This window comes from Manduca sexta, chromosome 13 (genome assembly GCF_014839805.1).
Source record: "Manduca sexta isolate Smith_Timp_Sample1 chromosome 13, JHU_Msex_v1.0, whole genome shotgun sequence".
Lineage (NCBI taxonomy): Eukaryota > Metazoa > Arthropoda > Insecta > Lepidoptera > Sphingidae > Manduca > Manduca sexta.
In genome coordinates, this window is record NC_051127.1 from 9,130,852 (window position 1) to 9,419,209 (window position 288,358).

The 288,358-nt window shown below is 34.8% G+C and overlaps 1 protein-coding gene and 2 non-coding genes across 3 annotated transcripts; 1 reads left to right on the top strand and 2 right to left on the bottom strand.

Annotated features, from left to right (window-relative positions):
- Positions 1–50,963: 50,963 nt before the first annotated feature.
- Positions 50,964–51,081, bottom strand: LOC115446451. Its single transcript, XR_003938918.1, has one exon. It is a non-coding gene; the product is annotated as a U5 spliceosomal RNA (small nuclear RNA).
- Positions 51,082–60,630: 9,549 nt separating this feature from the next.
- On the top strand, positions 60,631–218,343 carry LOC115446437. The gene is made up of 9 exons (XM_037438162.1): positions 60,631–60,846; positions 61,558–61,664; positions 113,934–113,963; positions 142,904–142,935; positions 184,416–184,522; positions 184,554–185,014; positions 196,808–196,920; positions 214,516–214,690; positions 216,717–218,343. The coding sequence occupies exons 5-9, from the start codon at positions 184,438–184,440 to the stop codon at positions 217,350–217,352; spliced, it is 1,470 nt and encodes a 489-aa protein (XP_037294059.1). The 5' UTR covers positions 60,631–60,846; positions 61,558–61,664; positions 113,934–113,963; positions 142,904–142,935; positions 184,416–184,437; the 3' UTR covers positions 217,353–218,343.
- Positions 218,344–224,720: 6,377 nt separating this feature from the next.
- Trnar-acg lies at positions 224,721–224,793 on the bottom strand. The gene has a single exon. It is a non-coding gene; the product is annotated as a tRNA-Arg (tRNA).
- Between the last annotated feature and the right edge of the window lie 63,565 nt (positions 224,794–288,358).

Genomic DNA, 288,358 nt, shown 5'->3' on the forward strand with positions numbered 1-288,358 from the left:
ATCAGCTCTTTTTATATCACTTTTTAGGGCACGCTAATCGAAAGTTGTAAGTCCATAATTTTTTGTACTCCCCTCTCTTCCTGTACTTTTTAATGACAATTCGATATTTTAGATATTTCCTTTGGCACCGCGTGCCTCTACAAAAAAAGCCCTGCTTATAATATACAAACTGGAAACAATCAAATCGAATCTTGAAAAACAATCATATCTAAACGACAATCAGTAAATTTTTGAGAGAGTGTTTTAAAGTTTTGATTTTAATATAAAAATTCATAACAATTCAAGTTTTTATTTTATAAAGATATAAAATAATAATATCAGCCCTGTATTATATACGTCCCACTGTTGGGCACGGGCCTCCTTTACTACTGAGAGGGATTAGGCCTTACTCCACCACGCAGGCCTAGTGCAGATTGGTAGACTTGACACACCCTCGAAAATTCCTATAGAGAATTTCTCATGTATGCAGGTTTCCTCACTATGTTTTCCTTCACCGTTAAAGCAAGCGATAATTCACAAAGAATACACGCATATTTTTTTAGAAAAGTCAGAGGTGTGTGCCCTTGGGATTTGAACCTGCGGACATTCGTCTCGGCAGTCCGTTCCACAACCAACTAGGCTATCGCGGCTTTTAAAGCTATAAAGATATAATTTTATTAAAATTATTCCAGACCTACATAACCTAGATCAAATGACGCAAAAATGGTGATTCAAAATGTTTACATATGTAGTTCAATTTAGGTATATTTGTCGCTAAGATATGATTGCTTTTCAAGTATCGATATGTACGTATGAAAAACGGTTACTTTAAAACTGGAAACATACTTCCTTCGCGTTACATTTCCCTTTGACTTATGTTAAATCTCTATAAACCCCAAATACGGATAGAAACCCGAGTCGCCGCGGTCCCACCCACGGATTTTCATAAATAATCATAGATCAGTCGAGATCAAAAAGCAAGAATTATATGCGTACATTCGTTCTGTTATATTCACGGATTTAATAATGTAAGTAGTCCATTATGTATGCTTGATGTGCAGAGTAATGTGAGATGCAGAGATTACGTATTTGAAGTGGATGTTGATTAGTGTGAAAATATAGGGTGAAAAATATTTTTTCAAGTAAAAAATATCATCAACTAAGTAACTTGTATGGGTCCGTCTGGGAAGATACCACCGTAATGTTTTCACGTACTTGAACAGCAATGTGAAAGCATTATCGTATTCTGGTATCAAGGACATTATACCCACCGTAGATAGTGTTAAGATTTAAAACGTAATGTCTTTCCGAATGTTAGTGTTTTGCAATTATCATTTCTACTTCAATTCTACTGTTTATTGCTGCTGTTTACGCACACTCGTGCCGCTCAACATCAGACAAGCAACCTCTTTAATTTTTACATAAATATATAATGTCAGCCCTATATTATATACTGTCCCACTGCTGGGCACGGGTCTCCTCTACTACTGAGAGGGATTAATCCTTAGTCCACCACGCTGACCTAGGATTGGTAGACATAACACGCCTTCAAATTTCCTATAGAGAACTGAGGTATGCAGGTTTCCTCATGATGTTTTCTTTCATCATCAAGGAAAGCGATAATTCACAAAGAATACACATATAATTTTACAAAAACCAAAGGTATGCCTTTGGGTTTTCAACTTGCGGACATTAATCATAAGCAACTAAGTTATCGCCGCTTTTTTGTATATAAATACAACCATACAATTCGAAGGTACTCTATAATATTACTAGGTGTTTTACAAGTCTCTGCCGCCACTTACTCTACGCCAGACGTCACTTAAGCCAAGTTAAACTCAAATACTACGTTAATGCGTTTACTAGTTTACAGATTTAAAATGTTATGTAAACATGCGCGGGGGTGCGTTGTACGTACGGTTTGTTATTCTCAGAAATGTTATTAATTAGTTTTTAATGGGCTACCCTTTGAACTTTTGTTTGTTGATGGGAGGTTATCCTCTATTTCCCGTTGTGGGGTTTCTAGCAACAATCTTGGACTACCGTCTTTTTATATCCATAAGGAAATATTGATTCAATATTAAGCGTTAGGACTGCTTAAAAACAATAGCATCTTAGTAGCATAATTGTGTGGGATGGCATGAGATAGCTATCTGTTGCCATAATATACTTTATCTGGACGAAGGACTGGAGGTTAGTGCAGTCGCTGTGCTGTGCTAGAATAAAAAAAATTAGTAATAACACCTATATAACCAACATGATATGTAAAACCGATCCTGCGCCTGATCTCTCTCCTGTCGGATTTCCGACTTACCAGACTATGAGATTAAAGAAATAGAGAGTGCACCTGTGTATTGCGCACACACTTATGCACTATAATATCTTCTGCGTACCTGGCCGATCTTCATTGAGATTGGCCTCCGTGGCCCAAATTCGGGGATCCATAACGCATTGTGTACCATTACATTAATTTCTGACATATTAGATGCAAAGTCTTATGCCTTTTTTATTTCTGCTAATGATGAGACAAGCTTGCCGTTCGCCTGATGGTAAGCGATACGACCGCTTATAAGCAGTAGAAACACCATCCAACATCTTGAAATACAAAGTATTGTTTGCTATTCCTGCGCTCGTCATCCTGAGACGTAAGATGTTAAGTCTCATTATGTCCAGTAGTTACACTGGCTACAATGTCCTTCAAACAAGAACACAACATTGACTACATACTGCTGCTTGGCGGTAGAAATAGACGTTGCGGTGGTACCTACCCAGACGGACTCTCACATATAAGACGCCTACCACCAGTAAAGGGCCTCATCAACCACCATTTTTAATAAACCATGCCAATCGCTTTTTCCGATTTTAAGTAAGAAATATAGACGTTATTAACAGATTTAGCTTAACATGTATCAATATAATTTAAGTACGTTTCACATACATCCGACCAGTAAGTGATCCCATATCTAGAACCAATCGAACCTTATCTAGATTCCATTCGCTCTGTATGTTATCTTGCTGTTCATTTACTGAGTGCCACTTTATATCGCGTCTGACCAAGCTTGGAGTGCAGTAATTTACACGTCTGCCGCGAGATGTCGCTATTATGTATTTTTTTATTATAATGAGAAAGCGGTGGCTTTGATGTTGGCGTCATGACTGTCCATGAACAGTAACATTCAGATCTACAAATCCTTGACACAGCATAATGTATTGCGCTCGACACCTCACAACTAACATCTCATATAGTAATTGGAAATAACAGCTTTGTATGAAGGACTTAGATATACACCAATCCCTAATTGCTCTTCTTTATAAATCTTCAAGCATTAATAGTCCTTGATTAGTTACATTTCAGCTTTATATCAATAAATTAACAACGTACCGATTCTCTTTATAAGTATGCAAGCAAAGGTGTTCGTAGTCGACTTTGTACTAACTTGATTACTAATATCAGACAATCTGCTCCGAAAGTGACAATGTTAGTATTCATAGACATAAACTACTATAACTTGACCTCTTATCAAATATTATGCCGTCTGCAACTTTTTATAAGTCTACAAGCAGAGGTGTTTGTAGTCGACTTTGTAGTAACTTGATTATTCATATCAGACAATCTGCTCCGACATGGATCATTATAACTTGACCTCTTATTAAATATTATGCCGCCTGCAACTTCTTTATGAGTCTTCAAGCAGAGGTGTTCATAGTCGACTCTATAGTAACTTGATTTCTCATATCATACGATCCACTCCGAAAGTGTCAGTGTCAGTATTCATAGATATTGACAAAGAGTTATAAGATTATACATATAGAGCGGTCATTGGGAAGATTTTCATACAACATTTTAATGTGATGGTTATTCAATCTACCATGAAATAGCAAAACATCAATGTAAAATACTTTATATTTTTTCCATATCATGATTTGTACGTTTCAATGCGAACATTAGTATATTTTCTGTAAAAATATTATTATTGTATTGATATCTAAGAACGCTGTGACATCTTGTCATACGAACATTTTAAATAAGAAAGCGACTTATTACCAATTAGTAATATATAGTTTAATATCTTTGGATATTGACCACTGTAACTTGACCTCTTATTAAATATTATGCTATCTGCAATTATAAAGGCTAGCCCGTTTAAAAATCACTTCAACCCTAAACATTAAACCAAACTGCAGTGATAAAACAAGGCGACGTTACAAATCCAGTAACAGTGTAGACGTAGAGCCGCACTCATTTATCGACGCAATAAGATAAATCAGGCCGGTTTAGACGCGGCGACGTTTACGTCGGCTTGACACGTCGTTCGGTGTTAGGTTTAGTGCACACTGGTAAAGATACGGTACGGAGTGTGGAATAAGGATTGTTGTTAAGGCTTATTTAGATAGTGGAATGTGGAATAAGTACTGTTATTAAGCATTATTTTGATGATAAAATATTGCTAGCAATTATTAGCAGCAGTCAGTGGCGCAGGGTCTATGTAACCGATTCGTGTCATCTTCCTTTTATGTAGAATCTAATTATTATTAGAACGATTTGCAAAGAGTATTTATGCATATTAGTATAAGTTGTGTCGGGTTCTCTTTCGGAAAATTTCACCCTTCGCCACTGATAGCAGTAATTGTGGAATATGTCTTTTTTAAACAATAATTGCCGATCACTATTGCTAGTAATTCATCCGTCTATATAAGGTTTAAGTAAAAATACTGTAAAGATAAGAGTAAAACAAAACAATAGATACGAACTAGATACTGTATTTTAAAATTGAGGGATTTGGTGAAAAAAAGCCTACAAATATCACATTCGATACATTTTACTGGTATGAAAGGAAGTTTCTCAGTATAAAAAAAAAAATACATTTGGAAAAAATTAAGGTTTGCAAGTATTGTGTACGATGTTAAAAACTTTGTTATCATTGGTATACAAAAATCAATCCAAATTTAAAACCTATTCCTAATATTATTTCATTTTAAACTACATTTACAGTATATTTAATTTCAAGACACCAGTATGAAACAGGCCTAACAGACAATAATCTTTGCTCGAAATAGAACTGTTTCCAAGATTCTGAGGGCCGAGTGAAGTTATTGGTGTATTTAGTGAAACTACTATGTTAATTTATATTGTTTTATATGCACCTTTTTAGAATTCCGCTTTTTATTCAGCATACTTTGTGAAATTTATATGATAGTTAACGGAAATATGTTTTGGAATGCGTTGAGGTTTTTGGATTCTTTTAGTTATTTCATTCAATAATTGGAATCAATTATTCAAAATACCAACCCACGAACTATTCAGTCATAATTTATTAATATCTAACACGCAATTTTCTAAAGTTTCCAAACGTACACGTTTAGAAATAGGATGCTGAAACCCTTTTCTGAATTACTTATTACTTTTTATATATCTCTCTGGTGTCTCCGTAATTTACACAACACTACTCCTGTTTATTTATTTGGTGTTTGAGATTTTCTTTTATATTAGTGGTTTCCATTATAATAATATTAGTCCTGTATTATATACTGTCCCACTGCTGGTCACGGGCCTCCTCTACTACTGAAAGGGGTTAGGCCTTAGTCCACCACACTGGCCTAGTGCGAATCGGTAGCCTTCACACACCTTCGAAATACCTATAGAGAACTTCTCAGTTGTGTAGGTTTCCTCACGATGTTTTCCTTTACCGTTAGCAAGAGATGATTCACAAAGAATACATACATAATTTAAGAAAAGTCAGAGGTGTGTTTGCCTTTGGGGTTTGAACCTGCGGACATTCGTCTCAGCAGTCCTTTCCACAACCAACTAGGCTATCGCAGCTACTGTGGTTTCGATTAATTGCAATTTATTTTTGCTATATATAAGCCACCTAGTTCATGTAATGTTGTCTGTTTAATTTATTCAATCAAAATTTATAGATCAGCTTCTTGTTAACACATTATGGTCAAAGCTGTGTACGCCTATACAAGGCATACACATTTAAAACATAATGTAATATAGCGTATATGAAAATAATTAATATGTTATGCTGTTGGTGTACCAAAATAAATAAACATAGAATGAATAGACCAAAAAACCTATATTAATTCAATCAACGAATCCACAAAGTTTTATTGTATATTGAATTCTTACCATTCCACTTGCAAAGCTAGATTTCTACTAATACATTATCCGCTTAAACATCTGTAAGCACGCCATATAAAACACCTCACTAAATCCAAATAATGTGTAGCACTTTTAAGCTCCCATTCAAGGTAGGCTGAATAAAAATTTATTGCACTGAACCCGAGTTAGCTTTATTATATGCAAAACAGGGGAAGCCTTTGTGCCATCTAGAACAATGCTAGGCCAAAGTTATCGCTACAGGGTTATAAATGGAAAGTGTTTGCCAAACGTAAACGTGTTGAATTAGTAGCTTGCGAAATGTTTGGTTGTAGTTATTGGTTAGGTAGTTTGGTATTTATTATTGATGTGATATTGAAGATACGTGTGAATTATGCATGATATGGTAGGGATCATGTTATAATGGTTTTGTTAAACACACGATAGAAATAAAAATATTGTATTATTAGATGGTAGGATACATTATGTATCACCAGATAGCGGCAACCGTACACAAGATGTTAATACCCGTCATAGTGACCCACGTAAGTGTGTCGCGCCCAGAGATCAGCTTGTATATATCTGGTTGTTGGACACCACTCCACTTACCATCAGGTACAGTTTGGTCACTATGCCACGCATGCATCAGAAAAAAATATATATAGAAGTACAGTTAGAGATTTTTTCGCTGAAGGAATTGATAATAGACGACAGCAGTACATAAAAAGGAAACCATCTAAACTTCAGGAATAAAGTGTGATTATGTTACATGAATTTAAATTCAGAGATTTGATAATCCTTTGTTGTATCGAATATTTAATCGTGAGTCATTACAGATAGACATTTGTATTTTCAAAGCAAGAGACAATGTTAACGACAAATAAATTACAACTTGAATCGACGAAACACAATCAAATACCAACATAAAATGAGACATTAGCACAACAGATTTCAATCGATATTCGATACAAGAAAGGGTTTAAACTTAGACCCTAATTACGTGGGAGTACACGCGAGATGGCGTGCTCACACGAACACTACAGAAGTTAATATTAGTAATGGAGTAGCCAGTGTTTGTATCAAAAAAGATACAATGTAACACATTGTAAGCATTACTATAAGTTTCTAAGAAGAATGTGATCTTCATCGAAATGAAGTGCAAATCGATATTTTGCGAAATTCAAAGATGGTATGTTTTACGTGACAAATTTTAGAGTAAGGATTATACTTTCGTGAGCTATAAGAGATACTATATTATGCGGTTTATAAAATATTAAAACAATTAATTTCAGAATTAAACAGAGGAAATTATAATTATTTATTTTCGAGTACTTTTTTGTCTATTTAATTGGTTAGTAAATTTTTAAAACATGTAATTTCCGAGTTACATAAGGCAAATTATAATGCTTGATTTTCGTGTATTTCTTAACGAATATTTTTATTACGTCACCAAACTCTTATTCAAATACCTATTTTATCCAGTATGTTCTAATAAAATATGGTGCAATAGATAAGCAGACATATTAAGTAAAGGCCTATAAGCTTAATTATTTTGCATTAGAGGTACGTAACCCTTTGTACTGGCATTTTGAAGTGTAAACACCGGCAGCCTTTATAGATTTGTTTATAGAAACAGATATACCGCATTTACAAATTGATAGCATGTTTCTTTGCTAAGCGATAAGATCCTTAAATCCGCAAAGGCGCAGCGTAAAAGTCCTTGTTATAAGATGTATAGACATGTATATAGTTTTGCTTATAACAAGAATTAATACCCTCGAATCGATAAGGATTGCTGTCTTCAGTAAGCCTAGATACATTTTTTTATGACGAGACGAGCTTGCCGTTCGTCCGATGGTAAGCGATACGACCGCCCAAAAACATTAGAAACACCAACCAACGCTTTGATTACAAAGTATTGTTTAGTATTCCACTACGCTCGCCATCCTGAGATATGAGATGTTAAGTGTCATTAGGTCCAGTAGTTACACTGGCTGCAGTGTCTTTCAAACTGGAACACAACAGAGACTACACTCTGCTGCTTGGCGGCAGAAATAGGCATTATGGTGGTATCTACGCAGGCGGAATCTCACATATGAGAGACCTACCACCTGTAATATACTTTTACGTACTGTACAGTAATATATGTTGTACAGTTTTGTCTGAAGCTTCAGTTGGAATTCGACCGTTGTTTCACAAAAATTGTGCGTGAAATGGCTTCTTTGAAGAAGCATTCCTATTATTTGTGGTGATACAGAACCTATTAGTAAACCAGATAACCTCATGTCCATAACATGCTTCCCAGAAAGTTTCTTGGATCCTTAATATATTCATCCATTTTTGACTTAGTATATATGATCCACGAAACTGTAGGCAGAAACCCAACATAAAAACGTTGATGTGATATTTCAATCCCGAATAAATAATATATATTTTTCTTAATAAAACATGAAATAAAGATAATAATATAAATATCAACCTTCACATACCACAACAAGGTCTAAATCTATTAATCCGATCAAAATAATTTGGACCGTAATCAATTCCCGATACCAGAAGCCACACCACTCAAGGCCACGGATTTATAGTAATTAATTACAATGTTACCAGCACATAATTGGCTTTAGAGACGTCGGGAATGCCTAATTTACTTGGATAATTTAGCTATAACGATGCGGGTTTTGGTTAATTCGAATTATCGGTATTATTAATGGAGTGATATTTCATTTATTACGTATACAATACAACCTTAGTGTAAGAATTCAAAGTCACGCACACATGCCTTTTATTCCTGAATTGGTAGACAGAGGCGCAACTAATGAATCTACTTTCGCGGTGAGTTTTCCGTCCCATGATGTGATAGGGTAGTCGATGAGACAAATTCCAGACTCTGGTGTTGATAAGGACTTCAAACTTCTGAAGTTGAAAGTCAATATATTTATATCGAAAAGAGAGAAACCGCAGGCCGAAGCGAGTTGGAAATATGCGGTAAGCATTAAGTTTTCTTGGAATATTTTTATATTTTTGAACATAGTAAATATTTTCAGAAACTTTGAAATTTTAAGATTTATGTTACACTGTTTTATGTTTCTTCAAAAAGTGTTATTAAGGTTACCTTCTAGTAATACATCAACTTCCTTTTAAAATTATGTTGCCAGAACTCCTCTTTAATATTTTTTTGTATATTTAAAAAAATTATGAATTTTGAACTCTCTTGACTTGCTAATAATCCATTTTAAAGTTTAGAGTGGAGTCGTTTTGATCACGAAATTTTTTTTAAAAAGGGTTTTAACTTGCTGATAGACATTAATTATCTCTTTCCATTGAAATATAACCATTTGAAATAAAATAATTTCCCGGATTATATCGCGGTTTTTTATTTTATAATTTCCTCACGACGTTTTGAATATTTTGCTGCCTTCATGGGAGACTGAGGTGTTGGTCGCCCGAAAAGTCAAACTTACAATATCTACCTATATTTTATAACTATGCAAACGCAGTAACAGAGCAAGTAATTTAAAATTTAAAAAAACACCAACAAGGATCTAGTTAGGTACTACAGAAAATTGCTTTGCATACAAATGCAATCATACTTATTTCTATCTGAATCTTCATACAAAATCTAACTCTAAACATGCTATAATTTCACACTCACTATTTGCAAATAACGATAGTGTTAACATTACAAGCAATACATAAAACAAACAAGTGGGGGACATTACAAAGTCGTTAGTTCTGCACGTCAGCGCGCAATCTGGATGCGCGCGCGCACTACACTAGCGACATCTCATAACGAGTGTGTCAACTAGCCGTACCAATTCTGATACATAAACATTGTTCGGTAGGGCTGTCGTACAAATAAGTGTGTGCCCGCGGCGTCTATTGGGAATTTGCTGACCATTATAAGTTGAACTCTCTTGTTTACTAAGGTAGGTAATTTGAAAGTTGTCTCTCTTATTTTATAAAATACTTTAACCCTTATTACAGTAAATAATTTCTGATAAATTTGACCAATGAGCGATGTGTTTTTTATTGCTTTAAATGACGAGAAGAACTTGGCGTTCGCCTGATAGTAAGCGATACGACCGCCCATAAACAGTAGAAACACCATTTAACACTTTAAGGCGATACCTCAAGGTCCATTTTCATACATTTTGTTTCGCCTTTAATCTGGGTAACTAAACAAGTATTGGCAAGTAAAGAATTTAAATTCACGTCTAGTTAGTGATTAGTTCTCGCAGTTGAAAGAAAAATGTAAAAATAATTAATAATCATGGATATTTCTGCCTTTAAAATTTCGTCATATTAAATTTTAATGGCCGAAATATCCATGATTATTAATTATTTTTACGTTTTTCTTTCAACTGCGAGAACTAATCACTAACTAGACGTGAATTTAAATTCTTTACTTGCCAATACTTGTTTAGTTACCCAGATTAAAGCCGAAACAAAATGTATGAAAATGGACCTTGAGGTATCGCCTTAAAATACAAAGTATTATTTGGTATGACCACTGCGCTCGCCATCCTGAGACATGAGATGTTAAGTCTTATGTCCAGTAGCTACACTGGTTATAAGGTAAATGCGTTTATTCATTAATGTAAAAGGTGTATTGATAAATTATAATTAAAAGAATATTTAAGTTAAAACCGACAGTCAATAGTATCTTTGTAAATATTCAAGCATTGGTTTTATGTCTACCGAAGTTTCATACGTATATGGATTCGTCTAGACTAAAAACGATTTCTCCTTAAATTCTGTAAGTAGGTGTTTGCCTATTCCGTAGACGCAAAACCATATGTTATTTATAAAAATAACAAAAGATGTTGTATTCGTAAATGTATTCTTTGAACTCACGTAAATTATCGCGTTCTTTTTTAGAATAATATGTGTATGAGTCAACAAATTCTATTCTATATCTATCTGTCTTTTAATAGTTGCAAGTATCTAGGATAGTAGATCTGGAGAGTTGACCTTTGTCACTCACCTGAGGAGATATACAGGGTCATTTTACATTGCCTTAATAATGAAACCACATATTTGTCTTTGCCTCTGCTAACATTGTGCCAAAAATCATCAACTAATAACGAATATTTCCCCCAAATCTCTTGGGTTACTTTTCGGATTTTTTTTTCATTATGAAGCGTAGATATGACATGTGTCTAAGTATATTTCCGACTGAAAGTATGATGTTGCCGCAGCAAAAAAATCTCTTAAAGTAGTAGTAGTGGGCATTAGGGCGTGTATTATTTTTTATTCATATTTATTGTATTCAAGACTTGCACTATTTTATTTTACATCTACATATTGACTAGCTTATTCTATATTGTTATTTTCAAGAAAATAAGTATGTGGTTTCATTTACTAACGCAATATCGAAATGACAATACAAAGATATGTTTGATAATACTACATGGTAATCACGCACGTCTTTATTAGTTTCCTTATTTAATATATACGAAACAGATACCCTAAGCATTTAAATTGATTCCAAAGGTAAACAAACAATCACTACAAAAGCCATAATAAACAAAGTCGCAACTGCAATAAAGAATCGCAAATTACAGATCAATCAAGCAGAAACAATTCGCATTTTAAAACGATTAAATAAAATACAGTTAGTGCAAGACTAGTAAGTAATAAGTCGAGGAACGCTACTTGTAAACTGGGAACATCAATCATGCACACAGTATTAGCAGATGTTTATAATGAAAACAATGACGGTTAAGTTTTTGCCTTTGAGTTATGGAAACTACTGGAAATGAAATCTCGAAATTGTTGCGATATTAAATATTCTTTCGAAACATTCAAGAAGTCTGTGTTATGATGGCAGCAGAATAAAATGAAAATTGAAAAACGGAGTCAATTAACTGAGGTAGGATTTTGTTTTCATATTATGGTATAAATGTTGTGCTCAATATTATCAAGAGGTGATTTTACGCTTGAATTAGAACCATTTAAGCATTATATCGTAGTCAAGGTTGCCAGAAACCTCATATAGTATTCCTGCCAATCTTTAATCCCTTGCCTTTAGATCAAGGCATATAATATTGTTTTGCTGCCATTATAGATGATCAATGTTCATGTGTAATAATGATCTGATGATAATTGAGCTATTTGTAGGGATTATTGAATGTATGCTCTCTGCACGAAAAAAAAATCAATATGCAATGCTAACTTATGAAAATAAATATCGAATGACTGTTCAAACATGCCAGTCGCATAAATAAACAATTTTTACTGATTGTTTATGATCGCTAAGCCCCTTGCCAAATGCGAATACTCGTATTTGTTAACGGTTAGTTTTCAAACTATAAAAGCTGTTATGAATGTACTCATCCTTCGTCGTTTATTTGGATTTTTAATGGAGTCTTAAAATTATACTGTACAAATCCAAGTCCACCACACTACGAGAGGATAATAATATAGCTATAAGATGACTCCAACTCACCCATCGAATAGAATTCTACCACCGTGTTTTGTCCAAGTAAAATAGTCATTTATTTCATAATGAGGATCTCAGAACACATTTCTATGTCCCTGGTATTCCAAGTGTTCATGGGCGGTGGTAATCACTTACGATCAGGTGAACCATATCCTCGTTTGCACCTTAAAACATAAACAAACTGAGGATCTTAGAAGGTAATACAAATTATCTCTTCTCTAACCATACATAGCTCTTCAGCGTCTTTTACTTTTCATTTGTCTTTATCCTTTACAAGCCCCATCAGCGGCGCACACTTGATGCTGCGTCACTGATTGCACCATGATTTATTGCCGCCACTGCACCGGTCGCAACTGGTTCCATTTCAATAATTGCGTATTTAAGGATGATGTTATCTTTTAGTTTTGCATGCATGATTTATCTTATGCTGATCGTATTAGTCTTGTTGGGTTTGCGATTTGCTTTGTCGACAAATTGCTAAGATTTTGCATCCGGATTAGCGTATAGGTGTATCGCAACGAAAAGGCGTAAAGAGAACTTAACGTAAAGAAGTAACGTTACTTTTGGATTTAATTTTTCGAACGACATGTGGTTTTTTAAAGTAGTGATTATTGAGGGGAACCTACCCGTAGAGTTTACTTATTATGCGTAATGGGTTTTGCCACTACCGTGTTGGTGTGCCTTCAGATATGCGGTTTCATAAACAAATTGTTAAAATTCTTTTCATTCATCATTCATTCTTGCGTTAAAATAGTTAAAGGTTTGTTATTGAGCAGCATGTTGACCCTAAAACGTTAATTAGTACAGAGAAGTCCAAACATAATATCAGTCACAGATAACGAATCTAGAAAGAGAGAGCTTCCCTCAAGAGTACTAAAATTATCCTGATTCTGTCATATCGCACATACAACATGGCTGGAATGATCATGGTTAACTAATTTGAATGGAAAGCCATTTGTCAGAAAGAGCTGCGATAGATTTTTCACCGTGTATGGCGGCAGCTATGCGGACTATAGAACAGAACAGAGAACCCGAAGCAACACAATATAGGTACTTATATGCATGAATGCGGCCTGCAAATGATATTTAGAATCTACATAAAGCAGAACCGACAGGCAATATAGATAGAGATAGATAGAATATTATATGCAGAACCCAGTACCAATCGTCATATCGCTACAAATAATTTCAGTGCATCGTGCATTTTACTACTAAACAACTTTCTACATAGTTTATTACAAGCTTCAGTTGCAGCCCTAAATTTTACGCGTAATTTTAAATTCCTAGTGTCCATTGTTGTCGCCTATCCTACATCGGGTGTTTGTGTTTTATTCGTTTACGTTACCACTTTGAACAGACCCGTGTGAGTTGCGTTTTATCTTGTATTTTCTAGTGTAACAGTGAGAGCAAGGTTTCTTTAATATTTGGCCGTGTATTCGCAATGCTCGTGGCCTAATAAGGAGAATACATAGTTAACAGTTTCAACAGATTTGCTTTGAAAACCCTTTTGTTGAAAAAAGTGGAATGTATCGCGTATTTTCAATTGAGTTTGTTTTATAAGGCTGTGATATGGATTTATTGTCGTTGGCTTTCATTTTTAAATCTGCACACAAAGGCGTTTCGTTAGTGGACGCGAGCAGAATGTGTGAATGACGGGAATCAGTGATCGTATCTTCAAGATCTTTATAAGAGCCGGTGCTTTAACTTCGATTTTTTGTCGTCAATTATGAGAAAAAATAAGATCTATAGCTGGATATAAATTTTTATGGAGGGTTTATTTTCTGCTTGATTCAATTACGTTCGGGAAACTTTAACTGTCGCTGATAACAAAAAGTATATAAGTATACTTTAGTCAGCTGGCACCTATACTTCCTGTTAATGTATATATAATTTTTTTTCTTCGTAATAAATTGCAATTATGAATCTAAAATATAAAAAAAAATATATACAATATATTTTGTGATACGCGTACATCCACAAACCTAACTATATTTATTATACTTATTTAAACAATATTTTGTTTATAATCAAATCAAAAAGAATAATTTACGTGCATATCATAATCGGCGCGGGAAATAAATGTTTTAATGAAAGGCGATCGAGATATCGCGCAGGCGCGGTGGCGGTCGTCGCGTCGCGTTTTTATTTTTTGACAAGCACACCACCGGCCATTGTTCCCGATACACCGTCATTGCTTGTTATTTTACTTCGTTCTTCAATAGCCTTTTATTTTTCATTATTGATATTTATGGCACAACTTGCAATCAGCTTTAAATAACATTTCACAGTGTTGGGTAGGTAACAGTCTCTCGGGCTAGTTATTTGAATTCTTGTATATTTTTTTTATATATTTACCAATATTGTTTAAATTGTGAGTTGCGATTATAGGTCTTCCTTCACTGGTTTAAGTATTATAGTCAAGTTACCAACATCGTAATGATTTCTTTTTTTATGCGAATGTTAGAAATCGAAATAAAACAACTTTTCGGATTTTATTGCAGTTTTTTATTATTTTCTCCCGACCTTTCGAAGTTGAAGCCTTCATGGACACGGCGCCAACTGATGTTGGTTGGTCGCCCGAACATATTTTTTTATCACTTAGGTAGTCCTTACCTTCATCATGTTACATCTTAATCTTCTATCTACTCTATGTACTATGAAAATTTATTCAAACTTTAAACTAAAATGTTTATACACATCTCGAAAAATCTAACCGAAAAACAACAATTTAATATTTATACATACTACGGTTTCGTAATCCAAAATTCCATTGTGGAAACCGAAAAAGGGAACAGCGGAACCCATCGGTGCAATCGCTATTCGGCATATTTTGACGTGTTCGGTTTTTTCGTGATATTTTTATTTTTTCTGTTCGAAACACGAGGCCGGGACAATGCGTGGCCCGAAACGAATATAATGATTTATAAAAAAAACTCGTGTTCACCGGCGGCGTTATGTGTTTATAGTTTGTTTGTTTTAACTTGTATTGAAAATGAGCCGGTGTTTTTAGCTTCACTGATAATAAAATAACTGTATTTAAAATATGTTTCAGATATTTATGGTAAGTTTTAGACAAGCAAGAGGTAATTTTGTTTCCACCCCGCTTTGAACGAACTGTACAAGTTCTTTATTTAAATACAATTAGTTCAAATTCTTAAATCTTGAAAACTATGAATGTGGGGAATAGTTTGGGTTTTGTGATTTAGAATTATTGTATTGTGGGATAAAAATATGTTTGTGAGGGTATTTGTGAATATTTTTTCTATAAAACACAGCTTTTAACAAACCGAGGCAGTTGGTCATTGACAATCATATCGCTCCTTTAGTTTGTGTAATATTTATAAAAGTATATCTGTAATCAGTGATACTTCTTTTTATTACAATAAAAATCGCTTCAGTTCCTAACAATATAATACTTTTTGGGTCTATAAATAGCCAGATTCAGCTTCTACGTTAAAATTCAGTCTAGCGTCAATACTACCCACAGTGTTACTAATGTGGCTTAACGGTTGCCATTTGAGACAATCTCTGACCGACAGCTTTTGCTAAAGGCTTGGAGAGACTCAAAGATTAATCCTTAAGTCATATACAGATGGATTCTTCTGCTCATTCTTTCTTCTACCGGGTGTTCAGTTCATAGATCAAGTTACAAAGTTGTTGCATTATCTGGTTTTTCTGCTCAGTATCCGCCCGGAGTCTGGAATTTGTGCCCGATAGGGCGATAGGCTCGCCCCCTATCACATCATGGGACGGAACATACTTGGCGGAAAGTGGGTGCCCTAGTTGCGCCTCTGCATACCCCTTCGGGGATAAATGCGTGATGTTATGTATGTATGTATGTATTATCTACATAAGTAAATTTCGCGGCAAGTTTTTATCTTTAAAATGTTTAATACAAGTTAAAATTTATTTTTTAGAGCATTTGAATATACCTTGTTTTTTAAAATCTTTTTATTCTATAATTTTTTGGTATTTAAATTCAGTTGCAATATTTGACCTGAACGATTCTACCCCAAAATCATAAATCGCGACTCTAAAAGCTCCGGGACAAAATTTTAGACCGATTGGATTAACAAAGTTTTTTGGCACCGCCATCTTGGATTCGCGAACTTGTTTTTTTTTCTGTACTCTACATTCACTGATCCCGAAATGCGACAAATCATTGTACATTGTAGTTTTGTGTATGTTGATCGCTACAAAATAACCCTATTTTCAATATAAAAAAGCAAGGATATCCAAGTGCAAAGCCTAGTTCGTAAACACATGATTTGTTCGGCGCGCGAAAGCAAGGTTTTATGGACGCGAGGTAGGCGTTTATGGATGTCAGATTGGGTTTACGTTCGCGCCCTTTTGTTCCTTTAAGATTGAGTTATGTGTTCGGAGGTGTTAAACAAATGAGATTTAACATCAGAGGTTATGGTATTGTCGATAATTTTAAAGAATTGAAGACTATGGCTTAGTTCTTAAGGTTTGTTATTGACTGACCGATAAAATAGTATTATGATCGATGTAGAATTTTGAATTATAAAGCGAAAGAATTTCATTTTGCCATTAATTTTATATTATGTTAAGGCCATAATTGTCCTATAACAAACTGGCTGTAATGTTAAATCAAATAGATTTGTTATTTGAGTCTGCAAGTTACCCCTTCCTGGAGAAATAAGTAATATTTTATTTTGATACACCTTTACTGGGGACTTTGCTTATCTGGGAATACGGACACGGCATACAAGAGCAAAAGCACTCGCACATCACACCTATATCCCCGATCGGGTAGGCAGAGGTGCAACCAGAACACCAATTTTTCACCAAGTTTGATAAGTCCATGGTGTGATAGGGTGGAACCTATCGTCATTTGGGACACAAAATCCTAAATCCGGGCTGATACTAAGGTTAAAACTTGATATCATTTAGCCCGACCTTAAATTCGAATCCAATACATCAGAGCAGCAGTTCTACCGCACACACAAATAAATACGCCACAAAAACAAGTACAAAAACTGATACAATTATTCAATAATTCGACGTCCTTTTGCTAACATATATATCATAGTATATCTCACGATATGCTATGATGTCCACGTCAAGTCACTATCAGCACTTATCTCAAGCACCAAAAGGTCGGAAATGGCTATCTCTACGCGCACAACAGGTAACATGGCGATAATATCGACGGGCAACTGCAATGCCTTTATTGTGTCAATGAATAATCTCAGCTCAATCTACACAAACAGGTTGGTCTTAAGACTTTAATAGTCTATCTGATTTATATATAATAATAATATCAGCCCTGTATTATATACTTGCCCACTGCTGAGCACGGGCCTCCTCTACTACTGAGAGGGAATAGGCCTTAGTCCACCACGCTGGACGAGTGCGGATTGGTAGACTTCACACACCTTCGAAATTCCTATAGAGAACTTTTCAGATGTGCAGGTTTCCTCACGATGTTTTCCTTCACCGTTAAAGCGAACGATAAATTTACAAAGAATACATCATCATCATCATCATCATCAGCCTATATCTTTGTCCACTGCTGGACATAGGCCTCCTCCAATATACGCCATTTTACCCTGTCTTCGGCGTGTCGCATCCAGTTCTTACCAGCGACCTTTCGCAGATCGTCACTCCACCTAGCTGGAGGGCGTCCTACACTACGCTTGCCGAGCCGTGGTCTCCACTCAAGAACTCGTTTACCCCATCGGTTATCGGTTAGATATGCCTTGCCCACTGCCACTTCACACAAAGAATACACACATGATTTTTTAGAAAAGTCAGAGGTGTGTGCCCTTGGGATTTGAACCTGTGGACATTCGTCTTGGCAGTCCGTTCCACACCCAACTAGGCTATCGCCGCTATCCGCTTTACTTATTTACCTTTAAAAAATGTAAATTCTCAAGTATATTCAAAATGCGTTAACTTAGTGTTAGTGCATTTGAGTTGTGCGCTAGGGGAGATTATGCTCTACCCTCACGGTATGGTTTAAATTTGTGCCTCAAAGCGATAATCGGAACATTGAACTCTACAAATCCTATCTTAAAATCTGATTAAAAATTAATTTATTTCCTTCTCGTGTAAATTACTTGAGTAAAAAGGAGCCTATATGTAAATTTAGAGCAAGGTCTACCTATATGCCAAATTCTATTCAAATTCGCTCAACTGTTCCTGCGATTACATCTGTCAAACATCATTTATAAGTAAAATAAAATAATAATATGTATCTATAGATTATTTACGTCAAGCCTTCAAGTGTAGAGAACATTGATGGAGTTCATTGTAGAGATACATATTTTTAATAAATTGAGGAGACGTTACCATACGTCATTTCGCAATAAACATACAGAAGGACAAACCCGATATTTTAACGAGCGGTCCACTTTAAATTTATAATGTTAGCTTTGTATTCAACACTCAAGGGTAACCAATTTCGCGCGGACTGTATAAGATATTATGGAAAACGGTTTTACAGGTTTTTGCGGCGGCTTCGACTGTTCAAATTTTAGATTTGAGACAGTCAAGGTACTGGAGATTTTGGTAAAAAGTTAATTTTACCAAAATTATTGAAATGTGGAGTCCATTGTGCTTATGGGAAAATCTGATCGATTTTCTCTCTTCAACTTTTTGCGTACATTCAGTAAGGAAGTTATAATTGAGTACTGCCTTTTTTTAACCAGACGTGAAACCAATGCTTATTTTAAACATTATCTCAGTTTGAGTATCGAATGTATGAACTTTTGCTTTATATCCATCCCATCGCCCACAGCACCCTGAGAATTTATACAAACATATAAAGAACGCGTTTTCTGTAAATGGCATGGGGTTACTAGCTAATGTTAGATTCTGGAGTGAAGGCCATGAACTGGCAAGCGCAGCGTGGGACGTCCACCCACGAAGTGGACATATGACCTAATAAAAGTTGCAGAAGGTCGCCACATGCGGGCCGCTTCCAATAGATCGATCAGGAAATCTTTGGTGGAGACCCATGCTCATCGTGCGACTGATGGTGATGATGAACAAGTTCATATAATTTTTATTTATATTCTGGTAAGCTCTAAGAATTTAAACTTAACACGCTTCGACAAGCAAACGGCCTTGAGAATTTGTTCCGTACATTATTGGCGCACGAATACCGGCGGAAGTATGCAAAGATTCATGAACAATCCATTAAAAAACATATTTTAGGTCTTTTGAAAACATTAAATTACTAAAATATTCCTTCTTAAATTGACTGTTTAATAGTATTGGTTATAAATGAAAATTATATTATGTACCTACTTTAAGGGATGCACTGAATCAACATTTTAAGTGGTATTTTTACTGTGAAATTAATGAGACAATATACACATTATAAAAATTACCTTTAAGATAACATATTTTAGAAATATAATATTTCGTTAATATATATTTTAGAAAATTCTTTGAAATAGCTTCTGAAAATACGGCTAGCGCGCCATTTTGTTGCAGGGAAGCACCTACAGTTATGGATGTTATAACTAGGTATTGCTCGCAATGCTGCTTGCGAGAAAGATCTTTTCCGCAATTATTATGAATATTGAAATCAGCGTTATCACTGGGCATTAAACAATTACATCTATTAGATCTACTATCATGTAACATTTCGTAAGTTGCCCTATGTGAATGGTTAGTTAATAAAAATGTATGTCAGTCCGTAGTCTAGAATTTGTGCCAAATTTGGCGATAGGCTCACCCCCTATCACATCATGGATGGAATACGAAAAGTGGGAGCACCAGTTACACCTCTACCCATTAAGGTATAAAAGGCGTGAGCATGTGTGCGTAAAGTAAGTAAAGCGAACTCATTTTTTTCCTAAGAATTTTATTCTTAACATCAGAAACAGATCCCTAATGATACCCCAAGGTCTCAGTAACCTAAATCATCAATATCATGCGTCTTAATTTGACACATCAATTTATTAAGGCGCTGTCAATTTATGTTCCTTTTGCACAATTAAGATGATGAAAGAAATGATTATTTATTATTGAAATGAGCGAAAGGTCACAGACCTTGAGCGCAGGAGTTTTATTTTAGCGGATGTGCGGCAAAGGATATCTGTGCGGTACCGTCAGTATATTCATCTCCTACTATAACTAACTAACTACACTTATAACCGTTCAGAACAACTATATTACGCCACATTTGCAGATGGTGGGAGATATTTTATAGCGACCATCGTACACAGGTGTTAAAACCCGCCACAGTAGCACACGTAAGTGTGTAGCGTTCCGGGATCAGCATGTGTATATCCGATTCGAACAGGCCGGCATAATTGTATCGACTGCCGAGGGGTAATCATCTCTCGTCAGTCGACGTTCTATTGGACCCCTACACTTACCATCAGTGGGGTCACTATGCCTATTTTGTTAAGTCTTTCATCGTCTGCCTGCTTTAAGGCCTAAATCCTCTCAGTATTAAAAGAAGGTAAGAACTTCGACATCGTCTGCGCAGGACTGGTGTTAACAAATGTGGATATTTTTAAAAATCGAACACTAAAATTCCAAAAAGGATTTAATAAATTCATATATCTTTTTGCAGCCAGTACTGGCACGCGGTGGGCACGGTATAATGCAAACCGGTCGCGGCCCACCAATGCGTTTTCAATACGGCAATAACACATGCTTTGCCGTTTATAAAAACGATATGTACACACCATCTCGCGGCTTAAGTATTATACTCTCACGTACGGATTATATTTTGTTTTTTACGTACGAGATGAAGCGAATTCCTTAGTTATGGACGGTTTTATCTTTAATAGTCTGAATTCTACTAAGATTATAAACGAGATATTTGGCGATATGTTTGTGTGGAGTTAATTCAGAAACTGCTCAATAGATTAAGATGAAATTTGGCACGTAGGTAGACCGAATCTTGAATTAATATTTCAGCTACTTATAAGTCAAAAAAATCTATAGTATACTTTTTGGAGGTCTTTCACTAACAGCCATTTTCATAATTGATCCTTATTTCAATCTTCTATCCGATTCCGAGAACGAACCAATCGGAATAACTCATTAGTATCATTAGGCGTATCAAATAAAACACTGATTGATGTATTTTTAAGATAGATCGAAAAAGTGGAATCTTTTATTGAAAGTGGCTGTGAATTGCATCCAAATCCGTAAACCGTTTTTATATTTATTTCGAGCACTTACTGGTGGTAGATCTCTCATATGTGAGAGACCGCTAGGGCAGGTACCACCACAATGTCTAATTCTGTTGCCAAGCAGCACTGTGTAGTCACTTTTGTGTTCCGGTTTGAAGGACATTGTAGCCAGTGTAATAAGATTTAACATCTCATGTCTCAGAATGGCGAGCGCAGTGGAAAACAAAACAATACTTTGTAATTCAAGTTGTTTGTGTTTCTACTGTTCATCGTATCGCTTTCCATTAGATGAATGGCAAGCTCGTCTCATACTTCAAAGCAATAAAAAACACATATACATGGTAATTTTGACATTGCGTTACTAAATGAAACCACATATTCGTCTTCCCCTTTGCTGACATTGTGCCAAAAATCATCCATTAATAACTATTATTTTCACCAAAAATCCTGGTTTTAGTTTTCTGATTTTTTTATCATTTTGTAGTTTAATGCGAATATGGTGTGTGCGTGACATTATTTCTGACTGAAAGTATGGTGTCACTGCGACATTATCTTAGAGTATTAGTAATGACATTAGGGCGTGTAAAATTAAAATTATTTTTTATTAGTCTTTATTTTGTTCGAAACTTACACTTTTTTATTTTACATCTATGGCTCAAGTACCTTATTGTGAAGTGTTATTTTCAAGTAGATAAGTATGTGATTTAATAACGCAATGTCATAATGACTCCGTATACACAAACTTTTGCATCTATGTGTAAGATAGACAACAAAGCCAGACATACAGTTATTGATGCTAAATTCCCTTGCTTATTTGTGCGTAAGGTGATAGGCCTGGTGAATTGCAAGCACATTGAAACAATGGCTGGCGCGAGTTACGACCAGTCGTCGCCAGTAACTCATACACGCCTCGGAAGCGACTGCAGTTTTATTGACGCGCGTACCTTCTGTATGGAATGTTTTTGTGGTTTTTATTTGAACGTTTTAGATGGACTTTGAAATTAAATAATAATGTGCACGTGTTAATTTTTTATTTGTGTTATAAGATAATATATTATTTTGTATTTTTCTAGATTTGTTAGTAATATTAGTCTAGGTCTAGCATTGACTGTGACTTCGACTTCGATTCAATCTATGCAGAAAATGTATGAGATTTTGTTTGAAAAAATACACGCTATGGTTTTTTTCTGGTGAATGTTGTTAAAAGTTATATATTTTATCTAATAATATATCGACGGTTGAAAGGCTTATTGATATAAACGACATTATTTCTCGAAAAATTTTTACTATGTGAAATAATAAACACAGAAAAAAGAGCTGATTTAGATATGTATGCAGCTTAATGTTGAAAAAAATTATTACACCTATATAAATACGATTTCATTTACACATAAGGTTTTTAGTATCGAAGTTGATAAAGATGACATTATAATTCTATTTCGTCCTTACTCTTGAACAGGTGTTGCTGTAACGAGCAAACGCAGCTGCTTGAGTGGACTTTTCTTTCTGTTTGAAATAATCATTTGTGCGGCTGATTCCACCATCATAAAAAATGCTTTTAGGATAAAATACTATATAAACGAATTAAAAATAACTGTTGCATGTGTAATGTTTTTAATTTGTCTCACTTTTATTTACAGTCAGTTTATAATTTTCTATAAAATATTTTTTTCATTCGAAAATTTGCCCTTTATTTACGGTAATGATCACTGCATAGATTTCCGACTCTGTTTTGTTTTATTTTATACAAGCGTTTACCCGCGGTTTCACTCGTGTGAAAGTTTCCCGGCATACGCCTATAGCACTCAGGAATAATGTAGCTTCCTATTAGTGAAAGAATTTTCGAAATCCGTTCAATAATTCCAGAGATTAGCGCATACAAACCTATGATAAACAAACAAACTTAACCTTTTTATATTAGGACTTATTCCGCCTTTGACAGTTTGGAATTACCATCAGGTAAGCAGTTTCTCGTCTCGCCATCAGTATAAAAAGACTGCACCAAAAAGTTAAAGCTTAAACGAATCGATTGCATTTACGAAAACGTAAACGCATCGTATATTTATATTTACAAACAATTTCAAAGTAATTAAGCCTTCACTCCTGTCAATTAAAAATAGTAATTATCCATTAAAACATTTAAACATGGGTAGATTCACCATCCTTTCAAAATAAACCGTGTTACGATGAATTAAAGTTTATACTGCAATAAATCCGATGCCGGTCAATAACATTGTATGTATAATGTAACAAAAAAGCAAACAAGCCCTTAATCACTGGCAACAAGATGACTTAATTAAAAAACCTGGACCGCGGTCGGATTTAAAGGCATTATATGTTAAATTCCCGCCAAGGTAATGCAGAAATGCAGATAAATACTTAACGATTCTTCGTCTCTCGAAATTTATACATTACGCTTAAATGTGTTTTTTATCTTCGCGAGATAGTAAGTGAACTTTAATATGAGCCCTGTATTATATACTGTCCCACTGCTGGGTGTTACTATCGAAAGGTATTAGGTATTAGTCCAACACGCTGGCCTAGTGCGGATTGGCAGACTTTACATACTCTTAAAATTCTTGGAGACTTTCTCAGGTATGCAGGTTTTCTCACGATGTTTTCCGTCACCGTTAAACCAAGCGATAATTCGCAAGTACACACATAACTTTAGAAAATTCAGAGGTGCGTGCCCTTGGGTTTTGAACCTGCGGATATTCGTCTTGGCGGTCCATTTCATTCCCAACTAGGCTATCGCCGCATATATCTAAGTGAACTTTGATAATGTCAAAATAACTAAGAAATTCGTAATATTCTTTATGTCATATCATTGCGTTTGAATATTTTTCTTTATTAACTAGATATGCCAAATTTTGCCTCTTTGAGACATTTTTCATTATTATAGTTTGTAGTCTATTGTCTAAAGCAATTTCATTTAACATTTTTTAATGAAATTACATCATTGTCAGTTTAGATTACCGTATCGTCCCTATGTATAAATAAGTATTTACATTTTAGCTCTATTTCCAACCTCGAACATACAAGTGTAGTCTTTCAAAAAGCAAGAAAAATTAAGAACCAATCAACTGCTAGGCATAACTAAACTTTTTCTATACTAAAAATGCAATAAAACTATTATTGGCATTAAAAGGTTATAACTAAGGCAATTTAAATTGAATATCGCCACCCACTGAATCGATCCGAGCGAATTATGCAAAAATTAAGAGCTAAAAAGGTCTCATTAGCATGGTTTTTGGGTTCCTTTTAACGTCTTAATTTGAATTTGGAAGCGGCGAAAAAAGTTTGAGGATTTAATCGAACCGATCCAGGTACGGTTTTGAATGCTTTCGTTGTTTTATTTTTTGACAATTCTTTTTTTGTTTTTTGTGGTTGCGAATTCGGAACGCCGAGTTTAGTAGCAACGTATTTTTATTTAATGAGTTTGATTCTCGGGTCAGGCAATAGTTCAGATGTGTTAAATGTTAGTAAATAAACCTGTCATATAAGCTTACTTTGTATGATGTATGACGTGATAGAATAGAAGTAAATTCGTTGAACAACACTATTTCGTTGGATCTCAAATAATCCTTCAAGAATACCCTTATATTCTAATGTAAACGTTTTTATTAATTCCTATGAAGCCTTTGGTATCGCAGTATTTGTTCAGACCTCATTTTACACGTTCTAATCTCTATTGTGAACTTTACTTACATCAAAATATTGATTTTCAAAAAGCTTACAAACTAGAAATATACTAATTACTTATTTGCGTATTCTAGGTGATTATAACAAATTCATTAGTAAATTAATTAACAATTTAAGTATTAAAGTGAGAAGGTACACAAAAGGCGAGAGATGCGTATCGTTTTCAAGCTAGCAACTGTTTTTAGTTTGTAGGAGGTGCGGTAAATTGATATAATAATAATAATAATAATAAAACCTTTATTTGGCACAACAGTAAATGACAACATAATATTATTCACATGCTAAAATTGTTTGTGCTTACACAGAATTTTTAAACTTTTATATTTTTAAACTAAAAAAATATAGATTTTGAGATAGCAGTGTACTATAAAGTTGTTGGTACATCGGTAGAAGTACCGTTGGAATGGAGGGTGCATTCAATGCGCCTCTGCTGAGACCTATCTATTTATACTATTATATAAAGCTAAAGAGTTTGTTTGTTTGTTAGACCACGTTAACCTCAGGAACTACTGGTTCTAGTTGAAAAAATCTTTTAATTTTGCATAGCCCATTTATCAAGGTGGGCTATAAGCTACATAATATCTCGCTATGACCTATAGGAGCGGAGCATCAATGAAAAATGTTCCAAAACCGGGAAAATGTATTCCCTTTAAAAGTTTTCGTTGCGTGCGCTTCGTAAACGGTTAAAGTTACGCAACAAACATGTAGATGAAATTATAAAATCTAAAAATGTTCTAAAAATATATTATAAAGTGATCCTCGCCCCATCTGTCTGCCTGTCGGAAGGCGATAACTCCAAAACTACCTTACGGATTCCGATGAAATTAAATATCGAGATAGTTCGAGACCCAGGGAAGGACATAAGCTACATTCTATCCCGGAAAACTTTTTGAAACGGACAGAGCCGCGAGCAAAAGCTAGTATCGAATAAAATTATGCTGAAGCAGAATCGTCTCTCATCTCTTCTCATCCTAAGCCACAGTAAAATATTTTTTCAAGCACATTGCCGAAAGGATTTTGTTTAATTTATGTGTCAGATCTGACCCACTTCCAGCCCCGGAAAATTGTGTTAGAATCCCCAAGATCTGACATATTACGTTAACACAACCCCCTCTTCCATAGTCCATAGGTACTAGACCATTACTAGATTATGGAGACAATTAGGTTCATAATATACTAAAATTATTTACTACCAAATAAATGCTGCATCAAAAACCAAACATCGTACTCAAACTAAAGACCTAACACACATTGCACAATGAAGATATTCCCGGTTAAACCCTCTTTAAGGAAGCTGTACGATGGCCAATTAATTAGTGGATGGCCATCATGATAGCCATAGTGGCTATTAATCAGAAACAGATCGATCCGATAGCGACTGCTGAGCTCAGCTCTGTTCCGCACTGTTCTCGGCAGTTTGGACCCAATTAATTAAATATGGAACAATTTTTTTTAATAAGTTTCTAAGAAGTATTTATCAAGAAGTTTTAATTCACTCGCTAGTGCAATAGATCTAGTGTCTTCAGTCGTACGTTGCACTTGCTTTACTGTAATAGTAGATACAAATACATATACATACGTGCATTCTCTCCAATTTCTGTTTATTTTGCTTTGTTATCGACTACAACACTCCTGGTTTTTAGCTAATATCAACAAAAAAAAAAAAAAATTATCAATTTTCTGCAAAGTGACCACACTGCACCTGATTGTAAGTAGATTAAGACCAACAGAATCTCGGCTGATGAAATATGATTATCCCTCGACAGTCAACACAATTATGCCGGCCTTTTGGAACCGGATAAGACATTGCGATGGCACTTATTATTTTGTAAGATAAGAGTAGCGGCAGTCGCTTCCAAACCATCTAATTGTGAGTCAGTCAATAAATTGATCTATTAATACGTGGTCGCATTTTAATCATTACAAAATAAATCCTAAAATATTATATTAGATTTTTTATTTTACTTACGAGCACTAACTGAAGAGGATTTAATCAAAATCAGCCAGTTTAATTACATAGACAACTCTTAATAATTTTCTTTTATAATTTATTCCACTTATGTTTGACGAATATAATCAAGTCAAACGTTAACAGGCTTTAAATATAAAAATAATCTAATCGCGTGAGTCCAATAGGAACAAACTCCTATTGTTGCGTGGGCAGACAAGCAATGAGTAAGTTATCACAAAGTAATTTTAAATTAACCAGAGATTTATTTAGAGAAAGCTTGACATTAAACGGTTTAGTTAACAAAGAGACTAAAATAGAACTGGTAAATTCAGACAATAATTAATAAATTAAATGGTTTTAATAATAGAACATTTTTAAGTTAATGAATGTTCTAATATTACATGATTCTTGATTAGATGATTTTTAATCTAATTGGAGATAGAACTTTATTTTTATTCTTAAATATTCAATGACTGCTTAAATTAAATATGATTGATATGTTTGAAATCAGTTTTGGGCTGCCTGGAATACATATAATTTCTTCGATTCAACCTGGTAAAGTAATTGGTGTTTTAAATATTTCAAATACTTTTTGGAATACTTTCGATATCTTTTATTTCATTTGGTACGGGAATTTATTTATTAACCTTATAGGAGTTATTTTTATGATATCGTATAAAAATATGTCCAAAACCGGTCAATCAGCTTTCAGGTAATATACGTACTCGGTGCTTTTTATTCATTCGAAAAATAACTAATTATATTTGAAATTAAACTACTTTTCGTATTCTATCGCGGTTTTTTATATTTTAGTTTTCTCCCGACGTTTCGAAGACTTTGCAGCCTTCATGGTCACGGGAGGGACTGAGGTGTTGTTCATCCGCAAAGTCAAAGTTACAATATCTACATACATTTAACAATTCTACATTTTTTTTTAATTTTAGCTGTTGGTGTTCCGATCTACGCAGAATGAGCTCGCAGTGTCTTAAACTATATTTATGTGAAAGTATTTACCTCAAATGATGTTTCCATAACAATTCTTTAAAACAAAACAATCTCAATAAAAAACTCCGAAGACGTAATCCAAACCCCTAATCAAGCCTTTGTTTCGTCAATGTTAGAAAACTTCATGTTAACAATCCCTGCAATTTCCAATCAAAGACCAATGCGAACTTTCACAAGCGATCGGAAAAGTGTAATGAAAATGCGGTCATGCGATCCGGGCATACAAATATTGGCACAAACGTTGGACTTGGAAATAGGAAACTTTCTTTTCCGGGCCAGATGAAACATTCAAAAAAGATTTGATCAATGCACAATCGTAGTTCATGTTTAACTATGAAAGTACCCATATTCCAATTACCAAGACTTTTTCTATTTCCTGAAAGACTTTACACCTCACGCCGCGCCGTTATCCCTAAAAGGATAGACAGAGGTGCTACTAGAGTATCCACTGTTCGTCGTGTGTATTCTGTCCCATGTCATGGGGGCGAGCCTATTGCCACATCGAGCATACATTCCAGATTTCGGACTTATACTGTGAAGAAAAATTTAATATCACTTTGTCCAACCCAGGAGTCGAACCCGAGACTTCAGACCGGAAGTAGTACCGTGCATTCAATAAACAGTCCTAAAGAACTTACATAAAAAAAAGACAAAACAATACCCACACCGTAAAAAAAAACCTGAAGAATCGGAACTCAACACCGAAGGCGATAAATCCGTCTTGAAGGACCACTAACGAATATTTTCAAATTCAAATTACGAATAGCGAATGCAAATCGGCTCGTATGCGTCTAAAATTTGATTTATACAAGTATGTAAAACCCACCGACTACCATAGTAACCAACTAACTGGTTTTCGGTGAGCTTGCCGTACCATTTTATACTCACTGCCTTGGACCTCACAATAAAGATATAAATCACGCGCTGAACACTGAATAAAATCGCTTATATCTCTCGTTTTATCGGACGATCTCTTGCTTCTTCATATTATACGTTTATAGTACGGATTCAGGTTGTGGAGAAATGTGTTGATTTGAGTTTAATACTTTGCCTTTATGTAAGGTTACTTGTATTGTGGATTCTATTTCTTTGCAGTTAAAACATATATAGTTGAGGTATGCTTGTGTTTTGGAATACTAACTTTTGGAAAAATCTAGTTCCTTAAACAAAATATTTTAATTATCATTTGCATTAATAAAGGAACTCAATTCAATAGAATTTTCATTCTAAAGGATAAAAGTAAAGCTCATATTCCAGCTCAAACAAAACAAAACACAATTGCACCACAAATCAAAGTCGGAACGAAATCATGCAAAAACGCATGGTAACAGACGTTAGCCACCTACAAGCCGATTCGCTATCTACAGTACAAGTTGGACGTACTAATAACAATAAATTTTTCAACCGTCCTGTACAGGGCGCGCCCCGCGGCGCCAGTCAGCGTTGTCTCGCGTTGTAGGTGTTATTTTTGACGTAATAACTGCACGGTTATGTAACTCGGTTGTTCTTATGTCAGTATGGGTGAGGTATATGGTTAGAAGTTTGGTATGAGTTCAATATAACATGTGAAAAAATATTTGTTCGAATTGCTAATGATACAGTTTAAAGAATTCTTGGATCTGATAGTCGAAGATTATTAGCATAGTTTTAATGATAGTAGCTTAAGACATTCTAGATGGTCGAAGCTAGCCATAGAAGTTAAATGTTTGTTATTCACAATTTGCTAAAAATCTAAAATCGAAGATATAATATTAGTAATAATGATGATCTCTCACTTTTTATTGCTTCGTAAATATATAGATAATCTGTGTTCATATCTACATAATCAGTGAATAAAAAAACAATTTCAATAAATATATTCTTTTTCCAATTATCCCCATCATATTTGATATAATTGACTCGAAATCATTATTAAAAATATACTATTCCTTTATATATAGTATATTCAGAATACGTAACAATATTAGGTCAAAACCAAACCACAGGTCAGGCATCAGGCAGTCATCTATAGTGAATTGTCGTATGCCTAAACGGTTCTTCATGCTTGGAGATTCGAGTATTGAATTCGATCTTACGTCGGTATATTCAAGTGTGAGGTAGATCGATTACCTGTACGCTATTTCGGTTTACGCCTAAATCTGCAACTCAAGCCGTCGTGTGCATCTTGGAATTTTAGAAGATATAGAGGTAAATTGGTCCTTTTCTTTAATTGAATAGAGTAGTTTCGTATATTTGATTTTGTACTTTATTTATGTGGAACAGAATATAATACAAAAAAAGAAATTATTATATGAAATCAGCAACAAAATTGAAAAATGAAGCATTTATTCTTGTTTTAAATATTTAAATTATTGTTGTGAGCGAAAATGAGAGCGGTGGGGCTATCGCGCCATCTCTTTCTCGCGCACAGAGCTTTATGGGCAATGACGCTCGTTAGCGTCATAATTTGCTCTTATATACTATTGTAGTTTGACAGCTACCTCTTCCACCAAATTTCAAAGCTGTATCTTATTTATAATTGCATGAACATACATTTTTGATAAATGTATTAAAACAAGTAATTAACTACCCTACTGTTTATTTAATTCATGAAGTCAATTTGGGTATAAGTTTACGATGGACGAACAATCTAAAAAATAAGTTGATGTTAGGCCCAGGCTTCTGCTATTGGCGGCAGTGACGCCACCAAGCGACCGAATAAAATATCAGTGCTAGCTTTATTGCCGGCTTATGCTGACTTGGCCCGAAATGAACATAAGTTTTTAGTTTGTTTGTTTTTCTATATTGTTATTACATTCCCTTTGCTGCAAACAAATTATTTTTCTTTTTTTTCATCTGTAATTCCTTTAGAATTGTTGATATTGATAAAAGCCGATGATACGTACCGTCAATTTGAAATGATCCTTTGCCCTCTACTAATAATAATAAAAAAAACTGATTTTTTATACGTCCACGTCAGAGTGACCCCAATGCTGGTAAGTCGCCTGATGGTAAGTCGAGTGGGGTCTAATAGAATATCGACTGACGACAGATGATTACCCCTCGGCAGTCGCAACAATTATGCCGGCCAGTTGGAATCGGATATACACAGGCTGATCCCGGAACGCGACATACTTGAGCCACTATGGTAAGTAACACCTTTGTAGGTAGTCGCTATCCGAGCGAATATAAAATATATCCTAACACCAGCAAAAAGATCAGAAGAAGTATTCCTACAGTAAAGTAATTGAGTTCAGTTTGAGTCCTTTGGAACGTTAATAAAGGTAATGCAGCGGAATATTATTTAATTTTAAATCTTAAATATGTAAAGTGAAAACTAAAATTAGAACAGAAACATTATATGATGGTAACATTGCGTTCGGTACACAGAAACCCAACCTTCTTTCTCCCCAAATCACATGTATCACTTTTACGCAAACACTATAGATACATAGCATTATCACTTGATGACCAATCTTATTAAAAGAAGTTTAACTAATATCTTTTAAAGCAGCCGAAAAACAAATATCTCTAGACAAAAATAAACATTAACCCCCTTATTCATAGACGTTTTTTATCGAACGATCGAGTAAGGCTGTGATAACAAGTCTGTTTCTCAGTGCTGACGGCATGGCAGTCTTCGCAGTGCGTAGACGTAGGGCCGTTGGGATTGGCTAATATTGAAATACAACAATAATAACCAATCCCAACGGCCCTATGTCTATTTCTCAGTGCCGTTGGGCACTGAGAAACAGGCTTGTTATCACAGCTTTACTCCGTCCTTAGATAAAAAACGTTTATGAATAAGGGGGTTAATGTCTAACAGTCCACTAAATAACCTTCAAAATTTTCACTTAAAATAAAAGCAGCAAAAGCGCTCGACGATACGCCCTTAGAATTTTGTTTAATTTTTACGTCACATTCAAGTTCTTTTGTCCCGAAAGCCACAGAGCTCGCTTTTCAGTGGCATATCCCATTTAAATCGCTCAGTTGATATGAGTTCTCTCGGAGCAGCTCTGTCCAGTCGGTATGCCATCTTTTGGTGAAATTTTGTTGTTCGGTAAAGTCTGGGTCACAGTGATATAATTTTAGTCTGGTATTTAAAATTAACAGATATATACATTTTATAGATTTTATTACGTTATTATAATGATTTAGGACGTCGTAAATATTCTCAAAAATTACAATTACAATCTCATATTTCCGTTGCGAGAAAGGATAGAAATTAAGGAAATTACTACTAAATGCTTCGAGTCTCTATTATTATATTTCTGAATTTAGTCAGCCGTTTCCAATTTGTTTGCTTTTGATTCAACTTTAGTCATACAGATACAACAATGTTATAAGTCATTGTAAAGAAACAAATATGCCTAACGGAAGCTTCTTTCTGACTCACTTATCGGCTAATCTGGTAAACTAACTTGTTAATCTGGTCCATTGGTTCCCAAACTGGTCTTGGTAGACCCCTAGGTGCCCACATGAGACTTGACGGGGCTCTACGTTGGCATGACCAAATAATGGTAGTCCACAATTTGTAACCACAGTTCCACGAAAATTGATCTAGTTTGACAGTAAAGTACTAAAATATTGGCTTGACTTCACCTATCAATGTAGGCAGATAATATTGATAGGGGTCGTAAGAGGCACGGTGAATTTTGAAAGAAGTCTATAAGAAAAAGAAAAGTTTGGAAGTACATAACTGCACTTATTACCGTTAAGCAAAAATATTGCCGGAAGCGGATAATTTAAATATTTATTTAAAGATCCGATAAGTCTTATTACACCGATATCTAGCGGCAAATATTTGAACCTGTTCCTGAGCCCCAATTAATTAAATTTCGCATAAAATTGTATAATAAATTAGTCGTACTTATCAACCACCATAAAAAACTAATATATCTAGTTATAATAGTAGTACAGTATGGTAGGAATAGAGAAAATGAATATATTATTTTTATGACTGAATGGGTGGTATAGTTATTACGCGTCTATTACGCCTATGACTCTAAGGTGTCGGGTTCGAATCCCAGGGGCAAAGTGACAGTGGATGTTTCTTTTCAATATTAGCCCGGAGTCTGGAATTTATGCCCGTAATGGTTCACCATATCGGCGAGGCTTTCATAGCTCACCCCCTTTTTCATCATGGGTTAGAAACGTAGTATATAAGTACAGTGAAAATCGAATGGATTAGTTGTCTGCCTATACCTTTGAGGATTAAAGGCGTGAGAGTATGTGTTTATATTAAGTCGTAGGCGAGACTTCGTCTAGTTTATCAAAGATTATTCATATCTGTTGTCGAACAATGGCTGAATTTACAATACTATTTGTACAATAAAAACACTATAGGAGATTTTCTTCTAAATCCAGGCTATATACTCACAAAATCACTATGTTACCTAACTGTAGTGGATATGAAAATTATAAATATTATGTGGGTAGCTATAAAATATGATTGTTATCCGACCATCGTTGCATTCACGACTAGATCAATCGAAAATTTGAAAAAGGAACACAAGCATAACCAAATAGCCGTTGAATATATTGATTTCACGTTTCATTACGAATTAAATTGCCATATGAACGCAGCCTTACGGCAAGCTTCGGGTTGAACCTATTCAAATAGAGGCATCTATATAGTTGTGAAGGCAACTTTATTTATTTATTATAGAGGATTGTTTACATCAACTTTTATTGCGAAATTCATTTGTAAAGACATGATATCGACATTTGTATACGCTATGAACTTGTTAATAGGGATTATAATTGCATTTTGTTTTAGTTTTAGTTTAATAACACGTTAGAAATGGAAAAATGTATCGCCAAATAATATAATATTTAACCTAACGGATATTATCACCCAAGAGCGCTTAAAACAATCCCAATTGCATAAGGTTGCTTATTGCATGTTTTTTATTAAATTAGCAGTCTGGGTTTAGATTTGTTGTTTCATAATTTGAACATTATTTCAATATACTATCATCTTGTAAGCCAGTAACATAGTTTTATTATCTATACACATAAAACAAAGTCTCCTTTTCTGTGTATATGTTATCTATTTTCTAGAAATTTACTAAACGGATTTTTATGAAATTTGTTATGGAGATCTGAAGAAGGTTAGGCTACTTTCTATCCCTAGAAAATATATTACTGGACTTGTATCCCGGAAAACTCCTTCACAGGGGCTAAGCCGCGAGCAAAAGCTAGTTTAAAATATACAATAAACGTTACAAATCAATAATATTATTGTGTATTATTCAGTTACCTTACAAGTTAATAATATTATTATCTATCATCCTGATGACGCATAGGGGACAGCGTATACATCTCCGAATACCTAAAACAGTAAATATTATTGATATCTTACCACTAGCAGTTTTATATTCGACATCTATTTATTACAACTCGATTTATTTTATACGTAAGTAAAAGAACAATAAAATATTTGACACCGTACAAGTTTCGACAGCGAAATCCTCCTGAGATGGCCTGTTTTATTTTCGATACTTTCACCTTAAATAATAAAAATGTTATGGACGAGGCGGGTTATCGTCTTCCACAATTGTTGGTCAGTTATGGTTATTTTCCTGTTCGAATTAATGGATAATTTGATTTGTCATATCATTGTTGCTAGAAGATGTGTGTGTGTGTTTGCCATTAGAAAGTAATAGTGCAGACTTTTAAACAAGAAGTATAGACTTTGATTTAATTTTTACAGTTTTAACTGCGTCTGGATTTCGAATATTATCAGAGTTTACTAAAAAATATTAGTCAAATCCTATGTCTCTGATTAACCAGCGTAGTGTAAATAGTGGGTGATGTCTTTACTATGAAGTAGTAGCCAAGGGCCCGCATAACCCAATTTCTGGCGTCTTAATGTAGAATTTATGTAATTTTAATTATCATTAGAATCATTTACACACCGCATTAATGTATATTAGTACCTATATGTTATGCTTTAAACTTGTTCCAGTGTATCCTTTGATTTGTTTGTTCACCTAATTTCTACAATTTAATTATTATTATTATTATTTAGCTCATAGTTAAGTACTATAAATTGCATTGTTTTCTGCTTGCGGCTAAATACTTATAATGTAACTTTTATTGTGGCAGCCCAAGATGCAAGCGTAGCCTAGTTTGGGTGCCACTAGCAAAAACTGTAAGTAAATAATAATACTGTAAATAAATAAAATATGGAGTGTTGGGAATATGTTGTGTTGAGTGTGTGAAAGGGAACTTTCAGAAAATTTTTCCTTAGGCCACTGTTATGCAGGTGTATTAATACGCAATACTTTCCAACTACCGTATATCTCAATTCTTCATCCTATACAAAATAGACTATCCTACAAATTCTATCAAATATCTTATACCGTATCCGTATTTCTGCCTCCACCAAGACATTGCTGAATCGGTTTAAAATCATTCATCATCCACAGAGTGATGTTTCCCGCGGGATTTGTGTTTGTATCGTCGGCTTTGTACGCCCTCTAATGGGCTAAAACTTGCTGATTCAGCCAACGATAATATGTATCTTACAACTATGACGTATTTTTGGAAAGCTGTCGATTTGTGTAATTTGTTTTGGTGGGGTCTGCAAAGTATTATATTAACTATAGTTATGGAGTTACTATAGCTGCGATATTTTAGTTGAGTGTGGAACGGACTGCTCACACGAATGTCCGCAGGTTCAAAACCTATGGGCACTCATCTCTAACTTTTTTTTAAAATTATGTGTGTATTCTTTGTGAATTATCGCTTGCTTTAAAGTGAAGGAAAACATCGTGAGGAAACCTGCATACCTGAGGAGTTCTAAATAGCAATTTCGAGGGTGTGTGAAGTCTATCAATCCACACTAGGCCAGCGTAGTGGACTAAGGCCTAATCCCGGTCAGTAGTAGAGGAGGCCCAGCAGTGGGTCAGTATATAACACGGGACTGATATTATATATGCGGTTACTGTTAGATACTAGATCAGTAATTTCATAACAGATATTTGGTATTTCACCATTGAAATGAAATATGTCTCCAAAAGCCATGAGAATTCCAAATGTATTGCCAAACCTTAACACGTTTATGTTTAATATTTCAAGTCTACAATTATGCAGTTATTTAGCCTGAACAGCAAATTTATCGGTTATAAACAGCTGACGTCTATTAATCCTTATCGCTTTCCAATCTTTACTCAAGCCATATCAAAACAGCATCCGCTTGATAACTCATCAAAACATTTTTGTTTTATTCCCATATTTATTCAATGCAGACGTATGTTAATAAAAAAGTGCATTCACAAAGGCTCCTCATATTCCAAATTAAGGTTACACAACCTACCCTTTAAGGGCTATCCAATAAAGTCCAGTTTCGTTTGACACTGCCACCAACACCTACGCAATTACCATGAATGAGATCATCTGGTGGTCACCTCGCCGTTATGCCAGTGTTTAAAGCCGTCGTGTGAAATCTCGTAATATCTCGAGTTAACGCGGCTCTGGTCACTCTTAAAGGGCATTTCGCGAAATCCCTGCATCCGACCGACGTTTAACACTTATTGTTACGGCAACAAAGCGGAGGACAACAAAAGGGCATTTTCGGATCTTAGGAATCTAGATGTGGTAAATGGGTTTTTGCTTTGCGTTTTTAAAATAGTCTGTAGCAGTATATATATTTTTAAATTATGCTCAGAGGAATTTCACAGTTTGCGTTAGTCTCATTATTGATTAGTTCACATTGGTCTTAGAAATAATGAAGGAATGCAAACTGTCTTATTTTGTAGTTTACATTAAATTTTTATTAAGGCGAAATAATGCGATACGTAATTTAAATTTATTATTTTTCTTATATTTGTTATCTTGCTTTCAAATGCTGCAATACCTTTTCCCTCCTTCCTCACATCCCCAAAGAGACAGGCTGAGATAAGGTACTCACATTTCGCATGTGTATTCTATCTCATCATATAATAATAATAAATAATAATATCAGCCCTGTATTATATACTTGCCCACTGCTGAGCTCGGGCCTCCTCTACTACTGAGAGGAATTAGGCCTTAGTCCACCACGCTGGCCTAGTGCGGATTGGTAGACTACACACACCTTCGAAATTCCTATAGAGAACTTCTCAGATGTGCAGGTTTCTTCACGATGTTTTCCTTCACCGTTAAAGCGAACGATAAATTCACAAAGAAAAAAAGCGGAGATAGCCTAGTTGGGTGCGGAACGGACTGCCGAGACGAATGTCCGCAGGTTCAAATCCCGTGGGCACACACCTCTGACTTTTCTAAAATCATCTGTGTATTCTTTGTGAATTTATCTCATCATATGATAGATAGATATCGGTAATCGGACACAAAGTCCATAATCCGGGTTGATACTGACCACAAAATCATGTTTTCACTTGCCCGATCCGGGATTTTAACTCAGGACCTAAGAGCAGTGTCGTACCGCATACGCATTACAACTACGCCACCAACATTGTCCTTCCATAATAATATTATGTAACGTAGGTACTCAAGTGCTGTATGACACCTTATCGGTCTCCCTAATTTATTTATTACAAATTCCAAAATATAATATATATTACTTTTTATTTCTAAAATCGTGCCACATCTAGAAAACTAGGTCCGCATGCGTCGTTTGATCCCCAACAAAAGATTTCCGCATTATGCCGCCTTAAGCAGACCTGGAGGAGACCGGTCCGGAACACTCCACTTGTAATGTGTATTCCCCATTGTGCAATAGTCGCGACACGCCTACGCGCCTACACTTCCCCTCGTCTTGTATTTTAGATTTTAAAATGCGCGAATTTAGTAAATCTACTATTTCGACTACTGTAGGGGTGGTCTTTAATAATATAATAATAATAATTTCTTAGCGGCGATAGCCTAGTTGGGTGTAGAACGGACTGCCAAGACGAATATCCGCAGGTTCAAGTCCCAAGCGCACACACGTCTCACTTTTCAAAAAATCATGTGTGTATTCTTTGTGAATTTATCGTTCGCTTTAACGGTGAAGGAAAACATCGTGAGGAAACTTGCACATCTGAGAAGTTCTCTATAGGAATTTCAAAAGTGTGTGAAGTCTACCAATCCGCACTAGGCCAGCGAGGTGGACTAAGGCGTAATCCCTCTCAGTAGTAGAGGAGGCCCGTGCTCAGCAGTGGTTTTACGTTTTACAATTTATCATATTTGAGTTTTGGTAATAATTTTTAAATATGTGATTATTATGGGAATAGGATCCAAAATTACTTACTGGTCACACATTTTCATAATTAGAATTTTACTAATGATTTTTTAAAATTGGTGTGTTATGTGATGAATTTAAATTTCTAATTAGATTAGTTTTACGTCACATTAAACTAGACTCTTATAGGAAATCTACCAGCCGTTAGGTTTACAGTTAGTATAGCAGAGACGGAATCAGCGACAAAATATCACATATGAGTGACAAAAGCGACGCATTACAAACCCGAAACTTACACACACATCACTCATTTATCCCTGATGGGGTATGCAGAGGCACACCCAGGGCACCCACTTTTCGCCAAGTGAGTTCCGTCACATGATGTGATAGGGGGCGAGCCTATTCGGCACAGATTCCTGACTTCGAGCTGATACTGAGCAGAAGAATATCACTTGGCCCGACCCGGGATTCGAACCTAGGACATCATAGCTCTGCCGTACCGCACATGCAGTGCAACTACGCCACCGAGGCAGTTTAGTCTTACCAATCATCTCTTTTTAAACCCATAGTCACCGGCATTCTATTGCAGGTTATAACATTATTTACTGTATAAGTAATAAAATAAAACTATTTATAAATGTCTTACATTCATAAATATAAGAAATCATTATGTTATAATTAACTCAAAAACACACAAAATAAATTTTAACAGTTTAACTGTTGAAGTCGATAATTGTATTCAAGGAACATCAGCTCAACTCAGAAAGCAATCCCACTTATTTGGTCTGATAATGTAAGAATTTCTAATTAAAGCGATAGTGATGGAATTGTTCGAGTGTTTATTTAAGCTTTAGAACGAAGAATTTGCTTTTGTTACTTCCAGCGTCTGAAGTACGGCTTACAGTAAAACTAAAAATAATTCAAATTAATCAAGTTATTTAAAATATTGTTAGGGACTGAAGCGATTTTGATTAATATGAAAATAAATATCACAGACTACAGAAATACTTTAATTAATATATCACCAACCAACCAACTTATACGACTGCCTATGGCCAACTGTTTCGGCATATCAAATGCTTACGCCTGCATTCATAAACGTTATTTATCTAAGGGCGGAGCATTGCTGTGATAACAAGTCTGTTTCTCAGCCTTGTTTATCTGACAGCTTGCTATTTGTTCAGCTTTGTTTATCTGACGGCCTACAAGATTAAAGTTGTATCTCAATATTAGCCAATCACAACGGCCCTATGTCTATATACGGCGAAGGCTGCCATGCCGTCAGCACTGAGAAACAGACTTATAATCACAGCAATTCTTCGTCTTTAGATAAATAACGTTTATGAATACGGGAGTGTTTATATTGACAAATATCCTCACAAAAATATAATTTTCCTAACAATATAGAATTCCGAAGAATTCGTTTAAGTTACTTTGAAAACCCAAGTACTGCTTTTAGTAAAACGTAATATATATCTGAAATTGTTAGAGCAACTTATATAATAAAGGCTTGTTTCACAACTTCTGCGTAAATGCTACTCGTCATAAATGTATATATAAATGTATAAGCCGACCAAATACAAATGTCTTCCTAATCTATGCACCCAAATAGACAATAAAATGAATGCTATCTACATGACTACTTCTGTGGCATTTATACTACTGCAGTGATGAGGTTTCGGGTTCAGTCTTCGGGCAAAGTGTTATTGGGTTTTTTTCTCAGTATTAGCTCGGAATCTGGAATTAGTGTTCCATATGGCGATAGGGTTGTCCATGTCACGGGACAGAATACAGAACGGAAAGTGGGTGCTCTAGTTGCGCTTCTGCCTATCCTTTCGGGGATTAAAGGCGTGCGTGTGTGAGTACGTGCATGTGTGCGTGCGTGCGTGCGTGTATTACAGTAGTGTAGTGCGTGTATTAGTACATTAGCCGTTAAGGTTGATAAATGTAAAAAAAATACTTATGAAACAGGCTTTCAATCTAGTAAGAAATGTCGTAGAATTTCTTATTGGTGTTAAAGTTTCCCTGACTCTAACAAGGTTCGCAATTCGTAGAATCACTTTGAACTGTAGATTGAATAGTAAGAAAGCGATGTCAAGACAATATCTTGAGGCTTTGTTTATGCAACTGAACAACTAGAAGGAAAGGACGAATAAGTCACTGACCTGTTATTTATATTTAACTTGTAGCCTTTATTGGTGGTAGGATGTATTTTATATCCGCTCGGATATTTTTTCTGTCTAAAAATTACAACGTTTTAACAAAACACCACCAATCCTTGTTAAATTCCTTCCTAATACAGTAATTACTCATCTCGATACAAATTCGCATTCAGAATCGATTGTAAATGGAGCAAACGCGTCGACTTGCGACGTCATCTCGAGTTATGACCATTTAAATCATAGGCGACCGGTTTATAATTCACAGTGCGTCTATGCAACGATGTCCTTACAGGACAAGCATTTAGTTATTAGAGGTCCAGAGGTCGAAATTAGATCGTCGAATTGATATATTTGTATGAATTCCTATTTTTACCGGAGGGACTGAGGTGTTGGTCATCCGTAGTCAAAGTTACAATATCTACCTACATTTTACAATTATACATTTATTTTTATTTTTTAGCTGCTGGTGGTCCAGTTTATGCAGAATGAACTCACAGTGTCTTAAAGTCTGGCAGCCGGTCTTTTGGGTTCCGATTTAATTACATGTAGAACTGGATCCCAGGCTTGAGCAAGCTTCCAACCATTTTTTCTATTGAAATTCGGATGTTTTTTAACTTCAATAGCCTCGCGAATCATCCTAGCTAGGAATCGGTGTTCTTTGGCAAGGACTTGTGGCTTGTCTAGTCGCAGATAATAATTGGAACCTCCTTCAGAGTGTTCAGCGACTGCAGACCTTGTAGGGCGTGGATGTTCCACGTCAGCTTTTTTAAATATACTTTATTTGTTAGAGGTACTTGCATAGCTAAAATACTGAATCAACTTTGTCGAAATTTGGAATATAATAATCTTGAGCACCAAAAAAGAACAGACACTACTTTTTAGTAAAATCGATTCCAAACAAATCAACGTGCGAAAGTGGTCGCAAAAAAATATTTTAATATTATTTTTATTAATATTATGCCTGATACAGTATTTAACGTACCAATATAAAAATATAGTGCAGTCTTTATAGATAACCTAACAAACATTATCAATTGGAAAGTCAATAATCATGACGGTTAATCTAGTTTGGTCCTTCGAACCAGCGCCCGGAGAGACACGGCTTATCTATTATGTAACTCTGGTATCCGGGTACCCGGGCTATAAATAATTGAAGCCAGGTAACTAATTACTCCGATCTTTCATTAGTACGAATTATCGCCGTGAAAGTCCGCCGAATTGGTTTCCGGCAGAATTTTCGATGTTACTTTTCGGTAATTGTAACGAAACTACTGATGCGGAATTGCAAAGTATATTATTGAATATTCGTTCTCCGTTAAGGAATAACATTCGAAATTTAAAAGACACATTTTTTATTTTTATATTTGTTGTTTTCTGGACCTAAGTCTTTACATTAATGGACTAATTTTAGATCAAAAATGTTATATGTGTAACTGCGTCGGACGTCCACCCACGAGGGGGGCAAATGGCCTCATAAAAATCGCAGAAGGTCGCTGGATGCCGGCCACTTCCAATAAAGCGATCTGGAAATCTTTGGGGGAAGCCCATGTTGACATCCTGCGGCTGATGATGATGATGGTACGTAACTAGAATTACGAAGAATGATGACCGATTTCAAAACACTGAAATCCAGTATCTTGCGTCATGGTTTAAAACCCGTTGCGCCATGGACTCCTCTAAAGAAATTAAGTATGGACTTTCGAAGTACATTTTTAAAAAGGCTATCAAAAGCAAACTAATATTTATATTAAAAATAAAAACTACAAAATCTGAAAACGTTTTTATTACAAACTTATTATAGTTCCAAAAGTTATAACCTAAGAAGCTTATTTAGAATAATGAGTATTTTAGGAAGCCTAAAATTACTACGGCTTCTTACAAAGGTATGAACACAATGTTGGAATAAAATTTCGAGCATCACCGAACTAAGCCGTCCTTGACCTCAAAATGAAAAGGAAAAAGTATTTGCTTTCTTCAATAGATTTTGCTTCATATTTCATGCCTCAACTCCTTGGCTTCAGATTAACTTATTGTCTGTCGAAGTCATTTTGCTGAGGAATTTGTGTTTAAATATGTCTTTTAAAATCTTACTGTGGCGGTAGAAAGGCAGTTTATTTCTAATGTAGTTACATTAGAAATAAACTGCCTTTCTTTCTAGATAGAAGTTTCTTATTGGACAATAAACATGTCTTATGAATCATAACGTATAATTTTTATGATTTCTCATATTTACGCGAATGTTAGGCATTGGAATAAAACTTTTTTATGAATTATATCGCGGCTTTATATTATAATTTTATCATGTTTTTCGAAGACTGCAACCTTCGTGGTAATTTACGTCGAGACACTATATATAAATACCGCGATAAAATTCGTAAAATACTTTTATTAAAATTCATTTTTTTATTACACAAACTGAGAATCAAACCAAAGCTACATCAGGAACACAGTCGAAGCCGCGAGCAAAACGTATTTAAGAATACATTAACATGAAACACACTATGAGACGTTAATTAAAGTTAGCCTAAGTATTGAGGAGATCTCGAGACGAAAGTCAACGCGGATTGCCTCCTGCTGTCCTGGACGTCAAGAGCGTCTTTCGGTATTCCGGGACTCTTGCCCTTACTAAGTGAGAGACAACTGAATGCAGCTTTGAGCAACAAGATGTGCCGGGGTTATCAAGCGCAAAAGAACGCCACCGCGGATTTTGGTCGGTATGCCAGTGTGTAGTGTTAGGGACTCGGTCAAATGCTCGCTTTTGTGTGTGTCGACATTGCGTCGTAAGACTGCTGAAACCAATAATCGTTGCACTCATCCCTTGGAGGTAGCAATAACAAGATTCTTCCCTAATTATAGAATCACACAACTAACTATTAAATGTTAAAATACTTCAATTACCTCTAACTGCGAATAAAAATGAATACTAAGTGTAAAATTTTAAATAAAACCCTACGTTATTTGTGGGCTCGTAAAATCTTATATTGTATATTCATTGAGAAAAACACAAAATTTATCGTATGCATAAAACAGGCAATTGGACGCTGTACGATTTTGAACCGTATTTCATTTGTAACAAAATTGAAGATATGAAAGATGACGCCGGTAATACCGACGCACTCATTGTCTTCAAAACATAAAAGTGTCGTCGAAAATAATATTTACAACGCATTAAGATTGTGTTGGGCTACCTGAGAAACTTTTCTTCTTACGGAGAAATTTCTGAATCATTTTTACGAGGTACTAACGTTCCTTCCTGGGCGGTACTACGATATATACATAAGTAGCAGTATACCTTTCCTTTTTAAGGGCTGGGCAGAGACGTAACCCATCAACACGTCATTATAAGGACTTCAGTAATAAGAGAAAGTCCGGGACCATTGAAGATGCCAGGTTGATACTGAACAGAAGAACCACTATATGTGGTTCTATGAAATGAACCCGAGACTTCAGCTCGGCAGTCGCACCGCAATAATACACTCTATGATATAGTATTTACAGCAGACAGGCCAACATATCTTTTTAATGTGAGGCTTATGAGAAGCTCATAATTTTGATTCCAAGCTCACGTAATTTCCTAAAAGTTACAAATGAGTTAAATAATAGATTGCTCCTTGCCGAATTTCGGTCACGGCGGCCACCCTTAACGGAGGTCAGCCAAGTTCGCAGGAGTATTATATTGCACAATTATTTCCGGAAGACAGAGGTTCACTCTCTGTTCCTTCACTCCCATAGTCAGACTCTAATTCACCAAAACAGGAGAGAGATTAAGTGCAGTACCAACGGCTTTACGTGCTTTTCGAAGCATGGCGGAATCACACCACCAATTTCCTGATTTCGAGCAGCAACTGAGTAAATTTTAAAATTGAAAAACCTAGTCACCTCTATTTAACCCGACCCAGGATTCGAACCCAGGACCTCAGTGCTGTAGTCGTACTCGTACCTCGCACACATTACTACACCACCAAGGTCGGTTATATAACACTAATTTAATCACAAAGGAAGCAGTGACAAATGAGTGAGCATACAAACTCGAAAGCAGCAGCCATAAACAATACTTACATAGTAGTTTAGCTGCAATATCTGAGCGGGCCTATGCGTGGACAGTTGTGACCATAAACAATAGACTTCCGACGCTATCAGCCGCCGCGGCGCGAGGGTTAGGCGTATGGCGATTTTAAGTAAATAAAAGCAATTTATACAATAATTATAAGTAAACATAATATTAGTGAAAGACCAAAGGAAATGACAGCATATACTGACCGTAACCAGAGTTACGTTCTGCGCTGGTTTTTAGTCACCCCTCTCTTCCTATATTAGGTTATTCATTGTAGCAAGATGGTTTCTTGTTGTTACGTCTTAACCATTCGTAAGGACTCATAACAATTAGAGTTATGGAAACTTATTGGACGGCAGTGTCCCACTGGACCTGATGGTAAGTGGAGTGGGGTGCAATTGAATATCGATTGATGAGAGATGATTACTCCTCGACAGTCGACACAATTATGCCGGCCTGTTGGAACCGGATATACACAAGCTGATTCTGACGACTAAATACCTCAAGAATTTGAGCCTGAGAATCTCGCTCACCTTACGAAAGGAAATATCGATGTCTTAATTGAGGTCTATTATCTATCTCTGGTCTATTATCGATTATACTGACGCATTCATTGTGATACTAGATTTATTTTTGAGATATTTGGGACTTGATTTTAATACGTCCCAGTATTTTACGCCTTATTTATTATATAATAGGGGTCGGATAAAGTAAATGTGACCACAGCATAAGTGAGTATAATTGATTTATAACCATCATAATATGACCCATCTGCTTATAGCCTATCTAATTAAAAAATGTATCAAAATCAACAATTCTGATGGTTCAAGAAGTAAAAAAAATGCTTTAACTATTTGCTTACATTCGTGATATTCTTGTACATAAGCCTATGAGCAGAAAACCCCGAGATTCATTCCCATAACTTCTGTTCCGGCACCAGCCAGTGTTTATTATCCTTTCACTTTGTATTTCGGTGTAACCTTTGCAAATCGGAATGTTCCTTAGTCAGTTGGGTTAAAAGATAAAAGAAAGTATTTGCTTTTGAAAATACTACAATCAAGTTTGAAATTGGTTCCTGCAGAAATAAGCTTTCTGGACTGGGTCAATAAAAATGTTTATTTAAAACCGTCTTCAAACTTGTTCCTTGTTGCTTTTCATACGATCAGAAAAATTGGCAATAAATTCGTTGCTACCTCCCAATTCATTTCAAAACCGCTCCCATTTAGGATGAACTATACTCTGATATAATTCATTGTTTCTGATCACTTACCACCAGAAAACCCACCTGCTCAATTCCATTCTGACACAAAAACTAACAGACAGCGAAATTCCATTTTATGACAAGTTAAAATATGACGCTGCACTCGCTCGGCGAAACAAGAGTGAATGTAGTTGTATACGATGTTATCCGATGACTGCTAGCTATGTCAGATTCAGTGGATGTTTCGAGATAATTTCTTCTAAATGTAAAAAGATGATTTCAAATTGGATTGTGAAATTAATTGTCTGTTATTTTGTTGAAAAATAATTTTGTAAAATTGAACTTTTTGTACTAGAATAGTATGTCCGGAATTGATTAATTGGTTCGTTAAATGTTTAATAATGAGAATTAAACATCTTATTGGCCTTGTGGACTGTATATGGACTGTGAACTCGGAGGTTTGAAATTTTTCCGAGTATGGAATTGTATTATAATTGTACCTCTGATTTTTCTAATAAATTAAGTGTGTATTCTTTGTAAATTATCGCTTGCTTTAACGGTGAAGGAAAACATGTGAGGAAACCTGCATACCTGAGAAAGTTCTCTATAGGAATTTCGAGGGTGTGTGAAGTCTACCAATCCGCACTAGGCCAGCGTGGTGGACTAAGGCCTAATCCCCTCTCAGTAGTAGAGGAGGCCCGTGCTCAGCAGTGGGCAAGTATATAATACAGGGCTGATATTATTATTATTATTATTATTATGGAATTGTAATTATTTATCGTGAATCGATAAGCGCGATGGGATTTTTAAAGTATTTGTAAGACATCTCACACATTACGTCACATTTATCTCCGAAGGGGTAGACAGAGGCGCGTCTAATACATCAATTTTTCATTCTGTCCAATGATGTGATAGGGGACAAGTCCAGACGGGCTGAAACTTAGCAGAAACATCTCAATAACATATCTCATAATAAAACTATTCCGTCTAAATGTAACTTCACTTCAGTATGACAGCTCTTCGTATTACGCGAACAATACACCGTACACTATTGTTTTGTTCTTAAATGTATTGAAACAGCCGTTTGGTTCTCTTTATTGTATTGCTTGTAATGAGATGACGGGTGAGAATGTGAGGGTAATCTATACTATTATATAAAGCTGAAGAGTTTGTTTGTTTGTTTGTTTGTTTGTTTGTTTGTTTGTTTGTTTGTTTGAACGCGCTAATCTCAGGAACTACCAGTCCAAATTGAAAAATTCTTTTTGCGTTGGATAGCCCTTTGTTCGTGGAGTGCTATAGGCTATATATCATCACGCTATACCCAATAGGAGCGGGGCAGTAATGGCTAATCTCAGGAACTACCGGTCCAAACTGAAAAATTCTTTTTGTGTTGGATAGCCCTTTGTTCGTGGAGTGCTATAGGCTATATATCATCACGCTATGACTAATAGGAGCGGAGCAGTAATGACTAATCTCAGGAACTACCGGTTCGAACTGAAAAATTCTTTTTGTGTTGGATAGCTCTTTGTTCGTGGAGTGCTATAGGCTATATATCATCACGCTATACCCAATAGGAGCGGGGCAGTAATGGCTAATCTCAGGAACTACCGGTCCAAACTGAAAAATTCTTTTTGTGTTGGATAGCCCTTTGTTCGTGGAGTGCTATAGGCTATATATCATCACGCTATGACTAATAGGAGCGGAGCAGTAATGACTAATCTCAGGAACTACCGGTTCGAACTGAAAAATTCTTTTTGTGTTGGATAGCTCTTTATTAGTGTAGTGCTATAGGCTATATATCATCACGCTATGACTAATAGGAGCGGAGCAGTAATGGCTAATCTCAGGAACTACCGTGTTTGAACTGAAAAAATCTTTTTGTGTTGGATAGCCCTTTGTTCCTGGAGTGCTATAGGCTATATATCATGACGCTATGACCAAACGGAGCGGAGCAGTAATGAAACATGTTGCAAAAACGGTGAAAAATTATTAGTTTTGAGAGCTTCCGTTGCGTGCGCTGCGTAAACGATTAAAGTTATGCAACAATGATGTATGACGGGATTATTCCTCTTAAAAAGTTCTAAAAAATATATTATAAAACAAAGTCCCCCGCTGCATCTGTCTGCCTGAACGTGTTAAACTCAAAAACTACCCAACGTATTAAGATGAAATTTGGTATGGAGACAGTTTGAGAGGCTCCCGGGAAACTACTACTTTTATAACGGAAAACTTTAGCCTGAAAAACTTTATAACGCGGGCGGAGCCGCGGGCAAAAGCTAGTATAAATATATAAGTAAAAAGTGTTAAGCTGTTTTAAGTAATCACTATTTTGATTTGATTAAAGTTGATTTGAGATTTAGGATCTACTAAGTAGTGTTTGTGGCTTTACCCGCTCAAAAACATTTATCTGTTAAATAGTCCTTAAATGATGATTTTTATGTTCACGCGAATGTTAGGCATCGATATAAAACTAGAATTTGAATTTTATCTCGGTTTTTTATATTATGATTTTCTCCCGACATTTTGCAGACTTTGCAACCTACGTGGTCACGGTACATTTAAAACACTGTGAGCTCATTCTGCGTAGTTAGACTGTCAACAGCTACAAATTTAAATTTTGTATGCCTAATTGTAAAATGTATGTAGGTGTTGTAACTTTGAGTTTTCAGATGACCAATACCTCAGACCCCCCCTCCCCCCCGAGACCACGAAGTCTTCGAAATGCCAGGAAAAAATCGAAGCAAAATCCGTAAATGTTTTTATTTCAATGTCTTACATCCACGTAAAAATAACGTGATAGTGAGTTTATGAAATTTGAAATAAGTTTTTTGCGAACAATCCCGTGAACTACTGAACACAATTATTTCACCAATAGAAAACTAAATTCCACATTTAAATGGGCTATATTTTAATCAAAAGAAATTCTCGCACGCATTACTTCGAGCCAAAGTTATGTCAAATGAAATAACTGAAGACATTTTCATAAAGCTAATAAGCCTAATGCAGTTATCTTAATTTCAGTGCCGTAGAAGCCTTATATTACACTTAACGTCCATTAATGTTAGAAGAAATTAAGTAAAGGTAAATTTAATTTACATTTTTTTTTTAAATAGCTTTTATTGTAAGACAATATTGTTGGTACTATTTTTAAAAGCATTAATGTAAATTGTCTCGTAATGTCGTCTTATTGTTTTTAACTGACTTGAAAGGAGAACGTTTTTAATTTGGACTTATTTTTTCATGTTTGTTACCTCTGAACTCAGTTAATATTAAACGATTTGTTTTTTTTTTATTTAAAATAATATACTTTCAAATTTGCTCCAGATTTTTTTTTTCAAAATCGGTTCAGCAGTTAAGTTATTAAACTAAAATAACTGGAATAACTATGACGATCAAGTAAACGAAATTGCGAATTTTGCTTTCCTGTGACTTTTTTCATTTGTGTTTTTGCGTTGGGTTTGACTGAGTCTACTTCTTACATACACATAGTATATAAAGTAAAATTGCCTCCACTTTTCAGGGGTAATAAGAGATAAATTATTTATTTGTAAATGTAGGTAGATATTATATAATAGATGGCATAATTAAATTTCAAATTTATAAAAATGAATGTATGAATCCCTCCTAGACAAATTTTGGCCACGGCGGCCAATCTCAACGGAAACTAGCCAGGTACACAGTAGATATTATAGTGCATGAGTGTGTGCGCTAACAGGTGCACTCTCTGTTCCTTCACTCTCATAGTCCGGTTATACGGCAATTCGACATGACCGGAGACCGGAAACGCAGGACCACAGCTTTACGTGCTTTACGAGGCCCGGTGTCACACAGCCAAATTCCTGAGTCCGAGCTCCGACTGAACATTTTTAAAAATAGAAAAAGCCAGTCACCATTTTTTTTTGGCCTCACATGGGAATCGGAGCCTGGACCTCGGCGCAATAGTCGAACTCGCATTGGGTGCGCATTATACCTACGCGAGTCTGATTTTGATTTGTAACTATATTAAAATTATACCACATTAGAACACCAATTATAATGTTTGTTGCCTTGATTTTTTGAACATATTAACAGCTAAAATTTAAACCTATCACTTAAAATTTACAATAATAAAACTCTGCTAACATTTCACAAATAGAAACTAAACAAAACATTTTCCTACAATCCAAACCCACATCGTACTAATAAAGAAATAACTGTACCATAATCTAGGGCAGTTTAATCTCATTACCGTCTTAGTTAAGGGGTTTTATCAGCGAAACACAAGTAACTCGGTTAATAATATAAAACAAACTGAGTAAGTGAAACGAAAAGCAATAAAATCAGGATTTCGCCCACGATCGCCGCGTCACATTCGTGCAAACATCGGGCTGGGCGTGGGCGGCGAGGTGTGGCCGCAGTGATATGCATTTTTCATAAATTAATCTTGTGTTTAGTTTCGTAAGGTTTAATTTTCATGATTAATGGAAGCTTGTTGTGGTAATGCACCTTTGTATATCAAACTAACTTATTAAAGTCGTTAGGGGAAGTAGAGAACTGCTCTATCACGGTTTTAGTAATCATTTTTAATTTTATGTATTCTTACGTAATTGTTGATGTTAGCATATTTGCATATGCTGAATAGAGACAACCATATACAAGGTGTAAAGCCCTATTTTCTTCCTAAATGTGTCGCTTTGCGGAATACAGCTTGTGTATATCCAATTTATAACAGGCCGGCATAATTATGTCGACTGAAGAGAGGTCTCTCGTCCATCGACAATCTCCCAGTCCCTACTCTACCTACCATCAACTGCAATGTAGTCACTTAGCGGTACCCGTAAGAATATAATGGGTGGAAATATCACTAGTAGATTTTAAATGTATTAGAATTGGTTGAATAGCTAATATCTTCAAGTCAGACTAACAGCTTACTGCGACTGGGTACAATTTCTATGAAGGCATGAGTTTGTTTATAATTATTTCCAAATTCCAAATAGCAAGAGGCATAAAGTTTTTTCTATTTGATACAAACGTGGTATCGCAATAAGTGGGGATGATTTATAATGTTATGACTATTTATTATAAGTTATTACACCTTTTTCCAAGATTATACACTCTACTAAAAAGTAGAGTTTCAAAAAATGATTATAGACTCATTTGAGTGTTCCCCTCCACGGAAATCTTTAGTAAAAGGCGAAAGATTTATACGTTTTGAAGGGAAACCAGAGTGACGTAAGAAAGTCTTGCACACAATGAGACCAAATGGAAGAGAATCTTGATATCGCAATGTAGGATTTAGTAGATAACAGTAGAGCGCCATCTATGTGTGATTTTTCGTACTATTAACTTTTTATGGACTAAATATACTATTGTATTATAAATATGTTTCATTAATTTAAAAGGCTTTAAAGATATTATTTTTTTAAAATAGGCTAAAAATCTATATAACAGTGAAAGTAATAAATGAGACTCTTCTTATACATAACATTTACTCAGAATAATTGAATCCAAGGTAAAACTCAAGAATTTAAATATAGCAATATCGCTGGTAGGTACCGATCACCAGATATATTTTATTCAACCTCATACATTGGAGACTTTGTCTAATAAAAACAGTCCTATTAATTCTCTATTTTAGATATTACCTATATTTACGGTTTATTTCAAGTTTCAAATACATTTTATTTGACAGTTAACGTATTAAACAAGTAATGTAGATAGTACATATTTTTCGACTATTTTTATATTTTCGGAGCATAGATTAGAGTGTGACTTTTGTATCTGGTCGTCTCATACTAATGTATACATACATCGTCACATAAATATGTGACGTGTAGCATGTACTCAGAAGTAGTGAAGCAGGCCCTTGAGTTATGATTAAATAGTTGTGGCGATAGTTGGTTGTGGAACGGTCTGCCGAGACGAACGTCCGCAGATTCAAAATCCAAAGCACGCACCTCTAACTTTTCTAAAATTATGTGTGTATTCTTTGTGAATTATCGCTTGCTTTAACGGTGAAGGAAAACATCGTGAGGAAACCTACACACCTGAGAAGTTCTCTATAGGAATTTCGAGGGTGTGTGAAGTCTACCAATCCGCACTAGGCCAGCGTGGTGGACTAAGGCTTAATCCCTCCCAGTAGTAGAGGAGGCCCGTGCCCAACATAGTGCCCGTAAATATAGTGGGACAGTATATAATACAGGGCTGATATTATATCTATACTCTATACTATTATATAAAGCTGAAGAGTTTGTTTGTTTGTTTGTTTGTTTGTTTGAACGCGCTAATCTCAGGAACTACCGGTCCAAACTGAAAAATTCTTTTTGCGTTGGATAGCCCTTTGTTCGTGGAGTGCTATAGGCTATATATCATCACGCTATACCCAATAGGAGCGGAGCAGTAATGGCTAATCTCAGGAACTATCGGTCCAAACTGAAAAAATCTTTTTGCGTTGGATAGCCCTTTGTTCGTGGAGTGCTATAGGCTATATATCATCACGCTATACCCAATAGGAGCGGAGCAGTAATGGCTAATCTCAGGAACTACCGGTCCAAACTGAAAAATTATTTTTGCGTTGGATAGCCCTTTGTTCGTAGAGTGCTATATGATATATATCATCACGCTATACCTAATAGGAGCGGAGCAGTAATGGCTAATCTCAGGAACTACCGATTCGAACTGAAAAATTCTTTTTGTGTTGAATAGCCCTTTGTTTGTAGAGTGCTCTAAGTTATATATCATCACGCTATGACTAATAGGAGCGGAGCAGTAATGAAACATGTTGCAAAAACGGGGACAATTTATTAGTTTTGAGAGCTTCCGTTGCGTGCGCTGCGTAAACGGTTAGAGTTATGCAACAATGATGTATGACGGGATTGTTCCTCTTAAAAAGTTCTATAAAATATATTATAAAACAAAGTCCTCCACTGCATCTGTCTGCCTGAACGTGTTAAACTCAAAAACTACCCAACGTATTAAGATGAAATTTGGTATGGAGACAGTTTGAGACCCTGGGAAGAACATAGGCTCCCGGGAAACTACTACTTTTATAACGGAAAACTTTAGCCTGAAAAACTTTATAACGCGAGCGGAGCCGCGGGCAAAAGCTAGTAATATTATAATTGTGACAATTGTAGAGGGATAGAATGGCTTTTTGGGCGAAAGTTGTTAAAGCAGGACCTTAGAATTATGTAGAATTAATTCTGATGATTGTAGAGGGACGGAGCAACTTTCTTTGGGTGATAATAATATAAATTAATCAAAGGTCTCATTCAGGCACTGGCAGGACAAAATTACAAATAATACGCCAGTGCAAAACTACTCCAAACCGCGTCCACTCGGCCGCACCCCAATAAACGTTTATGCCATGTCCCAACACTTTGTTGAATATGGTCAAGAATTTTATTACAGCACTTGATAAGGTTGTTTTTTTTTTCACAGGTACTTACGTTCTTATTCGGAGAATAAAACAATGAAGAAAACGTTTTGCTCACAGTTTTTGACAACCTCCTATAAGAAGTTATTGAACATGAGTACATTTAGTAAGATGGAATTTTTGTTGGTTTGTATCTATTTACCTGTGTATTTTGTTCATTGAGCTAAGCTGTGATAAAAAAAAAACACTTTTTTTTCCTGTATTGTAAGACCTAGGTTCTTAGCAGTAAATTACTATCTAGTCTATGAGACCAATAAGCAATACAATTCTAACTTAATTTTCTACGTTAATTTTACTATAACTAAGAATAGACACTTTCTTAGAGTCTAGTAACATAAACTGCCTCGATGGCGTTGTTATACTGCATGCTCGGTACAGCACTATGTCCTGGGTTCGAATCACGGGTTGGGCAAAGTGATATTTAGGATTTTCTGCTCAGTATCAGCCCGGAGTCTGGAATTAGTGCCCGATATGGCGATAGACTCGCCCCCTATCACATCATGGGACGGAATACACTTGGCGAAAAGTGGATGCCCTGTTTTATTTTTTAGTTTAATATTTTTTTGTTCGCAAATATGCATTGTTATTTATTATCACGCGATATTTTTAAGCGCTAGGCACTTTCCGCTGCAAATCTACAATTTTTTTATGTAAACTGAAATTAACATTCACTCGGATGAAATCACTAGAAAACCCATTATTATTTAGAATTGGTTAGTTATTTCTAAATATACTGACGAAATACAAAGCCTGTTAAAACCTTTCATTGTCTATAATCAAATATAACTAAAAGCCAAAGTCATTTCGCTAATTCGATGAATATAAAGGTAATTAATCTTTCATACATTAAGTTCTATTAGAAAACCCATTAGGTATTCTAAAATTGTCATAGCAGTAAATCAATAATACCCTAAAAGGGTTATCTTGTTTAAATTATTACCCAACATTGCCAGACTTAATATATAATTTATTTAATTATAATTATCTTAGTAAAGGTAGATATGAAATTAATATGAATAATTTAAGAAAACATCAAAGTATTAGTTTTGAACCGCGAATTTGTTTGAGACAAGTAATGTTTAATTCATAAGCTAGATTTTGGAATAAATTATTAGTATATTTAGTTATTACAGAGGCACATGTCTGGAACTTCGGGCGCTTTTAAATTAGTCATCGGGCTACTTTAGATATGCATAAGTACTTTTGCCATAACAATCATATACTTAGATTTAATTTCTCCGATTCTTTTATATTTTAATCAATGTTACAGTTTATGATTGATTGTATCTAATAAATAACATAGCAAAATCGACGAATCAACGCTAATGTAAAAGACCTTTTTTATGGGGAAAATCCTCTTGGATCCCCATCTACTAATGTAAAGCAGGGTATGCCGGACTTTTGCCAGCTAAAAACTCCACCTAAGAGCGCCTTCAATTTGCCCCTAACTCCTGGGCGGCAGTCGCGCGGATTTTTACATATGGATTTACGAATTTGAAAGCCCTCATCTTACCAGTCTGAAATAAAAAAATCTTTTCGGTTTTATCGTAGTTGTTTAAATTATTTTACTTCCGACGTTTCACGTAAACTTAAGAGGAAAACATTATTCTTACATGATCGGAAAATGTTCCAAACAAAGGGAAGTTAACAATTAGCAAATTGGTTTTTAACTACACTATAATATAATACTGATATGAAATAATTTATTTCAACCTGTAAAGTATTATACATCTTTTAAACTCCGTCAATATTAACTCTACCAGTCCGGAAAACAGTTCTCACCAGAGAAGAACAGACAAGAAACTCTGGTGTTGCTCTTATTAAAAACCAGTTTGCGTTTTTTAACTGCTTTTTAAAATTGTAGTGCAATGCTATAGTATACATACATAAGCATAAACAGTTCCAATCAAGGAGTACGACCAACTCACAAAAGAATCAAAATAATGGCTTGCTTTTTCGAATGGTGAGTGGAATAACCGGAGGCTCATGCAATTCTCTCCTTTCCCTAATATCTAATCCTAGCCAGGCAGAGAACATTCTAAATCCTTCTGACATTTAGGTGTTTATGATGAGAAAATAACACTTAATATCAGTTGTTCCACTTGACTATTAGCCACTCCAAACGACACGCCATCTATATATTAATACGTGAAGTGAAAACTGTGTACCAATTTTAAGCACATGGCACCTACGGAGAAGTGGGGGAATTTCTACCACTGGACGGCTAATAGTATTTTTAATTCAGACCGAACAAAGCCAAAATCATCTACAAGGTGAACTCACAAATAAATATCGCCGTCGTACGCCAACTATGGCTCCGTACATATTTCTTTCCGAAGACATCGCAAAATAAGCTATAAATATTTTAAAAGACAAGCAAACTAATTGCCCGCCGTACAAACGTATTTACTGTGCTCGATTTTGATTTATTTCATGTTATTTACTGTGTTTAATACTGTAATGGACTCTTTTATGAGACTGAGAATGAGTCAGCAAGTAAAAATAACTATTTTTAAGAGGAAACGATCGTAAATAACAATACGGTTAACAAGGAGATATTATTGGTGACAGAAAATAGAAATGCTAAATGTGATTACATTCCTTTTTTTTTATGAAGACGATAACTACTACACCTAATGGTAAAGAAATGACGTCTAGGTAGAATATTGACTCGACACAATTATGCTAGCCTATTCGTAATTGCATTGCTGATTCCGGGACGTGACACACTTTTTTATGTGCACGGCAAAATGATCCTATTGCATCTGATGGTAAATGGAGTGGGCTTCAATAGAATGTCGACTGATGATAGATGAATGCCCCTCGGCAGTCGCCAGAATTACGCCGGCCTGTTGGAACCGAATATGTAAGCCCTGATGGTAAGTGGAGTGGGCTTCAATAGAATGTCGACTGATGATAGATGAATGCCCCTCGGCAGTCGCCAGAATTACGCCGGCCTGTTGGAACCGAATATACATAGGCTGATCTTGAAACGCGGCACATTTACGTGGGCCACTATGGCGGGTTTCAACACCTTGTGTATGGTGGTCGCTATTGCGGATATAAATTATATCCTACCACAAGCAAAACATACTACTTATTTCAGCTACTATTTTTATAATATTAGTCATGATGATCCTACAAATGTGTTTAATATCAATCAATTTGTATGCAGTGAAATTACTGGCCATTATGAGACTTATCGTCATAGGATGAGCTAATTTCAGTACCTTGCAGTAATGTGCAAAATGCCATTCTGGACGATATTCTTGTTGTTTATAGTCACTTAGTATCAGACGAGCGGCTAGCTCGTCTTCACTTTCATAAAAAACTTACATCTCTCACTCACTTCAGATTCAGAACTCATTGACTGATCCAAAATTCTAACCCACGCCAATTGCACCCAACAATCATATCATCATTAACAGCGTCAACTAACGAGTCTCTGTATCATCTCACGCTATCCATCTCCTTAGATTGAGGGCGCAATTAGAATGCAACTGACAGGATCATATTTCGAATGGTATTTCTATGTCACGTGATATCAATGAATCTAATTGGAATGGTTAATTCTGATGGACACTTACGCCTTTCATCCAAAGAGGCAGAAGCATAACTAGTGCATTAACTATTGCTTTCGTGTTCTGTCCCATGATGTGATACCCCTATTACATAGGATGGTATATCATCATATCCAGCAAAACTTCAGTCTTCAATACTGCTACGCTAAGCGCAAAAAGCGGTATGTCAGGGAAACCTTATTTCGAGATAATCGAAGTTTTGTAAATATAGTTTTATAGTTTTGTATGTAAAACTGAGATAGAGAAACTTTATTAAGTTTTTTTAACAAGTTCTAAATAAGATACCGTTATTTAGGTAAGTTCATTCAATGAGCATTACTTTAAGCTATCTTACGACATAAAAATCAAGATTTTGAGATACTGCTTTTGAGCTTAGCATGGCAGAACAAAAATCACTTTACTTGACCTGGAGTTCGAATTTGTGATCTCACGGCAGCCAACCGCAATACAACTACGCCAGCACGAGAGAGAAAATAAGTTTAAAGAATCGTAAGATGCAAAGCGTGAAGTTCAGACGCCGCACGTAGGCGTCAAGCTGAAGAATTTGAATAAAAGATGTCTGGACGGTCAACAGTTAAAAAGAAACCTTTGTTATTCTTAGAACCTTTGCTTAAGGGTATGTACATAATGTATTGTCTTTTGGTATAATAAGTTAAGGTCTTTATTTTGTACGGCATAAGACCTTTAAATACGGCATTTTTGCCGAGCCATTTAATATTTAAGACACAAATTTAAATCTCGAGTTACTTCTTTTTCGAACATTACAAGCTTCGAAATTATCTATCCTATTTAAAGGTACAGGTTTTTTATACTAAGTTAATGTTTTCTTATGTTTACGCGAATATAAGATATTGAAATGAAACTATTTACGGATTTTATCGCGGTTATTTATATAATTATTTTCTCCTAATCTTTAGAAGACTTTGCAGCCTTCATGGTCACGGGGTGGAATGAGATGTTGATCATCCGCAAATGAAAGTTACAATATCTACCTACATTATGCAATTACTCAAGTTTCATATTTTTTTTTAGCTGTTGAAGGACCGATCTACTATTCTAAGTTAAAGTTGTTTTTCGAATAGCACTAAAATACTGTTCTACCTGGAAATTGATCTAAGTACTTAACGATCTCTTTCCTACCTACTAAACCAAAGGCTTATTATGTATATCTTATCGAAAATAAGCTTGCGATATATTTTCCATGCAAACGTATTTAGTACCTACAGCATCTACTTAGCACCTGCAGTAAAAAGCTTCAAAGCGCTCCCACTCGATCAAGGAATCCAGTGAGGGTGACGTCGCATTGAAAGCTAACAGCGATTTGTTCTATTCTCATCGATGTTTAGATTTTTTGTGGTATAAATTTAGGTCATGTTTACGTAACCTTTAACCTATTTTTAGGCAAACAATAATTGAATCAAATTTATACATCTGCTGTTAATATTTATTTACGTAGAGAACATGAACAATAAGTTGTTAGTTGAAATTGTAATGATGATTAAAAAAATGTGACCACCATTGGGGGAGAAACTAAAAAAGATCTGTCCCAGATATCTATCAAGACAATTGTGTTAATAACAAAATGCGATTATTCAAAATTCAGAAAGTTTCTTACAGAGATAAAAAAAACTTGGTAAGTTTTTAATGCTATAATCTTTGCACGCTCACACTGCGACATTCAACTTTATAGCGCTATATTGTATTCATATCACCTCTTTAGGCAGTAACGCGTACATTTTATGAAAGATGAGATTATCCCGCTTTTTATGACGTCTAAAGGAATAGTATTCTTTGGGGTTTTATTTTTAATATCAACCGGTGTTGGACTAGTAATTGGCTGTAAAATATGGGATGGTCTCTTGTTATCTTAAATTATGTTTATATAGCTGAATACCGTTTGTGGGGGATAAGTCGTTTATTGTTTATGTTTGTGATATTATTAGCCAATAGGTATGGTTTATCGGATTATTCTGATATTTATAATGACATAATTACGAGTGTTGGTTTTTCGATTCGTAGTTCATTGACTTATAATCTGTATGGAATTTTGATTTGTTTATATACTGATTGAGGTTAGTAGAGTTCTAAGAATGTCTCGTAGGTCTAATTTTGCTATTCATGTCGGAAGGTACAAGAACCTTTGGTCTCTATATTAATACAGAATGTTTACATTTTAACCGACTTCGAAATATAGGGGGTTGTTTTCCGATAGAGTAATCGATCCATAAATTATTTATCGGTGAATGTGTGACTGTGCTTTAGAGGTACTGTAAGACACAATTTGTCGAAAATGAAATGACTACGTCTATAATTATTACCTATTCTTTACTATTTATATCAATGCTTCTGCAAAATACTCCACATAATATAATTCGCAGTAGAGCAAGTGTTATTCTAGGAGAAACAAAAATTAATATTTGATAACTTATGCCTCAAATTGATGATCTAGCAGCTATGTACTATGCAATAAGTTGTATTTGAAAACTTTTGAGGATATTGTTGTTTAAAGAGAGTCACAGCTTACTACTAGACATGCATCTCGTCTCCTCATTCTATATATATATAAAAATGAATTCCTATTTCCCTTGGTCACGGCATCACGCGTGAACGGCTGTACCGATTTCACAATTTTTTTGTTGTTGTGTTTATTATTGTCAGGAGAAGGTTCTTATGACAGAAAAAAATCAAAAAATTGAGCGGAAAATTAGAAATTTTAAGCAAATTTTAACGAATATATTAATTTTATATAACGTCAATTGTTTGAAATAACTATCAGCGATTGACAGAATGCGCGCTGCAAATTCATAGTTAAGATGGGACAACTTCTATGGAGTCAGCTAGTTAGTTATAAAAGTACATACAACTTTGTCCTCAAGTCGACTCTATATTTTGAGCTCTTATCTTCATGTCTCATAACAATTATCAAGGAACTAATTATATAGTGTCCCACGTCGTTATTGATGGCTGGAGTAATTGTAGAGTCATTAAAAAATGCCCTTGCAGTTTTGCGACACCATTAGGTATTTATATGTTCACGCTTGTATCTCTGAAGAGTAGGTACATTTGAAATTAGAGAGCTGTTCTCTAGGATTAGTTAGTTTCTTTATATGATATGGCTTTGGGTTTATCAAACGCGAATAAAATGACTAGAGAAGATTTTATCGATATTTTATGGCACGTCCTACAATATCTAATTCAGGACTTTTTCGGTTTCAAAACTTTCCACTATAAATAGCTATTTTATGACAACTCGAATTAGACATCTTACGATTGACTCTTTATGAAGTGTAACGATAATAGCCATAAAGCCATCACAACTATAACGGGCAATTACTCGCGGGAGCAAATATTTAACCCGACCAACATCTGGCTACAATAAAACAATTTTCTCAATTCAGGTCCTATTCATCACAAAATTACTTTATCGTCTATGACAATTAAATAAAATTGACCGCAATTCGGTCCAGTTAAGCCATCAATTCATTAATAGTGGAAAATGATAGAGCGGGCCCCGCCGGCGGGCATCACTAGCCATCTCACGGCCAAATGCGTTCTGACTCTGATTCTCTGAATCCCAACCTGCATAGACAAAACCCCTTGATGCAGCCGCTTCCCACCCTACCTGATAGGCCGTCTTGTTCTACACCCTTAAAAATATACTCCATCTTGCTCGCACATCAAAATTACATTCGGCCGTTTTCGTTTATGCTCGGATGCAATAGCCGGTGTGCTCAGCTAAACATAATTTGAAGCCAGTCGCTTCCCAGCCGTCGCAGGAGGAGCATCGCTGTCGGTCGCTGCTCCCGCGTGCGTAACATCGTCGATTGCATAGAGATGTTTGTACCGAGATAGTGCGTTACAAAAACCTATACGGATTTGTGTGCCTGTGCGTATTTTGTGTGTGATGTCGGCTTGATGGTTTACTGTTTTGTTGATACTGAAGACGGAAGTTGCTAATGCACCGGATTTGATTGGCAAATGTAAATATGTGTGTTTGAATAGTTTGTGTAACGTTTAATGGACTCGCGAGCGGAAACATTAATTTAGTTTCCATATTACCAGTTTCAGGCTGAAATGGTACTGGGAAAACATAAAACTTATTATAAACAATAAGTGCGCTTTCATTGTTAGTTTATATTTCCGACGATATCCATCATTGGAAACATCTTAAACAGTTATAGGTGGGTGGATATAACATACAAAAATAATGATCAATTCATATGCAAATGTATTGATTGATGAAACAAAAGTGAATTTAATTGATTGTAACAATATTAATGTGTTTTTTTCTATAAACATGTGGGTGGAATAAAGCCAACAGTGACGCGGCGGTTGTGTTTAATGAACGAATTCATTATAACAATAGCATATTGTTTTTGATACGTGAAAAGGTTTTTGTTGATTAAATAACTTTATTTGTATTGATTCAGGATGCAATGGGATACGGTAGAGACCTTTAGGAAACAAGCCCTGTTTTAATTTTAATGTTTTATAAACAATTATTTGATAGAGTGGGAGTTGTAGTGACTCTACCTGATAAATCTCATACATTCGCATATATTTTCAGTACCATTCAGTATTGTTTTAGTAAAGCCACGTTTTTATTATATAATTCTCGACTCAGATTTTAATAACAAACCCAAAGCAAATAACCATCAAGCCGACATAAAGCAATTTCCTCATGTTTCCAGATAAAACTTCCTAACTATACAAAGTGATGATCCAAACTAAATGTTCAGTGAAGTGATTTAAATTCTTTGCCAAAGTTATAGTCAAAGTGAGGGCAAAGGAATTCCAAGTAAGTTTAACAGATTCAGTATTTTCTTCTTTAATATTTTATAATAGTTGGCCTTTTTATAAGTACACTTTGTGTTATGTTTTCTCTGTATTTTAAGACCATTTTATTAAGCTAAGTTAGAGCAAGTTTTTGCACAAATATATTGCGCGAAACTTCCTTTGCGTTCACACTAGCGGCAATATTTCAGTAGTTTTTACACATGCGACTTGCCCCAATTTTTGCAAGCTTCAAACATTGCGGAAGTTGCTAGCCGTGATTGTTTGTACACGGAGATCTTCAAAATTCTGTGAGCTTATTTTGCGTAGATCGGACCGTCAATAGATAAAACAATTAAAATTTATGTTTAATTGTAAAATGTAGGTAGATATTATTATTAACTTTTCGAATGATCAAGTCTCCTCTTCAGTCCTCTCACGACCATGAACACTGCAAAAGTCAAATGTTACAAAACCCACAATAAACTCAAAATAGATATTTCAACAGTAAAAATTGCTTGCGGAAGCCGAACTATTCAAGTTTTCTTGCTAGTCTAATAAAAAATTCTCTTCCTATTTCATATCGGACTAGGGTTAATGCATCAGTAAATTATATGAAACTGTTTGACTTTATGACTTCATTAATAATGTAGAGATTAACGAGCGCATCACGGCATCAAACACATTAAAGTATTGCAAAATTTTACTCATCAAATAAAAAGTTTAGTGGCTTGGGCACATTACTCAACATTTAGATATAGGATAGAGTATATGCATTTTTACATTTGTCATTGCGTTTAATACCTAATAATCAAATTGAATTATTCTTTTAAAATTTTCTCTTCTTGAGTAATAGTTGCAAATAAATTATATTATTATTAATATTTAACATCTTATAATATCAACCCTGTATTATATACTTGTCCACTGCTCTGAGCACGGGCCTCCTCTACTACTGAGAGGGTAATCCCTCCAAGATAAGGCTTTAGTCCACCACGCTGACCTAGTGCGGATTGGTAGACTCCACACACCTTCGAAATTCCTATAGAGAACTTCTCAGATGTGCAGGTTTCCTCACTTAGTTTTCCTGCACCGTTAAAGCGAACGATAGATTCACAAAGAATACACACATGATTTTAGAAAAGTTAGAGGTGTGTGCCCTTGGGATTTGAACCTGCGGACATTCGTCTCGGCAGTCCGTTCCACACCCAACTAGGCTATCGCTGCTTTTACATCTTATCGACTTAATTTATTAAGGATATTTTCACAGTGTATATTTAAATATTATTCTTTAGGGTAAGATTTTGACAGGTCATGTAGAGATAACTCATTTTATTAATATTTATTTGGGTACATAACAGTGTGCCGATTATTTTTTGTCATCTTATATTATTAAACGAGTAGCAAATATTCCGATATTTTGAATTCTGTTAATGATATGTATCGTAGAATGATTGCGATTAAATTGACTTTAAAATATTATACTTATTCTTGAGAATGGAATTTTGAGGGTGTGTGATGTCTACCAATCCGCACTAGGCTAGCGTGGTGGACTAAAGCCTAATACCTCTCAGTAGTAAACGAGGCCCGTGCCCAGCAGTGGGAAATTATATAATACAGGTCCGATATTATTATTATTATATACTTACTCTAGCCTTGCTTATAAAAAATTGCATTATTTTCATCTCAGTATTATAGTATTTTACAATATCTATTCACATTACTTTTATAAACACACGATGGTCTTCGTCTTTCTGGAATAAAGTCAGAATGGAAACGCAGTGCTTTCTTGCTAAAACTATATTCTATACAAAACTCATTGAAATCGTTTCATTTTGAACTTCGTTCAGTATTTGTAGAGCAATGGAAATAGTTTCAAAGACTTTTTCGCTATTCGCTTTTGATTTTATCGGTTTTGGTTAAGATTTACGAGTTTCACTTAATAGGCATTATTATTTATTACCCAAGGAGTTTATTGGAACTAAAACGACTGCAAAAATCATCAGTAAATATAAATAAGGTAAATTGCGAATTTTTAAAGTAAACAATAATAAAACACAATGCCAATTTTGATTTAGATACTTAATGCACAATAATAAAAAAGCCTTTATTTTATTCTTTGATATTTTATAAAATATTGCTTTGACTTTTAAACATCATTTATATTATTATATATTCTTAAATGCCTACATGTTAACTAGGTTGTTTTGTTCGTAACATTGCCTAGTTTGGTCTGACGAATTTAAATACGATCCGTAGTCTAAATAAACTGTAAGGCTTCCATTGTCGACATTCTTAGAAAATGTCAAACTCATTTTGTAGGTGAAATAATTTACACAATACATTGTATGTGAGGTATACATGTATGTATAGCTGTATGTGTATGATGACTAATGTTATCAACGCTGTCACCATTTGATAGAGAAGTTAGAGTGATAAGAAATATACAAATATTACCTCTGACGACGGACTATAATATCAGATAAATTTTTCACAATAAATTTTTACGAGAAATGAAACTTAAAAATCTATTCGGCGAAATATTTTTTTACTGAGTGCAAATTTCGAAATAATTTATTAGATATCTTTAACTTAATAGTAAAATAATTAAGCCTTAATTATATGAGGATAGAAAAGTATATTGTAGAGTCGAAATACCTCTAAATATCTAGCAAATAGTTTGCCATAAATGTAGAAATCTGGCAACTAGTAGACACTAGATAATCATATGCATTATATAGTTAAAATTTATCCAAGTAGAGAAATATAACTCTATGTAGAGTTGCGTTAAGTTTAGAAAACAACATATTCTAATGTAGAGATATTATTTTTTTATGGGCTAAGTGAGCTTACTGCGTCTGATGGTAATTGAGGTAGGGTCCAGATAAAGTGTTGACCGACGAGAGATGATTATCCCTTCGCAGTCGGCATAAATATGCCGGATAGTTTGGAACCGGATATACACAGGCTAATCCAGCGACACTTATGTGGCCCAATAAAAGTTTTGCACCTTGTGTACGATCATTATCGGACATAAATATCCTACCACCAGCAAATTAAATTTCTAAGACACTAAGCTCATTTTCTGTGGATCGAACGGTCAACAGCTAAAAAATAAAAAGTAAATGTATAATTGTAAAATATAGCTAAATATTGCAATTTGGACTTGCGTTCGACAAACACCTCAGTCTTTGAAACGTCGGAAAATATAATAGTATAAATAACCGCTATAAAATCAGTTTTATTTCATTGTCTAACATTCGTGTATATATCATGCAAAATCTCTATACATAGTACTACATATAGTCTCTATAAATGTATATATATGACTAACAGACACCTGATAAAACGGCCAAAGTTTATCACACCAAGACCATGTAGAACAACATAATTCCATGAGTTACATTGTAACTGTTGCCAAACACGGATGACCTATATAATAGATGCGGGCATATTGTGTTTCATTCAATAAAGCTGTTATTTTGGACTGTATTTAGGTCTCGAGTCTTTTGATGTGACATCATGCCCTATATTATTTTGATATTATGTTATTGATGTATCGTGTTCGGGCTATGAAATCGGTTAGGTATGGGGTCGATTTGATCTTTCTCGGGTAGTGTCGGATTTGCCGTGTCACCGGACTATAAGAGTGAAGGAACAGAGAGTGCACCTGTGTATTGCACACACTTATGCACTATAATATCTCCATACTTGCCTAATCGTTGAGATTAGCCGCCGTGGCCGAAATTCGGCTAGGAGGGATTCATCGGGCTCGACGATTTCATTCATCATCATCATCAGCCCTGTATTATATACTGTCCCACTGTTGGGCACAGGCCTCCTCTACTACTGAGAGGGATTAGCCCATAGTCCATCTCATTAGGTAATAAAATGATAATGCAAATATTTTTAGTCATTATCATTGATGTTTTTTTTATCGGAGCTTGGAAAATTTTCTTCACTACACCTAATGTAAAGTGAAGTGAAGTCCAAAGAAAGAACCGAGCGGCAAAAGATATAGACATTCTCAGATGTATTAGATGAATTTGTCATGGAATATGCATCAAAATGCATTTTTCTTATATTTTTTTTTATTATTTATCTCAAAATGTTTTTTTAAAATCGGAACTTAATTATAAAATCGTTAATGTGCTCAGGAAGAGTCCATTATAAATGCGAATAAAGTAAATTAATGAAATAAATGTATGTTTAGTATCGTTTTTATTCAAATGACAACCATTAAACAGCTATTAACATCTTCTCATATTTGCATAATAATAAAAAACACCTTGAACTTGTAATATTAATAGATCTAAGTCTTATAGTAGAATAGTAAAGTTATATTTTAAAATCAATCTTAACTAGATATTTATAGGTAACAATTTCCTATAATAATAATTTCCATATAGGAAACTTGCCAATCATATAATGGACTTTAAGCTACGTAAATATTAAATTAATTTTCCTCTGCTGTATGAACACGCTCCTCGACTTACTATATACATATTTTATAACACAGAACCAACTCACCTGACCATTTCCTGAAGCATATTTCGGAGCCACAAGTGCTTTCATACGATCTTAAAAGAATTTCGAGATATTTTACTCACAACCATTGAACTATAAATAATAAGTCAGCCGTGATGAAATGAAACATCTCAGGCCAAAGGGGGGCAAAGAGGCATCCAGTGGGGGGTGGAGGGTGGTTGTATCAGATTCTTTTCATTAAAGATCATTAGAGTATCGGGGATGAAAAATGAAAAATAAATAAAAGAACTCTCCATTGTAAGCTGGTAGAGTTTCGGTACTATGTTGCTTTCAACGATTCGAGTTAGTTACAATTTGATGTCTTTATTGTGTTTAGTGGATACGTTTGCTATATGAATATATCTGAGAGTGTAGAACTATTTTTATTATTCCGATAAGGGTGTAAGTTTTAAGACATTTTTTAAATACCTTCAATAGCTTTTAACTCTTTTTTTATACGTGTACGTGTATGGTAAGTGGAGTGGAGTCACATGGAATGTCGACTTACGAGAGATGATTACCCCTCGGGAGTTGACATAATTATGCCGGCCTGTTGGAACTGGATATACACATGCTGAACCCGGAACGCGTCACACTTACGTGGGCCACTGTGGCGGGTTTTAACAATACGGTATTCGCTATCCGGGCGGTATAAAATATATCCACCTACTCTACATACAATACGCTGGTGTATCGTATGTAGAGTAAGTAGGTGGATAGAAATTCACCAAACTGTTGAATACCAACTAACTTACATATTTTTTTTTTTTACTCTTCTGGGTAAATGTAGAGACACTAACAACACACAATATAACTACTCTTATCAATTGCGCTCTAATCCAAACTCTTCTAAATGAACTTTTATATATATTTATCTATCTTAGGATATGCTTAGTCATGAGAAACCAGGAAGGAAACGCAATAGACATATACAGACTAATAAAAATATGAAAGCCACTTTTGTGAAACCAAATCGTAACTCCTCGAATCTTTTATCCGACCATTCCGGCATATTTTCGGAATCTTTTATCCGTCCAGTCCGGCGCATTACCATCTCAATACGTATTAACTCGCGGTGTTCGCCGTCGTGCCAGATTTCTCAGTTAGGATAAATGTAGAGCCACGTTTCGAATAACATTAAGTTACTTTCCAACTCGAGATCTGACGATTGGTCGCGGCTGAATTTGAACCTTGAAACGTGAGATGCTGAGACGTCTCTTGACTCATTTAAATCATCGATGGTTTGATTTTAAAGAGGGATAAGTGTACTTGAATGTCGGTTTGGTCGTGTTCATTTTCATTGTTGGAAAGGATTGACTACAATGTATCAAAGTGGCATTAACTGAGAATTATGTGACTTCACATATAAAGATGGTGAGCGTACTATCAGTACTTTGTAATTTATAGTTCTGGCTGACGTTTTCGTTTCTGAGGCGAGCCGGATTTCAAAAAATTTAAATCGCTGCTCTTTTCAATCAATAGGCGAAAAGGAAAAAAGAAATCTGAATTGCTCGGGTTTGAAATTCGTGCTGGATACGGCAATAGCCATACAATAGAACACATGGGAAGGATGGAAGTTCGGCGAAATATACTAATTGCACCTCTAGTCTTTACCAACCTCTCGACGACAAAGCCGTGAACTTACGTCTATATTGAGTTGAGTTCCTGATACAGTCTATCTAATGTTTACACTATTTAACTACCTTCATTCTAAACAAAATGCAATGTCGATAACGTCGGCACATGGCTGCACATTAAAGAGATTTAACTTTTGATGTCGGTTTAATAAGCCAATAAAATGATCGTAATGATTCCTACAGTCCCAATACATGTTTCATGCGATAGCAAAGCAAACGTAATTAATAGCATCCTGTGACAGGAGGCCTATTGGAAATTCTGCATAGATTTTATAATGTAATTAAAGTAATAAGTATTATAAGAGCCAAAGTCCGTAAAAATGTTTAGACGTTGTATGTTTCTTAGATATTAACACAGAAACAGCACAACAGATTTGGATGAAATTTGGTGCAGGGGTAGGCCATGTCGTGAATTAACACATAAGCTACTTTCTTTAATTTTCTAACGGTTGATGTCTCACCTTGAGAATAATAGGAAATATGCATAATAATTACTTATGTTTACGCGAATGTAAGACGTCGAAATAAAACTAGTCTTCGGAATTTTACGTGGATTTTTATATTTAAAAAATAGTAGCACATTAGTTTTATTTAAATAAAATATGCAGTTATATCATTATATTTAAATATGAGAAACGTCAACTAATAATAAAAATTATAATAAATTCGCAAGGAAACTTTAATTACAATGGGAAATATAAAAACTCAATTAGTTTATTCTTGTATATTTAAAGTCCCACAGATTCGCTAGTTAAATCATAAAATACATTCTCACAAAATTCGCCGTTTTGCGCACACGGATGTCATTAAATACAAAATCGGTATCCGTAACTAATTCTTGTTTTTGTTATAGAGTTTATTAACCCGTATTATTTCACTACATTATTTAACTACAAATGTAGTCTTAAAATGGACTTAGTTCACAGCTAGCCTGAGTATATATATGCTAAATTTTCTATTTTTAGAATGGATAATTAATAATTGTGCTGTAATTAAAAAGATAGCTTCTAGATTAAATTTAAAGGAACTATGATTTGGCCGTGGGTTCATAACTACGATAGCCTAGTTGGTTGTGGAATGGACTGCTGAGATGAATGTCCGCAGGCTCAAACCCAAGAACTTTTCTTTATAAATTATCGCTTGGTTTAACGGGGAAGGAAAATATCGTGAGGAAACTTACCTTACAATTTCTATAAAGAACTTTGAAGGTATATGAAGTCTACCAATCCGCTTTAAAACAGTGTGGTGAACTAAGGCCTAATCCCTCTCAGTGGTATAGGAGACGCGTGCCCAGCAGTGGGACAGTATGTAATACAGGGCAGATATATTGTACATTATATTCATTCCTAACCGATATTACACTGACGATACAATCGATATGGATAGATAAGTAAATGAAAGTACATGGGTTCAAATACCGATTATATTGTTGATATTATGGAGTCATATCATGTTTGAATAAACAACTCGGTCGATATCAGCGGCAGTATAGTAACGGTTTTAAAACTTTATATTGACCTAGGTACAATACGGCTAAAATAAAATTTATGATTGAAATGAAACTATTTTTCGGAGTTCATTGTGGATTTTTATATTTTTAGTTTTGTTCCGACGTGTCGAAGACTGCATCCTACATGACCATGAGGGGGACTGACTATAAAGACTGCAAAGTCAAACGTCGAGAGAAAATAATAATATAAATGATTAATACCGCGATAAAATCCGAAAAATAGTTTAATTTAAATGTCTAACATTCGCGTAAATATAAAAAATCATCGACAAAATTAAATTTTAAAACATTTAATTTGCTTATATTAAGACTGAGGCGTCCTGTACCATAGAATTACTTATATTCATGTCAATAACATTTAGTATCATTGACCTCATATTAGAGGAAGTAAACGATCAAATAGAAGGCTAGGTTTCTCCGGATCCGCCAACGAATGTGTGTGACATCCGGAACAGATATTGCATAACTGGATCGATAGGATATCCTAAGTTTTTGCACTGCGATTAACTTCTAATGGGAAGGAAAACCAGTTCCTTATCAAAAGCATAAATACATATTAATGAGGAATACAAAAAAACTATTTTGATGTTTTAATATATATAGTTATGAAACTTTTGCAGAAGTAAATCGTCTATAATAAATAGTACAAAACGTTTACTTTGCAAAAGTTATTCTTTATTATGTTATATTTTAGTTAGTAGTAGTTGAATAGATGCTCGTGTTCCCGCCATTGTTAAAACAAATTCTCGGTGCAAAACTGCGTACTTTCAGGATAATAAGTAGCCTAAGTACCAATCCAGAATATAAACCATTTGTGTAACTAACTAACAGCTGTAAATCAGTGCAGCGGTTTCATCGTTTATTGACAACAAATATCCAAATTAATCAAATGTACAAAATTTTATAATGTTGATCATAACATAACCAAATGCTTTTTAATCATGGCAGTCATCACTTAGGTAGCTAGTGAAAGGTTGGTACCTTAGCTAGGTTAGGGCTGATATCCTCGTCGGTGAGGATCGTGTCACGTTATCCTTTTATTTCCCCCTACCTGCTAGCCCGACCTGGTTACTTCGGTTTGTACCTTACATTCATTATACATTTTATGCGTAATTTAAATGTCCATAGTTATATAATTAATTTTAAGTGTTGTTTAGAAATAATAATAATTATTCTTATACATTGTTTCGACGTATCATAAGTGCAACTTTGTGCGCCTACGTGATAAATAAAATATATATTTTTAATCATACATACCGAAGGGTGAAAGGCTATATGACTTGAGCGATTTTTTTTATAATTTTAACTAATTTAAAAACATAGAAAATAGTGCTGATTTTAAATTTTATTTTAGTGTCGCAAAAAATGTCCTTTTACTCTTTGATACAGATTTGACATCAATAAGTACTCGTAAACTGTCATCGCTGTTTACTTTAACATTAAAACATTCGTCCGCGTAGATCCGACTTTGAAACTAAATTTAGACACTTTGAAGTCGATTTTATAGTTTTTGTTGAGTATTGAAATTTCGGTATTGTTTCAAGTTGATTAAAGCTGATTGATGGGTCGTTTTAATGTAGTATTATGAATAATTAGAAATTAATGAACCCAACTAACTATAAAAACATTAAGATCAATTTGACTAATTAGTATTTCAGATTTTTTCATAAGCTTTAGTTGTTTACTTAGCTTATAAATACGTCTTAGTGTTGAAGAAATAGATTTTTCCACTTCTCACAAATACAATATTAGGGAAACATTATAAACACAGGTTACTATAATGAATAGTTATCAATATAAAATATGAATGCATTTCCGAACTGTTTACCTACACTTTTGAGTAATAAATCTCAAATTGCCATACACAAATTATTTCACAGCCAAATTTACATTATTTTTAACGATAAAGTTATTTTATCCCCACGCAGCACAAAGGTATAACTTCCGCTACAGAAACAGATCATCCTGATGATTTATTACATAAATATTGAACGAAATTTGTCGTAAAATAGTTTTTATAGCGCTCCGGCTGTATTCCAAAACTCCTTTGCTTTATGAATCCTGATTAAATTATGACACCCATAAACATTGCTATCTGACGCGATAAGCAATTACTCTTGAATTAATGCCATGTTTTATGACTATGTCAGCTTAGATCTGACTTAGTTGACATATTAGCCCAATTACAAGGTCCCTTGTTAATTATTTATGTTGCAAAATGTGACTTGATTTTTTTAAATTGGTAAAAATTTGCCACTGTTATTCATGGTTTCCCCTTTATTTTTCTTTCAGGATTATTTGATTTCACAGAAAAATACTTTGTATCATGTTTTATATTAAAAATATGTTACATTAAAAAGTCTCCTGCCTCATCTGCCTGCCTGACTGAACGAAATAAACTAAATACTACCCAACCAATTTCTATGAAATTTAGTATGGAGTTAGTTTGGGATCCTGGGAAGGACATAAACTATTTTTTATTCCGGGAAAATAGCCTATATCCATAGCAAAACTATTACCCCAGAATATTTTTTCACGCAGGCAACCGGTTATAAAATATACAGTCCAAAATCCCGATCAGTCAAACCATATAACCGTCAAGACGCTTCCAAAACACCGCACAAAAACGTCGCAATTAACGAACTGACAAATTAATAAATCCCTTTATTAAGCCCTTTAGAGTTCAATTTATAACTAATTTCTCATAATAAAACCTTTGGGCTCGTAAAATACCACCCCTTGTTCTCGGCACATATTTTATTAAAAAACTTCAGCCATCGCGTCACCGCAACCAACTTATTGGCAAAAGTAATATTAAAATTTCGACACCATCTCGGATCGGTGTATGAAAATTCAAATTAGGTAATCTAGATGCACTATTATACGTCTCAAGATCTTTGGTAAAACTGTTTTTTATCGACGGAATCTATTTTTTTTTTTTTTTGTAATTATGGCTATTCGTTTTTTCATGTATTTAATCCAATTAACAAAATATCTTAACAAACATTTATAATTTCGGTTTTATATTTTCGAAAAATAGTTGCATAAAAGAGATATTTTTATAAATTGTTTCTGAATTCGGATACAACAAATGCTACTTTTTTTTATTTCTCTTTAGCAAGGCATAATTTGCGCGTCTGCCAGTGTCAAATCCTACGTTTTTATAACAAAAAAATATTACTTCACAATTCAAATTTAGAATCAAATACAAAGAACATCAAAAATACGCTATGTTGATTCATTACGACAAGCTTGGATGTAACGTTCGAAATTTAAAACTTGGAGAATTACCCGTCCCTCTTGGTAATAAGCGGAGAACTTATACTTTGTTGCAAAATGTTAGCCGTAATCATGTGTTGGCTCTTCATTTAACTGTTGAAGCAATTTGATAGCAATGTTTAACTCATTTAAATTAGAACTTTAGAATTAAGACCGTGGAATTCACTTTTGTTTGTTTTATTATTCGTAGTTTTAATCCAACAGGTATATTGTTTTTTGTTAGTCACACTACAATAAATAAAAACCAAGGTTCATTATAAATTCTTAACGTTAATTAACGTCGTGTTTTTGTATTTATAAATATTAAATTCATTTACCTTTTTACCTTATATTTAATATTAAAAATATTAAATATAAGGTAAAATCTTTGCAAATGCCAACCGGTTGAATTACCTTCATTTTATAAGAATCCTAGCATAACTAAAGTTTGCGATTCCAAGCATACTTATATTTTAAAATTATTTTAGTTCGCTTATTCTAAAATGGCTGCTTCGGTGACATAGTTGACGGTATGACTGCAGTGTTGTCTTGGGTTCGATCTCCAGGTCGGGCAGTGATATTGGTTTTTTCTACTCAGTATTAGCTTAGAGTCTATCCCCGATATGGTGATAGGCTCGCCCCTTATCATGAGACAGAATACACATGACGGAAAGTGTGTGCATCAGTTGCGTTTCTGCCTACCCCTTTCGGGCATTAAATGCGTACGTGTGCGTATTGATTTTAAAATGCTTATTTATATACATAATAATTTCATTAATCTCATATTATATACTTTGCTCTTATAAAAAAATGCAATCAATCGTCTGCCGGACGTCGGCTTCTGATAGATCCAACCCTGGGCTCATCTTGTCAGAGAACACAAAGACAGCTAGAATCAAACCCAAAAACTTTCGATCTACAGTCAATCTAACTAAATAATTTTATCCTAAAAAAAATGACACTCGAACAAGCAATAAAATCTAGTGTCGTATTGTGCGTGTCCATTGTACGAGAAAAAGTAAAAATCAGTACAACGCTTCTTTGAAGTTGTAAAACAATTTACCACGGAAGACCACTTTTATAGCGATAGGGAGGTTTTACGATATCTGTTGGGCCATTATGTCCGGCGTACACTTGTACATGGCCATTTCGTCCGCAATGGAATCGTAGATGCATGTTTACCTCTGTTGGTACTGGCTGGTTTTTATATGATGTATATTGATTTAGTTTTTATATTTTTTAGCTAAGCCGTTACACTAGGCAGTCACTGTTGGGTTCCGGTTTGAATTATGATATCTGTTGGGCCATTATGTCCGGCGTACACTTGTACATGGCTGTTTTGTCCGCAATAGATTCGCAGATACATGTTTACCTCTGTTGGTACTGGCTGGTTTTTCTATGATGTATATTGATTTAGTTTTTATATTTTTTAGCTAAGCCGTTACACTGTGCAGTCACTGTTGGGTTCCGGTTTGAATTATGATATCTGTTGGGCCATTATGTCCGGCGTACACTTGTACATGGCTATTTTATCCGCAATAGATTCGCAGATACATGTTTACCTCTGTTGGTACTGGCTGGTTTTTATATGATGTATATTGATTTAGTTTTTATATTTTTAAGCTAGGTAGCTAGCTAAGGTGTGCTATTGTTTTTATGATTACAAGAAATTGATTATAAATATTAAAGACGTTGATTGTAGTTTTCTCATTATACTTTTACTATATTTTTCACTGGTAGGTCTCTCATATGTGAGAGTCCGCCGGGGTAGGTTCCGTCGCAATGTCTATTTCTGCCACCAAACAGCAGTGTGTAGACACTGTTGTGTTCCGGTTTGAAGGACATTATAGCCAGTGTAACTGGACATAATAAGACTTAACATATCATGTCTCAGAATGATGAGCGCAATGGAACACTGAACAATACTTTGTAATTCAATGTGTTGGATGGTCTTTCTACTGTTTATGGGCGGTCTTATCGCTTAACATTAGGCGAACGGCAAGCTCGTCTCGTCAATCAAATAAAAAAAGAACATGATGACACCATTAGTAAATCTATTATCTATCATATTATTTTATGTATTTAATATTTACACGGGCTATATACAAGAATCCAATCGATGTAAAAACTTTAGAATTCCACGCAACTGCTTTCAAGTTTTATTTACTTCGTATTTTATCAACCAATGAATGAAAGTCGAACTGTCTACGTCTGTTTCTGTAGTTAAGAGTGTTAACGGATATTTCCTAAGTTTCGTTTCACTTCCTCTCTTTATAGCTCTCTATAAGAGGTTTATCTGCTTGTGTTAACGTATAAAAATGAGACTGGAAAGCAGTTAGAGTTACGAAGATTTAGCTTTAATGTGTTTGATTTAATTTCTAGAATATGCAATTCATAAATCTAGTTATTGTAATACTTTTTTAAATTAATTAATAGCGCGCATAGACTGAACTTTTGGAGTTAATTCTATGTCTAGTCACGGGGCGGGCTGAGGTGCTGGTCATCCGAAAGGTCATAGTTATAATGTCTACCTAAATTTAACATTTTTTTTTTAGAGAAAAAAACTACTAGGTCTAATACCAAGACTCTAAATACATAAAATTTTGCAGACGTTCCTTTATAACCCGAAGAAGCACTAAGATCTAACCAATAAGATCATTATCTATGAAAATGTTTACACAAGGCGAGGAAATGAGAATGTTCTCTTTACGTTAACTCTTTGAGCGCATTACCTCGGTTACCTTAATTAAAATATCTCAGAGTGCAAATTATTAACGCTTTCCACATACGCTGAGAACGTTCCATCTTCTAGTAATTAAATTGACTTTAGATAGATGAAATAATCTTAACTATTTACTTATAGTTAATTGAAGAATAAAGGAGAATATTCTGAAGGTGTTTTTTGTGGGCAGGGCAAAGTAAAACTGCATCTGATGGTAGGTGGAGTGACCAATAGAATTAATATCGAGAGATGATTACCCCACGGCAGTCGACACAATTATGAATGTTGAAATGGTTACACACAGGCTGATTCCGGAATGTGACACACTTACGTGGGCTACTGTGGCGGGTTTTAACACCTTGTGTACGGTGATCGCTATCCGAGCGGATATAAAATATGTCCACCAGGTTATATGTCTTCTGACGATAGTTTGAAAATGATAGTAATTCGTTGAAGATACACGGGCAGAAACTACAAAATACTTACCGCTCTTTACATTGCGGATATTTATAAAAATCTATACTATTACTGCACTGCAATTATGCGTTAGTTTTTTCTAACAATCATCCAAATATCTTTACTAAATTCTCATTTATTTGATTATAGATATATATTTATATGATTTAGGTACTGCAGTATCACCCGTATCAGTGATATAGGGCCCCTCTTGGCCCATACCTACATTCAACTAAGCATGCGCCCAGTACGCATTGCTTTGAAGGACCCCTAACAAGTGTTATATAAAGCCCTTCTATTATTATTTATTTTTACTATTAATATTTATTTATCCGAGTAACATAGGACTCATAGTATCAGTAATGGCAAACTATAACAAAATACATCATTAGTTAAGACTTCAATATAAATAGACTAATAAATACAAATGGCAAAAATGTATAATGCCAAAATTGGAAGTCCTAATTGGTCTAAATTCGTTACTTTCAACGCAATGGAATCAATTTGACAAATCTTCGCTTAGAGGACGCAAATTGGATCCCCACTAATTGAGGGGTCAATAAGACCCGCATAGCAATCGTCAGTCCTTCAGTCGAATCTTTCTCACACATATGAGAATGTAAAAGTCTATTGTCGTCTTCAAAAGCGTACTTTATGAAATTACTTTTGAAGTGGTTGGGGGTTGTGAGTGTTTGAATGTGGGTTTGAAAGTCGGGTGAAAGCGAAGTGAATATATGGATATTTTTTTTAGTTTAGTTCGGAGTCGTTAAGTAAAATCAATAATTTAAAATTAAAATATTAATGTCTTAGTATTTTGTAGTATTAATTTGTTGTAAGCCTTAAAAAAAAGTAGCATTCTTTATTTAAAAGCTTTTAAAATAAAAATGAACCAGGTTTTTAAATTAAGAATGTTTACTTTTCTGCTTGGAAAAATAAAACGGTTTAATTTTAAAAAAAGTAATTTGCTCTACTTCTAATGATCCTGTTTTATTTAGTTTGCAGTTTATTTTTACTTCGCAGATGCAAATAAAACGCTGCGCAAAACAAACCAATAAAAATAAACGAGGTCTTGAAGAAAATGAATGAATGAATTTGTAATTATACATTCTTTAGTTCACAGAGTAGTGTGAGGCCATAGATAACGCTTTATCAATATATTTTTTATGAAATTTTACTATAACAGATTTGTTTTAGGTGTGAAACAGCATATTATAAAGAAGTACATATAAATTTATATACAAAAATAAACATTATTTATCATTAAATAAGCTGGTAGTATATTCTATATCCGCCCGGATAGCGACCACAGCACAAGGTGTTAAAACCCGCCATAGTGGCCCACGTAAGTGTGTCGCGTTCTGGGATCAGGTATATATCTGGTTCCAGAAGCCGGCATAATTGCGTCGACTATCCAGGAGTAATCATATCTCGTCAGTCGACATTCTATTGGACCCCACTCCATTTCCCATCAGGTGCAGTAAGGCAATTTTTCCATGCACATATAAAAAGTTATGCTGTAGTATTCCCCGAAATTCTTTGTTTAAGCCAGTATCTACAATATTTCCGACCCTAATATATGAATAGTAACAGGCATCACTTCCATAGTTAATTTTAATTGTATCTGCCTCACCCTACTCTAAGTATAAGTGGCGACGTAAAAAGTAACTCGCGAACTTATTACTCGACTATCGCAAGAACTGAAACCTTAATGAACGAGTATTCAACTTTAGCGAAATTAATGAGTTGTATTTGCATAGTATAGCGACTGATGCATTGGGAAATAAATAAGCTATGAAATGTTTTCTAATACAAGGTATTCTATTAGACAGAATAGTAAAAAGTGGTTTATCAATTGGACCCGGATTTAACAAAAAGTACCCACAAATTATCCAAAAAAAAATATTGATATCTAGCACGTAATTTCAAATATGATACTTCTAACAAAACACGCCAAGATCTGTTTATTTCTGACGCAAAGAAGTAAATAGTAATCCACTCCATTTTTTTACATAGAACAATTTGTCCGTAACAAATAATAATCCACAAATGTTCGAAAGAAGTTGATACATTGTATCAATTGTATAAATAGTGTGTTCTGTGACTTGCGTAATTTCGTTACAATTTCGTACGATGTATAAATATTATAGTTGTCTGAGAAATATAAAATTGACTGAACCTAAAAAGAAAATATTCTTTCACTAATTAAAGCTACACTACTCTTGAGTGCTATTTACTTTTTATCAGAACAGATATTTTGAATTTAGAATTCCCAACAGAAGTCAATTGTTTAATTCATTAGTTTTTTTTTCATCTATAAATTAAAACAAATGAAGATTGCCTAATCTGGATTTCGAGCGCCATTCTTCACGCGTCAAACCATTTTAACACATAAAACAGATGTTTTCATAGTTTGTCACACAACAAATTTGATGGTTCAAAACGTTTAAAAAAGGACCAGTGTGAACCTCTTTTGTGAGTTGAAATTGAGTGCTGGCCGAATATAGAGGTGGAAAAAAAAAATCAAACTTTTATGAATGTTCTCTGAATTCTTGTTTGTAAATTCGAAACAGGTCAATTGTATTTATATTCGATTCCAGCTCAAATACAAGATTCAAATTGAATTGAATCTGTAGATTTAGAATTCGAAATATTGTAATCAGATATAGAACAAATAATCTTCTACATTGTTTAGGCGTTGGGAATTGGATTTGAGAAAAATATGTTACCTCATTAGTTTAGCGGAAGCTTATATAGAATGTGAATAGTGGTATTTTGGGTTTGATTTTTGAATCGAAAATCACATACGAATTTCTCGATTAAAAATGAATAGGCACTATTAAATCATGAGACAGATAATATAAGCTAGGCAACCTAACCTTTCATGTATATGCTAAATTGATGATTTTGAATGATGATTAATCATTATTTTACCAAATTCTCTTCGTCCCTTCCAACACATATTCATCAGGGTCATCTATGTGATAAAGTCAACTTGTTTTTTATGGTATCTTTGATGCTATGGGCACGAGCCGACGCTTTTACACCATCTGTAAACAGGAAGACTTTAACTATACTATAAAATGCGGATTAATGATCCGGGTATAAAACTATAGTTTGGATATTGTTTTGGAGACGGATAGACCAGTTGGTAGAAGTAGATGGTTGTGTGGATGAGTATGCTATTAAAGAAATTTGCGAAACTATTCTTTAAGCGACAGGAATTGGACAGGATTTTTTGGTTACAATCATTTAAGATAAGTTTATCGATCAGTTTGGTTATCTTTAGGTGATGCTAGTTCAGTTGGAGGCTTCTTATAGTTAATAATGATGACAGACGACTTACTTTTTACTTTCTCCTTAATACTTAGAATAGGCATCACGATTAAAATTAACTATCGAGGTATGACTTCTTCGAGCTTGAAACCGTCTTGTCAGGAGATAACGGTGGGCCTAGCGCGCCCTAGGCATAAATTCTTATTGCGGATACCTCAAATGTTTTTAAATGCTAAAATGCAGTACCAACAACGACGAGGTAATCAAACCTTCCAGCTCTCAGCAAATTACTACCTTCGTTAATAAAAACTCATTTTTGTAAGCACTAACATTTTCTAAATTCAAATAATTTCGAAATGCCAGTATGAAATTTCTGTTATGTGACAAAACTCTTTTCATAAAACTCTATATTAAATATAATTATGTTTATGAATACACACACGAGCGAACCTTTTTGCATTTAGTATGCTTTTAAATAACGATTTGGCCAATTCAATTTCCGTGGGTCACAAGGGCTTTAAAAGGGGTGAAATTAGTTTTATGTGATTATTATGTATGGTAAACATTTTACGTCAAATTGTCCAATTTAGAGGCTAATTACTTGTTTTGAAAGTATGGATGTGATTTGAAAACGTGTGTATAAATATTTCCAAAATATAGGAATAAAATAAGTAAGTTGGGTGACGGTTTTTTTATATAATAATATAAGTCCTGTATTATGTATATACTGTCCCACTGCTGTGCACAGGCCTCCTCTACTATTGAGAGGAAGTAGGCCTTAGTCAACCACGCTGGTCTAGTGCGGATTGGTAGACTTCGTAAACTCTCAGAATTCCTACAAATTACTACTCAGGTATGCAGGTTTCCTCACGATGTTTTCCTTCACCGTTAAACCCGATAATTCACAAAGAATACACACATGATTTTAGAAAAGTCAGAGGTGTGTGCCCTTGGTATTTGAAACTGCAAACATTCGTCTCGCCAGTCCCTTCCTGACCCAACTAGGCTTTATTTGTATATAAATAATTATTTTTATTACGAATGATAGTGGAAAAGTATTATTTACATTGATTTAAAAGTATTTTACGCCTCAGCCCCAGTATCTTTCTCTTCCTTCAGGTTTCACCTACAATCGTTTTAATCGGCTTACTTTACAATTGTCTAAGACCTCTCGAAACATCTTTCGAAACCCCTACAAATACCGTCAGAAACAATCAGCTTAATAGAAAACAAGCAATAACATTCGAATTTTTATTAACACCTAATGTAAAGACTTAGTGGGAGGGTGAAGTGAGCCTCCGTTAGGGAGGGTAGGGGGCTACTGAAGTCGGTGGCGCCGTGAATGAATAGCTCAGAATCGAAAGGTTGATTTTTTTGTGAATGGGACCAGCATAACTGTTAAGACTGGCTCCATATAGTGCTACCATCATCTAAATTTGATTTTCAATTCACTGCTAGTCTTTGCATTACGTTACACAAACTACTATTAAAATCGGAACTTGGCAGTGTTTGATCAGTGGTTAGAAAAGTCGGATATTAAAATTTCAAATCGCCTTTAAAATGTTTTGTCTGTATCAAATATTACGTATTACTATATGTTTACTACATATACGTTTTATATCCTTATTAACTAACTTGATAACATTTTTTAAGATAAATAAAAATTATTTCCGTTGAGTTAATGTGTTAAAAGTTTTAAAGTTTTGAATCTATCTATACTATTATATAAAGCTGAAGAGTTTGTTTGTTTGTTTGTTTGTTTGTTTGTTTGAACGCGCTAATCTCAGGAACTACCGGTCCAAACTGAAAAATTCTTTTTGCGTTGGATAGCCCTTTGTTCGTGGAGTGCTATAGGCTATATATCATCACGCTATACCCAATAGGAGCGGGGCAGTAATGGTTAATCTCAGGAACTACCGGTCCAAACTGAAATTTTGTTTTTGCGTTGGATAGCCCTTTGTTCGTGGAGTGCTATAGGCTATATATCATCACGCTATACCCAATAGGAGCGGGGCAGTAATGGCTAATCTCAGGAACTACCGGTCCAAACTGAAAAATTCTTTTTGCGTTGGATAGCCCTTTGTTCGTGGAGTGCTATAGGCTATATATCATCACGCTATACCCAATAGGAGCGGGGCAGTAATGGTTAATCTCAGGAACTACCGGTCCAAACTGAATTTTTTTTTTGCGTTGGATAGCCCTTTGTTCGTGGAGTGCTATAGGCTATATATCATCACGCTATACCCAATAGGAGCGGGGCAGTAATGGCTAATCTCAGGAACTACCGGTCCAAACTGAAAAATTCTTTTTGCCTTGGATAGCCCTTTGTTCGTGGAGTGCTATAGGCTATATATCATCACGCTATACCCAATAGGAGCGGGGCAGTAATGGCTAATCTCAGGAACTACCGGTCCAAACTGAAAAATTCTTTTTGCGTTGGATAGCCCTTTATTCGTGGAGTACTATAGGCTATATATCATCACGCTATACCCAATAGGAGCGGGGCAGTAATGGCTAATCTCAGGAACTACCGGTCCAAACTGAAAAAACCTTTTTGCGTTGGATAGCCCTTTGTTCGTGGAGAGCTATAGGCTATATATCATCACGCTATATTCAATAGGAGCGGACCAGTAATGGCTAATCTCAGGAACTACCGATTCGAACTGAAAAAATATTTTTGTGTTGGATAGTCCTTTGTTTGTGGAGTGCTCAAAGTTATATATCATCACGCCATAGCGTGATAGCTCCTATTGGTCATAACCAATAGGAGCGGAACAGTAATGGCTAATCTCAGGAACTACCGCTTTCAACTGAAAAATTCGTTTTGTGTTGGATAGCCCTTTATTTGTGGACCGCTATAAGCTATATATCATCACGCTATGACCAATAGGAGCGGAGCAGTAATGGCTAATCTCAGTAACTACCGGTTTGAACTGAAAAAATCTTTGTGTTGGATAGCCCTTTGTTCCTGGAGTGCTATAGGCTATATATCATCATGCTATAACCAATAGGAGCGGAGCAGTAATGAAACATGTTGCAAAAACGGGGAAAATTATGAGTTTTGAGAGCTTCCGTTGCCTGTGCTGCGTAAACGGTTAAAGTTATGCAACAATGATGTATGACGGGATTGTTTCACTTAAAAAGTTCTAAATAATATAACAAAAGTCCCCCGCTGCATCTGTCTGCCTTAACGTGTTAAACTCAAAAACTACCTAACGTATTAAGATGAAATTTGGTATGGAGACAGTTTGAGACCCTGGGAAGAACATAGGCTCCCGGGAAACTACTATTTTTATAACGGAAAACTTTAGCCTGAAAAACTTTATAACGCGGGCGGAGCCGCGAGCAAAAGCTAGTACTATTATATAAAGCTGAAGAGTTTGTTTGTTTGTTTGTTTGTTTGTTTGTTTGAACGCGCTAATCTCAGGAACTACCGGTCCAAACTGAAAAATTCTTTTTGCGTTGGATAGCCCTTTGTTCGTGGAGTGCTATAGGCTATATATCATCACGCTATACCCAATAGGAGCGGAGCAGTAATGGCCAATCTCAGGAAATACCGGTCCAAACTGAAAAAATCTTTTTGCGTTGGATAGCCATTTGTTCGTGGAGTGCTATAGGCTATATATCATCACGCTATACCGAATAGGAGCGGAGCAGTAATGGCTAATCTCAGGAAATACCGGTCCAAACTGAAAAATTCTTTTTGCGTTGGATAGCCCTTTGTTCGTGGAGTACTATAGGCTATATATATATCATCGCGCTATACCCATTAGGAGCAGAGCAGTAAAAGCTAATCTCAGGAACTACTTGTCCAAATTGAAAAAATATTTTTGCATTGGATAGCCCTTTGTTTGTGGAGTGGTCTTAGTTATATATCATCACGCTATGACCAATAGGAGCGGAGCAGTAATGAAACATGTTGCAAAAACGGGGACAATTTATTAGTTTTGAGAGCGTCCGTTGCGTGCGCTGCGTAAACGGTTAAAGTTATGCAACAATGATGTATGACGGGATTGTTCCTCTTAAAAAGTTCTAAAAAATATATTATAAAACAAAGTCCCCCACTGCATCCGTCTGCCTAAACATGTTAAACTCAAAAACTATCCAACGTATTAAGATGAAATTTGGTATGGAGACAGTTTGAGACCCTGGGAAGAACATAGGCTCCCGGGAAACTACTACTTTTATAACGGAATACTTTAGCCTGAAAAACTTTATAACGCGGGCGGAGCCGCGGGCAAAAGCTAGTTTTTAATAAATTTTCGTGGCTGAATGTACATAAGACCTTTCTGCTTAACATGTTCATGATTGTATCCATCGGGAGTTGTTGCTTACTTTGGGAAAAACATTTTATTTAATCGATAATTTGTCGAAATAAACTTATCATCGAACTTTATATCTTACAAAAAACACTTTAACAATAAATCATACTATTACTATTACTACATAGACAAAGATATCAACGAACATACTTAAAAAATATTATCTTGTAAATTAAACATCGTACACTAAACAAAACCTCTGAGAATTCCAGAGAAAGGGGGGTCGTGATCCCCATAACCTCTCGGTGTCTGTTTTATTTTCCTTCCGCTTTCTCGGAGGGGATGTTAAGTAAATTGCAAACATGCGCGAGCTAATTTATTAATTTGCAATGGCAGTAGAAACAGGAACGAATCTATTGAGATATGTAGAAGTTTTTATTAGCTCTTTAATAATATGGAGTTTCTAATGGAGTAGAGGTAAAAAGAAATAACGAAACATATTCTTTATTTAATTAGTAATAAGGGTTAGTTGATTAAATAAACTATAAATATAAAAAATAACTGTCTGAGGAAACTAAAAAGTGCATGACTGAGTAACATTGCATATTTCTTTTTATTCTTTTGAATGAGAAGACGTGCTTGCCGTTCGTCTGATGGTCAGCGATACGACCACACACAAACAGTAGAAACATGATTCAACACCTTGAATAGCAAAGTATTGTTAGGTATTCCACTGCGCTCGCCATCCTCAGATACTCCAGTAGTTACACTGGCTACAACGTTCTTCAAACCGGAACCCAACAGTGTCTACGTATTGCTGCTTGGCGGCAGAAATAGACATTGCGGTGATACCTACCCACGCGGACACTCGTATGAGAGACTTTCCACCAGTAATGTTCTGAATGATAAAGTAATTGACGATAATCGTTGGTGTTATTAGAAACATTATTAGACGGAGATGTTTTACTTAATAAGAAAGAAGTAACTTTTATAATAAAGTATCTTAAAGAAAATAAAAGCATTATTTTTAACTGATCTTAATAAATGTTAATTAAAAGCTTTTCGTTAATGCTCCAGTTAATAATAAGATTTACTAAATTTTCAAAAGGAATAGTCATTATTTCAAAATATTCGATTTTAATAATTTTCTTTCCACTTATAACTCAAATATCCAATAACCGACCTACTTTTTTAATTCTTAGCACTCTCTAATTTAATTTCAATAAAGAACTTTAAGATTCTATTCTTTAAGGTTCAAAGTTACTTCCTATATATACGCTGTCCATGGAATGTATAACTAGTAGTAAAAATTCCTCAACCGACGTTAACTCCACTGAATAAAAACGACAAAATTCATATCAGATTTCAATTAAAGATATCATTGATTATAATCATGACCATTTAACCAGGAGCCCGTCATCTCGTATTTGGTTTCAAGAAATGTCCCAACGGTCCAAGTTCAGTGAACCGTCAGAGGTCAAATTATAATGGTCGTGACAATTATGCATATCATTTCTCAACAAGGCGTCCGTCAATAAACTCTTTAATTATCTTAGAGATAAGATTTTAACAATTAAATTAATAGTTAACTAACTAATGGTCAACCTGGATTTATTGTTTTTATGTAATATAATCTTTATTGGCATTATTTATATCCTCAAATTTCTCTTTTTAACTTTCCTAAGATTGACAATAAATTTTTCTTACTAATAGCAGCTTTCAATAATCGATCCCAATCTGACGAATGACGAGAAAATAACCCTCGACAGTCGACACAATTATGCCGGCCTGTTGGTATCGGATATATACAGGTTGATCCCGGAAAGCGACACACGTGGGCCACTATGGGTTTTAACACAAGTACGGTGGTCGCTATCCTATATAAAATATATCCTACCACCAGCATTCTGTATTTGTCTAATATTCGCCATTGAAATAGCTAAAATGAAATACACTTCAATCTATTTGCCCTAGGACTGCTACACTCAGTGGTAAAACCACAGCCTCTAAATCTTGCATAATAACACACATAATAAAAATCGTGATAAATTATTTCGACTGACACAGAAAGAAAAATACTAGATGGGCCAAACATTTAATTTTATTTTATTATAAGTTTTTTTTTTAAGTAACACGAACGGCGATATTCTGTCAAAATATCTTATATACTTTAGATTATATTTTTTGACGAGTTTCAAAATTATTAATATTATCAACAATTTAAAGGAAATATGTAATTCAGATAACAAAATACTAGTCATAATATTACAAGTAAAAAGCGAATAGAAAACAAATAGCAGTCTCAAAATAATATGCATCTATCGTACCGTATCTAGCGCCACTAAGTCCGCGTAAAGTCGTGACGTTTAAAAGAGCGCACTCCGCTTCTGGCTATCAAGCGCACTTATAATGTCCTATGTGGGCTACAAAATTATTCACGCCGCTCCGATTCCCTGCCTCGCCAGATTTGGATATATCCAGCCAATTTCAGACATCTGTGTTACATTGCAAGATTGTCTGAACTGCTTCGAGCTAGAATTATTTTTAACGGTCTGTTCAAATATTGGTTAGATCGATCTGTGTTTATGTCAGGTCAAAAGATTCAAATTTGGAATCGACACAATCTTATTAGATATTGTTTTTTTTTGTATTTTTAAAATGTGTTTTACATTTTTAAATATCGAACGCTATTAAAACCTTTATTTTTGCTGGCGATTATAAAAAATATTGAAAGTAACGTATTTTTTCTTTTTTTTTTCTTATTGAAACTCTTTATAGTTTCCTAGTATTGTTTTTACAGGTCTAGTTATTCGTCCGAGATGCATACATACAAACAATGGCGCCCATATTGTTTACTCCACTTCACTGGTCAGTGTTAATTCAATTAAAAACGGAATTTTCTTTGAAAACGTTTCTTTGAATGCTCAGCGCTTTGTACCTCCGTTTCTACGTTTTGAAATTTAATTAGCGTGTTTTTATAATTAGCATAAATGAAGGTAATTAGTCGAGGAAATGTATTACATTTGTTATTAGTTTTTACTTGGATATGAGCAGTGGGTTTGGATGATAGTTTTGTTAATACGGAAAGATTTAATTTGTAATTGCTATGTCTGCCCGTCAAACCGTATTAAAGACAAAACTGTCTTTTGCTTGTACGTAATTTTAAGCGATGGTCGCAATGTAATTTTCTGTAATGTAAAAAATCTTTCACATTAATGTAGTTGATATATTAAAAGAAATCAGTTTGTTTTATAATGGAATGGTATTTGCAACACTTCTACTATCTTAATCGAAATCAATTATTTAAAAAAAAATTAACAAAACATTTTGAACCTCAACGACAAAATTTTAATACAAATAAAAGGCAAATTAAAATGAGCTGACCATTTCGAAAACGTCATCTAAACTTGGAATAACATCGTGCTTTCACAGTGCCGTCCTGCCCTCCCCGAATACTAATAAGTTAATCTTTTATATCACGTTTTCGAGAAACAAAGAGATGGGGCCAAGTATGAGATAAAACGTCCAGTCTAACTTGACCCCTTGTGAGTCTAGCTCGCTTACCTTTGTCTACCGTTCGCTGTACATCCCAAAGAGGGGTGGGAGGTCTTCAATTTAGTTCCGTTGGTGGTCGAGTGCGAGGCAGTATTAAGCAACCAAGGAATTATGAAGCATGTGCCCCTTTGAATACTAAGGGCCATTTTGAATGGTCGGTATGCTTGAAGAGAAATAATCATGGACGCGGTGCTCTCTGAAATGTGTTACTAATGTTTTTTTTCATGCTTGGTGGTATTCGTATGGTAATGTGTTAGAAAAATTCAGTAGTCGGGAGTACTTAAAGTAAAGGATTGCGTTCCGCTTCCATCCCAGTGAAATACTTTTGAATTAACAATTAGACTAGCTTGGTGCTTATTTTGTTTAAAATTTCAAAAATAGTTCTTAATGCGAATGTGTTTAGGTAGTTAATTAAATTGTGATATAAAATCATATTAGGTATCTAGTGAAATTATAGCTGTCCGCATTATTTTTAGTCATATTTTTGGTATATTTACTACACATGTGGGCGTTGACTTTTCATTAAAGTAATGTCTATTTTTATTACAATAAACAAACAAACATTGTAGATGAATAAATATAAACAAAATCTATGGCTATGTTTCATTACTACTTTTTGTTTACGTGCACTACTGAAAACTGATAAAGACATTTTACAAATAACAATTGTAAAAATTGTCACATAACAGCGGCTTTCTTTGAATACGTTTAGTTTCATATAAAAAGTCCCTTTACAGTGACGTAAATCTTCAGATTTGAATTCAGAGCGGCAGATTAACGACTACGATAACTTGATCCTCGGACGCAAATAGATATTTAAAATGCATGTCACATCAGAAACATTTTGAAACATCGATGTATTGTACTAAGTACTAGATCTCGCATTCCGTACATCCATTGTGTTCGACTCAACTGTACTGCAATCTGCACACTTGATTTTAGTATGATAACAACATGGACAGCGTGTAGTTATGTATGGAGTGACGCTCATAATATTAGTCAAATAAGTAAAATTATTTGTTGTTCAAATGAATAAATAGGTTATAACAGTGACGTTTATCTGTGACAAATAAATTACTTTTATTTATTTCTTGTGCACAAATCTAAATACCCAAATGCCAAAAAATCAAAAACATGCAATTCGGGACGAAACATCGAAAGAAATCCAATTGATAAGGCATAAGAACCGCGGCTCATTTGTATGGAAGCTGCCGTAAACGGCTGTACTGTTTTGAATAAATCTTCGGCTTAAATACTAACTCAATAAGAGGAGTGCTCGTTTGGACCGTGAAAGTTAACGCTCAGCGAATTGAAAAAGGTTAACGCAATTTGCATTCGTGATGTTTCTGTCTTCAAGGATAAGGTTTGGTGTTTATTGATCTATTTGGCGTGACGATCTTGTCTCTTCATTGTCATTTTGTACACGATTCGTTTACTAGTATCGTGTAAATTGAATTGCTGGTGAAAGTGTTTTATATCCGCTCGGATAGCGATCTCCGTACACAACGTGTTAAAACCCGTCATAGTGGCACATGTAAGTATGTCGCGTTCCAGGATAAGCCTGAGTATATCCGGTTCCGACAGGCCGGCATAATTGTGTCGACTGCCGAAGGGTAATCATCTCTTGTCAGTCCACATTCTATTCGTTTCTATTGTCAGACCCCACTCCACTTACCATCGGGTGCAGAGAGTTCACATAGCCTTGCCCGTATGAAAAAAAGAATATTTTTTTTTCACTTCAGGTCTAGTAGTTGTAGGTACTGGTGGAAGCTGAGTTTTACCACCGGCACGGACCATCGCACCATCTAGTTTGTAAGAGATTTCTGGACTCGTATATTGTCAATTCGTTATCAGACATAAGTCCGACGAACCTCTTCGCTTATACTTTTGGTAACATATTGTGTAGGTATAAGTTAAATTTCCAACTTGTCTTTAGTAAAAATAAACACATTACGGTGTTTAAAAGACTTTATGTCAACGCCTGTCTAGATTTCAGTCAATTCGACTAATCAATGACTAACAATTCTAAAGAAAAAGTTATTTCAAAATTTTATTTGCTCAATAACTCATCTCAAAACCCGAACATTTGATCATTAGGTACACAAGAAGAACCGTTAACAAAAATCATTTACTTAGCATTGTTAGTTTCTTTAGAAAAGGAAATGCCACACGTATGAGTAAGTCTTTTGTCGCAGATAACGCTGAGTCACACAATTAGTGGTAATGAACTGTTTAAATCTCAGTGGACATTCCTGGTGATGAAATGAAATCTCAGATCCTTAGTAAAAGTCATTTTGAGGGTCTGGATTATATTATATTGAAAGAATAATGTGCTGCGCATAGCCAACCGTCTTTTAAATATCTCTAAGCCTACAAATCTGAAGTAGATTTTCAGGTCTTACAACATCCAGGGTTTAAACAATTTTTAGCGAAATGCACATTTGGTTAAAGCCGAAATCGAATTTGCGGTCCCTTATTTCGCAGCATAGATTTGATAAATGTCATTAATGTGAATGAAACAAGAAGAAAGTGAGAAGTAGTTAAGGATTCGTTCAAAAAACACTAAAACTACCATTTAAGTATTCTAAAATATTTTCAAAAATAAAATATCATTGATAAAATAGCGTACTACAGTTGAAATTGTCAATATTGTATAAACACGGCTTCATATAAACCAGAAATTAACTTGTTTATTTTGTACACAAATAAAATCAGTATTGACATAACTTGTTTTAATTGACTATGATAATGGAAATACAAATATTAGCTGCGCGATAGGTAAATATAGATAATGTTTCAACAATAAATTTTGACAATCTTTAAATTGATATCTATACTTATAATAATACTGAATAAATTAAACGAAATAAAATTTTATGCATTACTGAAACTGCTGACAGCTACAAATAAACATCTGCAAGCAAAAAAGGCACTAGTCGTTCCAAAAGGCAAACGGGAGCGAGTATGGAATATAAGTGAAGTGTGGATAGGACACGAAGAGTCAGCGATCTCAAAATAAAAGAACAACGTACAGACCCACTAGAAAGCGACTTTCCAATGCACCATCATTATTGTACGATGAATCTATTGCTGCATTTAACTGACTACGGTTACCACCAAGAGTAACTGAAATAATAAAATCAAGATTATAATGCGGTAAGGGACAGGACAATAATTATTTTAGTTTCACGAACGAACATATTTGCTTCAACAAATGAATGCGAGTAAAAATAAATTCTACAATTGTATAAATGACGTGATTTATTAGAGAAACTGTTTATTATTCAAAACTTAAATTATTACGTTTAATTTGATAAGAATTTCTGGAGTTTTCATTTCAAATATTACCTATTATTTCTATAGTAAATGATAAGTATTTAACTAAAACGTGATCTAACCAGTTACATATTCCTTCCTGAACAACAGCAATTACAAAACATTTTATACATCCAAAATCAATTGATCATAAAACAAAAACTAGCATTAAAAACTCAGATGTAATCTGCGAACTGTACGTTCGATCGTGAGCCGACGATTACGGGAGGCAGATTCAGACAGTAATGTCTTCATTACACTGGCCAATTGATTCGAGTGAACCAATGACGTGGTACGAATGAAGATTGCCACGCGATTATTTATTTGTGATATTACAGAAACAAGAAACTTGGCTCTTGATGGTGTATTTTTGTTGCGTGGGATTATACCTTTAGAATAGATCTTTTAAAATATGAATGCGTTTCATTTTAAACTATCGATAGAGGTTGATCATAATGTTGTAATTGAAATGAATAGCCATGATAAAGTTGGAAATATTCGAAGAGAAAATATTGAAATTAAAAATATCCTCATAAATGTAACGAACAAATCAAAAGACCATAACCTAAAGAATTTACCGCAGCATTAAATGTCAATCGAAATAAATCAATAGCTAACCCCCGATAAATAACTAAAACACAAAACTTTAACGCAAACTGTAAAGTTTAAACTGATCGGATTTAGTTTTCGTGTTCGTGTGTGAAGACATCCTTTGATGTTAAACCGAAGTACCCGTCCGGCTTATTAGTATTCAAAACAAACTTTTGGGCTCTGCTTTTGATTTGTATCGATGCTATGTGTTACAGATACGTGATATGGAACATTTAATATACTTAAGATTTATTCGAGGGTGAATGATAAAGATGTCTAATGGTTTGATGAAATTTATGAAGGCCCTCGGGCTGTGATCTGAATTCGGTATTTTGGTAGCATAGAACAACTTGGTGTAGATATTTATGATATTACTTGAAGTTAATAAAATGACGATATATATAGAGGCTTTCATTGAGTCATCTTTAACAATTATTATCATAAACGTTTTTTCTGTACCCAAGCCACATCCATTAATTAAAACGTAACCGCTTGAAGATATAAAAACAGACAATTGACTAGCAGAACATTTAGCAATACAATACAACAATCAATGAAATAATGAGCGTACGAGCGTACACTTCAAATTCTTTGTTTCCTATTAGGAAACGTACCGTAAAAATTAACAGACATCTGTGACAAGTAACAAGTGGGTTTGGCAAATGTGATTTTGCTGTTACGAAACTAAATTTCATGCAAAAATGATCTCTATTCAAATGCTCATAAAGCATGATGGAAAATAATGAGCGGGGGCTTACGTTGTACAAATATATGGCGGTGATATTGTATTGAAAGTGTTTTAGCTTCTACAAAGACAATAGCACCACAAAGCTCTCAGCGAGTGGTCAACGTTTCTTAAGTATTTCCTATTGTGAGACACCGTTATTTGAGACGTGACTGTCGAGTGTCAAAACTTTGAAGACCCGTCACTGATACCACGCTCTTTAGAATTCATAGGTCATACGAAATTTGACAAGGTGTTGTATCGATTTTCGTTGTAGCATAAAGATTTCATTTTTTATATTGTAAATAAACTCATTCACGTCTCAGTTCAATGGCGTAAGTAATTTGAAGAATTTTATTGTTAGCGCTTACGTTTTCGCCTTTGAAAGTACCTATTGGATATTTTCACGTTTCAACAAAAGTACGTTTATTGAGGCGTGAGGACGCGTATTTTCTTTAAATGTGTAATGGAGTGTTGCTTATATTTTGCATAAAGCGTTCTTACATAGACAGATTTTCACAAAATTACAAAAACATTTCTCTTCTTTGAGTTATTTATTTCTTTATACTTAAACCTTGTTCAGATTAAAGTAACTGCTTAACATTGACGTATATAATATCGGCTTTAAATGTAAGAATTAATTATTTGTACATCAGTTAACAGCTTTTTAATTCTTAACGAATTTGACAGTTGAATAAATTGGAAACGGATATTAATTATTACAATCTTCTGTACAACGTATTGGTTAGTTAAAGACATATTTTCCCGTTTTGTAAAGCTGTCGAGTAACAGCACCCAACATTGAATGTGAGAAAGTACTGATTAAGCAATAGCAATTCCATCAATAAATATAAAATGCCGATTTATAGTAAACACAACTTATAAATTAGCCTCGTGACTGCGGCTCGGTGTTTTATCACGAGTTCCGTGCCGGCAGTGGCTTCGTGAGTTTCCTCTGGTGGGCCCCTTTTGTGGTCCATTTTGTCCCCGCACTCGCTGCCTTTGATTTATTTTAATGGTCCAATCGTTTGACTAATGAATTTATTTAAGTCTAGTTTGCTGGCGCTAATTTTGTATTGTGTTTTAGTTGATATTTAACTAAAGGTAAGTTTATTTCGTTAGTGAGTTTTGGCTATCTGTTTCTATTTATGACAATTCTACATATTTACAATGGACTTCACTTATATTTTCACTTTAATTACATTCCTAATATGTTGATATTAGTGTTACGTTTGTTTGAACATTAAAAATATTAAATTCTACTGTATTACTTTCGAAAACGCTTTAAATGGGTGTCTTATAACCATTAATAAACTCAGCAGCACCTCTCTTTCATCCCATTTGATAACAAGATCTCAATCCATTGAAACGTAAATTAAGAAGATTACACCGTCGTACGCCCGAAGGCTTGTGCTTAACTCGCTAAATCTTTTTTAAACCATTTGCAGGTCAGCGAGAAACAAGGATTTCGTTTATTTTTTTCTTTCTCCCAACTAATTCAAAGGGGTGCCTTCCGCGGGCCGATTTACCGTGAAAAGAATTTCACCCCGAACCAAATGAAAGGGCTCGGGCGATCGTAAAAAACTGTCGGTTACCTGAATTCACCGTACGCAACTATTTTCTGCGTAGATTAAGATTTTAGTGGGATATAAAGTAGGAACTCTTTGAATAAAATTGTACATTGTGTTTGTGTGCTTTTGAAGGGTTTATTTGCTTCGATGCCGGTTAATGTGTTTAAGTTCTTATAGTTGACGTGTAGAGTTTTATTGAATTGATACTTTTTGTTACAAACAGCTTGAGTTTAATCTTTAGAATACAAATTATTATTATTTATTACTGTGTTATAATAAGGTTGAAAATGGCAATGAAAAAAAATATATTCCAATTCAGATATATTTCTTTTGGTTTTTATACTAGTCTCGTTTAGTCATACTATAACAGTAAAAAGAAATAAACTACCATTAAAATCATAGGAAATCTCCAACAATAAACCCTAAATACACAAGCCTTAATGTTTCATAACATACTTGAGGCCTAAAACAGATCCCGGACGGAAACACGATATCAGATAATCTAACCGGGATCACGATGTTTACCGGGGCTATAAGCCGTCGCCAGGGGAAACTGTGTGATGCTTAGGTAAATGTTTGATGTGTGGACGCTATTGATAATGGTTTGTGTAATGTCGGCCTCGATGAAGGCAATGTCGATATAAGCAGATGCGATCAATCAGGTATAGTTTGTTCTCTATTTTATGCTGATTTGATATAATTTTTAGATTTAATAAGTCTCTTAAATTTTTCTTTCGATATAATTTTTAAATTTACAATTCTCTTGAATTTATCTTTGATTTTGTAAATGATATTTTACAGCAACATTGTTAAATTTACTTTTATGTATGTTTATTCGTTACTTTAAATATCAAGTTACTTTGATGCACCTGCCATATTTATCTGTGCATTATCCTAAGGTTGACTGGTAGAGAATTCCTTTGGCATTAAGTCCACCGATAGACATATGTATATAAAGTGCATGAATAAATAATATAATATAATATCAGCCCTGTATTCTATACTGTCCCACTGCTGGGTACGGGCCTCTACTACTGAGAGGGATTAGGCCAAAATTAAGTGTAAATAATTCAAGTAAAATAATTAAAATATCTTATAGAAAATCTTATCGAAGGTAACTAAGGTGTCATATCAATAGATCGCTCTTTATTCAAAGATTATTATGCACTATTACATCCAACTTTATATAGATCAAATCGAGCGCGAACAATTCTCTCAGATTCTATTATATTTAGTTTTAAAAAATATTTGCTAAAAGGGTCTATTCACAGCTAGACATAATGCATGAATGAGTCGACACATGTAACACGAGACCGTGATATCATGGTGTTTGCGATGGGGAGCGTGTCTTTGTCCCCATTTCGTCAGTACGGTTGAGACATGAAATAAAAACTAAGAGATTATGACGATATTCAGCATTCATAATCTGAGAAACATTTTCTATATTGTGTGATATTGTATGTGGTATAGAGTTGGAACATACAGTATTTCTAAGTAAATTAATAATGTAAGCTCTAACGTTCATAATAATTCGCTTCCATGTGCGTCTGTAATGAAAAACAATATATAATTCATACCCACAAATTCATTTGAATAAGGAATGATAAAAATCCAAAAGGAAAAACGGTCGTTATCTTTAAACCTGCCCGTCGTGCCAACGATAATATTTGCAAAAATCTTTTATTCAGACCTTACTTTTCTCATCCCCATCTTAAATATGATACCCACAAGAGTGGATTGCCAACAAAGGGCCATTCTGATTTTGTTTTGACTAAAATCGACGCGGGACGCAGATCTGATTTCACTAAACCTGTTTATTTTGATACAAAAATATTTTATGTCTATTTTTTTCATGTGTCGATAACTTTATTTGCGTCTGATCGTGTTACGGTACGAATGGAAACTTCTAGTACAGAAGCTATTTTGATACACATGTTTTTAACGTTCATATTATGAATTCGATTTTATGATCGTAACCTCTAGAGGAATCTATCCATGAATATCATTATCTATTAAGGGTTTTGCCGTTTTTGTAGATGGTAACTCGTGTGTACTTTTTGTAGATTCGAAGAAAGTCATCAATCTCAACATTCGTTTCAAGATTGCGAGGGCCTTTTATCTTTGTAGATTCTGGATGCCTTTGCAAAGTTTTTTGTTAGTTAACCTTCGGGTTGGGTTTTTGTTTTCGCCAGTTTCTAGTTTGGAAGCAACACACGCTTCATTTATTTTTATTATGTGTGAATTGCGTGAGCTTGATAAACTATTTCTTAAATTAATCGCAGTGCGTTAATAACTTATGTATAAAGTATTATTGCCAAAATAACCTATAAATTTTATTCACTTATTCTAAGATTGGGTTGATTTTAGTCGCCGTACTTTTATTGTAATTCGTTGAACATTTTAACATTGAATATTTATAAAGATAATCAAATAATCCACGTGGCTGAATCTTGAATATAAAATGTTAGAAGTATTCAATAGAATTTGAACTTCAACATCAATATTCTTAATTGTATCCAGAATTCAAAGAGTCTTTATTTGCGGTGAAGCTTGTATCTATTCGTATTGTCACAAATGGTCCGGAAGTTGGACGTAAAGATTCAAATAAACGGCAACAAATAGCAGTTGTATTATGTTTTATGAATGGCGTTTGTGATAGGCTTAAACTATTGAATTTTTGGTAATCTATGCTTCCGCTAGCGAACCTCTGTGGAGCGGTTGATGTAATTTTTTTACACGGTCCAGTCTTCCTTTAGTTTGTTAATGTTGCGTTTTTCTATTGTGAAATATTTCACAATGTCATGGATATCCTATTTTAAGATAGGCAGATGCATTCTGCAGTATTTTTCATAGTTGTTTTTGTGTTATTAGAATTATACTACTTTTGTGCATTCTGTCAAATTAATTGAAATTGAACCATTAAATTCATTAAAGTGCAGCAATTATATCGCGTCACATTTCTGTTCTTATTAAATAAATATTTTACCCTAATTGATTTCCATTAAGTTAATTACGGTTGAAATATTTCCATCGCAACTAAATGGCATTAAAATAAAATTACGAAATGCACCAACTGCGTCATGAAAGAATTTGTTTTTAAACATGCAAATATCGCTTCTCAATGTGGGCGTTCGGGACTGTGGCCACTTAAAAAGTCGATACGAAAGCCGATTCCACCTGCTTGTAGTACTTGAGGTAACTAGTATCTATTTAAGATATAATTTATGGGTTTTCGATGGCACCATTTCAAGTGGTGCATATGGGTAATGGGCGCTTGGGAATGCTGAACTTAAAGAGTCTAAGGTTTAGAATTTGAAGAAGTATTCTGTTGCTTATAGATAATAAAATATGACTTGTTATGAGGAAATTGTAATACATCTCGTTTTCTTCGAAAATTCTTAGTATTTCTCTTCTTAATAGATGATGGAATACCTTGCCTTAGAAGAGAGCTAATCCCCGCAATAAGATATGTTTGCATGATCCCCAAACATCTTGACATTCTATATACCATACAACTTTACCTGTTAACAAAATTCGAGGCTTTCGAGTACCCGAAGCCTACTGAATGAAAGCTTCGCTATCGAAGTAATACGAGCCGGAATCTCGGGACTGCGGGTTAAAATTTCAAAACCGAGTACTCTAAACTCGACTGTCGATTGATTTCAAATACTAGCCGGCAAACCTAGTCAACAACTAGCTCAGCAATTCTAACATGGAAACTGCATACAAGAGTCTCCTCATTAAGAATAATTTTGAATTACGTATAGATTTCTAGGTGCACGTGTTGTTCCCGAGAGTCTGATAAGTACTGTATCTGCTACTAGACAGCATGTTTTTTTTTACTATGGTTTAAAAATGTTTTGGAACCAGTATAGGGGCTATGCTATGAAAAGATTTATATGGCCACCGTGCAGGACCATACAATTTTTTGCTAATTTATTTTGCTGTTATTGTAATTGTATTATATGTACGTGCCTCGTTTAGATTGTTAAGTAGTATAAAAATATAACAAATGACAGTTGTCCATCTAACAGAAGCATCTAAATCATACCTTTCAATCTTCGTTAACGATGTGTAAGCAATGCCAGAAAATATTATCAGCTAGCACAAAACGTCACACGTTTGGACCGAAGCAAATTGTCAAGGCGGAGCAGTTGCGTCAATTTTTTTCGCTTCCATTCGTCCCCATCTCACTGTTGACATTTTGATGCATGATCCAACCTTGGTTATAAACGGCCAAGTAGACTTTATTATGAGGAATGTGGATTTGTCGTTGGTTTGTATTTTTGTCTGTTAAATGGTTTATGAATTTTTTGATAGGTAGGTTTGTGTCTTGTGAAATATTGCACCTTATTTAGTAGTATTTTATATTATTATATCGTGAATAAAGTGTGATAAACACTGGTCGACACGGGAATCTAAAACGTGCAAATAAGTAAATTTAGTAGGTATTCTATGCGTACAAAAGTCAGTCCAACCAAGTACCAGCCACGAAAACTTTGTCCTGATTTTTTGTTCATTAGATAAATTCGATAAATATTTACAGAATAACATTATTCACAAAATACACAATTTGACCAGCCATCAATAACATCATTTGCTAAGAGCACTCATACAAAAACCCGCGTAATTTTATTCAACGCTGAGACGAAAGTATGGGTTTGATAAAATCTGGCAAAAAGCTGAGGTCGTTGGAAAACAAAGGCGTTGTTAGGGAGGGAAAGAGAGGGAACACTCAATGTTCTTTATGCAATAAGGAAACTCTAATAAGGCTTTGAGATAATATGGGCACGCATCACTCTTGTTCTAATGTTGTTATATACTTACATCAGATAGGGGAATCAATTTGAATTAAATGGTATGAAAGATAATTATGAGTATAGAAGTTTTGTTATTAAACCGTAATAGCGCATTTCGTGAGCTCCAGAAATGAAGATATTTAATAAAAACTAGCGAACTTGGAGGACACTGTGAGTCGTCAACATTACTCTGAGTTCCATGATTTCGAAGCTACTCTCTAAGCTATATCAAGTAAAGAATATTAGACGGATTTAGGAGAATTTCCTGCAATATTTCAGTCATATTTAACAATCACAAAATCTCCACCTTCCTTTTCGTCTGTTCTTGCACAATTCAGCGTATTTAGAACTCCTAGATAAAGCACAATCATTTGAAGCACGCTAAACCATTTGCCATTTGCACAACTAGATAAAATCCTGATTGAAGACAGGTTAGGATTTAGCCTCTCGTAACCTGTTAGGGCAATCTTACAATCGTAAAGATTTAACACAGGGTTAGAAGGCTTCAAATAAAATTCCTCGAAGAAAAACGACGTAGAAAGTGATAGTAAAGCCTGATAAAACTGTCAATGTTATCCCTTACGAGTTCAATCAAATGGGCTGAGCGTTTATACTATACGATACGGTGTCAGACCGTTAGGACTTATTGAGGTCTCATGTTTTATGGTGATTTGGGTTTCCCTTCAATAATCTCATAAGGTATATTTGCAGTAAAAATTCTAGCATTAATCAAAATATATTTGATATTCAATTGAAACACCTTGTTGTTAGTCAAAACATGTAAATGTAACTTTTAGAAACTTACCTGATCATAATGGAATAAACGATGCCATACAATCTTAAAATAAAAAATATACACATTACGCATTTATTCCCGAAGGTGTATGCAGAGTCGCAATCAGGGCACCAACTTTTCGCCGTTTTTTCCGATCCATGATGTGATAGGGGGTGAACCTATTGCCATATCGGGCACAATTTCAAGACTTCAGGTTAATACTCAGCAGAAAAATCCAAATATCACTTTACCCGATCCGGTATTCGAATCCAGGACTTAAGTGCGCTGCCATACCGCGCATGCAGTACAACTACGCCACCGAGGTAGTCGAGACTTCGAGACACATTAAAATTATAGGATATTAAAAAATTATATTAATTTTTTTCAATATAAAATTAAATCTGATTCTTCCAATCGGACACGACTTATCGTATCGGTAAATATAAACGTTCCCTTAGAATACTTAAGGCAAAGCTAACCTCAATCGTCTCTGACATTTGAACGGCTATCCAGGCCCGGCCATATTTGATCGCGGTTAAATACGTTTAAATTCAATATTTGCAGTTTAAAGCTGTGCAAATAAAATTGTGGTAATGGCGATTGAGGGGCTCTGTAATAGGATTCTATCTAGATAGGGATTAGATAAGGATGTCGAGTGGGAAAGGTTTAAAGGGCCTTAGTGGAGAAAATGGTGGTACTTAGTTGATTGATACTATTTTAATGTTATTTTGGTTTAAACATTTCCTTGATAAAAAGTTTGAAATGTTTTTTTTTATTGCTTTATATGACGAGACGAGCGTGCCGTTCGCCTGATGATAAGCGATACGACCGCCCATAAACAGCAGAAACACCTAACACCTTGAATTAGAAAATAATGTTTGGTATTCCACTGCGCTCGCTATTCTCAGACATGAGATGTTAAGTCTTATTTTGTCCAGTAGTTACACTGGCTACAACGTTCTTCAAACCGGAACACAAAGTGACTTTACACTGCTGCTCAGCGGAATAAGTTAACATTGCGGTGGTTCCTACCCAGGCGGACTCTCACATATGAGAGACCTACCACCACTTCCCTTACCATCAGGGACAGTAAGGTCGATTTACTGTGCAGGCATAAAAAAGTTATAACTTACAATTTTTGATAAATAAGATGTCGGACGCCCGCCTACAAGGTGGACGGACGACCTGGCTAAGGTCGCCGGAAGTCGCTGGATGCAGGCCGCTTGCAACAGGTTGACGTGGAGATTAGGGGAGGCCTATGTTCAGCAGTGGACTTCCTGTGGCTGAGATGATGATAATGATGAAGATGTTTGAATCATATAAAAAAATCCTTGCCATTAAAACACAGATCTAATATCCTAGAGTGCCTAATTATAAAACCTAGTACCAATATGAGTCTATAAATCCTATAAAAATTGATTCCCTGACCTCTTGTATCTCGGCCAACTCGCGCCATAAACGCCATCAATATCAGATTAAATCAAACAAACAAACACATAAATATCACTTACCTAAATGTCTAGGAAACGGAAGTTTAAGACCGTAAACAAAATGTCGCCTGCAATATTTTATAGCGTTTTATACTTGGCAGAAGTTTGCTGTTGTTTTAAAATAATAATATATGGAATTCTAAAAGAAAATAGTTTAAATAAATTTGACAATAAGGCCACCTCTATCCCTAAAGATGTAGAGGTAGTTGCATTATTTACTGTAGATTACTTTAACGCATATGAGTATGAATGCCGAATTTTCGGCCACGACTGCCAATCTCAACGGAGATCAGCCAAGTGCGCAGGAGACATTATAGTGCACAAGTGTATGCGCAATACACAGGTGCACTCTCTGTTCCTTCATTCTCATAGTCCGATGAGACGACAATCCGACATGATTGAAGAGGGATCAGGCGCAGGACCAACGGCTTTACGTGCTTTTCGAGGTACGGGGGCATCACACCGCTAACCTGACTCCGAGTCACAATTATTGTTGGCCCGACCCGAGATTCGAACCCAAGACCTCAGCGCAGCAGTCGTACTCGTACCGTGTACAATTACCACTACGCCATCGAGGCAGTCATATTTAACGCATATAATCTAACATCTAAGTAAGTATTTTATTCCTTATCAGTATAAAGAACGGGCATAATCCTCCATAAGTCCTTGCTGCGCCTGTCTGTTATAACGCGATAAACTCAAAAATTACACAACATATTTCGATGAAATATGGCATGGAGATAGTTTGAGACCCTGGGAAGTATATAGACTATGTTTTATCCCGTAAAAACATATTGGGGGACACTTATCCAGGAAAAGCTAGTGATATGTATGCTATAGCTATGTTCATATTATGTCTAAAGAGGGACACTGTGTCGAGAATTTTTTAAGCCAAAATCTTCCATATCTATATTAATATGTAAGCTGAAGAGTTTATTTGTTTGAACGTGCTAATCTCAGAAGCTACTGGTTCGAACTGAAAAAATGTTTTAGCGTTGGATAGCCCATTTATCGAGAAAGACTATATAATAAGTTAACAAAAAGCATTTACAAAATACCATGTACTTATATTATACAAAGCTGAAGTGTTTGTTTAAACGTGCTAATCTGAGATGGTACTGGTTCGAATTGAAAAAAAAATCAATGTTGGATAGCCCAGTTACCGAGGAAGACTATAGACTATTTAATAAGTTAATAAAATGAAACATAATAACGCACATTTAATAAAATCAAATCCAACCGCAGTAATCAAACGCATCAAGTTTTTCAATTAATTAGACAAATATTTGTTAATCGAACGAGATGATTACATTTTAAATTCGATTTGTTGATAAATTGCATTTTCCAATTCATGTTAATAAACACTCGTAATGGGCTGTTCGTACATTCGAATTGTGGCTAAATGAAGGTAAACCAACAATCATTCCGTTAATTAATAATTTAGATACATAAATTCCTATTAAACTCGTATTAACTTTATATTACTGTTGCTAATTTACAAAATTATTAATGTTAGATTTGTCTTGTCATTTGGAAAAAATATTGTATATCCAATGTTAGAGAAGCCGTTTCGATGGTTAAAAGCAAAGGCAGAAAGCGTTGAACGTATTTGAATGAGGTTTGGTTAACATTTAATGTAGCAGGGTGACGAACGCAGTGCAGTCCCTATCTTGTAAATTATAGTTCATGCGGTACGGTCCATAAGTTTTCGTGACGCTATCCATCAGAGTAATTGGTTGCTCATATCCTTTTTAGGTTACAAAGTGGGATACTGGAAACCAGGAAAGGACTTTCGCACTTGTGTGGTCTAATTAGAGCCAATAATACTGCACTCAACACTGCACCTTGTTAAATAGTAATAAAGTAAAAAATAGTGACTGGTGCAAATAAACACCATAACTCAGGACTAAGTTCGCTCTCGGCGCCATTTTGATCGAGGATTCGCTGCAAAAAAATTATAGGGACGTACCGATGATTTTATCGATATTTTAAGCAATTAGAGGCTAGGTTATTAGATTAGATATTAAAACTGTTTATGAAATATGATGTATGGAGAAGTGTAACTTTGAGAAAATTGACAATATTGAAGCATTAATATTACTATTGAATGAATATATGTACTGAACAATGTTAAATGAAATATAAATATTTATTAAAGCACGTTTAACATCCTTTGCCTATCATCTTCAACAACGAAATTTTCGAAAAGGGTGTCGTAATATTTAATATGGATTTAAATATACCAAGCAGAATTTTATTCTAAAGTAGTTTTTGCTCCAACCGCATAAAAATCTGGGATGAAAAGTTGCCTAGATACCACTCAAGATTACTCGTAATATGGCTTAACCAAACCTTAAAATTAGTAAAAAAAAAATCAGTTTAGTAGTTGCTGAGCTTAGCGCTTTCAAACAAACTCTTCATATATTAGCCAACAACTTTTTATTATAGTAAAAAGGTGAATCCACTTAGATAATTCCACCGCAACATTAGACTGTATTAAAGTAGCTTCTAGCCATTAAAGCTCGATTTAATACAAAATATACGCCGGCCTCGCTTTCCTTGCGTGACAGCAGGCGTTTTCCTTTAAGAATGAGTAATAAGTACAGTTGAGTCTCATTTAATTAACGTCACAAGCGTGGGAGGGAGATGTACTCCTTTGAGTTAATTATTTACGTTTCTCGCTATTGCTCGTTTTGACAAAATCATTATGTTAAGGTTTAGCGTGTTTTGAAATGGGCTATTTATGTGGGAAGTTGAATGTAAGAATAAAAAGTTTGTATAATTCTATGTACGGTGAATGGTTCTTCGAGTTTAATCTGAATTTTATATCAGAAGTGTGAAGTTAAGACGCAGTTGTTATGGATAGACATAAATAGTGTTTTAAATAATGAGTCGATAAGTATAATATGTAATGTATTAATCCTATAGCGGAGCATATTGACTCGGAGAAACTATAAAAAACTATTTAAAAATATAATCGCTAAAAAATATGCATCTGAAAATAAAATAAACTATTCAATATATTTGCATATCGAATACTGTACATAAATATTTTGCAAACAAACTTTGATATCGATACTTGTTTAAACATCCCGACGACAGCTTTTAAATGCCTTTAACAGTAATTATCGCACAGGGAACGGGTCTTTCTAGATCCATGCAATCTAAAGTAGATATGCCTAGGTCTCAAGACTTAATTACTAAGAAACATATCAATGCAAGTCTAAGCTTAACTTTTCCTTAATTACTGGGCATGCGCATTTAAATTATTCGTCGACTGGCATACATTGTTTATGGATAGCTTTATTTTGTTTATTAGTGTATGCTCTGTGAGTATAAATCGGTTTGTTTTGACGTGCAATGGTATAGTATAAAAAAGTCGAAGGGCTTACAATTTGATGATGATATATGTTGATGGCAAGAACATCACCTATTTAACAGTAACATTTCCAGAACAGAAGTCCTCTTTGGGTAGTGTCTTTGTCAGGCCACCCTGCTTATAATAGATAAGTCCATGCCTTAAAAGGAAGCCACGGGGCTCACCTAGTTAATAATTTGAACGTAAGTTTGATATGCTCCGCGCCTTTAATACTCTAATAGATGATCATGAAATTTTGCATATGTCAGGTATACAGAAAGACACATTCATCCAGAAATAAGTACTGTTCCCGTGATATACAAATTGATAGACTAACCCCCTTATTCATAATCCGTTTTTATCTAAGGACGGAGTAAAGCTGTGATAACAAGCCTGTTTCTCAGTGCCCAACGACACTGAGAAATAGACATAGGGCCGTTGTGATTGGTTATTATTGTTGTATTTCAATATTAGCCAATCACAACGGCCCTACGTCTACGCACTGCGAAGACTGCCATGCCGTCAGCACTGAGAAACAGACTTGTTATCACAGCCTTACTCGGTCGTTAGATAAAAAACGTCTATGAATAAGGGGGTAAATCTACATTGACGTATCCCTTTACATACTCTCGCTTCCCTGGAGAAGGGCGGGCTCCCCACTTCGAAAAGCTACAAAATTAATAAAATAAAATAAACTACATAAATTGTAAGGTCCTTATTGCGCTCGTTATCTTGAAAGATATGTATATCCATCACCTTAAGTATAATTCCCATAATTTCCAATAATTGCAATGTCTATCCTTTTAACTCAAACAAATACTTACCCACCGCTTTTTGTTGACAGTATGCGCATACGAGAACCGTACCAACAAGAAAACAACCTTATGCCATCATTAATAAGTAACACATTAGCAATACCAGATGCCATTTTTATTATTCCCAACATAAAACGCAGGCTTTTAGCCCTTAGTACTTAAGGCTCTCGTAGCATCGATTAGATACTAGTAATTGCTTACCCCTTAGCTACAACGTGATAATATGCAAGTAGAAGATATAAATATTAATATAATTATCGAATAAATGTAGTCACGATAAGATTTGTTATAACTATGTTGTTAGTGAAACTGGTGTCGGTGGAAAGTCGGTGAGAAAATGTTTACGACTTTCTACGATGGTCTTTATCTAAAACTCAACCGTGTATTCATATTTATATCACTATTGTCTGTTACTGCGTTAATGTCGTAGTTTACGATGTGAGTGCAGTGCTGAGGTCTTGGATTCAATCATCAGATCAGGCATTGTGTTTTTCTACTATCATTTTCTTAATATCAGCTCGGAGTCTGGAATTTGTAGGGTCGTTCCCTATCACAATCAAAGAATAAAATACACACTTTAGAAAGTGGGTGCACCTCTGCCTACCCTTTTGGGGGTAAAAAGAAATGTGTGTGTGTGTGTGTGTGTGTCTACAATAAGTATGGCAAATTGTGTGAATGTTTATATTCTCAGTCTTGCGCTCGCAGTCAATTTTAGCAAACTCATTGATCCAGTTTCCATTGATCTCCATGTTAGTTAATTTCAAATAATCTGATATGAAAGTAAAGACAATAGAATCATCATAATAGCCATAATTAATTAAATAAATAATATTATGCCCATATCATTTAGTCAACCAGTTATAGGCAAAATATCAAGTGTTTACCGTTTTACTCAAAAAGATAACTTAAAAACTTAAAACAACCAACTTACGCAACTTTAAACGGTCTATTTCAGCCTCCGCCCCTTCTATATACACTTCTAATACATTTTTTCCAGGTACAAATTTAACTTTGTTAATTTCATTCAGACTTGACACGACTAATCTCAACATTTTTTTCTTTATGTTCATCAGTATTGCCCAAATCCGTACTCACGGAACCGTCAAATAAGGGTTATATTTATCATTTTTCTTCGGACTAACAAGGAGTTTATTTCGTTAGTATTTGGGCGGAGTCGGTCATGGTTTGTTTCCCTTGTTATTATCGTTGCATTCATTAGAATTATTAAAGCAATCAAATCTAATCAATATGCACCCTTTGTTTATATCATGATTTTGAGCGGCTCGTATTCTTAGTTTAATCACTTCGATCTTACAGACAAAGGCATGTCTTTTTTGAAGATGGTTTTAACTGTCCATCTGACAGATCTTGACAGTTGTTGGTAATTATTTCGTTTGTCTCAAACTGCTTCACAAGACACTAAGGTGATGGTCCCAGGTTTAAAGGCTTCTGTACCTACATAATGACGAATGACTTTGACTGATGTTGGATACGGGTAGCATCCAATAGGTCGATCTGGAAATTTTTGGGGGAGACCCATGCTCAGCAGTGGACATCATGCAGCTGATGATGATGATTTGATGTTATACTTTGAATTAAGTACATATACAATGAAGTTTGAGATCACTTTCTTTATCTACCGTCCTTATAAGACTACATTCTGTATCCAAGTTCCAACTTCTGTACAAATGACCAACGCATTGACATTTTGACAGACAAAAGATAAGGTATCGCCCAAGGTAGCTGGTACGTCTGTTATCAATTTTTAAATGTAAGTCGACATGGCTTTATTAGGAGCAGGGATGTAATTGATTAGGCTGCTGGCACACGACACGAGTGGGCGGATGACCGATCGACCGTTATCGGTTTTGTTTGACGCGGGCCTATTTTGTCCTTTTTTAAGTCCGATGGATTAGGGAACCTTTTTTTGATATTTTAAATATTATTGGGTAGGATATTTGAAATATTCAAATTCAGATACGTAGATGAAGAACGGAAAATACTTGGGTGGAGAACAATCAATCTTATAAAGGAATTTAATGTTATTTTAGTTATAGTGGCAAAAACTTTATTAGCAATACTTTTACGTAATATTTAAACCAAATTACTCTTATAGGACTTTCTAAATCGATTCTATAGATAAATGTAACCCTAGCAATAGCAACAATGTTTAATAATCTAAAAATGTCTAATAGCGTGTTCTAGCGCATTTTCAATATCCATCGAAGTCTTTTATTTTTATTTTGAAAATTACCAACTTTGCACAGCGTTCCATTAAAACAATCCTCAACGTCAAACATTTACTTTAGACCGCTTTTATAAAGTGTAATTTCACTAAAGGCTCATCAGCTGTCTTATTAATCTTTGAAAGTTAGTATTTCAGAGGAAATTCTGGTATTAACTTTAAGTTAATTAATTATTATCATTATTTATACAAAGCGGCTGTAGGATTTAATCGTTGTGTGTTCGGTCACTTTTGTGATACTGTTTTAATATTTTTGCGGTCTTATATTTAATCTAATTTTAACCCTAATCATAACCCTGTCAGTAAAATCTTACCCCCTTATTCATAGACATTTTTATCTAAGGATGGAGCATTGCTGTTATAACAAGTCTGTTTCTCCGCTTCGTTTATCTGACGGCTTGCTGTTTGTTCAACTTTGTTTATCTGACAGCTAACTAGATTCAAGTTGTATCTCAATGTTAGCCAATCACAACTGCCCTATGTCTACGCACTGCGAAGGTTGCCATGCCGTTAGCACTGAGAAACAGACTTGTTATCACAGCAATGCTCCGTCCTTAGATAAATAACGTCTATGAATAAAGGGGTTAGTCATTATTGTATTTTGAAGTATTTAAACTACCTACACGGATTTACTTAAGATATCATAGAGAAAAAAAAATCCCCAATAACCCATAAATCTTCCATAAGTTGTGAATAACTTTGCTAATCCCACGCATACGTTCAAAAATCGAATAACATAAAGTAATTTTATCGCGTCCACTTTACAAATCGTCCGTGACGGGCGTGTTTGATCGGCCGACTCCGGCCGTCTATTAGAAAAATTGCTCGTTCCATTTTTGAACGTTAAAGACGAAAAAAGGGTCCGAGATCTGAGGTCCGAGACGAGCCGCAACAAAATGAAGAAATTAACTGGAAATCGGTGAAACAGCGCAGAGATGACTTAATCGGTTGCTCGTAAGAACCTGTTTTTTTTCGAGCGCCTCCAGTTGTTTGTAATGCCGACCATGATTGTTTCTGGTGCTATCATAATGTATTTTTTTGTGCGTAAAGGTCTGATTTGGATATATTAGGTGCTTGGGTTTTGGTTTGAGAGTTGGGATGTAAGTTATTTCTTTACAATTTAATGCGAGCAAAATGTTTTACTTATTTAAAGGCTGAGAGATTAAATATAACTAGACCAGATATATAAAAAAAAAACTAGATTTCGGATTTTATAGCGGTTTTTTATATTACAATATATTAATTTTATTATTCATATAATTATTATAGGTGTTAAAAAATGTATTATTGTAAAATGTAGGTATTGTAACGTTGACATCGAAGGAGTCTTCGAAGCGTCGCGTCGGGAGAAAATTATAACATTAAAACCGCTATACAATCCGAAAGTTAGTTTTATTTCGATGTCTAACATTCATGGATTTAAATTATGTTGAATAGTAATTCTATTGCCAGTCTTTTAGTATCAAGCAACTTGCGAGCCACTCATATGATAAAAATATAAAATATATCTGAAAATTAAAAAAAAAACATATTAGAGAGGTGCTAAGCTAGATATATACCGTAATACCGGTGTTCAACATGAAATATTAGCGCGGGCCATAGTTGCATATAAGATCACGAGAACCCTTTGTGTGGAACAATCTATGTACTTACGAACTGTTTAACCACATACCTGATGTTGTTATAAAGCAATCTATGAACAGTAAGTACATACATATAATAAGTTTCTTTTGGCGCGGTGCCAATTTTTATAGATTTTTTTTGCTAGAGGCAGGATGTATTTTATGTCCGTTCGGATATCGACCACCGTGCACGAGTGTTAAAGCCCGCCATAGTGGTCTGTGTAAGTGTGTCGCGTTTCGGGATCAGCCTGTGGTACATCCGGTTCCAACAGGCCGGTATAATTGTGTCGACTGTTGAGGGGTAATCATCTTTCGTAAGTCGATGTTCTATTAGACACCACTCCACTTACTATCAGGTAAGAGGATGGCAAAGTGACCCGAGTTTGCCGTACCCCTTACAAAAAAAAATGTATCCTGAGTAGTTTTATCATGGCATATCATAATGACTAAACGATACGATGGTTTGTGTATAGCCGAAATGTTATATTAAAGTTTTATAAATAAACAAACTGCTTCAGTAATATTGTGGGCGCATTATCAATTTTGGCAATAAACGTTTTTAACTATTATTAAAAAAGGTTTTACAAAAACATTCTATTACAAAGTATACTACAATGTAGCTCGTTCCATGGATTCAAAAACACAATCAAACACGAACCTCCGTCGTGAAAGAGCCCTCAGCGCTCAAAAATATAAAACACAAATGCATCATGAGAAGCTAACGCCATTCGCATGTTCCTCCCCATCTCTCCCATTGAGACGAATTATTATTTTTATAGTGCCCCGTGTTCAGATAGATTGCCCGTGATTTGAGGCTTTTAGGGTTCTCGTATGATTAACGGCGAGAATATTACGGGAACGGGAACATAATTTTATTACTAGGAATCAAAGGCGAATAGTGATTTTGACGATTAAATGAAAATTGACTTAAATAAATTAAATATTGGTTTCATTTTTGCTTTAAGGCGATGAGACAAATGCGGGTCCATTTGCCCATTCTTGATATCTATCGCAAACCATTTAACAGTTTTGATGATTTATTTACTTAATTTGTAATGATTTTATATGATATAATGACTTTTATCAAAACAGTCATCATAACGAAATTTCGCATTTTAAAGATAATCATATAAATCATCATCATCATCAGCCGCAGGATGTCCACTGCTGAAGAGCCTCCCCCAAATATTTCCAGATCAACCTATTGTAAACGTTCCGCATCCAGCGACCTCCTGCAACTTTTATGAGGTCTACTGTCCACCTCGTGGGTGAACAGATGATTAACAAAAAACTATGAATTTCAGTTCGAAAGGAGACGATACATTATACAGGGTCATTTTGACATTGCGTTAATAAATGAAACCACATACTCGTCTTCACCTTCGCTGACATGATGCCAAAAATTATCGATAATAACTAATATTTTCACGGAAAATCCAGGTTTATCTTTCTGATTTTTTGATCATTTTAGTTTAATGCGAATATGGCGTGTCCGTGGATGTATTTTTGACTGAAAGTTGTATTATGTTGCCACTGTAACGAATTATCTTAGAGTAGTAGTAGAGGCATTAGGGCGCGTAAAATTAAAATTACTTTTTGTTAATATTTATTTTGTTCGGAACTTACACTTTTTTATTTTACATCTACGGCTCAAGTAACTTATTGTAAAGTATTATTTCCAAGTAGATAAATATATTCTTTCATTTAGTAACGCGATGTCAAAATGGCCCTGTATACAGTGCAAGTAGAAATTCAACCGCAATAATAGTCAATTACGGGCATACTTTCGAATCAACATGAATGTCTTGTCTCCACTGGCTATCATTAATCTCGGAGTTGTGACCTTGTCAAGTGGACCCCAATCTGTATCGTCCGACATCTATGACAGGAGAATCCGATTCGGTCGTGAGTTCAATGTCTTTTTTATATTTTACGTTTGTGGTTGACTTAGGATCGTTGTGTTAAAATATTTTAAATAAAGTTGTAATAATTATTACCATCCTATGTTTTGTACCTACATTCAATTTAAATAAAAGATTATGATGATGATAATAATTACAATAAAAAGTTACTAAATCATAATGTGAAAGGGAATTTGAACGTTATATGATAATGTAAACAAAAGTTATTTTAATTTTTCTTATATCGAGTGTGTTTGAAAACAGATCTAAAACTTTTAATATTTGTGATGTCTATTTATGATACCCTAGTATTCCATAAGCATTCGTAGATCTACAACTAATCTAACATACTTTACTTCTTGTCCATGATAGGTAATACACACAATATCCAGATCCGAATTGTTCAACTAATGAAAAAAATCCTAAAAAGTATTTCTTATGTTTACGCGAATGTGAGACATTTAATTAAACTATTTTACGGATTTTATCGCGGTTTTAATATTTTACTTTTCTACCGATGTTTCGAAGACTTTACAGCCTTCATGGTCATGGGGACATCACAGCCCCGCGATAAAATCCGTAAAACAGTTTAATTTAAATCCTAAAAAGTCATACAACTGTACATCAAACCTACTCTCGCGCTAACTGCATCTAGATCTAAAGCCGAGAAGACTTAACATCTTAACTTAGATTTAGCATGTTCTAAAGCGCTAACTACAAGCCTGTCCTAGTAAGGAAATGCCAGTTTATGTTCAGTTACGTTGTAGTGAATCAACTTAAATGGTTAATACAACTGTAATAAAATTACCATAAAATGGTTTCGCGTTAGTGCTGTACCCGATTGTGATATTGAATAGCATGAAGATATTTAATATGCTGCTAATGTAAAGAATGGGGGCGTTTTCGAAATGTTTGTTGGTAGTTTGAACGTATATGAAATTTGAATGTGAGTAGGTGAAGCTGTTTTTGTTATTGCTTTAAGTGACGGGACGAGCTTGCAATTCGCCTGGTGGTAAGCGATACGACCGGCCATTAACAGTAGAAACTAAAAAACCATCCAACACCTTTAATTACAAAGAATTGTTTGGTATTCTGCTTGCTACTAGGTTAAGTCTTATTATGTCCAGTAGTTACACTGGCTACAATGTTCTTCAAACTGGAACTCAACTCACAACAGTTACATACTGCTACTTGACGGCAGAAATAGACATTGCATTGGTGTCTACTCAGGCGGACTCTGACATATGAAAGACCTACCACCAGTACGGTTATGGATGCCGGGATGTTTTGTTCTCCAATTTATTGCGTTTACTATAAACGCTTTAATTTTTTTATTGTATAAAACAACAAAATTATGGACGGAAACACAGCACTGTAGATTGTTCCGTGGAGCCGTAGTTCGAGGCAAGTTGGTGTTGAGTGCAAAGCCAGCATAATTCTGGTAAATAACCAAGAGTTTTATTTCTCGTGTCAGTATTATATTTCAGATATATATTCTCCTTATTCAGGCCCAGCGTTTGCGTAGTATTCATGACAAAAATAAACAATCATAACTAGTATCTATAGTTACTTATTTAACAAAATTTAATAAGCCCCATTTAAATGTCTAAAATTATCTTCTGTACATCGTTTAATTTCTAATACTCTTCGCTGACCTCATCGTATGCCCGATTGAAGCATCTATCACTTTGACACAAATCCATAATATTCACAGATTCTGCCTGCTGCTTACCTTTGCTTTCCACACCGTCTAGCTTATGATTCATAGCTACATTTAAATATTTTCTCACATATTTTATCTCTATCAATCGTTTCGAACGAATATCAACCTTAAAATTACCAGGATTGCGTTGTATTTGTAATGATGTACCATTAATATTTGTAGTGGAATTGCCGTAGACACCGTTAAAGGTATGTATCAACGTCAATAACTTGAGGTCAAGTGTGTTAACGAAGGCTTCAGTGCAGAATTGAATATTCATAAGACGGTATACCTAACATCCGTGAAATGGTTTTGTACTTTATTTAAAGATTATGATTAAATGGACAATTAAAGTCTTAACAATCAAGTCTATGATTCTGGTTCGAACTTTTCTTTAATTGCTGTTATTATTCCATTTCGACCGAAATTTCCATTCTTGTATCGATTACCTTTGTTCGCGTGGGAAAAGTTGATCCACTTAATAACTTTAATGTTTTGCTATTGGCGAAAATATTTGGTATAATGTGCAGACGTTTTACGATAGTTATTTTAATGGAAACATTCGGGTTGGACTTAAAAAATCGCGTCATAAAGTAAGTTTTTTTATAGATGTGACGGCAGAGATAAAAACGATGTCAAGTCTGAGAAAAATACGGACGATTTTACAAGAGGCATTCATAAATAAAACTTTCGTGTTATTTTTAAAATACAAATTCACTAAAGTGCTCTGAGAAGTCTCGAAATATGATTTTAACTTTTAAAATCTCGTCAAAGACGTAGCCGATTTTAATAAGAAACAGACTGCTAAAACTATTTAATATTCTGAAACTATTAAAGTTATGGAAAACAAAGATAAAAGAAGAAAATAAATCTAAATAAAGCACGTAATCCTTTTACAAAATGAATGTTTATTTAACATTATAAATTAGATACAAAATACAAATTCCATCCAATGATTTTGATACGTAAATGAGCTAATTTATGTAATGTATATCAACATAAATATTTGATATCACATAAACGTGTCCAATAAAGTATTACGAACAAATTGGTACAACAATCGGTGAATGGCAATAATGATGTGTCGTAAATAAATCGTAGGCACAATGCCGATAGCGATGGAACATTTTAATGACACCTGATACTCTAGTATGATTACACGGCTAAGGATAATCGTAAACTTGTTCATGTAACCGACAATAGTATTGAGTGCTCCCCATTTTGTTAATGCTATAGTCCCCAACTTTTGTCTTGGCTCAACGCACTCGACAATAAACGAGGTGGCGGCTCGTAAACTCACTTTATCGACATTTGTCCAGCATTGTTTATGGGCTTGCAGGATTGCTTTTTGTGATTGATTCGAGTTCTTAATAAATTTCCCCTTGGATTATAACACTACGGAACACTGTCAGTCAGTTTGTTTTATGTCTTGGTATTAAATTTGGATTTAAAGGCGTCCTAATTTATTGTTCCGATCGTTCCGGATAAGAGTCTTCTTCGAATCAAATTTATCATCGAGATTTACCACGGTCTTTATAACTTTATTATGTTTGAGGGGCGATGGTACCGGTTTTAGATTTGTCTAAGGTACTTACGCGAGCGAGTTTGTGCTTTTTACAAAAATAACTTCTAATCAAATCAGCCCGAAGCAAATGGATATGGGATGCCGACAAAACACATGTAACGCACCCGCTACTAATGAACCAACAGCGATATTAGCGTGATAGTTTAAAAAAATCATCAATTGCTTAAAAAATACACTTAGAGCCAACAAAATAGGGTCCATATTCGATTGTGCGCAAAGCATTTCGTGATACAGAAAGTTTGAAGAGAGCCTGTTGTGGTACAAGCATTCCTCTCGCTTAGTTAATTAAGACATAGATTATCAAACGTTTTGGAGTAGTAAATAAAATTGTAATCTTTTACCGTATAGCATAGGCGTCTCAATAACACGGCGTTATCTCGAAGCTGTAAGCCGAAACGTATAACGCTTCTTTGATCCCACACCTACGCATACATTTAAATAGTAATACTTTACCAATATAATACTAATGCACTGTCAATTTTTAATGCATCTTCCGATAGCAACAAGAAAGCTTAAATATATAACACTAGTTGTTTTATGTTTTATGATCTTTAATTGTTGTTTTTACTTAATGGATTGTTGATATCATCTTCTTTTTCAGGTATGCGGCGTCATTGAAGAGTAAAATAAGGTTCGTTTTGACACTTGCTTTATTGGAATACTCATTTTCTTATCCTTTCTCATTTCTATCCTCATTTCTCCGGGTAATTTCGCCTAAAGTCCAGAAGATATAAGTCACGTCAAAACTTTCCTTTAAACATTGCAGGAGAACGCCAGAGCCAGTACAAACTGATTAAATACTTTAATCTTTATTTACTGGGACGTCTGTGCAGACAATTTTGTTTTGCGATTTATTGTTCAACTTTTAATGAGCCCCGATGAAGTTCTGACTAACTTGAGGGATATTTTGCAACTGTCAACTATTCAAGAAGACCTTGGATGAAATTCTTCCTTTTGTTCTTATAATTTTCCTTTTATGGTCGGTAAAGATTTTTCAACATAGCGTGTTATTTTAGTGCGGGTTTGTGACAATAAAGACTTGTGTGTTACATCGCGCACAAGTAAGTGTAGTTTGACTCCAAAATTATAGATAAACCTCATCCTATATCCCACCGTTAAATCATTTACAACTTTACTTTTACTCAGCGTACTAACAATAAAAATGTTATCGCTCATTGTTAATCACCTTTAATTTGTCTCAAATACATTTTAAACTTTAAATATCCATCATGTCTCAATCTCAGCCAGACCGGGCACTATTAAGCTACTTACAACAATTTCCATTATAACAACACCAGCATCATTACCTATGACATGTTTCTTATGATTTCTTTTATTTTAATACCGTCTATGCCTAATGGATCAAGAGAAACAACAACATCAATTTTCACATCACCAGCTTGAGGTTTATCTTTATCTACTACGTCTGAAGGGTCATTTTAAGTTTCATCAACGACACGCTTTAGTTTGTGTGGGTAAAGTGAAGAAGTCATTTCGACGTTGTCACTGATGGTTTTTCAAATATTGACCGCCGTGCGGCCATTATCTATGAGAGGGCGACGTCAGTCCAGCGACCGAGTGATAAAGACCGATACGGCGGCCTGTCCAAAAAAAGTCTGTTTGCTTTTGCGTCTGTGTTTGTGTTCCGCTGATATTAAAAGGTGTGGGGTGTTTTTTTAATTAAAGTGGACATCAGGGATAGTGTTGCACGTAATGTAGTGAAAGCCCTGAGTTTACTCTGTTAAAATAATGTTACTAATGGCTCGCTTGGTTGTTTTGTAACGGTCAATTAAATAATGAATAAGTCAATATTTTTTTTAAATACCGATATTATGGAAGTACTTTTCTGTTAATAGTATGAAGCTTATCCTAATTGTTTGTCAGATCTTTAAAGACTTGAATTTAACTTTGCGCTTTATGTAGGTCAATTCCATTTTCAGAATCATTGCTCTATTACATCTACCGAATTTAAGAACATCGTCTAGGACAGCAAACGTTAAACGCAACCTATTTAGAGCAGCTACAAAAATGTTATTTTCATTCAAATTAACTGGATTAAGACGTCCTTATCTCATCCAATAAACGTCCAAATACTCTCGTCTAACAATTATCTCGGGCATAAGTGTGGAAACCAAACTAATAAAGATCGCTTTCTCCCCTCGAATCTTCACATTAATTGTCCCGAATGCAGACCACTTAACACATTATCGAAATTAAAAAAAGGTAATCCCTCTCATACAATAAATCAGGAAGTGTTTTGGAGTGGGTTTTGTTGGTAGACTATGTTAAGGAACTGATTAAGACGATTTACAGCGTTTTATTGATAAACTTGAACTTTACCGCCCGGAATTAATGTTTTGTGAAATGGAATACTAGTAACTATACTTAGAGAATTTTATAAATATCCAAATATATGTAGCCTATGTTGAAGGTTTTATATATAATATCAATTTAGCTGGCTGATATTGTAAATGTCTTTGTGGTTTCCATAACGATGGAAAAATATCAAAAAAGAAATGGTGTTACTACTATACTCGTACATACGATGTAACGTAAACTCTGCTAATAGTAAATAAACTATTCAGTTTATAAATTCTTAGAGCATTATTACTCTGCAACCTATCCCAATCCTAACAGCCTATATAGGTGTAGAATAAACATTTAATAAATTAATTTTCTTACAGTTTTAAAACGGAATTAAAAAGAACAGAGATACAGGGAAAACACATGAAACCTGTAATTGAAAGAACGAGTGAAGCCACATTAAAAGTCATTGCTATAAATCGGTAAAGAACCACATGTGTTGAGACGTGATTAGTTACAGACAGACATACGAGAAATGATTCTCAGTGTATATTTCACCACTTTAATTGGGAACAAATGTGGATGATGCATATCATAGCGTCGTTCATTTTGGAGATTTATTTTGACATTTTTAATATTTAAGACGCTGAAAGTTTGAAGATAAATGGTATAATCAATTTTGGGTTTTCAGTGGTTCATTTTATTATGATAGTGTAGAAGATTGATAGGTCAAGCTTGGTTGATAATTATGAGCGTCAATTAATTATAGAATTCGGAAAATCGAAACAGTGTTCAATAGTGAATAGAATATAATTGGTACGAAGTAATAGTTCCTATCAATGGCGAAGGGCATCGATATATATTTACTACGTACTAGATCGCGTTCCGAACACACTGTTTTCAACTGAATTGTATTGTAATCCAATATTTTGGTTGCCATTTTACTTATACTCTATTTAAAGCGCTTTAGCATTTTAAAAAGTTTGGTTCGACGATGATTGATTTGTTAGCGCTGCAGCGAACTTGTGTTCAAAATCCAGATTTCGAACAAATTGTTTATATGGTCGTTCGTGTGTCTATACACACGAACCTATAATAATACGTAGAATATACGTTAATGGCCAAGGGTGAAATTCTCCGAAAGGGAATCCAAAACAACATATAGAAAGAAGAAAAAGAAAGAAAAAGAGTTTTATTATTGGCACAAAATGCAGTTATAAAAAATAAAGGGTTTTTTTTACAAACAATTAAATTAATGTGCCAACAATGGGCATATAGGTACTACTAATATGAAGAAATGTGGTCTGCAAATCAATGTAGTGTTAATTAAATTTTACATAAGTCACGATATAAAGGCAAGAATCGAGTATATGGGCTCTTCGTCACTGATTCTTTAATTTGTATAAACCCGATGTTAAGTTTAAAATGACCTAATTGAGAATATTTCCATACTCAAACCGGTCACTTGAAGCTAATATCTTTTATTCAAAACGTAAATAAGAAGGAATACGTTTTACCTGGTATATTGCAAAAGTATATTAAAAAGATTGTAATTATGATTGATGAATTCAGAGAAACAGATCGTTACCTTTCTGATGGAATGAACACTGATTCCTGGCCAATAACAGTTGCTGATTTTAATGTTTTTTTTTTATGTAGTTTTTTATTGTCTGTCTTTACTAAGTAATTTATTTTCTAAAGAATTCGTATTCATCGAGGGCTTGTAAGTGTAAAATCTTTTCCATAATCACGGTTAACTAATAAAAAAAATTTTTGTTAAAAAGCGATAGCATATTTCAATCTATGATCAACGGATTAAAGAAGGATTTATTACTAAATAACTCATATTAAACATCAAGAAACTTAAATAATTTAATGCCCACCATAAACCATCAATTTAATTAAAACAAATAATACAGCGTTAATCTTAACTTATGAGCAAACATAGGAGATGCTATCTCAAATCATCGGCTATTCGAAGAACCATTTACACAATAACTTTAATTACACCGACGTGCAAATCGAATGGTCAGACCTTTGTGAAGTAAATATAAGTTTGACTTATGACTCCGAAGGTGTGGTATTGATTAGAGATTTGATCTTAGTTGTAATTAAAGTAACTTGTGATTATAGATATGATTTGGTAGATAGAATGTTTTTTAACTATCATAAAGTATTATTAAAATATTGCCACGTATATAAAGCACAATAAAGCACATTGACCCTTAAGAACGCAGTGACAGGTAAAGTGTAGTAACTTAAAAATAAAATAAACAAACACAAATTAAAAAGAAATATTAAGATTCGAATTTTTAAAATAAAATATTTTTTTTTTATTTTATTAATATCACATTGTTGATTTTCTTATAGTATTCACTGATGTAACTTAGAAAACAATGGTAAGTGTCGTGTATTTTATATTTAATTTCATGACAATGATGTTCTAGTTATAATTTCATGATGGATTAACAAAAAAGAAATATCGATACGTAAACTAAATAGAACTAGCATTTGTTCCCGACTGAGGAATAAATAACCTATCACAAAATAGGTCCGGTGAACTATCAGCGCCTATTATCTTTCGAAGACTTTCTTATAACAGAAAATTAATTCATAAAATTAAATTTCATCCTATTTGTTATAAGTTGACTTCCTGACATTATGGTTTAAAGATTATTACTGAGACGGAATAAAGCGTCTTACCCGAGATATTTTAAATCCTCTATCTGCAACTAAAGGTCATAATTACTTAACCTCAGAGCTAAGTAACATGTTGAAAATGAAAAAGCCAACTACCAAGTTGAACCGCGGTGATGCTTTAAAAAAACAGATTAAAAAGCCAACAGTCTTAGCTGAGAGCGGTAAAGACGCGCCAAGTTGACAAGATTAATTTGAAAAGTGCATCCCGCTAGCTAGAAATGCTCGGAGCTGTATAAAATTATGTAACTTAACCGTCTTGTATAGGAAATGAAGTGGTTTAGAAGTTATGTTAAAACTGAGAGCCTGAGAACAACACGGTGCATTAAAAGTATTGGAAGGTTCGAGACACTGATTCTTAAATATTGAATAGTGTGAACACAAACAGTTTTAATAAATATTGCTACAAAGTGCTTGTTCTTTTATTATTTAACTTTAAATTATAAAAATAGCAAAAGCACATATACTAATAATAATGTTTTGTGATTTAAAAGTAGGGGAGGCAGGGTATGAACGTATTTTTTCTTTTTACTTTTGATGCCCATGTCTAATATTTATTCTAATTTAAAAAGACATAAAGGCTCATTCTCCTAGATTATCCATTTCCTACTCTACGATAGGCACACACTGATATGCTCTTCATATTAACCGTCCAAGCCGCACCATCAGCCCGTCAAGCTTCATAATTCAAAAAAATAATAACACCAACTAAAAAACATCCAAAGATGGCAATAACTGGCAAACGCAGTTAACTGTACTTCATTTCTGTGTACAGCAAAGTGCAGCTTTTATAAAATGTATTATTTATTTTTCATAAAAATGATTAACACACTCACTGTATTGCAAGTAGCTGGCCAGTCGCAAGTGATGCGGGTTTGTGAGATAGGGTAGGGCTATGAAACTGGCTAAAGTGCCAAATATTTTATTGATATTTAGAATACTGCGTAGTGGCATTTTTTGCGAAGTCTATTCTTCATGTAGGAACTAATAGCGACATCATGTGTTTCATACTAATATATTTTTTAACACAAATCTTTTGCGCCATGGAAAAAAATATAGGTATGATAGGATGGAAGTGAATTTTAAAATACAGCCAAATAAAATTAATCTAAATTCTAAGATTATTGAAAATAATACACCATGACTTACGATACAAATGTAGAAGAACAGCACAAAAAATTCACCCCTTTGGGATCAAATTAACTTTTACGCTTGGGATTCGGAGCTTAGGAACAAATTTGACATTTTTGACAGATATTCGTTATAATGTGTTTGACACATTTACTATTTAGAATGGACAAGAAATGTGGACTATAAATATTTTTAATAAAGATGAATAGCCTAACAATATTACATGAATCAATATATGCGTACTAATTTAATTTTAAATATTTTTTTATACAATTTAGTAACATTTAAAGTTACAAAAAAATACCGTATTATGTTATTAATTAAAATTTGTGAGTGGTAATATTTTTATCTATACTTTTTGGTATAAACCACACGCAGATCCATATTCTTTCCAAATTGTTTGCAGATCTAGTGGCCTCGTAAAAAGCCCTCCACGTCTCATCAGAGCTTCTGTCTTGCAGCATTCTTAAGTGTTGGCCGTGCATTGGAACGGGTTTAGGGCAAAAACTGAGGATCTTGTAACGGCATTCATAACAGTTTTTGTCACCTGTCGTCTGCGTAGTCGGTATTATGTTCATAATGGCGATGCTTTGTGATTTAAAACTAGGGTTTCATAAGATCTCATGTGCTGATAATGTTGAGAAATGTTGATTGAGGTTCGTTGGTCTTCTGGAAGTTTAAAATATGGATGTTTTGAGTTATTCGAAAGTAGATTTTGTTTTTAGAGAAACTAGTAACTTATTTAATTAAAATAATATCGATTTATATTTCCAAAATGCAGAGAAATAAAAATGTGTGTTAAATTGAGTATCCAACTAAATCCATCACTTAAAAGTAAGAATGAAAATTTAAAATTACCACTAAAATTAATTACTATACCGAAAAAACCAGTACAACATATCGTTCCTTAAAACCTTGATTAAATCTCTAAGCTTTATAATCACAAAGCTAATTGATGAAGCGTTTACCAGAGAGAAGTTTTAACAAAATATCCCGTACAATATGTCATAGTAAACGTCACTCGGACTTTGACAAATTGTTTGATATCCCATCCATCAAAATCGAGGAATCCATTTAAAATTTCGAAGGAACACGGATGATAAAATATATTGTTTGTTTTCGTGCCAAGTATGGTTAATAAGCTGATCTTAGCTTCGAATTAGATGCTCATTTCTGTGACAATAGTTCTTCAGTTGTTACTTGTAATTAGGACCGCAATTTGAGTCACCCAACCATATAGCTATAATTGATTTAAATACCGAAATGGTCATTGCATATTCGTCTTTTACTTACAGTCTGAACCAAGCATTAACTGGGCATTTTAACTGAGATAATTAGATTTTTTCATAGACCAGAAATAAACAAATCAGATTAACATGGACTTGACTTGTAGTTCCTCACCCGTCGACCTATTGACCCGATCTAAAAACGTCAGAACTTTAATTATACGTAACAACATAATCATCCCAGTCGTGAGCATTCATTGAACATACGTATTAATGTTGCGCGACCATTTTAATTAGACACACGAGTTTTAATTCCATTTAATTCATCCTGAACATCATCGGGTGTCTTCTAAATACGGTCGTGAAACACTCCGATTATTACGTTGCCTTCGCTACAAGATACTAGTTTACTTGTCCGAACCACCCGCTGAGTGCGACGTGAGGTTCGATACAGTCGACCGCGCAAGTAATGCGATCAATCTCTAAAATAACTTCGATATTCACATAAGCATTAAGTTTATAATGTTTTAAACGCACTTCAGCGGTCGGCTGTACACCCCATGCCGTTTCATTACAATTCTTAGCATCGTTTATCATACTTTACATTGCCATAATTTATTCATAAAGACGATCTTGTTTTATTCCAAGATTACGTTTCATGGTGTTCTCAAATTTCTCAATACGTGTTGCGATTCAGATGTATAAATCCATTTGGTTGATTCATTGTAGCTTTTATTACGAACAACAATATTTTACACGTCGCCAAGTGTGGTGGTAAGCTGAGACGGTACCATATTTACGTTACGACCGATCGGTATTGTCTTTATCATAAACGTTTGGTATTATTAAATTTTTATATCCACCACCGGTGTATATCAGATCTTATAACAAGCACTTAATTTTAGTGACGTTTATTGTTTTATTTTTAAATTGCCCTTTGTTCATGATAATCTTTAGACTTTAAAGGTTTTGTGTTATGTTAAATTACATTTATATGATCTTGATGATAAAGTTTTACAAGCTAATAAACATACGACGCCGAAACATGAAAAGTTTTTTATGCTTAACGTCCATTAAAAATATAATCATTATATTAGGCCGACGAAGAATATATTTATGAGTTATAAAAATGCTAATTTCTTATAATGCTTCTAATTAACAGACTAACTTTCATTATAAATATCTAGATAAACTGCGACTCCTTCGACTTTCAAGCCACTTTAAGAGATAAGACTTGGCAAGAGGAGATTAAGCAATTCTCTATAGAGTTGACATCTTCATAAAGCTAAGCCATTACCATGAACATTTAGACGTATCTAATTGCAACAACAAAAGCCATACAAAATCACACATAATTTACACTACCCAAAGACCATTTATCCAAATCAAAATCGTATTCAAATCGAGTTAGCCGTATAGATGCCTCTGTCTTTGTGTCATTAGCGTGTTCCAAATGATTAATTGTTATTAACGCATTCGTTCCATAAACGATCACTTTAACATTAATGTCTTGTAAAATTAGATTTGAACACCTCATTTTAATAAACAGATTAATGCGCTCGTTAATTTTACTTATAGCGTGCGAAAGAAACTAATAAATAATGGAAGAGGTTTTTGTACTTCAATGGAAATAAATACATTCTTTCCTTTTATCGTGAAGGCTTTATTTAGCTTGAACCTATTTCTTTACAGTAACTACCATTACTTTCTCAGTTAGCATAATTTTAATACTCCTTAGAATATTTAAATTCTTACAATCAAAAATAACAACTGGCACCGCGCATAATTCCGAAAATCTTACGCCATCATTCATATCTCTAGAAACCTGTCTTCCATTTTCCGTATTTTTTGCATTATTTTGACTGTAATACTATTCAGTGGATTATGTATTCTGACGTTTATTATATTTACGTCATGCGTAGTCAGCATTATCATAGTATTGTAATAAGTTTTGTCCTTGGTCATACGAGCCATGAACGAAACCAACTCGCGTAGAAAATTATATCCTAACCTTACTTGTTATGTGGACTGTAAAATCCACTGTATCTAGATTATTAGATCTATCATTTGTATTCATGAGATGAAAATATGTATTTGCTCTTTTAGTTTGATGTGTTTTGGAAACTTTTGTATACAAAATAAGATCCAGTACTACATAAAGGTAAAGGTATAATCTTGTTTTACCGATTTAATATAATATTTTCTTTAGAATAAAAATAATTGTTTCATCATTGAATGTCATATTTAGGGTTTGTTTTCCTTCATCGCATAAATGAACGGTCACGAGAAATATGCTGGCCTTCTCAATAAATTTATTATAGTCCGTTTGAAAAAACCCGTATTATAAGAATGAGAAAAAATATGTCTCACCAACCTTTCTTATAGTTCAATGATGCAGCGGCAATCGGACCTTGAGAATTTTTAAGTTTGAGTAGAGGTGGTCCGATTTTGGCTCTTTTGTTTATTCAACATATGTTTCACCTGATGTGTCACAAATCTAAATATACCATAGAATATCAGAGCATCATTCCATTTATCCATAAATGATATTAACAAATTATTTGACGGTCATAAACGCATCTTCATTAGCCGCATTACAAAGATTTCCAGCATCAACATACCATTCCATATCTAGAAGATTAACCGTATACAAATACTTCATTTCGTAGAATTTTCATAATACACCCATTATGGAATCCATACATCATCGAATTACTTATGTATCTACATGATTGCTGGAGCTAATTTCGTTTGTCATTTCTATAGATTTATTACCCACTTACAACCAATCAGGGGGAATTGATTCTCTATCGGTTCGATGTTTGAGGTGTAAAATTACATTTACATTGCGTATATCTTTATATTTTTCATTATTGACATCATTTAGCCCATGTCGGCGTTGTATTAACATGTTAATGTGTATCGCCATCATATATTATAGTTTGTGTATCGTTCTCCATGTGGAATTTAGATTTAGTATCATAAATGCTCTCCGTTTTAAATGTTATTTTGTTATTTTTAGAATAGTTTTTACGTTGTGTCCTTTGTTATAATTTTATTTGTTGTAAATTGAAATAAGTTTCACCATTAAGTCGAGCCCAAAACAATTTTCATTAAATTTCACTCACACACAAAATCTAACATTTCAATTAATTACTAAAACAAAGGTTCAATGTTTAATTCTCGATTAATTCCCAAATTGAATATGTTAATCAACCAAATTCTATGTCCACTTAATCCTAAAAATTTTCCACCCAATGCTCTCAACGCAAAACTCGTTGAACATCAGTGCTTTGTCGAACTTTAGAACTATTTAATATAGACCACCAAACTGTAAACTATGGTGAGTTCAATAGAAATGTTTTTATGCAACCAAAAGTATCTAAAACAAAGCAGCCGATTATTTTGATTTATACTTGAATGTAGGGTTGTTTCTGCATACATTTTGAATTAATATTTGTGTTTTATAATTGAGACTCATTAATTAGTGTTTTGGTTATTATTCCAACAAATTTAGGAGAGAATGTCATGAATTAAAATTCTTTATTTGTTTGTGGTATTTGCATTCTATTTATAAATAAAACGCATTCCATATTATTTCTGAAACGTCTTGTCTTGTTAAATTGAAAACGTAATTCCGTAAATTCCCTGCAGAATAAACGGATAAAACAACTGTCAATGTAAAACTCAAGTCGCACGTCCAAATGGACATTTAAAATAAATTTAAATAAACCGCATCCTCAAATGTCAGCCCTAACTAACAGCCAACAATTTGTCGGTCTCGTTGGTTTGATATCTAAATTAGTATGGAGACAGGCCTATCCTTTTTTTACTTAGCCCCCTTCGGAATACTGACGTCTCAATTAATGTAGGGTAATTTCAAAGATCCGAATCGTTGACGAGTCATTTGGTCGCGAAATGGCAGTGTTCAACGGCGCGGCAATTTTCAGAATAAAGTTTATTATTGTATTCGTTACCACGAATTTGGTTTTGCTCGTCCTGTTGCTTTATAATGATTAATTTACAGTTTTATTGTGTATCTTCATCGTTAAGTAATAGAGCGTATTTTCGGCTACGCTTAACCATCTGTTGTGAATCTCAAGTGCCCCAGTTCCAATTTTTAATTTGTCCTTTATACTTTGACCGGTATTTAACATCTTTATTTTAAAGTAATTGAAACGTCAATTTTTATAGTTATACCTTGGAATTAATTGATTTTTAATGTGTTTTTAATTGTGATGAATGTATTTGCATGCAAATAATACTCCTCAAGTATATTACGCGGTAGAATTTATAGCACTATGCTCATGTCTACCATTAGCAACTTTAGCATTAACATAAACCTCAACCCGACTCGGTATCCCCAAATGCACCAACTAATTAAAACGGAGAAAAAGCAAAATCCGCTTTAAAAATATACTTTGTCAAAAATAAATGCAAAATAATACAATTTGGCACGGCGTTTCCTCCGCACCGAGAGGGAATTGTTAAATCCTTTAGCTCTCGCTCTAGCCGTCGCAACGCAGTGTATTTATTTTTATGTCTAATTTAAATAAGACAGGATTTTAACTTCTTTTGTGACTTTGTCGGTGTCCGTAAACAAATTAACTTGCGACGAAAAGGGGATATTTTGTTCAAGGGTATGATAATTAAGGTACTGTAAAGGATTACTACAAAGGGATAAAAAATGTCGAGGGCCTTACGTTTCTTTATCGAAGCAAGATATACTCTTGAGGCTATTGTTAAATGAATTATTTATGAAAGAGTATAAGCTTTATCTTTAGAACAATGGTTTAGGAGACATCACAAATTTGTTAAGCATGTTATAAGGGAAAGGTAACCTAGTAAACTAATGATCGTGAAGTTAATAAAAACAGCTGAATCAGCGATGACCGTGAATGGCTAGCGGAACAGAATGATAAGCAAACACCCAGTGGGTCACAACTAAAGAGTTCTAAGATTATAATATATTATAGAGCGGATATTGGGAAGATTTTCATACAAAAAATTTGCGCTCGTGCGATGGTTACTCAATATATTGTGAAATAGCAAAACAGCAATGTAAAATACTCCATATTGTTTCCATATCGTGATTAGCACGTTTTTGATGCGCATATTAACATATTTTCTGTAAATATTATTTTTGTATTAGTAACTAAGGAACCTGTGACAACACATGGACATTTCAAATAAGACATCGACTTATTACCAATTGGTAACAACTTTTAGAGCAGAAATTGTGCCCTGTTGTCCATCTATACTATTTAATATCTTTGGTCAGCCAAATGTAACTCTACAAAGAAAATAAATTGCTATTCCTTTTATTGATAAAGCACGTAACGGTCACGTAGATTGAATTGATTGTGATGATTTAAGAATTTGTAATTCATTTTATGTTTAACGATACGTGTGAATTGGTTTATCATGAAATTAATTATTCATTTGTTTTGTGTTGATGTTTTAACGGTGTTTGTTTAATTTAATTGTCTCAAATAAGTAATTAATTTTTTGGCATTAATTTCGAATGCTTGCATCTGATGGTAAGTGGAGGAGGGTCCAATAGAATGTCGACTGACGAGAGGCATTTACCCGTCAACAGTCGACATAATTATGTCAGCCTGTTGGAACTAGATATACACAGACTGATCCCGGAACGCGACACATACGTGGGTTTCTATGGCGAGTTTTAACACCTTGTGTGCGGTGGTCGCTATCCGGGCGGACATAAAATATATCCTACCACCAGCAAATCATATTTGACTTAGTTTCCTCTGTAGCTATTCATTGCTTAGTTATTATATTCCAATTACTACTGGAAATATAAAAACAATAAACTTTGAACCTGCAGTAACAAACCCACTATAGGAAATAATTGTAGACATCCAGTAAGACAGGCATAACTTTGACGACCATCGTGCGTTGCAACGTCTGTCGTTGTTTCTTGGTATATGTTACTGAATTTATTTATTAGCACTGCCACATTGTACATATAATAACAATTCACATAGTTACACTAGTATTAAACAATTATAATAGTCATTCATATGTACAACAAGTACGGCGTACATAACATTCGCCACAGCACTCAGCATTTACCATAACGTTCAATATATTTACTCATACTAAGTTTTTTTTTTTTAATCTTTATATAAGGAGCTTGGTCGGTATTTCACGACTATGTCGCTCCGTACGTCCACATGTTTACCATAAGGTTCAATATACTTATTCATACTAGGTTCATATATATGGTTGATAATTTCATAACTACTGGACCATATCGAAATAAATTACCTATAATGAACCTGATGCGGCTATATTGCACGATTCAGATATTAATTCTAATAGAATGTCTAATCGATTAATTCACGGAACAAATCACGATACAATTGGAATTGTTACGTTTTGTGCAATGACGGTAGCGATTTGTTTCATATAATTGTTATAAAAGCAATTTGTGCTTTTGATTTGAGCAGAAATAATTGTCGCGAACTCAATATTGGGATAGATAATGCAATCACAATAGACAATACAAATATTAAGATAGCGTAAATAAAAAAAAACCAGCCAAGTGCGAGTCGGACTCGCGCACCGAGGGTTCCGTACAAACCTGGGCCCTTATTCTGTATGATAGTGTAAACGCGTAACGCGGCCATGTCATGTTATTTTCGAGAAATGTGCGTGGAATGGTATTCTGTAAGCCAAATTTCTATAGTCCTAAACATGATGCGTTGTGTTACGTGCTTGTTACGCACTGTTAAAATAACGTGCGGGATAGAGAATAAGGCCCCTGTAGGTATATAATTAATAACATTACAATATGGAAAGCTGGAGGAGCATAATTAAAGACAAAGATCTAAAAAATTTTGGACTTATGATAAGTCCTGGTACATGAGAATCTTAATTATTACGCTAATTAAGACGCTTATATAGCTACAGATATTTTATATTGGACACACAATAAATGAAAGACTACAAAATAAACAAAGAAGCCAGCTCGGGCTGGAAGAAAAGAAGATCCTTTTTGAAACCCAAATATAAATTGAATCTATATGAACTGATCTATATAAAACAGTTATAGACATATAACACTTATATTATATAGGTAAAGTTTGTAAATCAGGAATATTTATCTCTGGAACGGGCATTTACGAGCCGCGAGCAATATCGTAAAATGTTAAAATTGAATACTTACGCTAATTAGACTAATGACCAGTTTAGAGCCTGCAAGCATTAAAGCGCATACGGTGTGAATGTTAAAAAAAAAATCAAACAATCCATCATAATAGTGCCAGGCAATGACTGTTAGAAGCGGTTAATGACTGCCGTCCGTTTATTAATCTCCAGCAAACTTGTTCCGAGCCACGAGACTAAAGTTTTGTTGATAATGATCTTGTTTTTAATAATTACTCATTTATTCTTCCCACAATCTTGATTATCTGTATTTGTATGTAATTTTTTATGGGTGTCTTAGCTGTATTGCTTGGGTAAGTTCTTTTTATGTAAGAGTTTCATTTTGTAATGCTGGTTTATGTTTAGTTTTTTTTTTTGTGATAAAAGCAATTTGGACGTGATAATTAGTAATCGAAATTGCTAATCTTGTATTATTACATATTTTTAGGGTGAAATATTTTTGATAATTTGCAAAATCGAAAACGACAAAGCAGAGCCAATGAAATTTGAACGTCATAATAAATAATCAAAATTCACCATTCATTAAGGTCCTATGTGTGGTTTACAAGGTCAAAATCAAAATTGCTAATTTTGAATAATAATATTATATTTTTAAGGCGGTACTTTGTTAAAATGCACAACGACAAAGTTGAGTCAATGGCATTTAATGAAAACCTCTTTTCTAAAGAATGCCTTCTTATTTTAATATTTGGTTTATTTAATCTTCGGATTTATGTGTTTCATCCTGTTATCTGGCAAGTGTTTGCGGATTCTTGGGAGATAGTATTTAATCTATCACATTTAACTCGCACAAATTTTATAGCTTTATTTACGCGACTTGGTTGCCGTCCAAGAAATGTATATGCACTTTTATAATGCGAATTGTTTTTCATATTATTACTTTTTGAATAATATACGACTTGTGTATTAAATTTCCTATTTCTGTTATATTTTACTTTTATTTATGAGATTTTTGTTTTCTTGGTGGCATTGTGGGAGACAAGATTCGTTCTAAATGGATAAAAATATTATAGAAAATCTCTAGACCTTATTACTTTAATATTATTAGCGATGTTCGCAATTAATTCATTGAAAATATTAACTATGTATAAATTGAATATGCACATATTTAATTTTTTTATGATGGTAAGTGGTGTGGGGTCCAACAAAATGTCGACTGACAAGACATGATTACCCCTCGGTAGTCGTCACAATTATGCCGGCCTATTGGAACCGGGTATACACAGGTTGATCTCGGAAAGCGACACACTTACAAGCGCCACTATGGCAGGTTTTAGCATCTTGTGTACGGCTGTCGCTATCCGGGCGGATATAAAATATATCCTATCACCAGCAAATTAGTACAGATTTAAAAACAGGTGCAATGAACGCTTTTACAGACTAAAATCACTATGAACTCGCCCTTACATTGTAACAGCAAAATAAATTCTAATACAAACAACCAAGATTAACAAACAAAATTATGCCGACTTAATTAAGTAATTTCGAAGTTGATTCAATTCAAATTCATTGTTAGTTACATTTGTGTGTTGTAACATTATTATGAGTTAATATTAATAATTACTATACAAATTAATTCGTAATATTACCATGTTCACAAAGGCACGCACGTTGCATTCTAAATACAGAGTGCCATTCAGTAATTTGACTCAGTTACTAAGGGTTCTCGAAAATGATTTTTATTTCACTTCGAAATAGCTTTGTATCCATCATTGGTAAATTTAAAGTACGTGCTGTTTTAAAGCTTTTTTTATGTATAAGTATAAATTTGGAACTCGACTTATTGATATTCCTTTATAATTATATCAGCCCTGTATTATATATTGTGTCACCGCTGGGCATGTTCTAAAATCATGCGTGTATTCTTTGTGAATTTTAGCTTGCTTTAACGGGGAAGGAAAACATTGTGAAGAATCCTGCATATCATAGAAGATCTCTATAGGAGTTAAGAGGGTATGTGAAGTCAACGAATCCGCACTTTATAATATACTTTTATTATTTATACATATCGATATTACCTTCTACTTTTAAAACAAAAATACTACATTGTACAATACAGCACATTTGCCAAAAAATTATCAATCTAAATAAATTCATCTAATAACAGATTTTGGAACATTGATAATCAATCATATATTACAATAATTACTGAACAGTTTCGACATTTTAAATTTATAATAATCGAGATACAATCGAGAACTCTTAGTAGCTCTCTAATAAATATTAATCGCTCCCTAACTCATGTATAAATGTTTCCTGCTACTGTTAGAAAAATTACCGATGCCCAGGCGCATTTTCATAAAAACATGATTAACATATAACAAGGCATGTCGTGTGGGCTCACGTATCGTATCCAAGACTGGTCCGATAAAGCTATTTGTTAAGAATTTACAATATTATGTGAAACTTTCTAATTTTCTTCTGTTGTGTGGGGCCGGAGTGACGTCAGTGTGTTATTTTAGTTATATAAGTATAATGCTTTCTTATGTTTACGAATTTATGTTTATGCGAATGTTAGATATTGAAATAAAAGTAGTTTTCGGATTATTATTTTTTATATTGTGTTTTTCTCACGACGTTTCGAAGACTTTGCAGACTTCGTAGTCACGGGGGGAGTGAAGGCTGAGATAAAATCTGAAAAATAGTTTTATTATAAAATTGTATGTCTTAAGTCTCTATTCACTATTATAGAGAAAATATTTGAAAAATGTGTTATTAAATCATTATCGCCTTTATTGTCATAGCATGTTGAGGTCTCGGGTTCGAACTCCTGGCAGCCAAAGTATAGAAATTTTCTTTTCAATGACATTGCCCATTAGACACGACTTAACATAAATCGTGAAATATGTATGGGGCGCAAATCCGTCTATCCTAAAACGGAAAAAAGACATGATATAAGTAATATACATATTATATTTGCTACTCAATTTGACATGTTTATTTCAGCACTAGAAGTCCGCCCCTACAGCCCTATTATTGACCTGCACGTCCAATCAAACACAACCATACCATCTGCCGGCAATTCAAACACTAATTTATCAAGCCCACACCTAAACAATCCGCCATTTTGTTTCTGTTTACAAGCCGCGCGCCGCTGGCCCTAGTAATTACAACCTTGGCTTGTGTGCCAGATAGAAGCCGCAAGGTTGAAGCCGCGCGAATATCGGCTTTAATGCGCACACGCACGGCTTTTGTTTGAGTGATAGTATACATTTGTCGGCGTTTTTATATGGTTGTTTGATAATTACTATATATGTTACACCCGCAGGCGATAGACCCTCTTTCGTTAGGGTCCCGTAACAATGCGGTGTGGACAATAACAGTTGCATCGTTAATTGAATGTTATTTCCTTTGATAGATGATTGTGGTTTTATTTGTGATCGATTTTGAAAATGTCTTTTGGGAGTTTGTTTCATATTGTTGTACTAGAACACGTTAATATTTCCACGAATGCTGACATTTTTTCCATATTGTCTTTTGATTTTGAGATATGACTCACATCACATAAGATATCTTTGATAAATTTCCAAAACAAATTCCCAGAAATAAAGCCGTCACTTATTAGCTAAGTAGAAATAAATATCGTCTCCATTAGTAAATAAAAAGTACGTTAAAACATATAACTATACGGAACCAAAGCCGAATTTAATCATGATTTTTTTTATGAAGACATCTTAATCGAAAACCCGAGTCGCACGCGCCTGAGCATCCAAACATCGCTCATTTAATGGTTAATCGCCAGCCGAGATTCGATTATCGACGTTCGATAAACTTTAGTGATGCGCCTGATTTTACGGCCTTGTTGATGTGTGTTCAAAGTGCTGCCAATATGTAGATGCTTTTTATATCGATTCCAAAATACGAGCTTCAAGATTTTTATGCATGTTTTTATATCAAGTGTTTCATGTTTCCATCTTTCTTCTTTTTCTTTTATATTATGACTTAGCAGCGTTATTTTTATTGATGATTTTGTTAATATTGAGTAATAGCAGATAAAAAAAAGAGAATTAAAAATCAGGTAATCAAAAAACAACATTTTGAAAATTCTAACTATGACGTTTCAATCTTTAATCTGACGGAATTTTCTTGCATTGAATTTAATACTAAATAATTAATGTCATTATAAACTACGAAAACCTTCATTAAGGACATCATAAAAATAAAATTAAGAACTATTAATTTCAAAAGTAAAAAAGGAAAATATTACCAACAAAATTAACCAACAGCCACCAACTTCAAAAAATTAAAACAATTTTACAATTCTACAACAAAATGTTTACAAAGTCTAAACCTTTTGCTTTTCTTATTGTGGATGAGAACTGCCATCGTTAGGGGCACAATAAAACGAGCGGACCCTACAGGTCGCTAACGTCTCAATTGCATCTCGGAACGAGTTATCTCGTCTAAACGCAGGGTAATACTGCACTGGCGTTTCCGATACTTTGTATTGATTCTTATTGAGAGTTTGAAGTAAATCTATTTTTGATATTTTATCGCGGCTTTTTATAATGATTTCTTATGTTTACGCGAATGTTAGACATCAAGATTTAAACTATTATTTGGTTTTTATTGCGGTTTTAATATTTTAGTTTTCTTCCGACGCGACGTTTCGAAGACTTTGCAGCCTTCATGGTCACTGGGGGTCATTGAGGTTTTCTTCATCCGCAAAGTCAAACTTACAATATCTACCTACATTTTACAAATATACAACTTTTTAACTTTTAGCTGTTGGTGGTCCGATCTACGCAGAATGAACGGTTTTTTATATTATAACTTTCTTCCGACGTTTCGAAGACTGCAGCCATCGTGGTCACTGAGGTGTTGATCATCCGAAAATTCAAGGTTATAATATCTACCTACATTTTACAATTATTTTATTGAGAGTCTCTTGGCAAATGATTTAATACTATGCTATACAAATCATTCGGTTTTGGAAACTCTTACTATTGCTGGAACAATTTGAAAAAGTTAATAAGTGTTAAGACTTCGATGCTTTCATTCAGTATCTACTACATCTAATACAGATTTACTTTCCTTATATTCTGTATTTTGAGTCATCAACGTTTGTGCGTTTAAAACGTCCGTCATAAGCTATGAAAGTTACTTTCGACCTTAACTACCAAATATTATGTGTGTCATTTGCTTATCTCCGTCCATATCTATACATATATTATTATAAAATTTCACCACGCTTCTTTTGCATTTCTTTATTTGTAAGTATATTACAATAGAAGACTGCTTCGGTAGCGTAGTTGTATTACGGTATGACTGCAGTGCTGAGGGTTCAAATCTCGAGGCTGGCAAAGTGATATTGAGTTTTCCTCAGTACTCCCTTGGAGCCTGGAATTTGTGCCCAAATTGGCGATAGCTCCGCCACCTCACATAATGAGACGAAAAATACACATCAAAAAGGTGCATTAATTGGATTTCTGCCTTTCTTCGGGTATAAAAGCGTGAATACAGGATTACGATAACTTTGGTGGTAAAAAGTGTATCGATAAATTCTATTGTAACTATCTACTCTATAAACATCTCATCCAATAACATACATTAACAAATAGATCCATCAAAACGACAAAAATCAAACATAAAAGCAGCGTTAAAATTACAATGATGAGCAACATTTTAATGCCAAGTAAACGTGAGTAGTGAATTGCAAAAGTAAAAAGTACAGAACTACACTTAAGTGGTTTCTTGAGAAAGATACATTGTTCAGTTTACCGTTTTTAGAAAATTATTTGTTTTGTGCGAATTAGGTAAAACGGCTTCACTTTTGACGGGTTAGTTAAATTTTATCTTTCGTAAAATGTCATAGCTTTTTCAATGTTTAACGACATTAAACAGTATAGTTAGTTATAGTTCATCAGGACTGAATTCGTGCTCCAAAAGTTATTACGAATTGGTAATAAGTAGATGTTTTATTTGAAATTTGCGTATGAAAAGATGTCAGTGTCCTTAGATAATAATACAAAAATATGATATGTACAGAAAATATGCTAATATACGCATTAAATACGTGCAACTCACAGTATGGTAAAATAAGTTGTTTACATTAGTGTTTTGCTTATCCACAGTGCATTGAGCAACCATCGCATAAGCGCAAAATGTATGATAATCTTCCCAATATCCGCTCTATTTAATCTTAGAACTCTGAATATAATGCTTAATATATTTTGGTAGCATCCCTCCTTCAAGTACAAGTATTCCAAGGTAATTTTACAAATGAAAACATAATTGTCTAGAGATTTACTTCTTTTTAAATAATACCGATAAGACAAAAACAATTATGTAGATGAATAGCTTAAGTAGCTCTCAAGCAGTAGTTAGATCTATAGGAAACAAGACTTGAGATACAAATAGGTACAACAAGCATAAAAAAGATATACACACTGCACCCATAGCAAATGGAAGACTGAAATTAAGTCATCACGTCTGACTACGATGGGTCTCCATGCTCCTCAGCTCGTATATTTAAACAACACCCATCACACATTAAACCCAACTCTGTACTCCTCACGTAAAGTCCATTTTGCTCCATCAAACGGGAACGGTAAGTTTTAATGTCGGGAAAAATCGCATCGTCATAGCGACGGCAAAGCGTGACCAATCGCAATGTAGCCGTCAATTCCTTTACGTTCTTAACAAAACCAACAAGTTGGAAAAAATAGTAGAATACGGAACAAATGTAACAAAAAGCGACAATTGTAGTGTGTCGTGACGGCTACCGACGGATGTCGACCGCTGGCGCGAAGTGCTTTGAAAAACTACGATCCTTTTGGTTTGTCGAGTCGAATTTGTTTTTCTTCTTTATTGACATAAGTTATTTAAAGTGGCCAGTGTTTGTTAGTTTATTATTTGTATATTTGGCTACTGGAACTGATTTTTATCACCTTCGAAGGACCTTTTGAACTTAAGATTTGAATAGACTATCAAACGATTGTAAATTTCTAATATTATCAGATTTACAATAACATATTTCATAGATCAAAGTGAACACAACCATAAGTTAAATGGCAAAAAGTCATTGACATCAATTCAGAAATACAAAAAATCTCATTAGCTCTCTTTGTTCGGTCTAAATCGCCATAAAAATACTTAAATCTAAATATAACAAAAACTTCCATTCAACTAATTTCCGACGGTACTAGAAGCGCGAGCCATAAGCAAAACCAAAGGAACGTTACGCTTCATCGGATATTTAGGTTTTGTTTTGATATCGTGACTAAATATTATTGGCAGTAAAGATTTAAGAAAAAAACAATAAAAACTGAATAACTGACAATGGGTAGCGATCTAATTAGAACTTTTTGCGGATTATGAAAAATAACACTTAAACTGGATTGAGATTTCTCAAATCACTTTTAGTTCTGGTTGAATCACAATTGTTTTACATTAATAATATTTGCAATCTTAAATTTATTTAAAGACATTATTTATTTAAAAGAATGATTAAATATTCTTTGTAAAGTTTTGGATCCAAACAAAGTTATTAAAGTCGATAGATTACAGTTACTATTTTCTTTCATATTATGACTTTCAGCTTTGATATAAATTCCTTGATCTTATTAGTTCTGCCTCGACGATAATATTAAACCATTTTTCATAAATATCTTGTATTTTTAATTTAATTCTCGTTCAGATACATAACCGTCAGTATCGTCTTATTTTTGTTTCGCAAAATTAATAAAGTGGAAATATTGTTGATTTCTTAATAAAATTATTTTTCGGATTTTATCGCCTTATTTAATATGATTTTATTTCGTAGTTTTGAAGACTGCAGCCTTCCTAATCATGGAGCGGACTGTTGATATCTTACTAATATTATAAATGCGAAAGTTTGTGAGGATGGATGTATGTTTGTTGTTCCTTCACGAAAAAACTACTAAATGGATTGGGATGAAACTTTACAGTAATATTGGTTATATAATAATAATATCAGCCCTATATTATATACTTGCCCACTGCTGAGCACGGGCCTCCTCTACTACTGAGAGGGATTAGGCCTTAGTCCACCACGCTGGCCTAGTGCGGATTGGTAGACTTCACACACCTTCGAAATTCCTATAGAGAACTTCTCAGATGTGCAGGTTTCCTCACGATGTTTTCCTTCACCGTTAAAGCGAACAATAAATTCACAAAGAATACACACATGATTTTTTAGAAAAGACAGAGGTGTGTGTCCTTGTGATTTGAACTTGCGGACATTCGTCTTGGCAGTCCGTCCCACATCCAACTAGAATTTATAATGATTTTATGTCATTTGGTCATAATATCCCGGAAAACTCCTTCACGCGAGCGAAGCCGCGAGAAAAAGCTAGCTATATATAAAATTTACCTACGTTAGTGCTACAGTCATTCGTTTATAAATTTACATACAATTTTAATAACTCACATGGCAATAGTAAGATTTCATTGTTGTGTTTATCGCCATTTGCATTTGTATGAAACTGGTCAACCGGTATTTGTGGCGAGTTTAATTTATTGTCAGTACTTTCATTGGGATTTTTTAAATATATTTTATTCGGAAAATTTTGTTTCACCGTATTCTCTACGTTACAATATAGGCAGGTGACAATGTAGTTTTTTTACTTAAATATTAAAAATGTGTTACGCCGTAATTTCAGTTTTTAATAAACAGTAGAAACACCATCCTACACCTTGACTTACAAAGTATTGTTTGGTATTCCACTGCGCTCGCCATCCTGAGACATGAGATGTTAAGTCTTATTATGTGCAGTAGTGTCACTGGCTACAATGTCCTTCAAACCGGTACACGACAGTGTTAGTATTGTTTATTGATATGTAGAATCAGAAGTAAATAATAACTTTTCATAGTATATAATTTATAAAAATAAAGTACCAAGGAATCTGGAGAGCATATTTGAAGATCCTAGTCATATTCTAGCTTAAACATCTTTCAAAAGAGTCAAGATCTTTACCGCATACTTACAATAACATCTATCGACCCTTTATTGTTAATTTGTACATATTTACGAACACTCCGAAGGTACGGAATTTCATAACCAAGTATTAACGATACGATAACTATCAACCAGTAATAAACACCGTGTTGTTATTTCGTTCGATACTTTATGCTCCATAAACTTTATAGTGCCTAAACTGTTCTTAAATTTGTTATTCTTTATTATATAGGTGTAAATATTTTTACACAAATATTATTTTTATGTTTTATTAAGTTCTTGTTGGTGGTTTAAAATAGCGTAACAATCAGGGAATTAGAAGTATGGGTAATAAAGCATGGCAAGGCATGATAATAATCCCATGCCTGTGTTCCCGATAAGGAGTTTTTAAATAGCATACTCATTAAGTTATACTTTAAGTACCAAAGTCGTTTTATATGAGGTCGATTATGTTCAGATTTTGTTTTGAACGAATTCTTAGGCATTTCAAAATACGATTCTTTCTAATATATGTGAAGGTTTGCGAACGTTTTTTTTTAACTTTTAGAATGTGCTTCTTTTTTATATATTTGAAGGTTTATTAGACGTTTGATATAGAACAGAAACTGCCGAAGATTCGTATGAATTGTGGTACAGATAGACCATAACGTACATATTCCTATGCCTCTTTATTATCCCAGAAAAGTACATAGACTTTTTGGAAAGGATCTCCGAACAACTTCAGTTATCTATAAAATCTGTTACAACTTTAAATTTAAAAAAGTAAAACTGAGTAATTGTAAAATGTACGTACATATAATAACTTTTCGGACGACCAATAGCTTAGTCCACCCTGTGACCATGTCGGCTGCAAAGTTTCCAAAACCGGGAGAAAATTAAAGTACAAAAAACCATGATAATATCAGAAAACCGGTTTTATGTTCATAACAATAAATTTTAAGAAAACCCAACCCGCTACCTCCAGAATCTTAAGCCAAACATCCATAAATCATAAACGGCACACATTTCCGGTGCAAATGTGTCTACAATTACCATTTACAATTCCAGATATGCAAAGTGAATGAAATAACTTATCTGTAACGTTTGTATTTAGGTTCAAATTCGCTTTCCAAATAGTTCTCTTTAGCATATATATAATAATAACATCAGCCTTATTTTATATATTGTCCCACTGCTAGGTACAGGCCTTTTCTACTACTGAGAGGAATTAGGCCTAATTCAACCACGTTGGCCTAGTGCGGATTGGTAGACTTCATACACCTTCAAAATTCCTTGTGTATGCAGGTTACCTCACGATGCTTTCCTTCAGCGCTAAAGCAATTTCAATTACTGTCATATTATACTATTAAATCTAGTGAAGTCACTTGATCGTACCAAGAGAATCTTCATCGCAAACAAATAATTAAGGTATCCTACATATTAGGAAGTACAAAGTATACTAATTAACCAGATACCGGCCATTATTGCAAAAGGATTATTTTCTATAGTAATTAATATGGTCAGCCTCAATTTGTTCTACGCTTAGGATCGATAGTCGATAATTCGAAGTTAATTAAGTAATCAATAAATAAATTGGTTTGGATTTATGTGATAATTACTTTTAATAGTTTACAGATAATTATTTACGATTATTTCTTTATTAGGACTTGATTGAGAGAAGCTACGTTGGTTTAATGCGATTTGGTAGAATTCATAAATTTTTTATCGCACAAACGAGCAGGCAGGGTCATCCAAGTTTTGATTTCCACCCATAAAGCCACAATTCCAAAAAAACACAGAGACGTTGCTTTCCTTGAAAGAACATGCAGGGAATGTTCAATATTTAACATTTTCCAATTCCTAGGATCAGGAACCAACATATTATGTTTGTTAATTTAGAAAACAGTTTTCTGTACTTAAAATGCTATATCTTATACATTACATCATAAGACTGAAATATTTAAAGGAAGATGGAAGAAAATCAAGCAATATTATCTCTTATTTCAATTACCGATACGACTTTTCCACTTTGTACAGTATCGATTACATTACTCATCACGGTCGTTCATTATTCAGCCTGAACAGTGCGGAACCAATAAAGCATCAACTAATACAGCGGAGCAACGGAATTTGCATCTCAAACGATTTCCCGTAGGGCTACACTGGCCTAATGTGAGCGGGGAGGAGGCTCTCGACATATTAACCCGCGCCTCTAAGGAAGCTGGTGGAAGAGGGAGCCGGTAGCGTGTTTATATAATAATAATATCAGCCCTATATTATATACTGTCCCACTGGGCACGGAGCTCCTCTACTACTGAGAGGGATTAAGCCTTAGTCCACCACACTGGCCTAGTGCGTATTGGTAGACTTGACCCTCAAAATTCCTATAGAGAACTTCTCAGGTATGCAGGTTTCCTCACGATGTTTTCCTTCACCTATACCATTGATTGCTTTGTTTGCGAAGTGTATTGCGTACTCATCATGACCACCTTGCTAGAGTCTCGATCAGGAGTCAGAAATTGTGTTTAAAATTTAGGTATTTCATGTAGGTTTTATTCCAAAAAATTGTTTTATTTTAACAATTTTTTTATTATTATTATACGCATAAGTATGCGTCCATATAATTTATCTAAGACCATAGTAATCATAAATTTCTACAGTAAATTTGTCCAAACTCATTACGCCAATACAAGCTACCTCCATAAGTTAGTGTTAATTTACTGCTACTTTCTCTCAAAAACACAATCTCTCATCCATTGCGTCTCGTAGAAGTCAACTCTCCCAATAATACACGACATGATAAAGAACAGTGGTGTGAGTTGTCCTTTGGTTGTGGGTATTGTGTTACCGCGGTACCGCGTGTACTCTACTGTACATTTATTGCACACTAGCTTTTACCTGCGGTTCCGCTTGTGTCATAATTTTTTTCCGAGATAAAGAGTCTACCTATAGCACTAGTAATGTAGCGTGTTAGTAAAAAAAAATGTAAATTGATTTAGTAGTTCCCGAGATTAGCACGTTCAAACAAACAAACTCTTTAGTTTACTTATATATTAAGATATTTTTTTTACATTTGAAGTAATTTGTGTTATTAAGAGCGTGTGTGTCGAATTTAATATCTTTTCGATTCGTGATTGTTTTTTTCCTGTATATGTAAGTATTGGAAATTTTTAACATTTTAATGAGAAAACAGTATTTATGTAATCTCTACGGAAACGTGTCATTTGTTTCTGGTATTTTAAAAGCTTTGTAAAATCTACTGTAACAAAATGCTTGTAACTTATTTTAATGGAAAACATCGGTAAATTAGAGAATAAATGAATAGAAATATGTAAATTTAAACTCCGTACACAATGTAAATTAAAAATAATTCTTTGTACAATTATTACACTTCATTTATAACTCATTCAATTATAACTCACACACGAGTCACGACAAAAATTCAAATTTCGAACGCACCCCTCATACGTTCTATTCACAACTAAACAATTATTCGTTCATTAATTTGAAAGAACTTTTTTAAAATTACACCACGCCGGAAACTTGGCTAGCAAGGGCGATAATAATCTATGTTTTAATCACACCAATAGGCTCCGCCTAACGTAGTAATTTATATGGAAACGTCCAATCAAATTAAGTACCGTTGACGTGAAGCGTCATTCCGGCCAACCCGACTTTTATTAATCATTTTTAAAAAAATATATACAGCCAGTTAGTGTTAAAATTTTCGGACGAATAGAATTCGACTATTCAAATTTCGAATGCTCGAGTGAGAATTTGATTGATGGACAGTTCCTTTGCCTGAGATATATTTTTTTCTAACCTTACAAGTCATGTTAATACATTTTTATTTTTTAAATCCCTTTACTACTAAATACAAAACTGGAATGTTGTTTATTCATTTATCTATGCAATGATATTGCTCAGGTACAAAATGCTCACTGAGCGAGAAAACATACCGCAACGTTGTGGGCTTTGGCATAAAAGCCGCAAAGCTAAATTTGTGTTGTGGCACTTTGAAATTCTCTCACAGTTCATAACACAATTTACCGCGAAAATAAATGTTACTATCAAAATTTTCAAACACTGACCTATATTAAACTAGGTGGGAATAATACCGAACTAGTAATATTATAAAATCGATGGCTCAGTGAGGTAATTCAAAATGCGTGCACGAAAGGCCTGAATTCAATAAGAGAGATTATTATCTCTAGCTTGGTAAAATGTGTTTTTAGAAATATTGGCTTTATTTAAGTTTATAAGTGTAAGTTTCCTCTGGAACTATAAATGTTTCTAAGCTAGTCTATACTGTATACTAGTACTGATTCATCATAATAAAAGAACCCTATGCCCAAAGAAAATTCAATAAAGTATTGATAGCCTGTTATCAGATAGAATAGACTAATATTGTAAAGCTTAAGAGTTAGTTTGTTTGAATACACTAATCTCAGGAACTACAAAATCGATTTAAAAAAAATATTCGCTTACTGGATGCTACATTACTCCTGAGTTCTATAGGCTTATAAAAAAAATATTATAGAAAAAAAAATTATGCGGTCAAAGAAATACATAATTATATAAGACATGACGTCACACGAAAATAACGGTCCGCGCAAACAAAAAACAACCGTAACTCAAGCCTAACTAGTCTCAATAAAAAAATCTAACATTATATTTATACGGCGCGTATAATTTACAGCTGGTCGGATGCCTTCACACGAATTATTATACGAAATAACACATTATCGTCCAACGCCGCCATAATATGGGTACAGTCGAAATTAACTATAATTGCTTAATTTTGAACGAAGCCGTGTTTGTCCAGAAATGTGGGAAAGAGATAGTTATAGATTTCGAAGGTGTTAGACAAGGACGGATTAGAATCACCTTTCGAGTAATGGAAACGTGTGAAGAGGTAAGTCATTAAAGTGACTTATTTTAGATGATTTTTTCGATGGGACAAGTAACTAGAATTTTTAATGGTCTGACGGATTGTGCTATTTGTTGAGTACAACATTTTGTAAGCCCGGCTATTTTGAATTACATAGTCCAATATCCGATTGACATAAAATAAGTTGACGCCATTATTTTTTAAGAATTGAACAGAGAACGTTTATCTACGAGTGTACCCCACTTATTAAACTCATATCCGACCTATGGTGGTATATAGAGCTTAATAGAACTAAAAAATAGTTTTATATAATAATAATAAATTAATGTAAATTCTAGGATTGATTCTAAGTCTAAAGCCTTTTAATTTAAAAATAACAGAACTAAAACAAAAAGTATTACGCAGTACTAAAGTAGTAGTATCACGGTACGACTAGAGTGCTAAAGTTCGGGTTTAATGCCTGCATCGATCAGTGATATTGGGTTCTATTTAGTATTAGAAAGGAATCTGGAACTCATGCCCGATATAGCAATAGCTTCCCCTCTATAACATCATGGGGAATACACAGAGCGAGAATTGGGTGTACCAGTAACGCCTCCGCCTATCCTTGCCTAAAGCTGCATGTGTGATGTAAAAAATAGATAAAGACGTTCCTACCTAAATTAGTCAAATGTTCCTGAAAGCGTAAATCTGTTATGCTTGCTTCCCACTTAAGTATGTACAGAGCGTTGAGTCTGTGGTCGACCCAAGCTGTAAATAGAAATTTTCTGCTCAAAAATGTATGTTATTTTGATTTATGGTGGAATATACTGAATATTTTGCTATTATTGATAAATATTTACAGCATGCGTTGAAGGGTATTTTTTCTATTTGAATGTCAAGAGGACGCGCTATCTGGTGCCCAAAAATAATTACAATATAACTAGAATTCTAGATGATAAAACACTGGTTGGCGCTGTAACATCCTGAGTTTGATAAAGGTTGATATTGGCCAGAAATTGTAATCGATACTTTAGAAATTCTATCGAAGAACTCTAATGTATTGTGTAATTGTAATTTTTCTTCAATAATCTTTACTTATATTTTCAATAAAACCGATTGATGCTATTTATTTTAGCTAACAATGAAATATAATATTACCAAAATATTAAAGGTAACCTAAACATTGTTGAAACAGCCATTGTAAAAAGAATGTAACAAAAATCTAAAAAAGATTATTTTTATTTTTCAGATGCCATCCTGATTCGGACCCTCATTAAAAAGGTTCGTTAACTTGAATATTCAAATATCGAACAAACATTTCTCATTAATTTCTATTTTATCAAACTGTTTGTGTAAATTGAATTTATATTGTTCCGAATTCAAGTTGTTTATGGTTAGTTTAATCGTTAAGATCGGAATTTTTAGATAGTTTGTAACATGATTTCCGTTTCTGGTTTAGTGGATTTGTTAATGTTTAGTTATGGGAGTTTAATTTGTAAATAATTGCCGGTTTGTTTAATTAATATTTTTCCATTGGTATAGTGGGAGTGTACTTGGGTTGGAAACGGCGAGGTCGTGGGTTCGATTCGTAAAAAATAGTCTGAGGTCTATATTTACATAAACATTCGAAGTGCCCAAAATAGTATTTGTGTCCGATACAGTGATCCTTAAATTTTAAATTATAGCATTTTTGATTTTTTTTATACGTGAACGACATTTACCTCACGGCACCTGGTGGTAATTCGAGTGAGGTCCAATCGACTGTCAACTGACGAGAAATGATCAACCCTGGTCAGTCGAACAATCATGCCGGCCTGTTAGAACCGGGTATACACAGGCTAATCCCGGAACGCGACACACTTACGTGGGCCACTATGGCGAGTTTTAACAATAAGGTGTTCGCTATCCGGGCGGATATAAAATATATCCTACCACCAGAATGCAATCATTGTGACTGTGTCTTTACCTAGCCCTTAACGTAGGCGATATGCGCCGTTATTACAAATATAATAATAATAATAATATCAGCCCTGTATTATATACTTGCCCACTGCTGAGCACGGGCCTCCTCTACTACTGAGAGGGATTAGGCCTTAGTCTACCACGCTGGCCTAGTGCGGATTGGTAGACTTCACACACCTTCGAAATTCCTATAGAGAATTTCTCAGATGTGCAGGTTTCCTCACGATGTTTTCCTTCACCGTTAAAGCGAACGATAAATTCACAAAGAATACACACATGATTTTTTAGAAAAGTCAGAGGTGTGTGCCCTTGGGATTTGAACCTGCGGACAATGGTCTTGGTAGTCCGTTCCACACCCAACTAGGCTATCGCCGCTTTTGTTATTACAAATACATAGATAATATTATACAAACAAAATAAAACTCTACATAAAACGTAATAAGTTATAAATTATGTAAGCACGTAATCTGAGAAACCGGGGCCACCGCTAAATTAACCGTTGTGTATAGGCATATCGCTATTCCATTTTTCCCGCCTTTGCGTAATGCCATAAAATTTTCACATCTAATCCTCTTTAACGCTGGATTTGCGGTTTTGTACGAATGTAGCTTACGAATATTTACAGTTATTTCTTTTATAAAAGTACGAGCAAATTACCTGATGGTGAATGAGTGTCCTAGTTATGATTCCTAGGAGAGATAATAAGGGCGTTTATCAAAAGGGCGTTAAGCGATTTTTTTTACTTTGTATGACGAGACGAGCTTGCCGTTCGCCTTATGGTAAGCAAGAAGACCGCTTATAAACAGTACAAACACCAACACCTCGAATTACAAAGTATTGTTTGGTATTCTCGCCATCCTGAGACATGAGATGTTAAGTCTTATTATGTACAATAGCTACACTGGATAAAATTTCCTTTAAACCGGAATACAACAGTAACTATACTGCTTGGGAGTAGAAATAAACATTGCGGTGGGATCTATCCAGGCGGATTCTCACGTGTAAGAGACTTACCACAAGTTGCAAATATTAAAACTGTAACATAAGAATCAATCATTTACTTTTGGATAAAGTATTTGTTATTATGTTGCCTGAATAAAATATTTTTCATTCAAGAATACCCGTGATCTTACATTCGATTCCCTAGATGACCACAATCTTTACTTTTGGATTAAACACACGTGAATTTTTGTGATTGGAATGCCTGACATGGTGATAGGTTGGCCTCTGACGGATTTTGTGCGAAATTACATGTGCTAATTGATCTACTTATATAGGAAGTATGTAGATAAAGTACAAACAAATCTCTTTATCTAGAATCCTTGTAAATGATGGACAGTGCTTTGGATAAGTATAATAAACAAGCTGTTTCGGAAACCGTGGGCGGAAATTACGACCCGAACCACGTTCTAACTTGGCTTTCTTAAAGAAAAATTTTATAAACGGTTATATAATATTTAATCGTTCGTTTATCCTGTTTTTGATGACATTGATATTAAACGCTTTTTGGGTAGGAAATGGTTTTTTGTTAAGTAATAGATTGGTAGGTTTTGTGTTTTGGATACGTGGGTGTGTAAAATGTTAGTTGGTATTTTTGAACTTATATTTTAACTAACTGGCAGTTGAAAATAAATGAACGGACGTTAAAAATAATTTTAACTGTTCTTTCTTCTTTCTATTGTATTTAAAGATTCTTAATATGTTTATGGAATTTAGCTCAAAATGACCCGAATGTTTGTGTTCGAAAAATGAATATTTTTTATAAACAATCATAGACAATAAAAAAAACGAACCCCTAACAATTCCATGGAAATTAAATAAATAACATTCTAAATTTGAAAATGGAACGCGCTTATTAACTGCCAGTCGGACATTTTAAAACAGATGTTCCACCTTCGTTTGACGGATGGGTCAGGCGAGGTCGCCCGCCATCTTGAAAGATTCCCGCCAATCGCGTCCCGGGGCGGCTGTCGTGTACGAAATAATCACAAGGATCACAACTTTGTAAACATTCAGCTTTGTAACACGAGAAAGTTTTTGTTTAACAACACTATTACTTAAGAGTGGTTGTCTAAATGGCTATCGAGCGGGCTATTTTTGTAATGTATGAAGTTACTTTGTCTTATACAACGCGAGTCAAGACAGTGTATAAAGATAGACTTAGAATTCTTTTACCGTCGTCACAATACATACTAAGAAATTTATTTTTTATCGAAGATTATATAGAGCGGACATTGAGAAGATTGTCATACAAAAAATTTGCGTTCATGTGATGGTTACTTAATGTACCGTGAAATATCAAAACATTAATGTAAAATACTTCACATTATTCCATATCGCATTTTCGGTTAATATGTTTGTATATTAATATATTTGTACCTAAGGGCATCGTAACAATTTGTCACACGAACATTTAAAAAAAGACAACGACTTATTACCATTTGGTAACAACTTTTGAAGCACAAATTTTGCCTGATGTCCAGTCTATAACTGCCAGTACCTGACCAGTTAATATTTCAAAATATACAAGTTCCAAATTCAAACTACCCACCGTAATTTTATAATGACAAATGAATATTTCAAAATATACAAATTCTAAATTCAAATCAACTTACTACCAACCGTAATTTAATTACCATACCTTCCACAGATCTTCACAAAACCGCTACCACGCTCACACAACAGAATCCCAACCTCACCTGTCTTTAAACAGTTCCGCAGGTGCATCCCTGATCGATTCATTATGCCCATTGTTTTCTTATAATCATTTTTTATGCAAACTTATTTATGGTGCGATATAAATCGTGTCGGTAACAGATGTAAGTAATTAAGTTATAAAGTTTCGTACAACGTTTACAGCTATCAAGGGAATCGAACGTATTCAAACTTTATTGTCGATGTGGTTTTTGATTGTGTACGAATAATGGTGTTTTTATTGAGTTACATTTGTGTAAAGTTGGTTTTGATGAGTTTTTATGGTGTTTTAATGTACTAAATAAAAGCGAGTCGTTTGATGTGTAGAAGTTTGTTTTAATTTTAATTGGATACAAGTGAAGGATAGAATTTATGAATCCGGAGTCTGCTCTTTTTCATTTTTACGCACAATTATTCTTCTTCAATTTGGGTTCAACGCAGTTTACATCACGCAAGATATGAAAAAATTAAAACTAAAACTTGCCTAGCGTCAACCCTCTCAGGAAAAAAACATGTGCTCAAATGTTAGACCTTTGTGCATTAAGTTACTCGCAAAATAAATAAAAAAATACACGCTGGAAAAATGTTGCAGTCTAAATAGGTGACGACATGGCAATGGAAACGCTCATTAAAGTCAACTCTAAAGAACATCATTATTCCACGGTCCAATAAGCCGTACTAATTAAGACGCCAATTTGAAATCGGAATGCTCTTTATTAATCTTAACAAACTGGCAGTCGATACTTGTATGAAAATAAATGTACAGACAGTAAAAAAAACTTGCAGTCTTCTTTTTTTGAATCCGTACGCGGCATCAGAGCTCCGTCCCGCATTGACATGCCCAACGTCGTTTTGCGTTTCGAATTTCGAGTCGTTGACGTTTTCAGAGGCGTTCGGGATTATAAGGTCACCGTAACAACAAATAACACGATGTAATGTAGACTCAATTTCAAAAGAAATAGGTTTTAAATTCGATTGCAGTTCCAATCAGTGCCGTGACACGTCGGTAACGAAATGGAATAGAGATAAGACACGAGATTCGATTTGAAGTTCCATCGGTCGTTCCACAGAATTATCGGTTCTATCCACGATCGTTTAGAAGCTCATTTCGCTTGGATCGCTTTCTTCAATCGGCTCGAAATAAAAGTTATTGAATGATCTCTGATTAGATGATTATCGAATCGGACGCGATGGGTCTTGCTTAGTGTTGTAAGAACATTTTATATGGTAATTGAAATGTAATATAAGCATTCGATTTCTAGTTCGTTATCGTTATCGATCGAATCAGAAACACGAGTGACTGTTGTACACGATGTAAATTCTGGATATCGATTGCCCGATGTACATGGAGTTAATAACTATGAAACTTGGTCAACAAAAAAAAACTATTTTACAGCCAAAGATATTAAAAATTACAATAAGACACTTACTATAATCAATATAGCTAAGTATTACTCAATGCTTAAAAAAAAATATCTTTATATAACATACTCAACTGAGTTTCACTAAATTCTCGAGTAAATTGGATTTATCTTTTAAAATATTCTCTAAAATAAAATATAATAAGGGTTAGAAAAGTAAAACAAAATATTTTCTACCGTGAAAACTCCAAACGAGTGAACTAACTTCACATACGATACACGTGAACATTATACATTAAGTCGGTGTCGATTACATGTATGGTAATGAGAATGTGATATTTGAATGCCAGTAATTTAAGTTCAAATTGTTAGATAAGGGTTGTACTTCGGTAAAGTTTTATTTATTGTCGACTATAACATATAAAATATAGGGTTTAATTTTATTTGGACTTTCTAGAAATTCTTTTCATTACCTATTACAATGGTTAACTATGATATTTAAGATCCATTTCACATTATTAAGCAAATTATATACGTCACTTATCAGATAAGACAGTTAATGCTAAATGCACTATTTTCTTTACCATTTATATGACGGCTTGACTTGCCTGTTTGGTTGCTTTATATTATATTGGAGGATTAGCATACACTCAAACATCGTGAAATACGTGCCACGTAATAAGACTGTATTAATAGGTGCCACTTATTTTCGCTCTTAAGTGCGATATCTTAGGGTCGTCACTAATAAACAGATATCAACATCTCAAATTATATCTTAAGTCACAGCGTATGACGGATTTTGACAGCCGAGTATCGTGTATTAAAACGTCAACTCAACTCAGAACAATATCTTAAATAACAACTCAAGCTTTGTTTGATAAATAAGTCAATACATAATTATCAGTCCTACTTATAAAAATTTCGCAAAGCTATGCTTAGTTAAAACACAAATTTACTCGATCAGCTGTAAGTCAAAACCCGCCATCTCGCCTCTTAATAAGATTTAAATTAGGAAAACAGTGATGTTTGTGACAGCTAAGAAAACGTTATACTCATGCGACTTCTTTAGTTCCAATACCATCCATAGCATCCAAAGTATTGCATGCCGTTCCGCCAAACCGAAATATAAAGGTGCATAGCAAAAATAGAAAACCATAATTATTTAAACCGATCAGATACGAGAAATCTACACAACCTATAATTTTAATTCACCAATGAGAAACGAGTACAAAAAAGAGCTGACCACAAACAATTTGTTGCGTAAAATATAACCCAAAAAAACAACAAAAGAGCAGATGCGTCTGAAGATCGAACAATTAATTTTATACGTCTCTATTCGAAGGAAGCCATTTCGTAAGATTTGACGTGTTATAAATTTTTGTGTGAATAGTTTTTTGGGGTGCCCGGCCGCCATATGTCACTAATGTTTTATTCAAGTGACCAGTAGCTTTAGGCTCGAACGTGAAGAGATACAAATAGATCTACTGTTATAGACCGATACAAGGGCTGGTAAGAATATCAGTTTATTATATAGGTTGAATGAAAGGAGAATTGAGAGTTCATATTTTGAATGTGGATGTTTGTTAGCTAAACATATTAATAAATAATTAAATAGATTAAATTTTTTCTTGACATAAATATTAGCCACGTTGTAGCTAACACATGGGCTATATATTTTCTTTTATAGCTTTGAATGACAAGACGAGCTTGCCGTTCGCCTGATGGTAAGCGCTACGACCGACCATAAGTAGAAACACCATCCAACACCTTGAATTACAAAGTATTGTTTGGTATTTCACTGCGCTCGCCATCCTGAGACATGAGATGTTTAGTCTTATTATGTCCAGTAGTTACACTGGCTACAATGTAATAATAATTACAGTATTTTTTTTTAATAGGAATATAGGTACTGGGAGTGAAAGTCTTTTATATAGGAGAAGAGTCTCCACCAATTAGCATCTTATATTTGTTTAACTCCGAATAAAACTTATTAACACTTATAATGGTTGAATTAAGGTTTAAATTCACATCAAATTCCCGACATGAAAATGTCATTACACACGATAAACAAAAACGTAGCGACAGATGGTCAAACACCCCGCATCCATATTTTTATTGTGTGAAAAGATTTTTTTCAAACTATTCATGTTTTGAGAACCTTATTTCAAAGATATAAGGGTAGTTTTTCTGCATCACTGTTATTATTTTAGTACTCCAATTTACAAAAGGCGCCGAACGAAGTATAATAGAACGATTTGTGCATACTCCCTTTTGGGGCTTTGCGAAGAAAATGTTGATAATAGAAAGCATTTGTGTGAGGGTAGTTTTGTTTAATTGAATTACCACGCCAAATAAATTATTATTTATAAAATATTCTTTAATAGAATTTATATTTTACCAGAATTTACTGTATTAGGGACGGTAATGATGCGAATCGAAAGAGGAATGAATAAATAGCAATTTAATTGTAAAAAATATATTATGCCTTTGTAAAATTCAAGTATTATTACACAATATTATTTTCACGCGGCCTTGCCCGCTTAATCTCCATACCCAACACATATAAATAATTAATTTTAGGATAAAACAGAGTCTGTGAGACATGGATCGTGAATTTTCATATTAGTAAAAGAATTTTCGGATAGAATCAAAGCTTTAGAGTTGAAAGAGGTATATTCAACCAAACCCAACTAAAAACTTCAACTAAACAGTCAGAGGAAATCAAAATTCGCAATTCCGTTTACATGGACGACATCATTATTCCAGTTATTTTAGTTTAAAAACCAAAGTACTGAACCAATTTTGAACAAAAATATCAATAGAACCAATCGAGAAGTATGTAAAACCTTTCAGATTAAATAAATCTAAATAAGTTAGTAATTGAAAATATTGTTATTGATTTATATGGTTTTATTAATTTTATGTTATTACCAATGTTTGTCTTTAAAATAAGTGAATTCTGAGTGAACAAACATAAAGAAATACACATCGAATTGATAACCTCCTCCTTTTTAGAAGTTAGATAATAACCAAAAACGCTATTATTTTCATAAGGCATCGTCTTGGATCCCTTAAACTTGGATAACATCACAATATCATCCTTCCTCCAATATATGCCAAGACTTTTGAAAACAAACATTGCGAATGTATTGTATAAATAATCTAACGTCCACATGTCGGCTCTAGGTCCCATGGCGCCAAACATATGGTGCTAAACGGTTTAAAGATTTTATGGTAGAGGAAGATGGGGGCGGATGGATACAATATGAGTTTTAAGTTTTCTATATCTTTATCAGGTAGATAAGGCTAATAGTCAATGATAGATAATTATACTCGCTTCTTTATTTGCGATAAAAATTCTCATACCTAACTAGGAACTTTTCGCGTATTCATAACATAATTTTCATTATTTTAGATATTTTAGGTACGTAAAGTTCTTTTTCGTCTTATTATAATTTATAACTAGACTTATACCTAATAAATAATATTTATGTTCGTTTACCGATTTTGCTTGCGAATCTAAACTAGTAACCAAATCAAAATAAAGTATCATATTGCAATAATCTTTACGAATGAATTCATTTGCAAACTTTACGGCATATAAATATTAATTCGCGTTACTTTCAAACCCTATACCATATATCCCCTATCCACTCACCGAAAAAACCCAGCCTACCCTCATAAACTGCCACTTGTTGGGATGACTGAACAAAACTGTTTGCTACTGAATGTTTCTTTATTGTTCGTTTGATGAGCTCGTCGGGGGTGAGATGGGATTTTGTTGCTTTTTTTCTATTCATTAACATGTGTATTATGGCCCTTAATTACATCGGTGTTGGATATATTTTTGTACGGAAACTTTAAACTACGATTTGTTGGTGTTCATTAAAAATATTATAATTGATGAATATTTCACACACACACACACACAACATCACGCATTTATCCCCGAAAGGGTATGCAGAGGCGCAACTAGGGCACCCACTTTTCGCCAAGTGTGTTCCGTCCCATGATGTGATAGGCGGCGAACCTATCGCCATACCGGGCACAAATTCTAGACCCCGGACTGATACTGAGCAGAAAAATCCAAATATTACTTTGCCTGACTCGGGAATGAATATTTCAACGATAATTATATCAAAGTTTAACTTAAATTAAAATTCTCCATGTTTATTAGCATAGTCATTTACAATTATGCTGCAAATTATAGTCATTATAAACTCAATATTGATATTAATTAATTCAATAAATCCATATTTGATGAAATAAATACAGCGTAGCCTTGAATTGATAAATTGCCTAGATCGAAATGCCTCACTGCCAACAAATAACAAAAATCGCCATTATAATCAGAACGGAAAGGCTATAGCCAAGGAAGTCTATAAATTATAATATTCTATTGTCTGTTAAACCGAGTTGGTAGTCACAGTTCAGCACTTACGGTCTCAGTGATAAAATAAATGGTTGAAATACAATGAGTGCTTAATATTAAAATGACCTCGGATACCCAGCCGCTAATAAAAATGTCGTAAATACTATTTCTTATAAATAGTTGGTTGTCTTTGTCGGTTCATTATTTTGTCGTTTCGTTCAAACAGGTTTTTAAAATAGCTTTTGTGAGGGATGAGTAATGCAAAATTGCAACACAAAGTTTACTGGAGAATGACTTTTTTTTATAAAAGTGAGTAACAATATAATTAAGTGTTAAAATTTTAAAATGTCTCCCAGGTTGGTATTGAAATTTTCGGGTGACATGGCTGTTTAACATATGTTCGTACGTTTATATAATTAGTTTCATGTTATCTATTACCAAAAAGCGGCGATAGCCTAATTGGGAATGAAACGGACTGCCGAGACGAAAATCCGCAGATTCTAAACCCAAGGGCATGCATCTCTGACTTTTCTAAATTTATATGTGCTCCTGTGTGAATTATCCCTAGATTTAACGGTGAAGGAAAACATCGTGACGAAACCTGCATACCTGAGAAATTTGAGATTATGTGAAGTCAGCAAATCCGCACTAGCGTGGTTGACTAAGGCCTACGCCCTCTCAGCAGTAGAGGAAGGCCGTGTCCAGCAGTAGGACACTATATAACATAGGGCTGATATTATATATTTTACCACAGTACTCACCTAAGCTAAGTACTTAATTATCTTTATCAACATACGTAAAACCAACAAGTACAAACCGTAACTTCAAAAGAAGTAATCAACTCATATAGCAAAGATTAATGATTAACTTGATACACATCGAAATAATCCGTCATAGCCAGGTGAAGATATCACTCTTTAATTACACAACGCATCACTTTAAATAGATGATCAACACCTAGCCAAGGGTTTTTGTTATGAACAAATCAACGCATGCGCTCATAATTCGAATTCTCATTAATCATGGGCTATAAGAAATGCAATTTACAAGAGGCAGGGGATACTACCTGAGATCGAAAAAAGTGACAATAACAACCACAATGTGATGTCTCTATTTAAGGGTACAAGTCGGTGGATAAAGGAATAATGAAGCGATTTGTTCTTGGAAGTCGAGGGTTTTGCTACAAATTTTCAAGTATGTTGTGGGTAGTGATATTTCGTGTAAATTTTTTTTGCGGTCTATATTTTTACACATAAATAACACTGTGTAAAGGTTTTTGAGCTTCTCATTTTGTTCAAACTTGTTTATGTTTTTAAATAAACCAATAATTGACAAATTAATTATTACTAAAAGACTTCAGAGTACACATTCTAATATTGGTATTTTATCGTTAAACAACTGGAATAGGCGCTGAATTTTTCTTTCTTAACAGCATGCCGAGATGACCATCTACAATTTTATCCACTTCAAGCCCTTCACAAACAAAGATTACTGATAACATTATTTCTTTTATTTTTTCACCTGCAGCCAGTTACTTTAAAGTGACCTTTTTACTGATTATATCAGTCACAGTTCATTGGCAACACTCACATAAAAGTATCCCCTTACATTCCTGCATTCGGAATTGACACATAATTCACAGTATCTGCCATCTAGACAGGCATATGAGGCTTTGACAACTCATTCTTTAGCCGATGTTCATAAAGTGTGAACAGTTACGAATAAATTATGCTGAGGACAGATATTTCAACGACCATATCCCTTAGATTCTAAGAAATTATAGATCTCTATCGACATTTTCGCTTTGCCACGGACCGCTAACGATGGTACCTGTTTATTTTTTTACCGGGCTTTATATTTGTGCACATTATTAGAAAGAGATGGAGCGTTATTGATGGTCACTTATTGTCGTCAATTTATTTGTGTTGTCATCAAGATGGTTGACGTTCGCTTTTATGTGTCAAATTGGATTGACGTTTGGGAGTGGCCGAAATTTGTGTTAGTAAGCTCAAGAAAATAAATAGTATGCAATATTGCGTACATAGTAATGATCCCACGCTATCGTACCGTGTGACAAGTATAGTGAGATTTTATTGTGGTTTTTGATATAATAATTTTCTCCCGACGTTTCGAAGACTTTGCAGCCTTGATGGTCACGATAAAAGTAAAAGTTACAATATCTACCTACATTTAACAATTATACAAAATTTTAAATTGTTTACGCTATAAACCACGATTATACCCGCAAAATAGTTTTATTTCAATATCTTATATTCGCATAAACATAAGAAATATAAGGATAGTGGGAGTTAAAAATCATTGTTGTGCATATACTGAACTTCTATATTTACAATTGCAAATATTATTCCAACAAATGATAAATCCATGGTGTATAAAAACACTTTATCTATTTTTGTTCGCTTCTATACATAAAAATAAATTATATTTTTGATAAAGGTCATTATCCGAAACCATATTTTAAATTACTTTATTTTCTAAACTTTTTTAACGGCATTTCACCTCGCACATGTTAGGGCTGTTTTGTTCACCGTATCAAAATTAAGATAATTTTAATATGCGATGGAATTCTTTCACAGCTGTTGGCTTTTGATTATTAGCGGAGGGTTCTCTAGTTGAGTGAGTTCGAATCCCGTTTGGGGACTGGTTCTTGTATCTATAAAGGCCAAACGAGGTGAAACTGGTGGTAAGTGATCATTATTATGAACACACGATATTATGCAAGAGGAATTATCTGGGGATTGTTAGGTAGGTAATGACGTGACGAATTTTGGTCTTAGGTAAATTAAATACAAAATGATAGCAACCATAATTTTTCAGTACAACCATTCTAATCATGGTCAGGTTAAATTACCCTACATTTCAAAATGTTGGTATGCTATTCAGTTCAAAATTTTATGCTTGATCGAATAATGATTTCTTATGTTTACGCGAATGTTAGACGGTGAAATAAAATTATTTTAAGGATTGCATCACGGTTTTTTATATTATAACTTTCTCCCGTTTCGAAGACTTTGCAGCCTTCATGGTCACGAGGGGAACTGAAGGTAAATAAAAGATGAAGGTAAACAATCCGTATAATAGTTTTATTACAATCTTTGATAGAATACTTCTTAAATCTAAATCTTCCAATGTGACCTGAGTAGCCAATCTTTACTTGAATTCCAGAGTAACGTAACTTAATCTAAACTAGGAAACTAACAGACGAGCTAACCTTACTAATATAATAAAGACGTAAACTTAAGGTTTGCTGGATGTAGGTAATCTTGAAAGTAAATTATGTTTCTCTGTACCCGCACTCAAAGGAAATACTATTTCACAGAGGATAAAATGATTTCTTGGACTAGTTTCGATTTAGTCAGATCAGTATAACCGTGTATAATTTGGTGAGCTGGTGGGGAAAATAGAACAACAATTTTTGGAGTGGTAATCAGAACTTTTTTAAGTTTTTCCAACAATCGCATCTGATATACTTGGGATAAGACTTATTATTCAATACAACAATAGGCTCGATATCTATCAAATAATGTAATGGAAATACGGTTGAAATTCCTGTGTCAGTGGTACGGTCAGATATTATGTTCTTCAAAACGCTGTGGAAACTATCAATAACACGCGACACCAAACTACAATGAGGTCTAAATTGAATCACTTTAGTAACATAGTTACGGCAGCACTCTGAGGTCCTAGGTTCGAATTCCAGGTCGGGCAAAGCGACATTTGGATTTTTCTACCCAGCATCTAGAATTTGTGCCTGATATGGCCATAGGCTCGATCCCTATCACATCATGAGACGGAACACACTTGGCGAAAAGTTGTTGCCCTAGTTGCGCCTCGGCTCACCCCTTCGGGGATAAATGCGTATATGTGTTTAATAACATAGTCAAGCAAGTTTTCGAATTCGACAAAAAAAAAACGTTCTAACACATGTTGCCGGTTACACTTATTTTGTCCGTATCAAAATTAAGATAGCCGGCGGTTTATTATTTCACAGCTGTCGGTTTTTTGTGGGCGCTGCCCGCTCCCATAGAGGTAATCAGTAATAATTGTTAATGTCTATATTAAGTTTCGATGCCGGTGTAATTTTGTATCATATCCTTTGTTTTATGATTCGTAACGATATTGTGTTCATTATTTGTGGAATTGTTTGATGTTTTCTTGATTGAGACGGTAGCTTTAGTTTCCAGACCATAATGGGCCATCAAATTGGTAATACCGATCTAGTTTTAAAAGACATTCATGAAGCAAGAGTCTATACAAATAGTATTAGTAAATATAAACATGACGCGACTAATAAAACGCCGCTCTATATTGTGATTGACATTAACTGGCTTTAAGACAAAATCATTACCAATTTCCTCGGACGCCTTAATTTGAATCCTACACCATTTTGCGCAACACAGCTGTCAAATGTCACTTTATTTGTTTCCATTATTTCTATTCCCCTCCGTTGTGTCGAATTTAATTTGTTTAATTGTGCAACCAAGTATTTGGCCCAGTCGCAGTTGTGTCGTTAGTGCTGTTTTTGTACTTTCAATACATTGACTAATAAAGGACAACATGGTTTTGTCACGGAGAGCAGCGCGTTCGACTTTGATTCTTGTGCTTGTACACTTACGAGCTAAATTGGGGTCGTGAATGACTTAAATAAAATTAATGCTACAAAATTCGACTGCGAATGGAAGGTAATGAATAGTAGTGATGAGAAAATTGTGTACGCATTAAATGCGGAAATCTTTTGATGGCTCAGTGTTTTGGCATTTGTGTGATATTCTCGTAACAGTCTCGATGTATCAAAGGAGTTGATATTCAAATAATATTTTAAAAGCAGAACTGAAGTTGAGTACGCATTGGCCCATCAGTAAATTTAATATTTAGTACAAGTTCATATAGAATCTTGACCATTAATATACTTTGCATTTTGCCAGATTAGCCCAAGCTTCATCGATCCTTGAATTCTTAGATCGATTAATATATGAATTATTTGCCCAACTTTCAATAAGCAATCTCAATCGCTTTTTAAGATCTATCTCAAAAATTTACCAAACAGAACGAAAACAATGATATACTTACAATCATTTGTAAAAGAACTCATGTTCTTTTGGATTGGTTTAATCTATCGGATTGAAGATTGAGATTGGCATTACGTATTGAAAGCGGCTGTAAATGAAACCATCTTGTGCGTAATTCCAATATCCGCATCACTGTAATTATCCTGCGTGGTACATCCCTAACCAATACATCGAAAGTTCAATAGCGTTGCTAATTTGCCACCGTCACGCAATCTATTATACTGCTAATTACTATGTGTACAACACTAATTGTCTGCTTCTATTGGATCTAAATAGTCACAAAGGGCCAATTCGTTACAGCTTCGAAGTCTAAAACTTTGTTTATAGTTATGTAATTTGTTAGGTTAAACTAAATGTGTTTTGCATTAGTTTATTTATTTGGAAATTGGGTATTTATTTAAAGTGGATTTAGTATTTAAGGGACAAAGCGTTTGGGTGATAATGGAACTTAAATTAAAAATAACAACTGATTTTAGATATTTTAAACATTTATTTGTTAAGACTCAACTACTTAGGGGGATACCTCTTTATAGGAATAGGTATGATATATTGAAATAAAATGTTGCGGATTCTATCGCCCTTTTTTATATTATTATAATTTTCTCCCGACGTTTCGGAGACCTTCACGGGGTGGATTAAGGTGTTGGTCATCCGAAAAGTCAAAGTTACAATATCTACCTACATTTTACATTGATACAATATTATTGTTTTTTAAATTAAGTTGTTGACGGTCCGATCTACGCAAAATGAGCCCAGTGTCTTGAAGTCTGATATTTTGTAGTTAATAGCGATCACTGTAATAATAAAAGTCTCGTTCAACTTTTATTCAATCTTCTTAATATATCAGCCAGAGTGTATCTAATAAATTAGGTTATCATAAATAACTTTCTTATATTCTTGACCGACCGACCGACCGAAATATTTTGAACGTATTGTACCTACTTGCTATTGGCAGTAGTCATTGAGTCACGATGAAAAAATATTCATAATTAATTAATCATCATGAACCTCTGACCTATAAAACATACTAGATTTTGCCTGCGGCTCCACCCGCGTAAAAAAGTTTTTCGAGATAAATATTTTTCGCATAAAAAGTAGCCTTTAGTACTTAGGAATAATTTAGATTTGTATTAGTGAAAAAAAAATCAAAATTGGTGGAGTAGTTCCTAAGGCGTTAAAACAAAGCAGCAGCTGCAGCTTTATATTATTACAGATTTATAAGAAATCAATATACTAATAATATAAGAGATGAGAACTATCGCGTTCATGCCCCAGCTACGTTTATTAAACCTTTTAATGAACAAAGTTGTATACAGTGGCTTCCGTTGATTTATTTGAAGCAAATTGATGTTTGCTTTTAAATTGTAATCGCTTTTGATGTTACACGAGTTGTAAAAAATGTTATTGTTCTCTCCGCGTGGTGGGGTTAATACCCGATTTTATGTGATTCGAGTTCGGTACAACCATTATGTAACCCAGAACCACAAAGTATCGAATGCTCGCTCTAAGCAGATTTAGCCTATTGGTACTGAATGGTGTGGGATTCATCCATTATCCAACAGCTTTTATTCAGTTCAGTGACCGTATGTTCTATGTTCTAAGCTTTAAAGATTAGTTTAGTGTTTACAACTAACTTGACGTCAATTTTCTATCTATATAATTTTGAAACCTTCAAATTACTGAGAATTTACATCACTATAATTGGCATAGATTAGCTTCATTAATACGAAGACACCCAGAAACCCTATTAATTAATTAATAATTAATGTTGACTTGTACTAGTATTTGTACTTGCCACATATTCCCTTGATATTAGGAGTGTATGCTTTGTATTGGATATAATATTAGATATCAGAACCTAACGCAAATATTAATTTAGAAGCTAGAATTCAAATATTTGCTTATTCTTGGCAAAGCGTTACCATGTTGATATGAAATGTAACTATTTTTATTGCTTTAAATGCCGAGACGAGCTTGCCGTTCGCCTGATGGTAAGCGAGACGACCTCCTATAAACAGTAGAAACACCATCCAACACCTTGAATTACAAAGTATTGTTTGTCATTCCATTGCGCTCGTCATCTTGAGACATGAGATGTTAAGTCTTATTATGTCTTAGTTACACTGGCTAACTTCTTCAAACCGGAAGACAACGGTGACTACACACTGCTGTATGGCAGCAGAAATATACATTGCATTGGTACCTACCCAGGCGGACTCTCACATAAGAGAACTACCACTAATAACATATCTTATATGAAACGTAACCTCTAGAATTTCTAAGTTATTTAAAGCGTCAACCAACGATGGTCAGATTATGCTGAAGCATTAATCTCTTGCTTCCCGCTTCCCAACTCAGACCATGAAGTCTCGACAATAAGTAGCACAGATTAGTTATAAACGTCTCTCGTTTTATTTTATTATTATTGCTCGGCGTGTTGGCTCTTTAGTGTATATTTACATCGAATTAAATGCTTCCCAACGTTCGTGACTTCCGAGATCAAAACAGTTTTATGGTCGTATGTATTCGACTTTGTTAAGTTTTATGTTCATAATTATCTGAAGCGTAAGGTCCTTGATTGGGTCAATAGTACTAACAGAAGTATAACCGATTATAGCGAAGATTATAAACGAGATTGATTTTACCACGATATCATTTTCAAAACACATTTATATCGAATAGTCATCAATAATCTCTGAATTGGGTGACGAAAAGATTTTGAAGATGATGAAGATTTCTAAAATCGATAAAGGCATGTTGTTATTAGAATTTCATTTTCAATTGCCAAAGTTTTAAGCGACGTAGACGTCAGTTGGCCCTGAATATCAAGAATGAAATTGAAAGATAACTGCCTGAGGTATTATGTTTATTTCTACATAATAAAATACTTCTACAAGCAAGAATCTGGTTAAAAATCAAAATGCATCAATAGCAAAGATGACCAGTAAGAAGTAACATCTGAAGATCTATCATCTGATGTACTCTACAACAGAAATAGTCCGAAAGTTGAACGTCTAACTTACCTTAGACTAAATGGGGGTCTAACTTGAGCGAACATCCGTATATTAAGCAGCTACTAAATAATTCTCAGAAGTAGCTCTTGCATGTCTAATTAATCCGTATCTGAGGTTTATAAATAATTTTGCGTTGACTGTGACGTACGTGGACGTCCCAAACTGAAATGTTTATATAATTTATACTAATAATTCACCTTGAGTTATTAACGTGGGTAGGAAGAGCGTGTTGCCTTATATTTATCGCGGCAAGTCGTCCATTTAGAGACGATTTATTGTTGCAGTGTGAGCGATTGTAGTTTTTTGGAAATTTAGTTATAGTACCAGAGTTGGTAGTCTCGTCGACTCATAATTTTTGGAGATTTAAATATAGAATATCAAGTTTCGACCGTAAGCAATAATGAACCTTAATGAATTATTTATAATTCCATTCACATTGATTAAAGATTAATTTTAAATCGAAACGCGTTTAATTTTAATCTTACTTACGTTATAATTATAGATCAGGATTTTTAATTTCCAATTTGTTGTATGTAATAAACTCAACCGTATTATTTTTGATTAGAGCCCTAATTGCGACGATACTAATATTCTATGTATACTATTCTCAGATATTTTAATCTCACAGTGAAATTCGCTGCTATAAATATAATACTATTTATCGATTAGTCCGTAAAGATTCCATACAGGCAGATCATTACAAATTTAACAACGGCAATAAATACAACAGATACGAAAGCTATAAGTTTTGCAATAATTTCATAGCAAACTTGCCCTTAGCTCCATTATTACGGCTCTATAACACTTAATGGTCCGAGTGGGTGTCAAACATTTTTCCTTTCTCCTAAGCCTCGTGTACATGTATGCGATAAAAAACAAGATTTTACGATAGTGGAATCACTAAAACATTGTTCCTCATGGGTGGCCTGTAACTGGCTTAACGTGATTCCTTGGTCTAATAGACCTTCGCATGCCAAGTCACTCCATGTTTGTTTTATAACAATGAAAACACTTTTATGTCGTTTTGAAGATTTCTAAAAAGCTCTTTAAACTGCTCGTGCTAGTCACTGATTTAAATTGTTTATGTTTTATTTGCTTGTGTTTTGATATTTATTGTTCGTCAATTGTGTTCGTGGTAGTAAAATCGTGGATGGATGGCTTCTGGTAGTTTTCACTTCAATATAAAGCGTGGTCGTAAATATGAAATTGTTTTTTTGTTAACATTCGTATAAGTGAATCCAAATCGAAACCTTTTGTAAATTTGATTACTGGAGAAAATAAATAACCAGCTTTGTTATTATGTTTTAAACCTGGTTATACCGTATAAAAAACCTTAAGTTATTTGAATATAATTACATTTCCATATACCTAATCGTATTATTAATCATAATTCAAACCAGACAATATTTCATCACCCCATCAAATTATTCCTCTGGTCTACAGAAACAGTCCACACGATGTTCAGAGGTCATCCACCATAAGACCTCGTAATACAACACTGACATTATTAACAGCGATGCAAGTCCCGCTCAGCTGTCGCCCGGCGTCGTGTCGACAAGATATTTCATCTCTCAGACATCTGTCAACTGGTACAAGATCGACTTTGTCGCCAACATCAGTATTAATTTCCTTTTGCTCCGTTTATTGCCACTGATTGGATTGTTTCCGTTGAGATTTTTTACTTCTACTTTCGTCTCAAAATAAAATACCTTTAGTATTTTAATCTTGTTGACTTTTTTAACAGTCTTGCACGGGATATGATTTTGTATTTCTCTTCTTTTTAATATTACTTATTTTTTATGTGATGAAAACAGTCATACAAAATAAATTAATTATCAACCCAATAACGAGATAACATCACTGGCTACAGATGCTGTGATCTGCGAAAACGCAATTAGCAACATGCCATGTTCCTGACACATGACATAACTGAAGTCGCCAATTTTCACAATTCATCACATCTGGCAAATTAGATGTTACTATTTCATACCAACATTAAAGAGCTAATATGATTCATTGGAACGTATTTACTCTCGGGAAAATCTTTGAATATAAGACTATCAATACAGGTTTTGATGTATTCATACAAGATAAAGTAGGGACGTCTGTAATTTGTTCCTTCGACGTATGTTTGTACTAGCATTAATCATTTGTCACCAACGGACATACGTTGATAAACTACCACTTGGGCACCCATTGGGTATTGCCCAACCATTCACATCTCTCGAAGATATAAATAAAACTATTGGACATTTTTTTGTTCGACGGAAATCTAATAAAGCTAGTATATTTTCTTTCACAGTAACGTAACATCACGGATCAATGAATATGACGAAGCATAAACGCGTAAAGAATATTACGTTTCTCATATTTTATGTGACTAATATCATATGAATAATGTCAGAGATTTATTTCCAGAACTGTTAAGTGTTTTAAATGAAGTCCAAAAAACGTCAATTAACACTTTCGCACCTACCGCATATTTTTTCCTCTTACCGCTTCACTTCAAATACAAACTAAAACATCACACTTAACGTGTGAAGTTGTGTTTATTAAGGAAAGAATTTCTTCATCTTAATGTGAATTTCTGCATTTTATAAAATAAAAGCATCGACATTAAAGATAAATAAATGTAACTTAAACAAAACACTATTACAACAAAACATGAGGTGTTGTATTCACTCCACTGATCTGACATCTCGCAATAATCTGATTCAACCCACAGCACCTTATCTAGTTCAGTGGCGTTGGAGGCTGTTGGAACTTTAACCTTTACATTGTATTACACAATACCTTTACCATCTATTTCCTTATAGATCGAGTTCGAACCACAACAGAATAAACAATAACCACAGTAATACAAAAGCGTCAAACACTCAACAGAGATAGACGGACAAAATCATAAAACAAAAGAAGGCGAAAACTTCGCTATCAACTTGTGGCAGTATAAAGATAAAGAAAACAATTAACTCCCTGAAGAGAGCGCTCCCAAGAGAATTCAACAACTTAATACGATTAAAGTCTTAGGCGCTGCGAAGTTTGCGCGACAAAAAGTTCGCAACGAGTGTCATACATTTTGATGTCACCGTTTTTGCGTTCGGTTTGGTTGTAACAAAAACTGTTGTCGTGTCTACCGTTTTTGCCGGCTTGACAAGTTGCCTTCTTGTTCGTGCCATGTGAATAATTACATAATTGCTTTGTCTTGACATTATTGTATCGTACCGATGTTCTGGTTTAATCTCTTTTATTATGATCTCACGTTTCGTCTGTCATTTTTGTTTCACTAACAGTAATTGTGCTTGTTATATTTTTTTTTTGTTTTAATTATGGTAGTTTCATTTATTATTCAATCAAAGTTACCTGATTAGATCGAATTAAAACTCGTTATTCATTCAATCAAATTTACATAAGCACAAAGTTTTATTATAACAACTTATGGTTATAATTGCATGCCTAGAAATTGTAAGAATTTAAACTAAGACTATGTTTTTCTTAAAACAGATGATAAGTATTGTACGCCTAAAACTTTGTAGACTTAATAATTACCTACAATTGTATGTTAGCTCTATAAATTATAGTATATATAGTAGTCTACACGTCTATAAATTATAGTCTTGTTAGCGACAAAAACTTACACAAAGCAAAAATTTTGACAATATTGCGAATTAGAAAAAAGTCCCAACTTTGCCATCCTTAAATGGAGGACAAAGTTTTGTCACAACAAATTACAGACATAAATCTAAAGTCGGTACTACGCTGCTCAAAAACAGAGTTCCAGTAATTGGCTCTCATCCAAATGAGACGTAAGCTGGCAATAATAAGTTTTCATAATCTTAAAGGAATATGTCCATGGGGCAACGAAATGAACTGTCAACCGAGACGTCCAAATCCAATTATTGTTCAGCGTTGTTTGCAGGGTTGGCTGTATTTTAGATATTTTTATATCTTTGGGTTAATTAAAGTTATGAAGGTATGATAACGAGATTTGCCTTTGACATTTTGTCTTCATTTGTTCAGTAATTTATAGAATCATTCCTGTATTTTGTTTTGTTTTGGATGGAATTGTCTTTCAATGATTTCGCTCCTTTATTTATATCAAAATTAGTGAAGGTTGAATTGATTTATTGGAATCTAGGCTTGGTCTATTGTTCTAATTTGGAACTATTCTAATACGTTTTTGAAATAATTATGGTAAAATTCAATACCTTTGTTATACTTTATTACTATCTTTTGCTCGCGGCTTCGCTCGTGTTACAGAGTTTTCCGGGATAAAAGTTCCGCTATATTTTTCCCGGGATATAAAGTTGCCTATCTCCTACCCAGAGTCACATACTATTTTCATACCGAATTTTATAAATCCGGGTTTTAAGTTTATTGTGTTCAGACAGACACACGGTGGAAAGTTTGGTTTATAATAATACGTAAAGATGTATTAATCTGTAGGATGTATTTTTTTTCCATCTGAACTTTATAACTATGACGTCGAAACTATATATATGTATGTATAGATAAAAGTTTGAGCAAAACAAATTGTTACCAAATCATGTTACAACTAAACCAAACAGTTCAGAATATCTAACTAGCATATTACCAGCCTTTTCTGGAACGTTCTATTTAGAGTAGTGACTTGACTGACATCTTACTCCAATATGCACAGACGAGTATATAGTTCACCTAGAAACCGGAACAGTTTATTTCTGGGCCTGCACTCTTAAATAATAAATGGATACCTTAGTTTTTGAAATAGACCGTTGGTGAAATGGACAGCCCTGCAAAGAAGTGGGATTGAAATTAACCGTTGTCTTTCTTTTTGCAAGTTATGATAGGATTTAGAAGCTTAAGAAGTTTGTTCTATCATATCAGCGATGAGGGTTCTTGGAGTAGGGTTAAATTCGTGTTTTACAGAGGTAGTAAAGAAAGAGAACAAGTAAATAACAGACTAGATAACTTTTATTGAAGATAATATATTTGGAGAAAAATTTTCTAGGTCTCTGGGTAAATCTATTTCACCATAGCCGAATAACTAAATCAAATAAATAGACCTCTCTTGCGATCCTGTTACAAACTACTGATAATGAAAACCCAAGAAAAAGCTTTCAATTCTCCGTATAACAATGACATTGTGGTCTCGCCTTTACAAACAGTACTCTTGCCAAAGACAACGATTGGTTGCACGAGCTCGAAGATAACAAACAAACTTCACACATTTATATTATTAGTGGAGATTAACACTCAAACATGAGTACTCAAGTAAAGAGTACTAGTACCAAGTACTTATCTCACCAACGGAACTTTGCTTTCAATTAACGAAACTTGCGCAATTGTTTCGCGCTTATTACTTGGAAGTTTTCGGGAAAAACTGTTTACTGGTATAATTTACGACGCGAGAAAGTTTATGTGTTTATGTTTAAGGTGTTAAGACAAGTGATTGTTCTTACTAATAATGATGGTACTTGTTTGTAATTTGAGAAAGGTTTTTGCGATGTAACTATGTTTGAATTTATAAAAAGCGTGTGCGAGTTTTAAAATACAATTAATTTTTATTGTGTGTTTTACTTCCTTTTTTTCTGGCAATTGTTTTTATTAAATTTCAGTATTATTTTCTAATAAGATAATAGCTTATTATTTATTAGAGAAAGGGTTTCATTCATTAATTTGAATAGCGGTTTTACGTTTCTTTCAAATTATCTGCGAAACACAAAATTTAAACACAATGTATCACACAAGCCTCCTCAAGTCTAATAAAAACAAATACCCCAATGTAAGCGCTCGTAGATTATTAAAATAGTGGTCCAGTTGGTACGACAGACCCTGCCATCTACATTCAGCGGACTCCACCAATAAAACTTTAGTGCCAATTTACCTACTGGAAAAATGCCAGCGCTTAAATTGTGCAAGCGTTTTGAGTTAGCCGAAGACAACGGCGCTCCATTCATAGAGAGTCACGCTTGTTTACACCATTTAACACGGGAATTCTGGAGTGTTGCGGCTGGTGCCGCGGTTTGCTGAAGTCTGGTATTGGTTTAGTGATCTGTAAAACACCTAATGATAGGTCTATAGCAGTGTTTCTCAACCTTTTTAGACCATGCCCCGACCTTAACATTTCTAAAATTTTTATGCACCCCACACATAATTATTAACCTTTAAAAATTGTTTTGTTCCCATAAGAAATATAAATGATAAGTTTCAGAAAGAAATCACTATGAAATTGTTATCAAAACATCGTAAGTAAAATTTCTAAATATATAATGAAAAACTGAAAATTCTGTTTGAATTGGCCTCCTTAACTATTAAATTGCCCCCTATGAGGCGTGAGCCCCACGTTGGAAAACACTGCTCTATAGGGTATAGGGTAAATATAAGGTATCTACGGCTTTTTTGGCATAGTAAACCATCTAAATACATGACGCCAACAATATTTGAAAATGTTCCTGATATATCTAACTTTCAATGTAAACTAAAAATAAGACTAATAAAGCCAGATTCATATAAACACGCAAAGAATTTTCTACAAATCTCATGGCTGGATCTGATTACGCTAATTACCCGATTCTTCAGGCCATTTCTTCAACACGTTAAGTAAATCCTCGAAGATAGTACGCATGAGTAAAGGCTAATCAATCAATCGTAAGCCTCCACTAAAGAAATCAAACTGGGATGAGAAAACGCAGTGACAAATTACGTTGTAATTGCCCTAAATGCTCGCGACAAGGCCTTTCTGGTAGACAAAAGTCTTTTAGATAATTGTCGAACGGTTGATGAATGTGAAAAAAAGATAATCTGTGAGCGGAAATTGGGTTTGTAAACAATATTGATAGGTTTAGAAGATTTTTAAAGATTTTGAATAATTGACTTTATACACGAGGAAGTATTAAGTAAATATAAATATACCAGCCCTGTATTATATACTGGCCACTGCTGACCACGGGCGTCGCCTGCTATTGAGAGGGTTTAGGCTTTAGTCAACGCTGGCGTAGTGCGGGTTGGCAAACTTCACATACCCTCGAAATTCTTATGGAGAATTCTCAGATATGTATCTTTCCTAACGATGTATTCCTTCGCCGTTAAATCAATCAATACCACTTTAACTTTAACTTCAAAAAGTCAGAGGTGTGTGATTTGGATTTGAAAGGATTCACCGGTTTTCTCCCATAATAGTAGAAAATAATTACTTGCTGAAATAGAAATCCAGAACGGTTGGATTTATAGTAAGTTGTGATGTACAGTTACACATCATAACTTCTTACAATTCGACCTAAACTGTCCATTTAATAACCAAAGACATAATAAACAATGTCATTACTTCCTTTTGCCGCTCCAAGGAAACCTGGTACAGATGAGACCAAAAATGTCCCGTCATTAATATAAGTCAACGTCGCGCCTGCAAGGTGAAAGCCCGCTCCTGCGTCTGCCACTAAGAAAAACGCAGATTTACGTCGATACTTATACTGGAAAAGTTTAATACTTAACTGAATTTGCGTGGTGTGGCTTGAATATGTGAATTATTTTACAGCTAAGGGACAGGATTTAAAATGTTTCTAAGGAAGTTTAAAAAGAATAAGAAGAAAGGAACGCTATTGCGCACTAATACAAATCTAATGTGAACTGTTAATTTTTTCACTTCATAACAGATAATCAAATGGCAATTATCCCAAACAACTAGCATATGACCATTCATTCATTGCTACATAGTAAGACCAACTCGCATACACCTGTAACTAACTAGAATATTCACATAATTTAAATATACTATCCATTGTTCCATAAAAAGAAGGCAACGTAGTAAACCAGCACCCCAATAATGTACTAAAATCCATTCCCTAATAAATATTTCTTATAAAATTGCTCTACTTTTCCGAAGCCATGGACGGCGATGGGTTTTATCCCGAATATAACATCAAATTTTTATATCCGCAACATCTCATAAAACCACATGGCCGGCTCATCTCCATTCAAGGAGCTCAGTAATAAAGAAAAATCCATAACCAGTGTTAGTACTGTTATCCAGTACAGCAACTACGCTATGCGATATGTTTAGATTAGCTTTAAATATTCTTTTATCATGTCTTCATTTTATTCAAATTGAAATTTTAGTAGTCCTACAATCAGCCTTTTAAGTCATATAATTCCGCCGCTTACCAGTATTCAAATCACGCCTTAATCACCTTCGTAATGCTTCAAATAATTCGAAAGAGATATTGAAATTGACCTTATGATATCCAAATTGCCATTGTCATAACCGTGATACGCTTCGCTATTACTGGAGTGAGTTCCCATTCACCCCTCGATCCCACTTACATTCTCTACCCGTAAATTTGATTTTGAACTCGCAGAAAAAAGCCCGAGAGCGCCCCCTGCCAAAATTTACGACCCATTCAACCGGCTTGTTTTTGCATTATAACCGTCCACTGAATTTAACTGGAAAATCTGTGGTCATGTTTTCTACGTAAAATCCTACCATATTTTATACGCTCTTACAGTTCGCAATTGGATTTAGTGTTTCTGATATCACGGGGATTGGGATAGTAATGTAAATTTTCTGAGGTATACCGCTTTTAGTATTGCATTTCGTGTAGTGTAATAGAAGTTGTATGAAGTAAGGGAGGAATAATATGTTCTATTTTAAGGATATACATTTAAAACTGATCTATATGTACTTATAATTTCCGCGATAATTTAGACGAAATTAATAAAAATATGTTCATATTCAGAAACATATTCAATTGTACAATACTACCGACTAAACTTTCACATCTAAATCATCAATTCGATCTCTTTTATACACACTCTTTGATTCTCCCTCTCTGTCCAACACAATACAGAATCCACGGGTTCAAACTTTTTTTCGAATCACGACTCCGATTGATGTACGTGCGTCAAAAATCATTGACGGTTTTAAACCTGACGAATTCTGATGTCGTAATCTAAAAAGTAAAAAAACTTACTTTTTGTCGCATTTCTGTTGGTATATTTCGGTAGTAAAAAATGATCTCTTTGTAATGATAAAGGAAATGAATGCTTATAAAGGATTATCGCGTGCTTATTCACGAACTTTATTTACTGTAAACTGTAGTGTACACAAAACATTGTTTGATTTTAGAATGAATAGAAAATATAAATTTAGAGTTTTTTTTATTCGGTACGTCACCGGTTTTTCATGGCGAAGTACCAAATAATATCAAATAATAGGAATACAAAAATACTTTGTGTACGGTGCTCGCTATCCGGGATAACAAACGTCCAAATATTTTCATAAGATATTTATAATATTAAGATTTTAAAACATATAAGTACATAAATAATGTACACATAACCAAAGAAGACAATCGATTCGAGCATTAAGTCCGCCTTATATTAATACAAAAAACAATCATAAGACTCGTTTATAAGTTCCGAATGTGAAATCAATAAAAATTAAAACGTAAATGGAAACCTGAATTTAAAGAGAAGTCGTAAACACAAAGCGAGCAACGTTAATTAGTAAATATCAACTGGCAAAAGTAAGGACAAAAATTGAACTTGTATTTCGTATGGTATTGTATTATTTCTTAGAGAGGTATCGATTAAAAATATCGGTGATTAAATTATATTCGCAAGAGAACAAATTCTTCAAAGGCGAGTTATTTTGGTTTTATTATTTATCTGCAATTTCTAAAATCTATAAATGGTATCGAATTGATAACTTTAAGCATTAATTTTTTCATTAAGGAAAAGTTTTTCCCTGTCTTCTATGTTGCCGTTGCTTCCATTGTTTGCGTTCTTCTTTTTTTATAAAACCTATATTTTAACAATTGTGGAGTGCAATAAATTGATTAATTAAAATAAACATAGTTTTCGGATTTAATCGCGTTTGTTTGAATTTTTCCCAACGTTTCGAAGACGGGCGGACTAAGGTATTCATCCGAAAAGCCAACGTTTTCAATATCTACCTACATTCTACAATTCTTTTTTTTATTTAATCTGCGTAAACATAAGAAATCACTGTAAATGATATTTTTTGATACAAATAATAACCTAATCATATCAAACTGCGCACTTTCCATGACAATTTCATCAGAACGGATATTTGATTTGCAATGGCTTTGATGTCCATGCCTTAATTCAAAGACTATGGACTCCATTGAAGCTTCATTATAATTATGAGACTCACTTCCTTATATTGTTAAATTAATTAGTCTTTTCAAAGCTTTTCGGTCAGTTGGCCACTTTTGGGGATATATTTATCGGTTCGAATCCCGGGTCGGGCCAAAAATAACTGGTATTTTCTATCTTAAAAATTACTGAGCACGGAGTCGGGAAGTTGGTGGTACATCCGTGCCTCAGAAAGCACGTAAAGCCGTTGGTCCTGCGCCTGATCTCTCTCCGGTCATGTCGGATTGCCGTCTCATCGGACTATGAGAGTGAAGGAACAGAGTGCACCGTGTCAGCTACGAAAATCGCTGAATAAATTCAAAATTTCAAAAAAAAAAATTAAACTTTTATGTGCGTTTGAATAATCGATTTTTTATTCACGGGAATAAACCTCACAGGGATTACTTTATTTTAGTTAAGAAAAAGAATATTTCGATTGAAAGTAATGTGTAAAACATTTTTATTTTTTTATTTATTCAGCTACTTTTGTAGTTACTATACACTGCCACTACCTGAAGAAAAAAAACAAAAAGTAGTATATCTAAAATCGGCACATGTAGCCGTCTCTAAACCGTTCGCTACGGCTTTGTCATTTAAAGTATCAAAGAGCTGCATTGTACTATCTCATTATGCCCTTTTGCGCTCAAAATAGACGCGTGCGCATTAGTAACAGATTCGGTTGGGTGGATTTCAGTTATAGTTTGATGGAGTTTGTTTTGTTACTGTATTTTTCATTGAACGATGACTGATGACATGTGGAAACGTGCGTTTAGTCTGATTTGCGATATAGATATATATACCTAGATGCAGACATTAAACTATAAAGTTAGTTATAGACCGCACATCAGGGCCAAATTGTTACTCCAAAATGTATTACCAATTTGTAAAAGTCGCTGTCTTATTTGAAATGTCCGTATGACAAGATGTCACAGCATCTTTAGATATGAATACAAAAATATTATATTTATAGATAATATGCTAATACTCGTATTTAAAACGTGAAAATCATGATATGGAAAAAATATGAAGTTATATTTGTGTTTTGCTATTTCACGATAGATTGAGTAACCATCGCATAAGCGCAAAATTTTTGTATTATAATTCTCCCAATGTTCACTCTATAATATATTCTTAGAACTCTTTGCCTAGATGCTAGATTTCAGCTTTTTGAAAGCAAGATAATCTTACCACTTAAGCAGATATTTTGATCATACCTACCTAGACGATCACACGCGTATGTCTACCTCCTAACATACTATGGTCTTTCGACTAAATATTTCCAAGATATTACCGACTTATTACTCTTATACCAGCTAACAACAAAATACCTTTAATTGGTTACTCTCGATTGCAGAATATTAGCTGATAAATACAAGAATATATTAAAATAAAAATGTATGCGTGTCATCACCTATCAGCTCGTATGCGCATTCAACCCAGACCAATTAGGGGCATTAAACGTGCAACCAATTTACTTACACGCCTACAGACCTTCTGCATACTAAAGAACAGTACAGCACCTGGATTTTTGTTACATTCTAGGTTTCGTATATACTATAATATGAAATAAAAACTGTAGTTTTGCCAAGTTTTTTTGCACGGGGTATAAAGTTGGCTATATTTTACTCCAAAATTAACAAATTTATGATTATAGCGGCTGTGCACCTTTTCCCAAATGAATCAGAAATATTATATTCATTTTTTCAGCAGTGAACGATAAGTTTTATTGTATGCGGGCTGCAATATGCTATGTGCTAAGCCTATGGGATTGTAGATAAAAGAAGCTTATATAATTATAGACAATCAAATCATTTAAAAATACAGACTACAACGACACAGACACTGCAAAAACAACAATAAACAGCACAAACCATAAACAACTGATTCGCTAACATGCTTTCATCATTCCACGCGTGGCGGTGCAAGTTACAATTGCAATAAAAGTTGCCATACCGTTCCACTTTATTACACTAGTACAAAGGGTCGCAAGATATTGCTTCGAACGCCAATTTCCAACAGTTTATAAATACGCAACGTTTTGTTCTTGCATCGTTTTCCGGCTTGTTAGCCGTTGTTTATTTACAATTACATTAGTAGACAGTGACTTGCTCTGATGGAGTAGGCTAATGAGTTTCTGTAAGTGAATATTAGTCACTTCGACTTAATTTTGTTCGTGCTTTTTAACTTAAATAAAAATAATAAGAAAAGAATTTTTAGAATCACGATCATGCTAATAATTTTATTTATCGTTTGAGTGCCTAATTTTTAGTTAAGGTATCCGAGTAAACAAGCTTCGATACCATTACACAGGATTATTTTGACATTACGTTAACTTAAACCACGCACTTGTGTTTATATCTGCTAACATTGTGCCAATCATTCATGAATAATATTAAAAAAAGAAACCCATATACATTAAATAAAGATGAAAAGTCTCGAATATATTTTCAGATTTTTTGTAGTCTAGTCCGAATATAGCGTGTGCGATAGTGTATTTCTGGACGATCAATTCTCAATTGTGATCAATTATTTTAGAGTAGTAGCAGTGCGTGTAAAATTAAAATTACTTTTTATTATCATTTATTTAGTGACAATTTTTTTTTTTTTAGTTTTCATCTAAGGTTTGAGTAATTAATTGTAAAGTGTTATTTTCAAAAAGATAATATGTCGTTTCATTTAATAACGTAATATCAAAATTAACCTGTATAACAAATTCTTTATACAAAACTAAAATGAATACAGTAATTATATAAGTACTCTACATTTTCTTGGAGCAGTCGCCGTAATTCCCGCCATGGGACCGTGTCCAAGACCAGCTCCATTATATTTATGCGTACTCAGCGTGCAGCACTTTATCGACAGTTACCCGCGCTACTGTTTATAATAGACATAAGATTGTATAGAAATGATTAAAAAAATAATAATAATGTATTCAAGATTGTCAATGCATGCTGTGACACCTTAAAATGTTGTGCATTTAAACCTATTATTACTGTTATATTCTATTGGAGCTATTTATAATGTAACAACTACTGGTTGTCCTTATTATAAATGAATGAAAAAATATGCAAGAAATGTGATAAAATATGTATCATTGGAAAAATTATAATGTTTTTGTAAGTTTTTGCGCATGGCAAATGTATGTTCTCATCTCTTTATTTTAGTTATGAAACAAATAGTAGATTGACTGGCAAATAATTCATTTGGCATTAAATTCACCATTAAATTATAAAGTATAACATATAAGCAGAAAAATTAAATAATACGTTCCAAAAATGTTTGAGAAATCTCTCACCAGTAATTCTATATTAGTATTCAAGGCAAAATTTTCATTTTCAGCGTCCAATAACAAACGTGCATTCGGCCCACGTAATGATTCGCGTTCGTGCAGCCCAATTTCGGGACGTTGTCTCTTCGGTTTCGCATTCGGACGGCCACGCGCCCGCAATTATGACAACTGGCAACTCGTGTTAGATTGTACACTGGTGGCTGGAATGCTTTTATGTAACACTAGACTTTGCTCCTTTCTTTACTTATACTTCCGTGCTAGGCGCAAAAGCGGTATGTCCGGGAAACCTTATTTCGACATAATCGAAGTTTTGTAAATATAGTTTTGTATGTAAAAGATAGAGAAACTGTTTTAAGGTTTCTTTTTTAATTATTTCTAAACAAGATACCGTTATTTAGGTAATCATTGGATAAGTATTTCTTAAGCTATCTGATGACATAAAAATAAAGACATGGATTTTTTTTAGATACCGCTTTTGAGCTTTGTACAGCAGTATAGACGCTTGAAGCGAAGTTTAAGTCTTGAAATAAAACTATTCTTCAGATTTTGTCGTGGTTTTTGTATTATAATTTGCTCCCGACGTTTCGAAGACTTTAAAGCCGTAATGGTCACAATGGGGACTGAAATGCTAGTCTCCGAAAAAAGTTACACTGTCTACCGCAATTTTACAATTACAGAGATTTTTTTTTGTTGACGCTCCGATCTACACAAAATGAGCTTCCAGTGTCTTGAAGTCGCGCAGATTTTTTAAACCGAAACGTCGGGCGAAATTTATAATAAAAAAACCGAGATAAAATACGCAATATAATTTTATTTAATATTAAACATTCGCGTAAATATAAGAAATCATTATAATAATCCCCTAAATTTACAATTATATTAAAATCACGAAAAGCAATTCAAAGCACACTGGGCCAACCCCTCGCAACGCTGGGGCAACCCCACATATTCCAATAGCATCTTAACTCTGCGGGCACGTACAGGATTCCTTGTAAATTGGCATCGTTTGAGTTCTTAATTAAGTCTCTTCAGTTTTTAGTCATCGTGAATGTATGGCGTAGGCGAGCAGCCACTTAGATTATATAGTCTTGCGATATATATTTTGTAGTTTATGTTTTGCTTCTAAAATAATTGTATTTGTTTTAGGAAGAAAGTTACTACTAAGTCAGTTAAAACTTTGAACAAGTTTATTGATAAAACAAACAACCATAACTAAGGGTCATACATAATCTTGACATAAAAAGTTACATCTTAATTCAGTATTATTAGCGAGTATTTTCAGTTCCACATCAAATTTTTAAACAAATATTTGCGAATCATATGAAAATTTTTCCCGGTGCTGCGTCCACTTTAATGCAACAATAAGTTAAATATTTTTTTGTTCAGTTCACGGGCAGTTTAATTCGTCGTGCGAAACGCCCGCAATGAATGTGGACTCATTTTGGTACACCCGGTATTTTATTTACGTTGGGGTGTAATTTGGTCATATGTTGCATTACTGGAGTTATGTTGTGTAAAAAATGTTGACTGAAAAATTTAATTAAAACTGTTATTTTAATTTATGCAGTTTTCGTATAGCTTTTCTTCTTGGTCATGTGGTAGCGTATGTGGACTGTGGACTGGGAGGTCTTGGGTTCATATCTCAAGTAAGGGAACGCTGTGTACTTTCTGCGAACAAAATTTACCCGTGATTGGATGTGATCCAAAAACAGATTGACGTTATGCAAATATTGAGTCGTAAAACTAAGCCAAGTTTTTTCTGCAATATGCTATTATACAGACTTATTATAAGGGTTGTGGAAAAAAAATACAATTGCAATGTTATATTGTCTCAATGTATCGGCGAGTAAGCGGTAAATTATTTGGTACGCACGCAAAGGTGCTCTATTTGGAGACAAGTCGTGTGTTACATCTTAGTAAATGCCTGTTCTAATATATTTTTATAGCAGCAGGTAGGGTAACCTCTAAATGGGTCACCTTATGATAAGTCTACCCTCGCTGTGGGATGAATGAAAAGTGCGCCTGATATTTTAGAAGGAAAATGGGAATTTCTACGGATTAGCATAAAAGATAAATATTTGCATAAATATCATAATTGGTGTTATATTGGCAATACTGGTAATTTTTTTTACATGTGTCAACACTGTAATATTAACTCTTGTAGAAATGACAGATTAAATGGTCTTACCTCGCTACTATTATGTGTTTTTATAAAATCACATAAGTATACAAATATATCAATGGGTCTGTCATAGTATGAAAGGTAGAACTGTCCGACTGCGAATTCACTGTTTTGCTAGGTTTGTCGCTTGATATTTATTATTTATTTATTAAATGACACACCAACAGTTCATACACTAAACATGCTTCATTTAAATTACAAAATTATGGATGAGTCTCCTCACAAATTACAGATATAAAGATATAAACTTATTTGTATGACATATTAATTAACAATTAAAATAACAGAATGCATCGATATCGAAATATATTGCGCCTTTTTAACCAGACTTTAATCTTTTGAAGCTAATCTGCGATTGAAATAGTTAAGACAATAAGTAGTCATATCACTCAAATTGCTGACAAAGTACTTTTGCTTTAGCAAAGCCATTCGATCAAAGGAGCGAGTTTTTCAAAGAATTCCAAATACTTTATCACGCCATCTATTGGATTTTGTAAACAACGAAGTTATAAATTCTGAGCTATATGATAATAAGAATTTTTACTATCCGGATTTTATAACAGAATATTATTTCTATTTCATTTGTTGGTATTTAGAAGTTGCTACGTCAAACTAACAAACTATTATTGGAAAATGTAGTTCGCGTAAATTTGATTTGATATTAGATTAGCGAAGTTATTTTGTTCTTATTTCTGCTTTATAGACGTCGCTAAACCTTCAATAAGTGTTCTTTTTTGCATGCATGCACGGGAATGTGACCCTTCTGCACTTGATGCTAAGTGGAGTTGGGTCCAATACAATGGTGACCTACGAGAAATGATTACCCCTTGGCAGTCGGCACTATCATGTCAGCCTGTTGGAACCGGATATATACTCATAAACGCGACACACTTACGTGAGCCACTATGGTTTTAACACCTTGTGTACGGTGGTTGCTATCCGGGCGGATATAAAATATATCCTACCACTAGCATGGTCTGACGATGTTTATTTGTTTAGGAAACATAGATTAGATCACTTGTTAATTGATCCATATTGCACCATTAAAAGTTTATCCTCCTACTAATTTGACTGTCTCAGTGGCGTAGTTGTAAAGTACGATCGCCGTGCTGAGGTTTCGGGTTTGATCCCCGGATCCGGCAAAGTGTTATAGGTTTTTTATACTCAGTAACTGGAATGTATGCCCGATTTAGCGATAGACTCGCTATCACATCATGGGATGGAATACACACGGAGTTAATTGGGCGCACCAGGTACCTTCTCCCTATATAAATAAAAGGCGTGTGCGTTTGTAAAAAATATATCATCACCAATGTTCCAGACAAAGAACAATAACCTCGAATTGAATATAAACACATAATATATAATCCTCATTAATCTCACTCAATATACAATATCTAATGAAAATTTGGATACTCCAATAAGATCTATGTTCTAGATTAAAGTTTCATTCGAGGAACATCCTTAGAGGCAACCACTTCATCACGCAACTCTGCGAGGACCTGTATTTCAAAATTCCAATAACACGATCTAATATGGATCTAGATTAGAATTTCCAGAAGCTTCATTGCTCAGTAAGTAACGAGCTGGCAATACCACTGAATGTGTTGTAACATTATAATAACTGGTAGTAGATCTCTCATATGTAAGACTCCGCCTGGGTAGGTACTACCGCAATGTCTATTTCTGCCGCCAAGCAGCAGTGTATACTCAATGTTGTTTTCCGGTTTGAAGGAAATTGAAGCCAGTGTAACTACTGGATATAAAAAGACTATCTCATGTCTCAGGACGGCGAGCGTAGTGGAATATCAAATAATACTTTGTTATTCAAGATGTTGGATGGTGTTTCTTTTGTCTATGAGCGGTCTGACTGACTAAAATGTCTTTCTAAACCGGAACACAACGGTGACTACATACTGCTGCTTAGCGGCAGAAATAGACATTGCGGTGGTAACTACCCAGCCGGGTTCACAAATATGAAAGACTTACCACCAATAAGGTGACTGCTCCTAATTAAAACATGTAAAACTATTAAACACAAATCAGATAAAACCAAACATATTCAAAACTATAAAATGTTAAACGTTGATGTAGAACGCAAAAACCTTCCAAATACCAATATATTCGGCGTCATCTCTGCTTCAAACAAAACGTTGAACTCAATATGCGAACAACCTGAATTGTTGCCAAGTCTTGTTCTAGCACGACACAGAATATTGTATTAAGTGGGGGTAGAATGGATATTGCATTATTGGAACTGCATCGCAAGTAGGGGATCGTGTCTTTTGTTTTTGGAGTTTAGATTTTTTTAGTAAATGCTTTTGAAGATACTTTCGTTATTGGATTAAACTTGTAAACAAATTTTTCGAATACCGTCTTAAAATTCACGATTTGAAGTTGACGATAGATTATTCGAGTTTACTGAGTATTGTCGTAGTAAAATTTAATTAAAAGTAACTAAATGTGTACAGTTGTAAACCCGAAAATAATTGTTCACAATTGTAACTCTTAAAGGAAACTACTTCACCTACTTATTTCATCGTGGTAACTTTCAAAGAGAACTATTTACACCTATTTTATTATGATTGTTAGATTTTACTTCTTGTATAACCAAAGATATGGATATCTATTTTTCAACAGTACAAATTGCCACATCTACAAAATGTACACAAGGGTACATGAAATACGAAGCGCCTCCAGCAAGCGTTCCCTGCCAGAAGACGACTTGGCACTGAGCGGGCGGATACGCGCCACTTGCATATTGGTCCACCAACGGCAATTAGGTGACCCGGTTCTTTTCATATCCAGCCAATTATTACGGGAATTTATGTTTATTGATTTATATTGGCGACACGATCAGACTCCTTTAGATACTTAAGGATTTAATGCTATTCGTTTTTTAATCTACTACTTCTGTTTATTTAATGATTTAAAACAATATACATATCACAATTACAGACGACAAACTAATTTTAGGTTAACTTATTTGTATTATTTGCGACCTAGTTTTGAGATCAAGGCCTAATAAAGTTCTTTTCTTTCTTCTTTTACAACTTTATCACTAACGTCAGCTTCTGATTCTGGCCGATTATATAGTTTCTAATTTAGTACTAGTGTATAATCTAATAATTTTGGAAAAGTAATGTAAGGAAAGGCCACCGTATTGAGTAAACATAAACACGGTAATGGACAAGCACAGCAAACTTTCTAGTTAAAATTTGAAACCATCAAACACGTATTATCCATCTGTGCAAACGAATACTACATACAACATTAACGAAGTCAATATTTGTGGAGAAAAGAGCAAAATTATTAGTGTCCCCCAACTTATAATTTATCACTTCTAAGGTGCCGCCGTAGAAATTTTATGACATAGATAAAGGTTGGGTAAATATTAAACTCTTAGTCTAGTAAACATGACAGTAACGATTCCGTCTCTAAATGGTGTTTATTCGGTTTATTACCACAGTCGTCTAAATGGAATACTCAAGGGACTCTTAGATTAGTTGAGAATACATGCTTTGAAGCCAAGCAGCGATAGTCTAGTTGGTTGTGGATCGGACTGCTGAGACGAATGTCTGCAGGTTCAAACCGAGGGCACCACTTCTGACTTTTAATAAAATATGCGTGTATTCTTTGTGAATATGGCTGCTTTATCGATGCAGGAGAACATCGTGAAGAAACCTACATACCTTAGAAAATCTCTATACGAATTTTAAGCGTATGTGAATTTTACCAATCCGCACTAGGCCAGCGTGGTTGACTAAGGCCTAATCCCTCTCAGTAGTAGAGGAAACCCGTCCCTAGCAGTGGGACAGTATATAATACAGGGCTCATATTATTATTATTATACATGCTTTGAGTAACTATTAACCATGTCGTGGTGGAAAGTGAGTTTGGAATCCATGATGACAGTTTATGTCCAATGCTTAAACCACACGCTTGGCACTTACATCAAAATACAGGCGAACGAAGGCCTTCAGACTACACACAAAAGCGTGGATATCATAAGCCAACGCCTGTTTCCTTCGATATCTGTTCAAAATCCTACACTCGACAGGATTGGCAATGACGTACAAACCACTACAATCCCATGCTACCCCACGCCAGCCAAGCCAAATACCTTATCCACGTCTCTGAATTTGTGATGGAACAGTGAGGCTTGGCAAACGTGTCGTTCGACATCTGTAACATAGTGTTTGAACCTTATGCTTAATATAACTTAGATGCTAAAACTCTTATGACATAAATATATAACTAAATGATAAGAACAGGTCCCTCATGCAGGCAGTCATACAATCCCCAAAATTTGAAAATATATAATTTGTAAATATCCAAACCATTAACAAATTAATATCATCCTCAATCATAACGCTGGATATAATTTTCGCTGCATTTCCAATTGAATTTTCAATTTCCAAAGCCACTTAAGAACTATCAACTTAAGCCACTTCTGATGCAAAGGTAGGAAATCTATAAGAAGGAGACAGCTAAGGATTAAAGTAACCCGATCTGATCTGTAGTGTAAGTGGCGGTCTGGGATCACAGGCGGCGATTTTAGTAGGAGAGGAATGTTTACAAGTTTGCTTTGGTGTTAGCCGGTCCGGCTAATGGTAGCGGCAGCCCTTGTTCCTGTGTATACCACAGTGCAAGCAGTGGTGCAAGTTTGAACAATTTTTGAAACTTATAGGAAGTTAAAAAGCGATATGATCTGAAAAGTAGTTTTATTTCAATTTAAGCTGGAGAAAATTGTATGCATGCAAAGGTTTTATTGAATTTCCTTTTTTAAATTCGGATAAATTAAAAAAAAATGGTTCATGTTTTGTTCTGTTTCGTTAATTATTCTGTTTAATGTCACAACGCCGGTAACCCTACTAAGGTCTGTCGCCACTCTATGTATTAAGGGCAACACATTTCTTTAATTCTTAACTTCACATCATTTAAAATGAACCTTAATAATTCATTGAAAAGATTTTGATTACTTCAAATTATGTTTATCAAAACAATGAACCATACTACCAACATACATTTAAATGCCCAAAATAACACCAAAAAAAACCCATAATCGTGATCATACTTGACCTATTGCCAACTTCACTACGCCCGATGTTCCCATGTTTGTTATATGTAAGCAATAACACTCTAAAACGGCGGGTTACGCTCGAAAGCCGGACCACCGGGGACCGACGACGGTGATTCACGGCCCTCAACACGTTTGCACATCGATTTAAGTCTCCGACAAATATGGCTTTATTTTACTAATGCTTTAATGGTCTATTTACGATGCATTTTTGAAGAATAATGGATAATTCCTTCGTTTGACGGTTTGATATTTTTTTTTTATTTTAAGTAACAAGGTCTCTAGTATATTTTTACAGGTTTAAATAGCAAGGACTATATAGAATAATTATTAAATAGCATTGTCCATTCGCGAATTTAAACTTGAATTATTATTGACTACCAACTCTATAGATCGCCAGTACTTATTTTAGATTATATGAAGCTATTTATCAAAAACTATATCGACCTTCTTGCACCATAAATCTTCTTCTAATTCAACTGTCGGATCTCTGATCTCGAATAACAATCACACATGCGTGCAAAACAAATCTTCATAAGAGGAAACTAATTAACTGATCACGAACACTCCCGGATTAATGTTATTACGCTGGAAGACAAATAAGGCGTGCGCTGCTGTTGCTGGACAGCTATGACTCAATGTTATGAATTTTGCTTTGGGGTTTACTAATTTTAATTTAATAATCTTATTGGTTTACATAGTATTGAGATGGAAATTTGAATGATAGTTATGTTTCCGTTGATTTTTTTTCGCTCATGAGTTATATTCTATACTTCTGTTAATATTATAGAAGGCCATGTATAATGACTATTAAAACAGACTTTTATAGCTACATTCAACTCGACCTAACTTAAATAATGCATTAACATCGCGGTATATTGAACCCCAACAAGAACATATTAAATTTCATATTACTACAAATAATAGTAACAACCATACAATTTTTTCAATATATATTCAAATACATCATAAATTACCGCAACATCCGTAGAGACTTGACTCAAACTGCACCGTACCTCTTGAGTCGACAACAGAGCTCTTCACCCCAATTCTACGAACGTTCGAATCAAGGTACCGTAGGTACCAGTTCAATTTATCAGCAAACGGGAAACTATTATTAATTGTTTATTGAAGTATTCCGCTATTACCAGATTGTCTGATTGGAATACTTTGAACTCAATTCTGCTAATGAAACTATTGTATCGTTTACAGCCACTGCCTACGGCTTTGTTCGTGTAAATCTGCTTGCTCAAGTAAATCAGCAACTAAATAGCGAGCTAATTTGAACAACTATTGGTCCAAATCTATTCAACGGATTTTCATGATTACACGTACAGTGTAGACATTAAACAGTATATTACATGCTAACAGCGGTAAAGAGTGAAATTTCCCTTAACTCACACAATTTATAGGTACTAATATGCATGAATGCAGTCTACGAATCTTTTTAATGATAATTAGATTTTCATATGCAGGTTATACAGACCCCTTGCCACTGCATACTAGTAATAATAATAATATCAGCCCTGTATTATATACTTGCCCACTGCTGAGCACGGGCCTCCTCTACTACTGAGAGGGATTAGGCCTTAGTCCACCACGCTGGCCTAGTGCGGATTGGTAGACTTCACACACCTTCGAAATTCCTATAGAGAACTTCTCAGATGTGCAGGTTCCCTCACGATGTTTTACTTCACCATTAAAGCGAACACATGATTTTAGAAAAGTCAGAGGTGTGTGCCCTTGGGTTTTGAACCTGCGGCCATTCGTCTTGGCAGTCCGTTCCACACCCAACTAGGCTATCGCCGTTTTTTTTGTCACCACCGCATACTAGATTAGAAAAGTGACGACGTAGATACAAATATTCAGATAACACGGGAAACAAATTTCAAATCAACATTACTTCCCTAATTTATTTGAAAGGATTATGCATAACTTGCGTTCATATGATGGATTTTATTAGCTTAGCTTATGAAGAGCCAATAATAATCCAGGAAATCGCCTGTCTATCCATCAAGCCTACCATAGCGCAACATGCATTCACATTTATCATATTAAATAGGCTTTAAATTACATCAGTATCGGCTAGCATATTCCGAGCGAATGTGAGAGTGAACATAATAGATTCGTTAAGTCGAAGAGCCCTCGTCCAAGCTCTGACAGCTATCGAGTGGACATGCCAAAATGTGCCAGATACTTGATGGATCTGTTCGTGTAATGAAGTTTGACTTGCAATGACCCTTTGCGAACTTCTTTTATTGAGATTTGTGTCAGGAGATTGTCTAAACGGTCTTCTTATTGTATTGAGCTTCTTCAGTTGCAATAAGATGAGGTCAATGATATGGAATTCATATATTTAGTAAACAAAAATTACGCGTTGTGTCTATTTGATGTTCAGTATTGAATAGCATAGAAATAGTCTCGGAGAATGGAGGCAGCAATACATCTCTGGCTACCACTTCAGGTATGCAGGCCCATGCTGTTTTAGAAGTCACCATGCATAAATCATTAGTCCCACAACTCACTGTTTTTGTCATAATAACTTTCATCACTATTTGTCGTATCACCTTAGCAACACTTGGACTATTGTCACAAAGTTGCTGTAATAAAACTGCGCAAGATCTCCATTATTTAAAATATCCTCTAAATACAAAATGAAATTCAACAAACCTCAACCGCGAAGTACATTGAATGGTAAATCATAATCGCAAATCTAAATCCTGCTTTGTATGCCATAACACTCCTCGATATTTTATTCGGCGTACAGCTCTCTCCGAGTGCTATCTAACGCTTGTTGACCTCCGACCCGACAATCTCACGGACCTCCTCAGGAACGCCTCACGCATGCATAATTGCGCACTCATGCCCTCACCTCTATCGGAAATTCGGAAAAAACCCGCAAATGTTGTTTTCTGATGTAGTACCGAATAGAATTGGACGTTATTGGGTTCGTTGGATATTAATATGGCGGATACCTGTTTTTCGGATTATAATCCAATGGAAGTGGTTTTTGGTTTCGAAATATTTTTATTTGATAAAATCATATTGGAATGTATTACTGAAAAATAGCTGTTATTGACACAACAATATCTGTAGTTCGCGTTTTGCTTTGCATCTACTATGAGTCGTAAAAAACTTCCACCATTTTATCAATCGTACAGTGAATTGATTTCTATTTAATGGACCTATTTCCGATCTCGCTGAGCGTACAAAGAGAATTCGATCGGAATTAAATATCAAAAAATGAACTTTAAACTTTACAAACTAACACGTGACGGAGCATCGCGATAGGAATGAAATAGCGCCGAGCGCATAGCTACAAACCCGTCCATCCAATTTGATGCGATAAAAAATAAATTAAAATAACCAGAGAACGTGGTTCTGATGATATCGATACGGGTTCCGCACCCATTGTGCTCTCAGACGTAGCAGCCTCTAATTGCGGCCGCTTTGTTATACAAAATGAGGTGTTAGCTCTTCTATTAAATAATAAGTAGTTCGATGCACGCTGAATCGAAACGTTGCAGGCTAGATAAGAAATTGGATCGAGCTAACGTGAATTTAAAATCAACTTTTTTTGTTGCAGATCAAGTGGAAGAAGACTGCGTATGGCCGCAAGGTACAATAGGAGTCCAAATCGCGCGTCACCGCACGCTAATTGGACGCAACGAAATGTTTGGTTTAATTTCAATGTGCAAAAAGTGTTGCCAGATCTTATCAGTGTAAAACGAACGAGACGAAAATGACCCACAAATTGCATCACAAGGAAACTATAAAAATTCAATTACGGATGCCGATCGAAGTTCAGATAGTATTATAGCGAACGAATTAGATTCAGTTAATAGGATAAGCGACTATGATGAGGAAATCAGAAAGAATGTGTGGGACGACGTCGACGACGAACTTTACATAGCGAATTTGATCAAGGAGAGGACTTCAAATGAAGTGAAACGTAACAAACGTGATACAAGTGATAGTGATATCAGTGCGAAGGTTGTGAATAGTGTTAAGTTAGATATTAGCGACATGTGGGAACTGGAGCCGACTGATCTGACGGAGTGTGAGTGTCTTGGCCCGCCTCCGGAGTTCCTGCTGCCGCCGCCTCCCAGACCACCGTTCCTGCAGGCAGACTACTACTGCGGTGACGACCCGATACCCGACTTGGAGAGCTGCGACACGGAACCAGTGAGTATTTTTGTATTTTTTATATTCATTTCGTCTTAACACGACTTCACTTAATTCAAATGAGATCATTTTTTGATTTCATTACGAGATAAAAGTCATCTATAAAAGCCTATTAATTCAGCCCCTCGTCATCGATGTTGGTGCAATTAACAAAATCTAAATTGAATATAAAATAACTTATTAAGATTACTAGTCTAAGAGCACCATAAAAAGGAATTAGCAAAAAGTTCGATGCACAATTACGATATCGGATTGGCTACAAGGATAAGTAATGCAATACGTGTTAACGAAATAGGAAGATGATACATTTGATAATAATAGTGTTTTAACGTATCATCAAGAGTCTCTACACAAGTTAAGGTATCTATATTTATAATAATAATATCAGCCCTGTATAATACGAGTATATTGTCCCGCTGTTGGGCACGGGCCTCCTCTACGACTGAGAAGGATTAGGCCTAAGTACACCACGCTAGCCTAGTGCGGATTGGTAGATTTCACACACTCTAAAATTCCTATAGTGAATTCCTCAGGTATCCAAGTTTCCTCACGAAGTTTTCCTTCATCGTCAAAGCAAGCGATAATTCACAAAGAATACACATAAAATATTTTTTTAGAACCTACGGACATTCGTCTCGGCAGTCCGTTCCATAACCAACTAGGCTATCGCCTCCTTTTTCTTTCTTCTTTTCTATGCGGTTATTATGTAATTTTCATTCATTTTGTCACAAGTCTGATTCACTCCATTGTATTATATATTATGTAAGCAATACAAATTAGGGAAGCCCAATAATTTCGCACACAAACAAGTAGCATAATTGAACACAACTTCCTAATTAACCGTAATTGTGTACATGTTTTGTTTAATCTAATTATTGACTTAGTACATGGCAATGTTGGCCTAATCATATTCACAGCTTGCCATCGGACGTGACTTCGTTTATTGGTTTTACTATAATTCCTTGTGGGAGCTGGTAAGGTGTATATTTTTTTTTAATTGTATGTCTCGGAATGTAGGCCTCGTATTTGTTATATAATTTAAAAGTAAATTAATTTCTTTAACACATTTTCTATACATAAATATATAAGGGCGGACTTAATATCAAAGGCATTCTCTACCAGTTAACCTTTTGGTAATATAGAGATGAAACTATATAGGCAGGTGCAAAAAAAATACTACACAGAGGGATAGTCATTTTGAAAATATAATTTGAATTTAGTATAAAATTTCTCTGTATCATCAAATATTGAGTATTATTTCTCTGTATCATCAAAGTTTGATAAGAAAGCATCAAACATTCTAGTAATTTAATTTTGAACCATTAATTTTCGAATACAAAACATGATTAGTTTATGTTTCATATTGTATTAACATTCCTTAAATTCTTAATGTTTTCAACATAATCTACATTCACCTAAATTTTCTTTTTTAAAAAATTTAAAAAGTATTTAGATATTTTTAACTCCAACTATCTGCTAGATATTATGTTTTTACGACTTTTTATAAATAGAAAAGCCGATTCGCTATTCCAATGTTCAATTGATTACGGGATATTTTGTATGTTACTCTATCTCACAAAAAACATGCAATCACGACATCATTTGTTACTAAATTAATTCACCTTCTTAGAAATGTAAGATACGATGTTTTCGTTTCGTTTGACAAAGACTCGTTGAAATAAAAGTACTTAATTTAAATCTACTTAGTATGTACTATTACTTTGTGTATATATTCCGTCATGTAATTTAATGTATGACATAAGTTATCATTGTTATGACTACTTACACAAATAATAAAAAAATACACACATCACGCATTTATAGGTATGTCCGAAGGCGTATGCAGAGACGCGAGGGCACCCACTTTTCGCCAAGTGTGTTTCGTCCCATGATGTGATAGGGAGCGAGCCTTTCGCCATATCAGGCACAAATTCCAGACTCTGGACTGATACTCCGCAGAAAAATCCAAATATCACTTTCTTCGCCCTGGGATTTGAACCCAGGACCTAAAAGCGCTGCCGTACCGCGCATACAATATAACTACGCCACCGAAGCAGAAAAATTATTGTAACTCAATTAATTATCAACAAATGTAGCCTTCGAAGAATATAAGATTATTTAAAATGACAATACTTTATGTAATAAATCGTTGAAAGAAATATAAATATTTTAGTAATAAACAATTACCTGTTTATAAATATAATACGTAATTCAAAGCTTATAAAATAGGATGACGCATTCAGATAAAAGCCGAGTTCAAAATCCTCTGAGTTCTTAAGAAAATCTACACATTGTTCAAACATTAGGCCTGCGGTTCCCAAAGTAGGCGACAAAATAATGAAGATATTATTCATTTCTTCAAATATCAACTTAGCAATACAATGGTTTTAATGAAAAAAGAAGAAATCTATACATATTATTATCAATACATACTATAAAATAAAGCCCCGTTTTCTGTCCATCTGCAGTTTTAAATGTTCTCAAAATCTACTTAACTGATTTTTATGAATTTTTTATGGAGATAGTGTAAGACCTTGGAAAGCTTATAGGGTATTTTATATCCTCTTTATATTGTTGGCCTTTTATCCCGGAAATATCCTTTACGCGGGCAAAGCCGCGAGGGAAATATTTAAAGCAATTAAAAGTCCACATAAAAGACAAAAAAAAACAATTCAAGATACGATATAATATATTAATGATAAATCCAAAACACTGCAGCACAACGCAAACTTAGTCAATCTTCGAAAAAAATGCACTAAATCCAGAGGTTTACTAAAGCTAACTTGTCTAAACGTTTTAATTCTAGCAATGGTGACTTTCGTCTTATCTCTGTTGGATAAATATTTGACACATGCGGGCCTTAATGAAGCGTTAGCAACTGTTTATCTTTACATCTTTTACGGTCGTGTGTTCGGCTTGTTTGCATAAAATTCTGAATCCCTTTCGTCTATAACTGTTTCTCTTGTGTGCGTTGATGTTTGACTATTTCTTTTATTTCGTGGTTTTGACGTATTTGAACGTGTATTCCTGTTTCTTTATGTTTAATGCGTTATTGTTTTGATACATTATGGTTTTAAAACAGCTTTTGCTCGCGGCTTCGCCCGCGTGAAGGCGTTTTCCGGGATATTTTTTTTTCGACTTACTTGATATGTATCGTTATATTATGACCAAATTACACAAAATCATTATAAATTGTAGCCTGTGTATTATTCTGATATAACCAATATTACTGTAAAGTTTCATCCAAATCCGTTCAGTAGTTTTTTCGTGAAAGAGGAACAAACGTACATCCATACTTCCATCGTCACAAAATTTCGCAATTATAATATTAGTAAGAAGTATTTTATAATTTACTACTCCTATTAATATAAATAATAGAACAGTAAAGAACCTTACAATAGACTATTAAATATACTTATTTGCGACAACAAAGACTAAACCGCATCAACATTTATTACCTCTTGCTAAAACAGTAATTTAGAATCACTCAGTAGTCTCTTGCATCCTTGCAATAAGTAATTTAGTATTCTTTGTCTGTATGATACAAAATAGTAATTTAAACGGCTGGAACGTAGTAAATACCATGAATCATAACAATGATCTATTGTCTTTAAAACATTGGTTAATAAAATTCAAATCACAATTTGTTTCACAATAAACTCCATAAAAATATTTTTTGGTGCCTATTCAAATGGTGTATGTCGGCTCCATAACAGTTAACCCATTTACGATACGTATGGGGCTATTTGAAAATCCCACGTATTCTCTTTTTGGAAAGTAAATCAACTTTCATATGGGAAATATGATAATTATGAATTGTTGCATTCAATTTTAGTATGTAATATTTTTGTTTGTCAACGAAATTTTGAAGGAGTTAATTATGAGAAAATTTAACAGAAAATTTTACTTGTGTAGCTTTGGAATTCCAAAATCTAATGCATTGAATAATCAAAAACATACGCATACGGAATGTCTGAATATCTGTTGAAACGATATCTTTTTTTATCAGCCACGGCAAAACGACCCTTGATGGTAAGTGGAGTGGAGTCCAACAGAATGTCGACTGACAAGAGATGATTACCGCTTGACAGTCAACACAATTATGCCGGCCTGTTAGAACCGGATACACAGGCTAATCCTGGAACTCGTCACACGTGGCCCACTATGGCGAGTTTTAACACCTTGTGTACAGTGGTCGCTATCTAGGGTGATATAAAATATATCCTAACGCCAGCATATAACAACTTTTAAATTTAAAGTTGTGTTTCTCATAATTAAGACATGTCTTGGGAAATAAAAACCAGTATTGCAAAACAATCCAGCAATTAAGGCATTCTCGAAGTTGACCACAATATTATGTAGATATCTAAGATTAACATGCTCATTTGTACATTATAATTCCACGTAGAATGCCATTATACTGACGCGTTTCAAATTCCCGCCTTATCCTTCATCTCGGCTGATGATTAAGACATAAAGTGTTTAAAAAACTAATAAACGCTGACACCTAGTTTTTTTTACACGTTCGGTAGGTGTTCTGAGATTTCTTCTCGATTGGTCACGGTTCGCGGAATTAAACCTTTATAGACCTCCGTGGTGGAAACGGATTTTATGCGAGAAGGATCTTATTAATCTTTAGCTAATTATGTGGTGTCAAATGGTATTGAATTATCAAATTAATTAGCTTTGATGGGTATTGTTTTATTTATTTCTTTGTAAGTCTATGTAAAGAAGACGTGCAATATATTTTGATGGAATATACCACGAAAGTGATAGGAGGATTATATTTGGCATTAAGAGAACTATTGATGTCGGTATGGGCAACAGCATTCTTGCTCATCCACTTTCAGATTTGTCTGTAAAATAATTCTAATTAGCTAGTAAGCGTCATAAAATGATAATTGTCTCACTGTTATGCTTTTCGATTGGGCAATGTAGTCGCACAGCGACAAAGACCTGTTTGTCAATAAATTAAAAAAAAAAGTCTACACGAAATTAAAGTGTCTACGTCAGTAACCGAAACAAAAACCTCTTCGACTAAACCAGAGTCTTCAAACCTTCTCTTCAAAAATCATTCTTGAGTTAAATAAGTTATTCAATGCAATAACGCAGTCACGTACACATGTTGCTTGTATGTATTATCCTACGCCTTTAATTTCTCAAACATACCACCCAAACAAATCTGTGTTTACTAGGTCATAATCAAATAATTCAATTAATTACAAAACCACATTAAATATACATCGTATATATTGACTCAACCGCCGGACTACCGCCGGCACCTCCGCTTAATTTGTATTAATATGACGATACGAATTCACTGATGTTTGCACGTTAATTCTGTTAAATAATATTGAGGTTTGGCATTTAGGAACGATTTAGTCTTAAGTGATCGGACTAGACTGATAAAAAAGAACTGCCTATTTACTGTTTTAAGTTATTTGTTTCTGTCGAAACAAGAGTTTTTTTTTATTGTTTTGAATGAGGAAACGACCTTCCCTTTCGCTAGGTGGTACGCGATACAACCGCCCATAAACAGAAGAAACACCGTCCAATACCTTGACTTACAAAGCATTGTTTGATATTCCACTGCGCTCGTCATCCTGAGACATGAGGTGTTAAGTTTTATCCTGTCCATTAGTTACACTGGCTACAATGCTCTTCAAACGGGAACACAATAATGACTATACACTGCTGCTTGGCGGCAGAAATAGACATTGTGGTCATGTAAGTGACATCGAAATGTAGAAAAATAGTGAAAATGTCCTGGCTATTGAAATTGAATGTCTAGGCTATCCTACCTATTCTAACCATGTAGAATAATAACAGCACGGACGGATAAAAACATTCTTATCCAGCATGATCTACAGCAGAGAATGTCTTACAAACAATCATTGTATAAGACCTTAATGATAGCAAAGTTTGCGTGTCAGCGCCTGGTCTATTAATCAACACAAACAATATCTCTGTCTAAACTCAAGTAACAATATTCTCAAAGATGAGCTTGCAAGTTACTAATGTATGCGCATATTACGCTCCCTTTTTCTACGGTATTTATGTATATGGGCATGTTAAATATCTTCAACGCAATGTTCCAATTGTTTAGAATGATAATTTTTGGATTTCCGTCATGTCATTGTGGGATCGTTTTTTTGTAAATTAATGGGACATAGTATACCGCTTTGTTTCATTCATGGTTTTTGTAATAAGTTATGTTTGTTTTAAAGTCGTCTTAATGTATTCTAAAAGTCAATCGAGGATCAATAGACGATTCTAAACGATTTACTTTAACGTCCTTTTCCGATAATGACTCAGAATCATTATCGCCAGCAATAACTGCCAAGCTATTTGCAACAGCTATTCTTAAAGATATTTCTGTCAGGCGTAGTTAATGGGTATAAGTTATGCTTAATGGATTATTGATATTGTCAGAAAAAAAGGTAAATACGGATTCCTTAGTTTCAATAACCTGGTACTACTAAAGCTTTGTTTCACAAGTATCAAGTAAATTTTATTTGATAGTTATTGTATTTAACTGCCAATTTAGATAATATTGATTTTATTATCATTTATTTGGGATTATATATTAGAGTGTGACTTCTTAATTTGGTCGGGTTATAGGTTTAGAGTAGCATTTTCGAAGAAGTTGTAAAATAGGGCCTTAATATAGATACGTTTTCTGATATTATTTTTCCGAGACGATTTGGTTTCAAACTCAAAAGCAAAGCAATTAAAATCGTATTGCGCGAATACTACATTGAAACATTGTGCTGATGGTAGGATATATTTTATATCCACCCGGATAACGACCACCCTCCACAAAATTTTAAAACCCACCATAGTGGCCCACGTAAGTGTGTCGCGTTCCGGGATCAGCCTGCGTATTCCCGTTTCCAACAGGCTTGTATTATTTTGTCGTCCCTCGACATACTGTTAGACCCCACTCCACTTACCATCAGGTGCTGTAAGGTCACTTTGTCCTGTCTGTATAATAGAAAACTGATGAAGTATATACTTAACTAATTGTACACTGGCGGAATTCATGAGGGTAGCTATAAAAACTGTAACTAATAATGTATCGACTATATGAAGTACCTATACATAACTATCTGTATCTGAATTTGCTATATGAGAATATAGATATAATTGCATTGGGTGTAATTCTTGTACGATTATATTTAATAAGTAAATAAATATAATACCGATGAATTACTTTCTAGCTATTCAGCAAAATCCCGCTCGTTCGTATAAATTACTTTGAATTCGGAAGATACCAAGCCATAATAGTAAAAAATCAACTTGCAAAAGCAATAAAAGTGACATGGTGCGCTATCGGCCATCAGTTTAGAATTTAGTAGCGTCTGCATTGTATGCGAATATAAAATGATTCCGTTCAATAGATGCTTAGCTTTTATGTGTAGACAACGAGCTACTCGATCAAATTTAAAAGCAATTTGTGGGTAAGTTAAATTTAAGTGTTGCTATCATGATTTCTAGGTTTGTGTTGCTTTAATTCTGGTTTATTTATTATCTAGAAGGAATTTTAAGGCACTTTACCGTAATTCAGTAGCGTATTGTTTTCGCGATCAGAAATAATGTTTTTATTTATGATTGAGTAATAAGCTAGAATCTTCTAGTATGTATTCAGTTTTAAGAATATTTATTGTATTGTTAGGAACTGAAGCGATTTTGATTAAAATAAAAAGAAATATCACTGACTACAGATATATTTTCACTAATATTTCATCAACCAACTGATTTATACGACTGTCCATGACCAACTGTCAAAAAGTTTCACACATTCCTTAAATAAAATATTGTTAATTATCCCCACAGTATTGATTTAAATAAATTTGAAACAATAATAAATAAAGTGTAGGTTTTTTTATGAAATTGACCGGTCTAATAAAACGTATAAATCAGGAGACGATTTGAAAACGCAAACCCGTTACGATTAACGTCGGCCACAGAAGCGGAAATCTATAGCCCTGATAACTAGAAAAAAATCGAAGGGCTGCAATAATTAAATTCAATACCGCTTTATTCGGACTAATTCCTCATTTTAATTTCCGAAAAAACTCTTTTGCCGCAACAGCAAACTGTGGGACGATAATCATAATTTAAAACTTGACTGCGCGAACCCAAATTAATTTAAGCTTCCATTCGATTTTTTCCTGCAGCAGGACTTCTTTTTATTAATTAAAGAAAGGCATTGACAAATTGGCTACCGTAGTGAGATGGACAGCTCGATAAGCCGGCTCGGGGGACCGTTTTGGATATTGTTGTTTTGAGAAATTTTTTAGGGTCCGCTAGGGTTCCGCTTTTGGAAGTACCGGTAGTTTCAATTTACATCTCAGATTTCAAGTTTCATACAAGATTAAAATCTGAATTTGTTAACGATATTAAAAATAATTTAAATAATATTCTTTGTTTATTTTATAGTCTTTCATATATTTAATTTTCAATGTCAAATGCAATTATAAAATGTTTTTAGTTATATAAGTGACTTTATTTAAATAATAATTATTAAATATTGTCATGTACCTTGACTTATCATAAGCGCAACTATGTTTGCCTAAGTTATGAATAAAGCATTTTATTTTATTATATTTTTTGTTTAAACTTACCGACGTTATTTTTTGTTTTAAATATAACTGTTACTCTGTCAATACGCGACATATTTTAATGAAATAACTACGTCAGTGGTTATTTTGCTATGTGCGGTCTGTGGGTTCGAATTAATTAAGCTAAAATAATTAAATTATTTTGTATGTTAGACGATAAGTACTTTGCACATTTTAAAGTGATTAAATTATGAGATAATATTTTGAGGTTTGTTAGTTTGAAATGTGATAAGTTATTAAAGAGTTTATTGTTGATAAATCAGTTTTTGGCATATCAAAATGAAATGATTACACTTCTCAATGTTTTATTAAAAACTGATAATTACTACATCAACCTAAACCAATGTATAAAGCTGAAGATTATATTTGTTTGAATGCACTAATCTCATAAACTACTAAACCGATTTTGAATTTTTTTCACCAATTCGAACCTACATTACTTCTGAATGCGACAGGTCTTTACCCCGAAAATTTATGCACGCAGGTGGAGTCACAACTCACAGGCAATAGATAGTTTAATATTAAATATATTAATTCTGTCCCTAATATCAAATTAAATTGTCAGTGTTCTATAATGTTCGATAAAAAAACGGTGATCAAGTGATGGAAAGTCGGGGTTACTGGTGGTAGGTCTTTCATATGTGAGAGTCCGCCTGAGTAGGTACCACAGCTATGTCTATTTATGCCGCCAAGCAGCAGTGTGTAGTCACTGGTGTGTTCCGGCTTAAAAGTTATTGTAGCCAGTGTAACTACTGGATATATTAAGACTTAACATCTCATGTCTCAGGATGGCGACAAAAACTTGACTTTATATATAATTCAAGGTGTTGGATGGTGTTTCTTGTTCATGGGCAGTCGTATCGCTTACCATCATGCGAACGGCAAGCTAGTCTCGTCATTCAAAGCAATAAAAAAAAGTGATAATAATTATTTATACTGAACCCTGATATGATCTGTTTTCGATATCGTCAATTCCCCAAGAGATTTTCTGAGATATAACCCGATAAATTGTCCTGGGCTCGATGACGGATCTCTGTAAAGATAGTACCAACGTTTGACAAATCGAAGTCCCTTTTTCTGACTTAATGTATGCCATGCGCTTAGATGATTATCTGACTTTGTGCTGATGACCATTCGGCTTTAGTAAGCTCGCAATGGAATTCAAATTTCGAGTCAACAAGGTTGATTTTGCGTTGATTGATGCGAATTCAGCTTAAGGCTTAGGACTGGCGGATATGCCGTAAAATCATTTCTCAATATATCTAAATTCCTACAATTTTAATTGATGTAACAAACGTAATAGAATTTTCATCACTTGTAATAATTATTGTAATTACCATACGAAAGTACACAAAACACATTTATACCCGAAGGGATATGCAGAGGCGCCACCAAGGCCGACTTATCGCCAAGTAGTTTCCATCTCATGATTTGATAGGGAGTGAGCCTATCGCCATAGCGGGCACAAATTCCAGACTTTGTAAAGATGCTGAGCAGAAAACACCAAATTACGCTTTGCCCGATCCAGGATTCGAACCCTGTACCTCACGCCGCTGTACCGTGCATGCAGTACAACTACGCCACCAAGGCATTCACGCGATACGAAATGATCACCCAGAATAGCTAAATAAGCTAAACTAATTCCCGGACTTTAAACCTAAATTACTCCAAAATAAACCTTAATATCTACCAGGAAAATAACACAACCATGCTCTAATTGTGGGTATCATTTACCACCGCTGCAATTAATTCAACATGAAAATTAATTGGTGCATATTTTCATAATTTAATACACATAATTCGGTGTGCCCACCGAACAAAATATTATACAATTTCGACCCCACGCGTGCACTGATTATATCTTTCTAATTAACAAAAATAATAACTCCATTTGTATAGCCTACTATATTTCTAATTAAGCCTGTGTATTGAATAAATTATATTAATTTAACCTTTATTCTGGGTGGGATATGCTTGTAAATGTGCCATGTTTTTTAAAGGAATATTTATTAAAACTCTGAATTATATAGTACTGTTTTGTCTGTATTCGTCATGCTCAGATACTGTGTTGATTTTTTTATACGTGCTTAGCACCTTGTCCCTACTGCACCTAATGGTTAGTGGAGTGGAGTACAATAGAGTGTCGACTGATGAGAGATGATTATCCTTCAGTCGACATAATTATGCCGGCCTATTTTAACCGAATTCGCTCAGCCTGATACCGGAACGCGGATGTTGTCTCCTAATGCCTTTTAATTAGACAATGTACTTTAAATCGGAACACAACAGTACTTCCCTTATAATAATACTAAAAGGCCCCAAAAATCGCGCTCTTAATCTAGTAGTAACGTACGGTCTACGAGTGGAGATCTTGGGTTCAAAGCCTGGTTTAGTTAAAAAGGTTTTACGACAAACGTGGCCAGTTTTAAATGGATCCAAATCATTCCTACAAGGTCCTCAAACGCGCAAATTTAGGCAACAAATCCAAGAACACAAATGAAAAACAAAGAACAAATAATTTTATTAAAAATATCTCGTAACACAATCGTACGTGATGAGTTGGCATCGATTTTCTAGATAAATTGACAGTTGTAGTGTAGCGTAACGTTGGAACGGTTCCAACATCACTGATCGGAACATTACTGATACACTTCGTTTGATTAATATTTGTTAAAAGTATTGCTTTGACTTTAAATGTATTTGCCGGAAAGAGGAATCGATGCTACGAATCGCATTTGAATTTTTGATTTCGATTTGAGAATGCTTTATTTCGAAAGGGATAAGGATTATATTTGGTGAATGCTTTTATAATGAAATATTTGCAATTGTAGAATTATTTTAAGAAGTTACAAGTCCTTTTAAATGTATTGTATTATTTATTCCAAAATGTACTAACCGAGAGTGAAAATTTGCAAGTATGAAGTAATTATGCTTGTATTTAGATACATCATTTCTATCCGCAATCATTCTGAATGACTTGAAATGATGGAACACAACTTTAAACAATGCAATTAAAAAATACACTATTTGTGGTCACGAAATTAGAATTTATTTTATTACGATAAAGACTTAGTTTCCAAAATATATTTTAAAACAAAATATATCCATAACAACGATATTAAACTTTATGTAAAATAATATAGAGACGTAATAATGTTTTCTTTTGCAGAAGATAGACGCGTACAACCACAACAGCCCATCGCTGCAGACGTCAGCCGTGATAGGGCTCTGCTCGATCGTGCTCGTCGTCGGTATCCTCATCGGTGCATTTATTGTTTGGAAGTAAGTATAAGTTTATTAAGAGTTTTACTAGTTCGTATATAGAAAGGAGTCTCTGGAACTACTTGTGTAGCATTGTTGAGTATGTGGTTCCTGCAAATGTCAGGTAGAGGTGTCAGCTGTCAAGTGTGACGGCTGACGATTATAAAGAGGCAACCCTCTTCTCCCCCGTGCCCCTGGAGGCGCCTGTTTTGATCATCCGTGTCCGCGTGTGGCGCATTACATGGCGCAGTCGGTAGGTTCCCAAAAACCTTTCACTAATCGAACATTAAATCAGATTACGCAGTTCCAGTGGCTCAAGGCAGTTAATTTAATGTTTTTAGATGTTCCGTATCTAGAAAATTAGTGTCATTATGTAAAGAAGCTTGGATTGTTACAATTTAGATGCTACGGTATGTCTGTCTTCACCTTTACTCTTACAAACGTCATCAGAATCCAATTGTTACAATATAATGTAATCCCTTCCTTTAAGAAATACATTAATTACTCTATCTCTTTCTCCGATAAAACCACTTCTGAAATCCTATGTTCAACAATTTCATATAAGTAACATAAATGGTACAATAACAAAACTGTATGGTACCTAAATTTCAAGAATTAATACACTCGGAGCTAACCGAGCTGTCGACAATGCTGCTAGTGACAGCTTAATCGGAGTTAAAACCGTCGTCACACGTCTCGACGCAATGGCCCGGGAAAGTTGATTAGAGTGGTGTCACCTATTCGAGATTTAATCCTAGAATTTAATGCTGTTGGGCCAAGTGTAAGGCGGACGAGAACGAATATTGAGGTAATTTTAAATTGATGAGGAACTAAGTATACTACACCAAAATTAAAAGAAAAAATCTGGTGAGAAAATGAATGAACTATCTTTGTCGCAAGACTTAAAAAATGTATTCATGAAATAAAAGAAATTTTAAGAGAATATTTTTTTTCGGATATTAAAGTTACACGCTCGAGGGGATAGGTAAAGTGACTGACGCTACGGTTGGTAGACCATATTTCCGTCCCATGGCCATATGGGACAAAAATTCCAATACCCGGCATTTCAAATCTCTCAAAATAAAATAACACTATTTTTTATTACTACTACTCAAAACATTTGCCTTCCAGATCCGTTAACCTACCATTCTTTCACATCCTAATTATTTTTCCAATAACTTAATGAGATAAACCTAATCAACAATTATCATAGGGACTTCGTCTTTCAACTCGCTTCCCGCCCCTCCTGTCGCCTGTGCCTCAGCAGAAATAATTAGACGTGTCACAATATTCTTGTCATCGTGTTACGCGCTGAAGCTCGTATTTAGAAACCGGATGCCCACGAGTGGCTAAGGAAACTTATATTCTGTTAATTGGATGATGAATATGGCATGATATGGACGTGAGGAATGCGTATTTATAAATGTGGATTTATCTGGCTGTAACCTCTATGGTCATAGTATTAAACTGATGCCTTTAAAAAGGATAATGAATTTATGTAACAAATATACGGTACAAAGAATTTAAATTTGCACTTTTCTAAGGATTCGGATTAATTTTATATAACGAGCGTTGTGGATGGTGTACGAATGTAAATTCTGAATTACACTAGGATTTTTAGGGTAGCCAGTGTGTAAAAAATTTGAGTAATATTCCTACTGAATATAATATAATACGAAATATAAGCGTTGTCGTCCCGACGCATTAAGACCACAAAATCATGTTCATTATCGTCATTTACTTATTAAAATCATCAAAAGACGTAAATCTATCTCAAAACAGTAAATACGAAAGAAGTTAAATGTTTCTTCTCTTTGAATTTAAATGTCTTTCTTTTCAAAGGAACAACGCTTATCAAAAATTTTATAACCTTACACGAGAACAGTAATACTTTATATCTTCCATTTATTTTCCCAATACGGCTCAAAACGTACAAGATATATATTGTAAGAGAACAATTTAAAGTGCATTACATGTCCTAATGATTACATTGTCAAGTAAAAACACACAAATAACAACGAGGCAACAATAATAAATGTCCTACTTTCACACAAAACGGGTTAAACGATATTTATATCTCACTCGGACATACAGCAAACGAAAGAGAAGGAAGCCATGTTCGCGCCCACGCAGTATGGTTAGTGAAATAAGAACACACGATCCAAAAGACACTGGGGCAAATCGACTAAACAAAAACACGGCCGGAAACCAAACCCGGAACGAACATTGTCGAAGACGGGTTTTGGAGTTGAGTTTGTGTTCCTTATGATGCCTGAGCTATGATTTAGAATATTAAAGATATTTCGCTTTTAACACTTTTTGTTACATTTTAATGACTTTTATTGGGTGAGTTTGGTGCTAATATAGAGATTTCTATATTTTCGGTTACCATGAGTTTTGAGTTAATACAAAGGTTTTCGTAATGTAATGTTGATGTAAAATAATCATACAAACCAAGAACAGCGATACTCAGTTCTAAAGCTTGAAGGTTTATTTCTGATGATCCAACCCCACTGTTTACCATCAGACGTTATTTCCAACACCATAACCATCAGGTGTACGATAGCTCCGTATCGCATCACTCGCGTCGCCATTTCAAAACATACAGTCCCAAACAATATGGTGGCACACGGCGCGTGTTTATTGTTAATAAATCATCCAACGTCAATATTACTTGGCTATATCGAGCGCCCAGCCGCACACCGGCTCACTATCTCACAACCAAAGATAACATAAGCAACAGTAACTTATATTATTGCTGTAACTTTGACGGGTATTCGATTTGTGTCTGATGATTTTAGTGATCAAAGTTTTTGGATTGCTAATATTGGAACGGCTGTGGGTTGAGGAATGGTTGTGTATGGGGTAAATATTGATGATTTTTGACTGAAGTAATATAGCAGCTGTAATTCTATTATATTATATATAACTCTTGGGAGTGACTGCTTCGGTGGTGTAGTTGTACTGCATGCGCGGTACAGCAACGCTCTGAGGTCATAGGTTCGAATCCCGGGTCGAATAAAGTGATATTCGTTTTTTTTGCTCAAGATCAGCCCGGAGTCTGAAATTAGTGCCCGACATAACGGTAGGTTCGCTTCCTATCACATCGTGGGACGGAACACACTTGGCGAAAAGTGGGTGCCCTGGTTGCACCTGCATACATAAATGCGTGTTGATGATGTGTGTGTAAATCTTGAGTGTAGGTAATATAATTCTAGTAAAAAAATGGTTAAATAGTCAGCTAAAATGCAACAAAAGGCGCGATTAAGTGACTTAAATTAAACCAGAAAATATGAATAGATCAATTTGAATGCTTAAAAGGCAAAAATTGATGACTGACTTGGCAAATGGCCAGTTTTTGCCGTCCACACCTCGTGAGTGCATGACTGATTATGCCAAAAGTAAGCGATTTTCCGGCGGCACGCGATTGGCTAATTTAAAATCGTCCAACCAATCAGCATCGAGGGCGGGCCGGCGCTTGCGCACGTTGCGGAATGAATATTCACATCCTTTGTTTCGATGTTTTTGTGATGGGTATTGTAATTAGGGTCTATTTGTAAGGTTTCTTATTGGTGCATTGTCGATTGTCGTAAATATTTATTGATTATAACGTATAATTTCACTAGGTTATGCTCAATTTAGCATAACCAAGAAAGTAACCTTCGTCCTATTTATTGAAACATGTAGAAAATAAAAGTTATTTTACCATAAACTTTAATTTGCTGAAAGGAATTTTGACGTTATTTTACCATAAACTTTGCTGAAATAAATTTGAACCGTAATTCTCTAAAAAAAATTCGCACAAACTTCAAGCAGTCTCAATCAGCAGTATATAAAAATAATAATCAGACCCTAAAGAAATTTTAATTCGAAACTAGGGAAGTTTAACAGCACTTGAGTATTACGGGGTCTAAAAAAGCACGTAAACCGGGGGCCTGTGGAGTGCCAACACTCCCGGGGTCTTCGAACAATGGACTATTTACCGGGGCCTTTGTCTACGGCTCTGAGTACAAGCACTTACAAGTACGAGTGCATATTTCTCAGCGAAGTTTATGCGATTTAAGATTTTTTGTGGCCGACTATATTTCATCCGATTTAAAGAAATGGACTTGCTTGACTGTACTTGTTTTTAATAAAAAAATTGTTATTTAAAGTTTGTAGGTTATTGAAAATAGTTTTTAATTTGTTTGAAAGCATTTGGATTGTTTTTTGTTAATTGAAGTCACTGGCTTTTAATATAAAATTTTAATTGTTTTTGATTGTTTATTGTGCCTCAATAATTATCGTCATATTATTATATTTATGAATAATTCATTTCACTTTAATTTTCAGTTTTATTTGTATTCATTTCATTAAAGCTCAAACAAATTAACGATTTGATACATAAATATTGTTTACTTCGGATATTGTTTCAAAATGTTATTTTAATGCGGATGTGAATGGATTGCACCAGCGCGCATTATTGTGAAAATTGACTTCTAAATATTAACGTATTCTATAGACACGAATGTCCATATGTTATAAAAAAGTAAATATTTGTTCACAATCTGAACTAAGATCGCAACCAAAACGTCACTATTATAACCTATTTATTATTTTGAACAACAAATAATTTTACTTATTTCACTAATATTTTTATGGACATTCCGGTTTACACTTAGACTCGCATTTTTATATTATGAGCGCCACTCCACACACAACCACAAGCATTCATATTGACACCATAATAAAATCAGTTTAAATAGATAACAGTTCAATTCATCTGAACACAGTGAATATTCGGAACGCTAAATCTAGTACGTTGTATATATATATCGATGCTCTTAATAAAACCTTATTTGAAATTTTATTCTTCACTTTTTTATTTACAATGCCAAGTTTTGATACGGTAAAGATTTAGATTATGACTAGATAGCAGAGCTTTCGTCGTAATGATTTCTTATGTTTACGCGAATGTTAGACATTAAAATAAAGTTATTTTACGGGTTTTATCGCGGTTTTTCATAGTATAATTTTCTCCCGACGTTTCGATGACTGCAGCCTTCAAGCACGTCGTCCAAGTTCCGTATAGAAATGGTTGTCGTTAAACCCAAATTATTCCTGCATCATTTTAATTAAAATATTTTGAGTCAACCCTACACGAGTAGAATAAAAGCAGGTGAAAGAAAGTACTTAACCCTTTATTCCCAATGGGAACTTTTAACCCCATAATGCGATGCAAATTTCGTACCATTAATTAATTTGAAAAACAGATCGCTATCGCGTACATGCATAATGCATTATTGCTAACGATTCGCTGATGGTTTAGGAATGGGCACATGGGCGGAAAACCTGTGAGAAGGCAGCGTAATTGCACTGGTGTATTCTAGGTTTAAATATAAAAACAGGACAGAAGATTTCAAATTATATAAGATTATATAAAACTGCGCTGCGCTCAAATGAAATAGTCCTTATATTCTTAATAGCAAAGTAATATCACTGGCAGTATCAGAGGCTCATAAAATTACACACACTCTGCTTGAAGGCCAGAATATAGAAGTTAGCAGAACTTATCCAAGCAAGCTTTCTCATAAACAAGAAAACAAAGGTCGTACCAAAAAAAAAACTAAATTCAAACATAAATAAAAAACTTATCTTCAAATTAAAAATTATCTTTAGAACCAAAGAACACATTTGCAAAAAGAAAAATATAAAGTAACTGCAATAAAAGATTTACGAAAAATATTCCAAATTCAAAATACAAAGCAACTTGGCACCTAACCACCAAATCTAGACCGCGCTTACATAACATTTAGTTCGTCGTAACGGCTCCATCCTCATTGTCTCAGACTCATTATGGCAAACGGATTGAACAATGATATCCGTGCGCTCCCATTATCTCATATCTGCATACAATCATATATTAGCATAATATCTCAATTCAGTTCTTATTCCGAGTACTGATTTGAATAACCATCGTGCATTTCACGCATGGCTGATTTGTGGTGCACGGATTTTGTGTTCGGCCAGCTTGTTGGCGTACTTGTTGGGTGACTGTGTGCTTTTATGTTCCATACAATTATAGGGGTTAAAATATTAGCCAAAGTGTAGTCACATTTATTTTAATGAGATTTTGTGAATTTATTTGGTTATTGAATGGACAACCCAAATAATATTATAACCTAGAAATGTTCAAACTTATTTTTACTACGCTAAGACTTTCCCAGAACATAATCTTCCCGAAATTCTTTCTGAGAATTGGAGATTACAATTATTTAATAATTAATACTTTACAATTGCTTCAAATCCAAGATAAAATACCTTGACTAAATTAGTCAAGGTACGTCTGAAATCAATTAGTTCCCAACTAACTACACTTTTAACTAATATGTATACTAGCCGAACTACCATCTAGTGTAAAACATGCAGTGACATACTGCTACTACTACTTAGTCAAAACAATGGATAACCAATTAAGTTAACAAATAAACACCTTAATTCGGATTGAGGTTACTCTTATTTTTGTTATCAATCAACTTGTTTCATTATAATATCAGCTTTGTATTATATACTGTCCCATTGTTGGGCACGCGCCTTCTCTACTACTGAGAGGGATTAGGTCTTAGTACACCACGCTGGCTTAATGCGGATTGGTAGACTTCAAATACCCTCAAAATTCCTATAGAGAACTTCTCAGGTGTGCAGGTTTACTCACGATGTTTTCCTTTATCTTTAAAGCAAGCGATAATTTACAAAGAATACACACATAATTTTTAGAACATTGAGAGGTGTGTGCCCTTCTGTTTTGAACCTGCGGACATGCGTCTCGGCAGTCCGTTTCATACCCAACTAGGCTATCGCCGCTTTATCTTGTTTCATATATATATAAAAGTTTGAGATATTGGTACTTACCTGCTTAGAAGGAATACCAAGCATTATTTTGAGGAGGCTGATTTGGAAAGTGAACCTTTTAAATTACCACAAAACAAGCATGAAGCAAACATAGATATTATAATATGACAAAAAATATATTAAATGTTAATATCAGCCCTCAATGATTTTAATCTCTACCTAATTTGTTAAGCATCTATTAGTTTCATAGTAGCATTTATCGATAAGTATAACTTGACATTGTCTGCACATCGCCTAATCATTGAATTTGGTATCTAAGACATTGTAATATGGAAGGATCTAGCAAAAGAAATCAAGGATCACAAATATTATACCAAGAACATCGATTGCGTACTAAAAGTTTATGGCGAAGAGGAACAGACTAATGGCGGCGATGAAACGCAATATTTTCTTTATATTCATAAATATAGAACGAATTCATAATATACAGCCTATAAATGAGATATCTAAGAATCGGTGCCAGGTCATCATGTAAATGTATTGAAAGCATACTGCCATTGATGGAACATTAAAGGAACCGAAACGTTCCGAATGTAAATGTGATGAATAATTTAGTAAAAACTATATTTATTTGGAAGACTTTATACTAACAATACCATGCCAGTTTTCAAACTATGCTTACTAGACTTGAAACGTTTCCTTGATATAGACGAAAATAAACATCGCGGAAGAACAAGTTCACGTCAGCTTTATTTTTGTAGGTGCACGGCAAAGTAACTTCACTACACCTGATGGTATGACTACCCTTCGGCAGTCGACACAATTATGCCGGCCTGTTTGAGCCAGATATATACAGGCTGATCCCGAAACGCGACACTTACTTGGGCCACTATGGCGGATTTTCACAACTTGTGTAAGGTGATCGCTATCCTAGCAGATAAAATATTTATCCCATCAACAGCAAGAGCTGCTCAAGCAGCCTATCTCTTACTCGCGTAAACTAATGTTTACGTAATTCCTCGAGACAAAATTACCACTAAAATTCCATCCGGTGTTTACTGAAGTTCAAATATTACAAACTACAAGCCTCAATCTTACTAACTTAACGTTTTAATTAACCCACACTTCAGAACGGCGCAAACAAAATTAATAAGACATTATTAATTTGGCAACTCAAATTATCCCTTTAATAACGTCAACCTTCGCAACTAATTGATCAAAAACTTGGCTGAACCGCTTCCTAACTGGAAGGTCTGGGTTCTTTAATCAATTTTGGTTGGATTAATGCCGCCTGGGGCGAATTAGGATCCAGTATGTAAAAAGTTTTGCCATCTAAAGTCTATGTTTTTGTCGACATCGCTTGGTATAGTAACACTACTGAGGAGAAGTTACTTTTGACTTAATGCTTTATAACTTAGAAAGTGTTGGAGGGAAGTAAATCTTGAATCCATTACAATTAGGATAATAATGAAGTCTTTGAAATTATCTTCATTACATCTAATAAGTCATCTCTAAGATTGTAAAACTAAACAATAATCCAATGGTAATAAAATAGCTATTGTATAAAAACTGATGATTGATGAAAACTGTGATGACAATATTATATGGTGTCGAGTATACTTGGTGCTAAAAATGCCTCTACTTCCAAAAGATTTGTGGTTGCCACAATTATGCCGGCCAATCGTAATTCCTAGCTATAAATGTCATCTGTCATTCAAGGACCACTAGATTTCCTACCTCATACTGGCGCCAACGCGACTTACTCTGAGTCAACTATCTTGAGGAATGCAACGCCCACAAGGGAATATTTATGTCTAGGCCTACAAATTATAATGTCTTAAGCGAAATGATTAATTCCTGTGAATCATAGACGTAATAAGCTTGAGCCGTCATTTGGGTTTTTGTGATGGCGACGAAGCAATGATCAAGTATTCCTATGATTGATCAACGGTACTTTTTGAAATGTAAAATCTAGATAGGAATAGAATATCGAAGCTCTAATTTGCAATGTTGTTTTATTAACCATCCTGAATGCTACCGTCTATTTGAAGAGAGATGTAAAAATTTTGTGATATTTTCGGATTTTGTTAATGATTGTATTGATGTCACAGTAACTATTGAGAAATAGCCTTCCAAAATCGTTTCTTTTTTATATTTTTACATAATATCATAATAGAATATTAATGTTATCTGTACATTATAGATACTTAAAAAACGAATATTTGTAGTCTTTGGAATGGATTGCTTAGAAAAAAGCAATCCAATACAACAGATTATAGAATTTTGTCTGTCTGCCAATAAGATTTTTATCCCGAATTTTTTAACGCGTGTTGGGCCACAAGCAATTGCTAGTTATAAATAAAATTCACTCCACTAGTAACATAGCAAAATGTATACTATAATCTATACATATTATAAAATAAAGTTCCCTTTTCTGTCTGTCTGTATGTTATTGATTTTCTCAAAATCTATTGAACGGATTTTTATGAAATTTAGTATAGACATAGTTTAAGACACTGAGAAGGTTATAGGCTACTTTTTATCCCGAGAAAATATATAATGAGATTTTTATCTCGGAAAAAGCAAGTTTATTTATTTATTTATTAAAAATCCACAGCCCTTAATACTAGAGTGACACAATCTGATACACACGTTTAAATAACAGGCAGTCAAAAGTGGGATAGTGTCTCTAGAGGAGCATTTATGTGTCACATCCCAATAAAAATCGCAATATTTATGAATATTCATAAATTTAATTCCAATATAGCTAAAGCTACACTTGTTTTAATGGTAGTCAAAGCATAACCTTCGCGTAACCCATCGATAGAAGCGGCGATAGCCTAGTTGGATGTGAAACGGACTGCCGAGACGAATGTCCGCAGGTTCAAATCCCAAGGGCACACACCTCTGACTTTTCTAAAATCATGTGTGTATTCTTTGTGAATTTATCGTTCGCTTTAACGGTGAAGGAAAACATCGTGAGGAAACCTGCACATCTGAGAAGTTCTCTATAGGAATTTCGAAGGTGTGTGAAGTCTACCAACCCGCACTAGGCCAGCGTGGTGGACTAAGGCTAAATCCCTCTCAGTAGTAGAGGAGGCCCGTGCTCAGCAGTGGGCAAGTATATAATACAGGGCTGATATTATTAACCCATCGATAACAACTTCGCTCGCACCATACGGTTCCCGCTAGTAATTTAATCCTCTTTTGTGTTTAAACACGGGTCCCGTCAGTTGGACGCGCCTGGCTCCGGAATTTTGACACCTTCGTCCCTATTACGTAAATGATTTCTGACATTATTGAGTTTGAATTTAAAACTGCTGTTAATAGTGTTACAATTTTAAAATCTGGTAATTGGTTTACGGTTTTATTTGTTTGATGACCTTGTTGTTAATTATTATTTCAAAGTTTATGGGTAGGAATAGAGCGGTTTGGAAATAGATCACCTAATCTTCTCAATTTATACTCAAATATAAATACATATCAGGTCTATCTTTTTTTTAAATTATTTGTTTGGGAAAAATTACTTTGTTACAATAAAAAGTAGCTTAACAGTGTAACATAATATAAATAAAACTAACTGATATAACAACCACAGTAACCTACATAATTTACGGAAACAATTGAAAATATTTTAAGCTTATTTTTAACAGCTCTTCTTTCGATAATACGGCAATACCTCAAGTTTAGGTATATTTTAACAGCTCTTCTTTTGTTCCGATAATACCGCTACACCTCAAGTCATTCCAAACCAACTGCATAGAATAGCGATATACCACCGTTAATAGGTGCTCAAGGCGCCAGCCACCATCGTTGAAGCGTATCAGTAAAGGGTACTAATAAGACCGCCCACACGCGAGTAATTAGGAAGTTTCGACGTGATTCCCAACCGTGGGAGAACAAATCCAATATTTTGGAATCAATAAATATGTTAATTAAATTAATGCTTATTATCAAGATGGTAAGTTTGAAATTCAGTTTTGAAGATGAAATACGTGTTTGGTTTTTTGTAATTAGATTTATGGTGATTATCTGAATCATTCTTCACTTAGACACATCGAAGTATGTACCTTTGTTAAAGTGAATTTTCTCTGAAACACGAATACTACAAAACGAGAGACCATAGTAAATATACAACATAAATGGTTTCTTTTATGAAAATATTTTACACGTAGTAATGTTTTTTTTACAACTTTACGTTTATTAGTCTGATAATTGTTGGCTTTGTTAAAACATCGGACATTAATAGCAATTCTATAATATATAGTTTTGATGAGGCGATTTGCGCACTCAAGAATACACACAGAAGAATTCGGCAAAATACTATCTAACTTAAAAAGGTCATAGTAAACCATACATTGGATCTATTACTATAGCACTTATATTTGAACCATTTTATTATACCAGAAAAAATATTCTTATAATCATTTAGCTTTTGCTCGCAGCTTTGTCCGCGTGAAGGAGTTTTCCCGAATAAAAGTTCCGCTACATATTTTCCCGGGATAAAGCCTATAACCTTCCCATGGTCTTAAACTACATCCAAACCAAATTTAGTAAAAATCCGTTTACAAAATTTTGAGAAAATCGATAACATACAGACAGAAAAGGGGACTTTGTTATAATATGTATAGATTTAAACGACTTACATGAATGTTCTTAGGTGGCCCCAAAACCATCAAACTTAATCCGTACGAACACTATCAAAATTCTAATCACAAAAAATACGTGTCACGATCCACACTTGATTTTTTTCAAACCACACCTCATTATGCCGTTATGTCTAAATCGATGTCGACAAACGTCACTCAATCTTATAACACGTCCCTAGTGATTAGTGACGAGCCACTAATTATCGAGTAATTCGATACATTGTGTTGCGGTTATAGACAAAATACATTGTCTGAATCGATTTAACGTGTGCGTATTGGTTAATTTCATTTATAGGTTTAGAAAAAAGAATACAATTTGTTGTTTTTTTTAGATAATTGTGATCCTTAACGTTTGTAACTGTAAGGTCGCTAATGCAGCAATAATTCCTTTAGTTTCGTTTAGCGATCTTGCGCGGCAGCTTCTATCGTGTGCTTTAGATTAATCTTCCAGGTCTTTATTTAAAAAAGGATTTATTATTCCATATTCAAGCCAGAGATTAAGCTAATGTTTTACTAAGTTTATCATTAAATTACCTATAAAAACCCGGATTCGAATCTAAAATGGGCAAAATGATATTCGGGTTTTAATGCTTACTATCAGCCCGGAGTTTGGAATTTGTGCCCGATATGGCGACAAGCTTGCCTATCACGTCATGGGACAGAACACACTTGGCGAAAAGTGAATGAAGGTCCCTAACCAGGGAGTTGCATCTCTGCCAGACCGCTTCGGAGATAGAGACGTGATGTATATGTATTTATTAAACCGATTATCAAATCAATAAGAACTAATTGATATATACCCTGGGATTCGAACACCTGAATATTATGCGACGGATGGTGGCACTAATTCCGCTATGTGTAGATAAGCTCCATTCCTGGGAGTAATAGAGCTTTAATGTGAGCTTTCATCACAGGTAAATTGACGGTTACATTAAATTTACCCGCTCATTAATCTCATTAGTGAATGTATCGTGAAATGTGAGAGTATTCAAACCCCGAGATATCCTTTAATATTATTACTTCTATGAGAATAATTTGATCATATTACTACATTAGATTTTGCTCGCAGCTTCCCAGCGTGAAGGAGTTTTCCGGGTAACTTTTTTTCTGACTTACTTGATATGTATCGTTATATTATGACCAAATTACACATAATTATAAATTGTAGCCTATGTCTTGTTCTGATTATCAATATTACTATAAAGTTTCATCCAAATTCGTTAAGCAGTTTATTCGTGAACTTTTCGTGAAACTGGAACAAACATACATACATCCATCCTCACAAACATTTCCATTTATAATATTAGTAGGATTGTATTGGGAAATGTATTTAAGGAATTTTTAAACGAGTGAATGATTTGCACATGCAATCGCATTTATTATTATTAAAGTTATCTCGGGTTTGAACCTGGTGATATTTGTCTCGGACTATTCCATTCCCAACTAGGGTATCGTGTACTTCAGTTATTTGTGTTATTAGAATATAATTAAAATAAAATAAAATAAAAATGCTTTATTCATCACGTAGGCGAACATGGTTGCACTTATGATAAGTCAAGATACATGAGAACATTTAATTATTACTTAATTAGATTAGCTTATATAATACCACTTGTACATACATAACATCACGCATTTATCCCCGAAGGGGTATGCAGAGGCGCAACTAGGGCACCCACTTTTCGCCAAGTATGTTTCGTCCCATGATGTGATAGGGGGCGAGCCTATCGCCATATCGGGCACAAATTCCAGACTCCGGGCTGATACTGAGCAGAAAAACCCAAATATCACTTTGCCCGACCCGGGATTCGAACCCAGGACCTCAGAGCGCTATTGTACCGGACATGCAATACAACTACGCCACCGAGACAGTAATGATGTCAGTTTCATATACTTATTTAAGATAAGACAAACCGAAAAAACAGTAAACAGTATTAAATAGTAATATAATCAAATGCAACAATAATAATCATAACTTAATTTGTTGTCACAAAGAAATACCAATAAAATATAATTGATTCGATTCCAGATAACCGAACGATTCAAACAATCTAAGCGATTATAATAAAACGATATTTTATACGATTTTATCGATACCATGGAATGGTAGGTTGATGTAGAGATGTGACGTGGCGGAAAAACCGAAAATATTAATTCGGTTTATTGAGAATGGCTACAAATGAAAATGTATATACATCTCATTAATTGGGTATGCAGAGGCACAAACAGGGTGCCCACTTTTCGCCCAAGGCGTTCCGTCCCATGATGTAATGGGGGCGAACCTATCGCCATATCGGGCACAAATTTCAGACTCTAGGCAGAAACTGATCAGAAAAACCCAAATACCACGTTACCCGACCTGGGATTCGAACCCAGGACCTCAGAGCGCTGCCGTACCACGCATGCAGATAACTACGCCACGAAGTCAGTCAACTAAATAAACCGAAAACAAACCCGAATTACCTCAAATAATAGTAAGTTCGAACACAAAAAAAAGTTGCGAGAATAAAAGTTGGTGTTTTTTAAACTTAAACACTACAGTCATCAAGTAAAGTGACGTCACTACACCTTGTAGATACAAACAATTCGGCTTCTAAACACCACTAAAGCTCACAAAGAAAGCTTCCCGTCGATAGCATTGATTTATCTTATTAGTATCGAAAGTCGGAAGGTCATAAGTAAAAGCCCAGACTTTTATCTCGAAAATCATAAATGTATATTTTCGACTGTCGTATGTACAAGAATGGGTTTATCTTAAAAAATGAGATAAGTGATAAGCGGACACGGCTGTACGTAATCTAATCCTACAATGGGATTGAATTGAATTGGTCTGAAATGTTTAAATTAATAAACAATTTTAATTTTAAAAAATTGTTTACCTGATTTTTGTTAGGGATTTCAGAATATTTTTGTAAAACTTTTCTTCTCAAAAATTTCAGAAATAGCATAATTCTACTCTATGTAATTTATTTTTGTGTATCTCAATGTTCATATTCCAGAGAAATAAAAGATTTAATTATCAGTTTTCTTGTTGGAATTTAATAAATTATTTAAATAACGTTAATAAATACCTTCCATATACATTTTATTGTTACTAGAATAATATACACAATAGGCTCTTTCTCGTTGAATTACTGCCAACATATTTTTATTATTATTTAAGCTCAAATAATTAACATACCTACCATTTTTTTCTATACAATAAAATTGCAACACTCCGTAGATAGGACCGTCAACAGCTAAAAATTAAAAAAAAAAATGTATAATTGTGAAATGTAAGTAGATATTGTAGCTTTGACTTTTTGGTCTACTAACAGCTCAGTCCGCCCCGTGAACCCATGACCAGAGTCTTCGAAACGTCGGAAGAAAAATAAAATCCGCAAACCATTTCTATTTCAATGTCCAACATTTGCTTAAACTTAAATCATTATTGCACTACAGGTCAATTCACGACACCCTAATAGTACAGTGAGTCCGTCACAATAACAGTGGGTGGTCGCGGCAGCGGCATGTCGTCTGCGTCGCCGCGCTTTAATGTCTGGACATGTTGGCCCGCTCAAATTATGGATAATCTTTACGTAACGTTGTAGGCAGAATTGTTAATAATATAATAATCTCAGCCCTGTATTATATACTGTCCCACTGCGCGGCGTGGACCCCCTTTACTATTGAGAGGAAATAGGCATTAGTCCACCACGGTGGAGTGCGAATTGGCAGACTTTAGATATCCTTAAAATTTCTATAGAAATCTTATCAAGTATGTAGGCTTCCTCACGATATGTTCCTTCGCCGTTAAAGTGATAATTCACAAAGACTAAAGACATCATTTTTAGAAAAGTCAAAGATGTGTGCCTTTGGGATTTGAACCTGGACATTTGTCTCGGCAATCCGTTCCAAACCCAATTGCGCTATCGCCGCTTTCAGACAGAACTATTAAGTTATTTTAATTCACTTTCATTTAGGGTTTACTAAAGACGAAAGGGGAATAAGGATATTATCGTAAAATTCGTCAAAACTTCAAATCCAGCTGCTTGGCGTCAACCTATCTTTATTTACTAGCAAGTGAATATGTCAAAATTCTTGATAATTACGTCATCATAAGGTGATGGCGATGAAACAATATCACGCTAGACGAAATCAACATTGCCTAGAATATTTTTAAATATTCACATAGCCAGAAAGGATAACCTCGAACAACTGATGGTCTCTGGTAAAGTCGAGGGCAAACATCTGAGAGGTCATGTTCCCATCAGATGGTCGGACCAAATCCGCTCCACACTTGGCACCAAACTTCATGTTGTACTCCACAAGGCTAAAGATACGATCAGGTGGCGCAACTTAATCAAAAGCAAGATTACTCAATGTTCAGGGGATCACGACCCTCAGCAATGAGGAATACGATCCGAGGACGAGAATATTTTTCAAACTACTGCAAACTTCTTCAACGAACTAATGCTTACTGGTAGACAAAACCATGACATCCCGATGATCCTCTTAACCATTTCATTATATTCTTCCCGAACTAGGACCATTTTTTTATCAGTAATACTCCACAATTATACGCTTAGTTATTTAATATCGACAATGGGACTTGAAATCACCAGATGGTCCAAAACTTTCCCCGCACCATAGTCGTTTTTGCCTATAACCATAGTAAACAACATCACCGTGGCTAATGCGTTTATAATAACTGCCATTTCTTTCGTAATTGAAAGGGATTCGGAGATGTTAAACTTATGATATTACACGTTCGTTTTGTGAGGATACGCCGCGATTTTATACAACTGAATAAGGAGAGAATGTCGATCAATGCTAAGCATCACAACAAACAGTAAAAACACCATCAGGAACTATAAATTGTAACGAAATAATTGCATAGTATTTATGATAATGATAGGTCTTTCATATGTGAGAGTCCACCTGGATAGGTACCACCGCAATGTGTATTTCTGCCGCCAAACAGAAGGGTGTAGTCACTGTTGTGTACATGGTAGCCAGTGTAACAACTGGACATAATAAGACTTAACATCTCGTGTCTAAGCATGGCGAGCGCAGTGAAATGCCAAATAATACTTTGTAATTGAAGGTGTTGGATGGAATTTCTACTGTTTTTGGGCACTCATATCGTTTACCATCAGGCGAACGGCAAGCTGATTGTCATAAAATAGATGTTAATAGGCTAGACTCTAAATTGTATAAGCTGGAATACTTTTTGTAGTTGAATAACATAGATACCTAAGTAATGGAAGCATTCTCTGTATTCACATTCTATCTGAAACAATAATTGCTTCTCAGTCAACAGTAACACAGACGAGAAAAATAGAGCGCCTATTCTTATACAAGGACTAGAATGACATTACAAATCTTACATTTTCTAGAATTGTGGGAATAAAAGCCGTATCCACAATATGCTGACAGTTATTAAAAACAGTTATACCGCACAGCGTAATACGAAAGTACTTTGGCCGCAAAATATGATATTGTACTTGGAGTTTTATTAATAGAAGTCTTTTGATAGCGGCGCGCAATAAAAACTCACTGAATTTTGGGACTTTGGGCGTATAAAATTGGGCTCGGGATTTTTTTTCTTTAATAGCTATAACACAATTTTCGGTTAATGTATTTGGTTTGTGTTACAGATTTAATAATATAGGCATGTTTGCTTTAGATATTTCTAAAATGAGTTAACTATTCATAATAGATACCATACAATAATAAAAAAACAATTGTATTTTTTTTTCTCCTCTCTTTATCATGTATTGTAGTCTTTACCTTAAACTTTAAACTTTAAAAAGAGCAACACCAGAGTTTCTTGCCCATTCTTCTCTGGTGAGAACTGCTTTCCGAACTGATGGTAGAGTTAATTATGACGAAATCTTAATAATGTATAAAATTATACAGTTCCAAATCAATTATTTCTTTCATAATATTTCGATGATTATTGTCTTTGTTAGACTTTTATGTTCCACAGTAGATATCACCTAAATAGCGTAAAAAAAATTACAAGGTCAAATAAATTATTTCATTTCATAATAATTCGAAGGATTCCATTCTTTGTGGCACTGTTCCAGAGTAAATATCCTGTGTCATGATGCTAATTTCAAACAATATTTTAATAACAAATACATTTTTACAGACACAAACGAAAAGTGACAAATCTTCTACCATCGAAGTCATCAGCGCCAAGTAACACGAGCAGCGGCTCCCAGCGGCGAGCGCCACCTCCAGCCCCTCTGTATGAGGATCTGCAGGACCTGCCAAGGAGGCCACCGCTGCCACATAGACCTCAAGAGCTGGAGCCACAGTTGGAGGTGAGCAATGGGATATATTAATCATATGTAGTTTATAAATAGATTTTTTAATTATACTACCTAAGAAGTCATAACAGCTATTTCATAACATAATTAACCAAAAACGCAGTTAATTTCATATTTTGATAAAGAGAGAATAAATGATAATATTATATTGTGAACGATGATACACTGTTCCACTGCTGGGCACAGGCCTCCTCTGCTACTGAGAGGGATTAGGCCTTAGTCTACGACGCTAGCCTGAGTGCGCATTGGTAGACTTGACACAATGAAAGGAAGAAAAACAGAGAAACGGTGATTATAATTAATGTGAGGTCTATTTGAAAAGATGTTATATTGTTATATTTATTTATTTGAACAGCCAACAAAACATACACCTTACATAGTTTTTTTAATAATTCAGTACCTAAGTAATTACTGCAGTGCTGTTTTACTTAAAGGCTGTCACAGCATGAACATATTAATACATAACAATAAACAATTAGCTGCACCATAAGTGCAGTATATTCAAAATATAAGACTGAATATAAAACTAGATTTATATTTCAACAAGCGAGTTCAAGATTTTCTTTTTGAAGATAGAAAGCGAGTCATTAAATATATCAATACAATCAGATTTTTCTACAATTCGGTTATATAATGTATAAAAGATTTAATTGAGAACATTTTTGAATTATGTAGTGGGTAACTAATAAGTTGTTTTAACGTGTCTTTATTAATTATCAAATAGCTCTATTCATACTTCCAAAGATTAAACTTTTAAGCAAACAGATCAAGATTCAAATTCTGATTATAATAGCAATAAATTAGTAATAGCTTTAGTTTTCAAAGATACAATTTGATTATAGTCTAACATATCAAATATATACATTAAACTAAATTTGGAAACTATTTGTCAATTATAAAGTTAAATTAAATTATGCCCTAAATTCCTAGTCATAAAACTGTTTTACCACCGACATCCAAAATCTACCATTAAGATATAATTAATGATCATTTCAATTTGTCCCCATGAAGTTTAAAGGAAATGCCAAACCAGCACAGGGATATATTTGTCACAAAGTTCAAAAAACAGGACCGCTTTTACAGAAACTATATCACCCGCGGGAATACTTTGGGAATCCCGCAGCACTTCGTGAAGTGCCAATTTGGGAACAACAAAATGCTTCACACATTCTTCGAGATCTTTCAGAATATCTGAGCCTACAATAGGAATGGAATAATCTTTTCATCGTATTTGTGATTTCTTATTGTATTCTTGTAATTTTTGAGAGCAAGTACAGTATGCACAATTTTGTTAAAGAGAATAAAATATAGGCTGAACTGATACCTTTCTGTACTAAGTACTGTCTGCATTAGCTGTTTAATATGATAACTGTCAAATAAAATTCAATTAAAATTTATGAAACAAGCATTAACACAGTTTATTTTCGTTTACTGTCGATGAAATATGTATGCAGTAGACCACCACTTGCTATCTTTAAAACAAAATACCATGTATTCCAGTTTTAATTCTCAAAATCTGTTCGAGTAATAAAATTATTCGCATCATCTAATTTTCCAAGAGTTGTACAAAATTTGTTATGAATTTTCAGCGTTCGCATTTATAATAAAATGTTAGAGTAAATTATGAAGTGACAAAACTTTCGCTTTTTATCATTACATGGGTTGTCTAGGCTCTTTTTGATGTTCGTAATTGACTTTAAAACTTTCATTTGCTCACATTTAATCTTAAAAGTATTGTCACAACTTCAAAAGTTGCGAGATGTTTAATTAAAGAATTAAGACTTAAATATGATTTACACCAAGAAAGCCAAATAAAGAACAAATACAAACTTTACCATCTCAAAGTGTCATTTTGTTTTTAGGTTAATACAAAATGCTTTATTTTCTCGCGTTTAATTTAAATTCAAAACAAAATCTGGAATCTTGTCCTTTATTCTAATACTCGTACTGATGTTATAAACGTTTTATTTCGACACCATCTAGCAATCACAAATTAAAGTAATGATCTCTTCTTTTACAGATGGTAGAAACAAAACGAACTAACTGTCCTGGACGAGTTTTCGTTTGTGGTGCGGGAGGCTCCTGGAGAGGTGGAAACAGCTGTGGAGGTGACACGTGCGGCGCGCCACTCTACGAAGAGCTGCCCCACCGATCCGACGACTCTCTCCACAGTGATGACCACTTCGCAGAAGACGAACTTAGTTTAGTCGGGGAAGCGGCACCATGTCGAACGTGTTCCAGGCCGCCAGCCCCACAGTCGTTACCCCACCGGCAAAGACCGCAGAGAATGGACCGAAGACCAAAATCGCTGGAGAGGCGACGCGCGCAGCATCGAATGCCTCGGCATATCCACCCACCAGACCCTTCAGAGTTCCACGAAGGGGTTCTTCTGGATGCATTGCTGCGACTGTATCCCCAAGTCGGCACGGTGGGTGCCAGGCCGCCAGGCCCGATGCCAGTTAGCGCGGGAGGAGCGTGGCCTGGCGGCGAGTTACCTGGCATCCCGTGCTGGAGAGGACCAAGGGCGTCTCCCAAGCCTCCGAGCGGAGATTCCTCATTCGGCTCCGATTCGGGTTATAGTAATAATACGTGTGGTACGTGTGGAACTCGGGCATCGTCCCGACATAGACTGTCAGCGGAGATACCGATGTCATGAACAACGGAGTTCACGGACCTTGACACAATAACCTGTGTCAGAGTTCCACATTTCAGTGACAGTGATAGGGTTCACTGGAATAAACGTAATCGTTTTTGCATTTAGTAGATTTACTTTCTAATGGCCTAATAAGGTCCGTTTTTCTCATGCCTTTGATGACGGGAGACGAGGGTCCTTGTTCAAATATGCAACAATGTTGAAACTTTTCTACGACTGTACAATACTTCGCTTTATAGATTTCTCCCTCATTAGACCTTAGTGGTTACGAAATTATTTTTAGCTATAATAGTAATTATTTTGTACAAAAATATTGTGACCATATTTTGTAGGTAGGTATAGCGGTTTCTTCCTAGTAAGTTCTTTGGAGCTAGTCCTAAAATTATCAATTACGACGACAGAATTGAGTTTTGTTTTTTTTTTTGTGTAAATCGCAAACGAGTGATGTAAATTGTTTTCACGGAATGTAGATAATGTACAAAAATTGTAGTTAAAAAAATTATTTAAGGCGGTAAGGTTGAATTTTATAATCATATCATTAATAAAATTGTTCCATTTTCCCTTTGAAATGATAATGTAACTTTCCTTTTCTATTTATGAAAATGTATATACATTGGACTTTTATCGTTTGGTGCTAAATTCGATCAACAGTGTCGAATTTATTTTTTTAGCTTACACTCCGAATTTTATTTGGAGTTCACCGCTTTCATTTTAAGCCAGTTTTATGTATTCAGTAATGTATTTAAATACGCTTCATAATATTGTCCGGAACAGAAACTGTATTTTTATTAATTTTATCAAAAACTGTTGTTTTGTGTTGCTGTTTATTTAATTTAATATTTAATATTAATGGATATATTTATTTGTTCCATCATTTTTATTCAGTTTGCATGCTATCGATTGCAACACTGTAATTAAAATTATGGACTGAATCGTCCGTTTAATGAATATGAGAAGCACAATAAAATGAAAAATAAATACATTTTTAAAAAAATATTTTGTTTTATTCCTGTTTACATTATATCCTGGGATATATAGGATAGTGGTGGTAGGTGTCTCATATGTGACAGTCCGCCTGGGTAGGTACCTTGCAAAATCTATTTTTGCCGCCAAGAAGCAGTGTGTATTCACTTCTTCACGATGTTCTCCTTCACCATATATATTTAGATAGTTGATACACATACAGTCATAAACTTCAGCAAGCAAGTCAGAGATGTGGCTTGGGTTTTAAACTTACCGACATTCATCTTTGCAGAAGTTTATTTCCAGCTAAGCTTATTTAAAACAAAACTAAAGTGCCTACAAATTAAAGTCTAGATTCAAAACAACATAAATATACCTTCCTGCTACCAAACGTTTAATAAGCGAAGACTCCGCAAAGGATTTAATGAAGTCTCAACGCTCAGGGGCGTCTGTTTCGAGTAAGCTTCTTTTGTCTCGTAGTTAATAATTGAACCTTTTTAGATATATTTTTTTAAGTATACCGTAATATTAGACAAGAAAGTATTATGTAGAATTAGTAATTGTTTTATAAAAATATTTAAGCAAAGGAGACCAAAAATATGTTTGGTAATGATTTCTTATGTTTACGCGAATGTTAGACAATAAAATTAAACTATTCGGTATAAAACTAAAATATTAAAACCGCGATAAAATCCGAAAAATAGTTTCATTTTAATATTTTTTAGTGCTCACTTACCCGCTACGAGGAATTTGTGTGCAAAATGATTTTTTTTTGTAGACCCACAGATATAAGCTTCACTTTATCATCCAGTATTTAATTTTATCCTATAAAATTATTCTTAATATTTTATAAATACTCATTAAAATCAGATCCTGTTATTGATTAGGCATGCATGCAATTTCACACATGTTTGTTGCGTAAGTCTAACCGTTTACGCAGCGCACGCAACGGCAACTATGAAGATTAATAAATTTTCTTCGTTCTTGCAACATTCTTCATTAATGCTCTACTCCTATTGGTCATAGCGTTATGTTATATAACATATAGTTCAAACAAAACGTGTTCAAACTCTTCAGCTTGATATTATAATAGTATAGATATATTTGGAACCAGAAACAAACTCTGAATGCCGTCCTTAAACAGGTCCCTCTATTAACTGTAGGTACTCTACTCTGTATACAGGGTCATTTTCACTTTGCGTTATTAAATAAAACCACATGCTTATCTACTTGACAATAACTCTTTACAATAAGTTCCTTGAGCCGTAATGTAAACTAAAAAAGTGTAAGTTTCAAGTAAAATAAATATTAATAATAGGTAATTTTAATTTTACGCGCCCTAATGCTACTACTTCTACTCTAAGAGAATTCGTAGCAAGATTATACTTTCAGTCATAAAAACACTCACGCATACGCCATATTTGCATCGACTACAAAGTGATAAAGAAATCTGATAACTAAAACGATTTTTGGTGAAAATATTCGTTATTAATGGATGATTATGGCACAATGTCAGCAAAGTTGAAGACGAATATGTGATTTCATTTAGTAACGCAATGTCAAATTGACCCTTTATAGATATGATGTTAATTCCGTAAGTACGTATATATGTAAAATTCATACAATTACTTGAGTATGTTTGATGTTATCTTTTGTTAAAAGTACGCGAGATGCTTGCAAATAGACAAAATTATGCATGAAAGTACAAGGTAAATATTGTCATAGAAAAAACATATGAGAAAACGAATAAGATGCCGACTTGATAGTACATAATATGTTATGGCTGTATACATATCAGTGATTTTCCTATTATTAAAAAGTCATACGATTCATTAAATAAATACGAATAAATTAAAAAGGTAGCCAAATGAATACTATAGCTTACTCTCATAATACAAATAACCACGCAAGTCTTCCAAAAGGACCGGCTTTTATGACGTGACTTTCTGCAGGAAAGATGCAACCAAATAATAATATCAGCCCAGTATATAATACTGTCCCACTGCTGGGCACGGGCCGCCTCCACTGAGAGAGTTTAGGCTTTAATCCACCACGCCGTCCTAGTTTTTGTGTTCGCTCATCTACTCCAATGAGACAACTGCAAGACGGATGATAACGCCAGTACTTGGCCTCCTGCTGTCTTAGAGCGTCTTTCGGAATTAGGACCCTTACTTAAATGAGTCAGCCGCAAGTCCGGTATCGCTCAGAGACCGCGCCGCGCAACTAACTTTGTGCAACAGGATATTATTGGACCGTCTCGTATCCGCTGAAGATGGCCACCGCGGGTTTTGGTCGATATGCCGTGTGTATTTAGTGTTAGGGACTCGGCTTAATGCTCACTCAGACGATGCTATACTCCCGAGTAGACATTGGGGCGTAAGACCGGTGAAACCTACATAACCATTCCACTTATCCCTCCAGAGGCGGTAGCAATAACACGATTTTGCCCGCTATAAAAAGGGTACATGACAGTCTGCTAAAAATTTCTGATAATTTTGAAGGTATTCAAAACCACTCTCTTTTACAGTTGTCTGTGTAAAAGACAGTTGTTTTGAATACCTACAGAACTGTCAGAAATTTTTAGCAGACTTGGTCATGTACCGTTTTTGATCGCGGGCAAAAACGTATTATCGCTACAGCTACTGGATAGCAAATTTTTAGAGTCTGTGGTGACAACTTAATAAAATTATTTCTATAAGAATTAAGCACATACAATTTTATTCCACGATATATCTGGAATCCATATATTACAATAAACAGAGCCTAACGTATGCCCATTTCTCAACTTTGAACTAATCGTACAATCGCTACAGGTGCTATAAGAATAGGATTTATCCGCACTAAGTTATTGTTATGATCTGGTGGAAGCCAGTTTTTAATAATGGTTGCGTACAGCCTTACCGCCTTTCCTGGGGACAATTACAAATAGAGTTGTCGTGTTGTACAGTGAGCGAGAGAAAGGTTGGCAATATATTTATAGTGAGGACGGGTCTTGGAATTAAATACTTATTATTAATTTATCGGAATTATAAGGATATCGCAAGTTTTATGCTTAGTGCGCATCAAAACTTATTGTTAGTTATATTGAATTGTAACAGGTAAATAAATTTATTAGGCAGATATTAAAGTTTTAAGATTTTCGTTTCCCGATGAGTTTATTAGATTATCTAGACAACTTGTAAATTTAAACACAGATACAATTATTGCGCGCTGAACTTAAAAACCTCGTTTAATTTCTCACACCTGGTAAGGAAGAAACTATTGCCATAACCAACATTCTAGTTCTATGAAATTCGTAAATGTTTTTTAATTCAAAATCTCTAATTACTTCTTTACATTTGTTTCGCGGGAAATTCTATAAGATACTATATCGACACACACAGTCAAAATTAATATATTGGTGTTAAGGTCCAATTTCCCACGCATGCAAATCAATTATAAAATCCGCTTTTATTATATCTAGTAACGATTCCAGAACATCGCTGCTCTTAAAGCCTAATGAAGCCTAAGTACACTGACTTATTCAATGACGCAAATTAATTTAATGCATTAATCGATGTGAAAAACGAACGTTATTAACTTGAAGTACATTCATAAACTAATATTCAGCGGAATTAAGCCGCGCTCCACTGGCTATTTACATACACGTAAGTTTATTTTCGGTCGCGCCTGTACGCAAATCTTGCATCTCTTTCTCTGTGCAAGCCTCAACAATCGCACCCAAGATAGGATCTTACTTGTATTACTGTCGCGGACTTGGTTCTAGCTAGATGTGACATAAAAACTATTATAGAGGTATGTCGGTAACTGTGTTGTAAGCTAACTTGAGGAAAGGGTGCGGTGCGTGATAATAGCAGCGGTGTTTGTCTTACCTTAATACCACATTGTTCTTTTTTTTCTCTTTTGTATAATAAAGAGTAAATAAATAAATAAAATATTGTTTTGTATATAAAACGATCAAATAATCATATTGGGCCTAACAAAACGATCATTTTTTTATACAACTAAATGACCCATCAAACGTCACGACTACGTATAGACACTAACATCACTTACCAGGTCTTTGCATAAAACACACAATATACTCAGTAATACATGTATATTAAGGGACAAAGTTCCAATAACCGATCGATCCATGCAATACTAACTGTCGAAAACTATTGAAAATAATAGGCAATGTTCTAAACACAATGCTGGTGGTAGGATATATTTTATATCCGCCTGGATAGCGACCCCCACATACAAGAAAAATCCCGCCATAGTGGCCCACCTCAGTGTATCGCGTTCCAGGATCAGCCTGTGAATATCCGGTTCCAACAGACTGGCATAATTGTGGCGCCTGCCGTAGGGTAATAAACTTTCATCAGGTGATAGTCTACTGGACCCCATTACATTACTATCAGGTGCACTGGATTCACTTTGGCGTGCACGTATAAAAATACAGTCTTTCTGTATGTTGATGTATGATTACAAAATATTCTATAGATTTACGTTTACCTTTTGCAATACAAAATTATATTTTATTCCGGAAACACACTACTGTTTCATTCTACAAACCTCACTACCACATCCAGCAAATCTAATTCCACACAGCAAATATTAATAAGCCGCCTAAGGCACTGTTGATTTATGTGCTTAGCGGGGCTTGCGCGAATGAATATATTTCACAAACAGACAGACGCACAAAACAAACTTGCGACCTATGAAACACGAGGTGCCGTGTCACCGGGAATATTGTCGCTACTAAATGAGAGTATTCATTATTGACTAAACGTCTTGGGTTGTTTTGTGGTTGGGGTGTGTTTCGCATGATTAGGAACGAGGATAATTTGCTTTTAGTCTGAAGGTTATTATATCGGCTTAGTATTGTTTCATTGGGGTTAGGTTGACTATAAAGAGTGAAGCAATTGTATATAAAAAAGACAAGGAATCTACAATCAAGTGATTAAGTTCGGGACATCTCTTAAATATTCAAAAGCGATTCATTAGATAACTTTACGTCTTTTATTTACTTATTTATTTATTTACGTACCATCTCAGACACTCGACATATAAATATAATTTCACCTTAGTTTTACTATTAGGTTTGTTTTTTTTTACTATAATATCGGCTTAGGATTGTTGTTTCATTGGACTTAAGTTTACTACTGACTAGATTCAGAGTGAGATAATTGTGTATAAAAAAAAGAAACCTTCAACCAAGTTACTAAGTAGACATCTCTAAAGTGTTCAGAAAATTATTCATTAGACAATTACGTCGTTTTAATCGCGTACCATCTTACAGACGCTCAACATATAAATTAAATAACACCTTAATTTATCTATTAGGTGCACTAAAAAATAAACATAACACCTTTTTATTCACTACGGCGCGTTCGCAAGTGATTAAATGGTCGACCGTTGTCATATTCTGCGCGAATGAACACAACTGAACAATAAACAATTACGAAGGTCAAAAAAATATTGATATAAAATTAACAGTTAATTAAAATGTGATGATATAACATTGATTGATAACCGTATTGAAAAGCTATTACAAGTGGTTGCTCTTGGTTCGAAGTGTGTTCCATAGCACAGGTAAATTCGGTAGACGGGTATAATTTTAGTAACTGTCGAGAGAACGCAATGTTATATTTGCGTACATTTTGCTTTCCACCAAGTCTAGTGAACTTTAACATAAGTAAAAAGAACTAGACGAGTTCAAGTCTAAGTATAACAAAGTTTCCGTAGAATTTAAAAACGAATCTTACTTTATAGCTAAAATATACATCACTGGCAATTATAAAATCACAAATCTTATGACATAAAAAAATAGATAAAAAATATGAACCCAAAAAAAGAATAAATTTTCTAATAAAAACCTAAACAACAATCCCAGATCACAGCTGACTCAACGAAACAGTAAAGATAAACTATGATGGCTTCATCACGAAGCACAATTGGCGCCTGAGGCAACAGGGCCAGCACAGCGATTTGTCAACAATGCTGTTGGGTTGTTTCGCAAATTGGCCGTTTCTGCAGGGACCAGAGAAGGTATCTTTGAAATTGATAGTTTCTTGTCCGATTCTTGTTATTCCGTTTGGATTTTTGCGATATTCGGAAGTGTTGTAGTGAGTTTACTTACAATACAGATTTTGTTGTATAAATCATTCGTACGAATTGCGTTAAACCGTTTGTAAAGAAAAAAATATTTATGCAAACTGTGTCTGTTATTATTACAAAAACACGTAAATACTTCTTACATATTGTATTGATGTTTATTTGATTTATTAGTTCGCTAAAATCATATTACTTTCAAAATATACTACGTTATTTCAAACGTAAAACGTAAAACAACCACAGCGAAATAATGAATTATAACAACAATAATACGCCAAAATATTTAAACATAAAATCAAAAGTAACCTTCGACCCTGCCAGGATTCGAACCTGGAATCTTCTGATCCGTAGTCAGACGCGTTATCCATTGCGCCACAGGGCCACATGCAGACCAGTCGAATTTGTCTATCGGGTTATTTTAAAACTACTTAAGAAAGTCCAATGTTTCAATTTGACCTTGTATTACAATTTAGCGAGACATCTAAATCTTCAAGCAAATTTTAAATGTCAAGAAGTGTGAGAAACTAAAATCTAACCACGAAAAAACAACAAACTGAAATTTACAAAACAAGATCAATTTTTATACATAAAAATATTATGGCTTTAATTAAGTAAAATATAATAATATTACATTTACTGATATTAAATCAATTAGAAATGGGTATACTCCGCTTGCGTGAAAAATCCTGTGTAAATATTTTTCTGACTATAAATATATATGAAATTAAAATTAATACATCATTTATTGATTATCTAATTTATGACAACTTCCTTGTCTATGCCTGTATGAATATTGTGTAGTATCTGTAAAATTTTATGTCTATAAAAATAAACTTCTCCCCACTTGTCTGTGGTCTCAAGCTGACGCGATCGTTTTATTAACAAAAATCATATTACAGTGACAAATTTTATCAACATCCGCTTAGCAGTTACGTTTACTTCTTACAAAAATCCAGATACATTCACAATGTTTCGCATTTATAATGAGCAAGACTATGGCGAAGATAATCCCACGGTGGCAAAGGAACTTAATAAACTGCAAAGCACTTAGTCAGAGTAGCCTTAAGGCTGTCGAGATTCAAATGGAAGCTTTCCAGTAACTCACCAACACTGTGCTGTAAGGCATAATATAAACAATGAACTCATAACCTTCTTTTTAAAGATATTAGGCACCTCAAAGGACTTACGAATACAATTTTTTTTTTGTACTGGCACGATAAATTGATCCCACTGTACCTGATGGTATGTAGAATGGGGTCCAATGGAATGTCGATTGATAACAAGAAACAAGAAATGGTAGAACTTGGGCCTTATTCTCTATCCCGCACGTTATTTTGACAGTGCGTAACAAGCACGTAACACAACCCATCATGTTTAGTACTATAGAGATTTGGCTTACAGAATACCATTCCACGCCGGCCTGTTGGAATCAGACAGGCTAATCTCAGACCGCGACACACGTACGTGAGTCACTATAGCGGGTTTTAACACCTTGTGCACGGTGGTCTTTATCCGGGCGGATATAAAATATATCCTATCATCAGCAATTTCTACGGTATTATTATTATCAGCCACACGGTTCTCACAGCTGGACAAAGGCCCCTCATAATTTTTTTCTGACCGACCAGTAGAAGAGATGTGGATCCAGTGACTTCTTGAAATATTTATCAGACCTATTTTAGTCTACAGCTTTATTTGTCAAAGTGTTATTATCAATGTTTTATATCAATAAACCATAATGCAATGCTTTCATTCGCATATTCAGATAACTGAACAATGTTTCTTTCCTTATAATAAAAAGACTACCTACTTGAAAATGAACTTTAGGTACACTACGATATGGTTTAAAATTTATTCGTTATTCTCTTCATCATCAACCACCCTCATGTTAAAACAGAAACTAATCCAACATTAACTCTAATTAAGAAACAATTCCAAAGGTAACATACAAATCTAAACCGCGATTTAATTTTATCACTTACTAAACAGAACACACTAACTTCACTACAAACAACAAAGCATATGCTCCTAAATCAATCTGGGTAAATCTGACCAGCGAGAAAGAGCTAGTTCTCAGAATGCATAACAAGACAAGGCAGGTCATCTTAGAGTGGGAATTGTAGAGTACCGTAGAATATATCAAGTAAGACGCACAGCTATAATTCTTAAGTCAACGTACAGTACACCGCGTGGAATGCAATTTATAAAGGACAAGTTCGTCTCAGAATTGTGTTGCACATTCGTTCGTGACGAACCCTGGACCCTTATTATAAATAGCAGTGTGTTATTCTCTAAACGGTAGATATTTCGATTACCAAATTACCCGACAATAATGGTGGTAGATACTGATTGTGTGTGTGGTATTACTGGTGCCAGGTTTCTCATATGTGACAGTTCTCCTGGGTATATTACCGCAATTTCTATTTCTGCCATCAAGCAGCAGTGTGTGTTCAGGTTTGAAGAACATTGTAGTCAGTGTAACAACTGGATGTAATAAGACTTAACATCTCATGTCTCAGGATGGCGAGCGCAATGGAATACCAAACAATACTTTGTAATTCAAGGTGTTGGATGGTGTTTCTACTGTTTAAGGGCGGTTGTAACGCTACCATCCGGCGAAAGGCAAGCTCGTTTCGTCATTCAAAGAAATAAAAAAAGAGAATTAACGATGGAGGATGAGACGTTAAGTTTTTGTTACATATGGGAAATTACATTGAATTTTGTGATTGATTTCTAGTAATGGTAGTAAGTAGTTATTCTATGTATAATAATAATATCAGCACTATATTATATACCGTCTCTCTGCTGGGCGCGAGCCTCTACTACTGAGAAGAATTAGACCTTAGTTCACCACGCTGGCTTAGTGTAGGTTGGTAGACTTCACATACAATCAAAAAATTCATAGAGAATTTATCATCTATGCAGGTTTGCTCGCGATGTTTCCTTCACCGTTAAAGCATGTGATAATTCACAAAGAACACGCATAACTTAGAAAAGTCAGATGCCCGTGCTTTGAACCTACGGACATTCGTCTTGAAAGTCCGTTTCACTGCCAACTAGAGTATCGCCGCTTCTATGTATTTCATAAATTTTCCCATAAGTATATATGGGATTTACTGACTGGAAGGTGATAAAATATGTCAAACATAACAGTCCAAAAAACCAGCCACGTGCAAATATAACTCCTCCACCAAGATTTGGACATACTGATCAACAACGTAAGCTTATTTATTTAGTTCTATTGCCACCTTTTATTACATAACTGGCAAGCGCAGTGTTGGACGTCCACCTGCAAAGTAAACAGACAACTCGATAAAGGTGGCTGGAACACGCTGGATGTAGACTGCTTTCGACAGGCCCGTGTGGAAATGATTAGGGGAGGCCTATGCTTAGCAGTGGAGTTCATGTGGCTGAATATGATGATGATTCAGTAATGTATGAACCACATTGAACAACTAATAAATCCAAATATATTATCGCATTAACCGTCTTCTTCATCGACCTTTAATACCCTCCTTCACCCTTTGATAGAAGATTTCACTTTAATTTTAGATGTTAAACGTTTACGATGTTTGTCACCTCGCCTTTGTGACGACAATAAAATTAAAATGGCCGCCAAACTTGTTCTCTTTATGCGCTCTAATTTTAGACAATTGAGATGACAGGAATTGCTTGACGGCATTTTTATTGGATGGCGGTGGCACAAAATGGAAGGCAATGATATTTCCCGCTATATAAGACTTAGATTTTAATAGATGGTTTTCATCATGAAAAGCAGTTGATATAAAATATAAAGAATACTTGCAAAATGATTTCATGTGTTTACGCGAATGTTAGACATTAAAAAAAAACTATTTTGTGGATTTTATCGCGGTTATATTATACAATACTCCCGAGGTTACAAAGACTTGCAGCCTTCGTGGTCACGGGGCGAACTGTCAGTTTGATAAATAGTTTTATTTTCAAAACTTGCAAAAGTCAACTTCAAGTCAAGCCATTTTTACAATATAAATAATAACGGCAAGCTGACTCCTAAAAATTAATCTTGCAGGACTTGCTGCAAGTCGCATGTATGTAGAACTATTTAAATATTACAGCTAATGTTTACGCATCTGGAAATTCTTGCATAATATATTGGTGCAACGGTGAAGGAAAACATCGTGAGAAAACCTGCATACCTGAGAAGTTCACTATAAGATATTTGAAGGTATGTGAAGTCCGCCAATCTGCACTAGGCCAGCGTGGTAGACTAAAGCCTAATCCCTGTCAGTAGTAGAAGAGGCCCGCGCTCAGCAATAGGGCGGTATATAATACAGAGCTGATTTTATTATTATTCATTTTATATATATATTGGCGTATTTGTATTGCGTGCGTGGTACAAATACGCCACGCCAATTGTGCCTGATATGGCGATAAACTCGCCCTATATCATATTGTGGGACTGAACACACTTGACACTTGATGAAAATTCGGTGCTCTGGTTGCATATCTGTCTACCCACTTAGGAATAAAAACATGTTTCTTTTTGTTTTAAAAAGCGATATAAGCCTGTATTTCTAGTATCTATGAGAAACACGTATATAAAAGCCACGTTGCTATAACCAGGAATTTCTGATATATTTCATTCCTCCTCAAAAATATTCATTCCCCTTGAGCACCATTGCGTCAAAATTATTGCCTACATTTAAATCCCGTGGAAATCGGATTTTTAATTATTATATGCTTGATTAACATCCGATGCGTAAAATGGCGTCTCTTTGATGCACTGAATGATCTGGATAGCTCTCTTACTGTCGTTTGTGCGCGAGCCGCTTCATTGGTTCAATGCTATACGGCTTTGAACCGTGAAGTTCTAGATTCGATTTACAGGCCAGGCCATTCATGATTATAGAAATACTAGCTTATTATTAGGGATAGAAATATTTTTTTTATGTATAAATAAGTCGTCAGTGCAATTGTTCTGCCTCTGGTATCCTTTAACGATAGAAGGCTTGATAATTATGAAGGGACTTGATATAGTGTGTGATTGTAAACCTTTAAATCCTGAATTCAAATTCGAAGATGGCCTACGAAAATTTTCGTTTAATTGAAAAAATATATAAATTGTCTGAGTTTTTAATTACAATATATTAAAAACTATTTACATGGCCATTTGTCAATCCATTATCACTTACTGTATCTCAGTATGGGGTAGCGTTCCAAAAACCACTCTAATAACCGCTGAAAGGGCCCAAAGATCTGTACTCAAAATCATGTTAAGAAAACCATACAAGTACCCTACAAGAAATCTATATCAGGAAGCTGAAGTCCTTACTGTACGTCAACTATTTATTCTTCGAATGTGTATTTACACCCAAAAACGGCTTTCGTTATATTACGATTACCATGCACTACTTAAAAAGACAATATTCAGATTACCACTGCCGAGAACAAGAACCGTTTTTGGACGTAGATTTGGAGAATACCTCAGAGCACACACATACAACTCGGTACTAAAACTCTGCGACTTGAAAGGCCTCTCGATTCCAGAAACCAAATCAAAGGTGTCAAAGTGGTTGCAAACTTTAGATTACATAGACACTGAAAATATTTTATTAAATACTAGTAATTAATTCCAGTTAAGATCTTTAAAAACGTTGTTAAAATTTAATATATAAAACAGGTATAAAATATATATACAGATTTGTTGTATTTTTTATTTATATAAACATACATATAAAATTATATTATATATTACTGTCAATACAAAGTTGAGCACATAATAATATTGTTTAGTTCATAAGTTAGAATATAAGTTATAGATTTGTTACTAAACTTAATAATATATTTATTTATGTTAATAAATATAATAAAGAACTACTGTAATAGAAACTCATAATATTGAGACTAAAGTAAGATGTAAAACTGTTCTGGTCTCCAAGATACAGGCATCGCCTAGTTTGGGGCCCCTTGTTAATTACAGTTTAAAAATTCTGTGTAAGCACAAACAATTTTAGCATGTGAATAATATTATGTTGTCATTTACTGTTGCGCCAAATAAAGGTTTTATTATTATTATTTTCTTTTTTTTGTATTTAAACATTCTCGAAGTATTGAGGATACTTCGGTGGTACAATACAACCCACGGGCCTAGGCCAAGTGTGCTGTATGTTCTGGTATTGTTTGGGTGGCGGAATCTTCTTGTAAGAATTTCCTAACTATACGACATGTATTTAATATTGCGGCTTTCTGCATTGTGATATAGGTATTTTCTGGTAGATTTATTACGTTAAGAGAGTGTAACAAGTATTTTGGTATGACGCCTGTGCTAGAGAGCACCAACGGCACGATGTAAACTCTATCCATTTTCCAGATTCTATGAACTTCTTCTTTCAGCTGTGTATATTTATGTATTTTTTCTGTTATAGTCTTTTGTATGTTATGAGTATTTGGTACTGCTATGTCTATTATATATATTTCTTTCTTAACTTTATCTATGAGTGTGATGTCAGGTCTGTTATTATGTATAGTTTTGTCTGTCAATATAGCGCGATCAAAGTACATCCTGTAGTTGGTATTCTCCAGCACTGGTTTTGGTGTGTATTGATAGTATGGCATAAGTTTATTAGGTATTAGTTTGTGTTTTATTGCAAGTTTTTGGTATATAATGTGAACTACTTGGTTGTGTCGGTGGGTATAATCAGTTTGTGTTAGGGTCGGACAAGCACCAGTAATGTGTTGAATCGTTTCAGGGTGACGGTGACACTTCCTACATTTATCATTATGGATGTTTGGGTCTTTCATGATATATTTTTATAGTTTTTGGTATTAATTACTTGGTCTTGAATCGCAATAATGAAACCTTCCGTTTCTGGGAATAAAGACCCTAACTTCAACCACTTATTTGAGGCATCCATGTCATTATAAGTCTGTTCCAGGTCGTGCAAGTGTCTACCATGTAACTCCTTCCTACGCCAAGTATTTAATTTTTCCGATTCTGGATTGATTGGTAAGCTATTTTGTATGTCCCTATTATTTAAGTTCAATGGTGTGAAATTTTTATCCGATTCTATTGTAGCTAAGTGAATATTACTATTTTCAGATTTATTGTAAAAAAACTGTCGGAAGTTATTTACCTGACTTTCCCATAATACTTTCAGATCTATGAGTCCCCTCCCGCCTTTTGGCCTTTTTACTGTCATCCTCTCAATTGCAGACTTTGGGTGTAAATTATTATATTTTGTGAGTGTTGTTCTAGTTTTAATTTCTAACTGATTAATGTCTGTTCGGGACCATTTGATTACTCCAAAAGAGTATGTTAGGATCGGTATAGCATAAGTGTTTATCGCTTTAAGTAGGTTTTTGGAAAATAGAGGTCTTTTACAAATTAAATTAAGTCTACGTTTATATTCATCTGTTAGTTTCTTTTTTATTAAGGTGTGATTTATAGTACTAGATTGGTGAATGCCTAAATATTTATATGTTTCGTCCGCTTCCATAAGGGTAAAATTAGTTTCTTCAGTATTACTATCACTGCTACCATCAGAATTTACTATTTTGCCTTTATGTATATGAAGTATTTTGCATTTTTCCATTCCAAATGACATGTTAATATCTTTACTGAATTGTGTAGTTTTATTATTATTATTATTATTATTATTTAATTTGTATTATTATTATTATTATTATTTAATTGGTATGGAAATAGGCTCACCATTAGTACTCACAAGAACTACTACCCGCGTCTTCACACGCATGAAAAGTCTTTAGCGTTACGAAGTCCTTATTTCCTATGGGAGCAAATTATTGGGATAAGTAATCTTTGTATCAATCCAGGACTACCCGTTTGCCAAATTTAATCCAAATCCATTAAGTTGTTTCTGAGTTTACTTCCAACAAACAATTAAACATTTTCACGAACATTCCCCATTATAATATGAGTAAGGTAAAAAAAGTTCAATAAAACACAGCCATAATTTCACCCGCCCTTATTTCGAAAGTCATAAGCCCTAATATGTATAAACTTTCTGTCATCTTCGCTGTCGAAATTTGGAAAACGTGACCTCATTACGCGGTTAATTCAATACGTCATGATAATTACTTACGAATGGTAATTAACGTGTTGCCGTCAACTGTTACACGATAGCTAGGATAACGTGTGCGGTTACTCGTTCGCGTAATGTTTACGTATATGTTTGCGTCACTTTCATTAAGAGGCACATGAGTAATTATAACTGAAACCTTGTATCTTTATTCTGACTTGACTCATTTGATGGTAATATAATATATTGTATCCGCCATTAACGTATATTCTATAGACATGAACGTCCATATAAACTATTTGTTCAAAATCTGAACTAAAATGGCAACCAAAACGTCACTGGTATCTATTTATTTACTTCAACAACAAATAATGTTACTTATTTTACTATTACGTGACCACGAAGACTGAAAAGTCTTCGAAACATCGGGAGAGAACTGAAATTATTAAAACAGCGTTAAAATCCGAAATATAGTTTAATTTTAATGTTATACAAAGTATTTTCTTATTTTAGAATAATGACGACTCTCTGAACATGCTCTTAAGCAAAATGTAATCCTAATTTAATGCCGATTGAAGATACGGTAAATAAACAAAAATATCCAGGTTTCTATCATAATTAATTCAGTGATCAAAAGCTTCACAACGCAAGGCCATAAACCTCAATCTATTACCGTCATCAAAGAGTTTTAAGATTATACAGAGCGGACATTGGAAACATTGTCATACAAAATTTTGCGCTTATGCGATGGTTCCTCAATTTCAATGAAATAGCAAAACACCAATGTAAAATACTTAGCGGCGATAGCCTAGTTGGGTGTGGAACGGACTGCCAAGACGAATGTCCGCAGGTTCAAATCCCAAGGGCACACACCTCTGACTTTTCTAAAATCATGTGTGTATTCTTTGTGAATTTATCGTTCACTTTAACGGTGAAGGAAAACATCGTGAAGAAACCTGCACATCTGAGAAGTTCTCTGTAGAAATTTCGAAGGTGTGTGAAATCTACCAATCCGCACAAGGCCAGCGTGGTGGACTAAGGCCTGATCCCTCTCAGTAGTAGAGGAGGCCCGTACTCAGCTGTGGGCAAGTATAACACAGGGCTGATATTATTAATGTAAAATACTTTATATTTTTTCCATGTCGTCATTTCGACGTTTTTAATATTATTTGAAATGTCCGTGTGACATGTTGTCACACGGACATTTCAAATAAGACGACTTATTACCAATGAGTATTAACTTTTGGAGCACTAATTCGGTCCGGTCTATAACTAACAATACTGTTTAATGTCTGACCGTCATACATATTTTATTATTAGGACCAAGTAATAACGCAATGTACGGAGCTCAAAAAACACCTTAACATTTCATAATTTTATTACCGCCATTATTTATACGCTAATTTAATGCTAGATGGCGCTGATTTAACTGCGCACATAAATATAAAGATTTAATTGAATTATGATATTGTCGAGTTATAATCTCACGGTTTAGTTTGTGTGTCATTTTATTTAGGGTTAGGGATGTTGTGATATCGATGTTTAGAATTTATCGACTATTTCCGAGTTTTCGAACATTTGAATTTTATTTGTTTTAGTTAAACCAGCAAATGAGCATGTAAGTCATGTGTTAGATAATTATCATCTTTACTTATGAATTCTAAAAGAATCGTAATTATTTTACCGGTCTTGAAACAAAGGAGTTTTAGTTAGAGTTTGGCCCTGCAGCTATATGAATTTTGTAAACTAAAATAAACTACTTAACAATAATACTGGACAATCATGTATTGAATGGTAGAAGGACCTAGAGGTTCATCTTATTAAGTGCGAAAACGTCATAATGCTATAATAAAGGTTGCAGTTTTCTGTTTTTTGATAATTTTGTGGTTTTTAACCCTTAAAGCATCGGAATGTTAGCCGGCAAACATGACAGCTCCATGACATTTACGTGTGTCACGGGAATATAACCTTATATACTACATAGTAAGGTGTAATATGGCGTGTGAGTGAGTGTATTTCTGACTGAAAGTATGATGTTGCCGCTGCGACAAATTCTCAATTAGTAATAGGGGCATTAGGGTGCGTAATATTAAAATTAATTTTTATTTATATTTATTTTGTTCGAAACCTACACTTTTTCTTACATCTACAGCTCAAGTAACTTGTTGTGGTATTTCCAACTATGTGTGTTGTTTATTTAGGAATGAAATGTCAAAATGACCCTGTATATGTATCGATACACGATTCCCGTATCGCATCCCTATTCCAACATATTTTGGTCGTCAGTCGTCGCGCAGCTGCCACGATTTGTCCTGCACTCAACAGTTTCACGAACTATCCCCGGCGTGTGTTAACAACGTTGTTTTGACGTGCCCACTGTTTCCAGAATAGGGACGGGACCATTTTTTATCTGGATTAATTGGTAACACATATATTATGGTGTCAGGTGATTAGTTTTTGGCATTTGTTGATGTATCAACTTTTTCTTGGAATGTTTTGTTGTTAGATATTTTCGACGAATTGTTTACCTGCCAGTCGGTAGTCCAAGATAATCGTGTATCTTAAAGTATTAGAAATTTCTTTGTAAGACTTGATCGTTGCCTTGAGTAACTTCCTTCGGAAGTATTCAGTCTTAACTATTGGATCTATGTTGGCAATTAGTGCGAAATCCATACATTTTTGTCTCATCTAATTATTGTTTTGTTAGTAGTTAAAAGACTTACTTATTCATAAACGTTTTTTATCTAAGGACGGATCAAACTGTGATTACAAGTCTGTTTCTCAGTGCTGACGGTATGGCAGCCTTCGCAGTGCGTATACATAGGGCCGTTGTGATTGTTGCTAATATTGTTGTATTTCAATATTATGAATAAGGAGGTTATTGTTTATGCTAATTTTACAACGAAAATGTGACCAAAAAACCAACTTTTTAACAATGTTTCGCCGAAGCAACCTCAACAGGCAAAACCCCGCTCTTACATATTTCAAAATCTGGTTCCCTAACCGTTATCTAGAAAATGAATCGGACAAGCCAATTATTCGCTCCTTATGGTTTCACAAATAAAAAATACGTCTCAATACCCTTCCATCAATACCTTCGGAAAGCTAATAAAACCCACCATTTTAGGCCAATCGTCACCGCCACGACAATTCAGCAAGCAAATGCGTTTTGAAAGCATAAAATCCACCTAAAACGGTTAAAAAATGTAAGATTGCGCGCTTCGTACATAAAAGGTGACAAAATTCGCGCGGACCTGAATTTTCCATTGTCCCTGGAAAAAACTTCTCATTGTGTGATATTACGTGAGCTGAATATCTGCGGCCGATGGCCCGCGCCAAATTATTATTTCTTGACGATTTCTTTATTTCTGTCATTACACGGATTTTGGTTTACTAGATATGTTTATAATAGCGCCATCTGTTATTGTTGATAAAAAACAAGCGTGGTTTTTCATGCGCGGCAGACTTACCTTGTGCACCTAGTGGTAAGAGGATTGGTGTCCAATAAATGTCAACTGATTATAGATGATTACTACAACTAAACAAGAGATTTATAATTGTTCAATATGTATTATATTTGATTAATAATAATAAATAAATAGTAATAATAGGTCATCTATGTTGAGGTGCTCCTATTCCGCACTTAGCCCGTAGTAGGTCCGGCCGTTGTGTATACGGCGAATGTAAGTGGAAGCGCCTGTAGGGGTCGATCGCACCGAACCTTTGAATGTCAGATATCAGTCATTCTTAGTAAAGGTCAAAAGTACACTCAACCAGCGGGAATGCATGAAAAGATTGATGAAGGTGGAGGAAGCGAGAAAGTATGACAGAATCGTGCATAGTAAGCTATCTTTGGTCCCTGCTACCCCTATGAGATAGACTCGTGATACTATGTATGTATATCTAAAAATTAATATCTGACACTTCCAGACATAAATTCTACATGTATAAAATTCTATCCGTTTTCCTTATTAGTACCTATAATTATTACCAATTTGGAACTCCTCATTTCGTCTAATTACACTTATATATTACCTCTACATAATGAGCTTGCGTCTGAAGCGTTCTTTATTCTGATGATGTAAAATTTTGGTTGACTTTCTCGTTTCCTGTGTTATTGCCTTTGAGGCTTGTCTTTAATTTGGGTTTGATTTTTCTTTACAATTTCATACATAATTTACTGAAGATCGTTAGCTTTGAGACATTAGCATTGAAACATTGTAGGCAGTGTAACTACTGGACGTAATAAAACTTAACATCACATGTCTCAGGATGGCGAGCGCAGTGGAATACCAAACAATACTTTGTAATTTAAGGTGTTGGGTGGTGTTTCTACTGTTTATAGGCGGACGTATCGCTTACCAGTAGACCAATGGCAAGCTCGTCTCGTCATTCAAAGCAATTAAAAGACATAATTAATTACTCTGAGTAGAATCCTTTATAAAAAAAAATACTTAAAAAGCCCCTACCCCAAAATTGACTGCAAAACAATCTAAATATCAGCATACATTTAACGTGTCACCGGCGTAACAAAAGCAATAGTCGCGTGTGGCTTTAATTAAGCCTGTCGCGAATAAATGTAATCAAGCTGTTTGCAACGTGTGATGGACGTAGCCGAGGCTTTGTTTTTGGTGTGACTCGATGAAACGTGGAAATAAAAGTAGTTTTCGGATTTTATAGCGTTTTTTTATCTTAAAACTAATTTCTAGTTTTTTAAAATAAAATAAATAAATAAATATGTTTTTAAACTGTAATTACCTTTATTACCAGTAATGACAAATAACACCACCACATGGTAAATACATTCTACCAAAAATTATTAGTTAAAATAATTCATTGCGTCAAATTAAAAATTCTGAATAGACGCATAATACACCACTATCACACTATTAGACTAACAGACAAGGCAATAAATGTGTACTAGTTCCGCCTCTGCCTACCCTTTCAGGTAGTGTGTGCCTCGAATTAAATTTCTGGTTTACTCCCATAATGAGGCGAACCAAGCAACCGCCCAGAGCCTTGCACTTAAAGGGACTTCGCGTAGTGCCTTGGAGGACCTTCTTTACGATATTACCGATGAAACAATTAAAACCGGGGAACTTTTGTTCCGCCTCTTCGTGTCTTTTTTTACTTTCTCCTGAGGCCTTGAGTCCCTGATCCACGCATAGCGCATTGCATATTCAAGCATTTAAAACTTAATTTAGCGAATCAATTACATCAGTATCACATTGATAATTGTCAATGTAATAGCACGTTGAAGCTAGATTGTTACGCCAAATGACCATGTGTTTAACATGGCAATTGACTGGCCTTTGGTCTCTACTATCTTAATTAGACATCGCGTACATTGATGTAAGCAATGTAAATTCTAGATGGCTATGCTGTTATATTATAATTTTATTTATTTTAAATTTATAAAAAATATTGTTGATCCATTCACTGAAGAGAGAGAATTAAATTAAATTGTTTCAAGTACTTTTCAAAAGGTTCAATACTTCCTACAATCGTATGACAAGATGGATTGGCCCCGTAGGTGGAATAGGGCCTCCTATACTTGCATATATTGGAAAAATGTGCTTATATACATATGTTATGTGATTCTATATAAATTACGAATTTCCGAAATAAATAAATATTCAGAAATATAAATTAGGACTATGTAAATAACGAATAATATGCAAATAACTACAAAACGAACTTAAAGGCAATTATATCTAAGCGACATTCAGAAAATAATGGTATAACGTGATTTAAAGTTTGGATTTTAATTAGAATTTATAACAATTAAACTGTTTAGTTTATGAAAATATTATCTACTAATATTAAAATCGTTTTGAAGCTACAAAGTCTAGATCAAACGACTCAGAAAAATCTGGCTATTTTAAAATTTATATCTCTTTTTCGGTGTATTTGTCGCTTAGATACGATTGCCTTCAAGCGTCGATATTTATTTCTCTTCTCGGTTCAAAGTAGTACCATTTCCTTCAAAGATTTATCCTTCTCCATCACAGTCTTCACAAAATGTTTACATTAGTTAAAAGATATATAAATTAGTACCTGATAAATAAACTTCGCTGAATTCGATACCTCATATATCCTTTTACTAATACAATGTTTACATTCATACTAATTTAGGCTATAGGGCGTCTATTACACTTCAAACTGTATTAAAAATGTTTTTTCATTAATTTATGTTTATATTTCGTATTATTTATGTTTTAAAGCAGCTATAGAGTATAATATTATTAAGGTGTTTAAAGACAATTTTTATTAAGCACCAACGGAAAAATAATGTTTTTTTAGGTGTAAGGAATTTCGTATTCGTATGTTTGTTTGTGGCATCATATCTCCCAAACGAATAGACTGATTTAAATGCGGTTTTTTTCATAAAATTAAGCTCATAAAAGCGTTTACGTCAACATAATTTTTTTTAGTAACTACGTTTTTTGTCATTAACTAAGAACTAATATTCTAAACATTATAGAGGTCATAAACTTTTAAAACACATTTTAAAATGTATTTTAAATCTTCATTGTACTAAAAGTTATGAGGCATCTGTATTTTTACCCCACGTGGTGGCACAATAAATGAATGGCACATTAAGTTTCACATTATTTTATATTGGAGGAAAGAATATTAAATCTAGTTTTTGTACAGAAGTTTCACAGATTTTATACCCTGCAAACAAATTCATACAAATACTATACACACTTTATGCTTTAACAGTTTTAATATAGGTATAATATAAAGGGTCATTTTAACATTGCATTAATAAATTCAACCATAAAACCTTTGCTAACATCCTGCCCAAAAACCATGCATGAATAACGAATATTTTCGCCAAAAATCTTGCTTTCAGATTTATTGATCACCATGAAAATTAGCGCAATAATGGCGTGTGCGTGGGTGTATTTCTGATTGACAGTGTGATGTTACGGCCCCTTCGAAGTCTTTTAGAGTAGTAGTGTTAGGGCACTTAAAATTAAAATAACTTTTTATTGTTGTTAATTTTGTTCGCAACTTACACTTTTTATTTTACATACCGTTGTAACTTATTATAAAGCGGTATGTTCAAGAAGAACTGTATGTGGTTTCATTGATTAACGCAATTTCAAAATGACTGCGTATATTATACCTATACCTGCGTATATTATATTATGCTTTTAGACAAACGCGCGAAAGAACGCGCGCGACAGTAAGCAAATCATTACGCTTCGGTGTAAACGAGGCCCCGTTAATTAATACAAGACCTTTGTTTATTTTTTCGACTCTAATTGTTTATCGACAATAAGTATTTAAGTCGAAAGCTTTTAAATATGTTTAGGTTCGAACAATCGCGTCCCGTTTATAAGTCAATTCTGTTTACTTTCCTCTTCCGCGCCTCTTGAATTGACGATGCACTTAAAAAAATTGAGCTTATTTGTATACAAATTATATTTTAATGATGTGATTTTTGTATTTATATTTATTTAACGAATGTTGTTTTTGTTGCGAAGCAGTGTGTGAGTTGTATTTTGTTTTGAAGGACATTGTGACCAATTACTGAGCATTACAAAACTCAGGTCCCTATTGGTTTTATAAATAAAGTGACTCCACCGCACTTGACGGTAAGTAGAGAGTCCAAGAGACTATCGATTGATGAGAGATGATTACCCCTCGACAGTCGACATAATGATGCTGGCCTATTAGAATCGCATATACACAGGCCGATCCCAGATCGCGACACACTTACGTGGGCCACTATAGCTGGTTTAACACCTTGTGTACGTTGGTCGCTATCCAGGTGGATATAAATTATATGGCTGGTTTTAACACGTTGCGTACGGTGTGGTCGAGGCGAATATAAAGTATATCCTACCACCAGCAAAGAGGAGATAAGAGATGCAACTAAGCAGTGGCGAAGAGTGAAATTTTTCGAAAGGGACCGACACAATATTTACTTAGTTACTATTGCATGAATGTGGTCTGCATATCGTTCTAGTAATAATTAGATTTTACATTATTTATGAAAAAGAAGATTCGGGTTATATGGACTCTTCCCCACTGCGATTCAGTATCGCCCTTAAGTGCAATATCAGACACATTGTCAAGTTACAGTCAGCATTTAATATCATTGCTATTTAATAACAAATATTAACATTTAACATTTCAAATGAAATTAGGTCATAGCATATCGACGGAAGAAAGGCAATGGCTTAAGCGACAATTTTTTTACAAAATTTTAACTATATGTAAGGGAATTATATTGTGTCTATTTGTTTATTTCCGTAATAGTTTAATATTTCGAGTGGCACACAACACACAACTCAAAGGAGTTGTCAATTTCAAAGTGAAACGTCATAGTATCTGTTGTACGCTTGATCGAGGCAGAGTCAGTTGCTCTCGAGAAGGCGACCGCGCCGGTTGTGCACACTGACTGAGAAATAACGATATGGCGGATACAAATGAAGATCTGATTTCTAATTTGACTGATTCTGCTACATATATTAAAACAAAACAAAGAAAAAAGTGCTGATTTTAAATATGTATGAAACTCAGTGTCGCTAAAAAATGTCGCTTAAGACAATTAGTCTTAACCGCTGATATGACGGAATTCGACACAGGAATTTTGTTTACTAAACTGCGCTGACACAGCTGACCACAGGCGCTTAAGTCATAGTTGAAGTTTAGTTAATAAATAGTGTATCGCCTTCAATGTCTACTTGACAACAGGCGCTTAAGTGACAGCTGTATTGTTTATTGAACAATGTATGGCCTTAAATGACTACTCAAGATTTTACTCAAATGTAAGATCGGTTTATGAATACGGTCCTTAACATTTTAATAAATTCTCTGACGAACGCATTGAAGTATCAGTAAATAACTCGACATTGGCTAAATGCATCTAAACTGCGAAGCCAAAAAGAAAAGAAAAAGTATCAGTACTTTTTAATTAATTGTTATAGACAACTGTTTATGGGTAATTGGAATTCGTAATACTATTAACAAAGAGACTAACTCCATATATTTTAATTGTACTAAGAAATATGAAACTGATATCAAATATGAAATTGCGAGAAATATTTCTCCACGTTCAAATTAAAGTATAAACTATTCTCTGTCTATTATCTGTCGCAAAAGACATCACCTAATTAAAATCAGTTTCAAGAAAAGTCTAGACTCGAAGTGCGAGCGTCTTTAGACAGGCTCCATATTTGCGTCAGCCTTGGAAAATAATTTTCCAATTAACTTTAAAACTCCTTTTATATGAAATTAGCTTCTCAAATCTACGTGGACTTGAATTGTATAAAATTTCTTCTAATTAAATAATAGATATCGAAACATCTTCCATTCACTATTTATATTATTTTAACATATTGTGGAAATTGGGTGATACTGTTATAGGCACTAATTTGATACAAATTCTTTATTTATCGCATTCCTGAAGCATACACCTTTAGGTAAGGTTTTCGTATCGAAATCGCCTAGGCATGAAAAGAGTCTTTGGTCACACAAGGTAACCAAAAGTTACCAAGGTCTACACAGAAATAGCTGCCGAACAAAGATGTTTTTATTTTAGTTTTTTTTTTAATTCCCTCGCCCTGCTTCGGCTGCGTATATGTATTCCGTGTGCAGTATGATACCGCTCTCAGGTTCCAGCTTCGAATCTCGAGTTGGGCAAATTGTGGGTTTTCAGCTCAATATCAGCCCGGAGTCTGGAATTTGTGTTTGATTGTTGATAGTCTCACACTCTATTACATCATGGGACGGAACAAACATAGTGAAAAGTAACTGCCGTGGTTGCACCGCTGCCTACCCCTTCGGAGATACAGGCACCACGTGTTAGAAATACACTAATCTCTCCTATAAATTTGTATCACAGCATGACAAAACTATCAAGTCGAATGTAAACTAAAACAGAGGCACCAGGAACACAATTGATGACCGAAATGACATTTATTTGATATGAATAAAGTGTCAATAAAATGACATTCTGAACGGAGCAGGTGTGGCCGGCACGATTAGTGCTCCAAATGATAATAAGATGGTGCAAATTGCGGGATTTCGGATGCCAGTTGTTTTTGTAGCGGTACAAGTTAGGAGAAAGAGCGTTATTAAATTAGATAGCCTAGGCGTAGCTAGGAGGGGACAAAAGTGAGCAACGCCCATTAGAAACGTCTTTACTCACACTAGAAAAAGCCTCGTGTGATGCGGGACTATTGTTGAAATCGGGCGAGGTTTTTGCTCCCATTAGTACTGCCTGCCTTAGAAAAAATCGCTAGGCTCGCCAATCAGTAAAGTCAAAGAGATAAGACTGCGTATTACATTGATATGGTAGTTTTTTGGCTGTATTTACTCTATATTATAGTGATGAATTGATAAGAAGTTGTAGTTGACACGGGCTATAATATCCTTCAAACACAACAAAGCACAATTACATACTGGTGTGTGGTAGAAGACGGAAAGATGGTAGAATTTGCGTTCAAGGTAACTATGACCAAGTAAAATTATTTTAAGTCAATAAGTATGGAGGAGATAGCCTAGTTGGGAGTAGAACGGCCGGCCAAGACGATCATGTCTACTTCAAAACCCAAGGGCTCGCGCCTCTAACGTTTCTAAAGTTGTGTTTATATTTTTTGTGAATTATCGATTACTTCAATGGTTAATGAAAACCTCGTGAGGAAACTACGTAAAAAGTTTTCTTTAAGAATTGTGATATGGATGGACTCTGCTGATCCACTCTAAGCCAGCGTGGTAGACTTACGCTTAATCCCTCTCAGTAGTAGAGAAGTCCTGTGTCCAGCAGTGAAACAGTATATAACAGGGCTGATATTATTTATAACCATACTAAAGTAAATTTATTTCAAGACCATAATGAGAGAAAATATACGCCAATAATTATTAACTAACAATCATCGGCAGACAATTCGAATTCGATTCGATGTCTCGAAAATAAAATATTGCAACTCAATTTCAGATATCGGTGAAAATAAATCGACAATGTTCTCACAAGCGCGCAGTTTAACTGAACTGATACGAATCGAATGTCCTTTGTGTAAGTAAATAAAGAGACGAACGGAAAATGATCCATTGTTTGAAAAATACAATTAATTCTGACCCATTTTAAAAATAACTCTGATAGTAAATGGGGGTGGTCCGATGTATCTCGTATTGTCACGAGATGTAGTCTACAAGCAATTTTGGTTATCAGAAGGACATTGAAGTAATAGTCTCTCTCTCTCTCTTCAGTCGGCCCCTCATTACTGAGGATCGTGATTCCGTCCAACCCGTCCAAGGTCATTCAGTAAAAATAATAATAAAAGAAGAAGAAGTAATATAATAATAAAATCGGCTCTCGAGTATATACTGTCCCACTGCTGGACATAGGTAGTGGAGCACTACTAAGAGGGATTAGGCCTTAGTCCCCCACACTGGCCTAGTGCGGATTAAGTAATAGACTTCACATATCCTCAAAATTCTCATAGAGAACTTTTCAGGTATATATAATGCAAGTTTTCTAATAGTGTTCATCTTCGCTTTTAAAGCAAGCGATAATTCAAAAAGAATACACTCATCACTTTAGATAAGCCAAACATGCATTCTCTTACATTTTGAAGTAGAATAAAAGGACTTAACATCGGGGTCAGTGCAAGACGCACTATTTTATTCGCATTATGTAGAATTTCCGTTTAGCATCAGAAGAGCTCGTCTCGCCAATCGCTCGACACGAAGAAATTATTTTTAAAGAAATGTGTACTTAATATTCACTCAAGAAATTTATGATCTAAATTAAGCCTTATGGACTATGTCCTACGGAATTCAATATGCAACTTGGCTTTGCAGGGACGCAAATGAATACAATCTTGTTTATATTGTATTTTCCTGTCGCTCTTTCGATTCCAATTACTTAAACTAAACTCTATAAAGCGAGTCATGCATCACAAATACTTTTACCTGTAAATACATTAGCATCTCTTTACATTCTCATTCAGTCTCATTCGTTGCTTTATCATGTTATAGTTGAATTTTGTCTTGGAAAAGGCACGCGCTAATTTTGTTAAATATGGGCACCAGAGGCATTAGCTACTACAAACATATCTTCGTCTAAAAATGCATTAACAGTTCCAAGTATTTTCATAACGCTTACTCCAGTAACTTCCACCACAGTGAGATCCTCAACGTCAGCCACGTTAGAAGGGCGCGTGTCCAGAATTTTATGAAGGCGCAAATGAACGGATGCCGTTATTTTTTCACCAACATCTGCTTAATTATTCCGAGAACGGTTTAAATGCGAACAGGTTCGTCAACCTCGGTAAACTCATTCTTTCGCGAAAATTGTGTTTTGAAATTGGGCTTTTCTATTTAGCGTATATTGGTATGGTTTGTGGAGTTTGTTTAGCTGGTAGCACTTGACTGGCTCATAATCTTTTATTGATTTCATGCTAAGTAATGAAATGCCATAGAGCTAAGGGATTTAAGGGTGTATTAACGGTCGATAATACTCTTTATCATATGCTTATAACATAATAATACTCATTATTATACTCATTAATAAGGAATAAAGTGGTATGAAGGAGAAGCGGAATATTTGGCAAGCCTTCGGAAATCTATCGGTTAAAAAGCAGCGTTTCGAAATCATTAATTCTAATTCATGTCGTTTATGGGCAGTCGTGACATTTATCAGCAGATCATCCGTACCATTGACAGTATTCATTACAAAGTTACTGGCATACTATTATTTAGTACAAAAATAGCTTTAACAAAACAAAACACTTCATTTTCTATAAATCTTAGAATAATAACTAAAGCCATAGAAAACATGCTAAAATATCGACTAATTCTACAAAGAAATATACACAAAGCATTTAAAGTATCACTCTCGTATAAAAGTTGTATTATAAATGAATAAGATTGATATTTCCTAACTTTTTTATGATTGGGGCAAACGAACATTCACCTGTTGGAAAATTATCACCGCCGCTCATGAACATTTGCAATTCCAAGGACCAGAGATACGTTGCCAGCCTATTTTATTTATCTTAGGTCAGGTCTATATTTAGTTATAAATCTGAGGTATAAACAGGATAAGTTTAAGACAAAAACAAATTACGTCCTCAACCCACCGGTATAATAATCCACAAACTTTTAATTAGTTCTTCATTTGCCTTGAGGCTGTATCTTAGTTGTTTTATTTGCTAAATGGCTTTTGTTATGTCTGGCTTAACTAAACGCTGTACCTCTGACCGCTGTCTCACAATCTTCATGCATATTTTACGTTTTATGATTGAAATGTGAAGGTAAAGACCTTCACATTTCAATTACCTATAAAACGTAAACGTACGTAAACATAACCAAAGGGTTATCCTTATTAAATAAATAAGTAAATGAAATGAATCAATTTTTACATGATAAACAATCAATTCTTTAACTTAGTTGCATCCTCGGTGTAGGGTTACCCCATCCACTTCCGCAGACTCTTTTCTCTTGTTTTCGTTATTTGATCTTGCTAACTTCAAGAAAATATCTTCCCACCACTTCGACCTTCACCTCTTGTATCATTTCATGGTATGTATTAGTTATATTTTCATCCAAAGTATATCTTTTTATTCCATATATTATTTTCCATTCTACAAATGTGTTCTGCCCACTTCCACTTTGAAGATCGTATAACTTAGTTATACTTAGGTATATCGATGCAAATCGCCGGTGAGATCTCTACGCCCTTCGATTTGACTTCCAGGATAGCTCAATAGTTAGAAAAACACATGATTGTCAGTAAAGGTCTGGTTCATAGGTAGGTTACATAGCTGCAACCAAAAGGCAGTATAAAATAAAACTGAACAGCGCCTGACAAAATGTTAACAGCAATAACGTAGTAATAAATAAACGGGATCAAAACCGCAGACGTACTGGGGAAGTTATTTAATCGGATCCGGACGCTTATTTACAATTTAAAGCCGATCAAAAGTTATTCAGTAGATAATTGTAAAATATAAGAAAATCAATACTTTATGACCACCGCTTTGAGGTCTGAGTTGAAATCCTAGTTTGGGTAAAGTGATATTAGGTTTGTCTGCTCAGTGACCTGGTGCCTAGAATTAATGCCCAATATGACGATAGGCTCTCTATCAATCATATTATGGGATAGAAAATACAGGCGAAAATTAGCGAAAAATGCCTACCACTTCAGAGATAAAGGTGTTATGCTTGTTTTATTATTAACGATTTCGTGCGTTCATCATCTTCGTTGCGGTAGAATAGTCGTATCCACCCGGTTAGCGACCACCGTACGCAAGGTATACGGTGAGGTCGATGTAATTATGTTAATTTGGATAAGGAAGGATAATGATCTCACGTCAATCGTTACACTATTTATAACCCTAGATAGCACACTATAGCAGGAATCTACGCTGTATGGTTTGGTTTACGTATCGATTAAGTAAACGTTTCTTCTTCTTTTATATTATGGCTTCAACCATTTATTTATTGATGACTAGCTTCCGCCCGCAGCTTCGCCCGCGTGGATTTCGGGTTTCAAAAATGGAGAAGGTGCTCAATTTGTCGGGATGTTTTTTTAATTTATGGTGGTATGCAGGTGGTCCGATTGTCCGGTCAGGGTCTGATGATGGGATCCTGGTGAAAACGAAGGAACTTTTAACCATTAAGGTTGCACACGAAATGACGGAAGCTTAAAAAATGGAGTAACTTCTCCAGTTTTCCCAACATTTTCCATCACTGCTATGCTCCTATTAATTGTAGGGTGATGAAAAGTATACTATAACCAGCTCAGGAGTATGAAAAATAATTGTACCAAGTTAAGTTAAAATCCGTCGAGTAGTTTTTGTTTCTATAACGGTTATACAGACAGACAGACAAAAATTTTACTAATTGCATTTTTGGCATCAGTATCGATCCCTAATCACCCCCAGTTATTTTGGAAATATATTTCATGTACAGAATTGACCTCTCTACAGATTTATTATAAGTATAGATATGCAAAAGTAGCTCAAAAATTGTCCATAACGAAAACATGCATTTTAAAGTAAAACAAAAGAAATAATATCGTGAAGCCAACCAAATAACTAATGATATATTAAATTTTGTGACTGTTCAATTTAGTCGGGTCCGCGATATCACTTTTGTTGAGTTTCAGAACGCGACATTACATTATTATATTCTGTGCTCCAACGCACACTGCTTTGATGTTAGGAGCACACCTACATTGCTTAGACAACAGTGAACTTTATACAATAGCAATAAAGCTCAAATTGACTCTACGTATTAGTTAGAAAACGTTTGTATGGGAAATAGAAAAATGCTGTTTTGAGGATTTTCCCGGCAATTATTAGAATTTTTCTCACCTTTTAAACCTTCCCTAGACCTCCACGAATAATTCAAGACCAAGATAAGATAAATCCGTTCAGCCGTTCTCGAGTTTTAGCGAGACTAACGAACAGCAATTCATTTTTATATATATAGATTTACCTAATGTCCAGTAATAATAGCAGATACAAAAAAATAGACTATAAAATCAGATCGCCATTTTCCGTATCGTAGTGAACCTTATTGGAGTTAACATACATACATAGGTACATACATAGTATCACGCTTGCTTCTATCCCATAGGGGTAGGCAGAGACTATGGATTGCCACTTTGCACGATTCTGGCATACTTCTCGCGCTTCCTTCACCTTCATTTAGGTTGATATTAAGGTTTTCAAATTTCTCGATAGTTTGCCAATATAAGTCAAAATATGTAACTAATTCCTATACTCTGAGCTCCTATACCTCAGAACATAGTCCTACACTTAGTTCCTTTACATTTTCAATCTTACTTATGAACTTCTTTAGCATTAAGAGGTAGTTAAGAATTGCTTAAATAACTGTGAAAACCATCACCGGGTCCTAGTTTTAACCTACTTAAGTAGCAAGATGGCAGGTTTTGACATTCAGCTGATCGAGTAAATTTGTGTTTTAACCTTAGTTATGCTTACATAGCTTTGGAAAATTTTCTAAGTAAAACTGGGCCCTTATTCTGTATGATAGTGTTAACGCGTAACGCGGCCGTGTCATGTTATCTTCGAGAAATGCGCGTGAAATGGTATTCTGTAAGCCAAATTTCTATAGTCCTAAACATGATGCGTTGTGTTACGTGCTTGTTACACACTGTCAAAATAACGTGCGGGATAGAGAATAAGGCCCCTGTTTATGTTAACCGTTACTATGGTTACATGATTTACTATTCGAAGTTTACACGCGCGTTATGTTCGCGCTGCCGTATTTTAGTCCCAAAACGCTCGCCAGGGCCTTATTCTCTATCCCGCACGTTATTTTGACAGTGTGTAACAAGCACGTAACACAACGCATCATGTTTAGGACTATAGAAATTTGGCTTACAGAATACCATTCCACGCACATTTCTCGAAGATAACATGACACGGCCGCGTTACGCGTTTACACTATCATACAGAATAAGGGCCCAGGGCACTGTTTAAACCATACAAAATTTCCAATGAAACAATTACGTTAACTATACTATAGAGCGAAATTTCATGTTCAGGTTATTGGATACCATTTAATATTAATTGCAATGGATCCATTTTGTCTAACCCTTGTAAAAAAACATTGTGAAATTGTAAGCAAAATATAAACTGCCCACGCATACGTACATATACTGCCGTGTTCAGCTCAAAAGCGGTATCTCAAATAAAATCAAAATCTTCATTTTTATATCTTCGGATAGCTTAAAGAAAGGCCCATCAAATGAACTAACTTAAATAACGGTATCTTGTTTAAAACTTGTTGAAAAAACCCTAAAAGTGTTTTATCTATCACACTTTTACTTAAAAAACTATAAAACTATATTTACAAAACTTCAATTATCTCGAAAAAAGGTTTCCCTGACATACCGCTTTTGCGCTTATCACGGCAGTATAAAGCCTATTAAACTAATTAAAAACAAAACCATAAATCCAAAACAAGAGCAATAAACAATTATAAAAAATTCACCAACCACAACTTATGTCGCACGTACAAATTGCGTTTCTTGTTTCGCAATAACAAAATTAAGTCTTTTAGCAATTTAGTAACGTTTCCCAAATGGCCGGTAATTTTGGCGGCACACAACCGCCTAATGGGTCATCGTGTAATGTACCGTCGTGGGCACGTTAATCCCTATTAAATAATAGGATACGTTTCGAACGTAACCTTTTGTTAAGCAAATTTAAACGGGAGTCTAAATGCTGTCGCATGGTCATTAGCGCCCATTTGTAGTTAATGCGGTTTCAATTAGTACCATATATGAGGAAATTAGTAATATGTTGCTAACCAATGCGTAGGATAATATCGCTATGACTATTCGTTGCAAAAAAAGACTCCAACACTGCACATTACCTTGATTCTCTCCTCGCCGCTAATGACCTTGCCGCATTCCTCATTCCCTTGACTTTTCTAACAGTTCCGGCCCGCCTGCCGACAAATATGGTAACGGATAGATTGTTTAGTACGTTTATCTATAACTAGCTTATGCCCGCGGCTCCGCCCGCGTTATAAAGTTTTTCGGGCTAAAGTTTTCCGTTATAAAAGTCACGCTATATATTTTCCCGGGAATGTATGTTCTTCCCAGGGTCTCAAACTGTTTCCATACCAAATTTAATCTTAATACGTTGGGTAGTTTTTGAGTTTAACACGTTCAGCCAGACAGATGCAGCGAGGGACTTTGTTTTATAATATACTAGCTTTTGCCCGCGGCTCCGCCCGCGTTATAAAGTTTTTCAGGCTAAAGTTTTCCGTTATAAAAGTAGTAGTTTCCCGGGAGCCTATGTTCTTCCCAGGGTCTCAAACTGTCTCCATACCAAATTTCATCTTAATACGTTGGGTAGTTTTTGAGTTTAACACGTTTAGGCAAACGGATGCAGCAGGGGACTTTGTTTTATAATATATTTTTTAGAACTTTTTAAGAGGAACAATCCCGTCATACATCATTGTTGCATAACTTTAACCGTTTACGCAGCGCACGCAACGGACGCTCTCAAAACTAATAAATTGTCCCCGTTTTTGCAACATGTTTCATTACTGCTCCGCTCCTATTGGTCGTAGCGTGATGATATATAACTAAGAGCACTCCACAAACAAAGGGCTATCCAACGCAAAAAGATTTTTTCAGTTTGGGACGGTAGTTCCTGAGATTAGCCATTACTGCTCCGCTCCTAATGGGTATAGCGTGATTATATATATATAGCCTATAGCACTCCACGAACAAAGGGCTATCCAAAGCAAAAATAATTTTTCAGTTTGGACCGGTAGTTCCTGAGATTAGCGCGTTCAAACAAACAAACAAACTAACAAACAAACAAACAAACTCTTCAGCTTTATATAATAGTATAGATTGTTGATGTCTCCATCCTCTCCTAGTGCTATTCTGAGTCGAGGTTCGTAACCCTTTCGTGAGTTGTGCTCAGTATGGTCACTTAATTTCAAGGGTTGCGAGCGCCTAAATTGCTCACCTGAAAGTCCAGTATAAGCCGACTTGTCGCAATAACAAACATATGACAGGTTTAAAAAATAATAATAATATCACCCTTGCATTATATACTTGCCCACTGCTGAGCACGGGCCTCCTCTACTACTGAGAGGGATTAGGCCTTAGGCCACCACGCTGGCCTAGTGCGGATTGGTAGACTTCACACACCTTCGAAATTCCTATAGAGAACTTCTCAGATGTGCAGGTTTCCTCACGATGTTTTCCTTCACCGTTAAAGCGAACGATAAATTCACAAATAATACACACATGATTTTTTAGAAAAGTCAGAGGTGTGTACCCTTGGGATTTGAACCTGCGGACATTCGTCTTGGCAGTCCGTTCTATATCCATATCAGTAAGATTAAGCCGGCCGACTAAGATGTGAGTGAAACTGATGCAATTGAAGGTCGCGTTAAGTTTGCTATGTCGCCGTGCTATAACTGTAGGAAATTCTTAATTTTGTTCAAAAGTCAGTTAAAAGACTTTTTTTGTACGCGAATTTAAGCTATCGACTGAATCTTCACAAAGAAATAACACCATAGCGCCTACTAAAATTATACAAGCAATACACAAATACCATATTGCTACAGTTAGTAGGCAAGGGTGCATTATTAATGTCGCTAGAATATCGGTACTTTAATATCTTAAATTTATTTAGGTCTGTAATTGTCTCAGTAAATGCTCACTGTCAAAAATATTAAACATTTATACATTTACGTAGATAATACAGTTCACTCTATGCCATTCACTGGTAGCATTTATTATTGTCAAAAATATTTTTTTTTATTGTTGCTTGTCATCTGTTTTAAAGCTGAAGGTACATCGGCTAGAATGACGGCTTACACTAAATGTACATTACCGCTTTCAGCTGCTCAAATAAACGCAAATACTACTAAACGGATTGAGATGAATTGACACAGATATACCACGCCAGATGGGTTAAAAGATAACTGAATGGAGAATACGATATAAAACCAGAGAAGAAGGTGACTGCCTCTGTGGCGAGGTTGAATTATGGCACTACTGCCAGAGCGATACTAAGTTTTTCTACTGATTGTTATCCCATAGACTGAAGTGTGCCCGGTGACACATAGGCAACTCATTGTAAACCAGCGCTGTAGTATTACAAAGGTGATATTGCAGTATATAGTTGAATAGGAGGTCGTTTGTGCAATAATTGTTTATGCTATATAAGATTTTGTGATTTTTTATTTTTTATTTTGTTCGATCAATAACCTGTCTTTCTTTCATATGGCAATAGGTTCACGTCCTCCGAAAGTGGGTACACCAATTGCACCTCTGCCTACCCTGCGGAGATAAAACACCACAGCACATACTGCAAACATATCCGGGTACTTAAATTTCGTCTCATAACAGTAAGCAGTCTGCGTGCGCCTGATACAAGCTAACAGCAATATTGGCGTTTGGCGTATTACCCCGCGCAAACATGCGGATTACGCGTAACGTTCATAAATATTTGAGTTTTCTGTTTGCCTAAGCCTGGTTTTCGGTGATGCAGTAGACACTTGGTACAATGGGTGATAAAAGTGGAATATTATATATTACATAGGATCATTTTGATATTGTGTTAGTAAATGAAACTATATACTCGTCCTTACCTCTGCTAATATTGTATCAAAAATTATTCATGAGTAATGTTATATATGAGTAACGAATTCTCACCGAATTTTTTTTTCTTATTTTTTGAACATTTAGAAAGAAATATATTATATTTATTTCTGGTGTCAAAACAAGTACCGCGTGCACGCCCATGTACATTGTCGCGGCTCTAGACACACAGTTAAGTGTGTATACCTTATGGTTGTAACAAAACATTAAGATCTATGAGGGCTCGCGGACATTTCCTGGCTGTCTCCCTTCCGCCCATCTTAAGAGCCTGCCCTAGATATCCCAATATTCTTCCAGGTTGGTGTAGTCGCTAAGCCAGGGGATCCCAGTATCCCATTTGTAGGCTTCCTTCGGTGTTGAGTGCAGGGTCTGATATACAAAAATGTATCTATTGTGTGCATGCATAAATGCGATCTATGTTCAATGTTGAGCGGCTCCTTTTACCGCACTTAGTTCGTAGTAGGTCGGGCCGTTGCGTATATGCTATGGGCTAATCAATATTCGTTATCCAGTGCTGCCTAACTAATCATAAACTCTAGGACAACCTTTCCGAGGCAATTCTTGTGCGCTCGGTCTTCAAACCGAATGCACGCCCGCATGGGAGGACATTTGTCGCGGCCCTAGGCACTTTAAAAGTGATGCCTACACCCCCATGGTTGAAAGTTCACATGGAGGGTCTGACAGGGACTCATTGAACATTTCACCTCCTTTTCCTCTCCGCCCATCCTAGTACTTCCTCTTCCTTCCCCCACACTCCTCTCCCTATTCTTCCCTCCCACTTTTCTCCTGGCCCCTGCAGTCGTTAAGCCGGGGGGTACCAGTATACCGTTCGCAGGTTCCTCCCGGTGTTGACTGCAGGATCAGCCGTTAAAAAAAAAAACTCTGGGACAACGGTACGAGTCGGGTCGGCAGATAGGTCAGCAGTTAAGCACAAAAAAATATTAAACACCGATGTATTTGACTGTACAAACGTTAATACGGAATAAACAAATAAGAAATTCCATGCCGGCGTATTATTTATGCCGAACATTATACATCTACGCTTATACAGTACGAAACTTCAGCCTATAACTAAAATAGTACTAGAATAATTGATTATTTATTGTATGCTTCGTCCATTTCATAGAGTTTTTCTCATAAACCAAACCCATTTCGGAACACTAAAAAACTTGACATTGGCACGAATTAAACATTCATTTTTTATGCCCGAAAAGGTACGCAGAGGCGCAACTGGTGCTTCTACTTTCCGTATGTGTGCCGTCCAATAATGTGACAGGGGGCAAGCCTATCACGATATGTGGCCCAATTTTCAGACTTCGGGCTGACACTGGGTAGAAAAGCCTAATATTACTGATAGCTCAGCACTGCACTTAATATACAAATACGTCTAAAAACTATTACTAAGCAATTCATATCTGAAACTTAATTTTTCTTAGAAGACTTACAACTAACCAAATGGATTTCAAATAAACAGAATATTAAACTTTTGCAATTCTTATCTACACTATTATATAAAGCTGAAGAGTTTGTTTGTTTGAAAGCGATAATCTCAGGAACTACTGGTTCAAATCGGAAAATTCTTTTAGTGTTGGATACCGAATTTATCGAGGAAGGCTATGCGCTCTATAACATTGTTAGAATAAAATATAATTTGTCTATATGTCAGACCGAGGTCGTGGACAGTCGTAGCGATCAGTTGGTTGGTGAATTATTGGCGAAAGTATTTCTGTAGCCAATGATAGTTCTTTTTATTTTTTTAATCAACTCGCTTCCGTTTCTAACAATATTTTATAAAGCAAACACTTTCACTTAATATTAATTAGGAATCATCAGAATTTCTTTTAGACCCATACAATCTCACTTCACCAAACGTAGTTCTATTCGATTTTCTGTATCACCACTATGGAACGGGAATAATAATTCTTGCTATTTGGCTCTGGTTATTCCGTAGCGTAAGTAAAAGCAACTATAAATCATCATCGTTCCCTAATCCCCCTCCAATGTGGGGCCGGCGCAACATATTTTACACGCACGCTAACAGTTGGATATAGCTTTTATAACCGCCTGCAGACATTAATTCCTTTTGCGGAATGCCACATAGAGCGATGTTCCTCTATCTCCAATAATACCAACTATACTGACTAAACGGGTCTTTTTCACAAATATGATTGAGTCCACCACCGACCTGAAGAGGTAGTGCACTTGTATAGAAAAAAATAATATTTGAAAGCGCAGGAGGGCCTTCATCCGAACTCATTATAACACTGATACACAGGGCCCTTATTCTGTATGATAGTGTAAACGCGTAACGCGGCCGTGTCATGTTATCTTCAAGTAATGTGCGTGGAATGGTATTCTGTAAGCTAAATTTCTATAGTCCTAAACATGACGCGTTGTGTTACGTCCTTGTTACGCACTGTTAAAATAACGTGCGGGATAGAGAATAAGGCCCCTGATTAACACGTTTTGTAGCGATTCGTCGCAAACGTGGTGCGCTGGCCGTTCCGTACCACCAAAAGCCAAGTAAAGATGGTCGGCCCCGCTACCGTCGACACGACGCTCCGCTAAAGTGACTGAGTGTCACTCTTGACGTTGACTTTCATGAGACGCGCCGTCATATTAATTACTTATTTTGCGAGCATATGAATGAACTGCTCTAAACAAAAAAAAAGACATTTGTATATTTTTTTCTCTGTAGACTGTAGTTTATACTACTGCTTTTGAAAAAGCAACACTAGAGTTTCTTGCCTGTTCATCTCTGGAGAGAACTGCTTTCCATCGGTAGTTGAATTAATATTGACGGAATCCAAATATCGTATTTTTTACAGGTTCAAATAAATTATTTAATTTCACTACTTTATAGTATGAGGTGCCAGACCAGCTACCTAAAAAAAACTATTGTCCAAATTGAAAATCGAACCCACGCCTTCATGGACCATTGTTATTCAAGAAAAAAGGCTATAAAAGCAACAACAAAAAAACTCCGTACTATTTCCCACATATTGTAATAAATACGATTTTATTAAAGTTAGTACAGCATGGCATGTTAAACGCAAGTTTTTATGTGGAACCTGCCAAGATTCCTAACTCAATTTCAACTAGTTAATATGAAAAAGTTTACGACGCCAGCGGTCCGACTAGTTTCAGCGGAGTGCCTATGCTTTGACGGAATGTACGGGTTTCTATTACGTTTCAGAACTTTATAATAAACATCCAATACGTATGACAGTTTTTTTGCTACTGACACCGAGATCTGTGTAGTTTTGTGAGATAAGCCCTTGCATTAAAACATAAAAATAAAACTACATTTCGGATTATTGCCATATCTCAACACACTATGAACTTATTTGCGTAGATCGAAACGACATTAACAATATGTATTTTTATTATGTAAAATGTTATATATTGGAATAATTATGTATTGATATAGTTAAATATTGGGACTTTGACTTTTCGGACGACCTGTGGGTCGAGGTGGTGGTGGAGGTGTGCCTCAGTCTTACAATTTATTTAAACCCTTATTAAATTATTTCTAAATAATATATTGATAGGTTAGGACTGCCTCGGTGGGTAGTTGCACTGCATAAGCGGTACGGCAGCGCTCTGAGACCCTGGGTTCGAATCCCGGGTCGGGCAAAGTGATATTTTGTTTTTCTACTCAGTATCAACTCGGAGTCTAAAATTTGTGCCCAATACGGCGATAGGATCGCCCCTGTGATAGGATCATGGGACGGAACATACTTGGCGAAAGTGGGTGCCCTGGCTACGCCTCTGCATACCTCTTCGAGGATAAATGCGTGATGTGTGTATATTGTTAGGAAAGTGAATTTTTAGGATTTTTTGAAATCTTAACGTTCAAGCGCAAAACACGACCCCGTATATTTTCATCCAATGAAGCAAACAAAGGAAATTGCAGACGATTTAAATGCATGCGTCTTTCCTCGAACACTAATGACCATTTAGGTTAATGCTCCCAATATGGGGAGGAACCTCTCCAAAAGGAGTTGCGATGGATCTAACAAGTTCTCTCGATAGAAACTACACTGAAGTAGTGTTACGGTCATTTCAATAAACGATTCCAAGAATACATAAATTAAAATATGTCTTATAAACTCGACTGCCTCGATAGAGAAGTTGTATTGCGTACGCAGCACGTCAGAGTAATTTGTCAGAGTCCGCCTGGATAAGTATCACCTGGATAAGTATTTTTGCCGCCAAGCAGCAGTGTGTACTCAATGTTGTTGTGTTCCGGTTAAAGGACATTGTATCCAGGGTAACTACTGGACACAATAAGACTTAACCTCTCATCATTTCTAAGGATGGCGAGCGCAGTGGAATACCAAAAAATTATCTGTAATTCAAGATATTGGATGTTGTTTCTACTGTTTATGGTCGTATGCCTTACCATCAGGCGAACAAAAACCTCGTCTTGTCATTAAAAGCAATAAAAAAGAAATTAAATAGGATAATGTGATAATCTTAGATCTCTGATAGGATGTAATAGCACCGACGACTCGAAAATATCATTGATGATGTTCAAGAAAAGGATGATATGCTACCATGGTCGATATCCATAAATGGTAATACGCCCAATAAGAACGCTGGGGGTGGTAAGATGCAACTATCTGGTATACAAGTCAAAAAGGGATTTTCAATAAAATTCCAAGCATTTTTCAAAACACCACTCAATCCCAAACAAACTTACATAGAAACGTCATATCAAAGGGGAAACTCGAAACTCAATATTGAATACAAACTATTTGCAGCATTTTATATCGAGAATGCGATCTCGTTGAAACTCCGCGAGCTGAACAGTGGAAAGGTCAAAATTGTGTAACTTTCTAGCAAAAAGTAATGGTATAGTGTGATCGCTTTGTTGATGTTTACGTATGTGAAAGCGCTGGATAAGGTCTTAGTTTTGTAAACATTTGACGCTCGGATTCTTGGAGTTTTTAAAGTGACTATTCAGGAAGAACGTGTGAATTCCTTGGACTATTGTATGTGAATTAAACGATTTCGTACTTTATCGCTACATTTATTGAGTAACTGCAACATACGTCTATTTGCGTATGTAATGCACATTGCTAATGTTAGCAATAAGTTAGTATATAAGTTGTAATGTTAGTTTTATAAGCTTACTATTATTCTCAAGAACAGATAAACAGAAGTTGAATATTTTATTACGGCAGTTCTAACACCATGCTTTAGTCGTTATTGTCCTTAGGTCAAATTATGTTAAGAAAGTTAAATAAAACACTGATATGCCGTTGATTAATTGATGGTTGACTTTGACATTCGCTTACACGATCCCATATTCCAAGTTACAAAATAATAGACTCTGTTAAAATTTCTACCTTCAATAAATTGCGATTAAAATTAAATGTAAATAAACTATTTTGTATACCTTTCGCTATAATCATGTGCTCATTTCATCTAGTTATGAGGCACAATTGTGAAATTACAATTAATACCCATTTTTTATTATCTTGTACCATTCCATCTAAATTTAAGTGATGCTCGTGAAATATAAAATTATTTAATACCCAATTTTATTCTACATAAAAATCCACCCAACACGTTTCGTTTTACAAATATTAGCGTATAAATTCGGCAATTTGTTGAAATTCAATTACCCGGAACGTACGGTTTTGTATTAAAATAAACAGAACTCGTAACATAGTTATATTAAATGTGACCACGTTCGAGAAAACCGCATTCGTTTCGTTAAACAGAATATTGTTCGTGTTCATTTGTAACGTGGTTTTGTTGGTTGGACGGTGACTGTGGGGTTCTAGGTTCGGATAAAAAGAGTTCAGGCAAAAATTTTATAATATATGATAATATATGTTCAGCAGTGGACATCCTGCGGCTGATGATGATGGTATAATAATAGCAGCCCTATATATATGGCCCCACTGAGCCTCCTCTGCTATTGAGAGGTATTAGGCCTTAGAGCACCACGCTGGCCTAGTGCAAATTGTACTGAGAACAATGAGAACTGAGAAGTTGAGAATAATTCACAAAGAATACACACATTAGTTTAGAAAAGTCAGTGGTGCAGATATTCCCTTCCAACTTGCCTCCGGGCTCCTGCACTGACTAAACAGGGGGATTCTAGTATCCCTTTTGCTAGTTTTCGCCGGTGTAGACTGCAGGGATCTTCACAAAAAAGTAAAAAAAAAAGCAGAACATTATGATAGGGAAATTTGGAAATCAACTCAGCCGTTACGTATTACGCGAACAAATTAAAACGACTGTTGTACTATATGCACAAACCACAGTTATTATACATTATATAACAAGTGTATAATATGAACGAACTAAATTGGAGAAAATATATCCTATTAGAGGCACACGCGCCATTTAAACTATTGTGAGAATAACCACGTTCAGAATTCCCGTCTACATTAATATTTAAAGGGATAAAGTTGTTTGTAGGGATAATGTTTTAAAAACTACTGGTGGTAGGTCTATAATATGTGAGTGTCCGCCTAGGTAGGTACCACCGCAATGTCAACTTGTGCCGCTAAGCAGCAGTGCGTAGTGGACATAATAAAACGTAACATCTTATGTCTCAGGATGATGAGCGCAGTGGAATACCAAATAATACTTTATAATTCAAGACTTTGGATGGTGTTTCTACTGTTTTTAGGCGGGCGTATCGCTTATCATCAAGGGAACGGCAAGCTCGTTTCGCCATTCAAAGCAATAAAAAAACAAAAGATTTAATAATATAAAGCTACATTTAGAATAAGAGCTTATAAAATAACTATTGTAAAACAGTAAATCATTTACTTACGAGCTGCCTCGATCAGTATAGCACCTGCTTTTGTGAGACAATAGCTGACTCTGAGACGTGAAAAAACCACCTAAAGATCCTTCAACTATCAACAAACATCTTTTTAATCTGTTTTTTTTTTTATAACTCTTTATTAAATTTCAATACCTTTATTCCAAGAAAAGAATTTAACGCGCACCAAATCTTAGTACAGAAAAATGTACAAATAAAAAAATACCTAATTTCAACAAATTATTTAAACAACATCCCACACGCCACCTCTGAGCGCAATTGCGACAGTTTTTGGTCGATTTTAATAAGGCGCCTATTACGGCGACATCTGGCACAGAGAATTCATAAAACGTACACAGTACCGCCCCATGTGTCCTGAAAACTTTAAATTAAATTTAAATTAAAAAGCCTCCGGAATAATACAAGCGAGGATATAAAGTACTAGCGGGTTTAATACTTGAAATCCAGTTGTACGGTAATGTATTTAATAATATTGTGTTTGTGGATTAAAATAGGGGAAAAAGAAGCGAAAGATTTGAACAATATATATACTCTAGGAATAGGCAAAGCGATTGTTCGGTTGTCCGCCATTTTTAATAAACGATCCCAATCGCTTTATTCGATCTATCTCAAAAATGGACCAATCAGCACAAAGATTTTTTGACATTCGTACAAATGACATTGATATAAAACTATTTTGCGAATTTTATCGCGGATTTTATATTATAATTTTCTCCCGTTGTTTCGAAGATTGCAGCATTCATGATCACGGGGCGGACCGCGACGTGTTGGTCATCGGAAAAGTCATAGTTACACTATCTATTTATATTTTGCAATTATATATATTTTTTAAATAAAATAAATATATACGCAATAAAATCCGCAAAATAGTTATATTTCAATGGCTTAACATTCGCGTTAATATAAGAAATAATTATGGTTATAAATAAGTTATTTTAATTGGTTCTTTCACGGAATCGGATTAAAGATTCAGATTGGGATCGTTTATGGAAAACGACTATGAACATGTATCTGTTTTGTATGTACTATGTACTGTTAGTATTCTATGGGGCGTACCCATTGAGTCATTTTCACAACACATATTAATTATTATATTTCTAAATAAATGTTAAATTCGAAGTGACGAGTGAAAGGTAATTAGGCATTTCAATATGAAAATTATACCTGAGGTTTACACAAATAAAATAGGATAGCATAATTAGATCAACATCCCTAGTTAACGAGAGTCGCAGCACCATACACAATGATAATCAAAAACATATGATAAAAACCAGTCTGGACAATCCTATATCTCTCTTTTCCTATCTCTCTATTCATCATCATCATCAGCTACAGATGTCCCCTGTTAAGTCCCATGACACTATGACTTAAATCTATTTCCAATCTATTGGAAGTGGACCTAGTTAAGTCTGTGGAATTAAAAACAATAATAGGTACTAGAAGCCTTAAATTTCATTAAGAAATCAAAGGTAAAACCGCATAGCTGAAATAACAAAAGCGCTACAGCGCAAACTAATTCTACATACTAGTATCGCTTTACCAAAGCGATGTTCGGAGCATAGCTGCTAATTGCAAATGTTTGCGTTTGAAATTCGAAGCGCAAGGCCGTCAGAACCTGGTCGGCATAACTCCATTATAAGTTGTTGGGTTTTCCCCTGTGTGGCTGATTGTTGATCTTTGTAAGAATATAGGTGCGCTTCCATCGGCTATTCAAATGGAAATGGAATTTACTTTTCGATAATCGAACACAATCGTTCTTTAATCCTTCGCACAAATGGACCAATCAGTAAAAGATTTTTTAAATTCTTACAAGTAATTTCAATGTGCAATAAAATAATTTATTAACTACAAACAACTAATTTACTCGCTATCTTGTTCTTTAGGGTCAGCTTTTATTAACAAATAAGGTTTCTGTACTAGTAATTATACTTCTTTAGGTTCGGCTTTTATATCAAAGTAGTATTGCACACAAGTACCTATCCCGGTTAAATGTATTGGAACATTTTTATGTTTAAAAACCACTTGTATTTTAAGCATATTTTACAAAAAAGGATGTCTATTTCTATTTTATCAGCCTCCAACAAAGTTAAGCTGCTTCTAATTCCACGTCTCCTGGATCTGTGGTACATTTAGCGCCTGCATCTGACCCAATGCAATAATACAGCTAGGAGACAAATTACATCCTCTCGTGCCAAGGTCTGATAAGTCACCACCGTAGGTGTATATCGTACTACGCATCTTCTAAAAACGCTACTTAAGCATCTCTCATAGATGTTAATTGCCAATGATGATGATGATGTCAAGGTACTCTCTAAGTTTAATTAATTTATTCTGACTGGTTTATTCTCACGATCGAATCAATGATTATTGATTGATTGGGGTAGTTTGTTAAAAACGGCTGTTAATGCTCAATGCCCACGAATTTACCGCGAGGTCCCTGGTTAGATAAGAGTGAAAATTTTGATTCAAAAAACTGGTGAATACGGACTTGGCTAATATAGAAATCAGTTATTACCAATCATATCTTATGACTGAACATGCTCTATAATTCGTTGCTGCCATGGCTCTTCTGTCAGCTTTGGATATAAAACTGGACAAATTAAAATAAAGCTTCAATATTGCCCTGATAATCGCTATAGCACTCTCTAAGTCAGGAAAGGCGGTTCTGCTTTATTATATAGTTAACGAAATTATCTTATCATTCTTGCTGCTTTTGATCAAACAAGAAAATGCATTTCTAATTTCCTTAAATATATGAAACCTAGAAGAAGGTTCGTTGACCTTACATTCCAAATCAGTAATTAAAAAAATGGTTACCTTTGATTTACTACCCTCTTGATTACAACGGCAGAATAGGTATTTTTCCTAAAATTGTATAATATAAACAGCTGTTATTTAATAGATAGAAAAATAACTTTCCAATTTCATATGCGATTTGTACAACAAAATCGAATTGATAAAAATGAATTGAGATACAATAAACTTGTTAAACGTATAGTTATTTGTTCAAAACGGATTGGAATAGGAGGAACACGTTTTCAAATTGAATTGAAAATATATTTTTGAAAAACTTGTTTGTTTAGCTGATTTTAAATAAATTAAATAAATATAGTTTAGATCACTAATAAATAAAAGCTTTTAATAAGTGATAAATCAATACTATGTTTTGTTTCTTATTGTAAAATGAATAACTTAAATATATTATTCGCAAACACGGCTTTTACTCTCAAGGGGATAGGCAGAGAGGTAAATTGGGCTCTTACTTTTTGCATATACTCCGTCCCATAATGTGATAAGGGCCAACTTATCGCCATACCCAGCACAAATTCTAAACTCCGGACTGATGCTGAGAATAAAACCCCAATATCACTCCGCCTTACCCGGGATTCGAACACTAGTCTTTGCTAGACTACACATCTAAGCTATCGAAGCAGGCAGAAAGAAGTAATATATTAAAACTCTGATTGACAACGTTTTTTGGCACATCAGCACCTTTTATTTTGTTCAGGCTCAACAATGTGACCCATTGCACCTGATGGTAAGTGGAGTGGGATACAATAAAATGTCTGACGAGAGATGATTACCCCTCGGCAGTCGACATAATTTTGCCGGCCTGTTGGAACTGGATATACACAGACTGATCTCGGAACGCGACAATTACATGGGCCATTGTGACAGGTTTTAGCACCTTGTATACGGTAGTCGCTCTCCGAGAGGTTATAAAATATATTCTACCACCAGCAAATACACAACGTTGTCGATTTATTTAAGTGTAAAATGACATTTATCGCAGAAGAGCCGCACGATCGATTGCCAATTACCGTAGTTTCAAGTGACACTTAATTGATATCGTTTCCACCGAACTGAGTAAAAAACCATCCCACCAATTAAATCTAAGTGAATCCTTACTGGGAAATAACATTTCACTTCGACTAATTAATACGGCCGATATCGGAAAAAGTTTATTTTTCCTTGTTTATGAATTAATTGGATTCGTGTTCGCCATTTATAAATTCAGGAGATTCAGATTCAGGGACAAGGGAATTGAAAATGTCACTAGCTCATTGCTGCTAGCGATTGGGGGTCAATCGGCATCTAGATAGACTGGTCATTAGTCAATATGCTTTTGGGGAACGTCTTATTTTTTTTTTATTGCTTTGAATGACGAAACGAGGTTGCCGTTCGCCTGGTAAGCGATACGACCGCCCAAAACAGTAGAAACACCATCTGACATCTTGAATTACAAAGTATTGTTCGGTATTCCACTGCGCTCGCCATCCTGAGACATGAGATGTTAAGTCTCATTATGTCCAATAGTTAACACTGGCTACAATGTTGTGCAATCCGGAATAGAATAGTGAGTACACACTGCTGCTTGGCAGAAATAGACATTGCGGTGGTACATACCTACCTAGGCGGACGTATGAATGTCATCAAACAATAGTATATTAATATTTCTAACAAAAGACATAGGTACCAGAAACCAATGTCTTTTGTTTCATAGACAGGGACGTCGATTGAAATCTGAAGCGCTACGCCAGCCAATTATCTTTTTTCACACAATGCGCGAAATCTGTACCTATATTTCGATTTAGCGACATCTATTATTTAACGCATGAACTGCTTTCCATTTATCAACGTTATCCAAAGACATTCCCGCTCTCAATCCCTCTCATAATACTATTAATCTGCCCAATTCTTTGACTATAGTAGCTGTTACGTGTTCTTGTTTAGCTAGCTGTCAATATGAAGAATCGAGGCTATATCTTCATAGCTATAGTGATATAACGACGCCTCGACGGACGGCCTCGTCGCGTCGTCAAATTGAGATGACAGAGGATCGGGCAGTTGGGGAATTCCTGTTAATGAATTTACATTGCATCCCAACATATTTTGATATAGAAATATTATTTTGAATCATATGGGAAGACATGCATAGGATAGAATCTATCGACTTGTTCTATATTTTTGTAGTTTGTAGAAGGTAGAATTCTTGTCTATTATCTTCTTAGCCGATGTGAGCTCCTCCCTAACCCATTGCTTGTCATTTTTAATATTACAGACAATAATACCCATTGGAATAGGATTAAGATAGCTCCGAAAAGATGGATATCGAGATAAGCGCAGCTTGAAGGAAATCAAAATACACAAGCTGATTTTTTTTTATATCCAAAGGTGCATCAGGTAAACCCGTAACAAATACACCCACATTTTTCGAGCTCAAATCTGATGAGATGGGGCCAAAACTGTCAGTATCATCTTTATCAGGAACATAAATTCCATTGCTGAACGTAAGGCTCTCCTAAGGATTACCGAACGGGCCTCAAAAGCGGCCTGCATCCGGTATGTTCCTGCGATCTTTATCAAACATTTTTCGATCTAACTCGATACATTTTTATTTTTGGAAAATGTCGGGTGTTTTTAAATCGAAGTTACTACTGGTCGTTGCTAAGGATTAAATCCATCAGCAGCACCGGGAATACCATTATAGCTGAACATACCCCATTTCAAGCGCACTTCGGTCCGTTGGTTTCCTTTACTATTTTTCGGATAAAACTAATTTTGTGCTTTGTTGACTTTCGCTATTATATTTTCATTTCGATTTCTTTGCTCGCTTGCCGCGCGACGTGCGTGGGCCTGATAAGCGACCTTATAGGTTTGTTATTTTCATTCGATTTTTGATGTACTTTTATGGTGATGTTGGGTCGGCTAATGGTGAAATGTAATCGCCATTGGCTATAAAGACAAACGAAATTATCACTGAGCAGTCATAAAAAATACGATGAGTTGAGTAAAGTCTTTTGAATATTTTTAAATTTTCTGGATAGTTCGATAAGCAGAAATATAATTGTACATAAACTGCTTCTAACAATTGGAGATCTTACGTTCTTAATGATCTCTTTCCTCTGACTTAAGCATTGCTATTAAGGATAAAAAGATTGGGAAGGTAGAGACATCTTAGAATCCTCCAAGAAACAACCGCACAAAGACACTATCGTTTAATTACATTAAAAAAAACTAGTTCACCAATTGGTAATAACTTTTGGGGCATAAATTTGGTCCTGAGGTTCATAACTATACAGTTTAATGTCTTTGTGTAGTATCAATATGTTCTAGCAGTTTTTATTCTCTTGTATGGCTATTCATAATTTTGGCTTGTAGTTAATACAAGTATATTTCAATTTAGGAGCTTGTGGTTTCTATTGACGGTTCAATTCAATGCATATGTGGTTTCCCTCTGTGGTTTTGAGATATTGGACCATATATCAATATGTGCCATTTATATGTATTGTCAAGAAGCGGTCCAAGTTGTAGGTTCCGGTTTGAAGGACAATGTCAGTGTAGTGAATTACGGTTTATATCTTGGAGTGACGAAAATCATTCTTGTCCTTTATAATCTTGATCTGTATAATTATAATCAGTAATGATTATTAATTTTTATACGAATATTAGACATTGAAATAAAAACTAATTTCGGATTTTATCGCGTTGTTTATATTATTATTTTCTCACAACGTTTCGAAGACTTTGCAGTCTTTATGGTTACGGGGAGGACTGAGGTGTTGGTCGACCGAAAATTAAAAAACCCGCGATAAAATCCAAAGAATTTGACTGACGAGAAATGATTACCCTCCGGCAGGCGGCACAATTATGCCGGCCTGGGAACCGGATATAGGTACGTAGGCTAATCCCGAAACGCGACCCACTTACGTGGGACACTATGGCGAGTTTTAATACCTTGTGTACGGTGGTCGCTATCCGATATAAAATATATCCTACCACCAGCAAAATCCAAGACATGTATTTAATTGATGGCCTACCTATTTGGTTTCCAGAAGTCTAGCTTACACTTTCCATTACACATGACTTGTGTACCAACAAAAAAAAATACGCATTCATCATGGAAATAGCAACAATACCGATGTTAAAGAAGCATTAACGCGATTGGAAGGCTCTTCAATTTTTTATTTAATACGTGAAAGTTTAGATTTATTCCACTGATGTGATTGAAAACTATAAAGTGATATTAAATTGTAGGTACGTTAAGTGAATTTGCACATTAATCTTGCAAGTTGTTGCGTACTAGCGTTTCTTGATGCGGGAAATGTGGGATGTGGTATTTGTGAATGGGATTGGATGGGATCCTGCAAAAGGAAATGATTTTATACGTGTAAAAGATATGGTTTTGGGCTTTATAATTTTGCGTATGTATTTTATATATTTATTTTTTTAATCAAACTAAATGTGTTTATGTGATTTAGATGTGATGTAGGTGTAGTTTTGAATTTTTTCAGCTATTCTTATGGCTAATTGTACCTACAAGTAAATCAAGCGTACAATACATGGCAACACTAAGTTGTTTTTTTATCCCCTCTTTATCGTTAATAATAAAAAAGTGATAAACCTTGCCTTGACTAAAAGCTACGGTGCTTTATTATTTTTGTATGAAATGCAGGAAGGCTTAAACTCTTAAATTTCAAGTTACCCCTTCCCATTAATAGCAAATGCGGCGGCTTGGCGATAAACAGAGCGCGCGGCATCTTTGTTTTTTTCCATAAAGTAACGTTTGGGAAAAGTTATACTCAACCATAATGTTCTGATGATCCTTATGCATGTTACATATCAAACTTACTAATTAATAAAACAAAAGAATTTAATATCACAGTACTGAGTAAATTATACTTTATTGTACAGATAAAAGTCATGACTTTTTGTGGTAGGAAAGATCACTAGGCTTTGTAAAAGTTAATCATATTTTTTATTAATATTAAAAACGGGCGGCGATAGCCTTGTTGGGAGTAGAACGAACTGTCGAGTGGAATGTCCGCAGTTTCAAAACCCAATAGCCCGCACCTCTGAATTCTTTAAAATCATGTATGTATTATTTGTGAATTATCGCTTGCTTTAACAGTGCAAGAAAACATCGCGAGAAACCTTTATACTTAAAAAGTTCTCTATTAAAGTTTTGAGGATATGTGAAGTTTATCAATCCGCACTAGGCCAGCGTGATGGACTAAGGTCTAATCCCTCTCAGTAGAAGATGAGGCCCGTGCGCAGCAGCGGGACAGTATACGACATAGGGCTGATATTACTATATACTATATACTATAATATGACAAATTCAATACCACATTCATTTTGTTGTGCATCCCGACTTGGGCCATGCCCTCAAGTAAAGTTGGCCCCATACTTTTATAATTCACAGCCTCCGAAATCGGTTACGACCTTCTGTTTCCAAAACCAGCAAGTCAGCAAGTGCGAAGTTTGTCAGTCAATATTCATGATATCAAATGGTGGAATATGTACACGATGCGACTTAAACATCAATTATTTTTTTATTATTTTTTTTATTTTAATTATCAGACTACTAACTTTTTCAGAGGCGGAGGGTGTTATTTTCCTAAAGGGAATCCGGCACAACATATCTATCTTCTATACTTGTAATAAATGTGTAGAGAGGTCAATTCTGTACATTAAATATATTTCCAAAATAACTATCAGGGGGTGATTAGGGATCGATACTGATGCCAAAAATGCAATTTGTAAAATTTTTGTCTGTCTGTCTGTCTGTCTGTATAACCGTTATAGAAACAAAAACTACTCGACGGATTTTAACGAAACTTGGTACAATTATTGGTCATACTCCTGTGCTGGTTATAGTATACTTTTCATCACGCTACAATTAATAGGAGCAGAGCAGTGAAGGGAAATGTTGGGAAAACGGGCTAAATTACTCCATTTTTTAAGCTTCCGTCGCGTCTGCAACCTTAATGGTTAAAGCTACACAGAAATCATGTATGACGGAAATGTTCTCCTTAAAATTATATAAAAAATATCCCACGACAGCATATGTCTATCTTTTATGGTTGACTCACAATAACACGTGTAACTCCCGATAGCTTAGCAGTTCGAAGCTTTCTCATTATATTTGTCTACTCTTACGTTTATAACACTCTCAGTAATCCCTAATTAAAAAAGTTAACATTATTAAATATTCCATAAAAAAGAATCATAGAAATCGGTATAGTAACACCAAAGTTATACATGAAATACGCTAATAATAAGCCATCATGCGTGAATACTGAACCATGCTATGAGGATTATTTTTGTATATATATAAGGTCGCGAACGCACAGGCAGGCGGCTTGCTTGGCACCTAGAGGCTAGCGAATCACCTAGCGAGTAGCTTCGTAAAACGAACATTCTCGAACGTTCGCGACCGGCTCCATTTTTGAAGTCCGAAATCCACGCGGGCGAAGCTGCGGGCGGAAGCTAGTAATAGAATATAGCTAAGTACTAATATTATGCATAAACGCGATTATCCAAATCGCTCTAACGGTATTTAACAAAAGTGAAACCCGAGGGCTCGCCAAAAAAGTCGCCTTCTCGGGACATAGAAATTGATTGACAAAGTCTACATTTAATCTCTTTACATGTTGTCAAGCCTCCCTAGAGGAACGCCACTTTAAAAAACAATGGTTTAACCAATTAACAATGTTTAATGATTATAAGGGCTAAGCTATCATCGTGTTATGCCTGTACACACACTGACTACAAAATCCAAGAAAAAGTGTCCAAACTGCACCGCCCAAAAACATTAAATAATAGAAGAGTTGAGGAAAAATGTTTTTTTTTATTGCTTTGAATGACGAGACGAGCTTGTCGTTCGCCTGATGGTGAGCCAAATGACCGCCCATAAACAGTAGAAACACCATCCAACACTTTTAATTACAAAGTATTGTTTGGTATTTCACTGCGCTCGCCATCCTGAGACATGAGATGTTAAGTCTCATTGTATCCAGTAGTTACACAGTGGCTACAATATCCTTCAAACCTGAACACAACAGTAACTACACGTTGCTGCTTGGCGGCAGAAATAGACATATTTAGGAAAGCAAAGGATTTTCTCAGGTCTCCAACCAACATATAAATATAAAACAAGCCAACTCATCCTTCAAATTCCAATAACCATATCACCTTCCAACAGCATTATTGCGCACTTGAAACTTAAAAGCTGTAGGCTTACGTTTAAAATTCCGTCCGTGCATTGTGTCAGTACAGATAGAGTACAATGTGCTGTGTACTTAAACGGGCGTGTTTGCCGTTTACACGCACTGAGCGGGACATGTTAGAAGCGGCAGCGTGTTATTAAACTTCGAGTGATAATTAAGTTTATGGTTTAAAAAAATTATCACATAATTTATTATTACGTAGGCGAACATAGTTCAGGAACGGTTCCGAGCTATCTTAGTGCAACAAGATACCTCGAGGCCGTCAAGGGATTCCTTTCTAACCAAAATTTGGCCTCGGCCAACCTCAACAGAGATCAGCTTAGTATGCAGGGTATAGTATAGTACACAAATGTGTGCGCAATACACAGCTGCACTCTCTGTGCCTTCACTCACATAGTTAGGTGAGACGGCAATCCGATATGATCGGAGAGAGATCAGACGCAGGACCAAAGGCTTTACGTGCTTTCCGAGGCATGGGAGTATCACACCGCCGACTTCCTGACTCCGAACTGGGTCTGAATAATTTTTAAGATGGATAAACCAAGTCACAATTGTTTTAGGCCCGGCCCGGGATTCTGTTTAAGGACCTCAGCACGGTAGTAGTACTCGTATAATTTAAATTAAACTATTTTTCGGAATTTATCGCGGCTTTAATATTACTTTTCTCCCAAGTACACGTCAACAGTACTCGTACCGTATATAATTACAACTACGCCACCTAGGGAGTCATTATTTTTATTAATAACGATCAATCTTTCTATTTGATTAATTTCGTTGCGGAGTAATGACAAATTAGTTTTCCCTGAGACTCGCCGAGCTTCACTGCTCGGTGTCATAAAATGCGTGCCACTGCTGATCCTGGCTTACAGGGTTGTAGTTTTGGGTGTGATGACGGGAAAGCCTCTAATAACGATCAAGTGAGTCCTAATTATAAATAATCACCATACATAAAATATTACAATTAAAAACTAAATCGAGGACTCAGAAAAGTTTCTTCGAATTGACTTTTAAATAAATACAAACCGCGTATCTCCTTTCACTCGCACTTAACCCAAAAGAGCAGGATGGGGGACATAATTAAAGGATATTTTGTGTAGACAATAAGCATGTATACGGAATTTTAATTCTAACAGCCATTTAGATTTGTCGGGTTGCCCGTGTTCTGAATAACGTATGCCTCGATTTATTTTGTGTTAAATTCGCTTTAGAGTTGTTTGGGGATTTATTAAATAACGTAAATTGTCGGGAAGTAGAGAATAAGATACACACGACTTTTGGTTTTCGAAAGGTTAGGAGATGCAATTGGTGTGCCAACTTCTATATTTATTCTGTAGAAGGGTCTATGAATAATAAATATTTTTTTTCTTTTTATTTTTTTTATGAGCATATGATGAGCTGGGATCGCTTTTGTGACGAGCAAATAGACTTAAGTATTTTGTTTTTGTAATTATTATGTAATTTTGCTTGTTACAAATAAATATTTTCTTTTCTTAGTAAAGCACCAGGGTAGTAAAAACTGCGTATCGTGGAATAAACACAGATGGAAATACGAAGCCGACAACTATTAATATAAAATAGCATTGCAAACCCTCAGCTCATACTGCTTAACTTGCCTAATGCTACTCTGCATCAGACAGTAACACGGTCAACCATACTTCGTAAATATAAATAACTGGAGAATATATACATCTCTACCCTTTGAAAGGATGAAATAATGCTATATAACGCACCCTTCGAACTAAAGTAACCTAACTCAAAATTTATATATTTTCTGGTTTTGTTAAACACCTACATACCAAAGCATGTTCCATAACGCTATGACGAGAAAAAGAAAAAAAATATAGAACAGAAATAGATTCTCACTTTCGCCGCGACCGCCCAATTCACTGCCTTTTATATTGTTTTAATTTTTTTTTATGATTCCCACAAATCGTCTTTCTTGAGTCAGGTCACCTTAGTTCTAAGGGTACGTGTGTAAACTCCTTTTTAAATTAAAAAAACATTTCCACAAATAAATTCAGCTGTTCAAAGAACATCACCTAAAACAAATGACAGGCAAAAACCATAAGGGATAATGCACACTTGACTCCAACGCAAACTATTAGATTTAACTGCGAGTGTGACGTCACGGAATGGCGACAATTAATATTATCTTTTAAAGTGTTATCATTTTAATGGCATTGTAGCAAGCAGGGACGGTAATGTTACGTTTATGACGCAAGAATTTCTAAATTGCCGCCAAATGTGGTTTCCGTTTCCTGTTTGAATGTTTGTACCCTTCGCTTATCTAGTTGAGGGTAGTTTTAGCTATTAAGGACGTGTTCTAGGCTTTTTGTGTTTAGGACTAAGGTAAAACTGTTTTGCTAAAAACATTTTGGAGGATAGTAAAAATTTAAAAAGAAAAATATAGGACAATTGGGAAGGGGTCTACTAAAAACGAAAATAATGTGAAGAAACCGAAAATATTAAAGGTAAGTTCAATCATGTGCATCCTGTCAACGAATTGTCTACGGCGTAGCAAGGTAAGACTTGTAGACGTTACACCAAATATGCATATCTATACATATTATAAAACAAAGTCCCCTTTTCTGTATGTTTGTTATCGATTTTCTCAAAGTCTACGAAACGAATTTTTATAACATTTGGTATGGAGATAGTTTAAGACCCTGGGAAGGTTATAGGCTACTTTCTAGCCCGGGAAAATATATAGCGGGACTTTTATCCCGGAAAACTCTTTCAGGCAGGCGGACCCGCGAGCAACAACTAGTTGACGTATAAGTACATATATATCGATAAATTCACCAATGTTTTTAAAATTTTAATTTAAAATTAAATAAAACGTCACTCCATGCGTCGATATTTCCCAAACCAAAACGCTATAATAAATTGATATTTAATCAAAGTTTAGTTTATGACCGGACGTAACGGCGTTACCAACGGCCGTCGTAAACAAACCCGCCGGCCATAAGAGCTGAAGTTTTAATTAAGTCAGTTAACTTTAAACTTTATACGATTTGCTGTAAATTAATAAGTAAATAGGGTATGGTCAGTTAGAGAGAGGTCATTTGAGGGCTGAGGGGTTGTGAGTTATAATGTTAGTTCAAGATGTGAGGGTGTGAAAAGCCTGGTCAAGATTTTACTCGATTTAATTTTATGGTTGTTTGAAGTACTTGGTTTTGGGAGGGTTTGGAAATAGGGGTGCCAGGGTTCGAAATATGGGATACAGAAAATTGGTTATACAAATTTATAATATTATCTTCGTGGTTTAGAGGCAGCGACTGTGGTTAAAAGGCCTTAGTTCGATTCCCAGGTCAGTCACTACTTTATATAGGCATTTTGGAGCAAATTATTCAGGATTGGATCCTTTGAAAAAAAGTGGATATCGGTAGGCGGCCAATTGGCAATCTTACCCAAATAACATCTACTACTAACGTTAATAGGTTCTACCGATCTCACACTGGGGTCCAATGAGAAATAGAACAAGAAGGTAATGCTGTTTTAGACCCTCGACTCTCACAAGGAACTATTCTCGCAGTAAAAGTAATCAAACTATAATAAAATATACTCTGTGTTACTCAGACTATGAAAAAGAGATCGGATGTCCCTGGTTGGTTTTTAATTAAACAGGTATTTTAATAGTTCTACAACTAGAACATTTAAGGAAGACTATCTAAAATTTTACTCCAAAAAAAACTATATACTATTTTTCAAGTACATTACTATGAAGGCAGTATAGGTCGCAGAAAGAGATAGGTGTCGTTATTTGGAAATAGTTCGATAAAAAATGTAACAATAAAAGCCATGTGTCAGTTGCAGACAGTGGACAAAATCAGTAATTTCGCTAACAGTCTAAAAATTTTAACTAAGTCTATCAGATTTTAAATAATATTCGAGTATACAATAAGTATTTAAATAATGGAACCTACGTATAAATCGCTTAAGACGTAAATTATATGATAAGTAAATAATTAAATAAATTAACAAGAAAGTAACGTATAAGTCTCATTTAATTGTTATAAGACCAAAGATATAGCGTAATACTAATTTTATTTCTTTTTCAACACTAATAAAAGTAAAAAAGCCAATGCCACGCATGATATTGTGTTTAATTCAAGGATATAGTCAAAATCGCGTTCCACAATCGTTAAAGCTAACAGAAAGAAAAAAGAAACATTGTAATGATATACCCTATATCTCTGTCGCTAAGATATGACATTATAATACATTACGTTAGGGATAATTGTAGAGAGGCATCTTGGCTACGAGCACTATGATACGTGGGTAATGACATATTTTTGTTTGAAATAAAAAACAATTGTACAAAATGTCTCATAAATCGAATAAACTTATTAAATAGTACTAATTATTGTACAATCCACACCATTGTCTCTATATTAACTGTAAACTAAACAATAATTCGTAAATCCACTTTTAAATTCTAAGTTATTGTAAACTATTTAAGAATATTTTAGACATATGTGTATTAAAATAAATATTTACTAGTTACTTCAGTATATCAGATAATATTATCTGATATACTGAAGTAACTAGTAAATATTGATATATATCAGCCTTTCATTAAAGTTAACATTGTCATAATACTTGCTACGTCATTTAAATATTAATTTAGGGCATGTTTCATAACTCTTGAGATAATACTTATTGTCTCATAATGTATAAGCCGACCAAATACAAAGGTCACATTCTAATTGATGCCCCCAAATAAATTGTAATAAAATGAGTACTATCTACATAAGCCGTTTATTACGGGGACTGTCAAATATATATTTTTTTAAATTTATAAAACAGATGCTTAATCTACTAATATAATATTATTATTACCATAATACTCGCGACACAATTATCGACGTAATTACAAACATAGTCATATAATATTGTAGCCAGTGTAACTACTGGACATAAAAGACTTAACATCTCATGTCTCAGGAATGCGAGCGCAGTAGAATACTAAACAATACTTTGTAAATCAAATTGTTGGATAGTGTTTCTATTTATCGGCGTTCGTATCGCTTACCGTCAGGCGAACGGCAAGCTCGACCATCATTCAAAGCAATAAAAAAACATTACATTAACACCCTAACTTTTGTTATAAAGCACTGAATTCTCCTCGATGGCATAGTTGTAATGCGTATATGGTACAAGTACGATTATCGCGCTGAGGTCTTGGTTTCGAATCCAGGGTCAGACAGTGATATGAGTCTTTCTTTTTTGGAGACTGGATTTGTGTCGCTTACTTTCAAGCGAACAGAAATATCCTCTCATCGTTCAAAGCAAAAAAAAATTTTTTTTTACCTATTATAAACAAAACAGGTGTTTTCGCAAAACCCCTATCTCTCCACATTCCCGCAACATATATTTATATTCAGACACGCACGTAAGGGCGCCGCCCCAGCGGCCATCTGTTCCTAACTACGTGACAGCCGCGACACGTGCCGCGCCCTACATTGCATTTAGTCGGGTAATGTTGCGAGAAATGTCCCTGGTCTTTGTCAATTGGCAATACTATGTTTTCTTTATTAGCACAAGCGACCCACCCCGGCTTCGCACGTATAACATAACAAAATAACAGTATTTCTCCACTATTTAATGGATGTTATTATACATAATATAAACCTTCCTCTTGAATCACTCTATCTATTAAAAAAACCGCATTAAAATCAACGGATTTTGATGCGGTTTTTTTTAATAGATAGAGTTGCGTAGTTTTAAAGATTTAAGCATAGGGACAGAGAAAGCGACTTTGTTTTATACTATGTAGTGATCTGTTTTGGGAGGAATTAAAGACACTCATTCATCCTCGAAAGGTAGGCAGAGGATCAACGTTTGAGGTTTTTGTGTTTCGTCCCATGATGTGATAGGGGATGAGCCTATCGCTATATCGGGCACAAATTCCAGACTCCCGACTGATACTGAGCAGGAAAACCCTAAATATAACTTTACGCGAACCGGGATTCGAACCCAGAGCGCTGACCGTACCGCGCATGCAGTACAACTACGCCGCCAACGCAGTCCTCCGAATTACCAATGTAGATTATATTTTATACTATCAAGTAAAACATTTGCTCGTAAACAATTTTGTATATTCTTCTTTCAAAATAAATATGGCTCCACCGTTTTATCGGTGATTTTGCCGATTTGTATATTCTGTATGACTTCTATATTCTAATCCAAATATGACTACTCACCTTGAGAAACGACAACCATTTATTGTCAAAGTGCTTTCTCTAACAATTGAATTTACAAACACATAACAGACATATTTCGCTGAACATTTACAAACAAGAAACTTCAGAACAAATAAATACAAAAAAATGCGGCGTTTCGTGTATAATTTATTTAAATATCACTTTGTGTATTAGAAAGTAAGAGCAGCATGAAAAATGGAAATATATGCGAATTTTCGATATAGACGCCTAGCAGGCTGCGACTTAGTAACGTTCGACTGGCGGCTTAATTCTAGTGAATCCGCAAAACGTATTTTTCATGATCATCGGGCATAGCTTTTAAATTTTCGATGCCCTCATAGCACTGCTAAGATAGTACCTCGAAGGGATAACATCACACTGACCAGGAAGGTTGCAATCTTCGAAACGTCGGGAGAAAATTAAAATAAACCCTAAAAATAGTTTAATTTTAATGTCTAACATTCGCGTAAACATAAGAAATCTCAATATTATTATTTTAAATTAAATATATATTGGCATCACTGTTACACAATTATCAGTTTTATTTTAATTACACTTTCAGTCGGATATATACTCACGAATACGCCATATTCCCTGTAAACTAAAAAAAGTAATACTGGATTTTTAGTGAAAATATTTGTTATTCATGAGAGATTTTTGAAGCAATTTTAGCAGAGTTAAAGACGAATGCGATGTTTTTTTCTACGTGCAGAGCAAAGAGACTGCACCTGACAGTAAGTAGAGTGCGGTCCTATAGAATACTTTGTAATTCAAGGTGTTGGATGGTGTTTCTATTGTTTATAGGCGGTCGTATCGCTTACCATCAGGCGAACGGCAAACTCGTCTCGTCATTCAAAGAAATAAAAAAAAGAATGTCGAGTGACGAAAGATTACCCCTCGACAGTCGACACAATTATGCCGGCCTGTTGAAACCGGATATACACAGGCTGAATCCGTGGATGACACGTGGGCCACTATGGCGGATTTTAACACCTTAGGTGGTCGCTATCTGGGCGGATATAAAATATATCCTACCATCAGCGAGGTTTCATTTAGTAACATAGATATAATAATAACGCTGTATATTTTCGTTTTCCACTAAGCCCACACCCCACCATGACTCCGAAAGTACAGCATCAATTATTTACCTTCACTCGATATCTCTTAAATTTTGTTTTGTTTATAGTGTTTGCACGTGAGATATGTATGCGGGTTAAAAGTTTCGCACTTTTAACATATTATGACGTGTTTGTACGACTTGGAAGTTTGTGGTTGAATATAATCAGAGTATTGACGTGTACTAAGTGTGAGGTATGAAAATTTGAATATGTTTTCTTCGCTTTATGAACAGTTTATTTTTTTCTTCTAAATTCAAATTATTTTCTGTTATTACTTTTAGGTTTATTAAATTCGGCCACAGTTGAACTAATTGTGTAAAGAATTTCAAGTCGTGATAATCAGTTACGAGGGACCTTAATCTAAAAGCACTCAGAAAAAACCGTGAATTATACGGCAAACATTTTCCTCTAAGGAATCGAACCCACCACCACAAGTTTCATAACCAGCTGAGCACCCGTCGTGCCACAAACCCCGTCCTAAACTGTCAAACTCCCGCTGAAGAGGAAAATAAATCAAAAGCATAAAACATTCATTATCGAGGCTCTCGTCAAAGAGTGCTAATTAAAAATTATGAAAGCATAATAATTAACAGCTCTTCAAAAGAACTGAGCGCAAAACACGAAGATAGTGTCCTTAGCTTCAAAGAGGACCATCCGATAGATTAATTCCACAGTAAATTGTGTAACAGTGATGCTAATATATATTTAAATTAAAATAATAATATTATGATTTCTTATGTTTACGCGAATGTTAGACATTAAAATTAAACTATTTTTAGGGTTTTATCGCGGTTTTTATATTTTATTTTTCTACCGACTGTAAAATGTAGGTAGATATTGTAACTTTAACTTTGCGGATGAACAACACCTCAGTCCCCCCCGTGACCATGAAGGCTGCAAAGTCTTTGAACCGTCGGGAGAAAACTAAAATATTTAAACAGAAATGTAGATTTAATAGTTTAGTATCTTGAGACGAATAAGTCCATTAAGATACTGTTCTGTGGTCCCAGATTCCAATCTCAGGTCGGCCAATGTGATATTGGGCTTTTCTGCTCAGTATTCAGCCCGGAAACTGAAATTCACGCCCGATAGGTTCGTCCCCTTTCACATTATGCGACGGAACACACTTGACGAAAAGTATCATGGTTGCACCTCTGCCTACCCTTCGGAGTGTTCGTTTTTATATTCATTGCATAAATCACCCAGAGATATTTGTGATAAAGTTCAATATTGGCCAGCACATTGATATGTGCAAGAGATTCACATTTAAACCAGTGCGAACAAAAGACAGCTTGTTACCATTTACTCGTACAAATGTCCCAACTTATTGACCTCTTTATTATATTAAAATGATTTCGTGCCTTTGACAAAATATCATTTGAATTTTGGTCTTGTAAATAACCAAAGAATTGTTAAGGTTTCAGTGCCTCAGCCCACCGCCGCGCGATATGACCTACTTTCTTTTCAATACGACGCTCATTTTGCATCTCGGTTTCTTATCAGACTTTCCCAACACACGCGTAGACACGAAGAAATACTTTTCTGTGCCGCATTGCTCAGGTAATCCTGAACTAATACTGTATTATTTTGTTGTCTTGCGGATATTGGAATGATATTTTTATGGGTCTGGTGATCACTCGAGTATATGCCAATTTCATTCAATATTCAACACTAAGTACTTATTGTGTTTAGTGTTGAATTGGTTAGTTCTGCTCAGCAGCATTTCATGCGTGCACGGCAAAATGATCCCACAGAACCTGATGATAAGTGGCGTGGAGTCCAATAGAATGTCGACTGATGATAGTTGATTGTCCCTTGGCAGTCGACACAGTTAAACCGGCCTGCTGGAACTGGATGTACACAGGCTGATCTAAGAACGCGACACACTTAAGTAGGCTACTATAGCGGGTTTTAACACCTTGTGTACGGTGGTCGCTATCCGGGCGGATATAAAATATATCCTACCACCGGCAATACTATTGTTGGCTGTTCCCCTACTGCTATCTCTACTGTGGTAATAAGCAACTCAGCGCTGGTTTAAATTGGAGTTATATAGCACCTCGACATCACTATGCAAATCGAGATGTCGAATGCACGCCCCGTTGATATAGCAATTAATGACTCCATTGCATCTTTAAATTGCATTCGCTTTGTGATCCAACGATTTTCATTAAGTTATTATAAAACGTTATTATTAAAACTCTTTCGGCTAATTTTATTATTGGTACTCGCAATGAAAGCGTGGAAGACATTTTTTATGAAAATTTAACTAGTTTTATAAAAATTGCATCCAGCATTGAGTCTAAATATTTTCTAAATTTCACCACCGCTATACATTATTAGGCAACAAACATCCAAAGTTTTACAGTTGACTTGAAATGCCGAATGATTAAATGAAGACAATGATAATTATAATAAAACAACGTTAACTAAGAAACCTCCAAATGTCAGATACACTCTAATGTCTCTGGTGGCAGAACGTCATTGGAACGGTCGTGTCAATCTCACGAATTATCAGAGTGATCACCTACACCTTCGCTTCCCCTATGGCCTTTATCTATACAATAAAATAATCCAAAAGCACTATTTACGAGATCATGAATAACAAAATAATAACGCGCCAAATATTATAATTAATGATATTATAAATTAACTATCACAAAATTATCTCTGCTCCAATAGTTTACCGCGAGTAGACAATAAACAACATCCTTCCACTGTGTCAGTGCGTTCCATTCGTAAGTTTAGAATTCCGGAATTAGTTACGTATAAGTTTTTGAAAGTTCGAACGGTTTCGGCAGTTAGTTCGTTGGATTGGAAGATCAGCCTACATTTCTTGTTTTTACCTACTTCTTAGGTAGATTTTAAAATAGTTGGACGTAATGTGTTCCATTTCTTTACTAATAATAAAGCTCGTGGTTTCTCCTGTGTAATGATACTAAATCCCTCCTAGCCGAATTTCCACCACAGTGACCAAACTCAACGGTGATCAGCCAGGTACGCAGCTGATATTATAGTGTACAAGTGTGTGCGCAATACACATGTGCACTCTTTGTTCCTTTACCATCATAGTCTTGTGAGACGACAATCCGACATGAGTGAAGAGAGATCAGACGCAGGACCAATGGCTTTACGTTCCTTTCGAGGTATGTGGGTATCACGTCGCCAACTTTCTGACTCTGAGCTGCGACTAAGTAATTTTTAAAGGGAAAAACTTAGTCACGATTATTTTTCAGCCGACCTGTGATTCGATCCCAGGATTTCAGTGCGGTAGTCGAGCTCACACCGTCTACAGATTACAACTACGTCATCGTGGAAGTCAGTATAAAATTTCCATTGGGTATTTATGGGATGTTATTCCACTGAATTTCATCTATATTTTATTTAGCAATTTCTACATCTACTTCTTATTCTTTATGAATATATAATTAAAATTTTGTGATTCACTTCTCCTTTATACTTTAAATGTGCGTTGCTAAATTGCATCTAATATTTTCATATCATAAGCACATTGTCTCTTGCACATAAATCCTCATTCATTGGTAATTCCACTTTCTCAACATTCTTTGTCATTTAACAACAGCTCTATATATACCCCAGTTCCCTTGACGTCCTCAGACGTAATGAGTCCGATGAGACGTGTAGTCACGTGCCAAATCAAGTTAAGCTAAGTGCAACATTCCTAAACCATCTGATATTATACGTAAACGTGTCTAGACGACATCTTGTAAACACCTGAATAATCCGGCAGAATAGTCGGGATACCTTTACAAATTTGACGAAGCGTGATATAGCTGTGGCTTTTACGTCGCACATCACGGTTTGCGGTGCGGTTAGGCTGCGAGCGGAGAGAATGCAAGAGCAGTCATATTATGCAGAAGTGAAGTTTATAAGGTTTTAGAGGGATTTTGGAGATATTGTGCTGATTATTAATTACGGCCGGGAAGGACTGGATGCGGAAAGCCCAAGACCGCGCTAGTTGGCGAAATATGGAAGAGGCCTTTACTCAGCATTGGGTAGATGAAGGCTGAAGAAGAAGAAGAGCTGATTATAAGCTGGTCGTAGGATATATTTGATATCGTATAGCGACAACAGTACACAAGGTGCTTAAACCATAGTGATCCATGTAAGTGTGTCGCGTTCCGGGATCAGACAGTGTATATCTGGTTCCAACAGGCCGTCACAAATGTATTGACTGAATCATCTTTCGTCAGTCGATATTCTATTGGATATACTATATTTAGTAGTGCGTTATAGTCGAAAATTTTATAGGCTACAATGTCTTTCAAACCGGAACTCAACAGGTCTAGAACTGTGTTGCTGTTATGTATATATCCGCTGGAAACCTAACCCCAGAACCAAGCCCAACGGTGAACATAGACAGTTAATTAAGGGTTGTCACAGATCTTCAAGTGAGGCACTTAAGACAGAATGAGCAAAAGGCGGTCCCGGCGACGGGCGAACCGACACGACGCAATTAAAACGCGGGTAGTAAGATATTAAGGTGCTTGAATCTTGGTATTTGGTGTCTGTGTTTTTGTACTTTATGAATGGCGCAGATTCATTCTGCCACCTCGTTGAGTCGTGTTACGTGGATTTATGTTGAAGTGATGTAATGCGAGCGGAATATTAACTGACAGCTCTGCTCAGAAATAAATTACTGGCAACAACGTAATAGTGTTACAATGGTGCGTAATTGATGAAAAATACCGGATGGACATTATCTTTTTTATGCTTTTGAATGATGTGAGTTTGGAGCAAGTAAATCGCTTGATGGCAACTGCCTATTCTGCTTCCTCTTCTACTGGTGATAAGTCTCTCATATGTCAGAGTCTGCCAGAGTAGTTACCACCGCAATGTCTGTTTCTGTCGCCAAGCATCAGTATGTAGTTACTGTTGTGTTCTGCAAATTATAGCCAGTGTAACTACTGGACATAATAAAACTTTACACCTCATATCGCAGGGTGGCGAGCGCAGTGGAATACCAAACAATACTTTGTGATTCAAACTGTTGAATGGTGTTTCTGCTGCAAGCTTGTCTCGTCATTCAAAGAAATAAAAAAATAAAGTAATTACCTATTCACTGTTGAAGGTGAGCCGTCAACTAATTATAACTATAACTGCCTATAAGCAGAGAAATTAGACATTAATGGCAAAGAATTCTGTTAACGTTCCATACAACATCGCCTCCTGTAATCAAATTTACACTACACTCGTTTTCTCCGTGTTACTCTGAGCTGAAGTGTCCTAAGATTTTTTTGTGGTAAATCTTGGTTAATAATATTAATTTGTCGCCCCATTGGGCGCTTCAACACCCCAGTATGTCACCTCCGACTTGCAAATACATGCACAGGCCTCAAAATGTTTGTGTTCATCACTACATCTCCTTTCTCTGTATAACAATTCAACTTGCTTTTGGATATATTTTCCCTCATCGAGAATTCATCTTTTCTTACCTTTATTATACGATTACCCCAACTATTCGAGTATGACACGTCCCCTGTCCTCCGCATTAGTTATTCGCGCGACGCTGTTCGCTTAGCATTCTGCTGACCCTCGTTACAGCATCGTTCCCTGTAATTACAGCTGTGTTACGCGCGCTATTTTCCTGTATCTTTTGCTAACTTTCGCTTAGTTTTACACCGACGTGTAATATTTGAATATTTGATTTTATGACTGCCTAAATCGAGTAGTCGTATTGACATTGTAGCCAAAAATAACTGGGTGGAGTTATATTGCAATATAACAGCCGTGTTGATGTCTTAAGTTCGATCCCCGCGTCGGGTAAAATGACTTTATCTGCTCAATACTCAGCTGAGTTTGTAATTTTAGCCCGATGTAGCAAGACGCTCGCATCAATCATGGTATGCAAATATGACAAAAGTGGACATATTAAATACACCGCTGCCTACTCTTTCAGTGATAAAAGACGTACATAATGGTGTATGTTAGAGTATTTAATTTTTTAACTTATTTTTGTTACCTTTAGTAGACATTACGCGTCGGTGTGACGCTTGCCCGTGCTAATGTTCCGAGCCATTGTTTTTAATGTCACTAGCACTGTTTGGTTTGGGTTGGCTACATTCATTGTAATTGGTGGGTATGTGCTGCTTTGTTTACTGGCGAACACTTTTGCCCATTACGGTTCGTGTCGGTGTAATAAAAGAAACATTTATTTCTGCTAAGATTTTCAGCGGAACGTGTTAAATTTATAAAGAATGTTTTCTTGATTTTATCACGTCTGTTTAAAATAGATTCAAACAAGGCTCTTGGATCTAGCATAGCTACATTTAAGGGCCTCTTCCATAGTTTTCAATTGAATTCAATATATAAGGCAGCTAATGTAGATGGCATTCGTATGATTATGATTTAGAAGCACGGTTGATAGTGGGACTCTTTCATTTGGTCGTCTTATCTTTTATTTGTCGAGTTACTCAGACTTCGTGAAACAGTCGCTTAATGAGGTTAGGTGCTGCTTACGCTAGCTTAGATTCTAAAACTAGTTCTATCGCTTCAATTGGTGAAGCCAGTATTGTACTGGACGATAAAATATTTAACAGTCGCTGATATTAGTGGTATTTTCAAGGCTAAGGCTTTAAAAATAAATTTAATTAACCAGGTTTCTTTGATCCATAATCAGGCAATAAGGTACGTATTCATTTGAGCTGGCAATATTAAGTGTGTTTGTGCTTGGATAGCGCCCACTGCAGACAATTTTAAACCTATCACAGTGACCCACGTAAAGGCCATGTTCCGGGATCAGCTTGCACATATACGATTCCAAACAGGCCGGTTAGGGGCGAACTACTTAGCAACCCCCCCCCCCCTCGACACGTTTTATGTGAAAACAAGATTACAAATAATTAGGGCGAAATATAAACGTACCACAGTAGTCATTAAAAAACAGGCCGGCATAATTGTGTCGACTGGCAAGGGATAATCATCTCTTCTCTGACACCCTATCTGAAATCTACTACACTTGCCATCCAATGCAATGGCGTCACTTCGTTGAGCCTATAAACAAAAGCCAAATAAAGCCTCACCTTGGACACTCACACAGTAAATCTACGAACTCACGTTACAATCAAAATTAAGGGACTACACATAGGAAGCATTATACAAACAACCCTCGTACAATCCAACAAATGAACATTCTTTACGTTTCGTTAACAAGGGACTGCAATTAATTCGAGGGTGAAATTAGGACCGCTCGTCAAACGAATTTATTCTGACGCAATTAAAGAACCATTAAAACATTAGTGAGAGAAATTATTGTTCTTCATACGTCTATCAGCCATTTTCAATAAATCCTCAATCTCGATCTTCAATCCGATTCCGAGAATGAACCAATCGAAATAACTCATTTACATTTTCATTTATTGGTGGTCTCTTATATGTAAGAGTCCGCCTAAGTAGGTAGCACGCCCTGTCTAATTCTGTCGCTAAGCAGCAGTGTGTATTAAAATGGGCATGAGTTACATAGCCTTTGATAGATCTACATCCACGCAGACGAGACGTTATGACCACAACTAAGTGTTGATAAATTACCAAGTTACAATTGCTCATTACCATTGTTGCCAACTTGATATTGCATCACACTACGGCTTAACTCTATTATTGTTAAGGTTCATAATCTCACGATCAAGGTGCAACCGTCCCCAATAATCTCGCAAAGAATGGTTTATTCGTTTATTTAAAAAAAAAACAGTACACAAAACATTGTTCCCAAATTAATTATTAGAAACGCCCTTTTACGAAGTTGGACAGATTCGAATTGTGTCTTTATCTTAAAGTAAATACGTTACAATGTCCCAACCCTCGTTCAAACTTTGATTGATTAAGTTCTGAACGTTTTGTTCTTGTGTTCGTTTATTTTTCATTATTTCAAATCATCTCCGATTGGAATTGTTAGATTTATAATAACTTTTGAATTATTATATTGCTCATGGAAGGCTATTATATAATAGTAGATGTAAAAGCCATTTGGTGTATTAGAATATTAAGAATTTATATTTACATTATTACTTATACGCATTGTAACAATTTTCTAAGAAGAATAACTCAGGATTAGACATAATTAGAATATAATATTTTTCGCAACCAAATGGGCATCATCTGCATTTAAATCTATTTAAATTCATTTATTTAATTATTTATTATGTTTACACGAATAGATGAATAAAATAGACCCAACATGAAAGTTAGACTTTCATTTTTTTGTTTAATTGTAGATATTATAACTAACTTTTCCGACGACCGACACCTCAATCAGCTGGGACCACTAACGCTGCAGTCTTCAAAACGTCGGAAGAAATTAAAATTTAAAAAACTGAGATAAAATCTGAAATTAATTTTACTTCGACTTAATTAATTTTTCAATCAATCTAAATCATTCATTCATCAGAAATTAAATACATCGCCTTTTGTTAAAAAAATCAATGAAAATTTTACCAATAACCAACTAATGCTTTTGTCTTTTTCCAACACATAGAAAAAGGTCAAATGCTTTAATACGAAACCCATACGAGGCTCCTTCAACCACTCATTGTCACTATCACTAATACTGCTATTAAATACGTTATATTCTGTTAATACCCACCATACATCAGGATGAGATAAAGAAAAAGCCTAGTTCGTAATGCGGTGTCAATGGCTGCCATTTGTATTGGGGTCAAAGATTAAATAGGAAAACAGAAGTGTATTATTATAAGTTGTGTTTGCTGTAAGTGATATTTGGGATTATCCGCTCAGTATCTGCCCGGAGTCTGAAATTTGTGCCCGATATGGCGATAGGCTCGCCCCCTATCACATCATGGGACGGAACACACTCGGCGAAAAGTGGGTGCCGTGTTTACGCATCTGCATATCCCTTCAGGGATAAATGCGTGATGTTGTATGTGTTTCCTGTATTTTGTTCAAGGGTTCAATTAAGCCTTAACTGTCTCGGCGGTTGTGTTGTATTACGTGTGCGGTACGACACCGTGTCGGGGTTCCGGGTTCGAAACCCGGGTCCGGCAGTGATATTGAGATTTTTGCTCCATATGAGCGTGGAGTCTGGAATTTGTGTCCCATATTGTAATAGGCTCGCCCCCTATCAATCATGCGACTTAACACACTTGGTGAAAGTGCGTGCCCTGGGTGCCCGTCTATCTACTCCTCCTGAGATAAATGCGGCATGTGTATGTATGTGTGTGTGGTACGTATTTTCCCTGGATAAAACCTATGCCTTTTATATGTTCATCCTGAGACAATGTGCGTGTTAAATTCAATCTAAATCCATCCAAGACTTTTTGCGTTGATTTAAAAAAATATCCAAACATTTAAAATACTAGTAATAATAATAACAATAAACTTTTATTATCCAAAAGTAAATAATATTGAAATCACAAATCTGCGAATCTTGAACTAAGCTTAGTTTTTATATTATTAAAACTTTAATTTTTTTTTCAATTTTACCATTATTAATATATTCTAGGTTGTTGACATATATGTTGACAATATATTATATTTTGTGTAGGTGCGCACGCGCGCACGTTTTTGTGTGTATGTGTGTGTGTCTACTAATGTATAAAGTATTTTATAGTAGTATGTTTACAGTTTCATGGCAAGACACGTGTAAAAAGTTCTTTAGTATTTGAGTGCATTGGGAAGTTGGGCGGTAGGTATTTAATGTTGAACAGTTTTGTGACTTTGTTAAACGTGTATGGATAGGAAAAGGCAGGACGCGTCGTCGGGTCAACTTTTACCTGAGACGTAAAAGTTGGTAGCGGTATACTCAGTACATGTTTTATAAATATATTTTGTCGGAATCTACAATTTCGAGAATAAATATCATTTGCGCATGATGAATACAAATTTAATTTTACTGTTATAAATAAAATCGCAAAGAATATTATCTGTTATCCTTTTACTCTGTGACACAGTTAATGAACTCTTGTCAACGTGGCTTGTACAATTATTAATCAATTATTTGGCGTATTATTAATAATTATCGCTGTGTTATTACTTTAGTAATTATTGGATAATATATCATAGCAGAAATGTTGTTTAAAAACTGTTTATAACCCGTTATTTTGGACAACTGAATGGGAAAACATTTAACGTTTTAAGCATTATAACGCTTATGATCCAATGGCTCAATGGCGAAATGTTTGTAGGCCCTTGCGGTATTATATTATTGAAAATAAGGGTGTTTTTTCTGCTAATGTAGATTCAACTAAGCGCTTCATTTTCGCATTTAGTTGTCAAAAATAACGAGTTTTGTACAACTGAATACGAATGAAATAGTAGATTGTAGTTTGGTGTCGAGGGTGACCCCCACCAGAGTACCGGCCGACACTCTGTACGGGTTTCGTTAGGCTTCCCCAGGTACACTCGTGGGTATCAAAATGGAAACTTTAAAACACAAAAAATCCTTTTGACGATCTTGCTTGCTCCGGTTCCGGCCGGAGAGGCGGAGTGTAATGACACTGGCTCCTACATCTTTCCGTCTAAGCACAACAGAGCTTCCATCGTGGAAAGACCTTTCAATCAAATAGGCCGGCATAATTGTGTCGACTGCCGAGGGATAATCATGTTTCGTCAGTCTACATTCTTTTGAACCTAAACTTACCATCAGATGCTGTGGGGTCACTTTAACATGCTCGTATAAAAATTTACAGCTTGCAACGTTCAATCAGTTGGAAACGTAATGCGTTAGAAGTAGACATAATTTCGTAGACGGAATCTTAAATAAAGCCACTAAAAAACAAAAAAATATTTAACATTACTGTTGGCGACGCAAATCCTTTTTGGTAAAATATAGTTTAGTTTTAAATTTTTGAATTTCGATCCGTCAATGTAATGTCTTTTATGTTCTTAGTTGTCAGTTGAGATTTTATTTTTCGTCGTATGTGAGTAAATTATTTTATTATAACGCCTAGTTTTACTCCTTAACTGGTTGAGTACTGGCTCATCTTTAACAAGTGGTCTTCGAGCCGGATCTGCAGAATATTATGTTCCGCACACCGCAAAAAATGACCAGGAAAACGCGCCGTGGTCCACAAGAGAAATTGCCGAAAAATGTTGACTCTGAAAAAGGGGTCTCCACAAACATGGATCAGGCAACAACGGAGGGAATCTCAAAGGAAAATGGTGCGCAGCCAATAGTACCACCAAGTATTCCCGAACTTGATGCAACTTCTGAGCCAACTCGACACGTTCCAGATCCGCTCGCAAAAGCAATGTCTTCACGCAGAAGTCAGGTATCATCCAAGTCTTCTATAAACATCATAAAAAGAAATTGCAATTGGAAGCGGAACAACGGAAGGCACGCATCGAAATGGCCCTCATCGATCGGGAAACAGAGTTAAAGCTGGCGGAACTTGAAGAGGAGACCTACATTGATTACAGTCCACAAATTGAAGAAGAAGTTAATAGGTCTCAACTTCAAGTACAAGATTGGATAGAAAATCTTCAAACTACATTCGAGGTACCACCGAAGGACCAGTTCACCCCCGATCATGGTAAAACAGCGGGTCAACTGCACCAGGTATCGCCAATACTTGTAGCTACGAAGAACAAAACACATACGACCACGTCAAAAGGCCCTGTACCACCCACGTACAGCTCAAGCAATGCTGTAGACATGCTTGCTATGGCAATTAAA

Excerpts from the sequence above, each read along its gene's own strand:
- LOC115446437 (XM_037438162.1), top strand. The coding sequence starts at position 184,438 with ATGGCCGCAAGGTACAATAGGAGTCCAAATCGCGCGTCACCGCACGCT. Across the intron at positions 184,523-184,553 it reads TGTTTGGTTTAATTTCAATG|AAAACGAACGAGACGAAAAT; the intron begins TGCAAAAAGTGT and ends TCTTATCAGTGT. Across the intron at positions 196,921-214,515 it reads GGTGCATTTATTGTTTGGAA|ACACAAACGAAAAGTGACAA; the intron begins GTAAGTATAAGT and ends ACATTTTTACAG.